Source organism: Aythya fuligula, chromosome 3 (genome assembly GCF_009819795.1).
Source record: "Aythya fuligula isolate bAytFul2 chromosome 3, bAytFul2.pri, whole genome shotgun sequence".
NCBI classification, from domain to species: Eukaryota; Metazoa; Chordata; class Aves; order Anseriformes; family Anatidae; genus Aythya; species Aythya fuligula.
Window position 1 is genome coordinate 78,325,969 of NC_045561.1, and position 288,358 is coordinate 78,614,326.

Genomic DNA, 288,358 nt, shown 5'->3' on the forward strand with positions numbered 1-288,358 from the left:
AAGCCATACATTCAGGAAGATCACAGACTCCTGCAATAATCTGTGAACAGAATAGATCAATAATATTTTGATAGTTCTTTTGTTTGTTTGTTTGTTTTGTTTTGTTTTGTTTTGTAGATACTTCTATAGTTTTTCTTTTCATTCCCCAAGAGCTGTATTCATCCTGCCTCCAGGAACTGGTGCCCCTGTTTAATCAGACTTATAATAAGCCTAATATTTAAGTTCTCAAGAACAATTTGAGATTTCCTTCCAGTGAACATTAGAAAATGATACTGTGATTAGCCATATCTCTCTGACTGGGACTGCTAAACAAAACAAGCAGTTGACACAATCATTTGATCTGGGACGAAAGAGAAGCAAGAGTAATGACAGCCAGTTTCCAGGGGTTTGTTAAAGGAAATGTTCTTGATACACAAGTCCCATCCTAGCTGATTTAATTTCACATACTAAATAACAAAAACTGTTTCTGAAACACAGAGAAGTTCAGAAAAGATTATTAAAAATATTTTTATAGTTGTCTCCTTACCTTTTTCTTTATGCAGCCCAAAATAGCTAAAGGAGTTATGACATAAAATATAACCAAAAAGTCAGTCCTGCCCAAAGACACAGCAGTCAGTTAAGACAATAGCAGATTTTTTCTCAGCTTTATTTTTTGATCATGAGGAGTTTGTTAACACAAAAAAAAAGACAACCCTATTTTTTTCTGAGGGATGAGATGGTCAGTAGTGCTCTTGAAGAATAAATGAAATCTTTTTCCTGAATTGTCCTACATGATCTTAGAAAAATAGAGAACTGACTTTATTCTCACATTTTTATCATAAATGATGTACAAGGCAGAAAAAAAAATGCTGAACAGATTTTGATATTTAAACTGAACTGGTAAAAGTTTAGAAAACTTGCAGATTTAACCACTATGACACTGAAAGAAGCAACAGAAAAGAGCTATGCAACTTTACATTTTTGTTTTCTGTGGTTAAGTTCAATCTCTCAAAAACAGAATAGATTTAGCATTGACTAAAGAGTTTTTTTTTTCCTTTTGCTTCAAGACACAGAAATACAGATTTCAAAGTGCTTTTGACTCTGGTCTAAAAGTGGTTTAAAAGTAAACATCTGTCTTTCATCTGCTGGATGGCAATTAAAGAAAATCTATCATTAACCCCCCAAGTACCTCTGCAGATTCTGGGTCACTGGGAGCAAGCGATGCTTGGAAGTCTCTCGGGTCCTTAAGGTGGGGAGGAATCCAGTGCAGCTCTACCTCTCCCTGTGAAGAACGTGATAGGCATCGAGTGCCTCTCTGCAGTGAAGTTGTGAGATAGGAAAAAAGGCAGAAGTAGGTCCTAAAACAAAACATCCCCTACAGTATATGTCAGTTTCCACATATGTTCTCAATAGTGTCCTGAAAACAGACATATATATTTGTTTAAATATAGAGAGAGAGAGAGAGAAAGCATAGCATCTACTATAACTGAACAAAAAATGCACTGCAAAAATACATTCAGTCCTTGCTCTCATTTGCCTTCTTTGGCACCCTGGGCTATCTACTGTTCTCTTCTGAAACAGCCTTACGAGTCTACTTTCTAGCAAATACCTAAGCACATTCAAAGCACAAGTACCTGGCATTTCAGGACACGATCCATCTGTTAAGCAGGAAGAAAATGCATTTCATCCTTTCTTTGCTGTGCTACCTAATATATGGGGCATATGAAATACAGAGCAGAGGAGTCAATTTGAAATCCCATGACTCACTCAGAGGCACATTTCTGTGTGTTTGGGATGAGCCAGGACACTGAGCTTTATCCCACCCCAAACTGGTTACCCCAGGACACGGAATATTTGAACTTGACAGCCTCAGGAAATCTAGATTATTACCTGCCAAATGACTGTGGACACCCTAGGACAGGAACGTGGTTCAGGTGTTGGTGTCCTCCATCCATTCTGGTGCTTTCAGATAGGAGACCAAGATCTCTTTGACCAGGGATTAAACCAAAATGGTTGTTAGGATTGTGGAGGTGCAGGTACTGCAACCCACTGCTAGGGCATTATGTGTGCTCTATCCAGTATTTAATGCCATGTATAGGCATCCAGCATCCAGTGGACAAATATCTGAATATCTTTACTCTATTTTGTTAAATTGGAATTATTGTGCCCTGCATATTTCTGTAGAGTCTGAGTGGCACATTTCTGGTGGTGCACAAAGAGACCTATATCTAGACCTACTTTTAAAAATAAGGATTTCAGTTCCCAAGTAAACTATTTGTTTTTGAAAATGTTACTCTGTCAGACTAAGCCCTGAGGACTTCCCCAGGAGGAGCAGCTGGGATGCCTGGGACCTACCAGCACAGAAGCAGTTAATTTCTATGAAGACTCCGAGAAAGAAAAACAGTCTAAGAACAGCCTTGTGTTGGGAGGAGGGCTAGAAAACGAGGCTGTTGCTGTTGTTTTCATTGTGTGCACTCTAATCAGAGAGAGTAAGAACAATAATGCATGTAATGCTGATTTTGGACCGTTTCCATGCAGCTTTTCCCAGGCTAGGCAGCCTTGGGAACCACTGATAGTGTGGCACACCAGGGGCACAGCCTCAATCACCAAGCACAGGGCAGGGCAGCCTTTTCTGTGGATAAAATATGTGAGGGATGACAAGAATCTTCCCAGCATGGGAAGTGGCAATAACAAAAAAAAATATACAAGGGGCTGAAACCAAGTGTAACATCCACTGCAGAGTGTGCCTGCAGGCGACACTCAGATTTGAAAGGTAGACTGCTATTTTTCATTTCCTCCCCCATTTTGTGTTTGTTTGTTTGTTTGTTTGTTTTCCCTTCTTTCATTAGATGCCCCCTCCCCCTCTCAGCACCACTTTGAAGCTAAGATGAAAGAAATGCTGTGGCTGCTGGCACGGAGCACACACAGGGAGACTGACTGAAGTGTGCTTTAGTTTAAGATGCCATGGTGTAGGGTTTTTTAGCTTTTTTTTTTTTTTTTTTTTTTTTGCTAAGTGGGGGAGGGACAGTGGGAGAAGAGAAGAGGAGAAGAAAGTTATTCAGCTAAACACAATATATTACACTTCATTGAAAAGCATATTGTGCAGCTTGGATTGAAACATGGTCCTAATTTTTCAAAGCTTTCCCTTCAAGGACAGAGGGTTTGGGGTAGCTAAGATGTGGCATCCTCCCAGACAGCAACTGCCCATATTTTATTCATAAAACCTGTCACATCAGTATATGATGAGAATTGACACAAGAAGCTGTAGCTTCGTGACCTGTTTTGAATAAGTCGGTCAAATCAATGATACTTGTCTCTTAGTAGCAGAAATTTATATAGCCACTGCAGAGTAGAAAAAAAGTCATTCGCCACCATTTTTGTTCTGAAAACAAAGGGATGTTCTTGAATAGTGACAATAAAAGGATCAACTTGTTTTCTCTTCTTTAGACAATTGATCTCTTTTGACATCTACTTATATATATATATATATATATATATATCTGTCAGGGGAAGGGGTAGAATTCACACAACTTTCCTTTGAAGATGTAATTATCTCTGAGTGGCTGAAGAATTCTGATGTTTGGGGAAATTCTGGTGTCAGTGACATCAGAAAGGTACGTGTCAGTGACTTCACCAAATCAAGGAATTCCTGTCCCATGTTCATCATGTGCCATCCATGCTTGCACTTCCACCAATCCAGACTTGCCCATGTGCTGGCAAAGTTGTGCAAACAAGCTGCAAAATCCAGGGAAAAGGGAAGGTCGCAGTGGATGGTTGCAATACTTTCTCCTGCCTTCAGCTTCCAGCCCTTGCCCCTATAAAAATGTCATTCACCACTAGAATTTCATGCTTATTTAATATCTGTTAGTCACTGTTAAACTGCCAACAGCTAGCTAAATTCACACTAATGTTCTTTTAAATATGCAGCAGTTCTACCATTTACAACCATTATGGAATTAAACTGTAGAATTAAACTCTCAGGTCAAATACCTTCACATATATCTAAAACAGTATTAATTAGCATGTCCAAGGATTTTTGGAAGCCCTTGAAGAGAGCAATTACAGCAATTGGCGAACATCCTTTGAAGGGTGGATTGCATACAGCTTAGCAAGTTAGAACTTCTGACTATTAATTTATTTTGAACTAATTCTGACCCTGCTTCTGTCTGCTAACTGCATGCCAGTTTTCAAAGGCCAAGTATACTGGTGCATGAAGTTAGCCAAGTTTTCTGGAGAATAGAATGCAGTACGCCAGCTCTCAGATGGATGGAGCTGCTTCAGTTTCAGAGATGAGTGGAAAAACAAAAGAATCACAGAGTAGGTGTTATTGGGTCCTGTCACACAAGAAATAGTTTTATAGCAGCGTGTTTTGTCTGTGCAATGACCCAGAGTCCATGTTAGGAAACAGCACAGACACTTTTAGAGTTTCTTGTCACGCCAGTAACAGTATTTGTTTCAAAATAAGCAGTTTCCAAACAAGTAACAAGCAGGGGAACAGACCCAATACAGTTATGGCATCACAGGAGGATCATGAGCAGGCCCTTAAATTATGGAAGGATAACAGGATCTGAAGAGGTCTGACTTGACCTCAGGGAAGGCTTGGTCCTATCTAAACTGTTCCAAGCACATTTATGGAATCTCCTCTTTAAGATCCCGAAAGATGGAGTTCCTCAGTTCCCCAGGTAACATAGCTAAGCACATAGCTGGCTTTGCATTAAAAATAATTGCCCTAAGATCTGTCTCAATCTCTTTTATTCCTGTTTGGCATGCATGTATTACATTCTTTGGAGGGCAAAACATGCTACAGGTTAGCTTTCTCATTCGGGCTGCCTTTGTCCATACTGTTCAGAGGGCTGGTAAAGCCCGACATCCCTTCACATGGCGCTGGGATGGCACAAGGAAGGCTGTGGTGTGTTCCAGCACACAGTTCCCGTGTGTTCCTCACTTTTCTTGGTTTTGTCTAGCCAAATTCTAATTGTAAGTCTCCCCCTTATGAGAACCATGACACATCCTGTTGCCATTGTTTTAGAAATACAGGCCCTTCCAGAAGCTCAAGTAGGAGGGGATCACAGGAGGAAAGGTCCAACATTTAAATCAATTGCAGTAACTGGGTGCCAAGACATGGGACGATGAGCTTTACATATCAGATGGCCACGTGGATCTCCCTCCAAGTCAACAGGTGAATACTATTCCAGAACTGACGTAATTTTAAGTGAAAGACAGAAACAAACAGAACAATCCTGCATAAGATTATTCTCCTGGCACTGCACAAAATCCTGTTACAAATCAAAAACAGCAGAGTAAGAAAATGCTAGGATTGATGAAGAGTCATTTTTCAATGTGGTGAGATTAGCAAAGGGTTCTCCAAAACTCGCTCTTCTTAAATCAGTGGTCTTGATGGGTTTTGGAGAATAATTGTTAAGTAGTGACAGAGGTAAGGCATTGCAAGCTGTAAGTTTTAGATAACATCCAAGAAATGCTCCAGTTATTGTAACCACCAGAAAGAAGCCTGGGTTACCTTCTGGAAGATCTCAGTAAAGCAAAAAATCTGCTCAGACTACCTCCAAGCCAGAAAACTCAGCAAATCATTAGAGCTTCTGAGAGAGTTAATGTTTGAAATAGAGGTTGGACAATTACATGAAGAATAAAGATATATGGAGTTATAAAAGATAATGCTGGGAAAAAAAAAAAAAAAAAAGAGAGAGAGAGAGAGAGATAGAGAGAGAGAAAACACTAAACCTATTGTTTCAAGTTTCAAGATCTAGATAACTCTACATATTATTGGTAAGGAAGAGATGTCCTGAGAAGGAACAGAAATATGCCTGCCAGTGTAATATAAGGTTTTCTCACCAACTGCCTTGAGCTGACTGTTTTTTAGGGTACATATTGAACTGTATGAACCACGTACTGGTCCAATATGAGAACTACCACATTACTTACAAAAGAGATATTTTTAATTATTATGGAATCAACCTCATTGCAACATCTTTTCCATTTTCACCAGCATGCCTGGCACAGAAACATTTATGAGCTCTGGTCAGGGTTTAACCTTATTCACTAGCATATCCTTTCCACAGGCTGAGCTTGCAGTGTCAGCTGCACTCTAGTCCTGACTTTAGGTTTGCAGTGACAGCACCCTACTGCCTCACCAGCCATGGGGGGCTTTTCCTGGCTCTTGCCTGACCTCATGAGTTCCTATGCTCAGAACCCCATAGAAAAAAGCCTACATCACCTTCAGTGTAAGTCCCTGAATTATCCTACAGATACTGCAACCACAATGCCTACGAATCCTTGAGCTTTGCCTAGATGGTATGGCTTAATACACCAGATAACCAAATTCCATCAATTTCCCCTATTAGCCCTGTCAGTGAATACTGTGCTTCATCTGGTGCCCAGCAAACGGTTTTGGAAAGCCAGCCCTTGTCTCTGCAGCATAACAAGCAGTCTGAGGAGTTACACAGGGCCAGATGCAGCCTGCACGCATGTTCAGCAGTCCCCTCTGGCTCTGTGAGGATCAGTCTTGCTAATGAATTCATGGGCAAATGTCTAACAACAGAGTATCGGAGATTTATTTATTTTTTTATTGAATACTTGATTTCTTTGTTAAGTAACTCAGAGATGCTAAAATACTAAGTTGATTTTCTATGCTTTATTGAATGCCTTTGACAGGCAGCAAGTTGTTTTGTCTACACGAATCACTGATGGCCTGCAATGCCAGGCAGAAGGCTATTTGGGAAGGTTACAGAAGAATCCTCGTATTGATTGCCAAATTTGTCCTCTCCTGGGTGTGACTGTTATGATTAAGAGGAGATATGTCATGGATTTCTTATAAGAAGGAGGGAAGGTGCGTTTCAAAGTACAAATAAATCCCCCCCCCCCCCCCCTTTGCAGTCTCTAAGCAGATCACAGCAGGCAGATACGATGTTTGCCTGTCAGCCACTCATGGGCTGCTCATAACAGGCCTGAAAACTTTTCCCCGCAACACTAGTCTAAAGCTAGGCACACTAGCCACAGCAAAAACAGCTGTGTTGCCATGGCCCACATCTTTTAAGGGAACAAAACAATTAGTATAGTTGTTTATAACTACTTTTGAAGAGTCTAAGTCATACAATGTGATTTTTCCTTTGTGTTTCTTATAAACAAAGTATCCCTTAAAATAATTGTGTTAAGAGTAAAGACACATGAGATATATGACTGTAACAAATAATGCTGTCTTGAAAAAAAATATGGGAGTTTGGTGTTTTTTTACATTCCTAGTGTAATAAAGAAGATCACGCCTTTTTTTATAAGAGTGTAATGACATCTGAGAGGAGGACATGAATTGCCACTGACATTTGAAACTCTTGGTCAATTATGTGTAGGCATAATTCACATTAACTGCTGCGCTGCCTCCGCTGACCCTGCCAGGAGCAAAGAGAAGCTGCGGGAGCTGCAGACCCCAATTCTCTGAAGCCAGGGCACGAGGGAAGTGTGGCAGGGGAGCGATGGGGAACAGGAAGAGTGGTGGTGCTGCTGTGCTCACGAGCTCAGATCCCTGCAACCTTGACCAGCTGCTCTCACCCAGTGAAACTTCTCTGCTCTGAGTAGGAGCTTGTGTTTTTCTGGTGTAGTTTGGTTAGACCCACTACACCGGTTGGAGTGCTTATCTAAATGAAGCTATTGTGCTTTCCGTCACACTGCTCTGCTTTATCTGGAGCTCCCACCAAAATCACCGTGTAACTCTGGAACAAATAAGAGGCCTAATAAAGAGAATAAATATCTGAAGGCAACAATATCATATCCGCATGGATGTTTTCAAGAAAGGACTGCAGGTTCAAAACTTAAATGAGAACTGTGTGAGCCCCATCTCTTGCTTCCTTAGGCATCAAGGGGTGGCACAGACATGGGAGTGTTGTGCAAGAGACCAGAGCAAGCTCTTTTCCACCAGCACTTAGAGCAAGGAATTACTGCAGCAGGAAGCAGGGCATTGCTGATATGCACCACAGTGCCCTGAGAAGTGAGGTGAGTATCACCACATCTCTGGCTGATTAAACACTTTGTTTTGGCTGCTTGGCCTTATTGAGGGAACAAGAGACAGGTACAAAGAGGTGGCTGGAGTACTTTCCACCTTGTCCCTCTAACAAAACCACAGATCTTGCCTTGGCTGGAGATGAAGATTCTCCTATGGAAGAGCCCCACCATATTCAAAGCAAGGAGTTTTGATTACTTTTTCCTTTCTTCACTAGGCGACAGCTATAGATGCCATCATGTTGTGAGCCAGAAATGCTTTTGTGGGTTCCAAAAGTTGGCAAATCCATCAGGCAAGGGAAAATGTGTAACATTCCTGCTGCTTGGAAGCCACCAAAGCAGAGATGTTCACTTTAAAAATCTGCCACAGATGTTACAGATTGCTAAACTGGGGACTTGGCTATGAAGTCCATTTTTCAGCTCATGGAAATAATTTAACTAAGTCTAGCACTACCCACCCTGCCTCTCCCCTCTTCTGGGTAAGGGCATAAGAGAGAAGCAGACTTGAGCATAAGGGCAGCAGGGTTTAATTTTCAGCTCTGTCACAGTCTCCTGGCCTGACTTTGGGGGTACCATTTGAGCATGTATCTGAACAGTGAGATAGGCTGCTCTGCTTAGACTACGTCCACAGTCCCTCCCATGCTCTCCTCCAGCCTCTCACGTGGAAACAGTGGAGACAGCATGGACAGCAACAGGTCCTGCTCAGCTCACTGCTACTCTGAGAGCAAGCTATGCTCATCTATTTCTGTTACACCCTTTGACATAGTAGCCCTTGGACCAAAGATGTGGAGTGATTGCTGGAAACCTTGTTCATCTTTAAGCTGTAATGATTTGCATAAGGCAGTTTTGTTCTTCCTTAACCCTCAGTGTGGACAGTCTCAATTGCAGGGGGCATCCTCCCGTGCTGATACACTGGCATGTGTTTAACTCCATCACTTTGGCATTCATTTGGCTTTGCTGCAAGCAAGATGCAGCGTAAGGAGAGACCGTGATTGAAAGAAGAGGTTTTCTGATTCGGTGTCTCTGCCTCTTCCTTTGTCTGTGGCTATCACACAAGGATTGAGTTACAGCAGTACAAAGGAGGCTGTGGGAACATCTCTGACCATTTGACACAGAAACAGAGAGGCCCTGGCCAGAGCTGCAGCAGCGAAATAGGGCAGTACAGGAGCCCAGGTAGGCTCTGCAGCAGCTTTTCTACATGACACATCATCTACTCCCAGCATTCCTGCCTTCGTGACACTACTGCATACATTAAAGTTTCACCTTTTCCTCCAAAATCTGTTTTCCTGCATATCTCTTTCATAGGTGGCATGGCTTAAAATGACCCTCTGTTTGCCAGTGTCTCTGTTAAAACATACTAAACCAGCCTGATTTTCAAGGAAAAGGTGCTTGAAACTCTCTTTAAATCACCTTTTTCATTCATCCCTTCATCCCCATACAACAGAAACAAAAAGTCCTTAGCCAATACAAGGATCTTGCTTGGAGACAGCCAGGTGTTCCCACAGTCCTTCTACAAAGCCTATAGATACTGTGCAAAAAAACAGTGATTTTTGAAGTTCAAAAGCATGTGCTGTCTTCAACAAAGAAAGAAAAGCAATTCTCATGAACTGTTCTTTAATTTTTCAGGTGTAACTGGCAAGCTACCTAGTGTGACTTTGATGCTACAAGCTAGTACAGGTAGGGGCTACTACGTGATTCATACAGAGCTTCCTAACGCTAGGGTAATTAACTGGAGAAAATCTCATTACCTATGGTTCAGACACAACAAAAAGAAGTAGCTGAGTTCTGTAACACTTATTTCAGTAAGCCTTGTTTTGCTGTGTTGATTTTCACCACTAACCAACATAAAGTCATGATTTTCAAATTAATACTTTGAAAACAGCTGTATACACGTCTAATAATAATAATAATAATAATAATAATAATAATAATAATAATAATAATAATAATAATAATAATAATAATAATATATGTTGGCTTCATATAGCTTTTCCCTAGTCAATGTTGCTGTAATATTTGAATTCCTCACTGCCTCAATATAAGTATCATCACAACTAAAAGAAATAGGTGTTCCATCATGTTAGCTTAGAGTAGCTCCCTCAAGCCTTGCTTGCCATCCTAATCACCAAAATGATTTTTTTCTGTAAACTACACACACATATTCTGAACAAGTGTGCTGTAGGGATGATTATTTCAGTGCCTGAGACACAGTACATTTCAGCGATGAAAAAGTGGCACTCCTTTGTAACTCTGCATACATACATATAAGCATGCATAGAAATCTGTGCTAAAACAGAAAACTCAGATACACTTTTTCTAATCTATCTCCAAATGATTTTACACTCCTTCCTCGCATCTGCTTTCTTTCTGATTTGCTGTGGCTCTTCAAGCTGGTGGGAACTTCTGACAGTTTCTGAGATCTTGATCCACAGATGAGCCAGCAGGATGGAGAGGTGCCATAAAGACTTTCAAAGGGCTGGCTGATGAGAACAGATTGGTGACAGACAAAGACGTGAAATTTGTGCAGTGGAAAGATCCCAAAGCTTTTCAAAGAGCTTTTGCTAAGGGATCTGCAGACTAAATACAGGGATTGCTCTTCTAGTTTCAGTCACTATGTCAAGAGTAAGTAAAATCAAGAGTGAATGCTAGCCTGGAACAAATATGTAGTGTAAACATCTAGCAGCAGAGTGTAACCACCCAGATCTGCAATATGGTCACAACACCAGATGCACATCTTCTAGATCTCCAATGGGCAGGCAGCCAAAATAGAATTTCTGTGAGCAAGGGGTGGCACAATGTCCATCAATGCTGAAAGAAATGGAAATCCTTATATCTGACCCAAACTTGGTGCTTCCTCCTGCTTGGTAAACAGTGTTAGAGTGTTGTTACTTTATACAGGGAGACAGCTGCAAGACTCCTAGACTTTATATCTGATATTTCTAGGTTTAAAATACCATTCATTCACTTTTTTTATAAAACAAGCTCATTGAAAAAAAAAAAAAAAAAAAAAAAGGAAAAAAAAGTCAGTATTATAGAAACAAACAGATCTCAGAAACACTGTGATTTTAATTATTTTCCTGTGATGTAATGTCTGTTGATCTTATCAACCTCCCTTAAGTGCACCAAATACCTCTTAATTCTCCAGTGCACTCTGCATCATCTTCCTTATGTCTTCTTCACCATCCATATCACATCTGAGGCCTGGTCTGAGATCTTCAACTGCAGAACTATGGCTGTACAAACCAGAGGAAAAAAAAAAAATCTATTAGTTTAAAACTTTCCTCTCCATGGGAAGGGAAGGGAAGTGCTGGGAAGTGCTGGGAAGTGCTGGGAAGTGCTGGGAAGGGAAGTGCTGGGAAGTGCTGGGAAGTGCTGGGAAGTGCTGGGAAGTGCTGGGAAGGGAAGGGAAGTGCTGGGAAGGGAAGTGCTGGGAAGTGCTGGGAAGTGCTGGGAAGTGCTGGGAAGGGAAGGGAAGGGAAGGGAAGGGAAGGGAAGGGAAGGGAAGGGAAGGGAAGGGAAGGGAAGGGAAGGGAAGGGAAGGGAAGGGAAGGGAAGGGAAGGGAAGGGAGACAGTTCTTTAGGTACACCCCAGCAAACATTTTCTGGGATGTGCTTAACAGTATCTGTATACATGTTATCAAAGGGAATTTCTCACAATGAACTTTGTACTAAAAAGAGAAAAAAAAAATACAATAAAAAAAAAAAAAAACTGTGGCATAATCCCAATGGGAAGACCATATCCAAGAGTGACATTCTTGAGGCTAATCTTCGCATATGTCCTCCCTAACAAGCACGGTAAGATATAATTGCAACCATTCCTGCTCCAGTTGTATATGCTGGAAAAAAAAAAAAAAATCACCAAAAGAGCATTCTTTTGTACAAGTCCCTGAGTGCCTGAGCGAGGCTGTGAGGCAGCACTTACTCACTCTCCACATTCCTGCTCCTGAGAGCGTGGCATTCAAGTGCAGAGCGGGCTGCGCTTTCTGGTATAGCGAGTATAGGTGACTCTCACTGTTACTGTAAATTAACCTGTCAACACTAGCCAGGGAGCTGAAGCCAATAAAAATAATGGGCCTGCTAGTGAAGAGCTGTTGACATAGCATTTCAAAAAGACAAGTTCAGCACTTGGGGCTGCAAGAGCACCAAACATTTTTGTTTTGGTTTGTTTTTTTGTCCAAGTTTGCCTGTAAAATGCAGAAAAGGAGGGAACATGCAGCATCATTTCCAGGCTGCTATTGTAAGAGAGGGCGTGCATAGCCTGAGGATTTTCAGCCCCGGAGGCCACCTGAGTTTGTGTACTTAGCTTACATATCTGTATTGCACGTGCAAACCAGAAACCAAGTGGTTATATGTGGTGCTAAATCACCTTCATTCATGATGCTACTTAATGTAGGCAGAGGTCTTTAGATCTGATTATGGAAAATTGAGCCCCCAGAGATCTCAGCTACTGCAACGTTGTCATGTAAATTCATGCACTCTGCTTTGGGTATGGGAGGCACTCATATACTTCCATGTGGAGAGCACTGACATCTTCCTTCTCTCTTAAATGTTCACCTTGCTTGTTTCCTAACCTAAAAGTTTCATCCTCCCCTATGGTATCACAGCTTTTGGCTGCAGGATCAGAAGCACAGGTGGATGGGGAAGTGAAGAAGCATGAGCACTTCTTTTCAGAGTGTTTTTTGACTAGCCACTGGTCTCCAACGCTGTTTGTATTCCAGCCAGTAGCGTTACTGGCTGCTGTGAAGTGATTTTATAAGTATTGTTTCCAGTACTCAGGAACAATTCCCGCTGTGCTCCTCACCATCTCCAATTAAAGCAGTACATGCAGAGCTCATCCCGCCGGCTGGATCAGGGCAGTCCCCTAACCAAGTGGAGCAAGTACAAAGGGGCCAGCAAGCAAGCTGTGTGGCAGGGTGTGGGAGGGAAAGGAGCAATCCTCTCTGTCCACTGGGCTGGGACAGAGGTTGCCTGTGGAGTGACTGGGATTCAATTCAGTCATTCTGGCTCTTTTGATGCTTCCCTGAGCTGTTTGAACACACGGCTGCATGGTGCTTGATGTCCAAGAGTTTTAGGCTCAGTCACTGCCTCTGCTAGACAGTAACTGCAGCATCAGATGAACCAATAAGTCTTAACGTGAAGGAGGTGGCAGCTCTTCTGTCTTCCAAACCTGTATCTTGGCTGTGAGGCCTCAAGCCAGGACTGGCTCTCCCCCTGTGTTTATGCAGTGCCTGTTACACCTGGGCACCAACACCACCGAGATCCTGTGTGGTAGCCCTGAATGATAAGCAGATAGATGGATGTCCACATACAGCTTCCGTTTTTTATCTTGTAACACCAGCTGCTACCGAGCTCAGCTTTATCACTCTGCACCACCACCCTCTCCAGATAACTTTGCTTAGTCTAAGATAGCAGTCTCCTGTCTCTTTTTCGTGCCTTCAGTTTCCTCCCCCATGTTTTGGCAGACTCTCCTTTACGGGCAGAAGCACTGATTGGTCCATAGGCCAGAAAACTCTTTTATAACAAATTAAGAGTAAGATTTTACAACTGTGTGACTGCAAAGGAGTTGTCTAATATCCCCACAGAGCTGCGGATCAGTGAGGTGTCATCTGTCCCATACAGAAATGCAATAATATGATTCCTCTATCAAAGAACCTGTTATCTAAACAGATAGTTCCTCAAACAGTGCTAATCCTGACCTATGTTAATTAGCAGTGCAGCTTCCAAAAAAAAAAAAAATTCAATTCAATGTTTGACTCCAAATTATTTTTATTCCAAATTATTTTTATTTCTGAACAGCTATTTAACTATGAAGATCTTTACCAAAAAAAAAAAAAAAAAAAATCTAAAATAAAGGTTAAAATTACCAGGTGCCTTTAAAACTTTGAGAAGGTGGTGTACCCTGATTCTACAGCCTTAGCCAGGAAAGTTCATTTGTTGCAGCAGTTACCCAGAAGGCATAATCCGACCCTCTTTTCATGCTCTCTTCTGCAGAGAACATACTTGAGCTTGGGCCCTTTTCTTCTCAGGAGATTGTCTCAACACTCAGAAAAATTGCCCTGAAGTGGAGATCTCCCAGTATGTCAAACTGAAGCTCCATCCTAATTTATAGAAAGTAATTAAAGTTATTAATTACCCACTCAGACAAGTGCTGTAGCCACTAAAGTATAAGAATGGGATGCAGGGAAGGGACATACAGCCATCTCTTTCTTCTCTGCATTGTGAAAGCCACAGAGTCGCCTCATGAATCAAACCTTCCAAAATTTGATGCTTCCTTCTGAAAATGTTGAAATGAACCAGTTGGGCATGTCCAGAACTTTATTTATTTGTCAGCTTATGCATCAACCAGAACTAGTTGTCCTGTGTGACCTAGCATCGCTCACAAACCTGAGCTTTATTTTATTTGCTGGATTTACTGGGGTTGAAAGAGAGAAAGAGAACAACTGCGAGGTCCTGGTCTGTGCCCTGTTCTTGTAAGGCAGGTCCCACAGCTGGGAAGCAGAGCCCTTGCTCTGTCCTGTCTGACATAAGGGGCAGCCTCTGACCGACAGCAGGAGGTTAGCTACTTGTGTGGCAGCATGTGGCATTTCTTCTTAATAAAAAAAGAAATCACCAAAGCAGAACCAGATGATAGAGAGTAGCCGTTGCTGAGATACTACAAATAAGTAAACAATCCTTGGGCTTTGTGCTGTTGCTATTTTTCTTTAATGAGGACTGTGGGTGGGAGGCCTTGGCGCCTCTTCAGTGTACTCAGCCTAGAAAAAGAGCTCTTCCCTACCCTGATCAGCTTGACAAAATGACAAGAGTGGTACCTCCTGAGCAACCCAGTTCACAGCTGGGGACTATTCCCCTGCTTTGAAGGTTTCTGCTGCTGACACCAGAATAAAATCTGAAAACCCAGCCTCTTCTCCTGGATCAAATTGTGCTGTGCAGCTCTGCTCCCACGAGAAGAAGCTGCTGTCAGGGACTTGGCAGGCTTCCCAAAGCTCGGTGGCTGAGTGACAAGGAGTAGGGAAGGGCACTATACCAGTGCTAGCAGTGATTTTTAGCCCATTATTAGGTATTAAAACTATAGGAAAGATGTCTTCGCAGGCACAAATCATCTCTGTTTTCAGCTGACAGTATAGTGCATAAAAGCTCATTTTGAGGGTAGGCTAAAGTGTACCGCATCAATCATTGTCTTTTTGGGTACTTTTGTGAAATATTTTCCTGCACTCTTCAAACCTCAAATTTGTCTGCTCTGAGACAGCAATGGTGCTATGGTAATGATACCAGTAGGAAGGAGGTACAGGGGTGCCTGCTGAAACACCTTCAGGCTACAACTTCCATGCCCAAGTATTGTCCTACTTCCAGAAGTCTCATTCTGAGTTTTGCCAACTACAATTGCACGTACACATGGGTTTAACAGTTTTGCAGTCTATGGACTGCCATGTCCACTTTGCAGAAGGCTGTCCTCATTTCTGGAAAGGAAAATCGATATGGTTGTTTCAGATTCCAGCTGGACACCAAAAGGGTTGTTCTCTGTGACACAAACCCACCCTCGTGGGAGCCCACAGAAAAGAGGTCAGCATTGTTTTTTCACTCCTGCGACATGCAGGGTTATTGCTGCTGCTTGCCAGTCTTTCTGCATATACAATGCAGAATACAATCCCTTATGGATTTTTTAAAACTGTCATTCCTGCTGCTTAAGCTTCCGTGGTGGGGAGATGGAGTATTTTGTGTCCAGTTCAGGAAAGGAACTGCACTGGGTAAGGGTTGATTTGCTTCCTAAAGATCAGTCAAAGCATGAAGCTCTGTAGCTGCTCCTTCGGGGTCCTGTATTGCTTGTGTAAATGGTTCCAGATACTTCTGTAAAACCTGTTGCTATTGCTGCCACTATTCCTTTCCTTACAAGTAAATGTGCAAAAAGTGCTAGCTGCAAACGCAGAGCTTTAATGAATGTACCTCTATGTTCAAAGGAAAAGCAAGAACAATGCAGGCTGACCAGACCAGCCGGCGGCTCACCACGAGCTGCTGCCAAACGAGGTGCAAGGGGGGAAAACCGAAGTGCCCGCCAAGTGCGTCATTCCGAGCGCCAGCTCACAGGGCACGTGGTTTCCCACAGACTCAAGTTTCAAAGCTGGTGTCCAGAGGGGAGTAAAGTTTCTCCTTTGGAGAGCTCTGTCTCCAGTGGATTCTCAGGTGTCTACTAGGGTTGCGTTCCCTCCATAGCGTTTCTCTCAGCTGGGGTGATACAATAGGCCTGCGTGATTTCATGAACCTTGTGGGGATATCATTAATACCCCAGTGACCCCTACCAACTATAGCTGAAATTGGCCAGGCGGTTCAAAAGATATTGAGAGATGTGAATATGAGCATACTCACGTATACCACACTGGGTGGCCAATGTGGGAGCCATTTTTTCAAGTAAACCTAGCTACTAAACAAAAGAAAACCACAATTAATGCCGTTGGTGGCAGTGTCAGCAGTGCCCTTACCTGTCGTGGTACTAAAGGCACCCACAGGTCTTACTGTCCCTAACCAGCATCCCCTGGGGCCTAGCACGGCCCAGGAGCTAGCTCAGTAAATACCCTCTCCTAGAGGTGTAAAACCACATAAAGCACATTTATATAACCTCTTAGTAGGTAATCCAGGGCTTGCAGATGGGGACTAACGTAGCAAGCTTTTGGGAGAGGAGGAAGAGGGCAAAAACGAGCAATGATATCTCTTCTAGTTAAGGATTTATCCTCTCATGTGTATAAAAAATACAAATACTTGAGATGACCTTAGCCAACAAGCAGATTTTCCTGGGGCATCTTCCTTGAGAAGGAATTACTGGAAAAAAAACATTTGATTTGTGGGGCAGGGAGGAGCCTTAACACTAGGAATTATTTCTTATGAAAAAGGCTAAATGGTTCACACGCAAAGTCACAACTCTGTATTTATACAAGTCTTATCAAACTAATTCACGAACAATGGCTTTTTAGCAGAAAAGCTTTAAATAATAAGTACAGCATTGTGGCATGTGTTAGCAAGGAAAATATAATATTAAATAACCCCTACAAGGCTTAAGGCCATGCAATAATCACTGGAAGCTGAATAAGCTTCTCTGAAATGGAGGCATAACAAATATGTTCCTCCTGCTACAAACAAGGTCAAAAATACTGAAGTATTCCCAGGAGCTTTTTTATGGTTAGTTATCTACATGTTGCTTTGGCTCAGCTATCCAGAGCCATGGAGAAGTGGAAGAAGAGATGAGGTCTACAGCTAGGAGCAAAGAAAAAGAGAAGTTAAAATCACAGAACCAGGTTTCAGGGAGTTTGAGGATGGGAGGCAAAATGCGCTCAAGGGTAGCACAAGGAAGCATCAAGTGCCAGTGGAGGGCTGTTTGTTATCTGAGCCCTGCTATGGGAGAATTTGCAGAGGGAGCTCTGGCAGGGATGTGCCTGAAACTCCCGTAAATACATAAGCTGAGGATGTTACCACCCTGAGAAACAAGCATGAGGGCTTTCACGAGAATAATGCAGTACTCTTTGGATGACCAGAAGCCAAAATGCATTGGGATCCTGCAGTGCACTCATACTGCAGCACTGAAAGTGGAGAGTTAGCGTTGGGTTTTCTCAGTCGCTGTACAAACATTTGGCTTAACGTACTCTGTAGTGTTCTTGGATGCTTTATAAGCAGATCCTTCAACAGACCCTAGTTTTTGTCCTTTGTCAAATCCTGCATAAGACCTATCAAAGTTACCTGTAGGCCAAGCCCAGAGAATCATATCTTCCTCTGACAGCTTCATTCGTCATGGCAATGGAGCTGTTGAGATCTGCAAGCCCAACCCTTGCGCCTGTCTGGCAGGGGCTCCACACGCCTTCTGCTGCAGCACGTGCTCCTAAAAGGCAGCAGGACAACTCAGACCCAGAGTCTTTGAAAAGAAAATGTGGGAACACAGCGTGCTATTAATCTTCCATTCTCTTAGAGATCAGAATTAAAAACACACAGGAAAATTTCCCTCAATATAAAGTGATGAAGTAAAATGCAGAAATCTGTGTTTTTTGATATTTTTTTCAGAAGTTGTTTATTCAAAAAAAAATCATGATGAACACAGTAAAAGAAGACAGCAAATAACTGTCAGATTATTTTCAGAAACTCACAGCCAGATCCTGCTTTTCTTTTTGAAAATTTTTGCTGCTGTCATTAACGATAGATGTTAATGTATAGCTGTTCATTTGTGTTTTTAACTGCAAACCTAGGAAGAAAGGCAAAAACAAGTTGCTTTTTACTTACCTGACATAATGCAGAAAATAATAAAAATTGATTAATTTTTGTTATAAAGGAAGCAGGCATGCAGCTTGCACTTACAAACATCTGTATGTAACCAGACAGACACTTTGCAGTATAAGGCCTGATGGATCTAGTCTTTCATTCATTTTTTCTTTCAGTGATTTCAAGCTATAAGAGCCCAACTACTTCCTCCATGGAACAGGACTATAACCCAGGGAACAGACAGCCAAAACAGTGCCTGACATGTGAATACACTTCTCTGATCCTTTCTAGTGTTGAGTGGGATGGGTAAGCTCAAAGCGCCCATGTTTTACACGCTGCAAAACCTTGATTACCATTGCTCTACTCACATCAACCCTTTCTTGTACATTTTTTTCTCTTTTTCCAGCCAGAGCAAACTAGTAATGGCTTAAATCAGGCTCTCTATCTTCATTCTGAGCCTGGTATATTCTTCCAAATCAGCCTGCAAGGAAGATTAAATTAATTTGTGTGACTGGAGCTGTGGCCACCTTCACCTTTAGTGCTTCTTTAAGTTGGTCATGTGTGTGTGTTTGAAAGTTTTCTGTGCAACATATAGACATAGGCACCATGCCTTCCAGCACTGCTTTAAGTAACCTGTAGCCTTGAGGCTGGGACCCTATAGGTATGACTGCAGTTCCCAGCTGAGGCTGGGAACAGCACTTAGGAGGGAGGAAATGTGATGATTGCTTTCAAACGTATGTACTGAAAGAAGCACACAGAGTAGCCAAAAAAGAATGCTTCAGTTTCTGTGCTTTCACAGGCTTGAAGACCTCTGATCAGGAAAGCATTTATGGATGTGTTTAATTAGAAGCACATGCTGAAAATATGGACTTCAATTATACTAACTTCAATGCAACTTAATTGAAAATGTGCTTAAATATTTCCTGTTTGAGGCCTAAAAGAACAAGAACATAATCCTTCAAAATATAGGATGTTTCATTGTGTGGAATCTTAAAGTACTTTATGTGCTGCATATGCTGCCATTATTTATCCCTTAAAAGCTGTTGCTTCTAAGGTGGAACATTTTGTGTGTTATGAGAACAAACAGCGACACTGCAACAGTTACAGACAATGAGTATATCATGCCCAAATAAAACCACTGTAGGAAAACAGACAACCAGAACATAATTTCTCAGCTTGAAATTTAGAGGAGACACTAACTGCTACAAAGAGACTTACTGGAGCTTTAACAATGAGCATGGAGGTCTGGAGCCCTTAACTTCATGCCGGGACACTGATTCATTCCTTACTCCCAGGGAAAAATGACCGCATCCTTAATGAACATTATTTCTTGTACAGCGTTTGGGTTTCCTGCAAGGTGTCCCATCACAAAACCACGCTTAGCTTGCTAAAGCGTCACAGCCGGGTTGTCATGACTGTTGGGAAAAGGCTGCCTAGCAGTCTAGAAAATATCACATGCAGTTTTTTTATCATTGTCATTGTTGCCTTCCATGTAGGACATTTAATCCTTTGCATTTATTTCTGAAAACCACTTGGTGCCGTCACTTCTTCAACAGCACTTAAAAATTGATAGGGCAATCCGCTCCACAGCTACATGCTCTGCTTCACACGTAACATCTGTCCTCTCTCAGCAAGCACACAGCAGCTGTGCACAGTGACAGGTTCACAGGGGCACAAGGGGCACGGAGAGTGCCAGGAGCACGCACTGCCCTTCCCGCACAGGAGCTGCAGTGCTTCAGCTGTTGCAGCACACTAAAACCTCTAGCACCCAGGTACAGCTCTAGCAGCCAGAGACAGATTTTTGGCAGTACAGCTCTCTCCTGCATGGCTAGGATATAACACCATCAGACACCTTTGTATAGTTTAGCTATATTTATGGCAGATCCTGTACAAGGACATTCGTGCTCTTTCTTTAAAATCACTTGGTTAACTACCACCATATTGCAGTCAAAAAAATTACGTGTCTTAAGTCTTTGGCTCAAAACAACCTGTTTGCCTGATTGCAGCAGAAATTTGTTCTGGAACATATATTCCAAACAGTGTCAACCTAGAAATATGAAATATATATATATATATATCAGTTAACACCATTTAAAGTGGAATCTCATTTCTTAGTTTTGCTCAGCTGTTCTTTTTCTTCTTCTAATACTTGATGCCCCCTTTGAGGAGTGATGCAAAAAAGACTTTTTAAATGGATATTTGCAGCAGATTAGTCCATGATGTGAATTAATCCCTGTCTGTAATCCTAAAACATTCAACATGTCAGAATTTAAAAGGCAGCCATACAGTAATCATCCAAGATAGATTACTGTGTAGCTAAAATTGTAATTCTGTTTTGAATGATTACTGTGTGGCTGAAATTGTAATTCTACAATATACACATTCATACCAGTAGATTTAAAGGATAACAAAGAAACATACTCTGATTACGTTAATTATAAGAGGAGGATGAGAGAAGAGCTGGACCACCATGTAATGTAAGAGGAATAACACCACTTGGTCACACAGAGGAAGGCAAATATTAAAACTTTGCATCTGCCTTCACTACAAAGATCACCTGCAATGAGACAATGAGTTGCCATCAGAACTCAGCTCTCAGGCTAAGAGGGAAGTACAGAACATTAAGAAAAGCTAGCTTCTGGGTTTTATTTTTTTCTGAATCAGCTTCCTGTCTTGAAGCAGGAGCGTTTCGAGAGCTACCTGACTGTGTCTGGCTTCCAGCTGAACCCATGGAGGTCTGCAGGACTCAAACACAGAAGGGACATTCGTGCCTCCCAACGTGGATCACCAGAACATCAGGCATCTAGGCTAGTTTAATAACCCACCTTGCACAGTCATTGCAGGAAGACAAACATCTTCCCCAGTAGATAATTTTCTCATCCTAAAATGGTTCCTAAAATGACTCTCTTGAGGTGCCATTTCTCTCTCATAATTACAGAAGGAGCCTTGATAACTTAAATATATAACTTAATTTAAATTATACATGCAGTGCTCACACATCTCATGTCAAGTAACCTGAATAGCACTCATATCTTCAGAAAACAGAGAAGCTATGGAGTTGTAGGGCAGTCATGTTACCTTTAACAGAGAACAAAGAGTCAAATAAACTCTTTCTGAGCAGCAGCAAGATAGCAAGGAAAGGAGTACAGTTAGCACAGGTTTCTCAAGGTCTCTGCATTTCCAAGCTTCCTGGACAGCACCGTGGCTACTGGGTATCGACTGTTGTGGGTTTTCTCAGCCCATCCTGATCATTCATATTCCATAAAGTAAGAGGCTAAAAGCTATACTTCCCACATGCTGTAGCCAGGGAGCAGTTTGTGGAAGGATGGCAATGGCAGTGGGATGCACGGGGAACTGTTTTGGCACCCAGGGGCTCCCAGGGCCTGGTGGCTGCCCATGCAACCTGCCCTGTCACCGCAGTGCCACGCACCAAAGGCGAGGGGCAGTGAGAGCTGCGACCTGATGGAGGCAGGATGGTGCCTGTCCTGCTAATGCTGCCGCAAAGTATCTGCTCTGGAGAGCAGGCGGCTCTGCTTTTCTCCTGTCATGGACTGTGACTACAGAAACTTAACTCACTACTCAGCTGCTGTGAGAAACAGCTCTGGCACTGCAGGGGATGGGGCAAGGCCACTGGGGGTTGCAGTGTGATGGGAGATGGAGGCATCACAGGGGGAGAGAAAAGAGCGATGCTCTTGCCAGGGAAGGCTATGAAAGTAGTGTCAGATGGAAAACATTTTATACAGCAAGCACACTGTCTCTTATTCAGGCCTTCCCTGAGCAAGAGCTCTCAGGGAATGCCCGTAATTGTTCTCTTTTTCTCAGCGCTTTGATGTGGTACCGATCAAAGCCACCTCTTGTCGAGCAGCTGTTCCCTGGGCCAGGCCCATGACCACGTCTTCCGGCAGGTCGGGTGCGGGAAGTTTGGCCTGCTGGGTGCATCTGCTGGGGAGGCACCACCGGGGCGGCCCGCGGCTGTCCTGGCCAGCAGGGCCACGCACAGCTGGCCGTGCCCAGGGGCTGGGCAGAACTGCAGGCATCCAGGGAATGCTGTTGGTGGGAATGCAGATTCCTGGGGAAGGCAGGGGTTTTTTTGGACTTCAGCAGCCTCTGCATAGGAGTTCAGTGCACCTACATTGCAAGCAGATGTCTTTACTTAGGTATCCCACACACAGTAAAAATGGGTAACTGTATGAGTGTTTCGAAGCCAAGTATAAAATTACCTACAAGCAGATGTGGTTGAAACAAAATATGTACCTACAAATACCTGTGTTTTAACATAGTGTCACATCGCTGCTCATCCCCTGTAGCATAATGTATTGCCAAAATAAATTTAGAGTCAGATCCTCGCCTGTTTGAGATCAGCTGGTTGCCTGATCCCTGATGCATTTTCGGTATAATTACTGTAATTGACATTTTCTCAAGCTGCTTGACTTTGATTTCTGTGCCTTTGTGTCCCTGTGCCACAACCCTCACTGTGATGACTGAGGGGCATTTCTCAGCTCTGCAGCAGAGCACAGCACACAACACCCAGCACAGGAGTCCACCCAGCATGGTGTGCCCTCAGAACAGTAAGGCAGTCCCATGCAGTCTCCTCTGAATATGTTTGGAAGCAGTAATCTGTACAATTATATGGTTACTGGAATTGTGAAAATAATTATTTTCAGTTATGTCTTACGGGTACTGAATGACCATATGTGCACAGGTCTGCGCTCTGGGTCTCTGTAACTAAGAAGCTTCAGACCTGGCACTGGCTCTGCAGACCCAGCTTGGGAGTTTTCATTCCCACAAAGTGGATGATCCCTTAGCCTCTGTCTTTAGAAGAGGTATGACTAAAGAATTGAGAGCAGGAGAATATGCTGGCTAGCATACATGCAGCATTAACACAAATAGTAACAGGTAAAGAAGGTAACATGTCTTAGGCATGTCAGGTGGCTGATATGCAGCAGAAGACAATTCACCTTATGAAAGAAAACCGTACGTTTTGTGAAGGTATGCTGGTCCACATGAGGCTCAGACATACAAGCACAGTGAGAACACTGGATCAGTTACCTCAGATGGGGGAACCATGCTGCCATTTACTGAAGCAAATGTTGTCATCCTCACTGACTCTGCTTGTCTTCCAGAAAGGCAAAATGCAGCTGATCAGATGCTCTTCAGTTAAGCAAGGGTTTCTAGCTCCACCCTCCCTTACGTTCCTTTTCCAGCTCTCTCAGTAACAAACATGAAAGCAAAACCAAATCTGTAACAACAATGACAACAAAATATGGAACTGTAATTTGCTTTTAACCAGCATCTCAAGAGTGTTGTGCTGGACATAGGGCTTGCTGGACAAGGTGTGATAGACCAGGAAACCAGGGATTATAGTGCACAGTCTGCAGAGAACACAAGCCTTCCTTCTCTTCATAGCTCTCACATTGGGCAGAAGGAAGTAGTGAGGATAAAACAGAAATTAATAGTTTTACAGAGATATCTAAATACAACATATACTGAAGTACTGTGTTATATAGGATTCTTGGTGCTTTCCCAGAGGAGGTAAATAAAACAATAACTTACAAGGTCCTGGCCATATTAAAATTACACTGATAGATTAAATCTGTTTCTGACTTTGCTTGAAGCTCTTATTTCCAGCACTAAGTTTGGTCCTGAACTATCTTTTCATTTTTTTTTTTTACATCAGCTTTCCAGTTTCTTGTATTTTCAGTCATAAGGCTATATTTTGGCCACTCATGTTGCTCTGCAGTTCACAAAGTGCCAGAAGAAAACTCTCCAAGTACAGCAGAAGTGACCTGCTTCTGGGATGTTGTGCAGTTTCATTCCATGATTTTAGTTTTACTTTTAGTTTTTCTGTAAACCAAGTAATTTTCCCACAAGGTGAAACAGATGTAATAAATTTTCAGCACTTGCCTTTGTGAAGGGATTTCACTCTCATAAATTCAGTGTAGTGTCAGGTCAAACATTCCCTGGAGAAAACAAGGCATAGATTACAATTAAAGCCATGAACGGCACACGCCGACCTATGGCTATACCTCCAGCATTCATTTTAAATGCGTGACACATTGAACTTCAAAGGACAGATAATTGCAATGGATACAAGAATGAACGGGGAGGGGGCAGTGAAATACAGCACTAACTTCTGCAGTTGTTAGGTACACAGCCAGCAGAGTTTTCCCACGTGATTAGAGAAACAAAGAAGGTTTTGTGAACTTAAAGGTGGCGGGGAAGCATAGTTGCATCTCATTATACACTGAAGAATGGGAAGGATAATTTTTTCCATTAGTGGTGAGTTTTTCATAGCAGAAACTGAGCTTTCCTTTTCTTTTCTTCCCCAGAATGTGGACGATCTAAAACAAATATAGATTTGTGTATGTATAATTTTATATATATCTTATACATAATTTAAGAGAAGCTATGCTTTAGCACCTTGGCATCACTGGGAAGCAGTGTAGTCTTACATTCCTGACAAACTCTCTCAACATCTTCTCTTGTACTTTGACAGAGAAATCCAGTGCTTATAAAGGTGAAGCACATTTGTATCTTGCTCACTGTGTTTCCTGCTCCCCAAACCTCTGGTGAAATCTGCAGTTCTAAAATGATTAGATCTCCAGAGTTCACTAATATCACCCATTCCTGAAGGTACTGCAGAAACTCATGGGTTTAAACAGAGATTAATAAAAGTTTTTAAATGTGTTTTTCCAGCTGCTGCTCAGTCCTCACAGAGAGGCAGTAGCTCAAGTGGATCATTGGCACAAGCCTTCAAAAAGACAACACTGTAAAGGTAGACGAAAAGTGACAACTAAAACTGACATAATGTGACCAGCATCGGGGATACACCAGTCAAACAAAAAGGTCTTTAGAAGTGTATTTTAAGCCTCTAGGGTTGATTTTGCAGAGACAAAGTTTATTGTAGTATGGCAAGCACTCTCAGCCCATGCAGGCACCAGAAAGCAGTCAGCTGGTCCCCTCTGAGACGAGCGGGAAGGCAGAAAGGGAGAGGAAATTTAAAAAATAAAATAAAATAAAATAAAATAAAATAAAATAAAATAAAATAAAATAAAATAAAATAAAATAAAATAAAATAAAATAAAAAATAAAATAAAATAAAATAAAATAAAATAAAATAAAATAAAATAAAATAAAATAAAATAAAATAAAATAAAATAAAAAATAAAATAAAATAAAATAAAATAAAATAAAATAAAATAAAATAAAATAAAATAAAATAAAATAAAATAAAATAAAATAAAATAAAATAAAATAAAATAAAATAAAAAGAATTAAGTGTATTTTCCAGAATGCCATCTCTTTCCACTTCTGGTCTTTAGATAATTTGTGAAGTTTCCCCCCCCCCCACCCACCCACCCCTCCCTGAAGGACAAAAGGCTGCCCTGAGGTTGGTGTTGCCAATGCCTGGTAAGCACTGGGAAGCTGTCCTGGAAATGCACTGCAGTGACCAGCCTGCAAAGGGAAAGGGCTGCCTGAGCATACCCAAAATGCCCTGCCACCAGCCAGGGGCTGGCCATCCTCTGCATCCCATTCCACTTTTAGAAGTTAGAATCTATGTGTTTTGTTGTTGTTGTTGGTTGGTTGGTTGGTTTTTTATGATAAATACCAGAACAGGTTCAAGACTGATATCCTTCCCATTCTTGCTCAGCCTACTGTGGCAGCATCATCTCCTCAATCATTGTCCCAGCCTCTGGAAAACGGTGTGCTTCTGCCCTGTGTGCCACCTCCCCCTGCAGGGCCATTCTCCCATCACCTGCACCAGCACTCAGTCCCTTGCAACAGAGGCCCCAGAAATGGGGAATTCTGCAGCTACCTTGAGCAGAAAGTCTTGACCACATGGAGAGATTTTTGCTACAAGGTAACACTTCTGCTGAACTCCCAAAGAGCAAGTGCCCATATGACAAACTAAATCTTGAATTTCTGCAGGGCAACTGTGGGTAAATGACTTTTTGCAAATGAAGCTCTACACAATAGCACTTTAATGTATTATAAATAGCTAAAACTTCTGGGCATGGCATGACAAGTACATTACTGACAAGAACACTACTGCAACCCCTAACACTGCAATCTAAGGAAAGGTGCTGCAGTCCCAATCAGATTGTTTTCTTATGCTGTGCACTGTGGCAATACTCTCATTCCTGGCTTCTTGTGAGCTATAACGTTATGGTGATCACAAAGATCACAAAGCCAGAACTGAAACCTGTATCTCTGTGGAGGGAACTCAGTGTTCATAGAAGCAGTCAGGTATGCTTAGCCCGTCATAAGCACTTCATGGAGCATGGGCCAATTTCTCCATTATGGTAGTAGGGATATTTAAAAGCACTGAGCAGCTGAGGGAAAAATATAACTTAATTCCTGCCTTTACCCATTAGAAATGTGTGCCATCCTGCATTTAGCCCTAATAAGATGAAGCACTGAAAAAGAAGAAGGGGGAAAGGCTGAATTACATGTTGCTGTTGTACAGCCACACTTACAGCATCACTAAAAGACACTTGGGTATCTTTCACCATGAGCGATACACAAAAATCTGTGTTAAACCAATGAGTGGATCCTGAGTCCAGGCAGCCAAGGATCCCTGTCTGTAGATTACCAGAAGTCTTTGTCACCAAGATCCTAATTCAATACCGTATACTGGTGAGATATTTCCATAGCATAGCTCCAGAAGACAAGTAGTCCACACATGGTTTCTAAATCAGTGGAATAAGAAAATTGTTAGCTTCCTCAGTATTCACAGCTCTCACATTCTTTGTTTCTCAATCCCAGAAGTCTGAAGACAGAAACTCTGTGGGGCTATCCGCATTAAAAACAGTACCAGCAGATCTCCCTGTGCAGCCAGAAGAGTGGAATTCAGAAGAGATTCCACCCTTAATTGCGGCTGACTGCTCTGCACACACTTCGCTGTGAGACAGAGAAACACACCTGCACTCCTGCCAATGAAATGGGTGTTTCATTGCCTTACTGCTCACTTACACACACAACTATAATCTTATGCTTTTATACTTCTTTTTATCTATGTATCTTCCTTAAATTTCTAGGCTCCGACAAGATAATATTTTGGTCACAATTTGTTGTCTGCACTGTGGCCAGATATCATTTGAAATATGAGAGACCTGAAATCCATCCAAACTTCTTCTGACATTGTTTTTCCAAGCATGTCCCAAACTTTGCCATGACTCAATTGAAGTTTAAGGCATAGTGGCGCTGAACAAAAATAAAGTATCGTCCAACAGTTTGCATAATATAATTATATATGATATAGAGATGAAATAAGATATTGCAGGGATGGGTAAGGAAGATACATCCGTAGCCAAAGCCCCAAACAACTGACAAAGACCATCAGGATTTTGCAACAGAGAATAGCCATGTGTTTTTCAGTGATGTCAAAGATGAAAAAGATTATTATAATTTTCAGCTGTTACTAGTGGAAGCCATTTCACAAGCTCATTTCAGCCAAGGAAGGGACCCAAAAATGTACCGAACAATTCCATACAAAGCTTTCCATGTCGCCTGTACATTTACACATCTATCCCAAGCACAGCATCAGATTATCAGACAGACCTTAGCTGCATTTGCCACAGCATAGAAGACTGTGCAAATATGCTGCGTGTTTGGCCCATCCAGCCAAAGACTTTATTCTGAAGATTTTTCTATCACAGACAATAAGCAATTCTGATGACCTACTGCTTGGAGATGGGAATGGGAGGGGTAAACTCACACCAAAAGAAAAGACTGCCTTAAACTTCAAAGTAAAAACTTTCTTTAACTGTAGTAGGGAAAAACACTAAAGTTACAACATGTCAGGTGAAATCCTTGTACACTAATATTTCTGATTCTTTTTAATACTCATTGTTTGTTGTGTGTTTGTTTTTTTTTTTGTCTTCATTACATGTGTCCTTGTTTTCTCCTACAAAGTCTCAGTAGCACAATCATATTTTGGTGGCTATTATAAAGTTGTCTTTGTCTTGATATTCCCAAGATGACTCCATCTTTGTAGCAAGCTTCTCTCTTGCTTACATTATCCACTGCTAATAGCTATCCAAACATCTCTTAGACTTCAAATATTTCTGAAAAATTGGAAGAGCATCTATGGCTCCATTCTGCAGTGGGAAGAACCACGGCACAGAGAGATAAAATCATCTGTCCTTGGCAGGAAGCCACTTACAGAATACTTGCTTTTTGTTTGTTTTTTTTTTTTTTTTTTTTTTTCTCCCGCCTTTATATTCCAGATACTTCTTAGATATTTTTTTTCTTTCTCATTCTTGCTGGTGTTTGGTTTGATTTTTTTTTTCTCTTTGCCTTGTTTATTGAGGTGCCTGTATTTTTAATTACTCCTCCCTGCAGGCTATTTCATATGAGGAAACCTTTCCCTGCCTGCACAAAGCCCCTGAAGAAACATCCAGCAGGACCAGGATGAAGCGCACCTTCAGGTACTTTTGTATTTTCTATGTCCAATATGTTTATGCCTAGCTCTACCCATTTTGCGCTCAACTTCCAACCCTTCCCCCATTCCCTGCTGCCGCCTTTCTATTTTCTTTCTGTCTCTCTCTCCTCTTTTCCCACCAGCTGGACATAAAGGGACCAGGATTTGAAATACCAAACAATAGCTTTTCAGATCTTGGTATGTTTCCTAAGGACTTCACAGGACTGGAGTCTATGGGAGGGGGAGTAGCCTTTAAAAAAATAAGTAGATGTTCCTAATCATTGCCAGGAGATGCACTAAGGGGAGCCTAAAAGGACTCAGTCACAAGAAGGGAGTGGTATTTTCCTTGTCATGAGCCCAGTATTGCACTAGCTAACACTCTGAGTCACTGGGGGGAGCTTTGCTGCGAGAAGTCATTCCGGATGTTCAGTCCCAGAAATCAGTCACAGAAAAGTCACTACCCTGTTTTGCGGAGTATCAAGTATCAATCCAGAGCTTCAGGAAGGTTGTTCAAGGTAATATTCTTGCTACAGGGAAAAAGCCTGACCATCTCTCAGTGGCACAGTCCTCCTTGACAGTTTCTCTCCAGTATCCCTTATTACAGGCTCTGAATTGACATGGTCATTGTGACGCAGGGTCATCTGCTGAGCAAACACTGATGGCATATGTTCAAAGTGTCCCTATGTTGTTTTAAATAGTTCAGGAAATATTTCCCTGGCATCTATGCATTTTGGAGGTACAAAATGAGACCATAAGCCAGTCCTTGTCCACATACTCCTTTCCCAGCTTCCTGCAGGTTTTCTTATTCACGACCCTTCCCATCATCATTGCCTATTAATTTTTACAAAAGATTGCCTGAGAAAGATCAGTGCAACTGAAATGCCCAGAGATGTCCCTCCTTGTCCCACAGCCTGTGACATACTTAAAAGCCTGGGAAAAAAATGTTATTCTCAAAATGACCCTTTCAATAAGGATCATTAGATACAAGAGAGTAGGGATCAATAGATATACAGAAAGAAGAGGATAGTACAGAAAATGTTAGGAGGATTCTTAGCAAACTGGCACAGATTAAGAGAGAAATAAAAGATGCACTCTTGTCTCAGATGTCTGTGTGGATCTCAAATCAAGCATTAACTGTGATGTATCTGAATTGGAATTGATGTCCTACAGATATTTGAGACAAGTTCTTCACTGCAAGAAAAGCAGACAAATAAGAGGTAGCTTCCCAAAGACCACTTTGATTTATATTTGTCTATCTTGCATGGAAAATAGGATAATTTGGTGCAGAGCTACCATTTGTCACTTTGTAATTTAAAGTGCAATGTTTAAAGAAAGTCATAAAAGACTGACAAAACCGTGACATAGACCAGCTTGTTACCTATTGCTTAACATATATGCCCTTCTTCAGTCATATTGCTGGAACATCACATTGACTAATCTTCAGGACATAACAAGAAGCAGCACTCTAATCTAGGGCATTTCTTCCTATGTCTCTGTAGTCATGGTAAGCCTGAAATCCACAAGTTGGTTTTCATCTATGTCATACATAATATGTATATATTAAGAATGAGGAGACCATATGCTTGGTCACATAAAGGGAAAATAACCTTGTATCAAACATGATGTTGATGAGTTTATTGCTTATCTGCCTTTATTTCTATATTATCTGGGGATAAGGTTTTCTAAATGCTGCCACCAGACCTACCACAGCTTTGGGCAAAACAGGTGTTTTCTCCGTGCTTCTGATGCTTTTCCCTTAAAATGAACTTTGCAAGCCTAAACTACCACAAGATGAATTAACGCTGCTCACAGGTGAGAGCCCAGATAGCACCGGGCTATGAGTATGCTGCGGGACCAGCTCCCAGGTCCAGGTCCGTGCCTGAGGCATGTCCAAACTCCTCACTTCACCAGTGGGGAAAGCTGCAACAAGACCCAGACATGGAGCTGTGCTCCCTCCCACCCTCCAGCCCGAGGGAAGGAAAGTCAGATGTGTTTGCCAGAGGCAGCCCCAGGGTTTTTCAACAGGTCCCAGGTCTGATGAACTAGCAGACTAGGGCAGTGAGGGGAGGGTACCTGACTCTGTAGTCAGGCTTCCCTCTCTTCAACAGAAATGTGAAAGAAACCACAAAAACATCCCTACAATAGCATGCAAAAAAGGCCTTGCGAACCCATGCAATTTAAGCTTACTGGGAGCACTGCTTTCCAAGCAGCTAATACTCATCTTCCCAGGTGTGTTTTGTACTACTAGCACGTGAGGTCGACACAGCTTTCTCAGAACTTTAATAGGAGGACCAGAAAGCAATGAAGCCAATATGACAAAATGTAGACTTAACAGATAGTATGGCCCTGGACAGAAAAGAGGAAGGAATTTGAAAACCTTGTGTGTAGAGAATGTTGTGTTCTTTTGAAATATCTCAAAGACAGCCTTGTGTAGGCTTTACAATTAGTGAGGAAAAGGGAGGATTGTGAAAAAAAAAAAAAAGAAATGACGGAAATGGAAGTAGAACACGAAGAGCATTTTAAGAGGTTGGAGGCAAAACCCCAGCCACAGAGAGTGGGGGAAAAAAGGAGCTAAAAATAGGCAGCATGAGACAGGGCTATCCAAAAGAGAGTGGGAAGGACACTGTGTTCTGGAAACTGGTGCAACCAACAGCAGGCAAATGTGCCAAGGCTCTTGTACATTTTGTTGGCAGTTGCTCAAGGTTGGCACGCAATTTGTACCAGGAAAGGTATCACCAAGTAGGCAGTGCCCTTCGTGGGGACATGCATTGCCAGTACAAGCTCCTGAGGGCCAGGGGCAAGTGGCTCATCAGTCAGTGACAGAAAATGAGAAAACGAATATCTTCCTGGACTCTCCCTTATTGCTAGACGAATTGATGGAATCAAAGTTTTATGAACCGATCTAACACCATCCAAAATGTTTTCTTCTACCTACTCACAGTCAGTTTATAGCCATTTGTTCTCATGCTTACATTGGCATTTAGTTTCTTTTAAAATTAGCTTTAGTTAGCTTATCTTCTCTCTACATGTGTTTATAAAGAGTAATCATATCCCCCCACTAGGTTAACCTGCCAGCCTCTGCTATTTTCCTATTGTAAAATGCATCTTTGATTCCCCAGTCACTCTCTTTTCCCACCTCTGCACTACTCCGGTCCAAACTAGTTTCTCTTGAAGTGGGGAAAATGAAATTTCAAATGCAAGCTCACCAGCACCTGGCAAAATAGTACCTCTCTGCTCTAAGATGCCAGACCTGATAAAACATCTGAGGGTAAATAAGTCTTTTTCATTTCCAAATCACAGTTTTTTCAAAGTCCCTATTACCTCTTACAGAGCCCCAGTTTATAATAGATGTTCCAATCACCTCCTAAATGTAATTATTTGTACTATTACATCGCATCCCTTTTCAGTTGCGGTCATGTTCAAACTCATCAGCTCTTTATGTGATGGTCTGATCTTCACCTGTATTAACATGTTTTTCTTTCTATTTATCGCTGATCATGGTTTTCATCAGCTTATTCCTGCTTTCTATGCCTAGCTCATGAAATAAACATACAAAGTGGCACTGTTGCCAAGACAGGGTCTCAAGACATGCCTCCTTCCAGCCTGAGAGGTTTCCTTTCACCAAAGCCTGTTGTTCCTTCCCTTTTGAGAGTAACTCATGTATCTACATATTAATCTCCAGCTTCTCCAACCTGACTGTTTCTCAAGTGGCACAATATCATATACTTCACTAGAGACCAGGAATATCGGACATACTATGCTTTCTTTAGCTAGAAAATCACTTATTTTTCTCAAAGAGATTTCATATCAGTCTGGAATACCTCCTGCAACCAATGTTGTCCTCGTTTCTATTCACCTCCATTTCTTTATTTGTTTTGTATCTCAACATTGAGCTGAGCTAAAAATGCTTGCTGCTTGAACTACACTTTTCTGACTGGCTTCACAGAGATTGCCCTGTGGAGTGCATGGAGAAGGCAGAGAAAGTATATGTTCCCCACTGTCTCTTCCACCTTACAGAGCAGGAGACAAGTTTGAAGACAACAAAAGGAGGTGATTCTTCAATCTAGCTGCAGACAACGTCTGGAATTTCTTTTCCTGAGATGTTGTGGATGGTTGAAGTTAGAAACAGATTGGGGACATGTGGATTAGTCAACAAAAGAAGAAGTGACCAAAGGCTAATAATTACAACGTTCTCCATTCTTACTCTGGTTCTTGAAATCCCCAGTCCACCAGTTGCTGGAGGCTTGGAGAGTACTCCTGCCTGGGAAATATGGTGAGATGAGCTTTCAGTCTCACGCAGTGAATAGACTATCATGTATATATATGTTATTTACCATATCTTATTCAAGCAGCTTATCTGAGTCTTATTTCTACTTCACACATTATAATGTACCTACTATCATTTACTTTTCTTCTTTTTACCTCAGGGCCATCACTATGATTTTCATGATCATCATTAGTGAAAGCTGAGACAAAGTGTTTAGCTTTTACATGATACTCAGATTATCTTTAAACCCTGTAATATCATTATGGCACAGCAGATACACTTCTTTTTCTCTTCTCTTGTATTATTTACTTTACCTGCTAACATTTGATATAATCCCTTTTATTTTTAAGTTAAGATATTGACTTCTGGAAATTCTCACTTTGTCCCTCCATTTCCTGAGATCCAGGATACAGTCTAATTTTTGATAAACACTTTTTCTATTCCTTATAGCCTACAACTTTGATTCATAGGTTCTTGTTCCACATAGCTATTCATTAGGCTATGCCTGGACACCTTCTTGCAAGTTCTTCCATGACAATAATGAAAAGTCAAGGTAGATTTTGCACCTTTGGTTTGAAGAATTCTGCTGTTCTGCTGGTTCTCAGTTCTTGATGATCTCTAAGTAACAGAAGTGAGGTCGAGGGCTCAGAAGTGAATGGAAAGCAGATTCTGTCATCTGAAGCCCCTTCCAGGAGTCTAAGGTACTTACCTTCAACAATTACAGCCCTCTAGTGGGCAAATACCAGAAACAGTCACTAGTCAGTAAAAACGTAGTCTCTTGTTAACTTGCAATTGTTCACTTCCTGAGTGGATTGGTATTTCACGGCCAACACAATCAATATGAAAAACACATTCACAAGATACCTTTACCATAGGCTTGTATTACAGGGCAGCTGCCCTGGTCACCGCCCAGGACGTTAGGAATGAGTACACCTTGCTACCATCAAACATCACACCACAAGGAATCACTTGGGCATACAAATTTATTCTCTGCACTTTGAATACAACAACAACAACAACAAAAGTAGTGACTTTACTAATGCTGCCATGAACACATAACCAGAATAGATCCTGCAGGGGGCCACACAACTGACTCATTTGGTTGCTGGACAAATGAGTGTGGAGTCAGATTTGCATACTTCAGGGATTTCACGTAAAACTATGATTCCCGGCCTGTGTTACACCTAGATTATTGATGCACTGGCCACTCTATGAAGGGTAACACCAGCAGCTGTGAATTACCCCTAGTGTAAATGCTTGTCACCATGGTAGGTGGCTCCATATAGATAATTACTACTTTCGTGCACTCATTTAACTCAAACAGCCAGGTAATGGCAGCACAACAGCAACTGCTTTTTGGTGTATGGGAAGTATGGAAGGAAAATAGACCAGCCAATGTGCATTTGCTAGAGCAGAGAGTGCAAAGTTGTAGGAAAAGGAAGAAATGAACACAAACATCTCTTGACCTATCAAGAGCCAGTGATGGAACCAGAAATTGGTATGGCTGCTATTGCTGCTGTCAGTGACATTTACCTCTTTTAGCATCAGCTGTGGTGGTAACCAGACAATCTGTGGTTGCAAAATGCTTTGCTGAAGGTTTGTTTTTTTTGTTTTTTTTTTTTTTTAAATTTGTTTTTGTTTTTAATGCAGCCATATCAGTCATAATTTGTACATAATATAAACTAATGTGCTTCCTTTAGAGTGACTTTCATTGTTTTCTTAAATGGCCATGTTACCAGAGTGAACAACAGCCAGAATTCTTGTATGTCAAAAAAGTGCACACTTGGCAGCATCAGTATGACAACCTGCTTCTTTGTCTGCCAAAAGTCATCTTTCAAAATGCTTCTACTTGAGTGCAAGGCATGACTTTTCCATTTTGTCAGCTAGGAACTTGCCACAATTTTGTTGCTATACTGCTGAAAAAATGTTTCTAAAATTACTGAAGGAATGACTTGTTGGAAGCATAATCAGTTCAGTTTTGTTTTAAGTAATACCACAAAACTTACTTGAACTCTAGTGGTTATTGCAAAGATAAAAGACATACGCTTATAAAACAGTTTGCTAAAAAATAAGCCCAGAGCAGCTAACTGATTTACTAAGCAGATGCAATGCAAAAGCCTAGCTTTTTCACATTCTGCACCAGCATATTAGATATTACAGGTGCTTTCGGGTGTCTTATCATTGTCAGTGTATGCTTGTATATTTCTGGTCTTTTGTAATTAATCCTTTAAATAGCCATTTTCCAGTGATGTTCTGTCCTTGTGCTTCTGTGAGATCTCTGTTATGAAGCCTGTCATGAAAAGAATGGACACGATAGGAGAGGACCAGCTCAACATATATGACAAAGAAGGTCGGAAACACTTACCCACTGCAGCTTCCCTTTCTATGCCCACCATGGTTTCCCTCTGTTTCTCTTCATTCAGCTCCCATTTTCCCTCGTCCAAGTGCCTGAACCGATGCACAGAATTTTGTCCATTCTCTGCTCTTCCATCTCCCATCAAAGTGTCACAGACAGGCACTCACAGGTGCCTCTGCTTTTCCTGGAGCAGCAGGTATCTGTCTCCAGATCACAAAGGCTGACTACTCACAGGGATATCTCCAGCATTTCACACTTCATGGGCAGGGCAGCTTCTATTAGTAAGCAGAAGCGGGTCCCTTTAGCTGTGAGGATGCTGCAGCATCTGACAGTGCCCAATAAAAGCAGGAAGTGTGAGCCAGAGGATACACCAGGTTCTATACAGATGTCCACTGCATTCAGCACTGCTTCTGCAGCTCCTGGAGCTTGCCACCATTTGGACATTAGGGTAACTGCCTGGCTGATTCAACAGCAGAGTTAAATAGCATGTTTGTAGCCAACAAGATAGCAAACAGAGTCATTTTTCCCATTCATAAAATGTTTTTAAGCAGTGCATTTTACCATTTTGTTTCACTTGTAAGAAATCAACTGTAACTGTTTACTGAACTCTGTGCTTTTCATGTTATACCCAACTCACATGACATTATTTCTATCGCCAGATCAGCTCACTGGAAACTTTTATCAGTAAGCACTGGAAATAAAACTGTCACTTCGAGTTGGATCTTTGAGCAAAGACAGACTTACATATACAAAAAAAAAAAAAAAAAAAAAAAAAGAAAAAAGGATCAAATTTTTGCTTGTGTACATGGCTTGGGTCAGCAGTTTTTGGTATTGAAACCCAATGGTTCACAAGAGATAGGAAAGCAGATGTGCTGTGAAGTTGTCAGCACTAGCAGAGCATCCTCATCTACACGTTCCAGTGATCATCCCACCCCAAGAGGGCTGACATCAAACTGATGTATTTATATCGCATTGCAGAATAGCATCAATAAACCTAAATTATGAAGGTCTATGCTGGACTTTAGTGCCTTGCAGTTATCCGTCATCCACAGTCTCTCTCGAAACATACTCAGTCCCTGCAATATTTTCGTATATTGCCTTTTGGCAGGATTAGTGGACTGGACATCCCCTGAGAAAGCCATAGGAAACACATCTTGGTCTTGTGGTTAATTTAACAAAGCTCTTGATGTCATTATTATTTAGTGGAAATGCAGTCAAACACTTACTGGGCAGCCAAAATTTAAATAAAATCCCATGTTCTTAAGTGGTCATTTTGAATGTTTGACATAAAATGTACATCTCTGTTTAAGACACATGGCATACACAGATGAACTTACACACCACTGTGGGTTTTAACATGCTGAAACAATTTGCAACCCTTCTTTAAAGTTGCTGGCTTCCAAAACCAATGGTGATAAGTAAAGTGAGATCTGGAACAAATTAATATATTTCCCAATAACCTGCGGGGTTTTTTGGGACTGCTCATAGTACTTACAGAGCTTCCCATAACAATAACAAAATGTAAAAGAAGAAAAAACCCTATGAATATTGATACTGTGCAAAGTCACGCACTTAAAATTTAGGAAGTGTAAAAATCAGGTTCCCTGCATGACGTTAATTTGAGACCCTCATATACATTTTTTACAGCACAAACCTGATATTCAGCTTTTTTCATCAGGATTCTCCCGCGGCCGGGCAGACAGGGCAGCAGGAGGCAGAAACATGGAGCTGCTCTCCAAGTAGGACACAGTTGGCTGCCAGCAAATGTCACAGCAATGCCAGCTTCTCTGCCTAGGCGCTAGAGAGGAGCTGGAGGAGTTACCAGGGGTGAGACTGACCGAGGTATTTGTGACCAAACGCTGGAAGTGGAAAGAAAAAAAAAAAAAAAAAAGTTAATTTTTATATTTCCCACCTTTCCCAGGGAGCTCATAAGAGAAGCTGTAATCCAGCTGGGCTGCCATGGAGGGGAAGCCTGACCTGCTGCAGGGAAAGAGAGGGCACTCAGAAACAGGCGTCTGGAGTTGTCATGGGAAGGCACAGGTTTCCTTGGCTGGTATTCTTCAGACCTGGGATCTGTGGGAAGCACTCGGATGCATACCTGGGACGGAAGAGCTCTGCTTCTCCAGGCATAAGGCCACCTTGCCATTCCTTTCCTTCTCTTTGTTATTCTCTACATAGCTGTTATGTATTGGCCCCTTTTATTACAGCAATTTAAATTGAAAAGACTTTACAATTTGCACCCATTTTATTCTTTTCTTTTTTCTTCTTCTTTCAAAAAAAAAAAAAAAAAAAAAAAAAAAGATAAATACAATGACCAGCTCTGCCATTCAGCTTGTCCAATTTTGGACCCAGGCACTACAATGGTTCACATTAATGGCTGTAATATTTTTTATAGGAGGTAACTGGAAGTTCAGAGACACTGAGTGACCTCTCCAAGCAGGAAGGAACAAAAGCCTTTCTTTCCAGCTTCCTCTTCTAATGGCAAAGCTTCTCTCCCTCCCACAGTTTACTGAAAATTATTCCTTCTGTGTAAAATGTTTATTCCAAAACACCACAATTGTGTCTCAGGTTCCCGCAAAGCTCAGTGAGCGCACTAACTGCAGTTACCTGAGGTGCAGCTCCACAGATCCCAAATCTGCCACTCGTTTCACCTCCTGACTTGTTTTGGGAAGACTTCATAACAGGGTAGCTCCTGGCAGTCTGTTACAGAGGTGGAGAGACACAACAGCTAGTCTCCTTTACACAAACCTTTACCAGTTACCATTTAAAGCAGTAATTTCAGTGATAGCCCCAGGCAAGCTCAGTGGCTTCAGTGGGGACTGGCAATGTCCATGGCATCTGCTGAGCACCTACATGGAGCCCAAGCCCAAGTTTCCAAAAGCCCTTCATGGGTAACTGCGAGTGCATGGTGTTACATCTAGGAGGGACTCAGTGTGGAGGTGTGTGTAACCCCAAACCCAGCAATGGGAATGCTGCAACGTGCATGGTCTGGATGTATGTTGCACTCTTTCCCTTCCTCCCCAGAGGCCTTTTAATCTGCCTGTCTGTGGACAAGGTGGCCAAGAGGGTTGTGATTATGTGTGTTTAGCAAGCCAGGGCAGGTGGAAAGGCACATCTACTTTCCCCCTCTGAGTGTTTATACACAGGGACTGCCTATTTCAAAGACCTCTGGCTACTGGTAAGCAAGCTGCCTGTTTCCTTCTTTCCTTTCTCTGTTCTGTATAGTGTTCAGATTAAACATGTGCTAAGAGCTCTGGGTTGGTTTAGCCACCTCTTTCAGTGAATCTGCAGATGGTATTGTTTCAGCATGTCTCAAGTTTCCATAACAATTTAGGATGAAATGAGGAAACACTTCATGAAAACTGCAAACTCAACCAACTTTTCCTTGTTGTGGATGTCACTTGGCTGTCCATCATCCCTCTACGACACACCATCACGTGGGAAAGCAGGAAGGAATGTACTTTCAGGGGTTTCAGACGTTGACCGCTAGTCCCCTCCTTGACACTGGGAGGGAGAACCTGATGTTCCCCAGGGGAATAACAAGCAAAGTTAGTCCATTTCTTTTGTTAAATGTGTGAGTGCTCCTGCTGCTGCACCAGGAAACTCAGGTTTCCAGGATCACCAGAAATTATTCGATGAATCATCAGATATGTATGGATCCACAGCTGCTTCTGAACAATAGTGCCCTTCATGTACGGTGTACATGGGGAAACTCTCCTTGAGAGCCTTGTGCAAGACTCCCAGTCATAGGCTCTTAGAATCACGGAATGGTTTGGGTTGGAAGGGACCTTAGCGACCATCCAGTTCCAAACCCCTGCCATGGGCAGGGACACCTCCCAGCAGATCAGGTTGCCCAAAGCCCCATCCAGCCTGACCTTGGACACCTCCAGGGATGGGGCATCCACAGCTTCTCTGGGCAACCTATGCCAGGGCCTCACCACCCTCTGAGTGAAGAATTTCCTCCTAACCACTAATCTAAATCTCACCTCTTTTAGTTTAAAGCCATTCACCCTTGTCCTGTCATTATCTGCCTGAGCAAAAAAATTCTCTCCATCTTTTTTATAAACATCCTTCAGGTACTGAAAAGCTGCAATAAGACCCCAGAGCCTTCTCTTCTTCAAGCCGAACATCCCCAGCTCTCTCAGCCTTTCTTCAGAGGAGAAGAAAGAAGATATCCTCGTGGCCCTCCTCTGGACCTGCTCTAACAGCCCCACATCCTTCTTGTGCTGGGGGCCCCAGACCTGGATGCAGTACTCCAAGTGGGGCCTCACAAGGGCAGAGCAGAGAGGCACAATCACCTCCCTCGTCATGTTGGCCACTCCTCTGTTGATGCAGCCCAGGATGCAGTTGGCCTTCTGGGCTGCAAGCATGCACTATTGGCTCATGTCAAGCTTTTCACCCACCAGAACCCACAGGTCCTTCTCTGCAGGGCTGCAGTTTGCTTCCCAGTCTGTGCTCATGTCCAGGATTGCCCCAATCCTGGTGCAGCACCTTGCACTTGGACTTGTTGAACCTTATTCCAACCTCAGTCCTTTGCTCCTGTTACAGTTTTCATGATGTTAAAGATTAAGTTATGCATAGCACTAATACAAGAAAATGTTTATTATTCTGAGCTGAACTAATGTGTAACTGTGCTTACCCCTTATTGACAACAAATTTAATCTGCTGCCTGCTTAAAGCAAGCCATAGGCTGAAGTAGCTTGCTGAATACAAGCCAAAGTGAAGAGACATTGAAAAAAGGTCAGGTGCTTGTAAATGGTTGCCTATAGTTTTCAAACAAACTTTAAAATTATTTTCCTTTTAATTCTGATGCCTTACTGTTCCTTAATTGGTACTGCTTTCCCAGTGCAGCTTATTTTCTTTCCTATTTATATAGGAAAGAAAGATAACTGAGTAGTGGCTTGCAAGGCAAAATCATAGTTTCTCATTTAAATGAGAACCAGTTTTTAATGGTTGGGGTGAGGTCCAATCACAGAGTTTCTCAGACAGACAGCTCTTTATCTGCAACTTTACAAAGCTTTGAGCTGCTCTGCAAACATTTAATCTTACATTAATTAAATGAGAATCAATCATTTCAATATAATTTCATATGATACACAGAGCACACGGGGGTCTTGTAAACACAGCAAAACATTACAACATCTGTTATTATGAACGCTCTTTACTTTCTGCCAAGTTTATCCATGGTCCTGTCAAGAAAGGAAATCCCTCCTTGCTGGTGCTAGACTCAGATGCTCAGAGCCCGGCTCACCAGGGAAGAGGAGACACAGCGATTCTGATGCATTTCAGGGCAGTGTAAAGTACATGTTCATACTCTTCTCACAGAGAATTGAAGGAGCTTTTGCCTCCAAATATGACTTGAAAGACTGAGTGCCATAATTATCTCCTTTTTACCAATGTGTTGTGATCTCCAAAGCAATCTAAATTTTGGTGGAATTAACAAGGTGCAGTGAAGATTCATAATTCACTTCCAATGACTTGTAAAGGGCAACACTCCATTACCCATGTTGTTTGTCCAACATGCCATGATTACATATACATGTACATGTATTTAGACCAGAGACAGCAGTGTTCAAGCACCTCTGTAGCTATGTTTCAGGCAAGAAAAGTATTTTTAATGCCAAAAATTAGTAAAGACTGACTAATATTAATAGTGTAAAATAATGTGGATGAGATGTGATCAGCACGTTATTTGCATGTCAATATACAGAAAGCTGAGCCGTAGCACGCCATGCTTACATCTGGAGAAATGAACTGCAAAGTTTGAGCCGCTTGCTTCTGAAGGCTCAAAAATGTTTTCTGTGACATTGATACAGATTAGGGAAAAAAAAATCTCCTCAACTGAAATCTCCAGGAAAAAATACATTCAATATAAATAATTATTTCCCGCAATCTGAATTAGTTGAGACTTATCCCAGAGGGAGCTGCTCATCCTTTCTGCTTATTTCCACCCCATTTCTTTTATGCCATCTCTTTCTAATACAACTGGGGAAACTGATCAAACACATTCTATACATACCACCCAGCCCACAGTCTCAGCATCCCAGCTGTATTCCTAACCTCACGAATTCACAGTGAAACCATCTCTAGGGTTTCAAAAGCATAACAGCTTTCATGAAGGGGGGCAGTGGGAGCTCTCTTAATTAACCCAGCTTCTTTGTGCATTTCTAGACATGTCTCCCTCTTTGTTCACCTTCAAGAGTTCACCAGGGTAGAAAAAGATTTCTCTTCCATGAAGTAGCATCAGAGTATACATTCTCTCAGGTCTTCATTTTTTCCTAGCTAAGTTTTAACCAGTCTGCAGGTTTATTGAATACTAACAGAGGAAAATCTGGAAGCCCAGCCACTTAGGTGAGCATTTCATTACCAGGAAGTCCTTCGCGTGTTGCCCTTGCAACTCTGGCAGGGAAAATTCAGCCGCAAAAGCATCATTAAAGTAACTCAACCTTTTCTGGAATTACAACAAAATGAAATTCAATCTCAATAGCTTCAGTCTTTTAATTTTTCCTCTTGAGACATAACTTACTGACCTGACATCATTTTCTAGAAGGTGGATGCAGGGAAGGCAGCAGGACTGTGGACTTTTTCACCAGTTCTGTAAAGAGCAGGTCTATACAGAGAAAAGTGTTGTGAATAAAATCATGGTAGAGTAGATTCCAGCTGTATTGTGTTCCTGATTTCATTATCAAAAGTGTGCTGTTTGCAACAAGAAAATCACATGATCCCCCAACACTTTCAACCTGGCCTCAGAGGTCTCAAGACAACAAACCACGCAAGGATTTACCTAATCTACACACAGCAAATTTTTCTAAGGAGATCCCATGCGGATCAAGTTAGAGAATAATTGAAAATGTCATTACAATTTTTCTCTGGCTACTAATAATAAGGCTTGTAAACTGAGATTCAACATTAAAACATGTACGATTTCCAAAATTGAAGTAGTATGTGCCTGGATAAGAGGCAGCAGTCAACTTAAGTTTGTAGCTTTTGAGAGTTGGACTGTCTTATAGGCTGCAATATTTCTATTGGAGAACAGAAATAAAAAGTTTACATCCTGGGTTTTCATTTATTTTTAATATTATGCATTTCCATGATGCTTTAAAAGAAAGACGAAAACATGAATGGAGAATTTTAAAGACCTGCAAAAGTGGAACTTTTCCTGAAGGTAAGGCAGCTATGTACACCAACATCCCTAAATGTTCTTTCATCTCTATGAAGAGGCTGTCTTCCTTATTAAGTAAGCTATGTTTTAAAAATGTCTTGCAAAGGCTCTGCAATATAAAGGAATGTAAACCCATTGTGTTCTCTACCTCAGCTCTACCTCCCTTTGAACACCCTCCTGGACAGGTATTGACAGACTGTTCTGTTCTACCTCATCTATGTCCTCACTTCATCAGTTTTCTCTTTAAAACCCTTGCACAATTCTCTTGATGACACACCTCTCCTGCAAGAAGGAAGGTAATGATTTAATTAAAGGTCATTTGCTTTTCAGTACATTTGCATATGTCTTACTGCATTTGTATTCCTGTGTATCCCATCTCCTTTCTCAGAAAAAGCATAGTTTAAAGGGGTGGGTGTTACCTAGAAATATATCAACATTGTTTTACAAACCTATAGTAATGAACTAAATCAATGTGTGAAACAGTTGTGCAACTCCCACTGTAAGACTTTTATCTTTTACTTTTCCTGTATACAATCAGGTCTCATTTTTACATAAAGAGATTGAACAAGACTTATACGTGTATTAAATTTGGCATATTGTATACAGTGCTACTGGCTTATAAGGTACTGTTCAAAAAGTGACATTTTGGCCATTTGGAGTTTTAACATCAGTGAACCAGTACAACAACTACATCTATATATAGCTAATGTACAAAGTGAAACAGATATAGTATAGTCACACTCATGGAGCTCAAGGGGTAAGGAGTGCAAATCAGCATCTTTACCCACATTTTAAGTTAATTGTAGGTAATATCTAGCTCTTATGCTGTATGCTTCAGGAAAGGGGCTGAGAAAAAGTCCAAAGGAATATCTGAAGTCAAGATCTGACAACAATTTTTTTCTGTTTCTTCTGGACTCTGCTGTTAATGTTAAGTTAACATAGTCCCAAGCCTCATCTCTCAACCATTTTGTTGAGCAAAGGTCATAGATTTTATGTTCACCATGGAAAGAAGAGGTTCAATTGACTATTTTGGCCAGCTATTCATCCTCATTTCTTTTCAATGTAAAATCTAACATGTTGATGCTATTAACGAAAATTGAATTCATTAACACATTAGTCAATGTGATACAAATATTGTTCAATGATTAACTCCTCATTCTGTTTCTCAGGCATAAAGTGATCAAACTAAATCTCAGATGTATTTTTTCTTGTCACTTTACTGTCTCAGCTGTGGGATTTGCTGTTATTTTTTTTAACTATTTTCTGTAGATGATTGTGCAAAAGAAGATGTTTCTGCAATTGTGTTTTTGGAAGGTCTCTTTTACACATTCTAATAAAAGTGTTTTGTTTCTTTGAAGGGACCACGGCAGACCCTTCTATTGAAGGATAATGCTCTAAGAAAACAATGGAAAACACAATCCTACAAACATCATACACAGACTTCTCTTTGTTTGTCTGAATAGGGTTTGGGCTGCAGGATCTTGGAGGATAACTTTTTGGCTTTTTGACACAGCTTCAGTGTCCTGCCTAAGCACAGAAGACTGTGCTTAACAGCTCAGTTACATCTGTGTGGACAAAGGCTCTACTCCTGCTTCTGATGTAGTCACCAAGAATTTTGCCATGAACTCATATTACTGTAATTCAGATGTGCTACTGAAATAAATGTGATGTATATTTTCCATGATATGATTACTGGACTCAGTTCTGGTCAATTAGAGCAGCCTGCCCAGGGCTATCAACAGGGTAGTGATTAATGTCAATAAGCAACCCTTCCTGGCATCTGCTGGCTGCCTGTAAAAATAAAAATAAAAAAAGTAGCAGTCTCATCAGTTTGCTGTCTGCAGCCACATGTGGACTAAGAATGCTCAACTGCATGGAGCTGAAGCTGTGTATTATGCCCAACAAGAAACTGAAAGAGTGAGCATGTGTTACTAGGAGCATGTGGGACCAGCCATGAATGTGTTCAAGCTGGAGTTGGGCTGTAGCATTGTGTACATCACCTGCAGAAAACCATCCAGCAGCACTCTGCAAGTGCCTTACAAGAGCCAAGCCCACAGCACAGTGGGAAAAGGCACAAAACACAAGAGTGTTTGTGTGTGAGCATTTGAATTGGCACAGTGCGATGTTATAACAAAAGCAGCCCACGTGCCAGGGCTTTGGTGTGCGATGGGCAGCCCATGTGCAAGCCCTGCTGAAGGAATCATGAGAGCAGACTCCAAGCAGCCACCTGGGCCAGGGTCCTGCCATGGAGCAAGAACTTCAGAAGAGCAAAATTCCTCCTGATTAGTTTCTAGTGCACCCACAATGACCCTCAATGTTTCAGCAAGTGAGACATCTGGTTTTCCCCTCTAGCTGGGCCTTCCAAATCAAGCAAAGGGTTGCATCTTCCAAGCAAAGACACTTCCTTGCACTCCAGTGACCCTATTTTACCTCATTCTCCCCAGGTTTTGATACCACCCTAGAGAGACTGTGCTAAACTCATCTCTGCACCATAGGGAGTAAAGATGGGCATCTCTCATTCTTCATTGTTTCAAAGCAGGAAATGGATGCAGAAAAGAGTCTTCTCAAAGTGCCCAGGCTGATGACATGGGACTGGTGGGATCCCTTCTGGTCAGAACATTACCCTCACTGGAACAATCAGCAATTTGGACATCCGAAAATTATTTTATTAAACAGCAGTTGTTAATCAGTAGGAGGTCTTTTTCCACAGCCATTCTTTAAAGCCCAAATATTTCCATGTTTCCTGTAATACTTGTGCTTAGTCACACATTGACAAATACAAGGAAAAAAACTCAGATCTGTATGACAGATTTTTGGAACTACCAAAATAATCGCTTTGAGTTTTGCAGTCACTCAACAGCAGGAGACCAGGAGGAGAGTGTTGAAAACAACAACTTGTAGTTTTTCACTGGAGTTTTTACTCTATTTCTCTCCCAGAAAAGGACACGTATATTATTCTGCTACAAATACTTTATCAAGTAAGACCCCATTATGTTTTAAAAGTAGCCCAGTCCACTTTTGCTACCCAGCCTGTAAGTCTGTCAAAGAGAAAGGATGATCCTTTGCAATTCAGCCAAAATTTAACATGCTTCAGGTACGGAGACCAAAGGCTCTGTCACAGGACATTGTGTGAAGAGCATCCTGCCATCTCACAACCCACACACCTGTATGAGCAAAAAGTCTGCAGCTGTCTGGCATCCCCTGCTGTAATACATCCCAGGAAAAGACATCCCTAGGTCAGAATACCCAAGTATCTAGGTACTTAAGAAGTATTAAGTATTGTAAATAAAAATTGTTAGTGCCTTTCTCTAAATACTTGAAGAAGGGTAGCTGTGCTGGTTAGGTACAAGGCTGTATGTTATTAGTCCACAAATCTTTCCTCCTCTATACCAGGCTGTCAGGAGACTGGCAGCAGGTCTTGTTCACGGTACTGTCCATGCAAAAAGCATAATGTTGAGGAACAGCAGGTCCATGCATTTATTTCCTATGGCCATCCCAAAATGCCACGACTTCAACAGAAGTTGTTCATATCCATTCAATCTTTTAGGCATAGAAGAAACAAGCACTGTACTTCTAGGTAGATTTTGAGAGAAAGAGGTAAGTCTGGCTGTTTTTCAAAGGTCTGGCTTAGCACAGGGCTGGGACTGGGAACAGGCAGCCAAGGAGGGCCACAGCCTGCTGAGGACAGCAGCCCTCTGCTCTGCTCTGCTGGTGGCACAAGCCTGAGAAGCTGGTCTTGCTGCTTGGCCTTGCTTGACCATCTCCTGCTAGTGAGATCTTCCTTCCTTTCACCAGGCATGCACCCTCTAGCATGAGCAGCAGGCAGGACTCTCCTCCAACTCTGCCACAGATTTACCATTTCCTTCTCCCCCTTTTCTTTACTGCAACTCCAGTCTCTTTACCCTTCACCTCCGACCAGGCTTAGCCCATCTGAATAAAACAAATAATGTTTTTCATCAGATAAAACATTTCTGCAGCTCAAATGAGTACAGTGAATATAAAACACATTTGAGTCCACAAAGTGCTTAAAGAATTATTTCTTTGTGTCTTTGGGGTCATTTCACTGTGATGGAGCAGTACATGCTGTAAGGAAAGGAGTACTCCTGCTCACCCCCTTCACAACGTACTCTGATGTGGCCTTTGTGAATGAAATGAAAAAATAAGACTCTCCAACAAATATGGATTCAGGATTAATAACATCACAAACAGTCTCTCACAATAAAGACAGCATATATGCTAGAAACTGTTTCTTAAGTTTACTTGACCAGATGAATACAGCAATGACCATTATGGGATAAAGCCAAAGGAAGAAGTCTCACAGAGACGAAAACTTGGCACCTGGGTGTGCACAATGGAGGTATCACCAGGCCTTCATAGACCTCAGCAGAAGTAAGTAGACCCAGCATTTCCATGTAGCAGAGAACATTTTTTTTTTCACTTTGCAGCTTTCTCCTGAGGTTCCCAGGAGAGCAATGCTTCTTTTTTTCCAGACTTTTTTCCATCTGGTGTAGAGATTCCGCCCAAATGCCTGTAACTCCTGCCTTATCAACACAAGAAAGGAAGAAAACATAAAGTGTTCAGAGTGACTGGCTCAACCATTTTTCTTCTTAACTAAAAACATGGGAAACCTGTGGTGGTAGGAGTGAGAGAGGTGAAAACACACCAGCACAGCGACGGGCCATGTCTTTGCAAGTTTCCTGCCTCTTTCTCCCCTTCTACAGACACGACCAGTCATGAACAGGAGTGCAACAGGAGTGGCTGTGGCAGACCCCCTGGCTTGCTTCATTATGTCTTCTAGGCTTTGATCAGTGATACAGGGCAGATAACATGTGAGCTGATATGATAGCTGGTTGCAGAACGAAGCCTGTTTGGCTTCTGCCTGCCAGTGCCACATACCATGTCCGTGGGGCTACTGAAGCTGCATAAGAGCAGCCATGCTGAGCTCTCACGATGCACAACACCCATGTACTGAATTTTCCCTCTTTGCCTCTAGCCATCCCTGTTCTGCTCTTTGCTAAGTCAATTAATATCTACCATACTAGCAGTAAAGGGCCCTTGGGAAAAAGGAAACCAGGGAGTAGGCTGGTTGTTCCCGATCTAGGCTCATCCTGTGCCAATACAGCATATTTTCTAGAGTGTTTTTTACAATTCAGTTTAAATGACTCAACTGAGGGGTTTTGTATAACTTCTGACCACAGCCTAACAGTTCTCACAGGAGGTAATATTTCCTAGTGTTTGGCATGAGCTTTCCTCCTTTTCATCTTAGCACTTGTGCTCCTTCAGCAATCCTTACCCACTTTTTTCCTTTCTTCATGCTTGCAGCCTACAACTTTGTAAGTGGTTACTGGATCCCCTCAGCTTCCACTGAGTCTTTCACCACGCAGCACAATATATCACATTCATTACTGTTATGCAAGCACCTAGACAGACAGGCTTTATCTAGCTGTTTTAATCTTTCCCATAAACCAGTCCTTAAAGTCCAACAGCGGTCTGAGTTATTTTATGTGAATTGCCTCCAGTTTGTCAACATCAATCTGCAATACTCTGATCTTTGAATAACTGGATCATCACTGTACTGACAAGGTACAACTATTTTCTTTTCAGTAAGTAACCAACTCCTTATTTGTTGCATTTTACTAATTACACTTAATTCTACCTCTGTGTTTTTTTTGTTTTTTTTTTTTTTTGTTTGTTTGTTTGCAGTTCCATTATACTCCCAACGCTATACTTTGTGATAAGCAGCACCAGACACAATTGGATTCCTTAGTCTATGAGCAACAAAGGTAATCACCATAAATATTTAAAACACTGCAAACTCTGATGTATGAAACAACTAACACCCTTTCAAAAGTATCCTCTCTCTACACCATCCTCCTGGCAAACTGAACAAAAATGGCAACAAAGCAATCAAATCAAAACCTTGTCTTTCATTTCTACTTATGTGAAATATTCCCCCCTCTCTGCTCTACACTCTCGTTCCTCACAGAGTGATTAGATGTTTGATTAGGTACAGATTTAAACACAAAAAGATTTTCCAAGCCTTGGTTCCAAGTTCCAAGCAATTATCCATTTGCTGGGTGTAACTCACTGCAGGGTCGCCCAACTGGAGAGCAGAACAGAGGAGGCCCTTTACAAAGGAAAAAATATTCCAAGTGTTTCACCTCACAAGGAATTCTTGAAAAATGTGCTTCCCCCCAGGAGACCTGGCGTTGTTTGTCTCATTCAAGGGCTGTTTTCCTCTCGCTGGCAGACTGGCAAAGAGGTCGCAGGCTCATGCTGCTGGATGAGTGAAGAGCTGCCCCAAGCTGATGCTGGATTTGCACAGGAGCTCCTGAGGGCTCCTGCTGTGCCACCTAGTAGTGCTGTCTACCACCTACTGGGCCCTTGCATTTGATCTCGGATAGAAGGATCCTTTCTGCCCTCCAGCAGTACTGGCAGCAAAATAACTTCACAATCAGGGCAAAAAATCTCAAGACTCATGCATGCTTACGTCTGCCCCAAAGCAGCTATTCTACAACAGATTGCAGTTGTTAAGGTTGGTGGTCTTCCAACGTCTCTCCAGTGCTGCCTCTGAGGAGCTCACATTGAGACAACGAGAGCTAATGGTCTCCAAGGTCTCTGTTAATCAAGATTAAATTTGAGTTTCCTAGCACTAAAACCAAGCCTAGAACAAGAAGCTAGCTAACTAGCTCTGACTAGATGACACCAAGTGGTCATTGCAAAATTTACATTTATTATTACTGGATCACTTTGCAAAAGTTTCACCCTTTGAACTGCAGTTTTGCAGCTTTGCCATTTGAACAAATTTATACTTTTTTTATGTGGGAGCCACTAAGTCTGAGTATTTGAAGCCTAAGAAGTGTGGTCAAACTGTTAAAAAAAAAATACAAGCAAAATTTTTCAACATAAATTTCTGCTATACTCAAAAACTGGCCTATTGTATATTAAAAAGATGCAGATTTTAAACACTAGTTATGAATTTAATTAATTAATGGTAAATGGAAGTATTAATAACTAGGCTATGCAGGCGTACTTATACAGAAGTCAATGAAAAGAATCCTGTTACTAAAATGTGGATAAGGCATTGCAGGGACTAATCTGACTTCCTGAACTATAAAGTAACATCAGAACAGTTACACCATTTTTTGAGAACAAGTGTTTATCACTCCTTGTGCTCTTAGGGTTATAATGGCTCTTACAAAAGATATCTGAACATCTCTTTACTGGACAATATATTTAATGATTTACGAAAAGAGATGTCAGTGGTATGTTTTCTGTTATGATTTTGTGTACAATGTAGACCAATATGCAGAAATATCAAAACGTATTTTTAAAAGTTAGTCATCTGCTGGAATGTGTTCTGTTAGGATGTTTTCTTTTCTTCCTTAGATGACTCTGTGAAATACTTCCTTGGTCACTTTGCCAGTAACCATGAAACCCCAGCAAAACATCAGAAGTTCAGCCAACCCGAAACTGCAAAACTGACTACACTAAAAATTAACAGGTCCTTCCATTGATTTTGAAGGGCTTAAATTCTCCACCCAGGAGTTTAAATTCTCCACCCACCAAACAGACTGAATCTACATGAACACATGTGAAAGGAAATGCTCTCTATGTCCACAGGGAAAAAACAAGAAGCAGTTAACAAAACGATGTGTGGACTTGTCCTCTTTGCACGGCCACTGCTCACAGCAATGAAACTCCACTCTCTACACAGAGTTCCCCTCTCAAAATGTTTCCCATTTTGAATCTGATCCCTGAAACAAGGAATATTTTGAAACAAAAAACTGTGACTTTAAAGAGGAGGAGAGAACAATATGAAACACAATAGAAGGTAATCTGCACTGTTCTCTTTCTTTTTGATGTGACATTGAGTGGATGCACCACAAGGATTTATTCCCCTGGTATCTGCACAGGCCTGCCCCAAGGTGCACAGCCATTTGACCCACTGAGCTGCACCAGCCACTTTATATGTTTGCCACGTGAGTAATATTCCATGGCCCTCTGACTGCCAGAATGTGCCTCCCACTTCTCATGTCTCACTTTTTACCTCTGTCTGTTTCACCAGGTACAGTTCTGTATTGTCTCACAGTTTAACCTGAGCTTTCCAGGTTCCTTTCTGTCTTGTCCATGTCCTCACTGCTACTGCAAAGGCTTATAAATTATAAATAATCTTATATGCTCTCTTTAGCATCTCTACAGTAGTCTGCTTACTTGCCATTTAAGATCAATGCAGAAGAAATCAATGGCCCAAACACCAGTTCATTCAGGAACTTCTCGTTAGACCATAACACATTGCTAACATTTCCTCATTGCATCCAGTTTGTTAGCTGTTTTTCTCTTTATAGCTGTGATTTTATCTGAGATCATTTAAACTCGCAGAAAGTTAAGATTCCTGGAGAGACCCTATTTGGAAGAGTGGTGCTGAAAGTCTAAACACATATTATTTTATGTTATTTTACATTCTGCTGTATGGAACAATTGAAGTACTGGTCTGTTAATAACAAAAGGGCTCCAGGTGGGCTACTCCAGGTGAGTCTGTGGAGTCACGGAGCATGAGAGCTCTGGCATTTTTGAAACCATAGCAAAAGCAGCACAGTAGATGGACCTGAGCACTGCTGGGGACCTGGCTTTGGAAGCATGGCATCCAAGTGGTTTGTGCCCATCACATGGGTACTAACTTACTTCAGGTAGGCACAACACTGGCTGCGAGTGACAATCCCATCTCCACAGTGAATACCAGCAAGATCTTCCTTTGTCCTCACTACCACCAGGCTGCCTCAGAGCAGGAAGGTCTCCAGCCAAGCTCCTCAGCACAGTCTGTGTAGGAAACTCTGTGTCTGTGTAGTGAAGACTGTGAAGTCTGTGTAGGAAAGCCTCTGCTTGCTCTCCCCTTCCCCACCAGTGGCAGGGAGGTCTCTGGAGCCCATCCTTCTCATCTCTCTCCTCCCTGAGAGACGGGGGGCTGCAGCTGGTGGTTGTAAGCCCCCTATCAAGAGAGAGAAGTCCCCACTGATTGTGTCAACCTAAGTCACCTGCAGAGGTGGACAACTGATCGAGTCCCAGCACTGCTGCTCTGAGGGGTCACCTCACAGGAAAACCATGTGTGATGAAGTATCTCTGTGTGGGGGTCCTGGCCACCAGAATCTCCAAGGCTGAGGGAAAATTTACCATCTTATGGATACAGACACACCTAATAGCCATGGGAGCACCCGGGTTTTGTAGTGGCTATTGTTAGGCACGGAAACAATATGCAGGTAATACAAGAGATAAACTAACAGGAAGGCAGAGAGGGCAGATAGGTCTGGCTTCTGCTGACCAGAGGACTAAGGGAGGCCAGAGTGAGGTAAGGGCAAAGGTAGGGGTGAGGGAGGGCTGGGACGGCCGAGGTGGGGAAGGCAGGGTGTTTGGGGGTAGCAGCAGGAGTGATGTGGCTGGAGCTATTAACCGGAAGGGTGGAACTTCAGCTTTCTGACTGTCCTGAGGCAGATATGGGAGACGTATTTTGGGAGCCAGACAGAAGCCTCAACATAGTTTTGTCTATTTAGCAGAAAAGTCAGATTACTCCCTGCTCTTAAAGGAAGACATGATAGCCGTATTTGGACACAGCATTCCTGTCCAGCCAAACACAAGGACAGAGAGGGCACCTGCATTATAAGCCATTCTCACAAAGACTAGAAGAACGTATGCTGTCAGCCATGTCTGAGGAAGCTAAGGAGAAAAGACATATAAGGAGGAAGAAGAGAAACTCAACACTGGCTGTGTAAAGGCCAAAGATAGGAGAAGGAGAGGGGGAGAGGGAGAGGCTACCAAGTAAAGATGCAGTGCAACATACATGTAGCTGGGGAAAAATTATTACTAGAAAGCAAGTTCTCAGTTGCTGCCCCCAGGATGTCCTCAGGCCTGACCCAAAGATGGATGTGGGGAGAAGGAAGGGACCAAAGCTGAAGGTAGGAGCATGCCCCACGAAGAGCAGTGGAATATTAAGGGATAATCAAAAGCAGAAAAACAAGCTAAGGAGCAGGTCCTACAGACACTCAGTGAGGCCAGCTTTCTACATTGGAGTGATGGCCTGAAAGAAGCAGACAAAAGAGAAAATTTCAGAGACCTGACGTGTTTCAGAAAAAGCAGCTAAAATCTTCAGTAAAAATGCATTCCATGGTGAAAAACAAAGCAACAGCAACTAAAGTGGGTGCTGAGTGGAAGAAACATGGAATATGAGCTTCTATTATACCCCCAACACCAGGAGAAAACCAGCTGTGGGCCTCATGGTGTGGTGGAAGTGCTTGTCTGCGGCGTTTCCAGCACAGCCATGGGGCTGGGGAGGAGGTGGCTCCTGTCACTGAGCCCCAAAACAGGAACACTCTGGGTCCCAGCATGGAGCCTCGGCACGTTTTGAAGGCAGCACCAGCAACCAGGTGAGCACCAAAACCAGCGTGTTCTCTCACAGGAATTTTACGTGTCCCTCGGTTAACATCTGCCACAAAAATAAAACACATGAGGAAACAACTTGCCAAGCAAAAGAAAGCATTTAGCATTTTGGAAAGCCTTCAGTCTGCACAGATTTTTTCATCTCTTGCACCACAAAGAACAGTGAACAGTTTTAAAGTCACCAACAATTAGTCTGATGTGTCCTCAGAGCTTCAGTGAGAGAGAGAGAGCTTTCCAGTCAGAGAGAAAATTTTATCTCTTTTCCTGCAATATAAATTACATGTTTATTTTCAACCCTGAATATACAACAAAGATATATGGAATAAACTTAATCAGAAAGATGTTAAACTAAAATACTACCAAAGCAACATAAGATTTTGAAGGAGAGAAAAATGCTTGTCTCCATAAATCAAATATACCTTGACAGTATCCTTTTATTTTAGAAGCGAGAAGAAAATTGGAATTAGGCCCAGCACTTACAGAAAGCTCTTCAATTTCTTTATTCAAGCAAAAGCCATATTTGGTCAACACAGGTTTTCCTGATTAAGCTCAGCAGGATCAAACGCAATATTAACTTAAGAATCACAGAAATTCTTGTTTCAGTGCAGGCAGTTGTAAGACACAAGGCTGAGCACAACCAAGGCAGCGGCAATTTCTCTCCCTCAGACAACGTGAGTGATTGACAAGAGGGAACTATCTGCAGCTTAAGATAGCTGTTCTCTTCACAGACACACATTCGTGCCAGCATTTAAAACCTTCAGTTTGTGGAAAAACAGGTTACCTTTTGTTACCTTTTTGGCCTAAGATCCTGATCCAAATTCTTTGGTGGTAGAAGAGTCTGATTCTTTAATGGATTTATGCCTGCTTATCTGGGGGACAATTTTTACCAGCCGAGGATTTATTTTGTTCTTACACGTTTTAGAGCAGAAATTTAGAAAATGTTTTCATTAAAAATTTTGTTTTGTCAGACATCATAGCTTCTTCCACTGACAAGCAGAAGTTTAGTGTGTCCTTTTATTTGCCTAGCTTTACAGGGATCTGTATTTTCACAGTCACTTCCAGGTGCCAACAATGCCTACTGTTACTGAGGAAGTGAAATAAAATACCGCAGATCTTGCCAGAATATCTAGGGTTGCTTATTTTTATTATATGCCTATTCTATATACAGGAGTATTTTTAGGACATTAGGTGATGTGCTTTATTATTAACAGCTAGATTTGAAGCCTAAAGATGATATACAATTTTCTCTCGTGAAGAAAAGCTCAGCTAAAGCCACTGCTGTTTCCTTAGCACTCTCTGAAAATTGGTTCCTTCCTAACTCTCTGGAAAACATCTTGGTTTTTATTTTAAAAGAACAACCAACAACAAAACTCAAGTAATGACAATTCTTCAGTTTTTGGCAACTGAAAAGCACAAAAGAAGTCCCATTTGGAGTGAAAACATTCAAGAAAGGAAAATGGTGAAGAAAGCGGGGGGCAGGGGGCGGGGGGGTGTTGAATTAAAGAATTTCTTTAGTCCAAAAGCCACCAAGCTTTGATTTAAAAAAAAAAATAGAAGTTCCCCGTTTTTGTGCAGGATGTGTTCATCTAGCCTTTCCATAGTTGCGTGTCATGGGCTAATCAAACTATGCCACACCGCTGTGAAAATGTGTTTAGACAGAAATGACTTTCAGTAAGAGTGCTATACTTATGTGCTCATGTTAACAATAAGTATTTTATGTCTGTTATGAATATATAATCTTATCCTTGCTACAGCTGTATCAATTTTAGTAGAACTCTCCCTAAAGTAAAGCTCGTAATTCAGGTTGTGCAGAAAACAGTGAGATTAAGCTCTGTATATTTTTGTTAGGTAATTAAGTGACCTGATTTCCATTAATAAAGAAAGTGCCCCAGTTCCCATTAACACCACTGAGGCCGTTCATTAAGATGACAAAAGTTAGAGAGCTCTCAAATCTTGGCCCATAGTGTCTGAAGAAAACACAGAGCCAAAGCCAAGGAGATGTTCGGTGAGTTCGAAACGCAGAGCAAAGCCCTCACTCCCCACTGCTCTATGTCTTGTGTGGCTGTGCACAGCTGTGTACAGAGCCCGTGATATACTGCCAGGCAAGAATTGTGCACATGTGTAGAAAATCAAGACCTGGCTTTTGAGGAATGTACACCCTGAGTATAAGGTAAAATGCAGCAGTTGCCCGGAGTTTTCGATACAGTGAGTTTAAAATGTTAGCAGGTGATTGCTATTTCAATTTTACTGATAGGGGACTAAAACAGAGAGAAAAAGCAAGCTAAACAAGATGGAAATGCCCAGGAAAATTAATAGAGTTAATTTTTAAAATGGATTAGTTAAACCACAAACTATTCTATGTAGACATCCATTCAAAATTAAAACTGCTGTTATTCTATTCAATGTTATTTTATTCCGAAAGTGAATTAATTTAAATCAAATTGCAGCCACTTTTGTTGTGAATAAGACCATGCAAATTGAGGTTCAATGCAGTTCACAGCCACTTTTAATTTACACCCTTTGCTAATGGAATTAATTGTTCAGACTGCCTGAGCTCACATAGGAAGCATGCAAAGGTGCAAGGAGTAAAGGGTGATGCTCTCATCTGTAGGCTTTTTAACCTGCCAGCAGCCCAGCCTCCTTGGGGTGCTGCTCCACTGTCCTCATTACCACCAGATGGCACAGCCCTGGGTGCTCGGTTCTGCCTGAGCGGGAGGAGGTGTTCCTGTCTTTCCCTGTCACCTATGAAGCAGTGACAGCTCAAGCATTTCATGCATTTAACGGGAGGACCGCACAGACATGCAGCACATATCGACGAGGGGCCAGGAGGAAGCACTCGACCCAGGAGAGTGCATTCATTGACCTCTGTAGGCACTGACAGCAGGGAAGTGCACATCACAGGGCACACGGACCTGTGTTTTCAGTGGACAGCGTAAAACCTGATAGTCTGCTTCACTGCTTCACCATGATCAGATTGGTGGAGGTGTAACTGAATAAGAACCATTGAAAGATGTCACTGCGAAGGAGCTATAAATAACCGCTGTATTTCCCTTCCTTGATCCTTGATATTTTTTTTTTTTTTTTTTTTAACTTATAACAGGCTCTAAATAGTAGTTTGTAATTGCAAATCTCCATGCAATTTTTATACCTCCCAGCACTGAAGTGAAATGAAGGGAAGTATGCGGGGCAGTGCACTTCCCTCGTGCTGAGCCCCTTCCCTGACCCATCAGCTGGAGGCCTACAACCTCCAAACACCCCACCAAATCCCCTTCCCTGATGCCAAAACACCTGGAATGCTGCCTGTTGGGCACAGACATGTGCCTGATGGTCTCTTCACCTTTTTTTGAGCATTATTTCCCTTGGATTTATAGCACAGGGTTTCTGCAGTTCTCTGCTCCTTCTGTTGCTACCGCCTTGGTATGAATATGGCTAAAAGTCGTCTCAAGCTTTTAGTTACATTCAGATTGGGGAGGGGAGAGAAGAGGGCGAGAAATCTTTTTCTCGTTTTTCAGCATTCCCTGGAAGTCAATGACGAGTCTGTCAAGAAGAAAATACAGCCTTGCTGTCGATCGCAATGCTGTTTTGTCTTTCTTTACTACTCTTAAAGCTTCCTAAAAAGAGAAAGCAAATTAAAAGCAGCATAACAGTTACCTGTAAAGGGCTGCTTACTGGGGGAAGGAAATGGGGTGTAAGTATTTGTTTAAAATTGAGATAGTAAAGTATAAAAACAGCTCTAGGACTAAAAGATTACGTGCCGTTTGCATCCAGAAAAGCAGCTGGGGAGAGCCTTGGGGCCCCTGGAAGAGAGCAGCTGGGTGAAAGCAGCCACTCAGTCAGGAGCCCACGCTCATTTTTCGGATGTCCTTTAGAGCTGCCGCCTCCGGCACCTCCGGCACCTCCAGCACCCCGCTGCCGCCTGCAAGGGGCATCCCCGACACCTCGGGCAGATCTTCCTGGGGGGAGCAGGGGGCCAGAAGAGCGGTCCCCGACGGGGGGCGGCTCAGGGGAGGCAGGGAGAGGTGCCCCGATTTCCTCCTTTCCCAAACCCCCTCCAGCAGCGCCGCAGCGGCTCCCGGCGGGCAGGATGCGACCCCGGCTCACCCGCGGCGGTGAGCCCGCAGCCGCCAACGCACCGCGGTTCTCGACAGGAAAAACAGCACAAAATGGGGAAAAAATAAAAATAAATAAAATAGAAGAAGCAAAGCAAAAGCCGGAGAGTCGCAGGGCACCGTCCCCCCGACGGCGGCGGGGCCGGGAGTCGCTGTCGGTCCTGTGGTCCTGTAGGGCTGCCTGGCCTGCCGGGGGAGATGCCGGGGACTGGGGTCCGGGGCTCCCAGTGGGGGCAGCCCGGCTCTTACCGTCGGGGTACGAGCGCCGGGGAAGGCCGGGGGATGCTCTCGCCCGGCATCTCAGAGCAGCGAGCTGCGGGCTGCGTGCTGCTGGCGGGGCGGGCGGCTCCTCCGCAGCAAGCAGCCCCAGGGCCCCGCTGCGGGGTACCGGGACGGGAAGGGCAGCGCGGCTCTCACCCCGCACAGCAGCAGTCCTAGCGCGGCTTCATATCGCGACGGCGGCTCCCTGGGAGCTGAGATCCCGCAGCTCCTGCCCAGCCCCGCCGCTGCTGCTGCTGACCCCGGGGGAGAGGAGCCCCTCAGAGCCCCCTTGGGTGCCACGCACCTGCCGCCGAGAGAGCCCCGGGCCGGGCGGGGGGCTGGCAGGGAGCCCGAGGGCCTGCCTTCCCCGCTGCCTCCCAGAAAAGCCCAGGAGTCCTCCCCCGAGGAGAAGGTAGGGAGAAAAAGCAAAAGAGGAAGAAGAAAAAAAGAGAGAGAGAAAAAGAAAGAGAAAGAAAAAGGAAATGGAAAAAGAAAGAGAAACAGAAAAAGAAACAAGGAGAAAGAGAGGGAAGAAGGGGAAAAGGAAAAAAAAAAAAAAAAGAAGAAAAGAAAAAGAAAAGGGGAAAAAAGGAAAGAGAAGAAGAAAAAAAAAGAAAAAAGAAAAGAAAAAAATAAGAAAAAGAGAAAGAATGAAAAAGAAAAAAGAAAAAGAAAAAGAAAAAGAAAAAGAAAAAGAAAAAGAAAAAGAAAAAGAAAAAGAAAAAGAAAAAGAAAAAGAAAAAGAAAAAGAAAAAGAAAAAGAAAAAGAAAAAGAAAAAGAAAAAGAAAAAGAAAAAGAAAAAGAAAAAGAAAGGAGGAAACGATGAAAGGATGAAAGGAGAAAAGGAGTAAAGGAGAAAAGAAGAAAAGGAGAAAAGGAGAAAAGGAGAAAAGGAAAAGAAAGTTAATCTGGTTAAAATGGAAATAGTAGTTGCCTGTTAACATTAGGAGTTTCCCGGAGGAGGGATTTCAGCAAGGTTGTCAGGAGGATTTAGCGGCCGGATCCACGACAACCAAGGCTGACATAAGCCCTGCCTGGGGAAGTAAACACAGGAGAGCTCAGGTTTCTGTAAGACACAGGCACGGGAGGCTTGTGCCCCGGGGGGGAAGAAAAAATAAAAAATCGTAAGGCAGCAGGGAGCTACTTCCAGAGCGAGCAGAAATTACAGATCTAGCGGCACGTTCAAGATTCCCGTGTAAAACCCCGAGAGCTCGGGGTGGCCGCAATATTTTGGGGGGATTCAAGATTGTCCCGTCCCCCGCCGGCCGCAGCCCGTTTCCCCGGCCGCCGTCCCGGCCCGCGCAGGCCCCCCGAGCCTTTAGGAGCAGAAAAAGCAGGCAATTTTTGGTATTTACGTTTTTATTGATTTGTTTCATCCCGGAGAGCTGCCGGCGGCCGGTACACGCTGAGGCTGCTCCCGGGCTGTGCTGCAAGTCGGAGCCGCACGCCGCAGGCTGCTCCTGCTGGAGCAGGACTTTTCCTCCCCAAAGGTCCCCATCCTCTTCTGCTTTGGTTTGCCTTTGGGTTTTGGGGTGTTTTTTTTTGGCCAGGTACCTTCAAAAGGGACCAATGCGGGGATGTGCCCTGACTCCCCGGGAGCTGCCCCTGCCCGTAATGCTCTCGGGGACTGCGAGCACGACGAGGATGTCCCGCAGGGCGACGGGGCACGAAATCCCCTGCTCCTTACAGAGCAGCGACACCCGCACGAAACACCAAAACAGCCGGCGTGCCACCAAAACGCAACCGCATGCACGGAGGGCAGGAGGGCACGGCAGAGCCGGCCCTGCCTCCTCCTTCAGCATCGCCCCTCGCCGCCCGCAAGCCACCCCAGCCACCTGTACCTCCAGCGGGGGGAGCCGGCCGGGAACACGGCCTCGCCGGCTCCAGCAGAGGCCGAACACGAGCTGCCTTCCAGTTTCCGTCGCCCTCCGGCAGGTGCTCGCCCTCTCCGGGGCCGGGCAGCCTCAGCCTCAGCTTCAGCTTCAGCCTTAGCCTCAAGCCTCAGATCTCAGCCCCAGCCCCAGCTTCAATCTCAGCCCCAGCCTCAGCCCGGCGCCGCCTCGTCCCCGTCCCGCCGCTCCCCCCGGGGTCACCCCCGGCTCCCCCGGTCCGGGACGAGGCTCCCAGGCAGGCGGCGAAGGGCTCGGGGGAGCCGGGGGGGGGGCCGGGAGGGAGGCAGTGAACACGGCGCCCCGAGCGGGCTCTGTCAGGGAGCCGGGATTAAGAAAACGCAAGGCAAACAAACAGTGGGGGAAAGAAAATAAATCCCAGAGCGAAGCAGGATAAAAGCCGGCAGCTGCGGATCCTCCGGCGAGCCGAGCATCCCCCGGCCCGCTCCTAGCAGGATTGTTCCCAGGCTCGGCTCCCCCCCTCCAGGTGCCCGGGGGGGGCTTCGCAGGACGGGGCGGGCCGGATCCCCCAAATGCCAGTAGGAAAATGCCCCCCCCCCCCCCAGCCCCATCTCCCCCGCGCCCCATCCCCGCCTTACCTCTCCCCTCGCCCCCCGCCCTCCGGGGCCGGGGTCCGGTCCCCGCCGTGCCCTCGCCCCCCCGGTGGGCGGCCCCCTCCCTTCGTCCCCGTGCCCCCCGACGGGGCGGGCCTCGCCGGGGGCGGGCCGTCGGGCTTGAGGCTGTGCCGCGGCGTGGGAAAGCGCCTCACAGAGGGTTTGCTCTGCTGGCGGTGCGGAGCCGTGCCGAGCCGTGCCGAGCCGAGCCGGAGCCGTTCTTCCTCCCCCCCCCCCCAAATCCCCCCCTCCACGGCCCGAAGCTCCCGGATTTATTTATCTCTGCCCCCGGCCCGGCTCCGAGCTGCGTCCCCTGCCCGCCATGAAGCGACCTTGCGAGGAAACTACCTCAGACAGCGACATGGACGAGACTATAGACGTGGGGAGCGAGAACAACTACTCCGGGTGAGTGCTCCGGGGGGCAGGGGGCTGAGCCCCCCCGATGGGCTCAACGCGGGGCCGCCCCGTCGGGGCCGCCCCCGAGCCCCCCGTCCCGCTGCCCTGCAGCCGGGAGCTTGGGGTCCGAGGCTGGAAATAAGGCGAGCCCGAGGTGGCCGGGGCCGGGGTGCTCGCTGCCATGGGGCCGGGGGGAGCTGCGCGGGGCTGGGGTTGCTGTGGCCACCTCGGAGGCAGCCCACCGGTGCCGTCTTGTCCGCATCGGGGGATGAATGACAGCCAGATGGCCACCGCGCTTGTTGCTCCCTCGTGGAGAAGGATAAACCTTTCCATACTTGTGGGCAGTGCAGTTTTAAAAGCGGGTTTTGCATCCTGCTCCTGGTGCTGGGCCAGCCGCGGCCGTGGGCAGGGATCCCGGCTTCCTGCGCGGGCACCCATGGACATCGAGGTGATGGACGGGAGCGACAAAACCTGGCTGGCCGGGGGGAGCTGTGACATTGCATGCACCTACTGCTGCCAGCACGGGCGGATAATACCCGTGTTTTCCTTTGGACTCGGTTCTCCAGACTGTATTTTATAGGCATGGCTATATACACTGAAGACGAAATGGGCTGAGCTGGACAGCGAGCTGTCTTCAGACAGGGACTTTATTTCCAGCGGAGGTTCTGGCAGTGGAGCAAGCAAAACTGCAATGTCTCTTTCTGCAACAGCACCGTGCGGTGCAAAGCCTCTCCTCCCAGCATTTAAAACAGTCAAGAGGGGACTGGGAATGCTTAATGCGGTGACCAAAAGTATCTCCAAAGAGCGGTGGCGAGCCGTGCAGCACCTGACATGCTTTTCTTGTTCTGCAGGCAAAGCAATAGTTCTGTGATCCGATCGAACTCCCCAACAACAACGTCTCAGATCATGGCCCGAAAGAAAAGAAGAGGGGTATGTTTTGCTTCATTCTTTTCCTGTGCGACAATTTGCATGTGTGCTGTGAGATTTTGCCCTTCAACGTATTTATAAACTTAATGTGTTTTGTTTTTGGGACTAGATTATAGAGAAAAGGCGCCGTGATCGTATAAATAACAGTTTATCTGAGCTGAGGCGGCTTGTGCCAACTGCTTTTGAAAAACAAGTAAGCCCTTTTTTTTTTTTTTTATTCTGTATCTCATCTGGCAATGTTAGTTCTCTTGTAAAGCTCATTAAAATAATATTGTATGTGTCCTGATCTGGCACAAAGCAGGCATTTCAATAAAATGCTTTGTTGTGGCGAAACTATTAGGAACATAATTCATCATAAAGCTGAAAAACATTTCCATTCTTTGGCTTGTTTTCCCTTAAGGGTAACAGTGTTCGTGTTGCCTCTGTTCTTTCGATGAATTCCAGTAGTGGTTTTGTTAAAAATGCACTTTACTTCATAGTAAAAGAAAAAAAAAAGAAAAAAAAAAAAAAACAAAACACAACAACAACAACAACAAGCAAGCCCTCCAAACCTGTATGTTGATTAGCTTTCCTTATAAATCTCTAGCCTCCTTTGTCCCTTCGTTAGGGAGCCTTCATTTTTAATCTGCAATTTCAGTGGCAAACTAATGGGTCTGGTTTCCCAAGAAGTGAACAGGCTGTTTGGATGATTCAGGTTTTAAAACGGCTGGTTAGAACCAGTGCCTTAGGACCAGGCCCAGGCAGTGTGAGCAGGGGAAGTCAGCGGTATTTGCGAGGACTTTTGGTGAGAAAGCGTTCAATGGGACGGCTGGAAGGATGCAGCTGACTTCGGTGAACTTGGGTTCAGCTCCTAGGTTGTGAAGTTGCAGGCCCAAAACTTAGAATACAATCAGTGCTGCAAAAAGTGAACTTTGCTCCTGCCATTCAAATTAAATTATTTAGTTACTCTTCCATATCTTGATTTCTTTATTCTGGGGGGGTCTTGGTGCAGTATTTAACATTGTTCCCGTTTTATGGATTATATCAGATCTGTGGATCTGTGCAAGTGACACTGAGCCTCAGCGAGAGGCACCAGCTGAGAATAACGAGGCTGACTTCCTCGTAATCAAAGATAAAAAACAGAAAGTAAACTTTGAGACCAGGCCCGTAGGGCACTGAATTTCTGGAGTAGCTAAGAGCAGCTAGCACCCCCCTGTACAAGGCCTGTTACATTTCTTCTTACAAGAACAAAAGACAGCTAGAAAGAAATTTGGAGTATTGCAATGATAGTGAGAGCATCCCTTGTGTCACCTGCAATATGTTTTTAATAACTTGCGGTGGTAGCCGAGCCCTTCTGTAGGCTCTGGCAAAATGGAGCGACAGAGGCATTTCCAGCTAGATAAACAGGGGCAAGAGACAACAGTTGTTTGTCCCATTTTATTGTTTACTTCTTGAAAACCACAAACATTATAAAACAAGTCCTACAGAGCCTTTGGAAATTACCCAGCAACATGCAGTTTTTAGCTATTAGTCACTCTCACTGAGACGGCTTGTACTGTGTCTATGGAAAAGATGAAGTCTGAGAAAAGCACAAGATGTAGCCGCATGTAAAATGCTGAATTCTGGTCAAAAATTCACCAGTGCACCAAAATTTTATAAGGAAATGCCGAAAGCAGGAAGAGAATCTTAAAAAAAAAAAAAACATGGATGGGGGTAAAAATAAGCGTGCGACGCGTTTTGTTCAGAAACCCCTGCCATTCCTCTGCGATATGCCAAGGACAAAGTCATCGGCCCTTTGTCAGCTCCTTGACATTCAGCTCACTGAAGTGTCCGAGCGGGGGCTGCTTCGCTTCCGCCTGCCCTCTGTGCCTGCCTCCTGCCCGGCTCCCGGCCCGCTGCGAGCCCCGCGGCCGAGCTCCCTGCCCGTGCTGCAGGGTCATGCTCCAGATATTCCAGGGAAATGTATTTATTTATTTATTTGGTAGATTAATGTATTAACACTACCTTTGGGTTTGCGTCTTAGACTTTTCCAGCACCCATAGCAGTGCGAGCCATCCCCAGTAACAGGAAAGTTCCACTGACAGAGGAGCTGAGCTCTTTCTTTTTCATGGCACTCAGCTTCATGTCCCCGCAAATGAGGCCTCTCAATAACTTTAAAAGCCGTGGGCTGTGTGATTGTTTCTTTTTTCAGTAGAGAATGAGAATAGAATATCCAGCAGCCAAATGACATGTCAAAAATTAATAGGCTATTAAGGAAGAGGGATACTTTTCGGTGTGTGTCCACAGGGACACCTACTGGTAAAAGCAGAAAAAAAAAATGCTGCAGCAGGGTCCTCATCACTAACTCTGCAGACCTGTTCTGATGGGTTTCCATTCATTTTGGGGGGTTGTTTGGTTAAAGAGAACATGCTGGAAGTAGTGTGCTGCTCTCGTTTCATGAAGATGTTATCTCTGCACCAGCTTCAAGGCCAGTTACACTGAGCTGTAGCCTCAGTAAAGCCAAGTTGTGCTGGTGCTGATGGTTGTATCGCTAGGCAGGAGACAGCATTAGTCCTCAGACCATGTCTGGGATGCAGATGCTCATGAAAGAATTAAGCTGAGAATGTCCTAGTGATAGGGGAAATTGAAACCGTAAGGCTGAGCTCAGTGGAAAGTATATCAAATTCAAGTTTCTAGTGCTCGTAAGCCTTTATTTACACGAGTCTCTTATCTCAAAGGGATCTGCCAAATTAGAAAAAGCGGAAATACTGCAAATGACAGTGGATCATCTGAAGATGCTTCAGGCAACCGGAGGTAAAGGTAAGGAGAGGACAGTTTCTTTTCTGATACTTGGGGAAATCTCAGCAAAAAGCGCTTTGACGAGCTGTGATAGGCGTTTCCAGATTAAAGGAGTGGAAATCAATGCTAATGGCAGGATTGAACTCGTGGGAAAGAACTACTGGGACAAAAGAAGCACTTGACCCTGGGCTTGTGTTTGCTTTCATAACACTGTGGGAGTAAAGGCTTCATTCACAGGCAGCCCAGTCAGAGATTTGTTTGGGGTTTCCAAAGAGCACTGAAATCTGCACAGGGAGACAAAACAAATACACAAACACCAAACATAAACAGGAGGTTTGTGGCAACAATTGTGGAGCGCAAAACCAATGTTAAGGCTCATTATACAGCAGCTATACCAAAGGAAGTGGATGGAGAGGAACTTTCGTTATTGTTGGTGCATTTGCTTTGTTCTGGAGAGACTTGTAAAATGCGAGGTTAGACAGCCTCATCCCCCAGAACAAAATCCAGCCTCGGGATACGCAGCTCTAGGTATCAGACGGGCCGGCGGGCAGACTGATAGCGGTGCTATCTGCACTCCTATTTACGTGCTCTATTTGTTTGTCAGAGGTCTGGGTAGTTCCTCCTCAGCCAGGGCTGGCGTGACGCAGGGGCCGCACTGGCTGACCCGTTCGATCAGCCGGCTGCCGTGAGCCGAGCGCGCCTCGCTTGTGCAAGCTGACAGTCCCGAGGCTGGAGGCCAAGCGATTTCAGCCACCCACGAGGTACTCTCCGGAGCCGTGATTTTGGAAGTTACTGGGAGCAGAAAACTTGCTTGCCTTCTGCAAGCACCGTCTCACGTGCCATTAGTCGTGGTTATGGTTCAAACTGCTGTGATGGAAACCAGACAATTTTTCATTGACCCATTGTGCCATGTAGGTACCGGCTACAAAAGAGGCTACTGCTTCTGCTTTCTCCTTTTTTTTTTTTTCTTTTTAATTAAACTAAAAATTTTTTAGCACGGGATTGGGTTACTGCATCTCTCTGTACCTTCTTGCGGTGATTACAGGAGTCGACTTAAAGTCAGCACGTGCATGACAACAAATGGTTTCCTACAGGAAAGCCTGTTGGAGGCTGGTGTTCTGTTATTTGTTAAAAATTAACACTGAGCTGATATATGTATTTTCTAGGTGTTAAGAGACTTTTGTTAGGAGTTCATCTAAGCTTAAAATTTAAGGATAGCACATTCTGTTAGAGGTGAAAGGGATTTTATTGCCCTTCATATAACAGACACACCCCATGATATTCTAGGCAAATGTGCAAAATAAACCCTAACAAAAATGTTAATTTTATGTCACTGCATGCAGGGAAAAATGTCCTCTAAAGGCCACTATTTAGTTGGCAAAGCGACGCTCTTGAAAGTTACGAAACACCAGAATTTATCGTGCTTATGCAATTTGAATCCAGATCGTCTCGTGTGCCGACGTGGTGGTGCAGCCTTTAATTACATGATTGCACGCTGCTGCTCCACAAGGTCCGTCTCATTTGGTGCCCATAGCGAGCAAGGCTCATATGCCGAGGGCAGCGGTTGTTGCTTCGTTGCATCCTCCCCGTGCAACACGGAGCCCGGCTATTGCAGCCTGACCTGTGCATCATGCTGCACCATTCCTCGTAAAAGCTGCAGCAGTTTCCCCCCTCCAGAATCTGTACCGACAGTGGTAGGGCCAGGAGGTGAACCCCATGGAATTTAACGGGAGCCCTCCTTCGCTGCCTCCCCACCCAAAGCAAGCAGTGTGGGCGGTTGTTTTATAACCAAGTCAGGTCGGGTGGCCCAGATAATATGTCAGGGGTGGAGGTGCTGGGGTGGAGGTGCTGTGGATGGGAGCTGTCAGGCAGAGAGTGAGGGCTGTCAGGGTGCAGGGAGAGGTGCCTGCTTAAGCCCACTGCCACCCATGGGCAACCAAAGCCGCCTCCGAAGCGTGGCGGAGCCTTCCTTGCTGCCCCGGGGCCCATAGTGGGTGGCATGTTGGTCTAACACTTAGCTGTTTCACAAATGCTGTGGCTTTATCTTCTCCTTCTGACCCAGAGATAAGGGTAATCTCACTGCGCAGATTAACAAACTTTAAGAAAAGAGGTCTGCAAGTTAGTACCGGGCAAAGTTTAAGCCTATGTTTCCTGCTCGCTTAATGTTTTACTTTGCACCCTAAGTAACAGCTTTAAATACAATTTCTTGGGGTGTTTTTAAGGCTGACATTTGTTTAATTTGCAAGTGTAGCTATTCCCACTTCATAACTCATCTTCTGAGCCAGAAACTTCCTTGGATCAGAAAAAAACATGAGTTCCATCATTTTGTCTATGGACAAAAGCTGTTATCGGCGGGGGGGGGGGGAGAAATGGGTGCTGGTACCCTTACGCTGCCCTGAGTTGAGAGCTGGGGACAGCCTGTTCTCCTCTTCCTGGCACACAAACTGAGGATGCCCGAGGCTGGGTGGTGCTGGCAGCTGCTCAGCATGCTAAATCTGAGGTGGGCACGGCAGCAGAAAGGCTGATGTGGCCTCAGCTTTTTGGAGCCTCTGCAGCAGGCAGGGAGGGAGGCAGGGAGTCAGGCAGGGAGCTGCTGCTCCTGCAGCCCTGCGTGGACTCGGTGTGTTTTGATGCAGGTGCAGGTGATGGTCTCGTGGTCGTGTTGAGTTGTTGCTTGGCCCAGGGCCAGCGCTTTTTGCTGACAGCACAAGCAAGCAAAGGGGAAGAGCAATTAGCCAACAGCAAGTAGCTGGCTGGGACCTTGGTGTCGTTTTATTGCAGCTTCAGTGCAAATTGATCTCAGGTGACTGACACCTGGGTCGGAGCCGTTGGTGGCTGTGCAGGACGGGTGCATGGCTCTGCCCCGTCACTCGAGTGCCTGAATCCCCGTCCCCTCGTGGGCTGGGGGTGCCGAGTCACTTGGCTGGTGTCCTCCCATTCCCATGTCTTGGCCACCTCGTAGGAGACTGACAAGGAGCTGGCACGGCCAGGGCTCATCACAGAGCCAGCTCAGGCTTGGGGGGAGCTGGGGACAGCCACATCCCTCATGTCTGCAGTCCAGAGGGAGGGAAGCCTTGGGGCCTGTGGCGCGGAGGCAGTCCCCAAGCCAAGCTGCTGGCCACCAGGCAGGCACCCACTAGCTCACCCACTGCCTGCCTGCCTCTTGTTTTTTTTGTCAAAAGTGCACTGAAATCGCTGTGTTTTCAGATTGTTTGGTTGTGACGGAGGAGTCTGTGTCCTGACAAAAATCCCCAACCTGTTGTACTCACCAATCTGCTAGTTGGCGAGGGTTTTTCTGGGGTCTTGTACAGCGTCGGGTGGACAAAGTAGCCTGAGTCAAAAGCACCGCTGAAATTTGGTGGTGTATAGTAGGCTGGGGATTAGGGCTGACATCTGTAAATGTGCCTGCGTTCGTTCTACGATGCGGATGTGCAGCCACAGAAAGGCTTTTCTCTAGCCTGAAAGTTGGCAAAAGTGAAAGCAGCCATCTAAGTGGCTTGAATTTTTCAGAAATACATAGATTATTTCATGCCAGAGTGTGCGAGGTATTGCTGCCAGCGTCCTCCGTAATAAGGGCATTTGATCTTTCTATACTAACACACATCACAGTCACATATACCTAAAAAGTTTCACTGAAAGCAAGAGGAAAAAAACACCATGGTAGCTTGAGAGTGGATAGGATTTTATTTTCCCAAGGAGAATAACTTTAAACTGAAGCAGAGTTGTTTTCTGTAGTTGAAGGGGTGCAGCTTAACCACTGGATTTGATACTAAACCCTTTAGAAAGGGAGTATCTTCTCATGTGCATTTAATAAAACATATTTTTTTTTCAAATGCTTTTTGTCCCAAGCTTGTGGAGCTCCAGTTGCTGTTTGCTGAAATGCCTCATGGGCCATATGACCGTCAGTCTTCCATCTCCAAATTAGCAATGGCATTACATAAAACGTTTTCTCAGTAAAGCTTTTTATTGTGTGTGTGCAGAGTCATGACAAGATGTTTTTAGTTTGTAGTTAAATAACACCGTATGCCACATTGTCCTAATGACTCTGTGAAGTAGATGGGACCCCAGCAGCAGTCACAAGTATCTCACAACATCAAGAAATAGCTCAAGAGCGTTGATGTGAATGTGGGTGTAGGGAAGAAAAGGCAGCACAGTGCTCACGAGCTGTCTGATCGTCTTTGTGCGTAGAAACGTCTCCCTCACTCACACGCGGGGTCAGCACCACACTGCAGAGGCTTCCTGAGGTATTGCAGGAGGGGCATCGTGTATCTTCTCAAGAGCCACGAGTACTTATGGTCTTAATTCTTTCCATTTATACAGAATGCAAAAAAAAAAAAAAAAAAAAAAAAAACAAGCCTTAGCCTATTGCATTACAGGAATGGTCACACAAATCATTTACAGACCGGAGAACACACTTTTCTCTTTGCTGACCTTAACCCGTTAAGTGGCAAGCCCAGGGACTGAGGGAAGTTAGGCGTGCCGCCTGATGTTGGCTGGGAGCTCGGCTTGGCACTCAGCGCGTCTTTTGCCCTCAACTTGCAGGTTATTTCGATGCTCACTCCCTGGCCATGGATTTCATGAGCATCGGCTTCCGGGAGTGCTTGACCGAAGTCGCCAGGTACCTGACATCCGTGGAAGGCCTCGACACCTCCGACCCGCTGCGCGTCAGGCTGGTGTCCCACCTCAGCACCTGCGCCTCGCAGAGGGAAGCCGCCGCCATGACCTCCTCCATGGCCCACCACCACCACCCCCTGCACCCCCACCACTGGGCAGCCGCCTTCCACCACCTCCCGGCCGCCCTGCTGCAGCCCAATGGACTCCACGCCCCCGAGGCCGCCCCGTGCAGACTCTCCTCAGACGTGCCTCCCCACGGCTCCGCGCTGCTCACCGCCACCTTCGCCCACGCCGACGCCGCCCTCAGGGTCCCCTCCGCGGGCAGCGTGGCTCCCTGCGTCCCCCCGCTCTCTACCTCTCTCCTCTCCCTCTCAGCCACCGTTCACGCCGCCGCCGCCGCTGCCACCGCTGCTGCCCAGAGCTTCCCCCTCTCCTTCACCGGTGCCTTCCCCATGCTGCCCCCGAGCGCAGCCGCCGCCGCCGTGGCGGCAGCTACGGCCATCACCCCGCCATTGGCTGTATCAGCCTCTGCCAGCCCCCAGCAGGCTGGCAGTGCGGGGAGCAGCAAGCCCTACCGGCCCTGGGGGACGGAGGTGGGAGCCTTTTAAGCGCCCCCTCTCCTTTCCGCAGCCTGCTCCCTCCTCTCCCTGCGCACACACACACATGCACACGCGTGCGTGCACACGTGCACACTCGTGAGGCTCCTGCGGTGGCCTGTCCTCGCTGAGGGCTGAGGGGATGCCATCACCCCGGGGGCATGGCAGCAGCGCTGCCCTTGCCACAGGTGCTAGAGGGGACATGGGGCGCCCTGCTCGTCCCAGCGGGTCTCGCCGAGGGCACCTCAAGGCAGCGGCTTTTGGAAACGTCGCGACCGCCTCGGCACGCGGATGTTTCCTGGGAGATGCGTAGGCACTAGGACTAAGAATAATCCTGCGGCTATGCCTCCGTGTTTGGCGGAGAGGCGAGGGATCGTACCTATCAGGTCTCCTGGGGCTCGAAAATGAGTTCAACTTTCCTAAGTGCCTGACATTTAAATGATAATAAAAAGAAAATTTTATATATATATATATATGTGTGTTCTGCTAAAACAAATAACATTGCACAGGTATGGGAATGGTCTGGGAGAGAGGGAGAGTCCTGCGTGCGGCTTCAGGACGTTGGTATCTTTCCAGGAAGGAGTGTGCTCTCTTAGCAGCCAGGTTCGCTTAGCCCAAAGACTGCCAAGAGAGAACGTTCAGTCTGGCAGGCCTGGTTTTCGCTTGCTTAGTCTCCTTCCTTTGTACAGACTTGCCAAATTGTGACATCTAGCATAGCGTCGGTAAGAGCGATTATCTTATCAGTGCTCGGATTAATGAACGTTTCAGCACTGCCTGTGAGCCTTGAGGCACCCTTTTTTATGGCTTAAATACAGTGCTAGCTCATATCTGCACAAACAGCGCGTCTGTCATGCACCCAGGAGTAACCACCTACTTACAGCGTGCACACTTCCATATGGCCGGCTCATGTCAATGCGAGAGACTCGGTGCTGTGAGAGTTGAAATTAACTTATTTAGCTGCAATGGGACATTTACTGTCAGCCGACTCTGTGCAAGATCCCTCTTCTTTTCACTATCAACTTCTGGGATAACGATCGCTCTGGGTATGAATGAAGTTACGGTAGGGACAATTCTTAAATTGGCTATTAACATGCCAACATTGTAATGTGGGTTTGATTCCAAACCAAAATGAATGTATTAAAGGGGATGGCAGTAAATTATTTTGTCAATACCCAGACAACTAGTGCTGCATAAAATGTTTTGCTTTCATTTTTTATTACAGTGACTTAAAATAACCTAAGTATTTTAATACATCGAGTCAAAAACTAGAGATTTTATGTAAAAAAAAAAAAAAGTAAAAATAAAACACAGCATGTATTATTATGCACTTGATTTCTCTGCTGTGTGGAGAAAGCAGTAAGCATTGAGAATGTTAAACATTATGCAAAATATACTTTAAAATATTTGTTTTAAAAATACTGTACCTAGTCGGTCTTTTATGCATTACTTTGTTAACCTTTTTTTCTATGCAAAAGTCTTTACATATCACTAATTAAACGAAGTCCTTTTTGACTGCGTTTTATGGATGATTTGTTGCAGATTTTGTTTGCTCTTTAGGAATACTCGTGAACTCTATTGCTCGAAACGTGTCTGTCAGCTGCTCCCCCCTCTCCTGCTCCTCTCTCATTCAGAAAGCCCATCTCTTACGGGATGTTTTGAAATAGGCAGAAAAACAAACAAGCAAACAGTCAGTAAAACAGCATCGATTTTTAGGCTTGTAAACTGGTTCTGCACTGGTGAGGCACTTAATGAAATGGACACATCTGTCCATCCTGGAGAGCTCCTCAAAGCATTGGGGTTTCTAGATCCAGCTTTCATTCAGATCCTCACTAAAGGCCTGTGTTCAGAAGGGGAAAATGTTAACACAATGACATCCTTTATCATCTAGATGAGAGAGGGCAGTTTTTACCCCCTGTCCAGGTCTTCTAATTTACCAGTTCTCCCTGAGACAAGAGTTTTTGTTTCATTTTAGGTCTGCAAAGAACATCAGTAGAAGGTGTGTAAAGCTCTGGCCATAAGGATAAGCACTACTCAAAGGTGTATTACACCCACACAACAGGTGACAAGACTGAGGCGCAGAAATGGAGTGACAACCCTACAGCCTGCCAGAGACAGCATCTGTTGCCAAAATGCAGCCTCAGCCTCGCCCCCATCATCCCTGTCTCCCAAATATTAAACATGTAGCTGATCCCCGCCTGCATAAACTGGTCTCCAGCGCTTGGGCAAGGAGGAGCTTATATTTGCCTGCCCCGTGAAGAAAAGAGACAAAAGATGGGGAGGAAGGGGTCTCTACCCCAGTGCCATAAATCACGCCTGATGAAAACTTACATGAAGTTTTGTTGTTTCTGGGGGAATTTTACATTTTTTGTTTGGGGACATAAATGCTGTGTGGCTCTACTGGCATGTCGAGCAGCATCCAGTTGAGTTATTCTTTTTCTCTATGAGCAGCTTCAAAAAGAAAGATCACATTAATGAACTGGCAAGTAGATAAAAAGTGGGCTTTATTTACATGAAAAAGGGCAGATTGCAACCCTACTTGACTTTAAGCTGTTAACTATTAACCTGCTCTCTAAGAGCCTGGTAGGAGGTCTCCCCTGCTTCATACCACAGAAAAATTGGGCAGCCACTAACTTGGTTCCAGCTAAGAGCTGCAATCTATTTGGTGTGCCCCAAATCATTACAATTTGTTGCCCCAATCACAGGTGGATTTGTGCAGCCTTTTTATCTGGGGTTATCCTGTTCTCACTCCATTTATCCAGGCCAAGTTCTTGTACACTGAGTTGCTGATGTCCCTTTTTTTTTTTTTTTTTTTTTTATCTGATTCATCCAAAAGGACCAGCACTAGGCAACGCAGGAGCTCAGCCTTCACGCCCATTTAGTTCTGAGCCCCTGTTGGGGATGTCACTCCTGTAATGGTGGATGAAGATTTCCCAAGTGAGAAATCAGTGGAGAAAAAGCATATTATACACGTGCTCTTGGAAAGACACCAGAGGGTAATAGCTTTGGATGATTGGGGCTGTAGCTGTTCTAACAGGTCAGAGCTGAAGGACTCCATGTGAGTGTTAAAACAGAGCAAGGGAAAGCTGGTCACTTGGCATACATATAAGTGAGCTCTAAAAGGTACAATATGAGGTTGTGCACACATGCTTACTTCAGCCCTTTTCTATCTTTATTCCGTGTTCAGTTGAAGAATGGACCTGGAGAAGGAGGAAGAGAACCTGTAATTTATATAATATAAGGCTAGGTCACAGCACATGGCACAAGAAAGCCAATGAGACTGCTTACTCCACATTATATCTGGCTTTGACTAAATTTTCCATGTGTGGGTTTGCAACCTTAAATTTCAGTTATCAAGAGGTTCAAAGGAGGTTATGCAATTTCCTGGGATGTTTTTCTTAAGAGGAAAAAGCTAAAAAACAATTCTGTCACTCAGCATTAGGAGCCTGGAAACCTTAGCCCTCAGCACCACAAATAAAAGGCACTTTGGGTGCCATAGCGCTGGGGCTCACTATGTCACATGGCACCAGGAGAAAATTATTACCCTGGAGAGGAGATGCTGCCTGCTGTCCCTCTGCTCTAATTGCAAGTGGAGGAAAACCTGCATTAGGTGTTGCCACAGAAGAAAAACTGGCTGCTGTGGCTGAGGGCCGAGCATGTGTCTTCAGAGCAGAATAATCATATCCTGGCTGCGACTACATCTGCCCGAGCAGCAGCCAAGGGTCGTGCTGCTGCCTCCTTGGTGGCATCCTTCAAAATGCTCGTTCGCAGCTGCTCTGAAAAATGGGCCCTCCCTCGGTCAGACTGTCATGAGGTCAGTAAAGGGCATTGACCAAAGCTCAGGACATACTGGCAAATTCTTAAAGCTACTGTAAATGAGAAATTTCTTCCTCATAACAGCAAAAGGTCAAGAGCATCTTTTCATCAGGAGATACTACATCAGAAATTACTACTGAAGTTTAAAGCGGACAGTTACCAACCAGCTCTGTAGTCACCAGTGTCCTCAGTCATCCAGTTCTGTAGGCACAGATAGCCTGAGATTACACAAATGAGGATGTAAATTACAGGTAACTTACTGTAATAGTTACAGGTACTTTGTCCAACTTCAAGAAAAGGGTTTTCATTCTGCACACTGGAAGCCACGGGTCTCCCTCGTGTCCCATCACCTCCGGCAGCCCCAGGCAGATGCCTGGGAAGCCCCTGGCTGCTCGAGCAGCACTAATTGCATATGCCAGGCAACCAGTTTCTCCTTTTGTATCTTGCATCACCTGTGAAGAGATAGGATTTGAATCTTAACAGTATTTTCAAATGCAATCTATTTTTTTTCCAAAGATTCAGCTGCCTTGTTGCCTACTGAAGATATAACAGCTTATCAAAACCATTAGATGATAATGTGAGGTTGCTGATCTTGTAGAAGTAAGATCAGTCAACGCCTGCAATGAGCTCATTCAGCGCAAACTTCTGAACTTCTCCTAGTGCTCTGGCTGCAGCGGTGGCGCTGATTACAAGGTGATCTCAACACGATTTCTTTTAAAGGGATGTTTTTCTGCATTCATGCTGGCAGTGCAATGCTGGGCAACACAAGGTAGTGTGGAACCCTAGAAGATCAAAATCAGAAGGAAAAGGAAATGAATGTGGGAAATAAAAGGAAATGTGCCTGCTTAAATGAGTTTGAAGCTCTGGAGAGGCAGGCTCTTTTTTTTACAGCTACAGCTGCCAATACTGAATTTAAGCAACACTAAATGCTTTAGACTGTGCTTATCTGAACAGTGCTGATACCTATTCTACAGGAAAGTCCTTTTGGGCTGTTTCATTCTGCTTTCCACGTAGTCCATATTCAGCATTTCTCTCTTCTACAAAGGAAAGTCTCCAGGACAGAAAAAATACCTTGATGCAACACTGAAATTGTGGTTGCGATCATCAGCGGTTTGGAAATTTCTAACCCTGCCCACGTCTTCATACAAATTACACTACAAGACCTCCTTCTATTAAATCAGCACCCTGCTCCAGGAAGCAGTAAGTCACTGGTAAGTGTAAAGAAAAGTGTTTTACCTGCAAAGAATACCCATAAATAGCATTCTGTATTACTGTGTGGTATGTGAAAATCTAATAAATGACTACAAGGCAATCCATAAACCTCAGGAGGCAGGGTTACAATTACTGAACACCCTACGCTTTTTTCTTTTTTCTCAGTTTTGATTTAACTCTGAATACTGTTTTCTTTCTCTCTCTTTTTTTTTTTTTTTTTTTTTTTTTAATATACTGGAGAGCCAAGTAATTTTATTTTGCTTTAGGAGAAGGACTCTCCCTCAGGGATTTTAAAACAAAGAGTTATGCATTCAAGGTATGCTTTTGCAACTGGCTTAACAAGATGACATCTGTTGTGTGCGGATAGTTCAAATAGTTTTTAATGACACTTCCCAGCACAACACTTGGGTTTAATATACAAGCCTTAAAATAAAACAACATCGTTCCTCTCCTCACACTATCTCCCTCTTTTGGAGGTATTTTGGTGAGGGAGGAGGGAGTGTATTTTGTTTGGGTTTGCTTGGTTTTGTTGTTCTGCAGAGGCACCATGCAGAGCAGCAGCAGCCAGGCCAGCGGCTCTTCGTCTGCACAGGGAGCATCGCTTTCAGCTGGGCAAAGCAAAATCCTTTTCTCTCCTTCTCACCCTCCCCTGACTCCTTTCTGGGCAGCCGTCCCACAGGATAGCCCCCTCCCTTCCCTCCCAACAAAAAGGAAAGGCAAATGGGGTGAAACAGCAGTAAAATGGCCCTGCCAACCAGCCTTCTAACGAATAGCTGGAGGCAAGCACCTTCAGCACAGCGGCAGCTTCACGGGGCTGCCCCAGGTCTCTACTCACTTTTACTCCACTGATCTCAAAGGCTGGAGTGTGTGCTTTTTATTAATTACCTCGATACTCAGCCGTGATCTGCCATCCTCAGTGCCTGCCTCCTTGCCTCCCCGTGTTATGAGGAGTCTGACACCTGCTCAGCTGTGATTTTCCCCCTTCAGCTCATTACCCCGTGCAGTTAGCAGATAAAACTGCTTGAAACAGGACTCTGAAAATGCTCTAAACTGGAATCTGAAAATGAAATAAATACACACATTTCTGCCAAATGATACCGCTGAAAAATGACCTTTATGTGCTGCCCTGTCCTCCTCCAAGGCCCGCTAAACCCACAAGAAAGATTCCCATTAGTAAATCACTATTGGATCATTAAACCTTTTTAAGGCACTATGTGCTTTACCGAGAGAATGAGGATTACGACACAGCCGTGCCTGCTGCCCACTGACAATCATGGGAACCGACCTCAGTAATAAATCCATGAATTATCTGGCTCACTTTGACCGGTTCTCACGCCAGAGCAGCTCCTTTGATGTGACCGTCAAAATCCAAGGATGCCCAATAGCGGTAGCCACCAATGAAACAATGGAGAAGTAATAATTCAATATAAATATGTAAAACCTGGTTCCCCATATGCCCAGCTTTTGCAGTGGGGTATTTCTGTGCCTGTGGTTGCAATGGGAGGTAAAAAAAAAAAAAAAAAAAAAGAAAAAAAAAAAAAAGAGAACGAGAAATAAATTCTCCCCCCCCCCCCCCCCTTTTTTCTGTATATAACCCTTTAAAGGAAGAAAAGCTGGGTGTTTCACAGAGACAACTTCAGCTACCACAGATGTGCATGACTTTTTTAGCTGAGGGGGGCCCCTGATGCTTTTCAAAAGCAGTCTGATATTCAGAACCAATACGCACTTAAGGACTGATCCTGCAGAGGAAATTAGGACGTAAGTAGCCCCACTCAGAGGAACTATTCCACTTCAACGGGACTATTCATATAAATAAAGTTAGTTGTGCTTTTAAGCCCTTGCAGGACCAAAACTTTAGGGGATGCATTCTCATTTGTCTAATTTGCAAAAATATTTAGGTTCCAAGCTCCTTTTGAATGTTTAAACATGTCAGAAATGCAACTGTTTGTCTGCTTCCTGGCTGCCCTGCGGTACAGTAGGGATAATGTTATTTAGTTTCTTGTCCTTGATCTTGTCAAATTAGATGTCAGACTCCAGAGAAGAGATTTCCTTCAAACCCATGTTCATAGCGTCAGCACCCCTAACTGGAGTTTCTGGCCCTCACTGCGAGCCTCCTGTTAACAGAAGACCATAGCTGTCCTAGAGCCAAGCTGCTTGTAAGGGAGGCAAATTTCTGATGATACAAGGGATGACATGGAAGAAAAATCTCCTTGAAATCACAAGACCAGAAGAGAAGCAGAATTTATTAAAAATTTTTAACCATTGATTTATTATTATTATTTTTCAGTCTTAAAGCAAGATCAGCAAACTGTGTTAGGCTGTAGGTGCTAAGGAAGTTAAGATACCTGGTTTTCAAAAGTGCAGACTACCCACACCTGCATGCAGCCACCAAGAAAACAGCCAGTGTGCACAGCTGGAGCCAGCAGCAGCTCCATCCATGCTTTGCTCTTCAAAACACGACCTTGGGCAGGTCACGGTGGGGTGCCCATGCATGAGCCCTTCCAAGCTGGGGTTTGCATGCATGCAGGCACTCTGCGACCTCACAGCAGGCGGAGGACTGACGGTGGTATGAGCTTGTTATCAGCACACATGCTTCACACTCAGCCTCAGCCTGCTTCCTTACCAGGAGATGCACGTGGTATGTCTGGGGGCATGGAAACCACCTGGCAGGATGCAGCAGGATGCTCCACTTCCATTGAGCCAAGACCCTTGTCCAAACAAACTGGGAGCTGGGACTTTCTGCCCAGCTCGGGGCAGAGGATGATCAAATGGAAGATTATGCAAAACTTCACCCTGCTCTAATTTGCCAGGCAGTCTCTTCTCTGAACAGAAGGAAACTCATCCCCATTTCTTTCATTTATTTTGCCAGACCACTTGTGCAGAACCGCAGCTTATGCAGTACAACTCACACAGTTTCTGCAACGCGGAGTTGTCGTCTCTGACAAAAAATCCCTTGCACAGGACGTGGGGCCAGCCTGGGCGTTCGGCCTCTCAGTGGCAGAGCTGCAGAAGGCTCCCTGCCGTGGCCACGCTCCGCCAGCCCTGCCGGCCTTGCCTGGGTCACTGCTATCCCCTGTCCCACGCAGCAGGCAGCAGCTCAGGGCAGAGCATGTGTTGCAATATCAATTTATAGCCTGTTATTATTTTCCAGCTTTCGGGGGAAGCTGGCACCTCCCAGCTATGTTTTCCTGCCAGCTAGACAAAGATTAGGCTCAGCACAATACGTTGTCAATACAGTTTACTAAACTGTGATTAATCAAAAGACCACATGGGAAACAAAGCATGGAAAAGCAGAAGGTAATGATTGACTGTAGCCACAAGGCAGTCATAAAACAGGTCTAGAAAGCAGATTTTCAGTGAGCAACTGAAAAAGTTCAGGCATTTAAAAGGGTCAGAGCTTTCATAATTTCATGATCAGAGCACTTCTTAATAGGACATGGCAATTGCTCCTGTGAAAACACTTCTTGGAAAATGGCCCTTGGATAGCATTATCTAGAGCTGCCTGCGGTAATTAAATCTGCATTGGACTTTCATTAACATCACCTTAAATAAGACACCTTCTTTTGGATAAAACCATTTATTTTAAGTTATGATTCAGAGTAGGTTTTCCAACTGTAGTTCTGCAGTGACAATCATAGTAGTATTTGAAATGAGATTGCTGTGCTTTTTTAGTTAATCTTACTGACCAGGAAGTGTTACATATCAGATCTGTATCTAGGAGAGAGATTTACACTTGCAAGCCAGTAGTATATTACAGAAATTATATTGTGAGGGAAAAAAAAAAAAAAAAAAAAAAAAAAAAAAGTCTGGAAGAGGTTGTGTGCCTGACAACATCTTTTGTGTTTTTCTTTTTTTCTCTTCCTTCCATCTCCAGCAGCTTATCTAATAAGCACTTTGCCTTGTTCGTGTCCGTTGACTGTCATGGTGACAACAGCACTTGTGTCACAGCACAGCCAGCTCCATGGTATCCTGGACTGGTGGATCAGTGCAAAAGGAACCGAACCAGACCCAGACCCTCCTCATCTCCCCAGGCAGCTGATCACGATGCTCACCGACCCAGGATGCAGAAATGCTGGTTCCCTCCTCTGCCTTGGCGCAGACTTTCTGCACACCCTTCTGTTCCAAATCTCCAGGTAGAAAGACGCGATGGAAAGAACCTGGAAGAGGACTGTGTTGCTTAGGATTTCACTTAATGACAGCTTCACCTGCACATGAAGTTGCTTTATCAGCAGATACAAAGCCTTCATTACCTTGCAGCTTACTACAATTGAATGGGTGTATCGTTAACTTACGAAATTGTTTGAAATCTGAACTGCAGCTGTGTTGGGAGGCTGGGTGGGAGACGTGGAAGACATGCGACTAGGGTGCCACCTCGTGGCATATTAAAAGGAGGTTTTTATCAATAAGCAGAGGATCGTTTCCCTTAAGAGCGCAGCGTGACGTTTTACTTCATCATTTATTTCCACACGAAAAAAAAAGGGGATAAGTTGCCACCTGAATGTCATGGGAACAGAATAAACCCAATAAGTATATGACCATGTATCCTTCAAACAAAAGTGTAGTATGAGGACAAGTAGAAAACACGCCTTTAGAAAAAACCTGGGACCTTTCATTTTCTAAATAGTCAGTTGTGCAAAGTTATATGCTCAACACAGGCAAAATATTTAATGTAAGATTGAAAAAACTTAAGCTGAATTAATATAGTGCTATAACTTAAAATAGGTAGGCAAAAAGAAAAGTTAATGTCAGAGATAAAAGATCAAGTCTGGATCTGAAAACTCCTATTTTTCAAATTTTCTAAGAAGATATAAAAACTAAGAGGTGAGAGTCTTAACTAGATACTCAACTGTTGGTTAAAATGATCTATACTTAAGGTATTGTTCTCCTTATCTTCCTTATTTCTACTGTCGTGTAGTGCCAGTGACCTTTGCTGCAAGATAGAAAGTAATTGGTCAAGCTTTTGAGGAAGAAAATAAGTGAAAGCTAAAACACTTGAGATCCAGTATCTCAGAATGTATCACAGTTGGGAGCAAATTCAGCTACACTTTGAGAATGTGACAGTTCAAATAATAATAAAACAACAACAACAAAAACACATATTGATCTTGTATTTTGAAACACCAATTTGTTAGCCTCTGCAGATACGTGCCAGGTTGCTCCTGTAATGTGTCTTTCATTGCACTGCCTGCCCTCTGAAAAAGAGTCCACTTTCTCTGGGAATTCTGCATTCCAGTGTCATGAATTACCTGTTATTTAGAAAAACAGCAACAAAGACCATAAGTAAGATTCTTCTTCCATCTCTTAAAACGAGTACCCCTCTCCTTCTCTCTATCATGTTAATCTGAAGCACATGAAACAGGGAGACAATCTTAAAACCCCCATAACTGTGTCAAAGAATATCAATAATTCAAGTGTGTAATAACGCAAGTGCAATTTAAGACAGATCAGACAGAAGCTTTATGAACTATGACCATAGTGAGATCACACCCGGGCAGCATCTCCCCTCTCTACTCCCCTATTCTCTACTCAGGGATTACATAGATCTGATCTCTGTTCTTCTTCAGGGAAAAAAAAAAAAAAAAAAAAAAAAAAATACAGAAATAAAAAAAAATATTATTTAAAAAAAAGGTTCCAATGTTAGCAAGGCCAAGCACTCATCCCTAGGAGTAGTTATGACGGGATGAAGCAGTGAAGATGTGGTGGTGTGGCATACGGCGAGACAGCTCTTGGAGGAAGGAGCCTGTTGGAGTGGCACAGCCAGTGCTAGCTCATCTTAGAAGTGGGGCCTGGAAATGATCACAGGCTTCCAGCTGAAAGGAATATTCTCTTAGTTAGGGCAAATATCTTGGCCAGACCTCTCAAATCTTAAAAATTTATGATTTTACCACCACAACAGTTTGGCCCGTGATGGGGATGAACACTTATCTTGGAGTCTTTTCAATTCAAACCCAAAGCATTAGGAAACCAGAAAGAGGACTGGTTTCCACTTGTTGCAAGGTGGATGTTCATCCTCTGACGTTCAGTGGCAAGTTTCAGGTCTGGCACTGGACTGAAAAGGCTTTGGAAAAGTTATGTTTCCATTTATAGTAAAACACTGGAAACTGTACTCTTTCTTTGTCTGCAAGAGCTATTTTGGTGATTTTTTCCAAGTGTCTAAAATCTTGCATATGATTAACCTTTCTCAAATTACTTTAAAGCAGGGCTCACGCTGCTAAGAGCATTCAAACATACCACTACAAAAACTGAGGTAAAAGCAAATGAATGATTTTTTTGTAATTACTCTGTAAAACCATGCCTATACCTTTTCTGGAAGATAGTCATTACCTGAAATTCACTTTACCTGCTTCTAAAGTGGCCTATAATTTTCTGAAACAGAAAACAGCAACTTCTTCCACCAACTTGGTAACACATTTCACTGAGACCAAAGAGGAAGAAGACTAAGAGCTCCCACATGGATATCTCAGAGCAATTCAAGTAAACTGTTATTTATTGAGGAAAGTCCAAGATGAAATAATAAAACTGAGGCCTCAGGAGACCCACTGAGCCTGTGAAAGACCCTTGATGCTCACAGAGCATGCTCTTAACAGCCTCCAGTCATGGGGATGATATAATTCCTTAGTTTATATCCTTCAGTCCCAGTGCTTAACTATTGATGAATGTGTTGATGAATGGCTGAGGTTGGAAGGGCCCTCTGGAGGCCGTCTTGTCCAATCCCCTGCCAAGAAGGGGCACCCAGAGCAGGGTGCCCAGGACCATGTCCAGGCAGCTTGATCTCCAAGGAGGGTGGCTCCACAGCCTCTCTGGGCAACCCATGCCAGTGTTCCATCACCCACAAACAGTGCTCCATCACCCACACTATTATTAGACAGCTTTTCTTAATATCAAGAGGGTGAGGATAGCCCTTTTGACTGTTTGCTTTCTTCCTTAAAGCAAAGGAGAGCCCATAACATTGCACCTCCTTGGAGCTCCTCTGTTGTTAAAAATAGAGTGGAAGAGCTCAAGGTTTCTCATGAGGTGCTACCATCCAGACTGGAGGGTGGCCCAGCCTGCAGCACTCCTCCAGGACACCTGGGCAAAGGCAGCCAAAGCCATTATTTCCAGGAGTGCCTTCACATCAGAGCAAAGTCCTGCAGCATACAGCATGGGCTGCCAACACAGAGGAGTTACCTGGGTGATGCGAGGCCTGAGGCATGCTCCTGGCAGTGGGGAGGATCCTGCCAGGCGTGCTAGCCTCTGCTCTGCAGCCCAAGATAACATTTAATATCTTACCTGCGACAGGCACTGCCCCAACACAACCGAAGATGTCCTGCCCCTTTTTTACCCTGCATGCCTGTTCTTCAGGCATGAGGCAGCAGGGAGAGGCATGGCCAGCAGAGGAGCAGGGGACAAAGCTCCTCCAAAACACAAGGCCTGTGCACGACGGGGATAGCCATGGGGTCAGCGCCCCATGTTTCAGTTGCCACAGCCCATGATGGCACCAAGTGACCACTCACCTGAGTGGGTGCGGGAGCACCCTTAGGTGCCAGAGCAGGCAAAAATAAAGGAAAATACTGTATTTGTACGTGCTGGCCGACAGCACTGCCCATTGGGTACTAGAAACTCTGCATGTGGGAATATCGTATAGTATCGCAGAGACTTTTTTGTGAAGGCAGGACTAGATGTTCCTTGAACTGTGAAAGCAAAAATAAAGGTATATGGAGAACTTTAAGAATTAATAACATGACATTGAAAAATGTCTCTTCCCTGACCGGGAATCGAACCCGGGCCGCGGCGGTGAGAGCGCCGAATCCTAACCACTAGACCACCAGGGAGCTCTGCAAGCCGGTTTCTACTTGTTTACTAAGACCTTACTCACAAGACTACGCCTGCCTTACTAAGATCTCCCCTGTTCCCCCCCTTCTGGACCGTACCAAGGCCCGGCGGCCGCTGTGCACAAGGCAGGGACGTTCCACTGCACCCCGCGGGAGGGGGTGCGGGGAGGGCGCTCGGCGGGGCGGGGCGGGATGGCGGCGGCCCCAGGGCGCTGTGGGGGGTCCCGTTCCCCCCCCCCCCCCCCGGCAGCGTTTGAGGGAGGAGGGAGCGGTGGGCAGGGCCTCCTCCTCCTCCTCCTCTTCCTTCTCCTCTTCTTCCTTCTCTTCTTCCTCCTCTGTCTAGGGGAACACGTTACAAGAGTATTTGTTAAAAATATGTTTAACAATAAAAATAAAAAGGCTTCAGCATACCTTGTACAAAGTGTATCACTGTTCGTGTTTCCTTACTTCGTGTTGCCTACTCGTGCCCCTCCCAAAAAGACGAGGGAAGGCATCATCAGCAGAGTGCCCTGGGCCTCAGATCTGGACCCGAGGTGGGGGAGAAAGGAGATGTGCTGTCCTCTGTGCTATTTCAGGACACCCCGATGTGATAGATAAGAACGGGTGACTCCTCTGGTTTTGTTAATATTTCCACGAGATGAGTGAAAACTCGGCCATAGATGCAGACTGCATCTGCTTCTCCCTCAGAAGTGGTGATTTCATAAGCAACGCAGAGCTGTAAGCTATAATAACAAAGTAGTTTCCTCTACGCAAACCGTGTCCATAATACGAGAGGGTTTGCTCTGTACGAGCAAATTGCTAGTTCTCAAACCCTCTGCCTCTGAAATTCGTTATACTAGAAACCTTTCCCACATTAAGAGAGATAAGCTTCAGACTTTACGCTTGTGGATTCTGCAAATATGCCTTAGCTTATCTCTAACAGCCTCAGAGTCAGAAAGCAAACGTGGAGGACTCCCGCGTCCTTGGGGTGTGCTCAGGGGCTTGGGGTGTTTGATTTCTGCCTTACCAAGTCCCAGCAGAGTCGATGGTTCGTTTCAGCCCAAACCAAACCTCTCTCAGTTAGCAGGCTTGAACACAGTGTGCATTTGGATTGAGATGGAGCTTGCTTTTGTCCAAACTGATTGATTTTAGTATGCAATGTTGTAAGTAACTTATAAAACTGTAACGGTAGGATTAGGCCCCGTTGGACAGAGTCAGTTAGCTTACACACTGCAAGAACTGCAGTTCACGTGCATATGTTGATAGCAGCTTCTTTGGTAAGACCAAGGCATTTTCATCCTTGAGGGGACAATGCTGAGGAGTGCTGGAGGCAGAGACCGAGGTGCCACTGTGGCCTGAAATATATACAAAGACAGAGACGTGGCAAGGTGATAAAGTCCCTGGTCCCAGCAGGTCACCAGTGCCCCTTGTTGAAGAGAAAGACCATGTGGGACCTGGTTTCACGCCAGTGTGAGCCAAGGGTAAATGTGCCATTGTAAACACAGTGAGTATTTTGATCCCAGAGCCTGCCAGGAACACCAACTAAATATTAAGGTAGTTCTGAACCACAGGAACCAAGCTGGTTTGAATGCATCTGTGTGCTTAACCAGCTCCATGGTGTCTGTTAGCAGCACAGCCTCCTCCACCCCGAGCACTTACCTTCACCCCAAAAGAGGCTTTTGGAGGGGTATGGGATTCAGAGCTACAGAGTGGCTATGACACTAACAGCACTCAGGGCAGACACTTTAAAACTAGGGTAGGTCCACATGAATGTGCAATAACATGATGAAATTTATATTTACCAGTGAAAGAATCCTTGATTGCAGCTGTAACATTACTGAAAACTCGAATGTACGTACAAGAGAAGCTTCACCGAAATAAGAAGTCTTTTCCAGGGTGTGAACCCAGGCTGTAGTGGTGAGGGGACAGACCCCATGACCATCAGGAAAATAACACGGAGAGTCACAGGGTACGTGGTTATTTTTAGAAAAAGCTTTCTTTTCCGTACAAGTCATGTGCACTGACAAAAGATTGTGCCTCTCCTCTGGCTCCCTACATGCGATAGAGAAACCCATCGGTGAAGCTGTCAGCGATTCAGCCTCCTGCCCGCGCAGCAGCAGCCGCTGCCTGTGCCTGCGTCCCTGTGATGCCAGCTGGAGAAGAATGATCGTCCTGAGAGCCCCAGGGGAGGGATGTCAGAGACCGATGCTCCTCGTCACCTAACACGACGGGATGGCTGTGTGTCTGTAATGCGAAGTGAGTAGCACTGTGGCAGAGGCGCCGTACCCCAGCCTTCAGAGTTGGGTATTTAAAGATGAAAAATCAGAGCCCTTACTGTACCTGCAAGCGGTAAAGCAGCATGCGATTAATTTGTCTGTTCCATATGAATATATTACGCATTGTTATTGCTCTAATTTGCCTTGTTAATTGATGCATGACAGCAGGCTTACTAGGTAAAAAATGAGTAAGAATGACATCAAAGTAATGTGTTAATTTACCAAAAGTCTTTTATTTGCATATGCTTCTGCTATACAATGGTAAGTACAAATTGTCTTTAGTACCTGGGGTACCCACTTCAGTAACAGGGAAAATCCTTGATGTGCACAGGCACTGTAAACATTATTTATAATTATGTGTAATGTGTGTGTTTATCACTCCTCTCTTTCCCCAGCTGTATATTTGATCTGGAAAGTCTTGGCATCAGTTTTTCTTCTTTAAGTTATCCTGGCTTCAAATGTGCAGTTTTAGGGAGATGGAGAGGAGAGTGAAGGAAAAATGCTGTACTGTCTTTTGCTATTTTATGCTTAATTCTATGTATGTTCAGAATGGTTACCTAACTGATAGATCATAAACATATTCTGGGGGAAAAAAATGCCATTGTAGTTTGGGTTTCTTATAGCTATTTTCATCATAATATTTTTTTATGGAATGAATCTAAGGAGAATATTGAAAGAAGTTTTACAAATTTTACATCAATTCTGATACTCCTAGCTCCAAGATCATTTTAGAAGCTCTAAGGTGACTTGCTCTATCTTCTTGCAGTTTAATTTCAACAGAGGTAGGGGGCAGTATGTGAGAATTTGCAGTGTCATGTCTTAATACTGTGTGGACTAGTTATTTACTATTTACAGAAAACATTTTAAAGACTGAAGAAAAATAGAGAAGTAACTCACCAACAATATTTTTCTAAATATTTTTTCAAGTTCTCCTTCTGCCTCCCTTCACGTTCCATTCTTCCCCTGACACCGTTCTTGATCCAGGGAGATCTGTGTCAGCTTTTCCTCGTAGCCTGTGTTATAATGTATGTGATCCTGGGGTCTGGGATCAGGTATGGCAGTGGGGTGCTTCATCAAGTGTTCTCACTGAGCTCAACAAATTACCTTAGCTGAAACAAATAAGACTTTTATTATCTCTTCGTGTATGTGAACAAATCATTTTTCTTTCTCAGTCTCTTCTGGGGAACATTTTGGAATCATCTGCTGGTTTGCTCTACTAGACAGTAGAAACTGGTGAACAGTATCAGTTACTTGGGGAGAACTTCTCACAGATTTTCAAGCTCTGGTCTTTCTCTGTTTCACTTTTGTGAAAGTCATTAAAAAAAAAAAAAATCAACACCTCTGTCTGTTAAATTGTTTTAAATCTAGGCAACTGGTTCAAAACTACAGGGTTAGCTAGGGAGACTTGCAAAATTCCTCTTTGCATCAACTGAAACCAAGCTAAATATAGCAAGTTGTTGTTACGGAAGTCGGCCCCCAGTGCATGGTAGTGTCAAGCAGAACCTCAATTAGGCATAAAAGTTTTCCTGTATGACACCAATTTTGTGACTATTTCGTAGTGAAAGATTATAAGAATTATCAGGAAAGACCAGGATTAATGGGAACAGAAAACATCCGTCTACATTTATTTTTATACCTTTTCAAAACAGGGCTGTTAATGGTATTCAGGCTCGTCGGCATAATTCTTTACTGCAGGTTATCTTCCTTAAACAAATGAGCAAAAGCTAACAGATGCAGATGTTGAAAAAAAGAGGACATGAACCATGCATGAGCAATTGCTTCTTTTTTCTGATACTGGCTAAGCTGATCTGAGTGCAGGCCACAAACTTACTGTTAGTATCTGTGGTGTTTTTATTCTCTGTAGTGTGTGCAGTTCTATTGATATATGCTGCTGTGGGTATTCAGTGGGAGATCGAAATCCATTCAGATATTGTACTGAAATATCCCATGTCTATTCTGTCTTCCACGTGTTATTATGCATGTGAGTTTGTGTAAGAAAGCTTTTCCTGGGGTAAAAATTCTCAATTTGGAAGTGATTAAAAAGCAAACTTGCATTTTCATCGCCTTCAGAGTAGCGCAATCAGCGATAAAACAAATTTGTCTGATCCTGAAATGAATGAGCAACCCGAATTTAAGGTTTTCTTGGGGTAAGGATATTCTAAACTTTAATGTCACAAAGACCATGAATTAAGCAATATTAGATAATTTTTATTCAAAGTAATTGCCACAGGGACATATTACCATGGGAGAGAGCAAATCATTCAGACTGTCTTCTATCATCTGTGCTGTACAGAGATCAAAACTAAATTTTGTTCCAAAGGTGATGTGTATTTGTATCTCTACCTATATCTATGTATCATGTTCATCATTGTAACAGGTAGTCAGACACTACCGCTTACTTCCAGACTCAGTAAAATTAAATGGTGTGTTAGATCCAGTCACGCAGTTTCTTCCAACGACATACACTTTCTGCCTTGAACCCCAGGCGATATCCCACAGTGCTGTAACCAGAACTTGTGACATGCTTCTGTTCCAGCCTCAGCATGCTCATTCTGCTGCTGTGACAGGAGCTTGAGTGATTTCTTCCGAATACCTGTAGCTGAAATATACATTTAAAATGCTTGGGGCAATGTAAATACTGAAAAGAAATGTGTAGTTACTTTGTCTGCTGTATGGAATCTTAGCATCACTCTCAGAGTCTCCTACACAAGACAATACAGGTGATGTGCTTTGAATGACGATGGACAGGACAGAGACAACTTTTCCTGCAGCTAAAATAAGGTGTTAGTCACTGTCATTGTCATTTAAGTTCAGCTAGGAGATTAAGTAGGCTTTCCCCAACTTTGATGCTTAGGGCTGCATATCTGCTATTGCTATATTCAGCAAACGCAAAAGAAGTCAGGTAAGTGGTACTATTTTAGGCCTGCAGTTTTATTTCTCTTTTTCTCTCTTTTTTTTTTTTTCTCCCAAATTTTGTTATCTACACAGTACCTGAGGGGTACCTGGGAGCACAGGCCCATTCTCCTATGTTGTGTTAGAGAGCACTTAGTGTTCTTAGCTGATGTAACTTTGGGATTGGCCATCTTTTGCCTGGGTAATAACGCAGGTATAAGATGTAGTAAGTTCAGTATGCTATGAAGACATATCCTCTAAGGCAGAGACTGTGTGTTAAAGAAAATCTGTGTCTTGCAAAATGTTTCAGGGAAAAGAAAAAACACAACAGGTACAAACTTCAATTTTAGCTGAAAATACAGCAGCAAAGTTAGTGTTTTTGACCCAGCATTGACACTGAGCAGTAGAAAGCCTACGCTATGAGTAGGGTGGTGGTAGTGGGGGGAGATGGCTGCGTTTCTGTATCAGTGTTGCATTCACACCTGGAATCAACACACATGGTTTTGAGAGGGGTCTTTAAACAAGTTAGATTAAAAATAGGCCTGTGACAAATTCCTCTCTTATATATCCAACAAGTTCTAGTATTAACAGCATAACTAATAAGGACAGTGATCTTTCAGATGGGTGCACAGCACAGCAGTCGTTTTCCAGACCCGTGCCCAGCGCTTGCAGTTTTATTGTTGCATGCCTTTTTATTGTCTGTACGCACATGTATACCATCAGGGCTGCTTTACATGTTGACGATTGCCTGTCTGGTAGAATTTGGGATTTACCCGTGCTGTAACACTCAGGGCCCTTCCCTGGGCTTCCCAGCCCTTCAGGCTGCTTCCTGACGGAGGGAAGGGAAGGGAAGGGAAGGGCCGGGCCGAGCCGCGCCGCCATGCCGCCGCCCTGCAGGTGCTGGGGGCGGCCGGAGGAGGAGACACGGGGCGGGCAGGGCCGGGCCGGGCCGGGCGGAGCGGAGCGGAGGGGAGGGGAGGGCCGGGCCGGGCCGGGCCGGGCCGGGCAGGGAGCCGGGCCTGCGGCGTGCCCCTGCCGCCAGCCGCGCTGCGAGCCCCGCGCGCCTTGCTGGAAGGTTCCGCGCTCGCCCTCGGTCCCCTCCCGGCCCGGCCGCGGGGCTGCGGGGGGCGGCGGGGGCCGGGGCATGGTGCGGGTGAGCGGGGTGCGGGGTGCTGCCGCCCCGGCCGGGTGATGCTCGGAGCGCCTGTGGGAGAGCCCCTGCAGCCCGTTGTGTCAGCAGGTATTTACGCGGGGTGGGTGCCGCGCCGTGCAGGTGCTGGTTTTTGGGGTGCGTGGGTGCGAGGCTGCGTGCGTGCGCCCGCAGGGTCTGAGAAACCGGTGGGGAAGGCAATAGGGAAAGCCAAGGAAACGCACGCGCCCCTACGGCTTCCGAATGAAAGCGACTTTATCGGGAGTAGCTGTCTGTAAGCCTAAGTCGTGGCTAAAATTATGCGTGTCTCGTGGGGTGTAGGCTGTGCTCCCTTTCATCCTTTTACCCGGGCGATGGCCGTAAATATAAACTAGCGGCTGTGAGGATCTGAGCCCCTAAGTGGCTTGGGTCCTGTGGAGAGCTGCACTGAAGCTGGTGGGACTGCCTGCAGACGCAAAATGCTTCCTAATGGCTTTCCTTAGTTATTTACTTATTTATTTTAAGTGAAGCAAAATCTTGAGTTTGAAGGAAATTCTGTACTTCAGTTAAATTCAGTACTGTTGTTGTTGCATGTTATGCTATAAAAAGGCACGCTTCCAGAAAAGCCTGATTTATCCAAGTTGTAGAGTCAGGCCTGGGAGGCTCAGGCCTTGCCTTTGCCCAGTGGGCTGCTCTCTCCTGCTTTCACTGTATCCGCAGCCACGTCCTGGCTTTTATTTACCACATGTACTGCCGAAATGATAAATGATTCCCTTTGGAGCTGAAGTGACTCAGGATTGATTGGACCGGTCCTTGTCCTGTTGGATAGGAGCACTGCTTTGTTGCTCTGTGTATCTGGGATTTTAGAAAGGAAGACTCAGGTTGGCTGGGGATTGCTTCTGTAAATATTTGCCTAGCTCAGGATCCTGGCTTCTCTTCAGTGGACGACTTGCAAATGTTTTACAGTATTAGGGAATACGTGTCTCTGCTCGCTTAAATAAAGTTGAAATCTTTGGAAAGTAGTTTGTCTTGGAGAATAACGCTTCTTTAAAAAGGTTACGAATAAAGCTGTGAGCATCCTATAGATAGGTATGGCAGCTGCAGGGGCTCTGTGCAGTCACCAATCTGGGTGAGCGTGCCAAAGGCAGAAATTAGCGTAATCCTCTGGAGCACAATCTGATGCAAGGAACTGCTGCTCCAGGCAGCTGGAGATTTTTACAGAAGGCAGCTATGATTTAGGTGGAAGATGAAGGGTCTCGTTTGCCCTGTGTTTTCTAGGAGGCAGCGCAGGAAAGTTGGAATATAACCACCACCAGCAACAGAAGTGGTAAAACTCCTTATCCCGCACCTGGCTTGTGCCCTTCACATCGAGGGGCTGTTCAGCAGTCGGTTGTGTTACCTCGGCTCTGCAGAGTGAGTGAATCTGCTGTGGCTGTCCAAGGAGTGACAGAGGGGCAAATCTCTTCCTCCCCACAGTCAATAACCCAAACACGTCTAAGGCTTTACCGGCTCAGCTCTTATTTTGATGGAGCATCTGCCTGCTGGTACAACGCTAAGGGTGCCAGCCGACCTCTGAGCTCCTTGTTTCTTGCTCCCTGCTGTGTGGGAGCTCAGCCTCGGGGTCAGCTCTGTCGTGGAAGAGGAAAACACACAAATCCTGCTGCTGCTTCAGGGACTCCATGTGGGTTAGTATTATTCTTCTTAAAAGAGGAAACAACTCTACAGCTGAGGAGTGAAGTCAACACTGAGAGAACTCACTTAGGAGATCCATTGACAAGGAAGAAAATATAAGGGTAGGAGAACCAAGTTTTCAGATTTTTCATGCTTTGAAATCTGACTTGTTTACTTATCCCCGAGTCATTTCTCCCTAGCCTGATTCATGAAACAATGAGGCAGTGACGAGGTTCACAGCAGACCAGAGGGATTATATTCCCGCTACAAACACATTGTATCAGATTGATACATTAAACACATCTATGGGGGTATTTTTCCCCCTTGTCTTTGCAAACTCTTCTGATTGTGGGTGGAAAGCCATACTTCTTTGTTCTTGATCAAAGTACCAAGCAGGTATAAGCAGCAGAGCTGCAGCCGAAAGATGCTGATGAGGAACTGTTTGTTCTGTTGTGAAGTTGGCAGCACTCTGCGGCGGTCCAGGGGCCCTTAGTTATGAATCTGCAATTTCTGTTCTTGACTGTAGGACGGTGTGCAGGCAGGCTTTGTAGGGTGTGCCAGGGCTTCGTGATGGGCCGCAGTACAGAAGCTGGTAGAAGGGTGCTGGGAAGGGTGAGTTACTTGAGCGGTGCTCTGCTCTCACACCTCTGCTGCTCCCAGTCTCTGACCAAGCTTGCAGAGCTCGTACCAGTGTTTCAGCTCGGTACCACATTGTGAGCTAGCAACGAGCTTATGCTCACTCACGACTTAAGCTAAGATTTCTTGACAAGTTTTTATCTTCTAGGAAGAATTTTGGCTTGGACTTTTGGACTTGGGCTTTTAATGGATGCAGTATACATCACAATCCTAACGAACCTTTCTGATCATCACTTATCTTGCTTTTAAAACATGTGCTGAGCTTTCAGTTGCATGCCTCAGACTCTGTGTCTTGTGTAGTCCTGTGACCTTGTCAGCTGGATGAAGCTGTTCCCAGCTTTCCGTTGTTCTGTTTCCTGTAGCACATGTTGTGATTGAGCATCAGGCCTCCTGTTTGATAAGCTAAACGTAGTTCCTTCTGAGAACCAACCAAGTTCACAAGAACAGAAAGCATCAGAATATATCTCTATACAGGCAAGATTTGTGTTTACCTTCCTCTTTACAGGATCAAATTCAGATTGTTTGTTTGATTCCCTCTCTATTTAGCAGGTTTTAAAAGCCTTTTATTAATAGGAATTATACATTTCTAGAAAGCAAGTTTTCTTACAGTAGTTTCACCTATTAGTGACTGATTTGGGGAATCTCCCTTCAGTGTTTCTGTAGATACCTGAGAGCAGTTTCCCCAAAATCTAAGACTTAGGGCAGACAAGGAGCTGTCCCAGTGCACCAGTTAGAGGAAATCACAGCTTTGTTTTACAGAAATTCACAGTGACAGCAACTACTACCTTGAACTCACATGTGTCTTAAGAAAAGGTAATTTATTCCCTGAGTCATTTTTCAAGTAATTTAACCTTTCTAACAGTGCTCCTTCTCTGCAGCTACACTTGTCTGTTGTTTTTTCTCTCCTTTTTTTTCTGTTTTCTGTCCCACATGCCATCTGTCTGGTTTTCTGTTTTGTTTTCTTTGTAACACCACAAATAGAAAAGAAATATGCATGTTTGTGAACCATCACTTTTGCGGGGAAGAGGTGTGGATGGCCTCCTGCCAGCTCAGGTGATTCTGTGATTTCAGAAACTAGTTGGGATCTGCCTGGATTGTGGCTTGTATGGGATGTTACATGGGATGATTCAGTATCAGCAGCTCAGCAGTGCTTGCATGTTGTGTCAGCTGTCAGTGTGCAAAATGTAAGTTAAAGAACATAGTAGGTAGTATTAGTGTATTGTAATTGAGAGTCTCTTGGTCAAGTAATGCCCCAATTTGATGGCAGGGGCTTTATTTTACCATCAGCTTAAAAAGTGGCATTTCTATAATGCTTTTCAGTAGCTGTAGCGATTCCAAATAAATTCAGAGTTATTCTGGTAAAGCTGAGTGTGATACTGCATGCAGGTTTTGGTAGCTGCACCAAACACGGTGAAGCTTGGTAGGCTGGAAAATGGCTTGAGTTTCTCTTGATAGTTCCTCAGGATAGTTTGTATGTTATTTAGAATATATATAAATATTTATAACTTTTCTTGTAATCTACAAGCAATGTTTGACTTTCCATACTCCCTTTTTTTCCATCCTGGTTTCTTACCAAGCCTTTTGTTTTTTTGGTTTGGTGAAGCTGCTGAAGACTGATGGCTAAAGGTAGCAGCTCTGATAACGCATGCCATAAAATCCAGCCAGTCCCATCTGTCCCAGCTCGTAGGGCTTCCAGCCTGCAGGAGTTGTCCAGTAGGCGTGTGGTGCGAGTGGTGACATCCTGGTGACAGTGGGTGGCAAACCAAGTGGACAAATCTTGGACTTCTACTTTGTTATGGGGCAGCGTGTCCTGTGTGCTGAAACACATCCAGGTGCGTGGTGAAAGATTGACTTTGCCTGCAGTAAGCCAGTCACTTGTGCAGATACGGGTCGAATGTTTAACAGCTGTATGACAGCTGACGGGCACGGGAGGCCCCCGTGCTGGCCAAGTACCAGGGGTCAAGTAGCACGCAGCCCGAGCAGTCATCTGAGAGGCTAAGAGATGAGCTGTGAGTTGCAAAGGAACTACAAGGGTGGCTTTCTCTGTTCTCCAGCCCTTGTGCTTAGGGATCAGCTGAGGAAATTCTGTTTGATTTACCATTATTTTTTTTTTAAGGATATGATGCTGAGCTCTGTTGGGTAGGCATAGCTTCTTATTGCTAGGGGTGAATAAATGGTGAGAGGGGGCTGCCATCATTATATCATTGTGCAGGAGCCTGCGGTGTCATCTGTGTTTGTGTCCTGCTGCAGTCACACAGGACTGAAAATGAAATCTCTCATGTGGAGCTAATGCCATGTGGTTGTTTGCTGGGGCATATTTGTTTCCTTAAACACAAGCATTCTGTGTTCCTTCAAATGGAGCCCTGCTGCGAACTGATCAGTCAGTGGATACATTTAAAAGTGGGTTATTTGTTTTGAAAATCGCAGTGTATCGCGTGGTTTCTCTTGGTACAAGTAGCACATTGTCATGAAAAGAGATTAAGGAGCCAGAGATTAGTTTACTTGTGAGTTTCCCACTCAGATGACACTGTGTCAAGTGGCAAGTTTCAGTGTTTTGTCAACTGGTAGCGTCCTTTCCTGAGTACAGTTGTGGTAGCTCTCAGTCCCTGGCAGATAACATCAGCTTTTACAACTTAGATGCTCTCAGTGGGTGCTCTCTCCTGGAAATCTACTGGGATAATAAATACAAGAAATCCAGATACTTCTACGAAGGGTATGGGTAGCAAGGAAACTACCAGACTGATGCAGTGATGGATGTTGGTGAGCTGCTTTTAGGCAGTGAATAGTGAGTTATGGAGAAAATATGTTGCCCAGGAGCATTGGTCCTAGTCCTTATAGTCTGTGAAGCACGTTTCAGATTATGAGAAAAGAAAGAAAGGTGCATTATGTTCCTTGTTCTCACTTCTGGGAAGGAAATGCCCAGACTCTGTTGAGCAGGAGTGCTCTGCTCTTGCAGAATCCAGCCCAGCTCCATCAGGAGCGAGGCTCAGAAGTGCTGTGGGCAATCTGTGTAAATGGTATCAGAAAGCCAACGAGGTTTGCAGGCTGTCAGAGCTGAAGAGGCCACCTATAGCAATAAATGTGATTCAGGGTGCTTCTGATGAAGAGGGTTTTTCTCTGTGCTTGTTAACTGTAATGTGGTTGTTTTGTTATGTGGACCAGGATAGGATTTCTGGATGCTATTTTTCATTTTCCTTCTGTGAGGGTTTCAATTTAGAAAATATGTTTCATAGGCAAAATGTTTGTCATCCCTTCGTAAAAGGTAATTGGCCTTGAAAAGTGTCTCTTCTGCCTGTGAGAATCTTTCTGTCTCTATCCACCCAAATTTCCATGGATGTCATTGAAATCTGGACTTTACCTTCAGTGCTGAGCACAGTATTCAACCCTTAACTGCTTTGCAGTAAACATTTTATTGCACTTAGAACACTGTACCATGTGAAACTTTTATAACTGATGTTTAAGTTTTGTTTTTTTTTCTTCATCCCACATGCTGTTTGTTTAGCATTCGGTGATGAAAGAGCTGCAGATGATTATCGTCTCACTGGAAGGCTTTAGGATGACAGCATACTGTGTTATAAATTGAAATTTACTTTATCTGGCCCTGAAATGTATCTTTCTTCCTGTTTCTCTTCACTTTTTATCTTTCTGCTTCACTGAATTCAGCAAGCAGATAGCTCAGAAAAGCTGTGTTGACCTGTGGAAAGCTCGTGGCACGTACCGCCTGCTCATTAGGTTAACCCAGCAGTGCTCTCTAGGCTTGGAGTGTACGTTTTAATCCCAAGTCTTGTAGTGGTTATTGATAAGAACACGCATCTAGCTCTGGGATAATGGGCTTCCTACGGGTAATGTGTCAGTGCTTTTCAGCTACAGATTACTCACATACCCAGATGGGGTAGGTGTAAGCTGCATTTTCCGTTTTTTTTTTTTTTTTTAAAAAGGTTTATGTTTCTATCCAGTTTGGACAGATTTCCAGAGGGCCCGTGAAAACGTCTGAATTGCGGTTTGCCAAATCTTATGTTTTTGACACCAAAACTGGATGGATTATAGATCCTCAAAAAAAAAAAATAAATGTCTTTAACACGGAGAAAAAAAATGTTACCTGTTCTGGCTGACTTCTACTTGAGCTAGGCCAAGCAATTACTTCGATGTCGCTGTAAACAAGTGAAGAAGCAAGTAGCTAATCAGAGAGGCTGTCTAATTAATTAGGTGGGTAAATGTGAGCGTGTTGTTAAATACCAAGGTGAATTTGGTTTCATATAGAAATTTTTGTCTTGTATGTTAGTGCAAGCTGGCTCTCAGTACAAGGCCAGAAGCTAAGTCTCTGCAGTGTTGTGTAGGAGCTGGAGGAAGGGAAAACAGAAAGATGATAAAGGTTTTGAGGATATTTCAGAAGAGCCAGAGAACTAAATCATTCTTTGTTATGCAATACCTGAAGGAATTCAGCAAGAAATAAGGAAATAATTAGAAACAGTGCTGCGTTTAACCGTGTGGCAGTAGGGGTGTGAGGGGCTGTGGGAGCGCTGTGACAGGAATGCGCCCTGGGCCGCGGCCTGCGTGCCGGCATGCTTGGCCGCGCTCACAGCCCTATAGTGCAGTAAATGTTGGGGGCTGAGCAGCTCAGAAATAACCAATCAAGGTTTTCAGCCTTAATCTTGTGTGTTACAAACACACAGGATTTTCTGTCACAATTAAATCCTTCAGTATGTTACTTAATATACAGCGTATGCGGTGTGACAGAGTTGGGGTTGCTATGGAGACCTGGCTTTTTGGTTCTGTTATCTGTGTTTCAGATCGGAAAACATTTCCATTGCACTAGGCTGAGACTCCCTTTTCCCTCCAGCTCCTCCTCTCAGCCCCGTCTGCTTCTTGGCTGGGAGGTAGGTGAGGGAGGAACGGCCGTGACCTAGGATGTGCACAGGTCCTTGGAGCAGGCTTGACTGGAAAAGGGATGCTGAGGGGGAGCTTGGAAATGAGCCTTTCCCTTTTGAGTACCTCTTCTGTCTTGTTTTGTAAGTGTTTGAATATTTAAATGCTGATCTTTAATATTGTAGTGTCACTAGGCTGTTAAAATTTGATATTTTTTTTCCTGAAAACTTGAAAATAACAGGGACTTTCTAAATAAAAGTTTATAGTAATTTTCACAGCACAATTATTAATTTTGTGGGAAATGTACCTGGCTGATTGCAATACTTCCCATTAACCTGATGGATTTCTGCATATTTTTATACTTTCTTGTTTCTTGGCCTTGTTCTGTAGAGCACCGAGAACATGCTAACCAAGTCTCACTGAATACAGCAGGGCTATTTGTAAACAGAAACCTAATGTTATGCTTAAGCGTTTTGGGACCTGAAGTAATTAGAAGGGAATTTACAGTACGTGCATTTGTGCCAAGTATTGAGCTGCATCTTTGTTTTTCTTGATGTGACTCTTCAAAGTAAGAACATTGGTCACTTTCAAACCTACCTCTACTTGATTTATCTTCGGTATAATCCTTTATTGGGTTGGTGGGGCAGGAACTGAGAAGAGAGTAAATTTGTGAAACTGTGAGTATGTGTTTATCTCTTGTAGGCTGTGCCTCTCACCTTGAGCTTGCTGGCTGTAGGCTTCATCAGCAGCACTCCTCTTCCCAGGTGTCAAACAGTACGTTCACCATGCTGGGTGACTGCACCAGAGTTACATCTACAGACATCTGTCCCAGCTTTCTGCTGCAGTTCTGTCTTTTATGGCAGAGTTGGCAGAAAAAAAACACGTCCATGCGTGCAGTTTATCTGTGTGGTGCAAAGCCTGGTTCTGCTTTCCGTAGGTCAGCCCGTGGAAATAGGTGTGAGCTGGTATGGCAGGAGATAACTGAGCTGCAGATACAGTCTCTTCTGATGACTGTTACACACAGGTAATTGGTCTGGTAACTTCTGGAGTAAGAGTGATAAAGAGTTGCAGTAGGTGAAAGGGAGAAAGGCGAAGGGCAGCAGTACTTCAAGTCGCGGGAACTGCTTGCTGCAGGGTGTGTTTTAATGGCTTCAGAAAGCCCAATTTCTTTGGCTCGGCACTTTTGCTGGCCGAGGCCCACTCAATTGGTAAAGGACATTTGCTGTACTTCTCAGCAGTGGTGCTGCTGTGTCAGGAACTCTGCATTTTTTGCCAATGCAAATCCCACTTGAGTGCTACAGGAGCAGCTGTGAGCTGTGGCCAGACCTAGGGTATGTGATGCTGTGATCCAGTGTCCCTTAACAGCATCCTGCATATGGGACTGTTCTGATGGCTCAGCTGGCTCAGAGGTGGCACCAGACAGCTGGATGATTTTCAGAGAATCACAGAATGGGTTGGGTTAGAAGGGACCTTAAAGATTATCTAGTTCAACCTCCCTGCCAAGCTAGATTAGATTGTTCAAAGCCCCTTTGCAACCTCATGCTGGCTTGTAACACTGCGCTGCTTAGGGGCTCCTTCTGTCCCTTTGCTTGGTTCAGTGCAGAGCATTGAGGGAGGACTTGGTCACATCTGTTTGTTTGTTTGTTTGTTTAAAAAAAAAAGAGCAGAGAACCTGTAAGTCATCTGCTCTGGGAGTGGCATTGATTTGTGTACGCGTGTGTCAAAACCTTGTCAAAACATACCTGTGCAGGCTTTCCTTTAAATGTTTATAAACAGGTCATAAATCTAGCAGTTGTTACAAGCAAGGAACCTGCTGGTGTCAACTGTCAAATAGCAAAGTAATCCCAAGGGAGTTTTCTGAATGTGGGGTGATGTGTCTATAGTGTTCATGAATTTTTGTTTTTTATAAAACTAGAAGCACTTAGTTTTTTAGTTGTATGCTGCTGTGTACATACCTACAAGCCCTTTGTGTATGTGCCCTGCATGCTCTAGGGAAAGGTAAGAAACAAGTACATCTGTCTTCTCATCTCTGGATAGGGTATACCGCATCCTCCTATTGTTCAGAAGTGGTGGAACTGTTGCCATACATCAGGCATCTAGGATCTGACTCAGAAATGCCGTATAAACAGTGGTAGAAATACCTCAGTACGTGGTGTAAGCACAGGCTTCATTTCATTCAAAAGGCATCCTGGGAAAGAAAGGCACAATGGACAAGAAATTTTGTTTGCAGTTAAAAGAGCTGTGGTTTTGTAATAACTTTGCAGAATGACCACAACATCCTTCTGGATCTCAGCCTCTTGCCTGTGAACTGAAAGCAATGTTTTTGACAAAGAATGTTGAGAGGCTTAGTTTATTTCATAAGGTTTCTAAAAATTACTGGACTCTTACAAATAACTGGAACCAGTACCCTGCAAATTCTTGGGTGCTTCTATTCTTCACGTGTATGAGGTTGTCTGTGCTTTAGTGGCTATGGAGTTAATTCTCCTTATCCAAATGCTAATGTTTTTCCTGCTGCCTTTTATCTTTTGTTACAGTATTTGGTGGGAAGACACCAGTGTTTTCTGTCAACACTACATAAAGTATGCAGGACTTGCCGTGTTGTCTCAGTGTACCGTGTGTGCCTGTACAATGTGAGCGTGAAAGGTGGCTGGGTTCAGAGGGCTTGGCCTTGATGTTTACTTGAACAGGGGTGAGTTAATACAGGGGATACAAGAAAAGGAAGGGGTTAATTCTTTTAAAACTCCAGTGGGCAATAAATTCTGTAGGAACTTTATTGGTGATTTAAAAATGAAAGAAGTGGCTCTATTTCAAACAGTGCTGCACTTTTACGTTCAGTGTGGCATAGCAGTCTGCTTGTCACTGGCTTACATTGTGTTTTGTTTCATTTCACAGCTAAAGTGTGTAGTAGAATGCGTTGGTCCTTACAGAAAATGCATCTGGTGATGTTCAGCTGCCAGTCAGGGAAGATAACATCTGGATGATTTTCTCTCGACAGCTCTCACTCATGGGCTGGGCTTTCTGGCAACTCCTTTGCTTCCCTTATTCTGTGTGAAATGTGATAGCCTGAGTTAGTGGTAAAATTCTCCTCCCAAGTAGGCTAGGAATGATTCAGCTGGAAAGTCCATTGGAACTGAATCAAGTCTTTGTTATCGTTCTGCTTCTGCATCAGACGTGTCTATTGTATTGACCTGTTGAGTTTATTTTATTTGAACTCTTTGTTTGGACGGGCTCTTGAAGACCCAGTTGGCAAGTTGAAGGTGATCTAAGCATAGCCTGCTTCTATTGCATTAGTACGGAATGAAAATGGTCAGCTTATTAGCTTGTTACTCCTCTGCCGTGGGGATAACCACCTCCTAAGCCACTGCAGCCAGTTCCTTATGAGCAGGTGTGTTTTTGTTTTGTGTATCTCATCTCCAAATCTCATCTTTACTGTCCTGGGCTTCTGAATGTGCTGTTGTGGGTCTATGGGGTACAACAACCACATCAAATCACTGTCGGGCTCTCCATTTGGAGAAATCATGATACCGGTCTGTGTTCAACCTGAACAGGGACTATAGAAATTGTTTCTGCATACGAATTCATTTTCAGTCTTTTAATTCTTGCATTTGGGGCTTCTGAGAGTGCAGCCTTGTTCCAAGGAACATGACAGGCTGAACACTTTTAAAGGTCAGTGGAGTTGCATACATAAATAAGGCTTTTACTCCTTAGCAGGAGTTGTGTGATCAGCCCTAACTTCACTGAAGCGAGGAAGCTCTCCTAGTTTAGTTTGGTACCCTTCAATTAAATATAATGGACTGGTGGTACTTTATGAGGATAGAGTTTATTAATGTTTTAGAAGTAACTTTATATTTTATATGGTAATTGTAGTAAAACTTGTATTTATTTTAAGTTTTAAAATTAACTTCCTTTTTTTTTTGTTTTAAAAAAGTTTTAAAATTAACTTCCTTTTTTTTTTGTTTGCTCTGCTGAATCTTAATTAACGTAACTAGTCTCTGCTGTGTTTTGCTGGTGTGTGCTAGCACTTTCCTGAAAACTTCCAGTCTCATTTTAGCAAAGTCATTCTGCCTGAAGCAAAGACTAAAAAAACTGTGGCTACTTTCATCTTTGTTGGCTGTGCATTTCTGTTATTCTTTCATCTTAAGATGTGGTAGTGTTTATTCTGAAGCCTTTATCTTTATGATAACACCAAGTGAAATGCCTTAGCAGAATATAAAAGCCTTAAAACTCAACCTGGTTAGTTCAATCAGTGAGACGTTAATGAAATACTGCAAAGTTTAGCACGTCTTCTAAGGTGCTAATGTGCTTTCCCCTTCCTGCGTATGAAAATGCGATGTATGCTGGAATTAATGTTGATACTAGTTGATATTGAATTATTAGATTGAGCTGATGTTAGTGCTTTGGCTGGTGAATCTTAATCGTGTGCATTATATGTGTCCTGGTAGCAAATGGGGATGTCGCCTGTCCTGTGATACCCTGTTTCCACTGCCATATACTCCAGTGGGTTGTGTGTGACCCTATGCTGTAGCTGTGTTAGCATGCATCTGCAGAGTGCCCTGGTAACTGCTTTGGGCTGACCAGAGGTGCAGACAGCAACCCCAGGCATTCAGTTTGAAAGCTAACACTAAAATACTTCCCTCTACCTGTGGTTTGTTGTACAATATTTTACTCTGTCAGCTTGATGGAAGTTTTTAATATTGCACTTAAAGTACTTCATATATATCTTTCCTTTTTTTGGTTTTAAAACTGACCTGTTGGTGTAATCCTCATCACCTCTCATGGTGCACTCTTTTAGGGGCCAGAAGGGCCACCCCTACCCAGAAGTGATAAGAAGATGCTGTGCTGTGGGGCTGGGCAGAGTCGTCAGTGATGGTTCGTGCCCCAGACTGACGGGAGGCAGCGCTGGGATGTTTGTGTGGCAGCAGACCACAGTAAGGAAACGTGAAGTTGCCTGAGTGGCTGCGTGCTGTTTGCCTGTAGTCTCAGGGTCAGAGGTAAAGCAAGAAAGCAGAAATAAGAAGCAGGTTCTGTGAGGGACACAGCAGCAGAGAGCAGGTGTGGGCTGCAGTGCGTGCCCGTGGGACACGTGCTGCTCCTCTGCACAGCGGGCTGTCCTTGCTATGTCCTCAGCCTGACGGGAGCTTTCTGCCATATCAGCTCTGCTTTTCTGGTGATGGAAAACCTGTGCTTAGGCCTCTCGCCGCCTCTGTCATCTTTTCACGGTGTGATTGCTGCCATCACTCTTGCCGTGTGGAGCCCCTGCTAAGGTACAGGACACTACCTGCCTTTGATTTGGTTTTTGTAAGTTCGGTTCAATTCTACCTGAAGGAGTTAGGAGAACCATTTGAACCTAGATCCACAGAGGAACTTGGGCTTTTTACTTCCTCCTGTGGACCTGAGCTGTAGTTGCCACAGAGCCAAATAAAGATGAGACTGTGCTATGGGTTTCTGTAGTTTGTCAGTTCAATTTTTATGGTGACAATAATAGCTGGTTCCTTGTCAGGTTGGTCTTCTCCTTTGTGCTCGTTGCTGTTTGTTACCGGGGCTGCTCGGATTAAAGGTGCTGGGAGGATACTTGTGCACATTGCTCTTCTGGGCTCGTGTGAGTGTGTAGAGGGTACTTCTTGTATCTCAGTTCTCCATTTGCAGAATAGGGAACTGCTGCATTTTGTCACCTGGTAAAAGGTTGAGAGACACTGGCACAGCAGGGTCAGAGAGAGAGACAGAAAGAGACTTGCATGATCTTACAGTACAGAATATCCTGAGTTGGAAGGGACCACGAGGATCATTGAGTCCAACTCCTGGCTGCACACAGGACCACCCAAAAATCAGACCATGTGTCTGAGTGTTGTCCAAACACCTGTGAACTCCAGTGGGCTTGGTGCTGTGACTGCTGCCCTGGGGAGCCTGTCCCAGTGCCTAACCCCCCTCTGGGTGCAGACCCTTTCCCTAACCCCCATCCTGACCCTCCCCTGTCCCAGCTCCATGCCATTCCCTCAGGTCCTGTCGCTGTCCCCAGAGAGCAGAGCTCAGTGCCTGCCCCTCTGCTCCCCTCGTGAGGGAGCTGCAGGCTGCCATGAGGCCTCCCCTCAGCCTGCTCTGCTCTGGGCTGAACAAACCAAGGGACCTCAGCTGCTCCTCGTACATCTTGCTCTCTAGAGCCTTCACCATCTTCATAGCCCTCCTTTGGGCACTCTCTAATAGTTTTATGCTTTCCTTTTTTTCCTCTGTGCATCTTTCCAGGACTTGCAGTCGACACAGATGGCCAACAATGTGCTATCAGGTCCATTGAATGTTCTCAAATTAATCAGATACTTCATTGGCTCCTGCGTTGCTGGTGCTGCGGAATGTGCTGTGGTTCATGTGCATGGTTTTGGAAAATAATGCTCACAATTGCAGGACTGGCGATTGCTGCTTCAGAGCCAGCAAACAGGAGTTCTGGGCTCTTAACCCCTGAGCAGAGTAAGCGGCATCCTCAGCAGAGCCCTAGCAGCATGCCTAAACAGGCAAAGGAGCAAGGATCCAAAAATACGCTAATTTAAATGAGAAAGTCCAAAGCACTAGAACTAATGGCAAAACATAGTGTATTTTTAAGTGTTTTGTTCTTTTCTTCCTGTAATTGTTAGGTGAGATGTTACCTGACTCTGCTGAATTTGGAGAGCAGTAGATTTCTAACAGGATGCTTACATAAATACATTGTGCTTCAGGAATATCTTTCCTTTTGAAGTTATCTAGTAAAAGAACTAGTATTGCTGTAGACACATAAAATAAAGTAGTCACCATCTATTTCTGCTTCGGTGTAGAGAGGGTTAAAGGGAGTCTGAAATTTCCATAAAATCAGCTTTGTCATCATTTGGGCTTGGACTGTACTCACGATCTATGAGTAACATGGCTGTCTCCCAGCGTAGAAACATTCCCCAAATATATACATGTTTAATAGTCTGCCCAATTCCATCTTCATCTCTAACACAGAACAGCTACTAGGAAGCCAAGATTCATTTTAATCATGTATCCATAATAACATTTTAAGCAGTTAATATCAATAAAGAATACCCGTGTTGTGTTTTGTGTTTTTTTTTTTTTAATTGGGAGATTATGAAGGACAGGTAGGGGTGAAGCGTGGAATTGGTTTGCTTTTTCTGATTAACTTTAAAATACCACTGAAAACCTACAAAGTAAGTGCTGCTTTTGTACTCCTACTTAACTAAAAATTGAAAAGGGCATTTCAAAAACACTGCTTTTAGTAGCAATCACTGCATGCTACTCTGTGGTCCTCCTCGCTTTCATTTTTTTTTTTTTTCCTTAAAGCTAACTAGTACATGAAAGGTTACAAAGAACAAAAATAAACTCAGAGGTCATGAAGGCTGTACAAATCGTTTTGCTTTTCCTGGTACTGAAAGAAAACATTTCCAAAGTATAATTTTCAACTTTAAATAGACCTTCCTAGAATAATTCCTTAGTTTCTTTTAAGAAGGTAAGCTAAATAAGTTTTAAGTCAACGGAGTGGGACTGATGTTAAATTATTTTATTGTGAGAATTCCTAGTAATTGATTACAGGATACAAGATCCCTGTGTATTTTTATTTCCAAAGGAAATAAATAAGTCCCAAAATAAGCCATTTTCCCCTGAATTCCTTTGTTCCCTCAGGTCCATGGACAAGGCTCCTGTTTGCTGAGCGCCCTGCTCTGATCTGTTCTGAGTTCAGCAGACCTCACGGTGGGCAGGTTGCTTTGTGCTGGCACCTGCTGCAGCTCCAGGCAGAAGCCCTCCCAGCAGCTGCCCCTCTCCTCGCCCCACCTTGCAGCAGGGGGTGCTGCTCCTGCACTGGCAGGGCAGGGCTGCGGGCAGGCAGGGTTTTCTCCTCCTGGCTCCTCGGTCAGTGATGCTCCCTTCATCTGGAAGCGACATGTTGGAGCAGATATTCTGCGGGGTGGGATCAGTAAACCATGGGAGAGGAAGAGAAGGGATGGATGGAGTGTGCCTCCACCTCTTGCACAGGGTGAGGCCCCAGGGAGAGATCCGGCATCTCGCCATTCATGCGGTGCTTTCCAGCTGTCCTGTTTGAGGGACCCTTGACACTTCCCTGTTCTAATCCCCATGGGTCCCTCTGTGCTCCTTCTGTTTGTGGTATCAGTCCTGTCTCACTGCTCTGGTCATTTGGTAGTTCTTGATAACAACGTGAGACTCTGACATGACCACTCAGTGCTCCTGTGCACACACAGCGTGTCGTAGAGGGAGGGAAAATCTGTTGCTTTCTTTGAGCTTCATGTAGTTTGCCATGGAGGTGGCAATTGTGTGCTTTTGGAAGATTTTTGTAACTCACCATGCAGTGCTAACAGAAATGGTTTTTGATGCTCTGAAGGCCTGAGAGCCTACTTCTCACTCACCAGGGAGGGTGGGGATGTGCCTAACTTCTGGGGAGGTGTGCGATGCCCTTACATAGGCTGGCCAGTGGAGCAGGCTGCTGTCTGCTAGACGTCTGCATTCTGCTGGAGCCCGCACCATGCATTAACTTGTGGAGATAAAGGAATCTTCTATTTATAAACCAAAGATGTCATAGGCAAATTTGCCATGCAAAGAGTGCTGTCACATACTGACCATTAGAATAAGGCCCTGCCTGATGCACAGAGATCAGAGAAATCAGATTCCTTATGGTCTCCTGGCTGTGTGCAAAATTAATGAGTGAGGGATGCGCGTTTTGAAGCAATGGACTTTAATTGCCGTGGTCTGAGGCTCCATAAATGAGGAGAAAATGTTGTGGCAAGTATTTCTGAAAGAATGTAGCACGATATGCTCTTTGGGTTTTCAAATAGATTAATCCACTGTTACTATGTGATCTCTGTTGTTGACATCTGGTAGCTTGTAGCTTGTGGTCTTCTAATGCAGGGAAAAAAATAATGGGAGCTGATTAGGTCTGGAGGAATTGTTCTTCTGTGAATCATCAGTTACGTGATCTCCATTTCTTTGTTATACAGTCCATTAGACTCAAATGTTCAGTAGTAACTTCTGGTTTAAACTTTAATCTGGGGTACTGATTAAAAAAATAATAACTTTGAAGAAGTTAACTTAAGGTGTGCATGTGTACAAGCCATCAGGGTGGCCTGAATGTATATTGGGGAGGGGAAGGGGATGAACCTTGCTGGCAGGACTGTCTGAAAGCAGTTGCTGTGGCATGTCACTAACTGCAGGCAGCGCCGAGCCGTTCTACAACTCCCACCTCCTGGTGCACAGGTCTGACAGCGCTTCTGCAATTTCTCTGCAGAGCAGGAGGTCGGTCCCGTGCCTTCTCCCTGTATGCCTGTTTGAACGTGTGTCTTGTTGCCAACAGTAAAACCAGTGTAAAGAAGCTCGGTTACTCTTTTCTTTTCTCCTCTCCTTTGTTCTTAAACCTGATTTTTTGCCGTTTTAAAGAACTATTACAACGTCTTGTTTTACTGTTTCTATGGGATGTTTTTGAGCAGTCTCAGTCTTCCTACACAGAAGATGTTTTGGTGTAAACTTGCAGAAGACTTGTATCCTTCAAGGGTTTTACAACTTGCTGCTGCTCTTTGGATTACCTGCTTTGTAGTATGCCTCCTTCTGTGCTGGGGAAACTGGCCTGAATGCATTTATTGTGTTTTGTCTTACTGTGTACTGAATTGATGCTGCATGACAAGCATTGACTAGTTAAAGTTTTACTTTGCTTTGTCGCTGTGTCAGGTGTTGTTGACGTGGTGATTTATGAACTTCCTGTTTGTAAATGTTATATACAGGGAGCTCTACCTGGATATGAGGTACTGAGGGGAAGAAGAGCATCACGCCCGGCCGCTCACCTTGCCCATTTAAGTGCACATAATGGAGACCAAGGAGGAGAAGAAGGAACGAAGACAAGGCTATTTCGCTCGGTAAGGTTATGGGTTTTATTTCAGTGCTGATTAAAATATTAAACTCCCCGCTCTGCCTTTTTCACAAGGCTTTACAATTTTAAAATCATACATAAAAATAAACCCCGAGCTGTGTTATGTGTCCAAAGAGTGCTTTCTTGCCCTGTCCCTACTGTTGGAGTGGTGATTTGTTCTCTTTGGGTAGTGAAGACAAACTAGAATTATAATTGTTATTTATAACAGAAAACTGTCCCTGGGTACTCAGTTGCACAGTGCACAGAAGTTGAGCTTCCAGCATTGCATTCTGGAGAGTGTTTGTAAAAATAAACACATCTAAAACAAAAATGTCTAAACCTAAAGCTTATCTGACTCAAATAAAGCACAGATTAAGTAGTATTATCTTGTAGGTTAAGGTGAGCTAAGAAAAGGTAGCTATATGCTGATGGGTTAAGCTGCCTGGACTTTATCATCTATATGAATACAAGCTACATTTTTTCAGTCATTCCTTTTTTATCATTTGGAATTGATTGTTCAAACAAAGTGACATAAATTTCCTGATAACTTTTACTTGATAATTTAGTATGTCTGTAGTAATCTCTGAGCTCTGATGTAAAAGAAGAACCAAAGCTCATTTACTTCTGTAGGGATAGGAGGAGGGATAAAATCAGTATAAAAAACATCTTTGATTCTGAGGAACCTCCTGCACCACTGAAATGGAAAAGTCTGTACTCTTTCTACTCTGTGTTAAACAACTGTTACTGAAACTGTGCTAAAACACCAGCCTAAGTATGTTACAGACACCTAGAGACATCTCTGTCACACTACCTTGAAGAAGTAGTGTGAAGAAAAGTTGCAGTATTGATTAAATTGCTCTTCGTGTGGCATGTAATCATAACTAAAGACTTTAGAAGGTTTTGTGGTGAAGGATACCTGTTAAGGTCAGGTAGCTTGCTTTTCATTTGGAGAAATGCAATTATGTCGATATTGTCAGAAAGGAATGTTGTGATTTATGATTCTGAGAAGTGGAAATAAACAGTCGCAGCTGTAGGCAGAGGATATATCAAATAGGGGAAAACATATGTGAAGAGATTTCATAAAGGAAAAAGTAACTTGTTAAGGAAGACATGATCTTCAAGAGGTGTCTGAGTAAGGAGCTGTAGCATTGAAGAGAATGTTCTGAGTCCTTTCTGAATGCTGTCTGCTAAACAAATTGCAACTGCCATGAGATGCTTTCAGCCAAGTCCTCCTTGACATTTTATTTAATTTGTTTTGCAGCTTTTCTATGTCACCTGTGGCTATTCTCTTACAAGTGCTCACGGGGGCAGCGTTTCCTAAATGGGCACAGGACATTAAGTAAGGGTCAAAAAGACCTGAAATCAGTTTGGAGCTGTAGCACTTACCTGCTGTGTAGCAATGGGGAGGTCATCTATCTTTTTGCCTCCTGGCTTGCATCCTTTTCCTTTGTGTAGGTCTTAGGTCCTTAAGTGGAAGTTCCACTCTAAGCAAACCACGTATCGTTTCTACGCGGATGCTATCACAGACCCTTTGGTCATGTTTAATAGACACTGACACAGGTCAGAAGGTGTTGTGCCCAGCTCACATTCACATGCATCGTCTGGGTGAGCAGTCAGGGACAGAAGCAGAACAGAATTTACATGCCCGCAGTTTTAGTCTGGCGTGCTTCCTCCAGCAAGCAGCTGCCAGAGTATCTCGCAGATAAATGCTCTGACATTTATGACATGATACACGATGGCCCATGGAAGTGTCACAGAAGTACCTGAACAGTTAGCTGGTTTGTATTGCCTTTAGTGCAAAGGCAGTCCTAGCAAGGCCAGTAACTGTTTGTTGGTTTGTTTTTGGTTTTGTTTGTTTGATTTTTAAAGTGTTAGTTTTGACTTAAGTTGGAAACTTTTGTCTACATTAGGTGCCCAGTATTGGCACGCCTAGATAATTTACTCAGGCGGGTACTTTGTTGCTCTCAGTTTTGGTTTAGTAGCATAGACTGCAGACACCTGCTCTGTCCTTGTATTTGAGCACCTAAGTTTAATAGTTTTGGCCCTAGGTTCAGATTGGTTTGTGTTCTAAGTGAAATATCCTGCTTTTCCTGCTAGCTTGAGCTCATGCTTATTAGGCCAAGAGCAACTTCGGGTGATACCCCAACACATGCATCCCTCTACTTCTGTTACTACTACTTCCATTACTCTGTTTTTTTTTCCTTGCCTCTTTTGTTTTGTGAGCCTAGGGTAATAATAGTATTTGCAAAAAGTAATTATATGAACGGTGGGTATATGTACAGTAAACATTCTTATGGGGCAAGGACTGCCCTCCCCCCATTTACTGTAATCTTGTTATGTCTGCATGAGATCAAATATTCAAGGGAGAGGACTCTACCACTTGCCAAAGCAGAGAATGGAAAACACATTAGACCCTCTGCCATCGAAAGGAAAAACTGTGCTCCATGTCTGGAGGGTGGGGGAAAGGGCTCTGCTCTACCGTGGCCTGAGGAGAAGGGTTCTGCTTAGAAAGGAAAGAACTTATATATGCGGTGCTGCTGAAATAAAATGTTTCACAGCAGGCTTGTGGGCTCTATGCATGAAAATATATGGATTTAAACAGAAAACTTCACTTGCTAATACGAGGGGAAAGGTTGTTATGGTATTAACAAGGACAAAAGCACTAGCTAAAAAGGGGAGATGTTTGCATCTTAGGGAATTTTACTTTAAACCAGTATCAGTCTTAAATGCTTGCTACCTGAAACCTGGGCTCTGTGTTGGCAGTGTGAGGCAGCGTGAGGCAACGTGTGGGCATGAGCAGCAGAGCAAGCACTGGCCTCATGGCCCTGCCAGCACCCCAAAGGGTCTGACTTCCCACCAGGAGGCAGCTTCTTGTCTACATGCTCATGTAGTCCTGGCCCCTCCTGGAAGTGTGCTGGCAAACCAGCTCCTGCATTGCCAGGGGGATGTGAGGTTAACAAGAACCAACTGTCTGCATCTCTCTGCCCCACATCGGTGTTTCAAGTAAGCTGGTTTCAACATAAATCCTATAAAATATGTAAGCTTCATGTACTGAAGAGATGTACTCAGCCATTGCATCTTTGTTCAGCAGGTCTTCATGCTCATCAGTGCTGCAGTTTTTCCCTGCTGACAAACTGCACTTATAATAGGTTCCTACCCCTTCTCATGGGAAGTGAAGCTAGTACAAAGCTTTCCCCATCCATTGCTTCTGCTTACCAAGTGCTCCTTTCACCCAGCATGTGTTGTGGTAAAGGACTTGGTTGTCAAGAACTGTAACAAGTCACTTTTTCAAGTGAAATAGAAATCGCTAGGAAACTTCTCAAAGATCAATTTAGATTCTTTATGCAGATAAGATGTTACAGCTCGTGGGAGTTTAACAGGCAAGAAGTAGAAGAGTAACATGCATGCATAGATTTCTCTTAAGCAATGGGTCCTTATTTAACACTGCTACTCCTACTTAAAGACTGTCCTGCATAGTTAGGTTTCCTTGCCTTTTTTTTAACCGTGTTTCCAGGCTTTTCTGTTTACTTCTGTGCCGATAGCTCCCAAATGGACCAATGTCACTTCAGCTCTTGAACAGAGCTCTGTCTCCTCTTGCCCTGAAGGCTCTCCTGGTATCCAGCCAGTCAGAAATAAATGGTACAATGTGATATGGATGAACAATGGTACATCTGTGTGTATTGGGTCTGTGCTCTGCTATTGCTTGCCTGTGACATTTGGTTCTTTTTACTGTGGTTATGGGCTCTTGAGTCCTGATACAACGTGCAGTTTTCCTCTGTGCTGTGCTTCCTTTGCCTTCCCTCAGCTCTTGCAGAAAGCCTCTCAGTTTTCCTCTGCCAGCTGCATATGATCGAGTACAGAGTTATTTCACTCACTTATGGTATTTACATGTGATACAAATGCATAAACTTTAGATAATCCAAATTTTGTTGTGCTGAGGTGCAGTCTGAAAGCAGTAAGTTAACAAAGTAGCTGTTACAGTACCAAGACTATTCTCTCATGCCCCCAGGAAGGGAATATTTCCTTTAGTACAAAGAGCAGATACCCCCACCCTGGCTAACTTGGTGTCTCTTGGTATATTCATTATCATTGTTGCTTATAGAAACCTAGTTCCATTTCTCTCAAGAATAGTTTTTAAGACAATTATAAAATGAATAGCTATTACAAATTTCACTAAATTTCACAAAGAAACTGTTGAAATGAGTGACACATGTCATGAAAAGAATTGAGTATAAGTTGATAATCTGGAAGACTGAATGTGCAGCTCGAAGCTGGAGTTGCTTTGCTTGCAAAGTGCTGTGTTACTGGATATATTTGGACAAGAAGTTCTAGGAGATGGCAAATCACAAGGGAAGAATTTGAGCAGCTCTCTGAACAAGTGACAAAATAGGCTTTTTAGTTTTAAGTTTTCTGTATTTCTTAGCTCTCGTTGCTGTGAACTAGCCTTTTCCATGCCTTACATGATCTGTCATTGCTACGTGAAGAAACTTTCAACTATTTCCTTAGCAGAGAACAACAAATACATCCTTTATTTGGGGAGAAAAAAAAAAAAGGTGTTTTTCAACAACTAGAACAAGTTGCTTACGTTAATCTTATTAATAGTTGTCTCTAATCTGTAATGATCTTAATCTGAAGAATGCTTTATAGAGATGTATGTTAAGACTGATATTTACTTTGAATGATTTTATTTTATTTTCTTTATAGTTTCCAAGGGACCTATGAATTTTATTTCCCAATTTCTTGGTCACTACTGAGAGTTTTCTGAAGTCAAAGATGAAGTACTTCTATTAGGGAAAACATCGTCATGGGGAATTGGGTGCCTTTGTGTTTGTTGAGTTTACTGTTGTCTTGTTAGCATCATTCTTCTGGAAAAAAAAACCCTACGTAAATGTCTGGGACATGCTCCAAAGCCCATCTGAGTAGGCAGAGGCTCCGTTTAGCTCCAGATTGCTAATACGCAGTCAGAGGCTGAAGCCAGTTGTACAGCCTGATACTCACCTCATGTTGCCTTGTGATGTGAATATTTAAGGAAAGTGATGAAATTCACAACTTGTTTTAATTTTGTTTAGATTCTTGGTTTAGATAGCTGAATTTGCATCCATGCAGATTAAGATTTGCACATTCAAACCAAGGCTTACAAAGATTATGTGTGTGAGTGTTAAGTACAGTTATCGTTTACTTGTTACTTAGCTCTAATTTGCAGCTCTTCTCTTCGATAAATTATTTTTAATAGCTAAAAAGAAGTAATACAGTAAATCATACACAGCGTTGCAGTAACGTTAGCTGTTTACAACCTAACTTTACCCTAACCTGTAAACATTTGCAGTTGGTTGCAGTAGGAGTCAGTGATACCTAGCTGAGGAGCTCTCAACAGCTGCAGTCTGAAGAGGAGTGGGCGAAGGAGCCGCCCGCATCCATCTCGCTGCTGTGCTCCTTCCCTGCTGCTGACACACGGCTGCTGCTGGAGGCAGGGGGCTGGCTCACGCAGACCCTTGCTCTGGGGCAGCACCATCACTCCTTGGGTCAGTTTGCTGCATGTTGCAAACCAGTAAGGCTGTAAGCGGACCCATTTGGAATCTTTCTGGGTTTATTCTCTCATTGCGTTGAGTGCTCCTTGCATTACAGTTTCGCCAGCAGTTGTCTCCTCGCAATTGTTCTTGCTCTGCTGAGCCAAAGTGCTGATGTTTATGCAGGTTTCCTGTAGCACCCATGGTTTATTTTTTGCTTTCAGAAGGAAAAGTTTCCACACATTGTTTTTAAAACAAACCGTCGTGGAGGTTTGTCTTGGGTGTGAAGAATATTCAAGCCAAGGTCCTGGAGATGCATAATTTTTTTTTTAAATGACTTGAGGAAATAATACTTCATTTCAGCTCATCTGTATAATGGAAGTTCCTTAGCTCTGTTTCCAGACGCATAAACATTACCTCATAGTGCTGTTATTGGAACTAAAAATGGTTTTGCAGTTTATTCCCATTGTTTTGACCAACGTTGTGTATGCCTGAGGCGTTCTATTTTCTAAGAAAAGGCTGCAGATATCAGTCTGTCAGATTTATAGGTGCAAGCACATTATTTGCTCTGTTATTTAGGTGTGTATGCGCGGGATCAATTTGATACGTTGGCTGCTGAGAGAAGCCATAAAAACGACTTTCTGAAGCATGCAGCGTTGCTATTTGGCTTCCACTTACTTAAAATGGAAGGGTTTCAATGTTTTTAGCAGACTTTCTGCCTGCTGCTGTGTAGGTTAGTATTTCAGCTGTCTTCTGCAGCTGCTCTTGTTTTCAGGCATTAAAAACTATCTAGAATTTCACAGACAGCAGCATAGGAAGATTTTGAATAGAGCTTTTTTGGGAGGGTGGTGTGATCCCTTCGATGCTTGAGAGACATTTGCTGTACGTTGCTCATATAATTACTGTTGTGTACGTATATAAAAAATGAAAGCTTTCTTTTTATGATAGATGTAAAACCTGAAAAAGGAGGGTTGGTGGAAAATTGCACCTGCTGTTTCTGAAGCGTGTTGTAGATGTGATGTTTTGCAGCAGAATGTCAGATTGCTGCTTAGGAACTGTTTCCTCATCTCACACTGCTGCTGTTGTTTTGTATTAGCAGTCTTGTAATCCTGTGATGCCAGGTGAGAGCGGAAGAGCAGCCTGAATTATCACCCTCTACTTAGCCCGTGAATTATTCTCGATTTCAGCGCTTCCTCTGAGAAATACAAACAAGACAGTGGCTTGTGCGGTGCCGGTCCTGGGCAGTGCTTTGTCCTCAAGAGTAGTGGAGTCACCTATGGTCGAAGGAGAAAGCTGCTACTGGGTAACAGAGTTCAGTGAAAGGATGGAATAGGGCCCTGAGACGGGGTTTTCTGAAATTTTCTGATACCATAAATGGTATTTATGGAAATTCAGAGCTGCGTAAGGCTGGTTACATGGTTAATCTCCTCACCCGTTCTTTTCTTCCTCTCTGCATGTGATGGGACTCGGTAACAGTGTGGGTTCTGTATAAAGGGGTGTGGTAGTGTGTGGGTTTTTGTTTCCTTATTTTTAGGAAGGAGAAGAAAGGGAGAGTTCCATTATGCTCCTGATTTCCTTGAGGGCCATATCACAGAACATGCAGAGAAAAGAGATCCATTTTTTTCAGTCTTAAAGCGTGCTGTCTTACAGCAGCAATTTCAGAATCTTCACTGGTTAACTTGCAAGATCGGTGCCCAGCTGGTTTGTTAGGCAGCAAGTGTATGGTGCCCTTATATCTGCTTTTCCCAGAGGGACCTTCGGGTGTCTCTTATCAGCTTTTAAAAAGAAACTGTAAGAAAAGAAACCGATTTAGCCTCCTCTTTTCTCGAACATAAATAGTTACACGATAGGCCTTTTGATGTAGGAGTCTGTGCGGTGTCGATAAGACTTGCTGCTCACGTAGCCAAATGTATTTTGTCTTCCTCTCCTCCTCTCCCCACGCTGCCTGCAGCCAGGTCTGCTTCAGGCACAGCCTGCAACTTCTCTCTGTGCTCTCAGAGAGATTTAAAGACATTGCATCTCAAAGGCTGTAAAAACGTGGGAGCTTCAAAGGATGACCTTCTGCATAGGTGAGACTTACAGTTACCTTTATGGACGGCGCTGCGTTGCTGTAGTGCCCACGGGTCAGCCTCCCAGCAGTGTTTTCTCTTCTGCTCTTAGGACCTACTGCATACAGTTCTCCCTGTTCCCAGCAACTAAGCCTGCTTAAAGCTGGTGGAGATCTAGCACTAATGCCTGGCAGATCTGTGCCTTACGCTGATGCTGAGAGCATGCAGCTAACACAAGAGGTGGTCCCACACAGACTTAGTTTTGCCAGGTCTCCTATGGGCAGCAGTGCTGCTGGCTGGGAGCTGCTGGGAGCGGGGGCCCCTTTCAGGAGCAGCCACGCTGATGCTCGCACCTAAGGAGACGCCTGGCAGGGCTGATTTCTGCCATGGTGCTGTTGATCATCCCTTGTTTGTGCTCCAGGAAATCCTGGCTGTCCCACCACCTTGTGACAGCAGCCCCACTGAGCTCTCATGTGCCTTGTGCCTCGTGGCTGGTAGGGCACAGAGTATTTTGAGAAGGAGCAGAGTCAGCGTCTGGAGGTCTGTCACAATTTGCTTGGGAGAATCCCTGGTTCGATAAGGCGCTAAGCATCCACCTTCAGGAAAAGTTGCTGGCATTTTTGGCCCGCAGATGAAGTCTGCTCCTGTGACTGAGGGCTCCTGCCCTTTTGTTTCTGCTGTGTGCCATGTTGTCTGTGCTGGCTTGGCTGGTGAGAGGGTCTGCTTCTGATAATGGTGCTGCACGTCTGGAGTGGAAGGTGGTGTACCCAGTGAATGATGCCTGCAGGAGTGTGCTTTTGGAGAGAGGCAGGCTTTTTATTTTTCCTCTTCTATGGGGCTTTGGAGGAATTGGAGCAGCGTAGGAGCCTGTGCTGCAATTCTTCATGGCATTAGTCTCTCTGTGGTGCCAGGCTGGTGTGTTCCCATGCCCTCAGCATTAACCCAACCTCCAGATTGGGTTTGGGAGCAATTCCTCCAAGCCCTGTCTTGCTCCTGCCAATCCGGTTACAAGGAGTGGGTTCTAAGTGTAGGTTTGTGTTTTTTTTCTGCCTTACTCTGTAGTTTGGGCAGGGCCTGTTGCCTAGGATCAGCTGAAATTTGAGGACGTATGTTAACTGTGCTCTGAGTCTGTGATGCTCCACCACTGAGGTCTGTGGGATTTTTCTTGTTGATTTGTGTGGGAGGAAATCCCAGGGAGAGCAGCAAAATTGGTTAGGAATTCAGGGGGTAGGAAGAGAATTGCCCTTTGTAATGCAAATGAGCCATAAATCAGGGAGCTGGCTCTGAGTGTCTTAATACACTGAGCACTTTCCTGTCGGGCAGCAGTCTCTTTGGCATGGAGAATGTGACTTGTGTAGCACTTCATCTACTGGTAATAAATTCAGGCTTTTACCTCTTTTTTTTTTTTTTTTTTTTTTTTCTGGAGTGCCTGTATTTAATTCAGTAGGCTTAGACTTAGCATCTAGCCAATCGCATAGGCACTGAACTTAGCTTGTATTTGATGGTTTTGATTTAACATCATGTTTCTGTGTTGTCAGCTGCTGGATTTTTGCTTTTGGTAATGCTTCTATAAATACATGGCTTCAAGGTGTCTGTCGCATGTTTAAATCAGATGATCTCTCACACTCAAATCTTCTGAAGCCGAGGTTTGTGGGAGCCACGTGTAGGAACAGAGCTGTGACCAGGGCGGTGGATCATGTCCAGCCAGGCCAGGCAGAGGAGCAGTTAAATTCAGGAGCACTTTAACCTTCTCTTTTCCCCAAGCTGTTACTCTGGCCCTCTGGGCTCCTGGAGTCCAGAGAACATGGAGGTGGATCAGAACTACTCGTGTCCCCTTTTCCTTCGTGCTGCCAGTGGTCAGGATCTGCTTTCTGCTGTTGCTTTCTCCCTGTGGTAAATCCCAACCATTTTTCACTTAAAAGTGAAAGCACAGTAATTTATTATTGTGATAGAAGAACCACAGAGAAATTGTAAACGTAACGGAGCACCTGCCCCACTGGCATAGTGCTGTGGCTACTGAGCAGCGTCAGGCCATGCCACATCCCTTCACAATAAGGTATGTCCATACAACAAGCTGCACTGACACGCATGCTGTGTACATGTAACTGCCCTGTGTAGGCAAGCCCTGCCCTGTCCTCTCATCGTAGTACTTAAGGTTAGTGACCTTTTGAATCCAGGTGGTGCCTTGCTATTTGGTATAGAAGCGTGGATACAAATGCTTCCTGCGGGGGATTATTGTTCTCAGGTATGAAATACCCATTGTATGAAACAACATCACGCATTATCCAAACACAAAAGCTGCAGCTTCTTCTTTTCCCCCAGCCATTATCAGCATTGCTGGGTGTTTCTCTGAACTTTAAGCCAAATCACAGGATCTTCCACATACGTGCGTGTTTCTTCTCCTGTGCTGAGTGTCACTTAATTGGAGCTCTTTTCAGAAGCCAATTAAACTGCTCAGCCTGCTAAACAGCCTGTAGGTTGTTTGGGAGCAATGAATGCAAACGTAGAACTGAGACACACGGTGAGCTGGAGAGCTGAGACACATAGTGAGACGTGTTTTTAATAACTCCTCTGAAATGCTTTAAATAGAAGCTTTTTCCGCTTGTGTCACGGTGCTTCGTGCTGTAAATTTGTTCCTGAACAGATGAGTTTGCAACCAGCTTGTAGGCATGTGCACCGTATCCCTTATGAGCCCCAGATGTGATCAGCAGAACCGCAGGGAAATGCTGGTGGCAGCTGGATAGCTCCAGTGCCGCGTGGCGTCCTGGCGTTGCGCTGCCTTGGCGGGCGGGCCGTGCAGAATGGTGCAGCAGTGCAGGTAGCCCTGACATTTGAATGGCAATTTTCAAAGTAACTTCTTAAATAAAAGCAAAAGCTAATGCACAGATCAGTGATCTCGGTCTCAGTCCCCTCCCTTCCTTAGGATGTCTCTTTTAAGGTTCATTTAAATAAAGAAATAATGAAACTTTAGCCATCGTTACTTTCTAATTCCCCTTACCTTGGTGGCAAAGTCAGCCAGATGACTTAATTTATCAAGTTAAGGATCTACTTTAAGAAGAAAAACGTGTTTTCTTCTCTTCCCTACTGCTGTTGGGGAAGCAGTGCCACTGTTTCCCTCCTTTCTGCAGTAGGGAGAGCTACACTCCTCCCAGCTCTCACAACTCAAACCCTACTGAAACATTCCCATCGTCAAAGTGCCTTTTCTGGACAAGTGGGAAGAAGATCCCACAATTACTTCAGTGCTCTTGTCAAAGGGTTGGGTGGGCATCGTGTAGCCTGTGTCTGGTTTGGCTTTCTGGCCTCCTCTTTTTGAGGATCTCAGCCTGATAGTGCAAAGAAGGCTGTAGTTTGACCAGCCCTGCAGTCTCAGCAAAGTGCCTTTGAACTGGCACTGCTGCGTGAAGGAGCAGTCGCAACGAATGTTCACGGCTGCTTTTTGTATCTGTTTATGTCTTTAGCAAACGCAGCATGCCTAAGCTATTTATTTTTAGCTGCTTATCACTTTGTCTGGCAGTATTACATGAAACAATTTATCGTTATGACCCCAATACGCGTTGTAGGTACAATACTGAAATACCATTCCCTAGGTTTTTCTTTTGGAGGTGGGTCCCAGCAACATTATTGCTGCATGATGCGTGTTGCTTTCCCCTGGATTTTGCTTTGACCATTGAATTTCATTTGCTATTTTATTGCTTCACTGTAAATGTTTATTGCTATTTTAGTCACTGAGCATTAAACTTCCTTCTGACTTTTTGGTTTAATCAAAACTAAAACTGAGTATATTTTCAAGAAAATATGGCTCTTATCTGAGAAAGTGGGTGAGTAGTGCTGACTGCATTGAGCAATACACATTCCTGTAGGTCTACTAATATCCTGTAGGCTTCTCTCTTTTTTTTTTTTTTTTCTGAAGTTCTCAATTCTTGCATTTATTTCCCTATTTAATCAATTAGTAATCTAAAAGATCCTTCCTTTTGGTCTCATGGAAGTTGAATTTATTGAAGAACCCGTAACTGAGGCAAAGAAGGAGGAATTGATGAAACTTCTGGGGATCAAACATACTTCAGCAAGCCTGATGACCACGTGCTTGTTGTCTTCATCAAACAATCTTCGCAGTTCAGTACAGCGTGACTGTCCTGTGCAGAAGCCGTGCAGCCTCCCTGTACTGTCCAGCTCAGCCGTGTGAGCACAGCTGCGGTTTCTGTGGTTTCTGCGGCTCCAACACGTGGCTGTCAGCGGGAGCAGAGCTTCAGCAAGTGGGGAGCAGATGGAGCGGCGTGCGCCAGCCGAAGGGGACCAGTCAAGGCCATTCCTCCCCCAGCAAGAGGCTCCAATGGAGCAAAAGTGTCTCACTGAGCCAGTCTGGGAGGAATTCACTGCGTGTGTAGGAGAGGGTTTGGGATGATTCATGAGCACTATGGTATGAGAAGTGTCTGGCGTTGTTAGCAAAGGAGAAGAGGGGGAGCAGGATGGGATTATGATAAAAGTCAGGTTGGTATTTGCGGCGAGATAGATTTGTGGTGTGGATTTAATCGAACAATGCTGTTCAATGAATTTAAGGCAAAGTTAAAGGAGTAACTCTTAAGGGAGAAATCTCTTCATTTTACATTCTGTCTAAAGCTCCTCTTCAAGAGCATGCAGTAACTGAGGCTCTAAAAGACGGAATTAAATAGATGTCTAAATCAGACTAAAACAGCTTTCCAAAATCCTGTCCCTATGGAAAGGTTTTCATTAAGTTGTTGTCATGGCAATGGAGTGCTGAATGCTTCATAACCTCTTTCGCTAAGTAAACAGAAAAGATGGGGATACTTCATGCCTTGGAAAACAGAGTTTATTTGCGGGAGCACTGTATTCCTAAATTTAAGAAAATAAAACCTTTTGTAGAGCTCAAAACTCCCTTGAGTTTTACCCTGGGAAACTGTGAACCCCCCCCCCCATCTAAAATTAACATAAGAGAGAGCTTAAGTAGATTATTTAAGATTCAGTAGAAGACTTGGGGGAAAAAAATAACATTTTCTCATTTAATCTCAGAACAGTTTTCTATCAGAAGGCACAGCCTTTCTTGGATTCCAGAATAGCATGGGTACAAATCATTTCCTCCATGTTACAGATGATGAAACAAAGGTAAAGGGAAAGGTAAAGGGACATGAGAATGTAAGTTACTGGCAATATCAGGAAGAAATGGACATACCTGAACTGTCAGTACAGCCCTTTACTCCCTGAAGCATGGTTCCTTTCTTGAGCATTGCTGATGGCTGACCATGTGTAAAACCCAGAGCTGGTATTTGCTGTCAATTAGTAACAGGAGTTCCAATAAAGGTAGAATTTTCCAGCTTTGACCTGTGGTACCAATACCAGAGGTTTCTGTAGCTGCTGCGTGCGTTGTCATTGGGATGAACTGGCAGAGTATGGCCAGAGCGTGGGCACTTCTCAGTTCATTGCAGCCGTGTGTGATGCCCTTGATAGCTTATTCAGAGTTGCTTTTATCATAGGTTTTTCCCCCCTCCGATTAATTACTGAAATTAACAAAAATGCGTGCTTTCCCTTATTTTTCCCCTACCAGTCTGTTTCAGTTGTAAACATACAGCCTTGTGGCTTACTCATTTCCAGAACAGGATGCACACCAGCCTGAGGCGGCGGCTGTTTGCTGGAGCGTGCTTTCTTGCAGGGTGGCCACTATTTACCGAGATCTCTCACTGGGGATGAACACTTCTCCGTGCTGTTGTGAAGTGAAAGTAGCTGCACTGAGGAAGTCGGGAGAAGGCGTTACAGTCTGGCAAGCAGGCTGACTTCCTTTGGCTCTGCAAGCAGTAATGGTTTGCTTTGCCTGAGATCACTTATTCATCAGGCTACATCAGATCGGATCACAGCACAGTCATGCTGCAAGGTTTCTGTACGTAATTGTTGAACACAATTAATTTGATTTATACAGCTGTTCTGGATGGGTGGAGAAAGGCATGTAGCATACAAAGAAATTAGTACAGCTATTGAGTGAAGAGTTGTAAAATGTAGATGAAAATGATTAATTCTGAAGGAAAAAAATGTGCATATGATTTTGTGCACAGGGCAAATTTACAGGAATCTTGATGGGAACAAAGGGGATTAAAATAGTTGAAGAGTTTCACAATTTCTGTTTAACCTTATTGCATGTATGCACAAATAATGAATTAAAAGAAACGTGTTTGTGCTCTGCAGGGTGTTATGCTGATGGTATGCCAGATACACACACAAAAACCAGCCTTGTCTTAATAACCTGGGAGGTTTTTAGGACAACCATCGATGGGGACCTCGTGCTCTTTATCTGTGATTACGTATTGAATACACACAAAATGAGTTCCAATTCAATTACTAGTTGGGCCTTTCAGATGAATAAGTGTGAATTGAAACCAAATGCATTTTCTAGAATAATAAAAAAGTTATCTTACTGTTAGATTTGTTTCTTTATTTTCTCATATCAGGGATGCATTGTTTTCTTGATTGCTTGTAGTCTTCTAGTGAAAGTTTTGCAGATCACATCACCTCTCCTTTGTCTGATCAGTTTGCTTTTTACACTAATGACCTATCTTGGTGATATGGGAAACTCCATCCGTTTTATTCTAAAAATGCGTGTTTATTTGCTTCTTGTAGGCAATCAAATAGACTTTGATCTGGAAGATGAACTAGGTAATTTCTTAATGTTTCCTGGCTCTTTTCCTGTAAGTCAGTGCCCAGACTCTTTTTTTTCTAAATCAGTTGCAATTTAATTTAAGCAAGCCCTGCTGACATTGTACTTTTACCTGCCCACTCTGAAATGCTATGCCTTTCAGCTCACTAGTCTTTATTAAATCATATGAGAACGGTCTTTGTGTTGCAAAATGCTCTTGTTCCATGTTCAGCCTAAAGAGCAGGTGCCAGAAATCTCTGCAGCCAGCTCCCAGTGTCCATTAGAAACTAGTTCCCCCTGATTTTCATGGGATTTGGTAGTAAAGCTCCCATGCCGTCCATTTTTCATGGTAATAGACTGAAAGCTTTTACTGGAAAACCATATTTGGACAAATTTAGAAAATGAAGTATCAGTTGTTGCTCAGAAAATGCTTTGAGGAGCACTAAAACGATGCCTCTGTGTAAACACCGAAGACGTGCTTTGCCTGTCAGAACCAATTAGCATGAAAAGCTCTATCTGTTGTCTAAATGAAATTGCAGATGTGTAAGACTCTTCAGAAACAGCAGTGGTTTTGCAGATAAGCTGTCTCCAGCACTCCCTTTTTCTCTCCCCCTCTTCCTTCCTCAGCAACTTCCCTGGTGAAACATGGCATATTCCTCGACTGTGATACTGAAAAACAAACATCATCTGCAGTAATACTTTGTCCAGATGCACATTGTTTTGTCTGAAAGGCTGTTTTAATTGCAACACCTGACATTGTTGTCAAACTGAGGGGCTTTATTTACTTATGTGGCCTTCAGCTCTGTTTGGCTCTTGTAAGGTAAAAAATAGTTCGGCTGGAAGGGGCCTTCAGAGATCATCCACTCCGACTGCCCAACCTCTTCAGGGCTAGCCCAAAGGTAAAGCACGTTAATGAGGGCAGTATCCAAATCCCTCCTGAACACCTACAGGCATGGGGCATCAGCCACCTCTCTCAGAAGCAACAACGCTTTTGTTCAGAACAAAACCATTAGATATCTTCCAAAGCAGTCAAAAAAGGAATAGTTTGACAAATGATGTCCTTAAATAGGTTTTCCATGACTATTCTTGCCAGGAAGGGTAGGAAATAACAGAGAGCTGGGAGAAGAGCAGCAGGTGAGACCCTCAGTATCCAACTTGTTCAAGAGAGGAAGGGTTTAAAACCTTAGCATGAGCAGGATTGCTCGTGTGCCTTGCTGCGATGGGGACCTGCTGCTCCTTGCCTGTGGTCAATTATTGAGCAATACACAGTTCCCATTTGACCGTCTGTTGGGCATTTCAGTTGAGTCAGTGCTAAACAGCCTTCCTGGGGTTGCCGTCTGGTGTGGGAGATGCTGAAGGGGTGCCCAAGGGGATGGAGTTTTGTTTAATATGCAGTGGCTCTCCTGCCACGGTGCCTACAGCCCAATCTCTGCAGCGCTCTGCCAGTGCATGTTGGTAATGAATTGCCTTGTGCATGTACAGGACTTCAGTTTTGCTGTTCTAAGAGGGTGTACTTAATAAAGGCAAAATATGTAGTGAATATGAGGCTGGTTTTACAGGGTTAAGTGGTGTTGAAGGCTTGTTTTTGGTTCCTTAGGGAATTACAGCTGAGGTCTTTGAAGAGTGAGTAAATTGGGGTAATTTTGGCCAGGCTTTAGAAACCTTAAAAAGCAGCATCTTGTCAGCACAGATCATAACCCCAGGCACAGCTGCAGTGACTCCTGCTCCTGTGGTGAACATCACAGGTACTCAGTCCTCATCCAGTGCTTTTTCAGGGTCACTGTTCTGGGAGTTGGGTGGTCATTGCCTTGAAACGGAAGAGTGGGCAGGACGAGCAGGCTTGGCATTAGCTGAAAATCTGGCGTACGTCTTGAAGAGAGGATATGATTTACAGGCACCCCTGCCCATCTGCAGCAGCAGTGGTGTGCTGGGGCTGCTGGAGGGTGAGTGGTATGCGCAGTGTGGGGTCGGCACATGCATGCAGGATGGTCATTGTGGCACCGGAGTAAAAACTCAGGGGCATGTCTCATTTACAAGGCAGCAACCAAGTTCAGCCACGAGGTAAGGATGTGTCATTTTAGTGGAGCAGGCTGCTCTGTAGAGGCTTCTACCAGGGCTAATTATAGACATTGTATAAGCAATGCAACTGCAATGTTTTGCAGGTGTTAGAGCAGCCTTTGATCGGGTTTGTGCCTTATTAGTCGAAGATAAGCTTCCTTTGCACACCCAAATTTTCTCTAATCTAAACAAAGCATTTCATCTGATACATAGATGTATTCACTTTTATCTTTCAGAAGTCTCTGTAGGCTGTTTTCATATGTAGTCAGGACCTGGTCTGTAAAATTTCACACATACAGAACCTGTTTTGCTGTGCAGAGCGTGAGCTTCTACTGCCTGCCTCCCAGATCTGTGGTTTGAGCAATTAGGAAACCTCTGCGCAAGTAGGACCCGTCCCTACTGAGTTGGCTGCAGGTAGTGGAAAGCATTTAAGAAATGTGCATAGAGATGTGTGAGACAGACACTGCTTTTGTGAGACTGTCTTTTGGAATGCTTCGCTGGGAAACGCTGGTTACGTGTGGCCTGTCAGACTGACCCTGCTTAGCAGTCTCAAACTTGGGAACTGGATTTAATGGTTTTAAAAACAAACAAACAACAAAAAATCACCAAAAAGTAAACAAAAGTGGTTTGTAGCCTAAAATGTCTTAATACAATTTTCACTGTTCTGTGTATTTATTTTTATATAGTAGCCTGAAACAAATATATTGTTAGAGTATGTAAGTGGTGGAAAGAACCATCTCTCAGATTAACCATTAAGTTTTTCCATACTTCCCTAAACTGCTCCTGGAGGTCACGTAACCTTTCCACATTTGTGGTGAATCCTTGGATGTCTGTATTTTCTGTCTGTATCTCTTACTGTGCATGTAGCTGATTTTTTTAGCCTCAACAAGCTTCATTTACTACTTCTTCCCTTAGGTACCTTGTAACTAAGAAGTGAATGTGTTAGAGAGAAGCATTAGGTTTTTGTTCCATGTGGAATGCATCAGTGGTTCTTACACAAGTGGTAACTGAAGGTACTTTAGTGATCCTGACCCTCAGCCCAAAAAGTAAGCATTGTTCTTCCTGAAAGTCCATGGCAAAGACGATGAATTAGCAGAAAATGGTTTTAGGATTCCTGAAGCATCTTTCTCACTTGAGCTTGTGTTTTAAGGCTTTTAATGTTCTTCTTGGTGGTAATTTGTCAGGTTTATTGGCAGGGCATTAACATTTTTCTCAAAAGAGATCAAATGTCCAGAAAATGTTCATGCGCAAATCATTTGCGACCACATGGGTCGCGCTGCTGAATGAGCTGCTGGTGGCACTCGGGATGCCAGGTGACATGAGCTGTGCAAGAGCACATGTCGGTTAGCGTGGGTGGCCACTGGTAGATAACCTTGGACAAAATAGAAATAAATAACAAGTTTATATCAAAACAAGCAGCATTCTATAAAGCAGGAGCAGTTGACCATGAAATTACTGTTAGGTGTTGTATTATTATACATTAGGATCTGAAGTTTTATTTTAAGTTTCACCCTGAAAACATGGTTCTGTTTTCTAAAGGTAGATGTATTTGCTTAAAAACAATTTTTTGACTGTTCTTTGTTTCTTTTACTAGGGAAGAGGAACAGGGGAAACAACAGCAAAAGCATTATCTTTTTTTTTTTTTTTTTTTAAAATTGTTCTTGAAAAGATAACCTATATGTGGTGATACGGTGATTGAAGAGCATGCCCTAGAATAATACGAGATACACATGCAAAGTCTGGCTTTTACAAAGTTACAAGCAATTTTGATGTTCAATTCATTTTAAAAATCAAGCTAGCAAGTGAGTTAACTTGTTTGCAGAGGTTAGCTATGTCTTCATCTTGTGTTTTGTTTTCTTTTTTTTATGCACAGTTTGAAAAAGAAGAGGCAAGCCAAGCAAAATGCTGAGACTGTCTCTGCCAATTCACCTGGATCTCCTGTTTCCAAAACTCCTGCTGAGAAAGATGATGGAAGTAAAGTTATTTTGGACCAAATCAGTTCCTCTGAAGACAACTGTAAATTTTCTGGGGAAAAGGAAACTGCTCCAGACAAAGAAAAGAAAAAGAAAAAATACAATCAACTGAAAGACATCAGGCGCACAGAACTTAAAAGATACTATAGTACTGGTGAGTTATCAGTAGAGTAATTTTAAATGCATTTGCTTTGATAGCTTGTTAATGTATTTTTCTCTTATTTTATGGTCTTTCCTTCAAAGGTTAGTTGACTCTGGATATCTTGTCTGTAAAAGCAAACAAAATTGTGTTCTACGTATCCTCTATTTTTAACTTTACCCTTCCGGTTCTTAAAGAAAAAGCATTTCTTGTTTCTCAGTTCTAAAATACAGTGTTACAGGCAACAGTTAAGTCTATTATTGCAATTGTTTTTCTAGACTTTCTCCAATGTTTTATGAAATTGGAGTTCATTTTTTTCCATTGGGTTGTTTCTTAAATGATGTACATTATTATAAGACTTCAGTCTTGATTCATCCCAGTTTGTCCGTTAAAGTGTGAACAAGTAAGGAAATTAACTACATGTTTTTAAACAAAATGTCAAAAGTTTCATGTGCTGAAATACACATCATGTTCTCTTCCTTCCCTCCCACTGTATTGTCAGTACCTCAGTCAGTCATAAATACATTTCTTTACATTTATTCTTGCAATTAATTCAGAGAAAATAAAGTTTGTGCATAAATATATGTGATATGAAAAATTTACAGATGTTTGCAGTTCTGGATTGCAATTTGTGAAGTACTCAAAGTATTTCATAAATTCTATCTAAAATTACTTATCGAGAGGGAATTGGAAAGGATATTTTATAGGAATGAACTCTTAGCTTAAGAGAGCTTTTTTTTTCTTTCTCTTTAAAGAAGAAAGGCAACAAAATACTGCAGATATTGTGCAAACAGACTTCTTTCCTGCTCACGCAGTGTGCGTAGACAGATGATTCCTGAGGAGGAATCGCTAGGAGAAGGAAATGAATCAGCAGTAAAAGTGCTGTTACGCATTGACTGCCACGTGCAGACTAGGCTGCATCTAAAGATTTTTTTATGAGGCAATATGGGCCTTCCCAAAAATAAGGTAAATCGTGGAGCAATGTTTCCTAGCAAGCAGAGGAGTTTGCGGTGATGTATTGACTGTAAGTTTTGGCAGGTTTGAATCTAATAAGTTCAGTGATTTGGAAACTAAAAGAAAAGTTGCTTCAGTGTTGTCTTAAGAAGTTCTTACCATGCTGTTCTTGAAATAAAACAAGTAGAAGGAAAACTGAATAATTATTAAGGAATGAATCTGCACTGTTTTGTTAGAATGCTGGTTTTAGACACAAAGCCCACAACACACACCCCAAAGTGTGAAGTCCTGTTGTATCGCTAACAAAGCGCTTCTCCTAAGGCGTCAATTTATTGTTGGTTTGTACCTAAAGGAATTCAGGGCTGTGTGAGGTAGCTGGGGTTTGTTTCTCTAGTGTGTCAGGAGTCTTGTGAGAAGCTTTGCGCCAGTTGGTGCTTGCTATAGAGAGATGGGGGATGGCGTGCCTCTGTCACAGGTCCTTCTGGCTGACGTGGGAGAATAGAAAGCTCTCCAGGTCTTCCTTGGCTAATGATCCAGCAGTCAATACAAAATGAGGTTTTACTAATGTTTGATAAGCACGCTGGTGTTTTGTGTGGACTGCTGTCATTGTGGGGGTGACTCGTCACAGTGCTCGCTGTCAGGCAGATGTGCAAGGTTCTGCAGTTCACTGAGAAATACAAGAATTCAATTCTACTGTTGACCTGAGCACAGACCCTGCTGACAAAACCCATAGAGAAATCCCTTTGTTATATAAACTCATGCTTTCAGTCCTGAGAAATGAAGATTTTTACCCAACTGGAGCATCAAAGTCGTAGAAGCGAAAGCTTAGAGAGAGGTGGAAAATGGTTGATTGTGAAATAAATATAATAGCTCTGTGTTCCTTATGCAAGTCTCAAAATGCAGTAATTTCAGGTGAGACATTAGTTGCTGCAGTATTAGCCTGCCTGTGTTACACCGGCCTTCTTCCCCTGCAGCTGTACCTGTTAACGTGGTTACTGTGCTCAGCCACTTGTCACTGCAGCCCTCCTGAAAGTCTTTTTTTTTTCCCATGTGATTTCTTCTGAATTTTCCCTTCACTGATATTTCTGAGATTGAAGTGATCTCCCTCTCATTCCTATGGTTAACCATTTTTCTGGGTTTGCTTGCCCAAAGGTTTTTTTTTTTTTTTGGTGTTGTTTTCTAATTATCCAGCTTTAACTTAATTGCCACATTAGATTTCCTGAAAGTTCTAGGCATTACTAATATTTTTTCCTATTTTTTTTCTGCACTTTACCAAAATGCCTAATTTTGCCAGTCTAAAGAAAAACGCATTAGATGCAGCAACAGTTGTGTAGTTTGTCTGATCTGCATGTTGGTACGATGATGCGTGCATAATTTATTTTGTGGCTTCATGGAGGTCCTGCCATAAGCTGCTTTGAGCCCAGCAAGGTCGTGTCTCTCCATCTAAACAAATGAAGACCTCAGCCGTCTGAATAATCTCCCTTTCATATTTTGCAGGACCACAAATGCTTTGTTATTGTTGTTAGAGAAACAGGGAAGGAACATGGCATCTGACTATAATTTGTTCCTCGCGCACTGTGTCCCTTCCTTAGAAGCTGGTGAACGTTTGCCTTTATAAACTTGCAAATGCTGGTGGTGACAACCTTACTTTTTGCACCTTGAATTTTTCCTTTTAATTGATTTATGCAAGAGCTGTTAATATTTGAGAAGGATTCTGTTGATTAGATCAATCCCTCTCCAGTAGGGTGACTGCAGTGCAGCTTCTGAAGGCTGCGGAGAGCTGGAGGTGGTGGTGCTCCCTGCCACATTTTGTAGAAAACAGAATGTTTAAAGGCTTATTCTCTGAAGCAGACGGCGTGCAGCTGTGGGGTGAGAAGCTTCTGGCCAAGAGCCGTGGTGTGGTGCTGTCCGCAGCCGGTGGGTGGCATCGCAGAGCCGGGGAGAAGGAGTTCAGCACCCTGCAGAAAGGAGCCCTCCAGCATCCACCTCCCCATCCAGGATTGTTCTGCTCAGCATGGCTTTTGGCACTGTGGTGGCACCGTCACAAGTAACCTAGGGGTACTGCACTACCCATAACCTCTCTCGAGACACTGCTGAATGGCTGAACAGATCCCACCACCAAGTTTCTCCTGTGTAACCTCATGCTTTCGGTCTCTATTAGCACTTGTGTTACTTAGTGGCTTTGTATTGGTTCTGCAATATGCTTGTACCATTCAGTCTCCAAATCTCACACTCTAAAATATTGCTTTGCAGATATAGCCCTTGTTTTCTTACCTTGAAATGACAGAGGCACCAGTACTGCTGCTCTTTCTTTTCTGAGGACCCATGGAAACAACGTTCTCCTTATTTTTTTTACCTTGTCTCTTAGCTTATGTGACAATTGGCTTTTTAACTTCATCTCATATTTTCTGGTATTATTGCTGCAGTAATCTTCTGTCAGACTTCTACGGAAGTATTTGTTCAGCGCAATGCACTTTCTGCTTCGGCACCCCAGCTGCTATCCCTAGTGCCCAGGATGCTCTGCCCTTCCTGGGATAACCCAGGTGACCTGCTTCTGCAGCTTGGCTACTTAGTTCAGACGCACTTTCTGTGGGAAGCCTGTTTTGTTGGAAGGTGTTGACTTCCCGAGCTTCAAGATATATGTGTAATATATATCTGAATATATGCGTGTATGTGTATATGTATATAAATTATCTTTCCTTTGTTTTGCTTTTTTTTGTAAATGTCACAGGCTCTAAAACACTCCCACAAATATGAGGGTGAGTTGCAGGATCCCAGTGCTGGAGCTGTAACAGCCTGGAGGCACCACTTCAGTGTCTCTAGGGCAGAGTCCACATCTCTGGGACAAACTACACGGGTGGGATGCTGTGAGACTGGGAAACCAGCATTTCTTTCAGGAATTGCTAAAGCAGATGAACGTGATGGTGCTTTGCCACTGAAGACTGAAAACAATACGGCATTCTGAAAGCAGTGTGGTAATGCTGTAAATTGGGGCTGAGGGCAGCCTTCTGAATTTCATTTGTATATTTACTCCAAAACAATATAATGTGACAATATCAAGATGTGCAGCATATTCCCAGGTTATACCGATTTTGCTTGAAATTGTCATCAGCATATGTGAGGAATTAGTCACCATTAAAGAAAGCATCATGAAGAAAAGCTTGGTATAGGTTACTTGCCCGACATCACACGGGTTTATCAGCAAAACAAAGTCTAGTTTGCTAGCTTATTATCCTGCCCTCTACTCATAAAGCCATCCTTTCTTTTCGTGCAGCCTCCTGTTCTCACTCAATGCACACCATTCAATTTCTGCAGCGAGTGGGAGGTCACACTAATAGATCTTCATCTTGTGTGTCTGATTTCTGTCCAAAGCAAGCAGGAGTCCTCAATACTGTGACAGGAGTCCCGAGAAGGAAAAATGGTCTGTGCCCACATAATCAGACAAGATAGCACACGTTGAGCAGGGGGTGCCAAAGCAGGTCCCCAGAGGCGGGCAGTGGATTCCTTTATGGTTTGTTCTCCCTGACATGATTTGGGCAGGGGTGGTATGGGAGCAGCATGGCATGCGTGCAGTTACAGAGCCTCTGAACCTTCTGGGTAGCTGGCCAAGAGCAGTTGTTGGTCAATAAAACAGAGAGGATGTAGCAATTTTAAGCACTCGCAGTGTGGTGAGATTTGCCCTGATTGGCACCAAATCAGCAGAGGAGCTCCCCTCATACAGCTAAACTTACTGCCACTTCCAAAGCTGATGGCTGCTTGCAATGAAGTGACAATTATTGTAGAGTTTAAATTAATTAAAACACAGGACACTTACTGAGCCCACTTTTCATGGTGATTTCTAATCGTCAGGCCATTTATTAAATAGGCTCAAAATTAAAGCAGCAGAGAAATAACTTATTTTTTGTTTTGTTATAATTGCCTGGGTAGAATAACAAGGAGTTTGGGATAATTTATGAGTGTGAACTGAACACGGCTGGCAGTGGGCTGGATGGGAAGCTTCACACAGCTGATATATTACATTACTTGTTGAAACCATGTAGAAAGAACGAGGTGGACAAATGACTGAAAGCAGGTTTCAGAGCACTTGTTTGGGAATAGAGCAAATGATCTTGAATCCCAGGGGATCGGTGTTAAGACTAACAGGTTATGTTCGAGCTGAGTTGTTAATTGGTGTTTACAAGAAGCTGTCACCTGCAGAAGGAACGCCTTTTCTGCAGGCAGCTGAATTTGGCTGGAGGGGTAGGCACCTGAAATAATGCTGCTAGCACTAAATTTCCAACAAAATCAGATGGAAACATCTAAGGTTTCTTGAGTTCTCTATGTATGGAATCCTCTTTTAATCCTCACTTTGATGGGTAAGTTCCTGCTTATTGTAAAGCTGAGTAAAAGATACACAAGGGAAACTTGTTGCTATGAATGTAATCCTTAGGTATTGCCTGTCAGCATGCTACAAGCTGCCTCAAAAGCTGTAGTTCAGACAGAAGGTTGATCTGCTTGAAAGGCTGCTGTTACATGGAAGCAAAGCTTTATGAATATATAAAAACAAAGCGTAAAATAGGCTGTTGATAGTAATGAAACTACTGTAAATTTTAAGTGAGAAGTGGGGGAATTGAAATGGGAAAGTAAAGAACAGAACATGAAAAATGTGTCCAGTAGCATAAAATAGAGATTTCTTAACCGTGTTAAGAGGAAAAAAGAAACTAGTTATAATTGTGGCTCATTCTGTGATGCTGGTGGTTGAATTTTCAATAATTTTCTGGTCTGCATCTGGGAAACAAGGAGGAAGAAGAGAAATGGAAGGAAAATTGATGTGTTTTTGTATCCTTTGGTATGATTCTCTTCACTCGGGCACTTAGAAATTACAGCAAAATGTAACTTAAACGATGCATTTTTTTTAATTGGCAGAGCTTCTTTCTATGTAGGAGTCATAAGAGTCTGTTAATAAAGAACCTTCCTGTTCACAGATACTAAAAAAATATATATATAAATAAATGTAAGTGTTTAAAAAGGGTTGTTATAACATTTTGATATTCCTTTCTTTAGTTTTCAGTCAAGGCCAGTTGTGTTTATAAGAGTTATGTTGCTGATGTTACGTACCAGTGTTTTGTGAGGTCTTTGAGCTTAAATTTTGGAACATCACAAGTTTCCAACTTGGAGAATATCTCACTTTGGTAGGAAGACTGAACACGTGAAGGTATCTGTTGCTTGCTGTGTGTGTTTTACACTTTTCGTAGGTGGAAAAAAATGCAATTGTCAAATTTGTCCAAGGTTGCATGAGTTATAACAAAGCAAGTTACCAGTGCTGAGTTGTGTGAATTGTTTTGTGATTTGAGCACAAGCAAATTGTGTTCTAAGAGTAGGTTTAGAACAAATTTCCAGAACAGATTTCCAGAAACAGGGGTCTGAAAAATTACTGGGGCTTGTAATGTGCATATTTTACTGTAAGCTTGCAGAGGGTCACTTGGAAGAAATGAACAGTAACAGTACTTGGAAGTTTAATGCACAGGAATAATGGGAATTGTGGTGTGACTGCTGTTGAACCACAATGTCCAAGCTTGGTGTCCATGATTCTAGGATGAAGAAGTGCTAGCGGGGTCGTAGCAATGGCCATGCTTCTGCAGACCAAGACCCATTCAGCTCAGCATTTGTTCTCCCACAGAGGCCACACCTGGGTGTCTGGGGAAGATGAAGAGCTCAGTGAATTTTGTATAATTATTTCCTCTGTGTTCTCCCATCCTCTGGCCATTTTCAGCAGGTGGGGGCCTGTGAACAGTCAATCTCTACTCACCATCCCCAAGCCTCCTATGATTTAGTAGCCTTCTCTTTCTAAAATACCTCTCCTCCATCATATCCTTTCCAGCCTGAAGAATTTGGGCAGTCCTTACATGTGAAATCCTCCATGGCTTTGCTCATCTTCATCATCCCTCTCCAAACCTCCATGACCAGGGTGCTGGGGCAGGGGCTGTTTTTGCTTTTAACTCAGATTTGCTGACTTGATTTACTGGGTACTGTCCAGCCCAGCTGGCGGAGGAAGCAAACATTTGGGGGAAAAGAGGGGGGTTATAAGATAGTCCTTTGGTTACAACCCTCCTTGGGGAGGAGGGAAGCAGAGCCTTAACCCAAATTTCCTTTGTATGTAATTGAAATGTCATAGCAAAGAGCTTTGGCAGGCCAAGCAGGCTTGGAGTTGGAGATATATGTGCAGATCAGAAATCTGGCATGCCCTTCAAACAGCGGTGGTCATTACTGAGGAAATTCGAATGGTTGCAGTGGAATTTCCAACACTGGAGGGGAAATACCAGGATTTGGTACTTTCTGAAGATTACATTCTCCTTCAGCGGTTACTCAAAGCAAGATTTAGCACGGTGAAGTCTTGTGACGTGCCCCACAAAGGTCAGATCACAATATGACTGGCGTTAAATCAGCTAAACCTGGTCTCATGGCTGAAGGAACCAGGCACACCTCCAAGGGCTGCCTACTTACCCCAGGCCAGTGTTTTCAAGAGGAGTCAGCACTTGCATTCTGGAGTGCTTCTGCATTTAAAAGCAATTAACTTCGCTGAAAATCAGCCCCTGGAGGATGGGAGGAAAGCTGTGCGGCAACTGGGCACGCTGCGTGCTGTGGGGCTGCGGCAGCTGGACGTGTGCTGGAACGGGGAGCGTGTTGGGAGAGTTAATGAACGGGGCTGTTGTATTTCTGACGGGGATAACGAAGGGAGAGAGACACCTGCGTGGTTAGCAAGGCCTTTGCTGTCAGGGTGTATGGGTTAGTGGTATGAGCACAGCCAGCAGGGTGCCTGTGGGGCAGCCTGAGCCCCAGGAGTGCTCCGGGTGCGTGTGCCCTGTGCTGCAGCTGGGCTGGGTGTCCTTTTTAGTCTGGTTCTGGGGGGAAGATCCACACTTCCCATTTTTTTCCATCAGTCCTGGAACAGCAGGCATTCCTGGAGGTGCTTTCAGGCTTCTTATTCTGCACGGGTGTTTCTGGCTGCCGGGAAGCCTGGGTGTGCGGTGCCTGGTGAGTGAGCTCCTTACAGCCTTCAGGCAGGTGTGAGGGGCCATGCTTGGAAGCTCTATGTAATGTAAGTTTTGTATTCTCAGGTCTTCTAAAATGCCCATCTTCTGGGGGGAGTGCCTGTGCATGTTCCCTCAGCCCTGTTCTGCTGGCAGACTAATTCTCCTCACATATTTTCTTTGGGCCCCGATACAACAGTTAGAAATTTTATGCACGCTTTTGACAACAGCTTCATCATCGATTGCTTTAAACTGCTTGTGGAGCTGTGCCCAAATCCAATAGTGCTCCGAAGTGACTGATCTTAGATCTCCTTTCAGGGAGCAGCTGTACAGTCGTGTGCATTAAGCCTCTGTCATTGCCAAGGTAAATACATTAAAGAAATTAAAGTCAATTTATGTGAAAGGGTTTGTTCTTAATCATTGCTTAGTCTGAAAAGTGTATTAGGTATTAAAAAAACCCACCTTATTGACTTGCAGTTTCAATTGTATGTTGCGATTTATTTTTATTTTTTTTTTAGAGTAAGGTATGTACGTGGAGAGTGTTTCTTAATGGAAGTCTCTGCCTTTTCTGATTCCTAGCGTTTTGTTTCTTAACTTAACCTGAATGAACTCATCCAGTGGTGGCCAGACATGGCAGTATGAAATCTTTCCTTCCTGTACCAATCAGGGTTTTCTTCGGTAACAGAAAACAGGATGTAAAATTTGCATAAGAATTGAGTCCCTAGCCCTGTAGATACCAACTGTCTGTGGAGCTGCTCAGTTAAGTGAGAGAAAGTGAGAACGACCTGATCTGTTTGATTTAAGGATGTGTGGAGCTTTCTTCTTGGGGTTGCCAGTAACACAGTGTGTGTATTTCTGTAGTGTGTTCAGAGACTGACACGCTTAGTCTGCTCTGTGCAGTTTGCTCTGATACCACAGAGCTCTGCAGGGCGTGTGCATCTGCAGGTGACCAACTTTGCCAGAAAAGCTCTTTAATGTGCCATGAATAAAGGGTAAAAAGGTGCCTAAGAGCGCCTGCTATCCAGGGCAACGCTCACCAGACACTTTGTTACTGCCTTTATTAAACTGAAAACATAGAGGATTTTTCCCTGATTTTCAGGAAAGTTAGAACTTGCATGCAGAAAAAGTGTTTTAATCATAGTCTTTTTTTTTTTTTTAATATGATTGACCTGGCTAGTTTTTGGGTACAGACTTCTCCTTTAAGCCTGGGATTACAGTTGCAATACAGTAAGACAGCTGATACCCTTCTGTCTACTAAATTGTGCAAAGCACAAAATTAAATTTGTCCCGCAGCTCTGCCTGGCTGTATCAGTGCATCCAAGAGGGCCTTTTTTCCTACACAAATATGAGGGCAGGGTGTTTTAAAGGCAGTGTCAAACACAGGGATCTTGGGTTGAATGGTCTTGAACTAGGAGCTGGAAGAAGTGATGACAGAAGATGTGAACAGGTTATAGTCTTGAGTCTGTACATTTCTTTTATGTCGGTAAAACTGAACTTTGGGTGGGGAGGAGGCTTCTGGATGCTGAGTTTGCAAGCATCATGCAAGTCAATATTTCAGTGGAAGGTTGATTTAACATTGTGTATAGTATAATGCTGATGTTGCTAGTGGGGAACCTGACCTTGCTGCTGCCAAACAGTCCTGACAATATAATAATGTGGTAGTGGGGTTCCTGCCATGTGCGTGCCCAGCATAACCAGCAAGCCTGTAGCAGCCCATGCTGAAGTTTTTATTGCTGTATCTTTGCTTTGCCTGTTATTCACACCTCTAGGTTGAAGATAACGTGTGTACCTGCACACCACGTAGTTCTACACCTGGTGGCTGTAGAGCTGCAGACAGTAGCTGTTTAACCTGCCCTTAAGTGGTGGACATCCACTGCTCACGGGCTGTGGATTTCCCTGGATTTCCTTTTGAATGGTCACACTTAAAGATTTCTGTAAAAAGATCATCTTTTATTTCACCACTGCTTCCTCTATATGCAGGAATGCACAGCAAGACATCTGGTAGTGGAATGGGAGGCTAAAATTAGCGTGCTTTCATGTATCCAGACAGCATCAGTTTGAACTAAAGACAAGCTTCAGGAAAAAAATATAACAATCTATATATATCAGATATAGGAGTGATAATGAAGAAAGAAAGCTATTAATTGTCATTTTCCAAAGGAAATAACAGGGGTAGGAACTGGCAGTATCATCCTATCGGAAAGCTGGGGAGGGACTGTTTATCAGGGAGCATAGTGATAGGACAAGGGGGAATGGCTTTAGACTAAAAGAAGGGTAGGCTTAGATTAGATATTGGGAAGAAATTCTTTACTCTGAGTGTGGTGAGGCCCTGGTGCTGGCTGCCCAGAGGAGCTGTGGATGCCCCATCCCTGGAGGTGTCCAAGGCCAGGCTGGATGGGGCTTTGGGCAACCTGGTCTGGTGGGAGGTGTCCCTGCCCATGGCAGGGGAGTGGAACTGGATGGGCTTTAAGGTCCCTTCCAACACAAACCACTCTGTGTTTCTGTGATCCAAGTGCTTCAGCTGTGGTAGGGCTGTTGTATTTTCAGATATTCCTGTCCTCCCCATTCCCACGCCTCTGTTCTCTCCCCACTCTTTCCCTCCGCCATCCTCAGAGGTGACACCACGCTTGTTTAAATGCCACCTTGCCCTGGAAGGATTAGACAGGTTGGGATGCAGTAAGAACTAATTGATTGGCATAGGATGAGCAGAAACTAACACTAGGAAACTATTTACATTTTTTAAAGCATAATCCAAAAAAATAAGCTCCCTAAGAGAGGAACTGAAAACTTGTTTTATACAATAGTGTGGATATCTCAAATTTGTACAGGGTTGCATTTTGAAATAGTGTTCCTCATACTAAAATCTCAAATAAGACTGTGACTCATGGTTTAGAGCACTCCATAAAATATAAGGAAAGGTAATAAGAGCGAGATTGATTCTGCCATCTTATGTTGATGGATTGGCTCTGCATCGTATATTAGCAGGATATTAGCAGCGTGTATTAGCTTGTGCCAGCAGTTTATTCATGGTATTCGAGGAGCTGCTCGCTCTTTGCTATAGTAACTGTCACTTAGCTCCGCAGAGATAGCAATTCTCATTAACTCCTCATAGAGACCGAATTGCGCAAACACAATTTTGAAACTAAGGAGGGCTTCTTTCCCTCATGAAATCTGTTACTCCTTACTGCTGTTACTGCTGTCAGCCATCTATTTGCTGCTAAAACTTGCTGATTTTATGCCATCCAATTCTTTCTGGCTGTTCCTCAGTCTTTAAGAGCAATAAACAAGTTTCATAGGTGCAAATTGGTTTTCTCTTTAAAAATTCTTTTAAAAGTGGTTCAGGATAGATTTAGACAAGCTCCATACGCCTGGTGACTACAGTTTTCATAGGCAACGGTTTCATAAGTACAGATAAGTGATACAAACAGCCTGATGTTTGTGCATGAATTAACGCCTTGCTGTGACTGAGAAGGGAGGCCTTGTGCTTCCTGCCCCTGCTCCATCTGATCATAAGGTAAGGTGAGTCAATTCGCTTCGCCAACAAAAAATATTGAGTTAGTTTTTTGTTTTAATCAGTTGAATTGGCACTTTTTGGGATAAGGTGAGAGCCAGAGTCCAAGGTAAAAGCATGCAAGGAGAGAACAGCTCTCCCCTAAGAAGCCATTGTTTTGTCTTACGGGCAGATTGTTCTGGAGGAGAATTGAGTGTCACTGCTAAATAATGTGAGACTGAAGGAATCCAGAGCAGAAGTCATATACTTCTCTGTGGTTAAACTTTATATAAATCCTCTGAAACTTCAGTCCTGTGTAGCTTTGTATAATTGTAGTGTGTTCCACAAACACTTCTCTGCCTCATGTTTAAGTAAGCTATTGATCATCTAGGCCGCTGTACCCTTGCTGAGATCAGTTTGGTAGCTGTGTGGATTTTGCTTCTGTTACATTCCCTTAATGCAATTCAAGTGGTTCTTGATGTGTGAGTCTTTCCTTTTCTGTATGGTATTTGTGTGTAGAGGGGTGCATATTACCGTTCATCCCGTAAATGCTTTTCTCTACGTAAGCAGTGTTGACTTTGCCTTGGGCTCAGGGTGTTATATTTTTTGTTATTTCTACAGTTTACATGCTCTAAATGCCATATAGTTTAAGAGCTGTTTTCGTTTTTTTTTTTTTTTTTTTTGTGTGTGTTCTCCAAAGTATTCACCTTTTTTGTAGAAAAAAATTACTTTACCCAGTTTTGTTTTTTAATCCCTCTACCATTTTTATTTCTGCCCTTCATATGTTTAGCTGCAATATACCGTTCACAGATTTTTATTTGTTCATCTCCTAAACATTTAAACATACTAACTTGATTTATACTGTGAAGACTTCCTCTGCAGAGAACTCTTGTCCTGTTACCAACCTGCAGTCTTGGACAAGCCATGGAGGCCTACAGATGGACAGCTGGGGTTGAATTTTAGGCACCTGAGAGGTCCCTCTTGTTTCTGACACTGCTCTTTGCCTGCGTTTTGCGATCTGGCAAATATTTTCCAGTATAGTAGTGTGAACTGCCACTTCCAAGAATTAAGAAAAAGTTCAAGATGCCCCAGTATGATCCCAGCTTCATGAGGGATGCAGTTACTTCAGAGCCCCAAATTGCTCTTGGAAAACTTGATCCAGAAACTTAGGCAAATCCTACCCAAAATGAAGCAGTGACTAGTACCTCAGTATCAGTTACATCTCCAAGAGCAAGGCTGAATATGGTTTAAAAACACTGTTCACAACTGTTAGTTTTTTCCTCAGCCTCAGCACATATTTCAGCCTTGTATAAGGAGGTACTTATTAATGTCTGCAAGAACTTTGCTAATGGAGGTGTTCCCCTTGTGACATTCATGCTTGGTTTAAAAAGAAATTATGAACTGTTACCCAAAACATGACGGGCAGAAATGAGATTTTTCTTTTACCCGAACCCTTCCTTTATCTTCAGCCGGTGCCCAGAGTGCCAGCAGCCCTCTGCCACCCCTGCCTTTGGTGGACATCCTCTGCACGTCCTTGCTGCTCATGCTACTGCACAGCCTCTCTTTTAAGCTTCCCTTCTGACTGTAATGTTCGATATAAAGACTCTTCTAGTCAGCACTCTGACATGTTTTTCAGGCTCAGCACATTTCAGCTACTGGCCTGTTGTTTTCCAGGTGAGGTTTAAAGCTGGAGCACCGGACTGCTGGCTGCCTCTCAACGTTTCTTTACAACAATGTGCTAAAAAATTCTCTTGGCAGTTGCACTGCACGAACTGCCTCCCTCTGAAATACTTTTTTTTTTTTTTTCCCCTCCACCTAAAATTCAGTGCCCTTTTTAACTAGATCATTGCTCCTCCTCTCACTTTTCTAACAGATGCTAGTAAAGGTAACTTTGACTGCTGTGGTGTGCATCTTGCCATCTTAACCTTCAGAGCCGCTTAGTTGCTGGGTGCATGGTGAGCCGTGGGAGGCTCTTGTGCCCCTCACACTTTCCTTGTAGGGTTTGCATCTCCTGCTGTGCCCCATCCATCCTGCCTGATACGTGTGTGCCAGCAAAAGAGTGACAATGATGCTGCCCTGTGCCACATCTCCTTTTGCTTTGCATTTTAGCACAGCACGTTTGGATTGTAATAACCTGTTAAAAGTGTAACATACAGCATTGCTTTGTGCCTCGGCAGATTAAACCAGAGCACCTAAAAACTCAGTTTGTGAAGGAAGGAGTCGATGACTAGATCGAAAAAGAGTTTAAGTTCCTTGACAATATTTCCAGTTTTCCATGTAGAAGCTGCAGTATATGAATATTGCATGAGTCTCGTGTCCAAATTCTTATTTAAATATGCCTTAAAATACCGTCTCCATTTATTGCAGAAGGGGGTACTACCTTTGCTATATCAGTTCCTGGAACTGTTGTGACTTTGTTTTGGGGCTGTGTATTTTCAGGTGATCTCTTCACTCCTTTAAAAGACATGCCTTGAAAGTAGCTAGTGCACAACCGTGATCAATTGCTAATGAAAACAGAGAAAAATCATTTTCAGGCTGTAGATATTTCAGAATTGATGTGGCAGGATTTGTTATTGGTCTGGGAGTTGTTATTCCCCTATGGCAGAAGTTTCACTGATTGATAAGCACACAGGAGCTCATGGAGGGTGACAGCTGACTTGTTGTTCCAGTGATTTGAGAAGAAAAGGAACCTGAATGATGAAATGATTCAGTCAAGGAAAAATAGAAGTAAAGGTGAGGGCTTGGCAGGAGGGTGTTAGAGAAGTCAGGAGCAGAACTGAAGAACAGACACTAAAGGTGGTGTGTGGGGGTCATTGGTGTGTTGTCTTTTAAATTCTCTTCATGTAGCATGGTCGCAGTCCACTACCCAAATCTGAGCTGAGAATTTTTTCCATCCACCTTGCTGCCTTTGAAAAGTGCTTGTGGAGGCAAAACTAAATCATCCTGTACTCAGCTGCTCTGTGTATATGGCATTTCTGAAAGTTATTAAAACGTCAATCTAAAAAGCAGAGATGGAAAAAATTGTTCAGATAAACTGATTCATCTTTCTCCTCCTTCCTCGCCCTGCCCGAGGAGGGCTTTTGTGTTCTTGAAGTCTATCTATAATGACTTAAGTGACACTTACTGTGCTACATCTCTGCCAAGATAGTTGGTGTTGGGCCTCGTTTGCTGATAAGGGAGCTACTCTCAGGAAGCCTTGTCTGCGTAATTTCTTATCAGCACTCTGATTAGGTTACTCCAAGTGATAACTGTCCTCTGAATGCATTGCCATTTAGATTATTCACTCCTTGACTCTGGTGCTTGTTTAGGCTGTAACTAGTATACTTCTATTTCTTCTAACAAATCCATCATAGAGACGTTGGTCTGGAGTGTCCCGAAACAGCAGTGAAGTTCTCACTGACATCTTACAGTTCTAAGGAAACCTTCGTTGTGTTATTGTATCAGTTAATAGCTCTTTTGCATCTTGAAAACAGCATGTGGTTTTCCTTGCTCTATCTCAAAAAAAAGCATATTAGAAAAAGAAGTAGTAAAGAGAAGCGCAGCCTGTGTGATGAGAGGAATAGGAAAGTTTACAGGGCACTAGTATTAGTCGACCTGAAAAAATGATATGACTGAGGGAAAATGTAGAGAAATCTGTGACGACATACACGGTATGCAGAAGGTGAATAAGGATTGTTTATTTGTTTAGCCTTAAGATGATATTAAATAGGATGCTCAGTGAACTTAACCAAGTTTTAAACTTTAAGTAGAAGAAAGGAGGCAATGGTTTATATAGTGCATAATGGTATTGTGGGGTTCACTGTCATAGGACTAGCGTGGGGATCTTGGGAGTGCAGAGGGACTGGGCCACTGTCCAGTGGCTTCTGCTGTCTTCTACCTGGCAAAATCCATTATATCTAGCTGCTCTGGGGGCTACTCAGGGAAAAGATTGTGCTGTTTGCATGCTGCCTAAGGATTTGTTAAGACACAGATTAATGAGTAAAATGGACTTTTGGTCTAACTATGCTATTGCCTCTGTTCTCTTAGGCTACTGAGTTTATTTACGTGGTGTGGGAAGTGATCAGTCCTTCAGCCCCTTGTTTACTTCTGCATTCCTGACAGCATCACTGGTCATCAGCCGAGCTGTCAGGCCAGTTCAGCTCTCATTGCTGGTGCTAAAAAGCCTCGCGCTGATTTCAGCCAGTAGCAGGTTGGTCTGTAATGGGGGTGGTGACGATATCGCCTTGCTCTGGCACGTCACGCACCAGTGTGAGCAACCCAGGGTTCTGCTGATGCTGCTTGACCTATTCTATCTATTTGTACAGCTATTTACATAGTTGCAGAGGTGTAATTCTCCTATCATGTGTCAACATCTTCTGGATGGTAAACTGACCTCTTTGTCTTACCCCTTCAGGAGTTGCTTTCTGAATTACTGCTTTTTTGCAATGTTTCCCACAGAACTGCAAAATTAAGTACAAGCAGTCTGCTAGGAAAATGAACTAGGTATAAATATATCAAGGGCAGAAAAATTTCCATTTTAAACCTGTCAGTTTTAATAGGTCTGTATTTTCTTGCCTGTTCTCAATCAGCATTCTTTTTCTCATTGCTCATTAGTTTTACTATTTTTACACAGTTCCTATTTTACAAGTTTCCTGAAATGGCAGAGAGGTGCAGTCCACCCACTCCACCCTTTTCCTTCAAGTGCAATGTGATTTCACTTGTGTTAACACGCAGCCAGCGCTCACATTTGTACGATGCTGCGTTCAGTGCAGGAACACTTGGGAGGCAGAACAGATTCACTTCACCACTAAGGGAACTTCCAAGTTCAAAAAGTAGCCAGTGGGTTTTATTTAATGCCTGTGAAGAGGTGCATCTCTTCCATCCAGTTCTGGCTGAAAGAAATGTGGTTACTGACGGTCAGCCTGAATAGCTTCTATCGCGCCTTCATGTGCTGTGGATGCCTGTGGGACTACTGCCGTCGGATAACGTCAGAAAACATTTGGCTTCCTGAAGACGAAATGAGAGAGGATAAGAGCACTGGAAAAATAGTGTATTGTTGTTCTGCTTTCTTTGCCAGTCGTGTTCCCCCCTCCCACCCTGCTATATTGATTCATTGCAGAGTACAGTTTGTCACCTCGGCCTAGCTATGTGTATAAGGGGAGTGAGCAGTACCTGTCAGATTTAATGGATTCATTGGAATTATTTCTTCTAAAGGGCTGATATTTATTTATTTATTTATCATTACAAAGCTTTGGATTCAAAATCAAAACCACAGACAACAATGAAGACTTTTCATTGGTGAGAATTATATGATGGGGTTCGGAATTGCCAAAGTCTGTCAGGTGGTTAGGGGTAGTGTAAGAATGGTATCTGGAATCCTTGTTGCAGGAGACTTTATAAATAAAAATATAAAATCTGAACAAGAAGTCTCAGATTTTGGTTTTGAAAGGCAGGTGGATACACAGACTCTGGCTTCTTTTAGCCTATGCATGGTAGAGTCTGTAGGGAGTTTCCTGAGAGAGCAGCAGCTGCAGGCATCCTGCCTTCAGGTGTTTAAGGTACTTAAGGGATCTTTTCATGAGAGGGGAAGGGTGGAAAGGAGCAGCTTTTACTACTACTTTTGAGACAAAGCATGTCTCTCAGTAGCATGAACCTTGGCATGAAGCTGTAGAGGAGAAAGTTAACTGTCTTGGTGTAGTGTTTTGTATTCCCCTGATGCTACAGAGAGGTTGCTGACACAGTCAGTTCTCTGTCACCTCTCCCACCTTCCAAAGACAAAGTCTTGGAACTAAAACTGGTTAGCTAATGGCATATAGCACAAGCTCCACAGGGAAACTGCTGCTGCTGTGTATTGCTATTCTTCTCATTCACATGCAAAATCAACTTCATGTTCAACAGGTATAAATTCTCCCTCCCTTCCCACAATTATCTGGACTGCTTTATTTTTCCCCCTATGGTCTTACTGGCGCATGTCCTGTTAATGTAATATTTTTTCTTAATAAACGTGTGCTGTTTCAAGCTAAGAAAGACTTAATCTATTTGAAAATTTCTCTACTTTTCCTGCTATACCAAATGATTTAACAGAAGATCTAGTTTACCTGTAAACCTTTCCTTGCCTGTACTGATAGGTTGCAGGCAGCTTATACAGTTTGCCTTCACATTTGTGTTATGTAACTTTAATTATCCTGAAGTAATTGAAGTGGTGTCTCCTGAGTAACAAGAAAGGGTGGGATTGAGCTTATTGTTAGTTGGGGGAATTTCTTCAAACAAGATCGTGCCATATTGGCAGTTGTACTTAAATACTGGTTATGGGGAGTATTCACTGTTTGACGCTTCTGTCCATCCTTCACCATTGACTTTGATCTGATTAAGACAGTGGCAATGATGAAAATGCAAATGGTCAGAAAAAGGCAGCAGGAGTGCTTATTCTGAAAGTTTCACTGTGGGTCTCCAGTCTCGGAGATGAAATTGCTGAGATAATTGAGGGATGTTCTGCTCCAAAATGCTCTCTGCCTGCGTGTGCCAGCTGGGCATGCCATGAGGTGCTCGTGTTGGCCTCTGGTGGCTGAGGGAGAGGGTCCCAGTGTGTGTGGGTTCAGTCCTCAGAAAGCACTGGGTCAGTTCCCAGCATTAGTGTCACTGTGGAAACCAGCGGGCAGAAGGGCCAGGTGTGACACGTTGTGGGCCCCTCCTTTCTTTTTGTGTACATTACAGTCTGTATACGAGTCCTCGCCCTCCTTTTTACTATCTGCCTCTCGCTCTGTGGAAATAGCAAAGGTTGCGGTGCAGCCTGAACGCCAGCCAGGTGCCTCGCCTTGCCGTCCCCCGGCCTCCCTTCCCAGGGGTCCCCCTGGTCCTGCTGCCGGGTGTGCTGGGCCCAGCCCTGCCTTTTCACCGCTCCCACCTGTGCCCAGGCCCTGGGGCACACGGGGCAGCCATGCGCGGCCTCTCTGCACCCCGGCCCCGCTCCTGGAGCTGGGGCTGCCCGCCGCCCTCGCCCCCACCACCAGCAGCAGGTAGGCGAGCGTGGGCTTGGGTGTGGGGTGAGCCTGTGGGGCTGGGACGGCCGCAGGCAGCAGGATGGATGGGCAGCAGGCAGCTTCCCTCGTCCTTGGCTTTGCTGCCCCTCTGCCGGGGTAAAGGGGAAGAGGAGCCGCCCTGCTATGGCTGCATGGGCCTCGCTGGTGCTTGGGCAGGTGCAGCCCTTTCATCGTGCTGGTGGAAAATGTCTTCTGAACAAGCTTTGTGCTTATGCTGCCTTGTGCTGTCTTACACTGCTGTGTGCACACTTGTTGCACAGGGCTGTTGGCGTACTTCAAGCCTCAGAGTCTAAAATAGCATTTAAGTATGAGGTACTGGTGATGAAATGGTGTTGAACCAGTATTTGCCGTGGTCATAACGATGCAGTAGCAGTGCATATATTCTCAGCCTTGATAGCAGCTCGTCACACAAAGTGCTCATATCCAGCAGCTGAATTGTGTGGTAATCATGGAGAAAAGCATGGGAGCGGCTCCGTATTGATACGGTATCGTGTACGTTATTCTTCCAGAGTTCCTGAGGGATTACTAAACCTGCTGTACTTGAAGTGTTGCCTGCCTTGCAATGCCTAGTAATTAATAGATAATTCAGTGTCTTGTTCCTGTTGGTAGCTTCAGTCTACACTTCTTTCGAGTCTATTCGGAAACATGTTGATAATGAAACATGTTGATAACAAATGATACACAAAAACCAATGACAATCTCTGCTTTTTCCTCTTTAGATGACAATCAAAACAAAACCAATGAAAAGAAAGAGAAGAAGATGGTTTCTCAGAAACCCCTTGGTACTGTAGAATATACTGTAAGTATTACCGTGTGGTTTGCTCACGTCTGCTTTTTGAAAGCGGAGTTATTGAGATTGACAGTGAGCCAGTGACACAAAACAGAAAGCAGGGAATGAATGCTAACTGATAATGTTTGCTTGTATGTCAGGAGGGTTTGTTCCAATTACTGTTGTGTGGGGGGATCCGGGCTCACATCCAGAGCTGCTGTTCAGCCCAGGTGCTCTGCCTCTCCCTCACAGCTGCCAGTCCTGTTTTTACTTCTGCAACATGACCCTTTAATAGAATAATCAGTTTTGTTATTCTGAAAAATACTTCCACAGTGTTTCTCAGGGATTCCAAGCCTCTGCTTGGTCCTGAGGTGACTGTGTGACCTTTCTCTAATCTGGAGCACTGAGAAAACATACTGCTGCCACTACAGCTCAGAGGACTGGCTCTGTACAGAAGGCCCCTGTGTTGTTCAGGGACCCTGGATAGAAGTTGCACCCAACCCTCCCACACCCAATGTGACTGTAGAAGGCCAGTATTCTAGCTGGGAACAGAACAAGTGTCTGACTTCATGGGACTGCTGAAGGGATCATGAACTTTCCAGTGTGTGTCCATTTTCCCCACTTGCCAAACCACATCTGATTAAGGTGCTGCTGCTTTAAAGTTTATGACAAAATGAGAGGGATATTTGTAACTCATCTACCATTTTATCTACTGAATAGTGTGAGAGAATATTTTTTTTTCTTTGTATTGACATTGGCTTATCACATAAGCTGTTAAACAGGGGGTGTGTTGGATCATCAAATCTATTCCGTGCAAACAGTCTGCTAGATGGTTATAGTTCAGCTGTTATGCTGTATGTGATCACCACAATATTTTAAGCTTTAAATTTTTCTTCAGGCTGGAAATCAGGACACCATAAACAGCATAGCATTAAAATTTAACATCACCCCAAACAAGCTTGTGGAACTCAATAAGCTTTTCACGCAGACAATTGTTCCAGGCCAGGTAAACCTTTTTGTATTCTATTCCTGAAACATGATTATTTGCTATGTATTTAGAGGCTTTTTACTGCTTTCACATATCTTTTGGGTACGTGGATGCAAGGGTAATGGATGGTAATCTAAATCTTCTCAAAGGTCAACTTAAGAGATCATTACATGGAGGTGTGTGGGGGGCAGTTTTGTAATTGCCATATCTGACTTCTGTTACTTATTTGCTGTCAATAAAGCTTGAGCTCTGAAGCTCAAGAGGGGAATGGAGCTGATGTAAGAGAGTAAAATTCTTGGAAAGCTTACGTGAATTTTCTCTATAATACATTAAAGAATTAGAGAATTAGATACAGTAATTGAAATGGCTCTTTGCCATTATTTTGGAGATGAGTCAGTTTTGGAGACTGGTTTTAGGGGAGTCACGTAACGGAAATGGAAATATGAAGGCTGACACCTGGTTCATGAAGAGCAGATCTCTATTCCTGCTTTACAGACATGAAACTGAAGTGTCCTGCTTTGCACGTAGGAAAACGGAGGCACAGAGATAGCATTAGCAAGCAGACAAAAGCTGGGATAAGCTAAATTGCTTTACATTTCTCAGCATGCTTAGTTTAAAACTAAACTTCAAAATTTTTTAGCTTTAGAAATATCTTCCTTTGCTCCAACATTTGCAACAAATGAGTATGTTTTTATTTGGGGTGGAGGACCAAAGCCATATTGCAATTCTCAAATTGTGAGAGAATGTAGAAATTCAAAGGATTACATTTTTACGTACACTTGTGTTAGTGTAAAGCTTTTCTTCCCTTTTAAATGCAGTGCATGTTGCTAAAATGCTGGGTCATATGAAGACTATTTTCTTAAATTTGGAGGTACGAGTATGTTTTCTGAAACAGGCAGCCTCGAGTGATGTGTTATGAATTTCTAGCACTAAAAATCCCAAATCTTCCACAATGACCTTCTTTTTGGGCTAGAGTTTGCCATTACAAGTTAACTGCTAATAGTCATTTTACAGTTACTAATTTTGTAGCTGTGGTAGTTGCAAGAGAAATTGGTATTGCAGCTTGGGGGGGGGGGGGAGAAGGGTCTCTTTGTGTGGAAAATGTGTTATTTTCTTGCCTGTTCTGGGGGGAAAAAAAAACAAACACATAGAAATAGATTCTGTAATTAGACCTGCACATACCCCACCATCACCATTAATGAAGATGGATTCTAGAATAAGTAGTAGTTAAGGACTGCGTTGCAATCACAAGCAATCAATATTGGTTTGTCTTTCTAGTAGAAAGTAGTATTTGTAGCAAATAACTTTTTAAAAACTTTTTCCTAACGTTTTGACATGTTTTTGTATTTAGATTCTCTTTGTGCCAGAAACAAGTGCTGCCAGGCTGTCATCTTTCAGTCCTGGTGCTCCCGTTTCTCCTTCATCATCAGATGCTGAATACGATAAACTCCCTGTAAGTCAAACGTTGTTTCACTGATCTTGTGCTCACAAAACTATTTCTGATTCTGAAGCTGAGATTCAGGCCTGTGTAAATAGCTTGGTTTTGAAGTTGCAATTCAGGCCTCATGTATAGTGCTGAGAAACATTAATTTTAATTTGTTGTACTACAAATATTGCCTCCACTTAAAATAATCCAAATCAAGGGTTCTGTTTGAGCAGAGAAGCCCCATAAAAGATCGTTTGGGCCCAGTGTATATCAGAGCAATTGGAAATAGTGTAGTGTGTGGTTTCTAAAGAATAGAAAGTTAGAACTGAAGAAGTATTTACTTTTTCACCATGGAGATTTCTATGCTTTTTGTGCAGTTTTTTTTCTGCTGCTCTTCAGCCCTGATCCTGCATGGGGATGCCTTAGCATGGGAATATTAGTTTGTCTGAGCAGCCAGTATCTTTCTAGCAAGTGTACTATGGTTGTACCCAAGACTGCTGGATTTAATCTTTGTGAAACGCACTGACATAGTTCAACTTTCATTTTACACAGAAGGGTGGTTGTAGGTAGCATTTTCAGGGAGTTTAGCTGTCCATCTGCTGATATCAAAGCAGTTAGACACTTCAAATCCATAACTAATTAAGAGAGAGAGTGTAGAGAAGCCTGGAGTGAATTATTGGATTTAACCTTAGCCCTACCCCTCTGTGCCACCTGCATGGGAATCAACACCAGTGCCAGTGAGGCCGCACTGTGTGTGGATGGGGCGGCAGGACTGGCCCTCTCTTAATGAGACTACCTCACTGAAATACTGTGAGCTGCATGCAGAGCTTGACGTTTCTGAATTTCTTGCCTGTTATTTGTATGGAGGGATTTTTTGCAATGTTACAAGGTTTTTCTTCCTTAGAGCATACTGCCTTAAATGTACATGCATACCTACGCATTCATGGCCATCATTTTTCTTCCTTAACCAACTACCTTCTTTTTTGCTTAAACTTGCTTTTTTAGTTGCCCAAAGTCTAGAAGTAGATTGTTCTGGTTCTGTTGCTTTGCACTGAGCTTTTTCTTGTTTAAGGATGCTGATTTGGCAAGAAAGGCCTTCAAACCAGTTGAGAGAGTCCTGTCTTCCACCTCCGAAGAGGATGAGCCCGTGGTTGTCAAATTTTTAAAAATGAATTGTCGTTACTTCACAGATGGTAAGGTAGGTGGAACTTCGGCTTTTTCGGCATTGTCTAAGATACTTTAAAAGCAAAATCCGTGTGGATAACGTGAGAAATGAGCACTGTGGGAGCCAGGCGTATTCTATGTTTGTACAGAACATGAATGTTGTGGCTTTATCTGTCACTGCTATGTTTATTGCTGCCATGGTGACATGCGGTATGATTTTGGGTTTTATTTTTTTAATGTTACGATAACTGCTTTATGGAGGAACAGCTCTTCTAACCACCTTCATTCCCTTACCATGACTTAACCAGAAATATCTGCTTCAGAGTTTGTTTGACACAGAAAGCTGCACTTCAGAGTTCAGACAATTCAGGATTAGTTGTCTAGTTGCATCAAGTTGTGCAACAGCTTTATAAGATGAACACATCCCTATCTATTTCATTTATGGCTTTAAGCTAAAAATTAACTCATTTAACTCTTTCCAGATTGTTTCCAAATATGTTCGTATTAGTTGTGCATTTTCCAATGAATGTCACACAAACTCCAAGATATAAATATTGCATGAGAAGACCTTTTCTTTCTTTTCCTTAGAAGCATTCTTGTGACATACATGTTCCCGGTAGGAATGCAACCCTAAATTTTACAGCAGCAGTTTTAGAAGTGAAGGCACAACACTTATGCAGTATCTTGACCCTATTCTCTTCTCAAGGTTTCAATACTTTATGTTCTTGAACTGTCTGCTTTCATATACCTGCTCTTTAACACGTCTTCTGTTGTTGACTCTGGTTTTAGTTAGATGTCTGCGTGTTTGGGCTTTTTTGTTCTCTGGAATTTATAACAATGGACATACTAACCACTGTGGTTTAAAGATATATTTTCCACCTTAATCCTGTGAATTCCATACGATGGATGTGTTTAGAGTTTTTGGTTTATTTTTGCACATGGAATGGATGAGGACAGCATTGAACTGCTTTGCGATTTCCATAGACTCTTATTTTGTAGGAAGTAATGGAGGGGCTACTTGATGCCTTGCATGTAGGTTAGGGCAACACGATTGCTTTGTTACATGCTGCTAGAGGTAGAGAATGCAGATTGCCTTTTTTTTTTTTTTTTCCTTTTTTGCTCCAGGGCTGAAAAAGTAATTTGTTTGCAGTCAAAGCAGTGGAATGTGGGACACCATCTTTGTCAGTGTAACTAGAATCCCTTGTTGCCTTGCTTCCTGAAGTGAGTGGGGGGCAGTACAGCCTACTGGTGTGTTGCTCATCGGGACAGATAGAGTACATACCTGGGGAAGAAGCTTCTGCACTTGATTTTGATTCTTTCATCCAAAGACAAATGTGTGTACCCCGTGTACTTGTCATGTAGGAGAAGCATATGGGGGAGACTTACAGACCCTGCTTTACAAGGGAGCAGGCACACATGCACTCATTTGCCAGTGCCAAGCCATCAACTTTGTCTCCCCAGTTAAAAACAAAACAAAAACAAACAAAACACACACACCAAACAAATAAACACAAACTGTGGTTCTTTACCTGCCTATTTGTTCATCTTCCCTGGCCTGCTTTGCAGATGACCTTGAATAATTGGTATTATGCAGAGTGTTGGTCATTCCTGTTAAACTGTGGCTCCTATTTGTCATATGTGATGATTCAAGCACAGCACAAAAAGAGTTGGTCTGGTGAAGTTTGTAGCTTGTCTGGAAGAGAGGGTGCAGGACCAAAACAATAGAAATCTCCTTTGTAAACCTTGAAATATGGTCAGATGTCACAGGTTAAATGATGGCTGATGCAGTCTTTTATTGAGTAGATGGCTAGATCATGTTTCTGTGAATTAAATGCATCTTCTACAGCTGTGCAAAATATGCTTGAATCAGAGGTACCAACCAGGAAAAACTGCTTCATATTAGGTACTATATATACAAGCTTTTTGTGTGTACCACTTGGAATTCCAAATCAAGAGGATTTTGAATTTAGCTTAGCATGGTAACCTTGGCATTTCCATGACGAAGACTACCTTCAGGTATGCTAGTTGCGTATAAATTCATATATTGTGTGAGGGTGGCTGTATCTAGGATAAATTTGCTTGTTTGTTTTTTAAATCCACTACCCAATTTTGTCTGAGGTTGCTTATCAGTCTGCAGCTCTCGCTTGTAGCAGCCAATGCTGAAAGTTGAGTAGTTCAGCTGTTCCTCCTTACTAGCCAGAAACTTGGATGTCTTTTTCTTTACTGTCCTTACAATGTCTGACTTAATGCAATTGGAAAAAATGTTTTGTTACTAAGCATTGTGTGATGGAGATTTGAAAAGGCAGGTGAGAGTTTGGTGATTTTATTTTTTATTTTTAGTCTAGTAGCCTAAATGCTAATAAGTTAATTGCATGTGATATGTTAACTCTTTCCTTCTTCTGTTGCAGGGTGTAGTTGGAGGAGTGATGATAGTAACTCCAAATAACATCATGTTTGACCCGCATAAATCTGATCCTCTGGTGATTGAGAATGGCTGTGAAGAATATGGATTAATCTGCCCCATGGAGGAGGTTGTCTCTATAGCTCTCTACAATGACATCTCTCACATGAAGATTAAAGATGCATTGCCATCGTAAGGAGTTTTATTGTGTTCTTTCCTGAACTTATGTTTACATATTTTCCCTGAGGGTCATGGATATGGAGGGATGTGGTGGGGAAAGGGCTTTAATCACAGAATGCAGCAGAATATAAGAAATCAGGGGATGAAAATGCCAACTAAGGAATGATTCAGTGGAATGATGTTGTTCTTTTGCTTAATGCTTAGAGGAATTCAGTGTCAGAGAGAAATGGGTCATGAATATGGGAATCGCAGTGCAAAGGAGACCAGTAAAAAGAAAAACAAAATACCAATGACAAGCCTTGGTTGGGCTCTTGTACTATCTGGTCTCTAAGGTTATTGCAGTGGAAGTGAAGGCGGTTTCTTCTGAATGCATTTGCTGTTTCCAGGACCATTCTGAGAGTATTATTTAAAACCTTTGAAGATAAGACCATAACTGCTGTCTTCAGGACTTACAAAAATATCATTTTGTAGAATACTTCCAATTCAGAACCAGAGAAGCTTTGGTAGTTAGAATTTATAATAGTTAATGGTCTTGGGGAGTGGGAGAGAGCTTAGTTTTATTTAAGTGTAGCATAAGTATGTTTAAGTGTAGTGTAAGCTTAATTTGTTCTAAGCAAGATGGAAACTCATCTACTTTGCACCATTTTCTTATTTCAAGAAAAATATTCTAGATAATTGTGTTACGCTCGTCACTAGAGTGTCTAGTAACTTGTCAGTAACTCCTAAGTGTTGAAAGTCTTGCATTCTTATTCACCTCAGACTTTTCAGCAGTAAGAAAGAGCTTACACAGTTTGCTGTGTGCTGTTAAGTTTTTAAGAATTTTCCTTTTAAAAATGTTTCATGATTACCTTGCATTAAAAATAAATCTTTGTGGAAGTCTGCATTAAGTAGTAGGTTTTAGTGTTGGATAAAAGCAAAAGGAAAAAAGATGTGTTGACAGTTACCACTTTGCAGTAAACATGTTTAAACAGGGTACAGCTTCTCTCTGATTTGCTTTCTTCTCAAAAATGCATTTTTACTGACTAGGAAGGCATGAAAAAAACATTGAACTACCAATCAGTATAGCCTGACACGTTGTCAGGTGTGGGAAGTAACAATATTAATGTGATATGAATTAAATTCCAGCAGCTAAATACATGTCCCGTGTTTTCTTTTGGTCACTGAACTTCTGATGACTTGCACATTCTTATGACATCTGTACCATTTCTTCACCTGTGTCTCATAGTCTGTAAAGTAATTTACTCGTTTTATTTTGGTATTATCCTTTCCACGTTTTCCTGTTTTCTTTAAAGTCATTTATTTCCACTGATGTATGTTTCTTTTGGAGAAAGTAATTTTGAGTTGAGTTTCAGACTTTAAGTTGCTGTATTATTCATTTTTTTTTCCATTTTTTTTTTTGTTTCCATTTTGCTTTTAACATCCTATGTACATCCGCCATTTCCCCTGGCAGTGACATACCAAAGGATCTTTGTCCTCTGTACAGGCCAGGAGAATGGGAAGACCTTTCCTCTGAGAAAGATATCAATCCTTTCAGCAAATTCAAATCCCTTAGCAAGGAAAGGAGGCAACAGAATGGGGATTCATCCATTGTGCCAGGTGCCAAACAGATAAAACCTTCAGATAAGGAAAAGTCTGCTGATTTTGAAGTTCTTCAGTCATCTGAGAGTACAGGTTCAATCAAATCAAAGTCACTGGAGTTTGCCAACAATATCACTGCCACTGAGCATTTGGAAAAGTTTGCTGTGGATCCACACACCAAGGAGCCTTCTGGAGAAAAAAACGTTTCAGACATCAGAACCAAAGACAACTCCCTTTTGGGAGGAGGAGGGGATGATTTTGTAGAACTGGAAAAGACATCATCTCGTGTGGATAGAGGGTTGGACAGGAAAATCTCAGTAATGGAAGGCTTGCTGGCTGACCCCAAGGACTTGGGGAGAACTAAGCAGCAGGTAACCAAACCCACTACAGAAGTCCAGGAGCACTTGACTGTTGATTCCTTGGAAAAAAAGGACAGTGTTGAACCTAAAGCTGACTTAGACTTAGAGCTGTGTGAAAAGCAAGATGTTATTCCAGAAGTAAACAAATGTGTCAGTTCCCCGACAGGTAAGGTGGAGACTGCATTGGACACTAAGAAAGAGCTAGAGAAAGATAAACTTATTGAATTTTACCTCAATAAAGATGGGAATGGGTCTCAGTCATCTGAAGACTTACACAAGGCTGAAATCCAGAAAGGTGAAAACAATAAAGCAATTGGCATAGACCTTACACTTAGCTGTTCAAAGTCCCAAGCTAATGAAGTCCATACAGTTAAAAGTATGGAGCTTGATTCCTGCTGCATTGAGAGGAAAGCACCTTCATTAGAAATCAGCTCAGCAGCAGCAGAGGAAAAGGATCTGAAAGAGTCTGTGGACTCTTCGTTAGTACCAGCTGTAGACAAGACCTGTCAAGAAACACAGTTAGACAATCAATCAGAGATCAGACTGTGGCTGCTGCAGAAAATTCAAGTGCCAATTGAAGGTAGGTCTCTGGTTATCCTTGTTTCCTCTGAGACTTGGACAGCATTATGACGGTAACCTTTTGAATTGATATCCTTCTGCTCTGAATTTCCTCTTTCGATGTATAGTACTGGTCTTTTTTGTTGTTTTTAATCTTGTATATTATAATTTAATATATATATATTTATATTTACAAGGAAAAAACACACCTTTAAACTCCCTAAGCTTCTAGTTTAATAAGTAGCTTGCATGCTCTCTCCGTATTCAGTGATCACTGTTTATATAAACTTCACCTCATATAAACCTCACTGCTGGTTACCGGCTTTAAGAAGGACAATAAAATGTCACCCAGCTGGCATATTGACAGGGACGCATCATGGCATAGGAACTGTCACTCCGTATTCATAACTTCTCTTTCTTCAGTGATGTCGGTCAGCGTATTTCTGATAGAATCCATCACGGTGTGCGTAGCAGCGCTTTGCTGTGAAGCGGCTCCTTTAGTATTCTTGTCACCGCCTCCTTCTGGTGTCTTTGATGCTATGGAAATGCCTAAAGAAGTGGTAAATAGGAGTATATGTAGAGTCTTCTACAGATAGTTTAGTTTTGATTAGTCATTGATTTATTGTAAATAAAATTCAGGAAGTTACTGGAAAGCATATAACAACGTGAAATCTCACTTCAGGTAGCACATTCACATACTGCTGTTTCTGCTACCACCCGGGACATGTGAGCTCTAGTCCTTCCCAGAGCATTAGCCTAGTGAGCTTAATGGGCAAACCCCCAGTTCATGTCAGGTGGTGGAGGGCAATTAGAGTGGAGGTCTTCATTTTAAAAACACTTTTTCTTAACATAATTTTACCTTTCTTTTGGAAGGGTTTAGGTCTTGCTAGTTGTGTGTGTTGATTGGTCTCATTGGAAAACAACAGCAAAACCAGAAGATGGCTGTATGTGTACTCCTATAACTTCTGTAGCAAATTCAGTGCGATTGAGGTTATGTTTTAATAAACATTTTTTCTGTCAAACTGGCAATTTAAGGTACTTAAACCAATCTTATGCTTTACCGTGTACAGACAAAAGGTGTTGGTATAGCTGTTTGACTACAGTAGGAACTGATTGGGCTTGGTGTGTGCGCACAGTCGCTCTTTAGCTGGGTCAGTTTCTTGGACCCACTCCTACACTGAGTAGGAATGAGGGGACAGCAGTGGCATTACCCTTTGCCGTGGGGGTTTGTTGAGCTGGCTGTGATGACCGAGGTAGTCAAGGTCTTCCCTTCTGCTGTCCCCCTTCTTTGCCTGCTTCATGTTGCTGTTTGCACCCAGCCCGATCATCTTAGTGATCTGAGTTACAGTGCTATTCTGTACGCTGCTGTACAGCTGAGGGAGGAATACAGCCCTGATGAAATGGGAATAAATAGCCATAGTTTAGAATGAGCAAGGATTTCTTAAATCATTTTTGCTATTTAATGACATTAGGTTTAATTCCATGTATGATAATTTGAGTCTTCTGTGCCAATATTTTATCAGTTGCCGTAGTTGTACTGTCCTGTAAACAGTCCGTTTCTTCTGTCTCTTGTTCAGATATGCTTCCTTCAAAAGAGGAGAAGAGCAAAACTCCTCCAATGTTTCTGTGCATTAAAGTAGGCAAACCCATGAGAAAGTCCTTTGTGTCTCAGAGCACCACCATGTCTCAACAGTACAGTAAAAAGATAAAGCAACCAGAGTACTGGTTTGCTGTTCCTCGGGAAAGGTAAGCTACAGCACTTAATTTGTAAACGTGTAGTGCTTTCTAGAGCTGAGTGTGTCTTCCCCTGTGTGGTCCGAGGTGTCACATGCAAAAAGGATGCTGAGATGAGGAGAGGGTTGCCCTCGTTTTATTGCATGCCAGAGAAAGGAATGTTTGTTGCTGGTCCAGTTATAGTTTCCAGAGGGAAGGAAGAAGTCAGTAAGTGTCACACAGAAGACGAAAAGGATGATACACCTGTTGCTAGCTTATGGTAAAAGCACTGGGGAATCATCACGGTTTTGGCCATAGTGTAGGAGGTGAGGGAAAGGTGGAGCAGTTGCAGAAGTCCCAGGGAATCCACAAAGGTGCCAGTGTTAAAAACGGGTACCTCAGGTGAGCAAAGGACAAGAAGTGGAAAAGGGAGACTCTTCTAACTGAATGGGTGTGGCTGCTTCTGACTTCGTGCACATGAAAACAAACAAATAAAAAAACCCCACGCATCCCTTTGTGATAAAAATCCACTTAAATGGTCTGTGCCCTTATGTATATATGTATAAAGAGTAGTACTATAGGAAAAAAAAAAAAAAAAAGTAAGGCCTGTAATTTTTCCACATAAATCACCCAGGATTTTTCCCTGGCTGTGAGGAATCACATCCCTGGTCTTTCTCTTGCTAGAAGGCAGCAAGAGCAACTCTCATCTCTGCTGATGAACCAAAATAGGGAAATTAGTGATAACACTTCCAGTGAATAGATACTAAGAAGAAAGAATCTGAATCTGTGATAAATTTCAGTGGTGTGTCTTTAAGATGAAGTTAGTTTATATCTTTTTACATATTTTTTCAGAGTATTTAATTTTATTTTCAAACTTGTAGTATATGCGTTAAGTTAGTGTTTATTTCATATATTTTAGAAACAAATGTTTTAAGCAGACCAGTAGCGTGGAAGTTGCTGACACGGGAGGAGGGGGAGAGGTTTAATCCAGCTGGAATGTGGCCATTGGGAGTGTAGCTGGAGGTAGCTTTTGGTTTGTGTGTTATCTGCTGAACCCGGTCCTTGGCTTCTCAGGGATTGCAAAAGTGTGGGTTCAGAAAATTCTGGCTTGGCGTGCGAGTAAAGACTTCAAGGGGTTAGAGCGATGCTGCAACACAATGCAAGGTCGGTTATTGCTTTGGAGATAGCGTGCCCGGTGTTGAATAAAGCTACCGGGACTGAGGCTGTCTCTGATCATTGTTCTGTGTAACAGCTAAATCTGCTAAAGAAAGTGGGAAAGTAGCTTCTGTATGTCTTGTTTTAAAAGCAGAAAATTTATTCTTAGTGGGGGGATCACACTAATACACAAACTTATGCATTGACAATTGGTTTATTCTTCAGTTTTTAGAACAGTAAAATTAATTTCTGAAGTGAGCTATTGCAGTGTTTGGTCATGTTTGTTGACAAGGCAAATCTTGGCCATCCCATCTGCTGTTTGGATCTTTATCAAAATAGTGGTGAATGTTGCAAGATTGGGTCATTCTGGTGCTGTTCACACACGTCTGTTTAAATAACATGTAGGTGTGTAAAAGGTTGCACAGAACCTGGGGCAAAAATTAAACTTGAGACCCACTTCATCATTTTAATGCAAGATATTTGCCCAATAAGTCGGTGTTTTCTTTAAAGTCTCAGACATGTGTGAAAGCAAACAGTGTAGTTTCCTGATCACTGATGGAATTATTTGTTACCAGTATTACAAAGTATGTGATTACTGGTTTTGCATCTTGAGAGGGTCACGGACAATACGCTATTTGGGATAGCTCTGTGATGTATTTTTGATGCCACATATCAAAATAAATATACTCTGCTTTCAAAACATTTTTAAATTTAGTAAGTTATGTTTGAAAATTTCAGAAATACCTCTCTTGTCCCATTGGCTGTAAAGCAGCATAAATAAAACACTGTCTCTGTAGCTTGTACAGCATCTTCATGTTTCCTAACAATAAAAAAAAAAAAAGATTGTGAAGAAATTAGCATGCATGTCTATAATCACTGTGTAAGTTAAATCACAGAGTCATGGAATGGTTTGGGTTGGAAGGTACCTCAAAGACCACCTAATTCCACCCCTCCTGCCATGGGCAGGGACACCTCCCACCAGACCAGGTTGCCCAAAGCCCCATCCAGCCTGGCCTTGAACACCTCCAGGGATGGAGCATCCACAGCTCCTCTGGGCGACCTATGCCAGTGCCTCACCACTCTCAGAGTAAAGAATTTCTTCCATATGTGTAATCTAAATCTCCCCTCTTTTAGTTTTAGTCCATTGCTCCTTGTCCTGCCACCACACTCCCTGAAAAAGAGTCCCTCCCCAGCTTCCCTGCAGGCCCCCTTCAGGCACTGGAAGGCCTCTGTAAGGTCATTTAACTGTATTTTTCTGTGGCTTATTACTGTTTGGTGTTGAAACAGCTTAGGTAATCAATTGCCAAAATGACTCCATTTTCACCCTGAGCCCTGTGATCTGCTGCTTATACATGACTTCACAGGGTGCTGCGGGTGGCCCGGCGTCACTGCTGACCCCAAGCAGCACAGCTGAGTTAATCAGCGACTCCGGGGCTGCTCTGTGTAGCTTTGCTTAATCCCAGAGGCATTTGTCTTAGCACGTAATGGGGGAGATGGACATCTCTGTCGTCCTATATGAGGATGTCACAGTCTAAGGGAGCTTCTCATCAGGGTAACTGTCTGAGCAGAGAGGCACTCAAGGTTTTGGACAGTAATGAAAAGATCGAGTCTTTTCCTGAGAAGCCTTGCAATGGGTGTAGCTTACAGTATCAGAGGGTGAGTCTGTGTGCTCTGTGGTTTTATGCTCAAGGATATTGAAATGTGATGTAGATTTTTTCTAACTTTGTGGATTTTGAGTAGCAGTAGGTGAGTAATTCTGTCACTCGCAGACTTCCTCAGGCTGTTGCAGAGAATGTCTTGTGCTGGGACAGAGATACTAATGAATAATTTTTCTTTACAAATGTGCATCCTAGCAAATGATGTCCTCATTTTGCATTAAACAGTTCCTCAGTCAAGAAGTAAATTTGTTGGTTGTCTATAATAGAAATTTAGCAGACAGATTTGGTTAATGAATATATATATTTTGTGTTGCTTTGAAATGCATTGCATTAAAATCATGCTGCTGGGAGGGCATCCTCTTTCTTGGAGGTTACTTTTTGTGAGAGCAGGCAGGATTCTCAGAGGAAACATAAAGCAAGGCTCAAACCCTGCTATTTTTTTTTTTTCAGTCTTAGCCACCTCCCCACTGATTTTTGGTTTGGTTTTGGGGAGTCAGATGAGGTTTTTGTTTGTTTTTAATATTTCTATTTCTTTTGGTAGAGCATTATTTTGCTTTGTTGTGACTCTTCTTCATATCTAGTGCATAAAACATTGAATTTAATAGGGTTGGAATTGAGATCTTGAAGAATTTACAGTGTAACTACCTACAGTCAATACTTGTGTGATGCTCTCTGTCCATTTACGCAGAGATTTGCATAAAGAGATGATGATTAAAAAGATCCTGATGGTGAAGTAACTCTTCTGTGCCCTTGTTAATGGAGAGGAATAGGTAACATAAAGCTTAGATTTAGACTCCTTTTGAATTATCCTTGTATGAGTATAGTAGTACTCTTTGATACCTTATAGTCTACGACGAAGTAGTACTTTGATGTCTTATTTATCAGGAGTCTAACAGATGGCCTCCAGGGGTCCCTTCCAACCTCAGCTATTCTGTGTTTTGAGGCCAGGAGCTGTGAGTGGACTTGGAGCCCTTGTACATGTGTCATCAGGATACACAACCCTTCTCACCCATGATCAACCTGAAATCATTCATTTTTGGGAAACTTCTTTGCCTCTACCCCAGAGAAGTCAGATGTTGTCATATTGTGGTGGTGATGTCACTTTGAAAGTCCTGAATTGAAGCACAACTTTGAGAAGAAAAATCATTTACAGTTCCCTCTCAGGAATCAACAGTAGCTTGACAAGTTGATTAATGTTTTATTGAAAATTGCCTTTGCCATTTAAAGAAGTTCTTTTTCAGTGCTCTGCATACCTATTTCTTCTGGCTTCTGGTTCCTGGATGTGGTTGTAGCTATTACCAGGATTCAGTTCCTCTTAATGTGGGCTATCACCAGGGTATTGCTCCTGTAAACTAAGTGACTCTTTTTGCTCTTGGTTTTGTGGCTCTTTATCTAGGCCACGACACCTGCAGTTGAGTACCGTGGGCAGAGTATTCCAGCAGTTCTCACCCACGTGTCAGAAACCCAACCACCAGCGCTTTGTTTGTATGTTCAAGGATTGCACCAAGTATTGCCATCAGTGTGTTAATGCAGAGCTCCGGCTCCAAAATTCAGAACTGTTATCCCGGATCTTTAGGGTCATTCTGCCAAAGATAAAGCACCCATCCTGCAAGCATGCCCTCTGCTTTTGGTTATTAAATACATCCTCCTGTACTTGACTGCGTTGACATCCATACCTGATTGTGCCCAGTTTACTGAACAGTGCAGTGGCATAAATACTCCACCAAGCTTTTGTCTTATACTGATTTTATCAGCAATAATTGTATTGTTTCTGCCAGACTTTTTTTTCAGGGAGAATATTTTTCTGATTGAAGAATATTGAGCTGTTTACGCTTTCTTTTGGTAAGAAACAAATTGAATTTTGTTTTGTTTTGTTTTGGACTGCAGTTCCAGCAGTAGGGAAAACAATCTGTTCTGATCTGAAATGTCTCTGTATAGAAGTCTTCTTGATTTATTTAGAATGGCTACAATGCCATTTCTGAGCTACCTGTTACATGAAAATGATATAAAATTAATTTAATAAAAATGCTGGTCTTGATTTTTATTATATATTTTGGTCCTTCTACTAGTGAAGCTACTGAAGCACTGAAGTAGATCACATTAGGAGTCCTTCCCTGGGAGCTACCCACAGCTCAGGCATGTTACGCTGCTGGCTCTGGTGCTCTGTGGCATCACCTGATCAGCACAGGAGAGAAACAAAGCAGAGAACGAGTTTGCTGAGTGCTACAAAGTTCTGGTAGGGGTGTGCCCCTTCGTGCCCAAAGGAAAATCCTTTCATATAACAGAGGCTGTCAGTCTCCACAACTGGAGATTTTTTTAAAACAATTTAGGCACTTACCTGTAATGATCCCAGATGTTCATCCGGGGATGAAGAAAATGGGCTTGTGTGATCTAAACACACACCCACTGCTGGAAATCTTTGTCAGCAGCACTTGTGATTTACTTGAAGTCACTAACTTCTATTTCCCACATTGTTCTACTTCTATGGATTAAATCATCTTGTGATGTCATATCAGATACTGCATGGAAGCCTAAGCACATGGTATTGCTAAGTGTCAGATCTTTGTCAGCAAAACAAGGATCTCATTTAAACAATTAGTTCTTGAATTAGTTTTGAGATTCCTGTTCTGTTTAATCAAGGGATATCTCAGCTATTCCATGATAATTAGCGCATTATGATTGCAATAGTTATCTCTTTCGTTACTGTTGTTCTTGCACAATGTTTACCCAATGCTAGTTGTCTCCCAAACTTTTAGAGCTGCCCCAGTATTTTTAGTTTTATCAAAAATCAGCATCACCTACCTAGACTTGATTCCCAGCTCTCTTAAAACTTTTAAACATAGACTACACGCACAGGGATAGTTTTTTTGTTTGTTTGTTTGTTTGTTTGTTTTTTGTTTGTTTTTTTTAAAGGCAATATCTTCTCTTTACTCTTTAATATAGTTTGTAGCTACTATAGGAACATGAAGTATTTCATCATCACTGTTATTGAGAAATTTCATGTGGTGGTTGCTCAAATATAAAATCAAAATATTTATTGAGAAATTTGTCTCTTGCAGATGACTGTTGGTAATGTGCTCTTTTATTAATGAGCATTGAGCATGGCAAATACAATTTTTAGGATTCAGGTTGCTCACAAAGTGCTTAAAAATAATAACTCTGACTTTGCTGTCATGGTTTTTAAGTTATGTTCTTTACTCTCCAGAATGAATTTATAACCTTCACCATAAACTTGCTTCATGTTTGCTTTGTTCCCTCTGTGTGTACATTACTATGGGTATATTTGGAAGCACCTTTACTTTGATACTCAACTGTGCAGCAAGTATGTTTCCCCCCCCCCCTTTTTTCTCTTTCTTTAAACAATATCCCATCTTTCAGTTTTGATTTGCATCTCCTAGGTATTTATTTGAATGTTTCTCATTATCATCTTTTGCTTTTGAATAATTTCTTTCTCGAGTGATTAACTTCAGGTTTCTGATCTTGGGCCTTTCCGAGCATTTTTTTTATTGTTGTTAGTACATGACACGCTAATACACATGTGATCACCAGAACAGCTACTGAGATCTATGATACATTTCTTTGCAGCTCTCAGGTTGGCTGTAAGAGTTTCTCAAGCAGTGGCTTTTTTATTTTATTTTTTATTTTTTAGCCATTTGGTAGCTTGGAAATACCAGCCTAACATAATGTCAGAGTTTTATTAACATGGAAGGGATGCTCTGCATCCCATTTCAGAACGACCTCCCTTCTCCAATGACCTGTTTCTCATTTTGTGTTGCTGCTTCTTAAATCTGGAGAGTCTGGATTTATTTACCATCTGCCAATGGTAGAGGAAAACTGAGTTACAGACTACTTAGAGAAACTGAGCATGCACAGGTCCATGGGCCCTGACAGGAAATCTTCTGAGTGTACTGAGGCAGATGGCTGACGTTATTGCAGGGCTGCTTTCTGTCTTACTCTGAAAGGTAATGATAATTGGGAGAGGGCCTTAATAAGTAGGAAGATGAATGCTGCAACCATCTTCTGAAAAATCAAGAACCTGTGGGAACACAGGCCAGTTGTCTCATCGCAGCCGCTGGGAAGATTATGGAGCAAGTCCTTGTGGAAGCTGTTCCCAGGCACAGGGAGGGCAAGGGACGGCTGTCACAGATTTACCAAGGGCAAATTGTGCTTTCCTAAACAGACAGCTGTTTTCATGAAATGGCAAGCTCTGAAAACAAGGAAAGAACAAAGGGTGGTGTTAGTGAAATTAGTAATCTAGAGTATTCTCATAGCCAAATTTGAAAAAAAAAATGTCTGGACAAGAGGGCAACAAAATGGATGAAAAACTGGACTGTGGGGCTTGGAAACTCAATAGGTAATCAAAGTGGCAGCCAGGTGCAAGTGGTTTTCCTTCGGGATTGATACTGTTCAATGTCTTCATCTAGGGTGTGGACAATGGGATAGAGCACATCCTTGTCATTCAGGGGGATGACACTAAATCTGGGATGTGTTCATACGCTGGAGAGCAGGGCTGCCAGTCAGAGGGACCTCAACGAGGAGGCAGAATGTGGTGACTCCACATCAGAAGTCAGGAAATTCAGAGAAGGCAAATGCAAAGCTACACACCTGGGGTGGGGCAGCCCCTGCAGTGTCTGGGGACGGATGGCCTGGGAGCATCGCTCTAGAAAAGGAGCTGGGGAAGTTGAGAGCAACCTCAACATCAGTCATCGTGGCTCTTTGCATTAATGAAGGCAGGCTCATGTAAGGAAGAGCACAGTAAGCAGCTTGGGGAAAGTGGCTATGCCCCTCTTCTTTTGGGTACCTGCTTTAAAATTTAAACAAAATAAAAATGAGCTAGACCTTCTGCGGATGCTGCCTGCATCAGGGGAAATTCTGATTAGATGTAAAAGGAAGCAAAAAACAACATGGTATTAGTTATGCATGAAGCAGGTTGCAGAGAGAGGCTGTGTAAACTCTGTTGGAGATTTTCAAAGATGCAGATGGACAAAATTGAGCAAGCTGCTCTATCTTGGAAGTTCGTTCTGCTTTGAGCAGAAGTTGGAGTAGATGCTCTCCAGAGGTGCCTTACTGCCTAAATTTGTTCTGTGATTCTGGGATGGGAGAATGAATGCTGCTCTCCTGTGACCACCTGCGTGAGCGAGCATGCTTTCCAAACGGTCTTAGCAAGGCAACAGCAGCCACTAGTTTTATTGCCCTCATGTTAGGGTTTGTAGGAATTAAGTAACTAACTTTCCAGAGTAGGATTGCCACACGTGGAATACACAGTGCTCAAGTTAATGCCTTTCTCAGTTAAAACTCAAATTAGTGAGAAGATTGTCATCCTGCTCTTCCTGAAGCTTCTGCAGAACACGCAAAGAGTAATGTGGCATGCTGTGTCAGCTATGGACGTGGGAAAACTGCGATGAGAGGAAAAGATCTTAACTAAAATTAGATGATACAGCTTTCAGAAATGTTCCATTTTCCACTAATGTTAGATCTATGCGAGTCTGCAAGCAGCCACACGGCTTCTTACAAAGCGGGGGAACCCCGGACAGTGGGGAGCGAGACCCTCCTTCAGCCTCTTCCAGGCAGTTACCGGCTGGAGTGATCCAGAAGGCTGATTGCTTGTGCATTGCTGCCTTGAGCACTCTCATAGCTGGGAGTTGTGCAGAGTTATGAACAGCAGCTGAAATTTTGGCTTTGTATCCCAGCACTAGGCATGTTGCTTGTTCTTGGTGAAGGGAGGCTCTTGATGCCTGAGGAGCTAGTACTGGGTGTTCACATACTGCAGCTGTGTGTGCTTGAGTGTCTTACAAGTGTTTCACAGGTACAGTTCTTATTTGATAACAAAAATGTAAATTCATCTGGGACATCTAGTAGCCAGGCACCACAGAAGCATTTGTGAATGTGCAAAGGAGAAGAGAAAAAGCTGATGGCAATGCTGATTTGTTCCTTTTTTTTTCTTTTGTGGTTAGGAGGACATGAGGCAGCAAAGTCAATCTTTTATTCTTTGAGGGTAGTGGAAATGGGCATAAAATCTCCCAAGGCCAAAGTGAGTTAAGCCCCCAGATATCACTTTTACTAGGAATTAACGTAGCCATTCTGAGCCGGCAACAATTTTAGGACTATCACTTCTGCAGTTAGAACTGACGTCAGACTCTAGCCCTTACTGCTAGGAGTGTAGAACAAAACCCATAGACATAATTGTAAAAATACCTGAAATTATATATGTGAACAGAATCCAACAGTTTTGAAATGGTGTTTTAAGATTACTCGTATTAAGTTTGTTTGTGCATACACTATAAATCCAAGTAACATGAAATGTTGTTAAATTACTTTATAATGTGTTCACCATTCGTTGTGGATTTTGTCAGAAAACATCTCTTTAAAGAAAGCAACTGAGACCTGACTACATTTATGAAAATGCATTCGCTGCTGGCCTTATGTCGTTAACCAAGCTGTCAGTAGCGGCTCGTTTTCCTTATGATAGCAGAATGAAGAATTGTGGTGTGGTTAGCCTCTGTAAGTTTTAGAGGGCAGCTAGAAATGTGGTGTAGACTTCATTGATGATACTTTATGGCTCGTTTTATGTGGGAGGTCAAACTATTAAAGTGATTTTTTTTTTCTGGATTTAACTTTTGTGATCATGATCTAACACTGAACCAGTGGGCTTCTTAATATGAGTTGTAGGGGACTGGCTTACTCTTAGTTAGTTAGTCTTTCCGTGCTGCTTTGGATTTGTGTATAGCAAAAGAAAGAAAAATGTATTGTAGGGAAAGAAAGCAGAGAAACCTTCAAGTGCTTCAGGCTGTTAGGTAGAAGGAGCTATTGCTTTGTGTGGTTTGTGAGGGTGGAACTGTGTGGGTATCCTGCGTGTGTCTGGCTGTCCCCTTTTGTCCTTTGGTGACATCTCAGTACTACGTGATAGTATGTTGTTTATGGATCACTGAAAAATGGATGTTTTCTCCTTTTCTGTTTATAGGGTGGATCACCTGTACACGTTTTTTGTTCAGTGGTCACCAGAAATATATGGGAAGGATGCCAAAGAGCAAGGTTTTGTTGTGGTAGAAAAGGAAGAGCTTGATATGATAGACAACTTCTTCAGTGAGCCCACTACTAAAAGCTGGGAGGTGAGTGCTTTCTACCACTTCGTGAAGCGTGTTTGCATCAAGTGTGCATCCTGTTACAAATCTTAGCACTTGCTCTCTTAATGATTTTATAATGTTTCTTTATAATGTCTGTTGCTTCTGATAGAAGCCTTCTACAGGCAGCTATCTCACAAATGTACTCATCTTCCTTCAGTACTCCTTTCTTTTCTCCCTAGAAATGGCAGGCAAACAGCTAACAGCTTTCTGGCTTGCAACTAGTACAAGTTATGTAAATATTTTGGTTATGTTATGTTAGCCATTTGCAAAGCTGAACAGGCATATGTTGTCGGTGTTGCTAAATTCATACGGTATTTATATGCTACTGATAAATTGTCCAAAAAGCATACATGTATGTGTGAACACCAGCAACTTTGTGCTCGTTGAAATGGATTGGTGTGTGATGTTGTTATACCAGACCCTTACTTCTTAGGTGCACACAGAAGTTTACGTGTTAGCTGTAAGAGGGATAGGTTTTATACTCAGACTTTTTGGCTTTTTCATCTGGGAGCTTTTGCTGTCTTAATAACTTGGTGTGCACGTGTTTGCTACCTGTCTGTTTGTCATGCATATAAAATCTAGTTTCTAGGGAAAATAAGCTTGTGTGTGTTTTTCTAATGATATTTATGAACCCTGAAGCAGTTTCTGTGCTGCAGTTATGTGATAAATTTTATATATATATATATATATATACACACACATATATGCATATATATATATGCATATATATATATATATATATATATATATATATAATTTCCTAAATGGGAAGTAGCTTAATGGTGATTTTTAAAGTTATCTGATTACTAGTCTTGAACTGGTTCAAAAAATTCTACTGCCCTGCTTTTTAAGCATTTCTATTTTCAAAGTATGCTAAAAAACAGAACTGAGGAATGGAGCTTGTCATTTGAAATGTAGCAGCAGCACCTCTGATCCTAAATAGCTTTTATTTTTACAGTTTTGTGGTTTCTTGATGGTGCTTTGTGAACTGCAGGATGGAGGAAAAAAAAGTCGTCAGTCCTTGCTTTGTTCAGAGCTGAGTGCAGTCATACATTACATTTGATTTCACTCATCAGTTGCTATTTGTATGCCCTTAAATTCAAAATGAAGGAGGAGGACCAATGATCCAAAGAACAAATGTGGGAGGGATCCAGCTGCACCGGGAGCCTGTCCCTTATTGTTTTATTTAAATATGTAGTGGGGGAAGAATTGGCTGGAAATCGTTTTAAGGTGTGTCTCTTTTGTTTGCAATATATTCAGGCTTCACAAATTTAACGTAGGACTGCCAGGAAATCCCTGGTGGAAGCCCAAATTTGGGCGTGATTACTGTGATACTTTCACTCTCCCTTGTGGGGAAACAGAAAGTGTAATTGTAGAGAAGCATATAAGCAATTTTATCAAAGCGTGTCATGGGCAGTTGCTGTCTGTCATACTCGTGGGCAGGAGCTCTTGCTGCTGGAGCGCAGAAGTACAGTAGATACTCAAACTGGTAGATGATGAAAAAGCAACAAATGTTATTGAATATTCAAATTCTTTACTGTGCTAGACCTGACCAGGAGGAACCCTCAGTGAAGGTATGTTGAACTATGTCCCTATTTAAACAGCATGGATCTGCTCCAGCACTTCTATCCTAGTAAAACATATACGCTGTTTTCAGATGAACTTTACACAGACTATTTCTGCCTTAGGTAGCTTGCTTTCTCCTTCCCATAAAATCTTTAAAAGATGCTGTCAATCCAGTTTCTGTAGTTGTTGATTCTTTTAATTTGCTTTTGTGTGGTCTGTAAATAACTGATTTTGCATCTCACTCTTTTTGCAATTCTTTAGTGTGAAGTTGCTTCAAATGTGTGCTTCAGTTACAGTGAAAAGAGCTGCATTTAGAGACTAAACAGGCATCTGCAGGGAAGAGGGAGCTTTGTGTGTACTTGGAGGTGGTTTTCAGTTTACAGCTGAGTAGTTCTGTGGTTGCCAGTATCCGTAAGGTTGGTTATGTTGTCCCCCAGGTACCTGTTGCTGTTGATTTACTGTGATGCTCCACCCCCCAGCCACCGGGAAGCCTAGAGAACAGTCTTTGTAAGAGGAGTTTAGGTACTTCTGATTTAAAATGAAAAAATATATATATATTCAATTTAAAAATATGAATGGCCTGGGAGATTAGGAGGGAAGATAAAACATTCAGGAGGTGGAGAAAGAATAGGGATAAAAGCAGAAAGACCCATGTTCCTTTAACAGTTTGGGGGGGGGGGTTGTTTTGTGGTAGTTTGTTTGTTTCTTTGCTTGTTTGTTTGAAGTTGGCCTAATTTTACAGTGCAAGCCTTTGGTGAAATTGTCCATGTGAGAAATGCTCTAACAGAGGGTTTCCTCTTGTCTCTGAAGGGCCCAGGACTGGCTGAGCCTGGGCTGGAGGTCAGGGTGCAGCTGCACGGCTCTTCCAGCACCCCAGGCAGCAATACCAGTACTGCCTGTCTTCACTGGGGCATGTAACTTTAATCGTGCAGGCTGGGTTTTGTCCTCTTTTCCGAACCCCTGATGTGGATGTTGGGGCACTGGTGCCCCCGCTCAGGGGAGGCACTGGTGGACGAATGCAGGCTGGATGGAGCGAGCGCAGCGGAGGTGTCGCTCCCGTCCCAGTGGAGCTGCTCGGCGTGACTGGCAGAACCAGGGCTTTGTCCTCCCCACAGCGAGCTCCTCACGAGTCCTGCTCCTACTGCAAAGCCCCCTCTGTGCTTTGTGGTGTGGCTAACCCTGCACCCGGGGTTTGTCGGGTACATTTCCTTCCCCCCGCCATGGGGCAGGCGTGCGTAGGGCCTCAGGGCGTTTTTGGCAGTTGGCAGCTCCTGCAAGTTCCAGCAGTGGTGGCGGAGGCGTGGGGGGGGCTGTGCAAGCTCAATCTTCGGGTGCAGCAAAAGATGTTTAGAAATGGGGTTAGTAGGAAGGTGTGGGGAAGCTCCGCTGAGTGCTCCACAGCCACATTTTGAAGTTCCTATTCCGAGATAACTGCTGTGGTAATAACCTCGCCAAGGAGGGTGATTTAGGGGTTCCCGGTTGTTTCGTAGCTGAGACTCCTTCCTTCCCCTTTTCTTCCTCATCAGCCCCATCTCAGCCCTTGCTGCTGCTTCCTGTTTGCCATGGTGGCACCGGGCCCTAAGCCCAGCCAAAACCCCACGGCTGTGTGCAGCGCGCCTTGTCTCACCTTGCCTGGAGCCCTGTGAGGTGCACTGGGGGACCAACAGCTTTCCCTCCTGCCTCAGGACCCATTTTGGCACCTGCGGCCTGCCCAGGCTGCACGTGGCTCGGAGCGTGTCCCCGTCTCTCAGCACGTTGTAGGCTGCTGCATACTGCTACAGATGGGGGTTAGGTGTATGGGCTTGCCTTCTCGTTTTGTTTTCAGCTTTATAGGGAAAGGTTGCGTGTGGCCTAACTCTAGCTGTGGGACAGAAGCCTGTGCCTCTGTCTCACAAGTATTCGGATTCACACCTGACTGGAAGCATAAATATTGACGCACCTTTTAAAGTATTATTGTGTGTTCTCCACAAAAATTCTTAAGAAAATGAGTAAATAGAAGTTTTCTAAAAGTTGTAAAACTTGCAAAAACTGGATGCTTGGATTCTTACTCAATACATTTTCGATGTGATATAACCGCAAAATATCTGTTAAAGTTGATTTATGTTTGTATTTCTTTGTGATATTGCTTTTGTTTGGGCTTGTATATACAAAAGGGGGGAAAAAAAAAAAAAAAAAACAAAACACAGGAAAAAGCTGGTGGTTTGGAAAAAAGGGAAGTGAAATTTTAAACTTTTTCATATTCTCATGCGTTAACGCCTGAGAAAATAATCCATATTTTCAAGTAGCTGCGCGCGAGAAAACAAAGAAGCTTGCGTCCTCATGTAGATTCCCACAAGGAGAAGATGTGTGCAGTGTGCCTTGGAAGTCGGCGTGCTTTAGCCTCCTGACTCGGGGCCAAGTATGTCTGAGACTGACCACGTGCTGCCACCTGCTCACCTCTGTTTTTATTAATCCCAAAGGACCCTACAGCAGTGGGCGGTCCCTGGGGTGCGAGGACATTCTGACCATGCTAGCCATGCTGTCCTGTACCCTGCCATTTGAGAATTTCCTTACTAAGGTTGCCTGTGCTGGATGTAACCATGCTATACAGTGGTTTTGCTTCACGCAGTGTGACAGAAAAGGAGTATTAATTAATTAATTTGCTTCAGTGGAGGACTGACAGAATAAGAGCTGTTTTTCAGTCTGGACACTTGTTCTTTCACCTCAGATCATTACTGTAGAAGAAGCAAAACGGCGCAAGAGTGTTTGCAGCTACTATGAAGAAGAAGAAGATGATACTTTACCTGTCTTAAAGCATCACAGTGCACTCCTGGAGAATATGCACATAGAGCAGGTATGGCTGGAAAAGAAAAGCAGGTTTCCTTACTAGGTCTGGTGCTGTCTGTGCTGTGTGTGGGTCATTCTACTTTCTGGAGGTAGTATCGATGCTTTTTAAGAGTTTGGAAGATTTGTGCAAGGTCCTGCTTGCTGCAGCACTGGCTCACCTAAAAAGACTTATGTGGAGTTTGAGTTGTGATACTGAGGGCTGGTAGCTTTTTGAGTGCTTGGAGAGGGGGGTGCCAGTTCTGAAAACTTTCACAAGTGATATGAGTGCAGTCAGCTGAGCTTGGAGTACAAGGCCACGTGCATGTGGTGGAGGTGTTAACATGATGGCATCAGCTGCTACCTCGGCAGCAATTTTTCTGTTTCAGAAGCCACAGCAGAGAGGGAATTATCTGTAAGACACTACCCATGACCTAACCTGTTAAATACATAACCATTTCTCCCTGTTCACTGCCCAGCTTGCCCAGCGCTTGCCTGCAAGAGTGCAGGGATATCCCTGGCGGCTTGCATATAGCACACTGGAGCATGGGACTAGCCTGAAGACTCTGTACCGTAAATCAGCATCTCTTGACAGTCCAGTTCTCCTTGTCATCAAGGACATGGATAACCAGGTAAGGAGTGCTTGTGGTGCAGGGGTTGGACTGAAAGGGCAACATTGTTTAAAACAAAACATGATGAGGTGCTAACCATGCTGTGTTACTGAAGTAAGGTCATACTGCAAGAAGGCCTTGGTGTTTTCTTTTATTCTATTTATATTTTCTACTGCTTATACTAAACTTCCAGGCAGGAATCAGCACTAATATAAATAAAACTCTGTAGTTTCATAACTACAAGTGCTCCTTTTAATAGTGCCCATGGAAGTATCTTCCCTAGGTAACTCTGTTAACAAGCTCTCACAAATAAGGCCTCTGTGGAGGTCTAGTACTTCACTAGCTCCTAGAGTCATTGTTCCTCTTGCAATGTGTCTTTTAAACTGAAGGATACAGAAGATTTCCAGGACTACTTGCTCAGTTGGTGTATTGCAGTAGTTGGTTCTTTCAACATGAAACACCAGCTCAGAATGAAATACCAGGAAGCATTTTGAATTTTTTTCTTGAATTTTGCAGTTCTCAAAAACAGTTTAATCCTTTTATTCTGACAGATTTTTGGAGCATATGCTACACATCCCTTCAGGTTTAGTGACCACTACTATGGCACTGGTGAAACATTCCTCTACACATTCAGTCCAACTTTCAAGGTAAGTGGTGTTCAATTTCTCAAATTATTTTGTTGGATTCTACATCTGAAACATTTATGAGACAATTTTATGAAGACAGCATATTTGAGTTTAGAAGACGTGCCAGCTGTTGATGAATGCAGCTAATCATTCATTGTCTCAGTGCAATCCTTTAAACAAAAATGGATGTAATTATCTAAGTGCTGAGAGGACAGTCTGTGAGGGTGAGCAGAGGGCTTCAAGTTGATTGAGGGGCTGAAGTAGGGAGAAGTAAGGAGTCAAAGACTCACCTTGGAAGGCAGTGATATCAAGAGCAGCATATAATTTCATGCATGCTTAGGATCACAGTGATGACAAGCTAGAGATAAGAGTGCCACTGAAATACCCCTTCACGTCCGTAGCTTGTATTTTTCAGTATTGAATACATTGGCTCTTTTCAACAAAATGCCTGTTGCTTTAAAGATGCAAGTAGAATTTTAAAAATTACCAGGGTACCTTGTTCCTAATTTAAATACCTGTTGTTCCTTTTCTTCCTACCTCTTCTTTCTCCCCCATCAAAAAGAAAACAAAATTTATATTTTTTTAAATACCTGCTAAGAAGTCAGCACTCAGTAGTTTTAGAGTGCCAGTATCCTCACAATTCAAGTATATTTGTTTCTTCCCATCCCCAGGTATTCAAATGGAGCGGGGAGAATACCTACTTCATCAATGGAGACATGACCTCCCTGGAACTTGGAGGTGGAGGGTGAGCAAAAGTTTGGTTTTCAAATTGCATAGCTAGCTTTATTTTATCTTTTAATGAGAACAGAGACAACGGTAGTTGCAGGAAAAACTAATGAGTAAAATGGCTGAACTTAATTCTAGTAAACTGTTTAGGACAGATATCTCAGCAATCTGATTTCTGTTACAGACTTAGGACAATCTCCATTGCTTAGAGAGCAACTGATGTTGGGCAAGTAATCTTGGGGAGGAGGGAGGTTGACAAAACCAGATGTTTTGGATAGATAACACTGCTCATTGCTGAAGAGGTTTGCCTCTGGAAGATAATCTGTAATGGCAATTTTGCCATAAACTTCTAGGGTTTCTCACATGGTCTTTGTTAAATGGTATTACTCCGTTGCTCCATAGAACAAGGATGCAGACAGTGATCAACCAGGTCCTAAATTTCAGAAGTCAATGGGTATGAAATCAAGGACTAAGGCTGTGCTTAGAAGCTGCCACCAGACTGTACCATGCGACATCTGGCCATGGTTTGCAGTGGGGGTGCATAAACACCTCTCCTCCTGAACTAGGAAGGAGCCACATCCACAGCCAAGGTGCCAGGGAAGTGTCCCTGATGCCTGCGCCCTGGGACAGCTGGGCCCCAGCCGTGCCCAAGAGGCTGCTCACCAGCAGCAGCCAGAGCCGGTGGCGCCGAAGGTGTGCGCTCAAGGCTCTGTTCTGCTGCGATAGCTGGTATGAACAAAAACAAGCTTGCTTGCAAGTCTTTGCCAGGGTTAAGCCCCTCATGCTCAGTCACAGCGGTTTTCAGAATTGCCTTGGTTCCTCCGTATTGCTCTTCTGTAGCTTCCAGTTGTCTGTAACTGTGACGTATGACCTGACACCTGACGTGTGCTTCCTTTCTAGTGGCCGCTTTGGCTTATGGTTAGACGCAGATTTGTATCATGGGCGAAGCAACTCCTGCAGCACCTTCAATAATGACATCTTATCTAAGAAAGAAGATTTCATAATACAGGATGTAGAAGTATGGACATTTGAATGAAGTACTTACTGACTGCCTTAAGGACTGGATCCATTAGGCACTTAAAAAATAGAAGGTGCGGGCTGCCTCACGTTACACGCTTTTTTCTCAAGTTGTACCAGAGCATGATTACGCAAAAAATAACCAAGGAAAAACAGAGCTGGTTCTGAGAGGCAGTAGGAGACAGAACATTAAAAGACCAGAGGCGTTTTTTACTCCCTCCTCCAACATTCCTCCATCAGAGATGTGATGCTTATGATAACGTTCATGGTGTATAAATTGAAAACTTCTGTAACTGTGAAAAAGATACTGTGGGAAAACTATAAGTGTCTAGTACATTCCATGTGTATTTATGTTCAGTGTACAAAAGCTAACCAAAAATAAAAGGTTACTTCACCAAAATCTACAGCATACTGTTTGCCATGGAAAAGGATCAGAAGTAGGTGTACACAGCACTTAAGGGAACATGTTTTTAAAGTCTTTTTTATTTATTGTTGTTGTATAGCAGATTTTTTTTTTTTTTTGTAAATGTATTGGGTATGTTTTTTTCTTTAATGTTTCAGACCTCAATTTAATAAATAATTTCTATTCAGGTAGGTTTCTTAGGCATTGGCATTTATTCTGAATCAATTTATTTGATTTCTGGAGTTAATTTTTATATTTTTATTTTGTACATGAGATTCAGTTTTCATTTTACCCTAATAAGAGGGTTTGTTTTCTGGCAGAAACACTTGAGTGCATAATTCTGGATTTCTCGGAGATGAGGGAGAAGGTGGTTAGTGCTTCTCATTAACTCTGCTGCCATGTTCCTGTTAACAGATCACTGTTTTGGCAGCGTATGGAGACGTCGGGCAAACTGCCACCTAGTATAGACTGTATCAGCTCTGGTGCAGTCAACAGAATTGGGACAGCATGCTCTGAGCATCTGTCCTAGTGCTATGTGACTGTTCATGAAGGACGTTTCTAAAAGAGAATTGTTTTTCTGTATCACCACCAAATGATTCAAAATAAACCACCCACTGTGCTTTTTTTTTTTTTTTTTTTGAGCATTTCTTTACAAATTGAATAACTGCTTTGTAAAGGAGAAAATGCAATCTTAAGATTTAGAGAACAATGATACTTCCCTAACAGGCCAGGTCATGTTAGTATAATAGTTGTTTTCTTAGTAATTAATATATGACTTCTGACCTGAAAAAGACTTGAAGAAACTGTCTGGCTTAGGATTTGACATGCAAAGAAATTGTTGTCTTTGTTTCCATGAAATAATTGGACGATTTTCTTCTTTCTCCCATCAACACCAAAAAGACTCTGTGTTACAAAATTAGGCTAAACTCTAAAAAGGTCAGTACTACTAAAATTTTGGCAAGTAGGGAAAGTATGACAGAGGACTGGCCATCTTCACTGCTTTCTAAAGAATTCTGCTTTCCAGTTAAGCTGTGCTTTTATTTACACAATCCAAATCTGACCGAAACAGACTTTGTGGCTACACTAGAACACTCTCCTGCCGTTAGTCTCGAATGCGGGGTTGTCTGGAGAAAGGCAGGTTTTAGAAGTGGTAGCGTGCTTCCGTGCATTAAACAGTACAGCCTAATTCTAGAATATCGTTAATGAAGTAATACAACTCTAGTTACTGCTCTCCCTTTTTTTTAAATGTATTTAAAAAAGAAAAAGCCAGTGGTTTTCTTTCAAGAGCGTTAACAAATCTTAACTCTGCACAGAAATTTCACAGCCTACAACCAATGCTAGATACAGCAAGTCTGTACCACACTGCGCGCGAGCTTTTCACAGTTCCCATCTACGTGGTCTACTACAGCTGTAAATCAACGTACTGGTGATGCTGTAAAATATTTTCCAAGTCGCTAGTAGCATAATGCTTTGAAGATACCAGAAATATCTAATAGTTTGCTCTTTTTATGGTGGCAGACCACTTACTAGTTTAAACAAAACAAAACACAGAAAACAACAACAACAAAAAAATAAAACCCCAACAACCCCTTGCCCAAGTTGAACATTTGCCATACATTTCACTATTGCTCCTCCAATGTACTCCATTATATTATACTTGTCAGAGCATATCTAGATGCTGTGTTCTGTATTCAAAGCAGTGTTGTTCAATCGGAATTCTGTGACCCTTGAAGCTATGAATATTGAATATATGTAATGCAGTGCTATCACAATATTTTCAATAAAGGAATTTATGCATTCAGAAATGCGTGGCAGGCCCTTTCCTTTATTGATCCTTTCCTTTATTCACAGCCCTGAGTACGTTTTAAAGATGAAAGGATCTAGCTTAAGTTACAGGGTGTGCTGACGAATATTGAAGCCTCTCCCCTCAGAAAAAGCATTCCAGCAATATCCTATTTCAGAAATGTGGTAAGAAGCTTTTGTGTTCTTTTTTTGTTTGTTTTTCTGTTGGGTGGCACCTCCTCGGATGGGGCTGTGTTGCGTGTTCCCTCAGGGGCAGGCTGTAGGGAGAGGTGCGGGTGCCCAGCGTCCTGGTGGCTCTCAGCTGGGGCGATTGAGCCCCTCTTCCTCCTGACCACCCTGTGAGCAGAAATCGGAGCTCTGCACGCACTGTTGCACATTTTCCTACGTGCCCTTTTTATACTGCCCCAGTGCTTGTGTATTTTCCTTCCAGGCCAGACCGAGGCCCAAGGCTGCCTGAGCGCACCGCGTGCCCGCCAGGGGGAGGCCGCGGGCCTGCGGGGAGGCCCCGCCTCGGCCGTGGGGAGGCGCCCGGCGGCGGCCGAGCAGCCATGGCGGGGGAGGAGGCCGCGGCCGGGGCCGGGGCCGGGCAGCTCGGGGCCGAGGGGAAGGAGCCGGGCGGCGGCGGCGCCGAGGGGCAGCAGTGCATCTTCTGCAGGATCGCCCGGCGGGAGGAGCCGGGCACCGCGCTGCTGCCCTGCCAGGTGGGTCCCCGGGGCGGGGGGGGGGAATCGCCCTGCTGGCCGTGCCCGCGGGGAGAGCCGGGGTGCGAGGGGGGTCGCGCCTGGGCACGGGGTGGGGGCAGCGGTGCTGCTGTGCGGGCGGCCCTGAAGCGCTGGTCGCAGGGGCGAGCCCCGCGTTTGCACGCGGTGGTGGCAGAGGTGGGTGTCTGAAACCAGGCAGCGGTGTCCCTGCTGCCGGGTGTTGAGAAATCCTGGCCGCAGAAAGCCAGCTGGGGGAGCAGAGCGTGCCTGTGAGCCTCCCTGCGGGCAGGCTCCCGAGGTACTTTGATGTAGCTGTGGAAAAAAATTAAATGTATCCCTCACGTTCCTGCCAGGTGTTTCAAACATAATACTGAATGTCACAGCGCCAAGGGGAAGGTCGCCTGTGTTACCCAGTGTCCGCATCCCGATCGGCCTCACCTGTGCGTGTTCTCTTTCAGTACGAAGACCTCGTGTGCTTCAGAGACATCAGGCCGGGGGCCCCCCACCACTACCTGGTGGTGCCCGTGGAGCACATGGGGAACTGCAAGACACTCAAGTCCGAGCACATCCCTATCGGTAAGGCTGCTGCGTGTAACTTGGGGGGGGGAACATCGTTTTCCACAGGCTTAGGCGGTGTGCTGTCAGGTAATCACAGCCCTGAGCACTGGCTGGTGGCTGTGAAACACCAAAACAGGTGGTGCCAGTGAGCGTGGGTAGGGACGTGCCCTTGCTGGCACCTGGCACGGCGCTGGCTGTGCTGTTCCAGAGTAACACAGCGCCAGTGCACGAAGCCTCTGCTGTCCGTGTGCATGCAGAGCAGGTGCCTCTGCGCTTTGTGGGAAACGCCACTCTGCTTTTTACATTACTAATGTGCTGCTCCATTGTATTTTTCTGGGTACGTATGTGGTTTTAAATTATATGGAGAAGAAAGAGAATTCTGTGAAATACGTATTTTATAATGTGCTACATCATTTTTCAGGAAAAGGGATAGCGAAAAAAGAAACGGTGTTACAATAAACTTCCATCATTTTTAATAGGCAAGATTCTAAAATATTAGAACTTTGTGTTGAGAGGCTATTTAAACAAACAAACAAACAAAAAAATGTTATTACCGATGATGCAAAAAAATCATTATATTTGCATGCTGCACATTTTGAATCATTGTATTTGTCTTCTAAATGTAGGGTAGTTTTTCTCCAGAAACAGCTTCTATATGTGTTTGGCTTCAAGGAAATTCTAAAGAATTTTTGCCTTTGAAGTTGCTGTATTAGGATTTTTTTTTTTTTTTTTTTTTTACAGTGATGAAAGCTTTGTCCCAGTAATAAGTAGGACTGAGTGTTTGATTTTGTTTTTAAATCTTGTTTTATCTCTGAAACTTTTGCTGTGTAGAGACATAACGTGGGAATTAGTCTGCATCATTCTACCAAGTCTCAGTGTTTGGTGGTAGTGCTTTGGTTTTGGTGGTGGTGGTTTCTTTTTTTTTTTTTTTTTAATAAAAATATGGTGATACCATGGCTTTGGCCAAAGTTGTTAGAATAGTACCACACTTAAAGTTGTTGTTAGTCTGGAAATGAGTACAGTAGTGATTTTTCATACCAAACTTTGCATGACACTATCTTAGACAATCTTTGTTTGTGCATGAGTTGAGTTTTAGTATTTATTCTTTGGGGGGAAAAAAAACACAAACACAAGTTTGTGATCTCAATGTAATCGTTGTTGAAGTTAGTTTTTGTTTGTGAAAAATACCTGCTTCAAATTACTTGACTCAAAGATACATAACGTGTAAAATATTACTTAAATATTAAATTAAATATATTTGTATTTCATAGTGAAGAGAATGATGGAAGTTGGAAAATCTGTCCTCCAGAGAAATAATTTTAATGACTTAAATGATATAAGGTACGTAATGGAAGCCTTCTGTGTTTGTTGAATATGTTCTTGACCCTTCAAAATGCTGGTTTAGAGATAGTGTTAATGACTGCAGTATGATTTATTGGAGAAACTGGGATTGCATTGACTTACCACATGACTTGTCAAGTCACACGTGCTGGCACTGAATGTTGACTTCTTTCTGATCAATGCCTGGCGCAGATTGCATTCCAACTCAGATTCTCCCTTCCTTGTGGGATAGGGAGGGCACTTCATACCGCTTATCTAAAGGTCTGCTTCTCCATTACGTGCTGAGCATATTCTCTAATTTCAGCTTCCAGGAGAGGTAAACTTTGTCCTTTTAATCAGGGCACTGCAGCACTGTGTTTCAGTCGTACCTGCACTCACTGAATTTCAGTGCTGCTGCCTTTGCTATAAGCCAATGTGTTTGGTTGCCAAAATGAAGTAAGATGTAACATAGTTTAAATAGTGTAGAGTAGAGGCAGATGGGTCTTCCTGTTTAAAATAGGTAGAAACTACAATAATCTAGTGGCAGTTGAGTTTCCAGCTGAAAACTAGATATGACACGTCTAAGGAATAGCCCGTTTCCTACTCTTCTTTTTAACACAGTGCATCTGAAATAGAGAGATGTGAAAGAAGAGGTTAATGATCTTCTGAAAAAAACACCTTGAGAGCATAATGAAAGGAAAGGACGTATTTTTTGTTCATGCTTTTATGTAAAAGGAAAACGGTTTGAGTTAATTTCTTAATTCAGTTGATCTTGTTAAAAAACTTAATATGTTCCACTTTCTGACTTAACATCACCAGTGTTTCTAACCTGTTTTCCTTTTCTGAAGAATGGGTTTTCACTGGCCTCCCTTCTGCTCAATATCACACTTGCATCTTCATGTCCTGGCCCCAGCCAGTCAGCTAGGATTCTTATCCAGACTGATTTACAGAATCAACTCTTACTGGTTTATCACGGTGAGTGTAATGCACGTGAACTTTTCATTAGGTTTTCAATTGCAAGCTGAAAATGTGATGTCTTTCCAACACTTTAACTGTGCCTAAAAAGTCTTTGAGTAATAATTGTAGCAATGACAGAAATAACTGATTACATTTTGCATTAACTTTTTGAGAGAATACAATAGTAAAATTTAATACTAATGTTTATGATTAATAGGGGAAATACAGCAACAATAACATTAACAGCAAACAAAACAGTAGTTCTGGATTTAATGCATCACTTAGGTTGATGTGATGTGCCTCTGACTAGACTTTGTAAGTATTTATTCTTTTACGTGAAAGGGTTATATTAGAATGTGAGGGGCTGTGTATTGTACATGCCTTGGTTTATCCAGCGTAGGTGCAAAACACGGCCACCTAATGGCTGCTTTTGTCAGTTCATCTATTTTTTTCTTATTTTGTTTATTACTAGTTTCTTAGACTGAAACAAGTGTCTGCTTACACAACTAGTCTTTGTACTGACCTCTGTCGGTAGAGATCAGGAATGAGATGGAACTGGCATTGACTAAATCTGCTTGAAAATCTCTCTGGAGGACTAATGCGAACTCGCTCAGCTTTGACTCATCAGGAAACTATCCTTGTAGTGTAGCTTCAGCATCCCAGAGTCATTGGACAACCCCAAAGCAGAGTTGCTGAGAAAAGTCTCTCTTCTAAAGAAGAATATAAAAAGCCTCTTAAAGAGAAAAACTTGGCTGGGGCTCTTGGCTATCTCAAAACAAGCAGATTGCTCTGCTGTGTAGCAGAGCATCACGGAGATATTTGGGCCTCAAAAAACCTGTAGCTGTCTAGTTATACTGCTTACTGGTTTGGATTAGCTCAGAGGTACCCATACCAAGTTTAGCTATCTGATACAGATGCAATTCAAAACGTATTTTGCCCTGTTGTCAAGTTGGAAAATGTTTTTTTTTTTTTTAGTTATAAGGACTTGAACGTGATATATATTTAAGAATGTAAAACACAATTCAGATAACTTCATTTTCAGTTACTCCATGCTTATCTAGCTTTATTTGCAAAGGAAAACATGTAGTAGCTACTTAACACCTATTAAGTTGTTGCCATCTGAAGTAGCTGATGGCATATTTACTGTGTGTATTAAAACATACTGGCTTTTCACCTTTTAACTTGGTTCCTTTGGAGATCTTAGTAAGACCTCGAGCACACGTTCAAATTAAAAGATGAATCCAGTGGGGACTGGTGTTTAAATAAATAAAAAATGCCCAAAAAAAAACAAACAAAAAAGTGACAGTAATGTAAAATGATTTCAGAAGTGCCCAAGTGAGTCTCCACATCCTTAATGTGGCCTGCTAGAACAACGGTGGCAGACCTCCTTCTACCCCGTTCCTTTCCGAGGGCTGCTGCTGTCACACACAGAAAATATCGCTGCCCCAGCTGTGTGGTAGATGTGTAAATATGGCCATATGGAGAGAAAAGTATGTGTGAGCATAGTGACCTAACCGAAGAATGAATACTTGCCTAATGACACGAGCAGCATGTGAGTGCTCTCCATCTCTCAGTCGTGTACGACTGGCGTGCGGTTTGTGGGTGATGAGAGGCCACAAGATGCTGCTCTGGAGCGTCTCCCGGAGAATTCCCTTCCTCAGAGCCTGGTTGTTCTGAGCACAGCTGTCTTCCAAGGTCCTTAAAACATGCTGCTGCCAATGCTGTTTCTTCGCTCAAACATCCTCTGACTGGCAGAGTTTCTTTTTCCTTTTCTGATCACTTAATGGGTGATGCAAATGTGAAAAAGCCTGCTGTTTAAAACAATCGTATTTTACTCCTGCTGTTTATGCTTTATCCATAGAAGTGAAAAGTATATGCTGTGTTCGTCAGCATCACACTGTTGCTGTTTATAAAATGTTTTGGCTTTTTTTTTTTTTCAGTAAACTGAAGGTTCACTGCATAGTTAATGCATTGCTTTCTCTCTTTCATAGGCTGAACAACTGATTGAGCGACTGCAAACTGAAAACGCTGCCAGTTGAAAGCCCTCCCAGCCTCAGATGACTAACTAGCCCGTTTGTTCTTTGGTTTTGAACTCTGATTTCAGGTTGCACAGTTCGTTGCCAACAATATACCTGGGTAAGAAGGCTTAGTTTCTTGATGAGGAAATACAGAATTCATAGCTGTCAACCTAATCCTCACGTTTGGGTACTCCAGAAGTCTGTGTACTGCTCTGACAATAAGGCAGTGTATTTTAATGCTAATTTTAGGTATGTGTATGCATATATAATAGACACATACATTATACATAGACACATCCACATATGCAAACAAGTTCTCCCAGTAAAATGCAGGGTATAGCAGCAGAATGTATCCTAACTGCATCCTGTCCTAAGGAAATAAGTTAGTAGTAACAGCATGCACGTGGTACCAAAGGTAATATTTGTTGTGGAATCTAGCTTTTGTTTTAAAGCTCCATTGTTCTGGAATTGCAAGGGACATCCAAAACATTTCAGTTTCCATCTGTACTTGTATAATATATTACCTATGCCTAGTTAGTAGTAGGTACCTTGCAGAAAGTACACTACTAACTTTTCTGGTGCTAAACCACTTTAATATATTACCTGTCTTACTTGCATGACAGTGACATAGTACATGTTAATACAATATGTGCCCAAGATGTGATCATGCTATAAAACATAGAATATAGTTTAATTGTATGTGTAAGTGATTGTATGTTGGACTGGAAGATTGTTTCCCTCTTACGTGCACAATATTTTTAATTAGTTATTATATGTTTACAAAAACGTGAAGAGTTCAGAAGAATTGACTTAGCATGCTGCTGTTCTGCATCATGGTAGAAAAGACACGTTTTGAGATTATTCTGATACTGTTCTCACATGAAGCCATTTGGAGATTACTAATGCCTTGGCTAAACTTGATTTCTAAATGAGGTCATGAGAGAAGTGGGTCTTTAGTGCAGTATGTGGCAGGCTTGCATAACAGCAGCCTGATTTGGATTTGGAAGAGCAGGGACTCAGCCCAAAATTGGAACATGCAGGGATTGTGTTCGGAATTGGTTATGGACCCTGCTGAACACTTGCCTTCACCGTGTGACTCTAATCAGTAATGTTAGAGCTCTGTTTTTCAATACCATGTTAAGGCAGACTGTCTGGGAAGTTCACACTCCCGAAACCACGGAGTGGATTTTCCTTGTTCCCCGACTTGGTGCTTAACTAATCAAGTGTCCTTGGCTGGTGCACTTGGATGCAGCTGAGGCGGTGATGGTGTGTTGTGCCTGCAAGATTCCCCGAGCATAATCTTCTCAATGTTTTCCACTGATCCAGCACCTCTTGCCTTAGCGGGACAATGCATTGTAATATTCTTATAGCAGGCTATACACCGTACTTGAGAAGACTCACACCCTTCTAAACAAGTGTTTTCTACCCAGAAGTGGTAACATCAGTCTCTTCTGCAAGAGCTTGTTCCTAATGTCACGTTATTCTTACTACTGGGCACTCACGTACTTTGCAGTTTTAATTTGTAGCGTTAACTACGAGGAGTATGAATTAAAGGCACTGAACTTTGGTTAATTCTGTGCAATAGATTAGGAGGCTTGAGTTGGTTCCTAACCGTATGAAATATTTGAATGTTAAGATTTTTCAAGAGTTAATACTCTGCGTGTTCTGATTTGTAATTAATCTATGTAACTACACCTAACTGTAATATTTAAAGTACCAACATATGAACTGTTGTCAAAAGGGATTAATAAATGGAACAAATGGTAATTGTGGAGTGATCTAACGGTGCAGCCAAGGAGTTGTGCTGACTATGGTCAGCAGCAGAGCGCTCGCTCCTTGCCCCTGCTCCCAGCAGGATGGGGCAGAGAATGGGTCAAGATAAACACGTTTTTTCCTCTTCTTTTCTTCAGGTATTAAAATAAGACAAGTAATGTAAAGATGATCGCTCACCACCTCCCATGAGCAGCCTAGCAGTAGTGGCTGCCTCAGCCCCCCAGAAATCCTCCCCGTGGTTCTTACTGCTGAGCACGACGTCTGGCAGGGAATAGCCCGGCAGGTCAGTGTGTGCCAGCTGTGCAGGCTCTGTCCCCCCAGCTGCTTGGTTTTGTGCAATAGGCAGAAGATTGGTGTGTTAACAGCACTGCTTTAGCCACAGATCCCAAACAGCACCGTGTCAGCTACTATGATGAAAATGAGCGCCATCCCAGCAAGACCCAATGTACTGTCAAATGCACGCAGCAGGAAACATGAAGATCTGCTTTTATGTCTTATATTTGAGGAGGGTCACAGGAATGGCAGTTCCTCACACAAGGTGTATAAATGGAGGCCCATTCGTTACCAAGAGGAATGCTCAGTGTCTCCGTAGTGTTTTTCAGCACAGACCTGTGTGTGGTCCATTTTCCTTCTGTATGGATGAACATTGTTCTCAGGCTTGGCAGATGTTTTTTAATCGGGTTGAGAAATACTTTCTTAAGTGTGTCCCTGCCCACGGCAGGGGAGCTGGAATTAGATCATCTCTATGTCCCTCCAACCCAAACCATTCTGTGATTTTCTGAGAAGTCTGTTCTAATGCTTTGGCTATGTTTCAGGAGCGCTGGCTACCCTCTGGAAAGGCAGCAGGCAGGCCCCATTCGTTGTGTCACCCTCTTCAACAGCAGCATTGTAACACCATTTTCCAACTTACCCAGTCGTCTGACTCCAGGGAGCAAAGATAGCTGCAAAGCTCTTGGAGGGAGAACTTGGCAGCTTTTACTCCTCAGTGTACAAGGCCCAAAGGAAAGTTGTTTACCCGCTGCTCCTGGCTCTGTTGTTCTTTGATCCAGTATTAGACGTCCCGAGAAAAGCTGCTTTTTTGACTACTTCTTTAGGAACAACAGAGCTTTATTTGTACTTTTTTGCTCAATTGATTTACATAAACTCCCAACCTAATGCGAGCCCAGAGAATAATACTGCTATGCTGAAGTACTAATTGCCCCCTTCAGAAGGGATGAAACACGCACATACAATGCTGTTCAAGGTGGAATAAGGAAAAAAAAAAGTTTTAGGTGTTTTGACTAAGGACAGCATTTTCAATGTGATTACATTGGTAATAGCTCTTCAAGGTATGCTGAGGTATTAAGCGTGAGTTGAAATTAAATACATAAAAATGGGAGCAAACTGGTAAAAATCATACCTGAAATTTTACAAACTTGGAAACAGTAAAAAAATCTACACAAAATCTCACTTGCTGTCATTTCAACTATTGTGCAATATTTATTGAAGTGCTGAAAGTGCTTTCAGTGTTTGACAAGAGAAGATACAGATATTTCCTGTAAAATGAACACTCTCAAACAGGTGCAAAATTCACACGCTTCAACCAGAAGAAAAGGAAGGATTACAGAGGGAGCTGAGAGGCTTGCTACAAAAAAAAAAAAAAAAAAAGTGAAGTTCTAGGAGAGATTGGAAGAGCTCAAATTTGCTTGGTAGGACAAGAGCACCTTTCAGAAGGTCAGAGTGCACTTAAGTACTTAAGTATTTGCAGTATATTTGCAAATACTTAAACCTCACATCCTACATTTTTGTGAAAATAACACTAAATTTGTTCTATTGTTCCATTTACACTAATGGGAGCCTGTTGCATAGAAAAAAAAGGTTTTAAAAACTCATCTGTAGATGTTCATTGAAACTCTACGTTGCAGATGAGGAAACAGAATTTTATAGCACTTGTAAACTACTAGCTACATTCAGTCATGTCCATAAGACACGGTGCAGTCCTGTCTGTACAGAGTTCAGGCCTAACTTTTTATTCTTGAGTGTATCAGTGGATAAACTGATCAACTGTGTTGTCTCTTAGACTTCTTTTGAAATTCTGGCTATTGCTGAAAGCAGGAAACAAGATTTGACAACCCATGTGCTGGCCCAATTTGGTAGCTTTCTGGTGTTGGTAACCATTGCGTGGGCACATAAAACAGAAAGATGTGTCACTCTTGAGAGAGAATGTTCATCTAAACATGTCAGGCAGGAAATTTGGCCCTTTATATGGTTAATAAAAAAAAATCCATCCCTCTATAAATTGTTTTAAATAACAACCCTTGATTTTGTTCAAAATATGACGGGACATGTTTTCATAGTCACAGCGTTGGAAGGCCCATTTCATTAGGGCTTACTCTGCTTCTGTCTGATTTGGTCAGAAGTACGCTCGGAGCTTTTGCAGATGTACTCCAGTGACACTTACACCAGCCAGCAGCAGCAGGAGTGCAACTAAGGCCATGTTATTATCTGACACTAACTAGGTGGCTGTGGAAGCCTCTGTTCTCGTTTAACTGCCTGCCCCAGTCTTAATTAAGAGCGTGTGAGTCTGCACGAGCTGGACCTGCACCTTAGGGTGCTCAGGTTACGCACTGTCCCAGCTCTGTGTCTTTGGAGAGTCCTGTATTATTTTTCCTGGTACCCTGTTAGTCAGCTGGCAATATCTGAATAGCCCAATCCTGCCTCCTAGAAGTTAACAACTATTGCTACTGCTGAATCAATTGGATACACAAATTGTTAGAATTAAGCAGACCACAGGCCACGGCTGTATTACAAGAAGTTTGATGCATTCGGAAATCAAAATGTATCCCCAGGCTTTACCTAACGGCAGCTGAATCCTTCAATGTGTGCTCATGTCATCTCTCAAGGAATGCTTTTCCAACAGGCAAAGCATCTTAAGCGTGCTATAATGACAAGTTATGTGTCTTGTTTTAAAGTGCAAGCCATAAATAATTTTACAGAGGAGTGGTTTTGAGAGCTATGGGAACACCAACCAGCAGTGTGTGGCGCAGCACATATTCCCCAACTTCCAACATGGTAAAATTGAACACACAGTGACTGAAACTCATCCTTTATTTCCCCCTCCATGCTGCACCTGCATCTGGCTGTCCTGTTCTACAAAATACTTCACCACATTCATTTCATCCTTCCCCCCCCATCCTATTTTCACTGTCTTTTCATTAGGATGCTATTGAAAAGTGCATTTTTGCATGCTCTGTCAAAAGAGTTATTTTGATGCAAATCCCCATTAGGTGAAAATGTCAAACAAAAATCATTCTTTTCTTATACTCTCTGAAAAACAAACAACATATAAATAGCATAAAATAATTATCATTTAAATCAAGTTAATAATTTATAATAAGCCTCAATTTCCTTTTGAGGCAAGAGAATATTCTTATATTAAAGACTCATCAAGTTAACAACACATAAAAGCTTTTGTTTGCCCTGGTAAAAAGTAGAATTTTTTGTTCCCAATGTATATAGTTTTCTTGGTGGGAACTATTGTAAGCACAGTTATAACAGCTATCATATATAACCAACTCTGAGCACTGAAAAAGTTCCTCCAGAAGAACCATGACGAAAATCCTTATCACTCATCTCTCAGTCCCTAGTTTTAACTAGCAGATCATTTTTTCTCCCAGTTTGGAGAACTCACAACTGTGCTCTGAAAGCACAGCTCAGTGAGGCATGTGAGTGCACCACTACACTTGTATTTATGCATTTGGCACTGCAGGATCTCAACTCTGTTGTAAACAGCATTGCTACACTCTGCTGAAAGAAGTAAAAGAGGCTTTTTTTTCTTCATTTTATATATGCACAGTGTCTCAGTGTGCAGGTCCTGCTGTCTTTCATGTCTTTATGCTGTAGCACACTGCTCGCTATGAAGGGGTATGGTTAGGTTCAACAAAAAGGCTGCAGAACTTTGTGACCTGGAGTATGATGTAGCATCAGAAGAAAGAACAGGTGAAAATGGTGTGAGATACAGAGAGGAAAAGGACAAGACACACAGATGGTTTGGAGAACAGGCTATTAAACACCAGGACTAGTGCAGCTCTCCAGAATACACGCAACATGCAACGTATTTAGGAATCATGAAACATCCTTGCTGTATGTACCGTAAACCATTAAGCAAGTGGTACTTCTGTATACTTGGGTATTTGCATATACTTCATGAAAGTCAACATAACTTCCACCTAGTTAGTTTCACCACGTGAAAATAACCTCAACTTTTGCTACATACCAAGCTCCTGTTTGAAGCAGTATATGAATTCCCAAAGAAGTTTTCAATTCCGTGTGTTGCAAACCAAAATCCCCCCCACGGTGAGTCTTTCACAACCTGTAAGAATCAGCGTTGTATGGCAGCAAGTTAGCAATTTGCTTTCAGCAGCCTAAAGCCCTAAGTCAGCAGGGATGCTGGAAGAGCCGCAGGACATTGTAGTGATGATGACAATGAGGGGACAATCCAATGGCAACGTGATGGATGAGCTGATTATCCGCGATTTCTGTCCAGAACAGCTATTGTTTTTACGAAAGCTGTATTTTACAATCCTCCTCACCTGTTTTCTCCCCTGCGAGCATCCCGCTAACTTGCCGAGCTGAAGTTCCGCGGCGAAAACCTCTTCCCAGGCGGCGTCCAGGCGCTTTTCCAGGTGGAGGCGGGCAGCACCACCGCCACTTCGGCTCTCATTCCAGCAGCGTGATGACCACGTCGTCGTCTTTTCCTTGCCAGAGCATCTCGCCCTCGAAGCGGACCAGGCCGTGCTTCCTGGCCCTCAGCAGGATGCCCACCACCTTGTTGGAGATGGTCACGTAGGTCTCGAAGAGCTGCCCGAAGGTCACGCTCACGCGCCCGTCGTCCCCCCTGCGCCCCGTGCTCCTGATCACCAGGCACAGCTCCTCCACCTCCCGCCCCACGTGCGAGTGGGCATCCTTGCCCCGCTGCTCCGTCCTGGAGCCCTCGGGGGGCCTCCCGTAGGCCGGGTCCCCCCTGGGAGCCAGCGCGGGCCTGCCGGGCAGCCCGCCCTCGCTGCTGAACGGGTTCCTCCTCTGGTACTCGCCGTGGCCCTCCGCCCAGCTCTGCCAGCTCCGCCGCAGCTCGCCCACCGCCCCGCCGCTCTCCTCGCCCTGCCCCTCGCCCACACCGCGCTCCATCCCCCGCGGCGGGCCCCGACGGCCCTGCGGGACCCCTGCGGGACGCGGCTGGGGCCGGGCTGCCGAGGAGGAGCCGCTGAAACAGCCCCGGGGGCTCAGCCCCAGCCCCGCGGTGCCGCCCCGCAGCGCCCGCCCCCCCCATGGATCCTCCCACTGGCTGCGGCGCTGAGCCGGGCACCGGGGGGGCAGCACCGGCAGCGTCTCCTCGTCTTCGCACCGGCTGCGGCGTGAGTGCTGCAGGGTGAGAAGCGCCCGCAGGAGGCTATGGGCACGCACCAAGACCGCAGCCCGTGCCTGTAAGCAGCAGGGCACGGGCAGAGCCTTGCCCTAAAGGCGCAGAGAAAATGCCGTCCAAAAATCCTCGCAGAGGGGGTCCGGGACATGGGGCGGCTGCCGGGCAGGGCTGCTCCTGCCAGAGGGTCGCTGAAGGGTGGGTGCGCCAGGCCTGCCAGCTCAGATGTTAAAATATAACAAAGGATAACTGAGAACACAGAAATCATTGTTTGTTTTATTATTCTCCAGGCAGCCGTATCTCAGCCCCTTTCCTGACGGTCTGTTAGGAACTCTCTGCTTCTACACCCGTGTCACACGGAAAAAAAAAATAATAATAATAAATAAATAAAACACGAGCAGGCAATTAGGCGCACGTTTAATTAGTCACCAATTACACACGGAAACCGCAGAAGGCTGAGGCGAAGCCGGGACAAACGCCGCTCACCCCTTACCTAGCGGGGCAGCTCCGGCAGGCAGGGACCGGGCACAGCCACAAGCCACCACAAACACCACCACCACCACCACCTCAGGGCCCTGGCGGGGGACCGAGGGGCAGCTCCCAGCCCTTCCCTTCCCTTCCTTCCCTTCCCTTCCGTTCCCTTCCCTCCCTTGCCGTGCCGAGCCGTGCCGGCCATGCCCGCCCGGCGGCGCATGCGGGGCGGGGAGGCGGGCGCCGTCCCGAGATGGCGGCGGCGCGGCGGGTGCCGGCGGGGCGGTTCCTGCTGCTGCTGGCGCAGGAGCACCTGGAGTTCCGCCTGCCGGTGAGCGCCCCGCGGCCGGGGACGGGACGGGACGGGACGGGACGGGACGGGACGGGACGGGACGGGAGGGGGCCGTGAGCGGGGCGCTGCCCTCGGGGGCTCCCCCCGGGGGCAGCCGGGGGCGGCCTGGGGGCAGGCGGCGTGTCCCGGCCCCAGCCCCAGCCCCAGCCCCGGCCCCTTCCTCTTCCTCCAGGGCCTGGAGGGGGAGGCTGGGACGCTGGGGGGAGAGGGAGCGTTGCAGGCGCCTCGCTGCCCTGCGTCTGGGACGGCTGTGCCCGGCGCGCTGCCCAGCGCCTCTGCATCGAGCCCCGGCACCGCCTGCCTGCAGCGCGGCAGCCCCGGCACATGCAGAGTCTGCCCTCGCAGGCCGTGCTTTCTGCGCCTTGCAGCTTGCCTTTAGGCACTGAAAAATGAGTGCAAGAATGGAAAACGCTGGGATTTCCGTACTGAAGTCTTGCCTTTGATCCTACTGTACCCTACGATGTACAGCTTTTCATAACCTGTCAGTAACTCGAGTTGTGACGATCAACTACTTTTACAGCAGAAGGGTCTATGTTTTCATCTCATAATTACTACATACAAGCTGAATTTAACTCTAAACCTCTGCCCTAGCCACGCAGTTGCGTTAAGAGTTTTTCATTGTTGCTTCTCACAATAAATCCTTAGTAAATGCCATTCTTTCCTCTATTGTAAGTTTTTGTTTGTAATCCCTGTGGAGGTCACAGTCTGCATTAAAACTTATAATACGCTGTTCTGTCTCTGATACATACATATATATATATATAAGTTTAACGCATTGGTGAATGCTCACAAAGCCTGACCTTTTTATTTTCCCTTTAGGAAATAACATCGTTGCTCTCGCTCTATGGTGGACAATTTAGCAATCAACAGGAAATTTGTGTAAATGTAAGTGAGGACCAAATATTTTCCTTGAGTGCATGTATGATATACAAATATGTCCTTTACGATATTTTTATTTAAAGTGTGTAACTGAATACATTTTGAAGTTTCTTAGGAAAATAAGTTGTCTTCCAAAAATGAGCAATTCTCAATTTCAGCTCAGATTTTGTTTTTAGGAAAAGATGCACAAAAAGCACATCAGGATGTCTTCATTTAGCTATATAGAAAGAAATTGTGCCATCTACTGGGAGGCTTGTTTCCTTTCAGAACAGCTGAACCATGAAAACATTTTAGTAGGCTGTGTGAATTTAGTGTTTACCTCTAATTTGATGAGACACTATATCCAAAAAAGTGAAGCTGGCAAGCTGTATAATTCTGGTCTCAATGCTTAGTCAGAAAACATCACTAGCCTTTTGTTACTAGTTTTGTATAAGTAGGTGTTATGATTCCTTAGCGGATAAATAATCTAGAGAATTATAAACAAACAAATAATATTTTATCAAATCAAAGATATGGCAGGAAAATGGAATTTGTAGTAAAGGTTCTTGGCTGTTCAACCAAGAATTAATTTTACCTTAGATTAAATGTTTTATCCTCACGTTTTCTGTACTGTTAACATGTTTTTTTCTTCAGCATGCATGTTCTGTTTTGATACAACAGAATTGTGTAATTGTGTAATACGTGTAACATCCTCCAGGTAGACATTCGCATCACTCATCTTCTTTCTATTTCAGTCTCCGTTTTGGATTCTCAATATTCCTTCAGAAGAGATGGCAAGGGGAATAATGAAACGGACAGTATGTGCAAAGTAAGAGGTGAAAAATCTTCAAAATGATAAAGTAGGCTGTAAAAAGCTTTCACTATAAGAAGGAAAATATTAATTTTGAATAGAGTCTTAAGATTTATGGAGTCCTAAGTCACTGCTTACCCCTAGAAATGAGGAAGTATTGTTGGACCCTATAGGACTGATTACATATCATGCCTGTCCTTCTTACTTAATTTACAGTCAGCACCAGGTCTTGAAGCACTGTTTTTCACTGTAGAGCCAGTGCTCATCTTGTAGTGTCAGTGACTTCCCAGTTGACTTGAGTACTGTTTAGGTAGTGGCTCATTTTAAAACACACATAGAATTAAAATATAAGAACAATGAAAGATAAAAACTGAAAATCAAGTTTAGAAGGGAATGATACGAGAAGATACGTATTCCTTGTCATATGTGACGTGAATTAAAGCACAACAGAACAGCCTACAGGTGTTCTATATGGCATGCTCTTTCAAAGAATACATACAACTCTCATACAGAAAACATGACTTGCCCACTGTTTTTTCCTGCCCTTTTATCTCCTATGGGGAGTTACGTTAGCATAAGATTGCTGGAGCATCTCAATTGCACTGCTGATGAAAATTAAAAGCTCTGAAGCATATACTTACCTAAATAAACTCTCAGCAGAATGTTGTGGGGTTTTTTTTTTTTTTTTTTTTTTTTTTTTTTGTTAGATAATTAAGTGTAAAGGTAAGAAGTGAGTCTGAATTGCTTCTCCAACAGCAAAATAAAACTCAAAGACGAGTATTTGGTTGTCCCTAGTACAGCCTATGTTATTAGCTTTTCCATAGGTCCATCTATAAATACAGATTAAATCCTTAAAGTAAATAGAAACAGATGCTTTAAGAAGAAATGACACACCGTTAAAATTTACTCTTTTTTCAGGGTAAATGCAGGTTAGACGTGTAGCCCTAAATATTTTTCAGGAAAGGAATACTGCAACTAAATGGCCTACCACTGACCTTTGTCACTTAGTAAAGTGTAGTTCTCTTACATTTGTGTGAGTGAGCTAAACCTTTGAACTCTGGCAAGTTTTTCCTTAGGGAGTTATCCTTGTAAAAGTACTGCATGCCACTGTTGATCTTTAAAGGTTGTCTTTGTGTATGGTGTGTTACAAATATGCATAGGAATGTCTAACAATGTGCAGTACCACAAGGGTTCCTGTTGTAGGATTTTTTTCTTTGATATGGCTAGGGCACTTTTGGGATATCTAAATGCTGGAGGGAAGGTCTGTGATGTGGTGTGTGGTGGTGTGCCTTCACTGCAGGAGCATCAGTTCTGTCATCTTCCAAGGCAATGCTCTCATTGAAGCCAGCAATATGGAAACAACAACAAAAGTGTGGGAAACAGTGTAGTGCTTAAAAATCTTAAAATGTCAAACATCTTAGCCAAATCTTCAAATGGGATAGAACCACTGATTATATCTCTGGCTACGTAAGACAGAAAAAACAAAAAAGCGTCTTTGATACATCAGTTTAAGATAAAAGAAAAAGTATTTCCCTGTTCAGAACAAAACTTAAATGTGTGCTAAGACATAAACAACATCCTCCTATACCCTATGAAGCCTAAGCATGTTGGCCAAGAAGGATTGGTGAGAAGGAGTGTCTGTAAGGCATTTCCCTCTTCCCTTCACCTTCGCCACTTCTATCTTACTGCACTCTAAAAATATTGGTATTTTCAGGTCTATATTTGAACTGTGGGGTCATGGCAGATCTGCAGAGGAGCTCTACGCATCTTTGAAGAACTACCCAGTGGACAGGATGGTATGCATGTGAAGAATTTAAAACTGTTTTCTTCATCACAGTAGTTAACACTGCAGCTGTACTAATGAGAATCTTTGCCATTTTTTCAGCTTCCGTATCTACAGCCTGACTCTACGTACAAAATACGTATTCATACTTTTAATAAAACACTGACCCAAGCACAGAAAATAAAAAAGATAGATGTAAGTAGATGTTTAAGATACCATCAACATTTATTTTTATCTATTTACGTTGTTCTTATTCAATGCTATCAGTGTTTTCTAAGATATATTGAATTTGGGGTTTCCTGAATATCTTAAAACAGTTTACAGCTTATGTCTTGTCAACTGTAAATGAGATCTTTCTGTCTGACTTAATGTTCCCTGTGAATTCCTGCCTTTGTGGTTTTCTTTTCCTAAGCAGATCGCGTAAGGCATATACAAAGATAAACAACGATCACAGTGCTGATTTCGTAGATGCAGAACTTTAGGCTTATGGCCTAGAACTATAAGTTTCATATAGAGTAGATGTCATTTTAAGAAAATGTCTTATCTCCATATTAGACATCAATTGTTGGAGTATGTGGAACAGCCAGTCCACTGACCTCAGTTGCAAGCTGTGGATTGTTTGCCAATTTTCTGTTCTGTCCTTATGTTTCTGTATGTGCTTGTGTTCTCCTGCTAATTATATCACTATTTTAATTAAGATTTTTTTCTAAGTTACTGCTTTTGCTTATTTAATTATACTCTATTTTTAGTCGCTGTTGATTCTGTAGATTTTTAGGGGGGTTAGGTTTTCTTTTCTGGGGGGGGGGGACACGTATTTTAAAAACTTGACCTAGAATGTGTAGACTGTTTTTCTTTTTTGTGTAGGCTCTTGAATTTCTGCCATTCAATGGAAAAGTAAATTTAAAGAATCCAGAACATGTATTCTGGATTTTGGAAGATTATGGAATGGACCCTAATAATGTTCCAGAAGAGCCCTTTGATTTGTATTTTGGTAGATGGGTGCGTAAGTACAGTTGCTTCAGTTTTTGAGCTTGTATATTCAGAACTGTTCTTCAATTTAAAATGTAAAAGTTGTCTTGAGCTTTAATGGAAGCATACAGTATAACTATGACTGAATATATCACTGCATAAAACAGTGATACAAGTCTTGAAAATCCGTACTGTGACTAAGAAAAAGCAGTTTACTTTAGCAATTTAAAAACAGGTGGAAAAAAACTGGTGTTAAACAGCACCGATGTCTGCACAGCTGTGGTATTATAAATCCAGGTGAAGCTAAAAGCACCAGCAGCTTGTTTCAAACATGAAGAAACATTTACAGGAACAATAGATGGTTTGCTACCATGGTGACTTGCATCAGCCCTGCTGGAGCATTCTGCACGTGCTTCAGGCGTCCTGATGAGCACCTCAGTAGAAAGGTATGGACTGAGCCTTTGACTCAGTAGTTATCCTGTAGCTGTGAGTTTTCATGGACTGAGACTTTGGACCACAGTGGGTCCAGCCCACAAGTGGATGTGTGAGTGAGAGGACACTGACAGTGCTGTGCTGCTCACACACAGTAAGGGTCATTTTCAAAAACTGTCCAGAGCTTGTCATCTGAGGTACTTATTGCAAATGTTCTCATCTGTTGGGTGTATGCACTCCAAACCTGCTGCATGATTGGGATATATTGAGGAAATTGGATCTGGTCTTTTATATCTTGTGAGGGAAAAGTGGGTCCCCAGAGGACGTCTTACAGAATGACACCAGTGACTGATTGAAAACTGTGTTCTGGAATGCCCTGGGTCAAGAGCAGTTTAGAAGGGAGGAGAATCCCTGTTGAGAATGCACAGCTGTGGTCAGGGGTTTTATAACGATAACTACCTGGGAAGTTAGAGGCCTGCATTACCTGTTAGTGCCTCTGAATACTCTCCATGCCTGTGATTAACTTGATAACAGCCTGTGTTGTGGCAATACTGCAAAATGGTGCAGCTGTTGTCCCACCTCTGCTGGATTCCTGAAGTGTTCAAAGACAGGGAAAACAACCTGGAAAGCATAGACAAATGTGTTTTATTTACCCAGTAAAACTGGTGGTGGTTAGAGTCAGAGAATTGTGTTGGAAGAGATTTTGGACATGCTTAATTCTGGACTTTTCTGGTCATCTTCAGTATATTTTGGAAGTCTGATGGAAAAAAAAAGCATTTGGGCCTTGTCTGCTTTACCAGTAAATTTTAATTTGTCAGTGCTATCCTAAATTTAGATTTTGAGCATGACAGAAAAGCTGGTGAAGATCAAACTTCTGTGTGACCTTAACCTGTGCACATGCACTTGTTTACATGTACTTTATTTATTAATGTTTTGAAGTTCTTTTGACTCTAAATTGCCAGGAATTGTTTTTCTGACACATAGAATAATAGCAAAGTTGCTCTAATATTTATTTATTTATTTAGAACAATTTTCACTACAAATTGTTCGTATATTTTTGATCTCTCTCTTGAAGTATTTTTCTATGTATTGCATAGATATTGCACCTGTTGCTTGGAAAGAAGTCTTTCATACCTGCAGAAGGCAAAATGATGCATTATGGAATGATGAGTTTGCTGTTTGTTGGATAGTGTCACTTAAACAAGTCTGTCACTCTGCTTATCTCTTGTATCTAAGACCTGACAGTGATTTCAAATCTTTCAACAGATTGCAGATGGCCAAAGAGAACTCATTGAGTCCTACAGTGTAAAAAAGAGACACTTTATTGGAAATACCAGCATGGATGCCTGCCTGTCTTTCATTATGGCAAATCATGGAAGAGTGAAACCCAACGATATTGTATATGACCCCTTTGTTGGAACAGGTATATTCCTTTCTACTGGAGGGAAAAACTGGGGGATTGTGTTACTGTGGTGTTACGCCAGCCTTCTGCCTGATACAGTGGCTTCAGGTGCTGAACTGACATTTGAGATTGTACCAAAAGCAAAATGGGGATCATAAAATGATTCTTGAAAGGGATTTTAGGGGAAGGAGACCAATTTCAGAAGATGCAAACAGACTTCTCAGAACTGTAAAATAATCTTATATAGTTTTATTTATTTATATGTAGCATGGTTTAAACACCAGTTCACGTGTATTGCGGACCACTTAGGATCCAAAGTCACTAAGAACTGAAATTTGGTTGCAACATTCCCTGCAGCAACTTTCAGAATGTTGTATGGAGTAGCATCTCTGGAGGTGGCTCTTTTGAGAAGTGTTGAGGGCACTTTTGAGCCTGTAACACACTGTAGCAATTATTAGGTTATAGCATTCAACGGTGATGGGCTCCTTGTGCTGTTGCATCCTTAGGACAGCGCAGTTCACAGCATGTATTCACTCCAGTTACGATTTGTCTTAGTTAAACCAGGAGGGGGAGCTTTTATTCCACATATTAATCTGCATGCCATAGAAGTACCTTGTACCTGAGGGAAACTCAACTTTTTTGTAGTTGAAAAAGAAGATCCATGGTGTTAGGTTGTAGCATTTAATCATACAAGAGTATATTGCATTAAGCCACCTTTAGCCATTATTAGTTTATTGAAAAGAAAAGCAAAGGCTTTATTGCTGACCTGGATTTCACTGAAGTTTGACCATGTGTTAAGAGCACGTGAGCCACATGAAATTAAAAATCCTTATTAGGAGGGTGAAGAGAATTCACTACAGAAATTATTACAAAGATGCTAGGGAGAGTGAAGGCAACACTACAGCAATCAGTAGCAGGACGAATTTTTATTAGCATGTGGATTCTCTGTAACACAGAAAATACATCAGGAATATCGTATTTTCAGAAACACAGGACTTCAGTAAACTATGTTTCTGTTTTCAATATTTGTATTCGTATACAACCTGATTTTTTGCGTGCATAATAATCCCTTAACGACATTTACTCATCCTCCTTATGTTTGGGGAGTAACCTTTGAAAGGGTGATAAAATTCCTCTAGTTCATCTGTAAGCAGTTATGCTTTGGTGTTAGTAGTTTTGTTTCTTTATCTGCTAAACCTACAGCACAAAAAGTTCTCTGAAAGCAATTATTTTCTTGGGAGTGAAAATGAAGAAAAAAATGAAGGGGTAAAGACAGAATGAGGAAAAATTGCATAGAGATGGTGAAGCTGTGGAAATTAATGATGAATGTTAAGACTTAAGTGAATCAGTTCAAAAGTATAACGTACACAAAATTCTCCCCAAACTGCCCAGTGATTTGAATTAAAAATTTTATGGCTTTACTGCAGTAAACATCTGTAATGTGCAGGCTTGAGATTAACGGTACACAGGGGCATGAGAGATGCTGGGTAAGGCGGTCAGAAAACTGCATTTATAACCAAGCAGTGTCTTTTCTTTTGCACCTACTCTTGGTGAATAGCACCCAGGAATTTTTAATGGTTTAATGAGGTCCGTTATAGGATTTTCAACGTTGTCAGGTGCAGTAGTGAGCTATCACGTACTTTTGGAAGGTAGTTTAGAGTTGAGAGTAAAGCAGTAAATTTGAGCTTATGAATTTGGAAAGAATGTACCTTTGGTACTTGAGGAGTACTTTGAGGAAAACATAGTTCAGATTTCTTCACTGATGCAGCTTGAATAACTGGATTGATTTTATTTATTTATTTATTTATTTATTAATTTAATGCTCTATTTACCAGGTTAGAACAGCCTTACTAAATGGTGCTTGCTTTCTGGAAGCAATCTGTTTTTGCTATGTGAGCCAAACAAGCCTTCCAGATCAGTGTAGTAGTGGACAAGGGGAATTTGTCCTTGGAATGAAAAGTACTTTTGACTAGGCTGATTTAAGACCCACCGGAGGTTTCTGGAGGAAGAAATCAAGTCTTTTATCTGAATATTTTGTATTGTCCTGTTTGACAATTTGTTCTTGATACTCCAGTAAGCCTATTGCTTGTACTTCAGGAAGATGTTTGTCCCTACTTTCCCTTTGGCAATTCATGATGCTGTATAATTGCAAGTAACACAATTTTGTTCCTTGACATCGTGGAGGACAGTGATACGACCAGACCCTCATCTGTGCTCAAGAGATAGGAAAAACAGACACTATCCAATAGAAAGGCATGAAGTGCTGTGCCATTGTCATTTGGTTAATAGCTGTCAGTGGACCCAATGATTATCTGATTAACCCTTAACATACATCTGTTTAATTTAGGGTAGGTCAAAGGGCTGGCCCAGTTAGGATATTTAAGTATCTATATAGGTTTCTGTGAACAAAATTGAACTAGTATCAGCTGAGATTTAAAAGCTCTAAGTTCATGCTTTCCTATCTTATTTTTTTATGTGATTAAAAATACTCTTAGATGGGCAAAGTACTTTCTTCTTACTTTTTTTATAGGACTGGGTGGTATGCCATACTTGGGGTCAGGGATAGCTAAGTTTGTCTTGACCCTCTGGAGGTACTGCCCATCTGTTCTGAGGGATTACAGCCGAGAAGGGAAATGGGTGACTCCTATGGGGTGAGTAACCTTGCTTTTCCCTGATCCATTTCACAAGGAAAAAAAAAAAAAAAGATTTTTTTTTCTCCCTCACCTTCAATTTTGGTAGTTTATTAGCATACGGTGCAGGAATTTTCTAGTGCCCCATGTAGGACCTTTAGCCTGTACATGCAGAATGTGTTGCAGATTTGCTGGTGCTGAGTGGTTGGTGTGGGACAATGCAGCTGCCTGAGATGCTCCTTTTCAGGCTGCCAGTGAATGCAAGAATTGGCGTCATCCACGCAGGCAGCTTGTGTGCTCCTGGTGCTGGTGAGCTCTTGTCTTGCAGCAGTTGTCCCCCTCATTTTAGTGGGATTGCTTCTACCTATAAGCAGTTGGCATCAGTAATGTGGGGTTCACAGCCAAGTTCTTGGTTACGGTACAGTTTTAAACTGTTCTGTTAGCTGTATACTCTCTGATTAATAGCACAATTCTTTGATAATCTTCTGCCATCCATCATTTCTTCATTTGGAAGTAGTTAAAGACTTAGTGGAGGTGCTCTTTTTTTGTGGGCTATTCTGCTGTTGCCCAGTTTCAAGGAGAAATCACACATGCTTTTTTTTTTTTTTTTTTAGCAGTTTTTTAATTAGAAATGCAGATCACAGTAGTAAATAACAAAAATAGTAAATAAATTTAGTTTTATTGCTGGATTAGTAAACTAACAAATGTGTTGACAAAATAGCAGCATACACAAAAGAAGACATCTGTATATAGCTCTCAACTAGCAAAACAATTAAGGAAACTTTTTTGATACTGACATTTATAATGGGGATATTTATATTTGTGAGGTTCTTGACCATTGCTTACTAATCAGGGACTGAATGCCCACGTACACAACAAGTTTAATTTTTGACATAGTTAAGGAGACTAACTTTGAGAATAGGCACTGTAAAATTGCCTTTTTTTTTTTTTTTTCAGTAATTTCTTAGATTGTTTGCCAGAAGTGCGTATTAAAGAATTAACAGTTTTGATTCTTGTAATGCTCAGAGGGTCTAATTGCTTTAAATACGGAAAACTACAAACAAACTCCTCAGAAAGTCTCCAGAGATGAGTGGCATAGGAAGTTCACGTATAAGAGAGAAGGGATTTAATATTAACATCTCTGATTATAATTGTGTAGAGATTATAACTGTTTTATAGTTGTATTTTATTTATTTTTTTTTATTGGGCTGAGCTCTGAGTCTAGTGTTCTGCTTCTGTAAACTCCTGACACTCCTAAGAAAAAAAATCCTAACATGGATAACATTCATAACAACAATTTACACCTTTCCCCTTTTTTGCCCTTTGTAGGTGGCCTCCTTATCTCCTCGGCACACTTTGGAGCATATGTATGTGGTACTGATATAGACTACAACACAATCCATGGATTAGGTATGTTACGTGTTTCTAAGCCATTGAAATCTTACTCTTTGGAATTTACAAATTCTGTTGATAGAAGGTAGTGCATTTTAAAGCAATGTTAATTTTCACGGAATTAATTAGTTTATGTGTAATTTCATTGATTTACGCGTGTCTTAGCTGAGTTATTCTTTTAATTTTTAAGCATTAAATATTTAAGAAAAGGAACAATGAAAACCAAAACATAATTCAAAATAGTAATGTCAATGGCTATGTGCTTTCTGATTCTGTGCTGTAGGAACATTTTTACATAACCAAACCCAGCAAGCCTAGTCCCTTTCTTACTTCTCTGAAAAACTGCTGTGCAAATTAGAACAGATTTTCTGCATAGGATTATGACTGATGGATAGTGCTTCTCCAAAGTTAACATTTAATAAACTAACGTTTTAAAAAAAATGTGTTCTGTATATATATATGTTCCCTATACAGATGGTACAGTGGGACTATTTTTCATCTGTTTTCATTATGTATTGTTAGTTACAAAGCTTATTTTATCGCAAATACTTCTGTTGGTGAGTAGAATAAGGCAGGAGATAAACTATTGTTTTGTGTGACATTTATATGAAAGGTTTTGCTGTTGAGGATGCATTTTTTTCCTTTCTTTCTCAGGCAAGGCAAGCAGAAAGAACCAGAAATGGAGAGGGCCAGATGAAAATATCAGAGCTAATCTCCGACAGTACGGTTTAGAGAAGTATTACCTTGATGCCCTAGTTTCTGATTCTTCACGACCAGTATGGCGAAAAGGGATGCTGTTTGATGCAATCATCACAGATCGTAAGTTTGTTAATGCTTTCTGTTGCCCAATTACAATGACTAAAATATTATTGCCTAGGTATATGCATATGTATATTGATTTAATGTCTCAATGAGTGCTCAGATCTGCAGTTTCCATATTACAAAAAATGACCTTTGAGTTCAACACTGTGGAAACTGGATCTGCATTATGACATCTCTGTGTTTATTTTAAGGATAGTTATAAATGTGTAACAAAGCTGGAGATAATGCTGCCTTCCATGGAGACAATATTATGACTGACAGTGAAAATCAATATGGCTGAAAATTATCCTTTGAAGGTGTCTCATTCAGTAAAGGTATAATGTTACTGATGCGTGGAGCCTTCTTACCAGAATGGTCTGTGTTGCTTTTAGGACTTGATCTGCAGCACACTGGAGTCTGATGGACTCTGAAGACTTATGTTAAGTACTTATTGGAGTGCTTCCAAAGAGAGAGTTTAATGCATTTATGATACACTTAACTGCTGGAAGCACCAAGAGTTTGAAAGGATCCTCTGCTCTTCTAGAAACCTGTGTGCTTAACACCATTTGTCTTGCCTGAGAGGAGTAGAGGCTAAAGAAATAAACAGAAGACTTTGATACAGTAATTCCTGATGTCTAGTACTGGCTCATACTATGATACATTCATATTAGTTAAGAACAGGGAGGGTGCCTTTTCTCTGTGAGGTGCTCCTTGATTTGTATTTGGCCTGTTTGAAAATAAGACAATGCAGTACATTACTTAGAACTGAGTTTATAAGTTGTGTTGAAACTTCTGTATTTACAACGTGGTGACGTTAGTGCTTCCATGCTGAAATACTGACATGAGTCTTACAAAAACAAATGTGTTGAACGTGAAATAAGCATGTTATGCTATTATAAGTTTCTGCAAATTTCTAAGAAAAGCGAACTCTGACTGCTCTGTCTGTATAAGAATTACCATTTGCAGAATGTGCTGGCAAGAAATTCCAATTATACAATGCCATTTTGGAAAAGATCAGCTAAGTGCAATAGCAGAGGTGTTTGTTTCTATCAAACAAGAGGATGGGATTATTTGTCACGTGTTGAAAATGTAAGGCTTATTTTTTTATGAACAAATCTGTTAACAAAACAGAAAAGCATTTTCTGTAGTGTAGCAAACATCTAGTATGCTAGAAGCCTCTTACAGCTGAAAGGCTTTCTTTGAAACAGTTAGCAATTATTTGGATCTTATTCTTACCAACTTTCTTTGTAATTTTTTTCTCAAAACTTTGTATAAGCCGTAAATTATGCACTGTTTTATATGTATAACATAATTGTATAATGTTATGTGCTCAAAGAGTGAACTTCTCACCTCTGCACTATGCTTTTGCTTTGTATAGCACCATACGGTATCAGAGAAGCTACTCGCAGAACAGGTTCACCGAAGGAATCAGTTAAGTCAGCTGAAGGAAGGTAAGCAAGCTGTTTTGTCTGTCGTAGAATATAAATGTTTTAATGGGAAGCCAGTTACGGTTTTAGAATCTTTATTTTTTCTTGGTTGACTGTCAGCTCTTTAAAAAAGTTAATAATTAAAGAAGAAAAGACCCTTTTGTTCTGTTTGCAAAACCAATGTGTCACTTCCTGAAATCCTTTTGGTTTTTCTCTATCTGCTTATAACTTGCATGTGTCCGGATTTCAAATCCTTCATCTCACCTCTGTGAATCAGCAGTACCTTGTTTCCTATTCTCAATGTTCTATTCAAGCCTTGCAAGTTGCAGAATAAGTTTAAAATGGAGTACCTCTGTTTCAGCTTAACCTTCCCTCTTGGTTTTCCACTGCTCCTTTCTCTTCACAGATAACACATGGCTTTTGCACTTACATGGCCTTCCTTGTCTTCTGTCTTTTACTATAAATTGCCCTTAGGGAAGATGCTATGCAAAACAATTATATCCAACATGCTTGTGTTTCGGTGACTTTCAGAAGTACTAAAGATGAATGTAAATAGCCAGTAAGGGAATTTGGGAAGTCTTATTCCTCAAAGTAGAAGTTGCACGTCTGAATTTACCTAGGCAGTTTTGCAAATATCAAGTAGTGCTACTCTTATAGTGAAAAAATGCAAGGTTTACTTGTGCTTTTATGTTTACACTTGTGATTTTTTTGTTTAGCACAGAAAATCCCGTCTTCATTTCATCCAGCTACCATCTGAGCGACATCTTTTTTGACCTTTTGAAGTTTGCGGCAGAATATCTGGTGATGGGAGGAAGATTAGTTTACTGGCTGCCGATATACAGGCCTGAGTATGTATCCTTGATTTCTGGTATGTAGCATGTCAGAATGAACGCAAAATTCTAACTGTGATTATTTGGGCACAATACAGCTGGAACTTCCATAGCGCTAGCACTGAAAAGTAATGCTCAGGCATCGTATTGTTAGAACTTTGTATGAGGGCAAGTGGATTTCAAAATAAGGTTTTTGAATGGAGATGATTCCAACTTACCAAAAAGAAAAAAGCTGTCACGCCTCCTTGTAAATGCATGTCTAATGGCTTGAGATTTAAGCTTAGAAAATTAGGCTTTTAAGGTGCAGATAGATTCCTAAGGTAGTAGTAGAAAGGCAAAACACTAATATGTGTTTGTATTAGAGTAGTTGGTAGATACGTATGACAGGGTCCGGTAAGTGAACGTTCTTGGATGTTTGGGGTTTGGCACCACTAATTTAGCTTTCTTTTGGGAAATGGAAAGTCAAGTGGCCAAGAGATGGCAGTGAGAGGCAAGAAGTACGCTTCTTGCAGTACAGAGAAGCGGCCCTGTTAAGGACGAGAGAGGCCAGCAGAGACTGCAGGATGCTGTCTGCTCAGGAGTGCAGCTTTGGATTGAGTTTAAAAGAAAAGACATCTGCTTGTATACCTGAGTTAAGCATCTCTTAGATAAGGTTTTGGGCTTTTTTTGCTGTTGTTGTTTTTCCTGAAAACTGTTTTATAGTAAAGTGGGGAGATGATGTACAGTAACTGTTTCTGAGCATCTCCCAGATGTAGGTGTGTACTGAATGCAGCTTCTACACTGTCATATGTTCCTATGTATGGCCAAGCTATACCGATAAACGAAGTGGGTGTTGTCCCTAGCTTCACCGTGCAAAAAAGCCATGTAACAGTCCTCTGTGTAATTATCACATGCCGTTTTGAAAATTTGGAAAATGAAAAAAGCCAATTCTATTACATCAGATTTCTGTGTGCTCTTTAGTAACAGAAGAGTGTGCTTAATAGCTTGTGGGGTTTTTGTTTGTTTTTTAATGCTATAATTGATATTTTAGGCCCTTTTTTATACTACTGTTCACAGGCAAAGCAAAGAATGCCATTAACAGTATTATACTCCTTGCTCAAAATGTCTTTCTATACACACTTTTAACCCTGATAGAATTCACAAGTACACAGGGTCTTAGATTTCCATGTCAATGAACTCTTTTTGGAATTACTATGTTTTTTCTGTTTTAACAGAGCTTTTTGTCTAGTCTTTGAACATTGGTAAAAGCATGCATCCTCTGTACAGCAGAATACAGTGTTTAGATAACTATGAGCTACACATTCTCGTTCTACTTCAGCTCCTGTTTTGGGACGTTGGCTCTCAAACTCTAGTTGTATTGCCTCTTAAACAGTACATTTGTACAGATGAGTATGAGTTGACTTCATGCAATGAAGTTTGAAATATGGAAGTTAGTGTATCAGCACAGTATCATCTCTTTGTTGTAATTTCAGTTGTAAAGATGAACACAAGAGAAGTTTTTTTTTTGTTAAAAAAACAGGAGTGTAGAGGAAAGATAAGCTGCTGGCTACTAATTTATTGTGCTATTAACTATGCTTAGGCAACACCTGCCATCAGGTTCATGTGGTATTTGAGATCCTTGTGTATTACCTTAAATTAAAAGCAGAACTAAATTAAAATGGGTTTCTGTTAAAAGCACTGCTACTGTATTACTCTTTTGATAATGTTCTGAGTTTTACCTGAGTGCAGAAAGATACATATGCATTAATGCTAACAGACAAGGTTTTTTAACAAGCCGATAATGATCTCTTACTCTGCAAGATAGCATCTCACTCCAAAGTTTACTCTTTCAATCTGACATTGAAATCATTATTGAGTCTGAATTCTTTTAATTCCTCTGCAGCCAGGCTTTATTATGGATATGAAGAGAAACTTTTAGGATACTGTGGCGGAGTGCCTACCTTTGTAAGAGTGACAGGCAGGTTGGTGGTAGTGGATGCATCAAAAGTCTTGTGTAGTAGAAAAAACAACTGAGAATTCATTTGATTCTCCCTTGTCAAAAGCATGTTCTGACTTCACCTAGCAGGTTATGCCTTGATTTTGGACACAAGAAGGGACTGAAAGCTTGTTTGGCTATCTGGAAATTTTGGAATGATGCAGAAATGCGGTACTGTTAGTTTTTTTTTTTTTATGTATGTACAAGTCTGCATTTGGTATTGTCTTACTAATTTAACAGCTCGCTATTGTCTTTAAATTAAGAAATGTCAAGATTTCCCTCAGCTCTTCGAGGGATGCTTTTATCAGCTTGTGCTTTGTGAATTTGCAAGGCTGCTCAAGCTTCAGAACTAATGTTTTTATTCTCTTAAGTGAAAAGTTTGTGGCAGGATTTTGTGAAGAATGACTTTTTTTTTCTTCTTTTCTACAAATACTTTGTCAACAACTGAGCATCTGAAATTAGTGTTAAGTAATTGTAATACTAGAGCTTGCATGAAACTTATTCTACCAAATGCTGGGTTAGCATGGTTGTCCAATGAGTTCTTCTTTTTCCACCAGCTACTGTTAGTGAACACAAAACTATGGTCCAGAGAAGTTCCTATCACCGTCCTGTCTTGTCAGTAGGGCTAGATAAATGGAATTTGATTTTTATACTGTTTTTTTTTTTTTGTTGTTCTTTGGCATGGTCTTTTCAATGCATCTCTGGTTTGTGTGTCTTAATAGGCTTTCAGGTCTGTCAGTTTGGGACTTGCCTGCTGTCATGCACAAGCCTATGCCATACATACAGGACAACCCATTTTTAGTTGTGTTGGATTTGACTTCTCTTTCACCTATAACAATAGATCTACTTGGTAAAGTGCAGAAAATCCACTTCTTTACAAGAAAAATACTAAGCTCCTCTATTGTATCTTTTAAGTTCCAGGGACTGGTTCCAAAATTGTTCAGTTCTGATTTTTAATGTCTTACTTCTGTTGACCCCCAACCACAGGGGAATCATGAGAGCAAGCATTTTATATAAAATCCTAGTCACTGACAATACCCCATATACCATTTTCTGTATTATGTTACAGTAACTGTTATAGGAGAGCTTATTACAAAAATGAGGACTACATGGCTGATTTATACTCCAGTATATCGGAATCATGTCACATCTCATTTTATATTATTAAGCTAGGTTAATGCTCCAGTCTCATGCAAAGCTCTTAAATTTTAAATTCCTCTTTTCAGCATTTGGAGAAATAGGAGGAGGGAAATTCCCTTTTTCCACGGGGAAATAGTATGCTTATGAGATGGAAGGCATGTAAAACACCTACTTGGCTCTATAGACGAGGTTTTATTGTAAGCCGTGTTGCTACCATCTAATGTTAAAAGCTAGTTGATTTTTCTCCATTTAGAAAAATCTTCCATCATTTGACAAGACAACTACAATGTGATACATCTGCAGCATCTTCTTCTGAACTCCAGGAATATCATTGCTATAGGAGCTAGTTTAGTATCAGTCGGAATTCAAGTGTAATGGTCTCCTTTTAGGGAGCTAGAGTTAAGTCTCTTGTTGCTGTATCTTTATTTATGTTGACTGTGGAATACTTTTTTTTTTTTTTAATCACAGCTCCTGATTGGATAGGTTATTACTTCTGATTGGGCAAGATGTTTTCCCTTTGAAATGATACAGGCATGCGTACATTAACGTAGTACAAATACGTGTATAAAATATGGGTGGGGACCTCTTTATGGTAACATTTCCATTTCTTCTACACATTTAATGTCACAAGATGGTTGGAATGTATCATTGGGAGAACTCTGAGCACCAATACCTGAGCTTCTGGTAACTTAATTTAAAATGCATAGCAACTTTCTAGTGTGAGCCATTTTGTGAAAATCTGTATGAATTTTGTTTCAGATGCAAGCGTTGCAGTTCATGAGCTTACAACTCTGAATGTTTATTTCTTCCAGATATACAGAAGAGATCATTCCCCGCCACCCATGCCTGAAACTTATTAGCAACTGCGAGCAGATGCTTTCCAGCCACACGTCAAGGCGCCTGATAACCATGGAAAAGGTGAAAGAATTCAAGGTAAGCTTGAATTCTTGATTAGATTGTGTAAAGTGGTAGTTGTTACATTCAGGTTTGTGCTGTTCAGCATTTGATCTTCATTTCTCTCATGCTTGAGTTTTTTATGAGAGCTTTTGTAAAATTGTCACACATTTCTTCAAAGTAAATTGAGTAGCGATTTAAGGGACTCTACTGGTTTTGTTGTTTTCCTTGTTCTCCTCAGCTTCTGATAAACTTTTTGTCCCGAGCAAGCCCCTTAATAGCATGAAACTGTGCTTGCTTGTGGAAATTGCATACTCTTTTCTTAGAAAACTGAACTCTGTGAATCAGATCCACATAGAAGTTTAGATGCCTAAATTCCCATTGATCCCAAAGTATTATTTGGTGCCCAAGTACGTACTAAATGCCAGATACTTTGTGTATCTGTCAGTACTAGTAAACAATACTCAATTTTTAGAGTCATCTTTAAACCCACAAGGGACTAAACAATATAGCTTTTGGAAATAATATTGTGTCTGTTACATAATTACAATGAAGCAAGGATTTATTTATTTTTTTGCTTAAATTTATTCTTGAGGGGGGACACACTAAGTTCCTTTCCTGAGTCACTGAGACTGGCAAATAATACATTCAGGTCTCCTTTCTGTTCTTGCTGCTTCTCTTACCTGCAAAGACTGTTTAAAAAGATGCTAAACCAGTGTGAAGCAAACTCTTAATGAAAACACAAGCAAGAGGTGAGCAAGTGTCTTAGGTATATTCCTTTTCAGCTGGAAGAGATATTTAAAATGACAGGAGATGCTGTCAGACTGCTGTGTCTGCATGGTGCTTACAGAAATAACAAAGCAGGATTTCAGCGCTGCATTCATAATGCTAATGATGACTGAAATTTTCAATGATGACTGAATTTTTGTAAAACACTGTATGTGGAGTTCAGAGCCAGAGCTGCCAACTTTGTCAGTAGCAAACCACAAGGGTAAATTTTGACACTTCTTGGCATGCATGTCTCAGGGTGTCCACAGAGGTTTTCTGCAGAATTTTTTTTTATATGCCAGCTGGTATGCGGCTGCCAGTGCTGTAGGATAAGATGTCCTAATTTTGAAAATATGTTCACCCTCCTACGAATAGACTTTCATCATTTGTTATTCTTGTTTTGTGCATCACGTATTCTTCAGGACATGCTTTGACAGGTTCACGTCTGGAAGCACTTAGCTTTGAGCACCTGATGCTACTTGGCAGGCTTACTGCCTAGGTAAAACTGTGCAGGTGCTTCTGTTGTGGACTCCAGATGTCTTAGGTAACTTAAAGATGCTAAGCCCTGTGTATTGTTTGTAATGACGCAAAAACTTGTACAAATAACAGTACACAGATTGACACCTTAACTAGTACCTCCTTGGTTTGGGGTCTTGTTTGGCATCTAACTACTGAAGATCTTCCCACCCCAGTTCTACCAGACACACTTCATATTCTCTTGGCTCTCTGGGACATGTTTTTTCCTGTCCTAATGTCTCAAAAATCCTTTTGAGTTGGATGCTTATGACTCACCAGATAGGATCAGTATTTGGAGCTTTGGCAGTTTTTCTTTTTCCCCATATAAAAGTGAGTTATTCTGAATATACAGGCATTTACATCTCCAGACAGTTCCCGTTTTCTTTAATAAACTGGTTTGTAGTGGGAACTTACACATTTCTTTAGTTCAGCTTAGTGGAGTACTCGCAAGTGACTAAGAAACTCTACATATTATGTAGTGCTGCTATGCAGTCCATCAGTTTTCCCAGTATTTGCCACCAATAGTGAATTGCAAATTTCACAGCAAATTCAATTCCATTATTAACACTCTAACTTCTTAACTGAAGACAAATTTGATCAGTTACAGAGCTAGAGAAACAAGGAACGAGTGGAATGGGAGAGGAGCAAAATGGAAGCGGTATGAGATAAGACCTCACTAGCCTGATCTGCCACTTTTTTTTATAAATATAAGTGGCCTTTCTGCTCATATTAAACAGACATGGATCACCTAAATATCTTTCTAAACCTGAAATAAAGCTTCCTAATTGGTACTACAGTGGCCAGGACTGTGAGTCAAACCTTACCAAACTATTGAGAGAGGTTTTTCGGAGCAGTAAAAACACAAATTCCACTCTCCAAAGACTGAACCATTCACATATAAGAACTGAAATACAGTGGTAGTGGAAGAACGAGAACCTGTTGTGTTGGCTGAGTAGATTTGTGTTGTAATATCTGTTGACTCTAATCTTCTAGGAGTCCAGTCTTCTGCTTTAGGTCAGAGGGGGTTTGAACTAATTCTTCCACGCTGAGTCAAGTGAAAATATATCTTCTGCTGTCCTGGTTTATTTTTCAAAAACCTTTAAAAATATATGCATATAAGACTGAAAGATCTTCATGTCTACTATCTATATTTGAATTGTTACTCTTTTTTTTTTTTTTTTTTTTTTTTTTTTTTTTTAATTTAAAAGTCAAGTAACTGGTAAATAGTTAATCAGTAGGAAAATTGGAATACAACAACTTACAACTTAAGAACAAGCATTATTATCACAAGAGTTCTTGGGAGTCTGTATCTGGTGATCAACCAACTATCTCAGAAGGGGATGGATTTATGAATGGTGTTTAACTGTAGGGTGGCTTGGTGTTCCCCTTCTTTGTTACAGTGTGTCTAGCTTTCTGTCTTCAGAGGCTTGTTGATTTCCCTATGTTTGTTTCAGCCATTGCAGAATTGTTTGTGTTTGTTTCATTCCTTGGCTGGCTGTCTTAAAGAAATAGACCACATCTATTTGGCTAGTAAACGCCTACTTAGTTTTAATGTTTCTCATTAGTACTTCTTAAATATATACATCGATATTATATATAGATATATATGTGTATATGTATAAAAGGAGAGATCTGCAGTTGTCAAGGGTTAAGAGAGACACCTAGAAATTGCAGGGAGAGATGAAACAGAAAACTTGACTTAAGAATGAACTCTGAGCGTATGACTGCCCATGAAAAGGCCCTGGAGCATTGGGCATGCAAATCCACAATACTGAATGTGTCCAGCATTTCCATGTCATGGGGTCACTCCAGAGTCTTTACTAGCATAGAACTTTTCCTTCTGAATTTAGCTGTGTCCCTGGATATGACCCTGCATCTGTGATTTGGGAACTGCTCGGTGCTGTTTATAGCTGTATAACATTAGTGTAAGTGGTTTCTGTAGCTACCGTTCAGCACCAGATGTAGAGTGGTAGGAAGCTGTGATAAGGCTAGGAAGATCTTTTAAACAAAAAGTGAATGTGGGTTATTACCCTAAGGCTGAAATGAGGTGTGCCAGATTCATAAAAATCTGTAAACTTGCACATAGTGTCTGCAAAAACTTAAAGACACAGCTTTCTTGTTACCTTCAAGCCCCCTCCTCTTTCTTCCACCTCTCATTATTTACCAGGGACATGATACCTTTATTTTTTGTTGTTGTCTTTAGAACAATTCAGTGTTAAGTTAAAAACACAAATTAGCAAAAGCAGTTCGGTAGCATCTACTTTGCAAGAGCTTTGTTGGTTTTCAGTTGTCACAGAAGTCATCGTAAAACATTTGAGAGCAGAAGTTTTATGTGATAACTGCTGTTTGCAATTAGTCTGCTGTTTTGAGAACTTGAATAATTCAAAGTGAGAACCAAGGAGGATTTAAAAAGAATGAGCAGTGGCTAATCAACATCTTCAGTCCTACAAATAAAGGAAGAAGGCTTTGTCTCGGTGGTAGGACCAGTAGACTGGGGAAGGAGCTGGCTTACTGACAAGTGGGCTGATCATTGCTGATCAATCTTGGCACGTGGCCTAAGGAAATGCTTTCTCAGGAAGTCTCAGTAGGTTGTGCCAAATAACCAATTACAGACTCTATGCCTTGAAAACTATGCATACTTTTTTTTTTTCTCCAAAACAAATGTGGCAAAAGCTATTCATTCCTAGGTGCAGCGTTGTATCACAAGTAGTACTCCTGATTCTTCCAGTGTGTCATGTTAAGAGGAGGAGAGGAACTATGTGTGTTAAAACACAATGGTTCAACTCTATTCCCCAAATTTAAACTTTAACATAAAAGGGGGGATTGGAGATGGGGGCAAGTGAAAGGAGAAACATGTATGCTAACTGGGCTGGACTGTTAATGCATTCCAGGGAGAGCTGACAGATCAATGACTGAAACAATTCCCAGGATTTGGTCCAGTGCTTTCTTCATTACTGTGTCCCATCCACCCTCTGTAAGATCTTCTCTAACTGCATAGCATTCCTGCCAGAACTTCAGGGTGCGTGTTCGACTGGTTTGTACTACTCAAACTAGAGCTCACCTGAGGATGTTTGGCTGGTTTCCTTACTGAAATGAACTGGTGCTCGATGCCTAGGTGAATTCCAATCCAGATAGTCAGAATGCTTTTCTGAAGATGATTTTGATGTGTTTTTATCTTTGTGGAGCTAAATGCAGACTTTTCCTAGTGCTCAGGAAAACTATACCTGTTTGGCTCCCTGTGTAGATAGAAAATACCCTAATTTAGAATTTATTCAGAAATCCTAAATCTCTGAAATCTATGACATTCTTTTAGTTTGTTCAGCTCTCATATTCCCTGTGAAACTATTTTGATTAGTAAATGTCAACAGTGAGTGGCATCTGCAGATAATTTAGGGTTTCTTATTTTCTTTTCGTTTTTTAAGTCATTCCCAATCCGTTCTTTTCTTTAAAGCCATTAACATCTTTACTGGGCAGTCGTGTCTGTGTAGGGAAGAGATAGGGAGTGGAAGCTCTTAAGCTGGAGTTATGATGTGGGCCAGGAGCTTTCTTAGTAAGCTGTTCCAAGAAACCAGTGCCTGACTGCAGGTCTCCTCCCATCTAGCAAGCAAAGATTTGCGTAGCTTTTGATGAAGCCTGCATTTACAAAATGGATTGTGCTTTGGTGTGAAGCACCAAGCCTGTTTCCATCTGATGAATGCGGATGCTCCTTTTGAAGTTTCTTCTCTGAGATATATCTTCTCTTTGTCCTCACCAGCTTGGGGGTAGAGGGAGTGAGTTCATTTCTTCCTCCTTCCCTTCAGCCTGAATTAGCAATTTATTACTTAAGAAATCAAGATGAATGGAGTACAGGTGTGTGACCTCTTAGAGGTTATAGGGATTCATTTTTATGTCAAAAATACTGTTGACCCATATATCATTATCTTTCAGGGTCGAATATCTCATCCATTTTTTAAAATAATTTCCTAAAATAAGTGAATTAAGTAAAATCATCATTAAAACACTTCCCAGAGTCATGAAAATATGTTACACGCTGTGGTCAAAGAGGGTTTACTGGCCTGTAAATTCAGGTGAAAAACAAGTGCTCCTTTCCTCAGCATGGTACTGTATGGGAGACCTGGACAAGTGGTTATGGGCTGACTGTAAAATGAAAGTGTCGTAAGTCCTCCTTTTTTCCTGTCTCCCAGTAATAATTTTTTTTTTTTTTCATGGCCATGTTAAAAGGCGTTGATTATGACCATGAGGACGGTCTTAGAAATGCCTGTCTCTCACAGATGACCACAAGACAATAGTACAGTGTCTGGAGTGGCTTTACTGAGGTCATTTTTCTCTTGCTATTTTTCAACATCGCAATATTTTAAAAGAACTAACTGGATGCTGATGGTAGATGTGCTTTAAGTGTTAGATATGCACATATATGCATATGAACATTTAAGAAGTTAATTTAAACCAGTGGCATTCCACTGGTATCTGCTAGGATAGCAGCTGGGAATTGCTTCGTAGGAGTAGCTCATTGTGTCCAGAAGAGGGCACTTGTACATGCCACAAATGTCTTGTAGTGTTGAAAAACCTTTGTCTTGCAGCTTCAGAATGCATATTAGGATATTCAAAGCAAGATGTGGCATTGATCCTGCTAGGTGAAAGCCCAGAAGGGCCACAAAATAGCTGAAGAGGGGAATGTCTACTAGAATTTAGTTCATTTAGTGTTGGTAGCATTTGGTAACATATGAAAATACTGACTTCAATCTACTGCCATCTTACTAAGGCATTCTAGAGTAATTTTATTTTCAAATGTGAACAAATAACCTGAACTGCATACTGAAGTAATGAACCAATCTGTATGCTGAAGAATTGCTTAAAAAAATTACAGTAAACTGTGAGGATGCATTAAGAAGAAACATTTAGTAGAAGAGAAGTTTAGTTCTGTTGTGTGCTTGTTTTTATTTTCTCTTTGCACGCTTCAGTTGTGCGTGTGAGGCTGTTTAGCTCAGTTTCATCTTGGCATTGTGATAAACTGCCATCAACCATAAGTGTTAAACTGTTTTGCAAATTGCCATCGTTTTTTAGCGCTCAGAAAAAAAGTTGGTGTATTGTTTATTTTAGAGTATTGATACAATCAGTTGACAAGTATCTTAATTGAGTAAAGCCACAGTACGTGATGAACTAAACATTTATATGTAGTGACCCATATAATGGGCCAATTTTCTAAACTGTTTTCTTGGCTAATGTCATGTGTAGGGATTTACTATGTCAATTTTAATTTTCAGAAGTACATGAATTCTGCACAAGAAAAAAAATCCTTTGATAGCACTTCAGTTTCTGCATGAATTCGCTTTAATCATTCGTATTCCCCTTCTGTTTCTATCTGCTTTCCACAAAATGAGTGATTGAATTCTCCAGGTGGTATTTCTTCTGGAAACTCATCTTTATATTTCCATTTATAAAAAAGTGTGTGTGGCATAGTAATCTGCTCTCATTCATTCATGCAAGGGTTGAGTTCTGGTGATGTTAGCTGAGATGCTTCCAGTGATTCCGCACAGTTCAAGCTTCGAATGTCTGGTATTGACAACTTGCCTCAGTTTGCTATACAGAGTACAATAATGAAAACTTAAATGAGTGCATTTAAAAACAAACAAAAAAAAAAAAAACAAACACACCACAAAACAAAAACTTGTTTGCTTACAGCTTGTTTTTGATCAATGCCAATGTTAAATGTAGGATGTGTGTGTTCTCGTTAATCTGAACGAAAACTTTAGCGTTGTATTTTTTTTGCGTTGTTTTATGATTTAAATGGTTGCCATTACATTTTAAAAAATACTTTACTCTTGCTTGTAATCATCTGAAAAAGTCTGAAGGAAAAACAATGGCAATGCACACTGAACAGACTGCCATAAAACCTAACACTTGCATTTTGATGCCATGCAGGATCAAGATCAGAATTCTTACTTGGATGATCAATACATGCCGTACAGGGGACACAATTCTTTTCGTGAGAAGTATTTCAGCGGAGTGACAAAGAGAATTGCCAAGGAAGAAAAAGACAACCAGAAGTAAAATACAATATAAACAGATTAAAAAATGAGGAAAGAATGAAGATTGTGTTTCTTTGTAAGGACATCTGGATATGAACATTCATTTGGATGCTTCAGAAAAATAAATACTGCTTTTAATTTTAAAGCAAGATGAAGCCCACAACACAGGTTGAGAGCAGTTCTTTTTAATTAGCTTTGTTTATAGCAGATTTTATTGTACAAGTTTTTTTGAGTCTTATTTAATTTATATTTGTACTTTCAAGTTATAATGATGATTGACTAAAACCATTATTATTGTTCTTTCACCATTAACGTTTACAAAAAGTAGTAGTATTATTTGGCTTCTTAAACTGTGAACATCTGGCTCTTTTAGAAACACGTGGTGGTGATCAAGGATTGCTTATTGTGAAGGTCATTTTTTTCTAAATGATACACAAACAGTAAAACAGAAAAGTTTTTAGTGAGTTTTTATTTATAATTGTTGTATGCAGTGACTGTTCATATGTACTCTGATTTGTTCTGGCTGAGGCCAGCAGTGTTTAAAAAAAGAAAAAACAACACAATCCACAAAGAAACAGATGTGTGTGCATGTGCACGCGCGTGTGCACACACAGGCACACAAGCCTCTGTGACCTGACAAACTCTGGAGAGCCTATTAAACCCTGTGAAGCCTGTCCACATCTGAAGCTCATCTGTACCTTGGATTTGCTCTTGCATTCCTAAACCTTGACTCTTGGTCAAGCCAACTGTCTGCAATTTTTGGTTCAGAAACTGATAGTTAAAGCAGTAACAACAACAGCATAAAATCAGTAATGGTTCCCTAATGGTATTAAGCCTAATCAAATCTTTGAAATTGAAGATGTATTTGTTAAAGGGAAAACTTTGCTGAATCTGTACCATGTCCATCATGAAAATACCTCATTTGAAAACCACTAAGCACATTAATTCAGGATGTTAATGGTTCTTCTCCTTTTGGTGGTCAAATATGGCCAGATACTCTTCAGCAGGGCGTTGGTGAATGTATCTGCTAGCTCCAGCCAGGGAAAGCCTCACTTCTTAATTTGCTGCAAGCTACTGACTGTGGTCACATTGCGATCTTTGTAGATTATGATCTTTAAGAGTTTCTCCAAAAAAACAGTCATACCTAGGCAAGTATGAATCGTTGTGTATCTGGTTGAGCTCATTAATTCAATTTGCTCTTCTCTGTGTTGTGGTCCTCAGCTGCAACAGGGAGAGCTCAAATATTCGATGACAACTTTGTCTGACCTTCTGGATCTAATCTGTGGTGTCTTAGGTAGTTCTGAAACAGTGATTTATTTTCTCTGTTTCCATTATAAATCACTTCGTTTTGAGACTCTTAATGTCAGCCATCTAAGAGTTGTTCTGGGCTAAACTTGGAGCAAGATCAAAGCTCAGAAAATTTTTCAAAAGCAGAATTTGAATTGATCGTTTTCAAATATTACATCAAAAAATAACTGCTTCTGAAAACCTGTCTTCATATAACTTCTGACTTCAATTTTAGCATTACAATTTGGCATTCAGTCTTTATTACTTTACAAATTAAAATTACTTTCTGTTCTTCAGAGTCAAGGAATTTTTGTAGATGGATTTATTATACATTTATAACTTCACTTTTGTAAATGTTACTCTACATAGACATGATCTAAATGGTTATACAAGATGTAAGGTAGTGGCAAATCTGGCCCTGTCTATTAAAAGAGAATGATTTAGTTTATTTCTCCTCTTCTTGGTCCAATTTTTAGTCCATTCAGCAGTGGTGGTGCGGCCTCTGTGTAGCAGTTCATACATAACAGCTCTATCACTACTGAAGAATACCCTTTTGAACAGGAGCTGGGACTGTGTTTGGGGTACTCCATAAACACCCACTAATCAAAAAGAGCTTAGAATTGAAATCAGATGTTCCAGCTCTGCTGATCCCCAACATTAAAGCCATCAATGGGAAATATTTCTGATCCCTGAACTCCTCCTCATTTCGCGTGCGTGCTCCAGACAATTGTGCGTGCAGGCTTGCCGAGCAGAGGCGTTTACAGCTGCAGAGCCGTGACACAGCCCTCGCACTGCATCTAGCAGAAGGCTGACAAGCGGGTGAGTTATCCTTTCGACAGGACTTGGCCACCGGTGGCCGCGGTTCCTGGCGCCTGCCCTCGATCCGGTTCCATTCAGTCTCTTTCCGTGAAGTTCCAGCTTCCTGTCCCTGGCAGGGAGGGTCAGTTCGGGAGCCCGCGCTGAACTCATTCCGTTGTCATTCTCTCCTTTGGGGTGGTTTGATGCCATTTTCCAGTTTTGAAAAATAAACGTTATTTTTGGAGCGCCTTGTTGCGCTGCAGCAAATGGAGGGAGGGAGGAGCTGAAAGCGGCTGAGAGGTCATGTGGGGAGAGGCCCTCTCCTGCTGGGGGGAGCGTATGTGGAGTCAGCAAAGGGAAGGGGTCCCCGTCCCATTGCAGAGTCCCATTGCTTGGAGGTGGTGCTTCTGGCTGCAACGCCTCCATGTATCTACAGGAAAAGTAGCGGAAAAGCAGCGGAAATAGATTTCCTCCATGTTAATTGTGTGCCCTGCCTGCTTATCTCTCTCTGATAATCTTTGTTAATTCCTGGCCAGTTTGAACAGGTTTGACAGAAGATCAAGGTTTGAATGGGGTCTTGCAGATGACAAGAATCTACTTTTTTTTTTTTTTTTTTTTTTAAATGAGCAGAAGTGTTGAAGAAAAAGACCTAGTTAGTTATCTCTTCCAAGAAGAAAGGCTGTAATGAGAGTTCAGCTCTCGTTCAACATCAGAGAACTCACGTGGAAACGAGACCTTGAGACAAAAATGCCAACAACCATTTTTGTTCCTGCTGCCACAAATGGTGCTGGTCCTGCTGCTACTTGAACGTCTCCTTAAAACTAAAAGGCCCAAATAAAAGCATACAAAGGGCGTTTTTTGGGGGGAACGTGGAGGCCTACTCACGCTATGACATGACACCACCTTGCAAAGGCTGCGGCTCAGTGGTTTCCCATCATCGGTCTGCTGAAAGGAGTCAAGCAGATGTGCCATCTTGCTGAACATTTCAGTGAAGGTGCAGTCCTCCCCTTAAACCACCCCAAGAAACCTGTGTCTGTTGCTGGGACATCTAGAGCTCGGTCTCTGCTAACAGAGCAAGCTTCTTGTTTCCACAGGACGTGCACTGGACGTTGTGCTGGTACCACGTGCTACAGCAACTTCCACTCGCTGGGTAGGGGCACTTGAGCTCTTGAAGGCAGCTTTTGGTGGAGCCTTCCTTCCTCTTTTTCAAGAGGGCAGCTAGGCTGTGTTGGAAGTCCTTAATTGCTTGGCCTCTCTTCTCCTTTTTTCACCAGCCTTAAGTGCAGTATTTTAGCTCAGAGCTGTGACTTTCAGAGGGTCATTTGTACCCGTACATGTGGAAGTTGGCAGAAGACAGTTAAATTTTTTTGAGTTCTCAGTCAAATCTCACCTGTCCAAAAATACTGAAAAACACTACTAAGAAGATAAGTACAGGCTTTCTCTCAGGCTGTTCTGATACACCAGTTAACTACAGAGCTGTTAATGGGCTGAAGCACCTTAATAATTCTGAACCTTCTCTTCCTTCAGTACTTTTTAAGGTCTCTTTGTTAATGGTTACTTCCACCATCCCCAGAAGAGCTTCACAGCCTCAGGGCCACCATTCAGAGAAGGCGACCCTATGACTTTGCACTGTCCTCTGGCCACCAGTCCTCCAGAGATGAAGATGTCCTCTGGGAGAGGGAAAGACCTGTCGGAGCAGATGACCCGCAGGGGTTACCAGTTTCCCCGTCAGAGCACAAGCGGCTCTGGGGTTAGCTGCCGGGAGACTGATAAAGGCTCCAAAAAGCAAAGGCTGGCTCAGCTCCCGTCACCACCACGTTTCTCATTTCGGACTCTTCTTTCCACCCCTTCACCGAAGCTGAGAAGAAAATTTAAAAACATTCTTTCTTTGCTGTTTAGTTTGGTCTGCAGTCTAAACTGAGGTCCAGAGTTGAACAAGGCTGTCTTTTCAGTTTGGAAATTCCTTCCTCGCTCCTAAAAAGAACAGAGTTTTGGGTAATCGGGAGAAGGAAGGGGCCAGCATCCCTTTCTCCTTTGTCTGCTATTTGGAAAAAATATTTTTTTTAACCACGTTTGCGTATGCTGCTGATTTTGGTCATCGCATCATTTAAAACAACTAAATGTATATCACCTGCCTCTATGCTGCCTTTTAAAATGCATTTCTCTGGTGTTCTTTTATTGGCCTCTTGGTTTGTAAAAATCTCTGTTTATGTATGTATGCTCACAACCGTTTTCATCATGGGTTTCTATCATTGCTGCTGCTATTCAGTACAGTGTCTCTAATCAGTTACAGCTTTCCTGAGCCTACAGATGTGGAGGATACTTCTCAAAAGAGATGTCAGCTCTCTTTCAGCTAAAAGTCTAATCAAACTCAAGGTCCTGGAGAAATGACAAGCTGCCTGGCTAGGCTAAAGGTATTGGACCTCAAGACAAGTTTGCCAAGTTAGATCTTTTTAAATTCCTGTAGGTCAATTAAAATGAGGTAGGCAGCCAAAAATCCAATCCATTGATGGTAGATCTTATTGTCTTCATTGCCACTGTTGTGATTTTAGTTATGTCTCAGTAAGATGCCTGGGAGATACATTACAGATTTCTGACAAACCGCAGCAGACCTAGGCACAGGAGGCTTCCTGCATGTCAAGTTTGACAAGGAGTATTTTGAGTATGAATGGTTGGGAACAGGACATTTTGTTTTATTTAAAATTCCACAAAAGTTATTTTTTAATTCAGTTTTGGGGTGCGGGATGAGGAGATTATTTTGTAAAAGGAAATACTGATTGCCAATAATCATCTAGGAATCTAATTGAAAATGTCTGTTGCATTAAATAAAATGGTTAAAATAAACAGTCTTCCCTTCTAATGATATCAAAGCAATGTTGTATTTTTAATTTTAATTCTTTTTGTTTTAATTTTTTCTTTTCTGGTTTAATTCTTTCCAAAACTAAGTTTTATTTAAAAATATTTTTTCAAGCTTTTATTTCAATGCAAATGCCATTTACGGTATAAAATTTTAATTTAAAGTTTGTTCTTCATGGATTCGTTCTAATAAATTTCACTAGTGTCCAGTGCAAAATAACTGGTCATGTTACTTTATGTTATGGGATTATTAATAAATTCTAAATAAACACACAGCTCTTAATCTCATCTGCACAAAGAGATACCATTTGCAAACTTGTTATATTGCAATTAATCATAATACTTCCTTCTATAAAAGTCTGCCCCAAAAGATGTGATGTCTCTGAGTGATGACTCAGGATGGATATTTAATGCCAGGACTAGACATCTGGCAAGTCTGCTTGCTTTATCCTGAGACTGATACCAGAGATTTCCACCGTACTGCATTTTGGAGCAAGACGAATCCTTGTTTTTTTTTTTTTTTTTTTTTTTTTTTTCCTGTTGTGTGCAGCACAAGGAGAAATGCAAGCGCATAATTTCAGTACAGGATAAATTTAGGTGTGAAAGTTCTTAAAAACCGATTGGGAAGATTCATTTAAAATACTGTTTTATTTTTTTATTTTTAATTTTTAGCTAGAAGTGAAACATAACTTTTGTTTATGTGGACAAAATCTGTTGAGCAGTTGAATTATTGGAAAGATAGGTCCTTCTGCACAGGCAGTGTTCTTCACAGAGCTGTGGTCCTGCTCTCTGGGCGGCTGTGTGTGACAGGGCAGGATGATGCCTCTTTGGCTGCAGTTCATGTTTTAGTTGTTGTCGCAGAGGTGTATCAGCACCTGTGGGCTGGCAGTGGTTGCTGGAAAGCAGCTTATTCAGCAACAAGATGAATGTCCTCAGCCCCATAACTTCAAGGGGCTGGTGCAGACAGTGTTTGGTGTCTGGGTTTTGTTTGCCTGAATGATGGCACCGTACAGCAGTGGGTGAATATCCACAAGCTCCCAAATACTCCATACATTTGCTCTGCCTCGTATTTCTGGTGCTCCCTGGGGCAACGTGACCAGCTGCAGCTTGAACTTGATAAACTGCTGCTGTTTGCTGCAGGGACCTGCCAAAAACCTGCAGAGGCCCCGTGCCCATGGGGCGAGGGAGGTGGGACCTCCAGGCAGACTTTCCTCCTTGTAAAGCAAGGCAAATGTTCATAAAAAAATCTTCATAAAAATAAATTATATAATAATCACAGAATAGCATTTCTAGTCTTATGTAAAGATGGCAAAGACAACAAAGGTATGGCATTTTTCTTAATTAAATACGGATTTCTTTTTATTAATGTTTTTACTCTAAAAGCAAACCAAAACATGTTTGTGCCAAGAACTTTTACACCCCTCCCCCCTTTCTCTCTCTCTCTCTCTCTTTTTTTTTTTTTTTTAATTGTATTTTTATATGCTTGGCAGAATTAATGATGAAAATCTTTCCAGCTGTGACTTTGCCAGAATCCTTTTCTGAAGCTCCTACTAATTTGGATTAAAACTGGATGGATGAAAGCCTCAAACAGCAAATCCTGGCAGTCGATCTGCTGAGGCCCCACAGCATAGACCTCTCCAACTGTTCTTATCTTCTGAGGAAAAAAAAAAAAGAAAAAAAAAAAAAAGGAAAAACAAGCAAGCATAATTTTGCAATTACACAGTTGTTAGCGCTCCCTGTGCCTTCCCCCTTTGGGGGCTGCAGGGCTCTGCGGCAAGGCCCTCCGCAAGGCTGGGCTCTGAGGTTGTGAGGGCAGGGTGGAGGTGGAGGCCATTGGGTGGAGGTGGAGGAGGCCGTCGGGTGAAGGTGGAGGCCATCAGGGCTCTCCTGTGCCAACTGCCCCAGGCCGCGACGCCCAGCCTGCGTTTCAGGAGGCTCGCCGTGCTGAGGGCTGCCTGTCTGCCCCACTGGAGCTGGCACTGCGTTTTTGCTCCGTCCAGGCCTTCTGCCTGTGCAGGCAGCAGCTGCAAGATCTCCTCCTGCAACAAGAGATTAAATTAATTTCTTCAAATTGGACAGATCAATCTCTGGCGCACAGCCCATGCTCCTTCCCCTCCTGCCTCTCTCCAGGAGAGCTTTCTGGAACCCTGTGTGCTTACCAAGACCTTGCTCGCTGTGTTTCTCTCTCCATGGCCACGCAAGAGACAAGGCAGTGCCCTAAATCCAGGCCCTGCGACAACAGCAGCCTGTTCTGGTGGCTTTGTAAGAGGGTGCCCACTCCACCTTTCTGCTATTATGAGAGAGTCATTCAGGATAAATTATCCTCCTAACAAAATCCATATGAAGCTGCTACCTTCAGACTGTGTCCCTGAAAAATTCTGCCATGGTTCCCCTGTTTACAGTCGTAGTGCATAAACAAGGCATGAATTTGGACACCCTTTATTTTAAAGATGCCTTATTTAATCATCTTCTAATTATCAACAATCAGCAAGTGTGGAATCCCACTTTTGAAATAAAAATGCATATTTTAACAATTTGCTCTGTTTTTCCATCAGATTCTGACTCTTAGGCTGGCGCATTAGAAGCGAAGAGCACACAACGTAAGCTACAAGGAGCACACATTTTTGTGTGAACAATTCCTACTGAATTCAGTGGTAATAATGCTTACCTATCAGAGAAGAGAATTTAGGTAAAAGATAGTATAGAAGTTCCTTGATGACGTTAAGGTCTATGTGAACCTTACAGTGATAACAGATTGAAATGAAATACGTGAAAAAGCTTTTAACAAGATAACCTAATTAATTAAGATTTTTATACAACTTCAGTTGAATGTTACTAAAGTTTTTAACTCATTCAATCCTGCAAGAACAACAAGAGAAGGAAGACTTTTGAATCCTACCTCTGAATTTTCATCTCACTAAATCATTTGAATTGATTAGGCATGATTTGGATCACACCTTAGGAATGTATACCTAATTAAAAGAGCTGGCCATTTAATTCACTACCAATGAACTGGACAAAATTATTCGCTGTTTCCTGTGATACTTCATTTGATCTTGATTTATGGAAACCATGTTTTGGGAATGAAACTTCCAAAATTTTCATTGTTTAAACCAACCATAGAGTGCCGTGATTTTTTAGAATTTCCAATAGCAGGCTTTCAGGAATTGCATCGTGCCAAAAAAAGCAACTAGTAAGCTTCTCGGAAGTGCAAGCATGTTAATCATGGAAGACAAGTAGATTTAGGGTCCTAGCTCTTGAAAGACATTTGGAAAATCTTATTAGGAACTTCTCCATGCCTTCAAGTAACTACTAATAGTTTTCTCAAAAATTTAAGCGTAGTTTTTCATCTAGCTTCAGCAGGGCAATTTGTTATCTAAGGCGTTAATCTGTTGATGTTAGATATGGAGTGGACTGCTGTGGGTGTCTGGTTTGCCCTTGTACACGGTGCTTGCCACAGGATTTCCCTGCTTTAATTCCTGCTTTAAGTGCAACAATTCTGGCTGTGCTAAGGAGGTTGTTTTTGTTTGTATTTCTACCTCCGGCACTTGCTGTCTCCAGTGGAATGCTTCTTTTCTGGGTGTGTGAACCATGTGCTGCTCAGTAAAAGGTCAAGTAGCAGAAGAACAAGAGTTAATGCCTGTGGGATTACATACATAGAAGCATACTGATTTCTTATTCATGATTGTGCTTTATGCCTTCTCTTTAAGGCTTTTTTTTTTTTTTTTCCCAGCTTGTTTTTCCATTGCTCTTAATACAGATTATGCAATATCTCACGTCAAGTGCTTTCCTGAGAAATCTTTTATCACCAGTATCGAATCTTGCAGTGCTAGTTTGTTAAAGCTTGCTTTCCAGATACTGATTTTGACTGGTGTTAATTGTTTTAATATTCTTGTTTTCTTGTTGTTAATTGGATTTTATGCCAAGGTTGGTACCACCAAGTTGGCAAGCCAGTACTTTGTCTTTTATGAGATGAGCTCAACATGAGCTTTATTCCAAACATCTCAAGTTTCTGCATCCTATTGACAGTCAGTGTTTAGACTAAGCTTTGACCCAGTCTACAGATGCTGAGTCAGCATCATCTAAAAGAGTTTTGTTAGCCTCCTTCTAGTCAATGGAGAGGAATAAGTCCAGAGCACTTGTCAGTCTGATCTTTTAGAGCTCTTGGATATGCATGACTTGTTTAAGAACATCTCTAGTTGGTAATGTCAATCTTTAACTCAGACTCTTTCTTTACAGTGAGGCCAGTTAATTCACCTTCATTCCATAGATGCACATCAGCTGCTTATTCTATAATGACGGATAAGAATATTTATGAAATAGTTCTGCTTCTTCATTTTCTCCTACTTGTCCATCCAAAAGTGAACCAGTGTTGTTCTTGATATACAGCAAGAAAACAAGAGTCCAACCAACCAACCAGCCAACTAACCAAGCAAAGAAAGAAAGAAACATGCAAACAAGAAACAACAAACCACCAGAATGCAAACACCCAAATATCAAAATCCTTTCTTAGTCACATCACAGAATTTATTTTCCTTTATCCATTTGCCTGCCTTACCAGTTTTCTGGTTTATCATTTCTAGGAGTTGTTGTGTACTTTTCCTTTTTTCGCTAGTAATCTAAATATTTATTTTTAACAGCAGATTTTACTTCCCCTTCACTTGCCTGTTTCTTAATACATAGGATGCTTTTGGGAGATGGTGGGTGAGATATGAATTCTGCTTGGGAGTGCCAGATTATATTTCATGAAGGGTTCTGCAGATGAGTTATTACTCTGTAACAAGTCCTCAGCCTGCGGTTACACAAGCAGGGGAGCTAATGTGACAGTTCAATGTTGCTGAAAGGATTTTTGTGCCTTTCCCCTGTTCCCCATTCCTGGCTTTTCTCACACTGTGCTCAGGAAAGTTGCCTGCTCGTGCAGCAGCTCTGTTTTTTATTGGACACAGTCTTGGATCATTTTGACTTACAAAGCCAGCAGAAAACTGCTTTTGATGAAAAAAGATTATGACCAGGAAGCGTCTTTTCTTCCATCAGAGGTGAGCTGTTGGATCAGCAGACTGTGCTCATGAAGCTGTGGTCTTTGCCACATCACTCTTAGGCCAGAGGCTAACTGCAGAGACCATGCAGCTCCTTGCTCAATCATCCAAGGACGTCCTGCCAGGAAAAGGAAAGCAACTGATGGGTTTTGGTGTCATAGTGGGCTTTGTTGAAATGTAACAGAATAGAAAGTAGAAAAAGTCATTAGCTGCCTTTCTAAACATAGATTGACCATGTCTTTGAGAAACGGAAAGAGAAGGAGAATCCTTTGAGAAGGACTGCATCTGGGGGTTATTTCCTCACTTGTGAGTTACGCTTTATTGTGTTTTTCTTCTCAGTGAAGAGCTATGTTTTGGCTGTGGACAGCTTTATTTTCTGTTGTGGTCTGGGGACAGGGTGTGCTGAAGTTAACCAAGAGGAACCATGAGCATGAACAGTGGAGCCACAGCTGAGCTTTTGGTCCATGGGCACCTCGGAGGGGCATGAAGAGATTTGCAGCCCAGGGTCACTGGCAGCCTCTCTTCAGATTCCGGAGGCTTTTAAGGTGTAGAAAAGTTTAGAGGCATAGTGTGTGTCACAGCAGCAAATTCTTCCTTTTTGGGGGGTGATTATGGCTCCACTACTCTCTTTTTTTTGGTGGGACAGTCCTGGTCTGTGATGGTCTGAGGGTCAGGATATAGATCAGACTTGACGTGGGAAAACATTGACTCGTTAATCCGACCAGGAAAAGTACAGGGGAACAGTGGTGTTGTGTAGCTTGTTAAGTCAGTTACCAGACAAACTGCAGTGCCCAGAGGAGTTTTGAGTGCTGTTTGGAATGAGACATTCTGTGTGTACTTTTGGGGATGTTTGTACCCCACACGCTGAGATGATGAAGTGGTGGAAGAGTAACAGAGCAGCAGTTGTGACTGTAGTGGGTACCCCAGATTTTATATCTTGCCCGAAACCTGAAGGGATTTTCTATCTGAAATGCAAGTGGGCTCTCGTTGCTGAGGCTGAAAACATCTTTCCCCGTGGAACACTTGCCTTCGAGGATTCAGGCTGAAGACTCTACCCAGCACTGAACCATTCCTTCTACAGATGTATGGGAACCTAGGACTCCTTGCACTGCAAAGCTTCCAGCTACAGCTCTTGCACAATTATTCTATGCATTTATATAAACCGTACAACTATAATGTTTGACCGTCTCCCATTTTTGAATGCATTTGTCTGCACAAGATCCTTACGAAAGAGATATTATTCCCATCTTTTCCCAAGGTCACATATGACGCCTGTGGTAGAGCAGGAAAATGAAGATCTTCCAAGTTGCAGGCTAGCTCCCAAACCACTCCATCTTTTCTGCTAAGATTGACCACAACCAGCTCACAATGCGGTACGTTGACTGGGTTATTTTTCCATGCTGGGAGATAGAGGAAGCAAAATGTTCTGGATCTGTAGATCTAAATATGGATCCAGCTGTGAAGCTAGTCATTTTGTAGTGTTCTGTTGTAGCATTTAATATTTTAATGCTTGTGGGCAACATTGACATTCATTTTCTTTTTAACTGAAGAGAACCTATGATCCTTAAGGGTGTATTGAAAATACATGAAATGTTTTTTAAATTAGAGGGGAAATTCATGAGGAATTATAAAATAATTACTCGCAATGTACTGCACATTCTGTTCAACAAAATACATTGGACAGGTTATGTAAACTGGTACCATTAACAACAAGTCAAGCAGATTTGTAAATGATTGGTTGTTAAATTTTTCTGTCAGTTAGTGTACTCTTCAAGAAAAACTTCAAAGGTTGTAATCTGCACAACTGGTATTGTTCACTTTAATCTGTCATTTGCAAGGAAAATACTCTTTATTTTATACTGGATTACAGCAAACAGATTGAGACCTAAGAAACTAAGAGAGACTTCATTGTAGTGGTTACTTTCAAAGCCTACCTGCAAGACTTTTTCCAAAAGAGACCCCCATGTGCTAGGTTTTCCAAAGGAAAAACTGTGTTTGTGATTGCTAATGTCAAGAAAGAGTAACTCATCTATGGAGCACTGCTAGTCTCTGAGCTCCGGTAGTGGTGAGACTAAAATGTACTCATGGAATTTCATTTAAACTGGTAAGTCGTTGGTGCTTATCACTCCACGTCTGAAATAAAAAAGTAACTGCTTTATTTAACTCGGCATCATGCTGAAACACTCAGTATGAGAGACACAAGAATAACATTTAATTTTTAAGAAAGCTTTGTCTTATTAATGGCAGATCTTCGCAGGAGTCATATGAGAACGGAGATGTCATTTAAAACTTACTGTTCTTCCAAGTCACCTTCAGGCACATTTTGCCAGATCTGAAATCTAGAGCAGTGTTGACACTATTCTCTCACTCCAGAGACAATAGACCCTTCAAATCCTCTTCCATCACTCAGCAGAGCAGTGACAAGGCGAAGAGAAAAACATGACAACATTTCAGAGAGTCTGGCTTAGCCTTCTTCACAGGATGCTACACATCAGCACAAAAAGAGAGGAGAGGGTGGTGAGGTATCTCCAGCATATGCCTAGAAGATTATTTTCAAAGTTTTTTTGTTCGTTCTTCTATAAATGAATTCCCATTCCATGATGATGGATAGTTTCAGTCTTAAAGGTAAAAGGCTGGACTATCAGATTACTGGCTATCAGATATGGACAACTGATCACATTGGCTGTTCCAGCAGCCTGTGTTTTTATGTCTGTGCTTAGCTCTACCTTTCTAGCTGCACTGCTACAGATGGATACTGCATTGCTATTCCTAGATGAATTTACAATAATAGACCTTTGAGATGGAAAAATACCTAATGGCCCATTCCCCTATAGCTGCCAAATAGACTTCATTAAAAAAAATAAAAAAAAAAAAAGTGCAGGCTAATATCCTCCATGGCAATCTTTTACCATGAAATATTACATCCTTTTTATAGTCTGGGCAGAGAGCAGAGGGAGCAGGAAACCTAACCGCTTCTTGGCTTAAGATTTTGCCAGCCTGTACGCTTGGTACCCAAAGACTTTATTTTGGTACCAGTTGCCTTTTCCTCTGTAGGTTTGGAGTGTCTGGAAAGTTGGACATGGCTGTTTCTACAGTGCCCAATGCATCTGTTGTGTCAGTACCCACAGTTCTGAAAAGGGGGTAAAGAAGATTTGTTGAATTGCAGACACTAAGCACCTGGTTGCTTTATTTTTAGCTCAAAGCCCAAGTGCTGTAATTTTGTAGTAAACTCTGCTGTAACTCTAGGACGCCTTTGTTGTTACAATGGCTTTGTGTACTTCACTTCGACTCACCACCAGAAATGTAACTGTTCTGAGTGGGACAAAAAGCTGTATTTCTTCCAAGTGATCACTATCTGCTGGCTGTCCTGTCAGATACATAACTGGACTCTTGCTTCTGAGTTCTTTCAGAACTAATCTTAATGTGATTTTATAAACCAGGCTTTTCTTTTCTTTTCTTTTCTTTCTTTTCTTTTCTTTTCTTTTCTTTTCTTTTCTTTTCTTTTCTTTTCTTTTCTTTTCTTTTCTTTTCTTTTCTTTCTTTTCTTTTCTTTTCTTTTCTTTTCTTTTCTTTTCTTTTCTTTTCTTTTTCTTTTCTTTTCTTTCTCCTCTTCTCTTCTCTTCTCTTCTCTTCTCTTCTCTTCTCTTCTCTTCTCTTCTCTCTCTTCTCTTCTCTTCTCTTCTCTTCTCTTCTCTTCTCTTCTCTTCCTCTTCTCTTCTCTTCTCTTCTCTTCTCTTCTCTTCTCTTCTCAACTGGATTCTGCAGAAGTAACTAAAATGCCTCATTTAGGCTATTGAACCTGTAATGGAAAAAAAAAAGAAAAAAGCCTGCAGACACTGTAACAATTTAATTGGTATTCAATTGCTTGTGCTTTTTCAGTCTTTTAAATAAAAATATCAAAGAATGAACTATAAAACCAGATGTATATCTCCAGAGATTTAAATTGTCCAGTTTCCAGGGACATGCTTTAATTCTCCTCCCACTTAGTAATTTTACATTGGCACAAGTCCTTTGGATAAGAAAGGGCAACTGACCCCCCAAAAATTGCTGTTCTTACATTGAGCTGGAAACTATGCGATCTCACAAAAATCTATAATCTCATTAATTGTAATCATATATATATATATATATATTTGTATTTTAGTTCTGGATACTCTAATTAGTGTCTTGGAAGTGATCCAGAGGAAGGCTTCAGTGTATGCAGTTTTGCACATGCTTATGTGCTTAGCTAGGTTCAGAAATTATTATAGGTAAGGAACTACTGATGACCAAGCTTTTCCACTCCTTTCCCCATTCATCCCCCTCTACCTCACACCCATCATTATTTAGTTCAGGTGCCTATTGCATAAATGTCTGCCTGGAAAAAAAGAAAAAGAAAAAGAAAAAGAAAAAGAAAAAGAAAAAGAAAAAGAAAAAGAAAAAGAAAAAGAAAAAGAAAAAGAAAAAAGAAAAAAGAAAAAAGAAAAAAGAAAAAAAAGAAAGAAAGAAAGAAAGAAAGAAAGAAAGAAAGAAAGAAAGAAAGAAAGAAAGAAAGAAAGAAAGAAAGAAAGAAAAAGCAAGAAAGAAAAAAGATAAAGGAAACCCTGGCTTTGTGTTCTGAATGTCCCAAGGCTTTGGTTCTGCTGGTCCTTATGAAAAAGGGGTTTTTGATGTGGCCAGCCCCTGCCAATGTGAAGAATCAGCAGCCTGGAAGGGGTGATGGGCATAGCACTGCCTAGACAGGCTGGTAAAGAGGAAAGGAATCTTTGCCTGGGTGTTGCAAGACAAAAAAGACACCTATTCTCTGGCAGGACAGCCAGTGTTGATGTGCTGAGTGGCTTTGTTTTGTGCTGTTGGTACCTTTTCTGTTGAAGCATTGCTCTGTGCCTGGGGCACGGGGCTTAGAGGACTAAAATGTGCCATGCACTTGGGCTCCAACGTGGCTGCTTCATCCTGGTGGAAGAGCCCACCAGTTTGCAGCTGGCACACCAGGCAACCTCATGGGATTGCAGTTCTTCTGGGATTGTATTGTGGTAACTCAGTGAGTTCAATGGTTGGGACCTCTATTTATAATGTTCAATAGAGTGGGGTGGGGATCTAAATCACAAAGGAAATACTGTGTTTATACAAATTGGAAGAGAGTTTGAAATACCAAGGTATTTTCTTGTTCTCATTCTTTTTTGGGTTCACCTATCTCTTTCTTATGCATTACTTGTGACAGAACAAAGTTTTTGAAGACCTTTCTTTTTCCTGACTCCTGTCCCAGAAGCAGAAACTCAGGATGAGGTAGGATCTACGCCAGCCTCAGTTCCTTGTCAATTCTCCATCAGTTACCATCTGAACATTAACTACATCAATACATATGCAATAACATATATATTGGAGAAACAGACACAAAGTATGGTTTCTACTAAAAATGATCACTTTATTTATTATGGAAACCATGGTCTTGCCTGTTATCATTGGTTTAAAATATGACTAATTGTTTGGACAGGGCAGCATTATAGTTGGATGGTTGGCTAAAGAGTGTAAGTTGTTTAAGAGTGAAGTAGTTGATTTTGATGATAAAATATGCTCAAATATTATTACAGTTGTGTGTTTGCCTGAAAGTTGAGAGGAAAAATGATTTTTTTGTCTTTTTTTTGGCTGAATTTTGGTTTCTTGGCAAGGAAATTGTTCTGTGTCAATCTGATTTGCAAATAAATTGTTCAGTGGCAACCTGTAACTGTTTATTAGAGCTGTTGGGCTAATGCTGGGATTGGGGACCTTTTGTTAAAGATGGAGAACAGCAATTGGTTCCCTGAGAGAGTATGAGGTGTAGAATGAACCTAAACTTATTATTAATTGTGCTTGCAGTAGAAGAAAACAGAGGAAAAAAAAGAAGGGGGGGGGGGGGGGTCACTCATATGGAAATTTCCAACTCTATTTCTATTGCAACTCAGAATTTGGGAGAGGTTGATCTGCCTATTCTAAGCTTATACTTTTCCCTTCTTAATCTAGCTTTGAAAAACATGTGGAAAAGAGCAGAGGGATTCGATTTGACTATTTTGAATAAGGCTAGTATTTCTCAATTTTTCTTATTTGAAGAAGGATGTAGCCTTATAAAAACCTATGAACCTTTTTGTGTCCCACTATTTGTGGAATAAAAGGGTCAGTAGTAAGTAAGAAAATTCATAGGATCATAGAATCTACAGCATCTGGGCTAAAAATTTGGCATATTTGTAATTTGATCTTGTAGTCAAACATTTTGATTAGAAATGTTGACAATAAAAATGTCTTTACATCTGCCAGGAGGGGCTGCCAGCCTGTAGAACCTGATGGCTGGGTGACTGGCTCCCACTGTTTTCTCCATCAGGCAGTGACACTTCTCTGCAAACCACCTTGGAGACTGCGGGTGTGTTTAAAGCAAGGTATGGTCATTTTAACAACCACATCTTCCTGGTGGTCTGTGGACCTCCAGCTGAGCAGCAAAAGTGAGAGAGCAGAGCTGTGGCTCCTAGCAGGCACTTTTCCTTCATTCCTCTGTTTTATAAAATTTCTGCTTTTGTCCAGCTGGACAACAGGGGGATTCATTACAATTACTTCTTCACCAGGAACTATGAAGCAAATATAGCATTTCTCAAAGGAAAGAAGGAGACCACCTCTAGAGCAGGAAAAGTCTCTTCTCCTGTATTTTGTCTGGTGGGGTGATGGACCCGAGCCTATGTAAGTGGATGGAGAATCCTTTCGTGTTACATCTTGAAGCAGAGAGAAGGTGTTGAGAGGCACTTAACATGCTGTTGTCCTTTGGCAGTGGCTAGCTTAATGGGGCTGGTTTGCAATATGTGCACAAAGTGATAAATCCACAGACATGGAAACAATGCAGATTGACATGTTCTACAAAACAAAGATTTTCAGGCTGATTATAGTAAAAATCCAAGGCTTTTTTTACGTAATTGCAGCAGTACATTTGGCATAAACTCTAGGAAATCAGAGTTTATAGAACTGTATTCAGAGGTGATGTGTCAATTGCATCATCTTCCACAGACCTTTTTTTCCAGCCTTGAGCTACATCAGATTAGATGAGTTACTTTCTGTGACTCTTCTAGTTGTAGAATGAAGTCTAAGTAGTTGCCTCTACTGTGCTATAGACCTAGGAAGTAGAACTGGAACTTTGAATGTGCATTTCTACCCACTTCCTGAACACGCAGAGATGCTAGTCCTGCAAAGGAAACTCACTGCTGGCTTAGTGACTGAGTGGGGTTAAAAAGGAGACATTACAGTAACCTACTATTTAGAGTCTGGCACTCTGAGTATACTCATCATTTCTTAATCTGTCCCTGGGTCTGGTTATAATTTGCATCTTGAGCAATCGTATTGCATTCTGCATTTGCAGTTGTGTTTTCTTTTTCTATTGTTAAACCTGTTTTCATCTCACACATTTTTCATTCTTCTGCAACCCGTAGCCAGTGATAGATGAGAAGGTTCAAATGCAGAAGGTCAGTTAGATCATCCAGTGTCCACTGCTGCCAGCACAGGATTATTGTTTGCATGGTCTATTTGCTATTGTTTTGTCCAGTTGATTGCTAAATAGGTTCTGTTTATTGGACAAAGCTATGCCACCAATAATACCCCACATAACCTTAATTATAACAATGGTGTAGTCTGGGCTATTGTTGAGAGGTGGGAGATGGCCTTGTATGGTCAGAAAAATTATCTGTTTTTTGACTCTTCTTACTAAGACTAGACTCAGACTACATTTTCTGTAGCACAATTCATTAACTGGTCAAATAAAACATCTACACCAAGAGCACTGTTCAAGTCCTGCTGATCTCTATCCTTTTAGTCTAGAATATTCTCTTAGCAGAAAACAGGTTGGATATTGGCATGCATCGACATTAACCCAAGGACTCTGTCATTTATTCAAGAGCATGTTTACTTGTACATTTACATTTGGTCTGAGCAAAAGGGTTTTCAGTTGGCTTTACCGTGGTTTCATATTGCTATGGTTTATCTAGCAGGGAAGCCTATCTTAAAGAGCTCAAAAAGACACTATTGAATTATCTTATTTTTATTTTTTGCCTATAGAAGGAAATAAGAATTTCACTGGCAGCCATAGAGACAGAAATCCATGGAATCAAAGACTGGGAATGGTGCCATAGTGCAAACATCTTTGTGAAAATTACTTAGTGCACATTTCAGTAAGCTTAAATTTAATAAAGTCTGCAATACAAGTCTGAAGCATATATAACACACACAGATTTTAGAATAATGTTCCTAGACGAGACTTTCAAGAATATTATTATATATTCAAGAATATAGGACAATGAGAAATGTACAGTTAATCATTTTAAAACAGGTTTCATCATTACCTTAAGGTACAGTAACCTACTGAAATCAATGGAGAGGTTCCCAGCAAGCAATATGCAGCTGTGCATGTTATAGCATTGTGTAAATAGATTCTGTGAAGGCAAATCTGTAGCATTTTACTGTTAGCTGAATGCAAACATGTAAATATTCTTTGGGATAGTCGTCTTTTGAATGTATAACTCTCAGCTGATTTCACATAAATATTACTGTTATACACTTAACAAGGAAGCCTAAGGAGGAGTGAAAATTTTGGCAGGGTTCAACAGATACTGCATTCAATATAAAAGAAATACACAGCTGCACTCCTCTTCCTCAGGGAGAGCAGAACCTTCTTTCACAAGGTAGCATGAAGGAGGGAAGATAACAAAAGTCTGTCCATTGGCAGTGAGAAAATGCTGACGAAGAGCTGGCTGTGAAATCCTTCTACATTAAGCTTTTGCAAAGTTCATCTGCATCTTCACATTGAGTAATATAGGCAGCTATGGGTATGTGAGTATCAGAGGGGTATCACCTCCAGGCACCTACAACTTGATTTCTTGGCACAACTGAAAGCCCTTGCTGTCTGCCCAAACCTCTGCCTCTTGTCAAGCCTGCCACAGCTTTGGTATGGCTGATATTTTGTGAGCCCCACTTGCCCCTGGGTCCTTGCATTGATTCTCAAGTGCATCAAGTCTTCTCTTGCCACACCTCTAGGATGGTCTTCGTGATTCTTCTCGAACCATGTCCTGCTTTTGCGAGTAGCCACCAATCAGGCTTTTAAGGATGGGGCAGACAGATGTAGTAGTAGACAGATGTAGTAGCAGACAGATGTAGTAGACAGAAGGCTGACCCGGGAAGTGGGGTATTTTTGCAAACTCACACTCTCCAGTTCATTTTGAACAAATATTTGAATGCCATACCCTTGTATCCTCTGTCATCATGCTGCTTACTGCTTCACCTGGTGTTTTATGATGACCCTCTCCCAGTTTCTCTTTTTGAAGATATTTTACCTCACATAGTTGCTGCGGGGACAGCGGGTGAGCAGGACTGATGTGCGTGCTCATGAGTGGTGTGCTGGACTTGAGCACATCCTCGCCACAGGTCAGGCTGCACGAAGGTTTGAAGCAGGTTTCCCTCTGTGGGGAGTGATGTAGCTACTGCACTAGTGCAGTGGGAGGAAGAAAAGAGTGCAGTGTCTTTTTGTGACAAAGGGTTAACGGGGCTTGAACACCTACCTCCAGGAGCAGACTGAGCACAGAGGGTCCTGCTGTCTCTGACTGTGGTCCTGCTCCTTCCTTCTGTGGTTTCTCCAGGCCAATGTGAATAACTTCACGCTGTGTGCTGGTTTCTAGGAATACTATTCAAAACTACCTAATTCTCCCTGGGAATTGTATCCTGACTGTCTAATTCCTGGCCGAGGAGTCTGCTAGGCAACAGGAAATCTACAAATTAAAATATTGCAACATCTAAGTCCCTGGCTGTACCCCAGCTTTGCTGGTGGACCAGTTTTCATCTGTTTGCCTATGAAAAATAGACTCAGATATATATCCTTTCTCTTGCATCACTCAAATGGTTCCTCATTCTTCCCACCAGCTATTACTTTTATTGCCCATGTGCAGTCACTTTGCTGCTCATTTAGTTCACTGTAACTCAGCCAGTAGCACTCTTGTTTCTTGATCCCCCAAAATGTGTGGTATAAGGGCCTACATTAGCAAAAGTTGGTGAAAGTTAAGAAGGCTTAGACCTTCAGCTTCTGATACGTTGTGGTAGGAGCTGGACCAGGTCATTTGCCCATTGCAGAGATGGACTCTCCATCCTGAGTCACTGGGCTGGACAGCTTCTCCTTTTCCTCAGCCCTGTTTTCCTTCCAAATAAAGAGGCTGGAAGGGACTGTGCTCAGAGTGCTTGCTGATAGCAGTCGGTACGGCACTACTTGTCCTCATTTCTGCCTGCCATTTACTGACCTCTCCAGTGCCATCTCTATGAACTCCAGAGTTACTCTGTGGAGAGGCAGCCCACAGCTCATAAGCAGCAATGCCAGCTGGGAGTCAAGAGGCAGCTCCCCTGCTAGCAGACTTGTTTTTGAGGTGACAGTTTGTCTCCACAGAAAGAGAGATCTGAATGTTCAAGGAAATTTGTGAGCATTGATACTTGGGAGATTTTGAACTCCTTGGGGACTTCCAGGTTGCCAATTGCCAGGTAGACTGCATCTACTACTCTCCAGGCCCTTTTGGTAGAGAAGTTTTTCTTCCTTGGCCAACAGGAGAGGAAGGTGCTTTGCCTCTGACTGATGATCAAAGGCAGCCTTTGGAAGAAAGCATAAAACAGCAGAAATGTCTAATGATTGCAGTATTCATTCCTACGGTTATATTTTAGTGTGTCCAGAAGTGTGTGTGCCCTCTCCTGTTTGATTTCTGTGTCCTTCCGTAATAGTATTATACTCAGCATTTAATAAGCTTCTCTTTCAGATGACCTGCCTGCAGAAATATGAACGGGTGATGTTCTCTCTGGGTTAGTGATGTTAACACCATAACACACATTGTTCTGGGGATCTTTCATCAGCCTTCTACACTTGTATTCTAAAAAATAATGAAAATCTTACCGGAAAATCAATGCTGATATTCAGGATTTCTTAGCAATGGCCTATTGACATCCTGCATCTGGGAGAAGAGCACCTCTGCATGAAGGCATACAGTCATCAGCTGTATTCAAAGAATGTCTGGCTCACTGCTTACCTCTAATGGAAACACAAGACAGACACCAAAACCACTTCCAGATTGGTTTTGGCTCTTCCAGCTTTAGCTGCTCACCTGGTTTGTGGGGCTCCCAGTGTGAGACCCTGCCTTTGCGATGAGTATCCAGGGCTGTTTGTCCACCTTGTAGGAGAAAATGGTTAAAAGGTGAGGCACCCAGTCTCCCTGTCCAAGCCGTCATGTTTGCATGGAAGGATGTAATTTTCACATTCACAGAAACACCAGAAGAAACCGGGATCACTCAGCAGTCACTTAGACCTATCTGGAGACTGTATAGAACTGGTTCCCACTCTCCCACTGTACCAAGTCTTTCAGGTGCAGCCAAAAACCCACTTCTATGACTGCTCCTCAGCAAATACTTTAGTTCCCATTAAGCAAAAGAGATTTCTTAAGGAAACAGGAAGGCTCCATTTCCCTCTTGGAAAAGCAAGTGAACGAGGGGCTCAGCATCTTGCAAGAAGATGAATCACACCTTTTAACAGTAAAAAATACATGCAACCAGTGCAATGCTCAGTTTCAGTTGTGCCTGTGAAGCTGGACCTCTGATCTGTGTAGCGGGGAGACAAATAAATTCTGGACTTGGAAGGACTCCTCGTGAGCCACAGGAATAAAAACTTGTTTACAGTGCACAAGGTAAGATTTACTGAGCACTGTCATTATTAATTGCATGAGCCTACGTAACAACTCACTCCTTTCTAGCTGACAGTTCCCTGGCCCAAGCTCAGACTCCTGGACTGTCATCAAGGACATTGTTATGCATAACATATTAACAGGATTGCTTCAGATTATATTATTTCTGATTATATCTCTCTCTTTTTTCCTTCCCAGTTTCTTTTTTTATTTTTTTTTCCCATGTGTGCTCATGTCCATGCTGCTTCTTCTCCTTCTCTTCTGGCTGTTCAGCTGCCAAATCTTTACTCGTATATCTGTGCTGAGCTCCTCACCTCTGATCCACGAGCACCACAAGCAAGCTTACTTTTAGTGCTTCCTCTACAGGTGTCCCATGGAAGCTGGTGCTGCCTGCTGGCTTTGAGAAGCACCTTGTCATCACCCCAGCAGAGAGCCTGGACATCCCTGGGGAAAAGGGACCGTGGTCATGCTCTGCAGGCTTCACATGCCGGAGCTCAGACCCCTGGTGGAGGTGGCATTGCATTGCCAGCTAGCGGGAGTTGGTCCCAAAACTGAGGAACCTGTATGTAGGACACACACAGCTGGGCATCTGCTACAGAAAATAGGCCAGATTTAAGGCTATGGAAATTCTTTAGTTATTGGAATTCCCCAAACTTTAGCAGTCGGCAGGTTTTGGTGTACAAATAATATTTGTGACAACAGGGAGCCTGCGTGGGGATTAAATTAAGGCTGGAGGTGGAATTAACTCTAATTCCTGGCTCTCGCTAGTTACAGACAGAGGTGCACTATTACAGATTTCACCTTGTGTATTTAAGAATCGTTACACTAGAACTAGAAAGCAATGGAACAGTCCTGCTACTAACATTGTCCCATAAATTCAGCTGCATAAACCAGGAGTTCAAGCTGCATAATTAGATTTAATCTAACCTATAATTTACAAGTGGTGTGTAAGCGCATTAGAAGAAATTGATTTATTTATAATAACATGTGATCTAAAGCATCTGATTTTAATAATTGGACAAGTGGTGAGCCAAAGGCCTAAATTTTCTGTCTATCAGCAAATTTTGCTGGCTTCATATGCAAATGTGATAATATAATGAGTGTTGAGCCTGGCTTGTCCTTGAGCGTACGTGCAGTTGTGGTGGCCCCAAGGGCAGGAACAGGATATATGTCTCCAAAGGCATATGGGGGCCTCTTCATTTGCTCAACATAAATCTCGGTCTTTAATGACTTAAGGGAGAATGTTCAAATACTTAATGAACATTATTCTTGAACGTGAAGTTTTAATAGTGCACATTTTAAGTTTATCATCAACCTGTATAAATTTTATAGCAGATGAGAGACTGCACATCGTGCGTTTCTGCTTCAAAACGATCGCCTCTTCCATGGCTGTGGAGTCAACCCTCTTGCCCAGGAGGAGCGAACTCCTTGGCTTATAGTGTGCTGGGAGGAACAAATGGTGAGCAGTGCAGGTGAAATGATTTCCACTACACTACATGTGGTTATGGGAGCAGAGGCTGCAGCTGCCACGGTAATTCTGCTTTTAGCTTTCAGTCAGTGTAATGAGGAGAGAAAAGCTGGAGTGCCATCTCTTAACTTTTAGGCCGCATGCTAGTTGCGTGTCAAGGCTGAAGTCTTTGTAGGTGGAAGTGATATATTTACTGACAACGTCTGAAAGCCTTAAAATTGAAAGCAACAACCAAAACGGTTTAAAAGTGTATTTAGTCAAATACACTTCCAATAGCGTGAAATATGTAGCACAGCCCTTTTGTTTTGATTACAAAATAGCCAGCCTTTGTTTTCTCTCTGAAACCATACACCGGTAGAGCTCGATAACTTTCTCATGGGGCAGGATGGAAAGGAGCCACCAAAGTGCAAAAGCTCCTCACAGTCTCTTATGAAATAGCTGATAGAGAAAACCCAAGCCCAGATGATTTTAGGTGATTCTGCAGGCGGTGCTGGCACGAGCGGCACCTGCGGGGCCAGCCGAGCCCAGGAGCCAGGGACATGTCCCTGGCAGTGCCTGTCTCTGAGTCACTGCAGCAGCTGGACTCGGGCTAAATTGGAAACAGAAATACCAATTGTCATGTCACCCGGATGCTCTGCTTTCAGCCAAATAGTAGATGGAAAAAAAACATTACCAGATGTTCTTGTGTTATTAATATTGTTATTATTATTATTATAAATAATATTCCTCACTGGCTGAGTCTCACTCTGGGCACATCTGGAGCACACATGCTTGGGATGGGAGCACTGGCTGCACGTTGCTCCCCTGTTTTCCTCCACACCTGTAAAAGGGGGACCCTGCTCCTTGCACTCAGGGGCATGGGTGCTGACCTGACATGGGGTCCCCACCACCCTGCTTCCTCTTTGGGACAGGTCCCTTCATCCACAGCCCTGTTTTTAAAGCTTCGTGGCCCTGTGTAGCCCTGCTTTGGGCACACAGGGTGTGTATGATGGGGGCAAGCGCTGCTGATGCTGTTCTCACTGGCTGTGTCTCTGCTGCTGGAGATGCTGATGTGGTCTGCTCATGGTCTGAAGCATCTCCAGCATCTCCAGCAAAGCAGGACCCTACGTGCCACTTCAGTGGAAATTTGCTGCCTAAACCTTTCTATCTAATGTTAGAGTAGAAACTCTCCAAAAATGTGTCTGTACAGTTGTTCCCACTCCATTTCACTAAGAAATGGACTAGTTTGGGAGGTGAAAATGGAGAGTGTGGCATGTGGCCAGCATGGCTCTCACCATAAACGACAGCAAACTCTGTGTCCTAAGGGTGCGCCAGCTACCAGATACTGATATTAGCGCCAAACCATTGCTGGAGTGGAAATTATCCTGTTATTCCCAACTTAGGCCAACTGTCTAGGAATACAGGAACAAGAATAAAAAAAAATATATATACTAGAGGAGGTGATGACAGTGGTTCATTAAAAAAATAATAAAATGCTAGGATGCTATTAACCATGGTGTACCAGTATTTGTATATCTGTGAGCTGAGCAAACATAGCTCCAGTACAAATAGGTGGAGCTTTATGAATGGACTTCTGCAGCCACACCAACAGTGCAATAAGGCAGTGTTTTTTTGATTATTACATTGTGGTGGCATGCAGAACAGGTAAAGTACTTTCCGTGGAGGTGGGAAGATGCTGTGCCTGCTGCTAGAAGTTTGCAACTGTGAAAAATCAAAGAACCTTCCTCTGAGGTTAACCCTGGGGTGCCTGCTCCTTCCTCTTCCTCATGATGGAGACGAGCTCATCCTTACCAGGAGAGCTGCTGCCCATGCAGCTGAGAGCCCCATGAGCCCCATCCGGGAAAGCACAGAACCAGCTGAGGTCCTTGTGTTCCTGGCAGGATATGGACGAGGTGCCTGACCCAGCTGCTGAGGAAGGGCAGTGCCTCCTGCAGCTGGAGAGCTTCTTCCCAAAGGCAACACTGGGCAAAGGAAACCCTGGACAAAACAGCCTTTCTCTCAGAAATCTCAGCTGTGCCATACACATTAGCTGACTCTGTTCAAAGCAGAACCATCACCCCATCTGACTGTAGTTGCTGTGGGTCTGCATTGGAGAAATTCCTTTGCCATTGGCTTCAATAATAATATATTTTTTATTTTTTTCATCCATACTCTGAGCAAGAGTTACCCTATACAACCAGATTTCCACACAACCAAGTTTCTGGAGCATGTCTCCTTTTCTAGCTGGAGAAGAGCAGGCAGAATTTCAGACATTTTGCACCCTGGTTAAGGTTTTTCAGTGTGGACTCTGTGAGGATGTTAGGGCTTCTGGAAATGCAGGAGCTCGAGGGAAAGGGCTCAGGTCATGCAGAGCCTGGTGCACACTGGTGGCCTCTGGGCAGGTCGCACATGCACTGCTGGCTGGAAACCCTCCTGGGAACAGGGGGCCCTGATTGCAGACTGAGGAGTTTGTTTCTGTAGGAAATACCAGCCTTGAATTTCTTCTTTTTTATTTTCTCCTTTTCCTTCTGCACCTCTTGAGAACAGAATCAAAAAAGTATATGTTGGTGGAAGGGGTTCTGTGGACATCTCACATTGCCCCAGCACGCTGCTGGCAAACAAAACCTGTGTTGGTCTGAAACTATACAGAAACATTAGAATTTTTTTATCTGTATTAAATATATGAAGGATTGCCATCAATGTGAATAAGACAGAGGCTTCATGCTTGATACCCAAGAGGCATTCACTCAACCAATGCAAAAGAAAGGGACAACTAGGCTAAGAAGAGACAGAAGTGTGTTCCTCTCCCCTTTTTTCTTCTGTTTTAGAACCCAGTAGTTTACTGCTCCATGTGGAAAATAAGGATCATCTCTGTGTTCAGCCTTGTTTTTTTGTTAGATGCTTATAAATCTTGCTAATTAGCTGTAGAAATCATAAAAGTTCAGCATCATGTTTTAATCATAATCTCCTCGGGCCACTGATGTTCATGACGTCCCCTGGTTCCTCATTTCCATGTACAAATTACTGAGCCCATAACACTTTGGCAGCTCATCTCTCATGCCAATGCTATTTCCAGCAGAATTATTATTTCAGTAACTAAGCCACAAACATACACCTGCAAAAAATAAAAATAAGAGAATAACACAGCAGTGGAAGGTCCCCCCTCCTTGTACTAGTGGAATATTAAAGATTCTTCAAAGGAATTAAACACAGATTTCAAGTATTAAGCCTGGCTGGCAGATCAGTAAAACCATTTTCTCTTCCTGAGAAGCTGAAGGAAATCTCCCCAACCAGCAGATGAGGAAACTGTAAGCACTGCTCTTGGACACCAGTGCTAACATGAGGGGAGTTTCTGGGGCAGTCCAGCAGGTCCAAGACATTATGGACACAGCTGTGAAGTCAAACCTCAGCTGAATTTGCATCCCAATCATCACAAATGGGGTCAGCATCTGCTAAGACACTGGATAATAATAGCTTGCTTAATTATACATTTTGTCTGTAATTTAGTCCAGACCAACTTTCCTAGTGGCAGTGGAGGAGGGTATTTTCCAGTTCTTTTATGTTCCTGTGATTAGTGGATAATGCCCTCAGTATATATGCATGCATCTAATTTTCACTTTAAACTTTAATGCAATTTAACATTGTCAAAATAAATATTATTCTTCACTTTTCCAAATTTTGTTTCAGCACGTATAAAGTAAATATTTTGCTTAAGAATGTGGGAAGTCTGTGCCTTCTTAATGGTGCTGCCTCAGAGGGGGAGCAGGAGCCAGTCCCTCTATCACGGTGGCTTGGGATTGTGTGGGAGCCAATGCTGCCTTCGGGGAGGACCAGACCTCCTTAACTGTGGCAGAGGAGCAGCCTGGACAGCAGGGGTACCTGCCCGGGACATTTCTGCAAAGTTTGCCTTTACAGTTGAAATAATAAAGGAGGACTGGGATAATATGATTCAAGTTTCTTTCTTTCTTTTCTTTCTTTCTTTCTTTCTTCTTTCTTTCTTTCTTTATTCTTCTTTCTTTTCTTTCTTTCTTTCTTCTTTCTTTCTTTCTTTCTTTCTTTCGTTCTTCTTCCTTCCTTCCTTCCTTCCTTCCTTCCTTCCTTCCTTCCTTCCTTCCTTCCTTCCTTCCTTCCTTCCTTCCTTCCTTTCTTCCTGTGTCTTCGTCTTCTTCTTCGTCTTCTTCTGTTCCTTTACATAACTTGTTCTGCCACTTCCTTTTTTTTTTTTTTTTTTAACTTGCAGAGAAAATACAGCAGGTACTCCACCTATTCCATTACTGTCTGCCAGAAGGTGATGCCTGCCACACTTCTGAGGGCACTGTGAGGAAGAGCTCAGAGCTCCCTTGCTGAACAATGGAAATGGAGCTGTGCTGAGCCAAGCTGGACCACTTGGCTTCACCTCACTTCAGCAGTGGCATGAACAACGTGTCACTGGCAGAGGTTGCTCAGAGAGGCTGTGGAGTCTCTTGGAGACCTCCAAAAGCTGCTGGGACATGGTCCTAAGCAAGCTGCTCTAGGCGGCCCTGCTTGAGCTGGGGGTTGGAGCAGGTGACTTCCAGAGTCCATCACCTGTGGCACAGAGGACTTGGCCTACCCCAAGTGTGCATCTCCAGCCCACTCTGAGAGAGGCTTAGGTATCTACAGAGAAGCTTGCTGTAGCTGTTTCCTTGGTCAGACAAAGGCTCCCTTCAAGACAGATAGCTTACAATTGCTAAAAAATTGGATTAAAAAGTCACCAATCATGAGTTTCTGGTTAGGTCTTATTTTCTGAGCTGTTTTCAAGCAAAAGTGAAAATTGAAAGCTGGAAAACTTACAAGATCAATAGGGTTTACTTAAAATGACTTACCAATTAGCATGTCTGTGGCTTTTAGTAACATTGTATTCTTGCCAATCACACTGGTTTAAACTTTCCCTCATATATAAATTACACACCCAGATTCATGTCTCCTTCTCTTTTCTTTTCTTTTCTTTTCTTTTCTTCTTCTTTCTCTTTTCTTTTCTTTTCTTTTCTTTTCTTTTCTTTTCTTTCTTTCTTTTCTTTTCTTTTCTTTTCTTTTCTTTTCTTTTCTTTTCCCTTTCCCTTTCCCTTTCCCTTCCTTCCCTTTCCCTTTCCCTTTCCCTTTCCCTTTTCCCTTTCCCTTTCCTTTCCCTTTCCCTTTCCCTTTCCCTTTCCCTTTCCCTTTCCCTTTCCCTTTCCCTTTCCCTTTCCCTTTCCCTTTCCCTTTCCCTTTCCTTTTCCCTTTCCCTTCCTTTCTCTTCCCATGCCCAGTCCTGCATCTGATGCCTCTGGGAAACCTTTCCTGCATGGGATGCATGACTCCAGGGCAGACACTGCAGTGCTGGTAGCGTGCAGGAGTAAAGCAGAGACTGAGGAGAGATTGCCAAGCTCCCTATGAGACATATAACCAAACCTTATTTCAAGTTCAAAGCTCTGGCAGTGGGCAGAGGGTCTTAATAAATGTACTTTTTAGATGATCAAGTGAGAGCTGTGTCAGCACCACTCTTTTTCTCTCTAGGCCTGGCTATCAGACCATGGCTTATGTTGGTTTGGAAGAAGCCCTGGCTGCTGCCGTCTGTGCCTTTGTCCCCTTGTGCTCAGATTGCTGTGGAATGTTCCCAGGACAGGGCGGCTTGGAGGTGTTGGGACAGAAGGTGCAGAGAGCAGCTGGTGTTACACATGGAAGGCAGATAGACTCATGGCCTGTGGACAGATTCAGCTTGTGTAGAGTCTCGACTGTAGTATAAATTCTCAGTTTTAGCTTAAAACATCTGCAGTAGCTTGGAGCGTAGATGCTCAAGAGGCCTGTCCCTGCTCTTGGCTCCCTGTGTGTTTGTGTGTCTATTCAGCTTGGCCTTTCTGTCCCAGGAGAGAAGAGCTGCAGGCTCCAAATCCTTCGTGAAGCTCTCTGGGCTTCAACACTTGAACTTGAGGCACATGGTTGGGGTACCATGGCTGAGTGCTTGTGCTCCCAGGCTTGTCAGACAAGTGAAGCAAGGGTCCTGAGATTTCGTCCTCAGCTAGGCCAGTGAGACCTGCTGCCTTGTACCTTGCCTCTGCCGTGTGCAATGTGTGCTAGCACAGACACTCACCACATAGTAACTCATTGAGCAATGGGAACCTGATCCTGTGTCTGAGCCCTTGTTCGGGCTGACACATGCCAGATCTGCTGACCTGAAAGGCACACTGCAAACCACATTGTTCCTCACAGGCATTTACAGAGGTTATGAGCCTGGGGAACATGTGGTTAAAAGGGAACCAGGCCACGTATTTACATGGTTTCATTTATTCTTTTTCTTTCCCTATGTAGCACGTTACTTTATTTGCTATGAAAATGCTTATGGCAATTGGATAGGAACTTTCAGTGTGCAAAAAAACTAGAGAAATTAAAAGTCTTCGAGGGGCTTAAACACGATCTCATGTTTAGCTAAGATGAAGCTTAACAACAGCCTGGATTTAGATGAGTTTATACACGGGAGCATGATCTCCAGGGTGGTCTTAGAGGGGCTGCTGCCATCCGCCCTTCATCTGCAGCAATGTTTCCTGCTGGGAGTTTGCACAGGTGCCTGCACAGCTTGGATTTGGAGGTGCTCATTTCTTGCAATGGGACTCCAGACTGAAAAAATCACATGCCAACCAGCTTAGCCCGCGAGCAGCTCGCTGGGTTGGCAGCTCAGGGGAAAACCCGCAGTGAACCACCCACATCTGATGGGAGAAGGAGGTGAACCATCAGGCTCTGGACCCTCAGCACTGTTTTAGAGCTCTGCTTTCCAGGGCTGACCTGCCCCAAGGATGACATCACAGAGCCCACACAGTGAGTCAGTGCTGGAACCAAGCTCCTGGCGCTCAGTCCCTCTGTTCCCTCTGCTAAACCACATGGAGATTAGACCAACAGAGGCAAAGAGGGAGCCTGGATGTGAGGGAATTTAGCAGGGAACCTGCCTTGACCTCCATTAATGGAAACGTTTGAAACAGACAGCAGCAGTAATTTTATTATATTTTTCCCCATGCTGAAACAATTTGTGTGCAGTAGAGTCATTCCCTGGAAAAACATTTCTTTAATTTATCTTCTTTAATTATCACTCATCTTTAGCAGCATCTGGTTCTGATATTTTATTAGAAAGTTTGCATGTTTGAACCAGGCCTGGGTGGGTATTTCATTTTTTCTTGTTTCCATTTTCTACTGTGATGGTACTTCCCATGGTGGAAAGAGATTGGCTTTGCTTTATTCACAAGGGCGTAATAAATCATACGGACATTCTACTTTAACATCATTATTACCATGTAAGCATGCTTGGAGACATATTCTGGCAGATTACTTGGTGTATTTACTTGAGGTTAGAATGCCAAACATTACAAACAGCAGACTGGGTTCCTGTGTGAAGATGTGCACACTGCAACTGGGAGGATATACTTTCCAGACAAGATCTCAACAACTGTCTGATGGTACCGAGTCATCTATGGTATCCAAAACAAAGCCTGAGTTTTGAGAGACCTCCCTTAAAATTGGGCCTCTTTAATATTTCTCAGTTGTGCATCCAACGTATGAAGTACTCAGCATCCAAGTCTCTCCTGAGTTATTTGAGCTATAGTTTCTAAGAGGAATTGTGGACAGAAGAGAAGTAGCCACACCTGTGTGCCAGTTCTTCCCTTGTTATTACTGGTCTTCAAGACTAGCTCCCTACTGAAGGACAAAGGTGCTACTTAGGTTATCTGAGGTTGACAACCCTTTTGTTTTTGTTTCTGATTCTTTATCCAGATAAATGCCATTTTCTTTATGAGTGATCAAAAAATATGACCATTTCTCAGTAACTCACCATTGCTGCTCAGAAATGATCCATCAGGCAAACATTAACTCACCTGCAACAAGAAGCTGAGTTTCTTGAGAGAAAAAAAACATATTTCAAAGAATCACAGATGTAAACTTCAGCATTTTACATTTGAAAGAATAAGAATGAGATCACGAAGCCAGTTATTAAGGAGACCTTTAGACAGAAATACAGAAATGCAGATGTCAAGTTGAAGCTTTTCAATACCTTATAGTATTGTACTTTCTTTCCAGCAGCATCTGCTTACTCAACATGCTGTACTGGGATTTTGCGGTGTATACTTATTTTGTGGTTTGCCTGTTTTCCCCTATCATGCAATGTTTTCCTTCTGGTTAGACAGAATTATGGCCAGTGTGGTAAGGTTAAATTAAATATGACCCAGCAGTCACTTGTCCTCATATACATAAGCCAGTGACTGTTCACTGTTGTCCGGCAAGGGCTGTGCCCTTTCTTACTGAAGCACATCTATACGGTCCACAGAAATCTCAATGAAATTTCATCTAAATAAGCAGTTTGGTTTTGGAAGAGACGAACTGCTAGTCCTGAAATGCAGTATGGAAAAGCTCTTGCTGTGAGGATATCTTCAAACAATCAATAAGAGGCACATGCATTAGCACATCTTGTCACAGCCCTGAGCTGGAAGGAAGGAACTGGGCCAGCCTCATGCCTGCTCCACTGCAATTGTAATGCAAAATGATAAATATGAAAACAGGTTAAGCATGATTTCGGGTAACTTAAATGAGCCTGGCTTATTTACTTGTAGTGGAGCAAAGGATAACTGGTCCTAGCAAGAGGTGGCACCTTCCACGTAGGCAACACTTTCTCCTGATGGTACAAGCTTGCCCTGTGCGTCTGTTTGAGTTTATATAATCCCTTTCATCCTGAAAGCAGAGCTACTAGTGCTTCTGCCCTTCTGGTGTTGGGACTCTGATGGGCTGCAAGGCTCACAAGAGGGAAGGAAAACAGTTTGGCTCAGACATCAGGGGCTATCTAATTCTCTTCTTGGCAGTTGAAATGTGGTTGAGCCAACTGCCAGTGCTGAAACACAGTGATCCAAGACCAGCTGGGCTGTGGAGCATGCAGGGTGGCCTCTACATCCATAGCCCCACCAAAGTTTGCTACTGAAATTTGGATGTTGACCTCACTTTGGGCATTGAGCCTTGCCCAGCTGGGGAGATTTCAGGAGTTTGAGTCTCTTCTCTCCTTGAGTTGCCAGACGCTGCAGTACAGGAAGGAAAGGTTTCACCAGCAAGTCTAGCAATGTTTGGATGCCTGTGGGCTTTCCCTCAAGGACAGTGTAACAAAGATGTCCACAAAATGACAAAACTCCTTTCTCAAAACTGTAGTATTGTTTCCTTTTCCAAACAGCGTTTATAAAATAAGCAATTCTTCCCCATCTTCCAAGTTATCCAAAGCTCTGTCCTTTTGGCAACTGAGGCAGGTCTCGCTTCTGCAGACACTAGAGCGAGTGCATGGGTCTCGGTCTAGTGCCCTTGAACAGCTCCCCAAGATCTCCCCGGCACTGAAAAGACAGTCCTGCTGATGCTGCCAGAGTTCATTTGTGCTTCTCGGTTGTCAGACTTTTGGCTCTGATTTTCCCAACCAGTTCAGTAGGCCCTGCAGGAAGCTGAACTAGACTCCTGCAAGCCCATGACTTTCCCATTGTCCTGTGCTAACTGCAGGGCTGGCTGAGTTCAAGACATTTTTCATCCTTTCTGATTGTTCTCCTTGCAGTCTGCTATTAAACTTGACCAAAATATTTGTGCAATTTTTGCAACAGTTGTTGGTCCAACGCACACTGTTAACATTATTGCAGAGTAGCTCTGTGTCCATCACACCACACACTACCTAGCCAAATATGCAATAGGCTGCTCCTGGCCCATCACACATACAGATGGACCCAGCACATCAGCCTTAGAGTTACACAGCATGAGTAATGGAGAGGAACACCTGCCCCAACACCTGTGCTCTTATGGTCAGACTAAGTATTCTACATGTTCAGGGATATTTACAAAAAGGCCTTGCAAAGAAGGTTTGAACTGGGCACACGTGGCGATATTAAGGTTTATTCTTGGATGATTTTGATCTTGTTTCACTGAATTTGGGACAACAGTGAAGAGATCACCCATTTCTGAGGTAAAATACAAATACCAGCTCGTTTAAACAAGAATACAAAATCAAGGTAGTGAAAGATTGTTATCATTTACTGAATGGACTATGCAAAATACATTGCACCAGGGTCTCATTGCAGTGGCTATAGAGAAGCTTTTTATCCAGATGACAAAAAACAAAAACAAAAAAAAACAAAACAACAAAAAAACCCCACACATCTCCAGAGCCTCTGCTGGATTTAACTGGTCAGCCCACAAAAAAAAAAAAAAAAAGAAGCATGGGTTCTAATGTGCTCTTCCATCTCTAGCTGAGTCCCATGCCAGCCCACCTCTGGGAGAGAAGCACAGTTTTGGTAGAGGTAGTTTTATGGGGAGCACAGAGGGAGGAAGGCATTATGGAGAAGTGAGATTAGAAATCCCACTCTTACTGAAAACGGCCTGACCTCCACCCAGATTAGGTAGAAACTACTCTGAGATCCTCCTCCTTTCCCAGCTACCCCACCTTCGCTTTTCTGGGGTACCAAACAAAATATTTTCGCCCTGACAAAGCCATTAAAAATAGAAGGAAACAAAACCCTCACACAAAAAGGTGGAAAATGGTCATGTAATTTTTAAGCTAGATTTTGCACTGTGTTTTACAACTGTCATGGATGTAAATTTGTCCTTGTGGTTGAAATGACAACAGCTGTAAACTTCAAAGAATAAATTCCTCCACACTTTTTTAATAAGCTTCCACCCTCATCACCATTACAAACCGGATGGTTCAGCTGAGTTTCTAATTCTCCAGTACTTTCATGCATGAAGTACAAACTATGATTTACCAGTCTTGCTTTAGGACACAGCACTCACCCATTAGAATGAAGTTTTTCCATATTGCTCACTGACAGGATATGGAAGGAGTGAATATTATGCTGGAAAGACCTAGGGTTATTCCCTAACAAATTGACTGTGGTATCTGTGGCTTGGCATGAGCATCAGCACTGATCTGTCTCATTGTAACCCAGAAGCACCGTGAGATATCTGATCACCACAGTGGGCATGTAGGCAGGTTACTGTACTCCTTCCAGGTATTTTTCTCTTGCTTTCTATTAATTCACTTCCACAAGCATCCTAGAGCTGATCCTTAATAAAGCACACAGTTTCCTCTTGCTCTGTCTTCCTTTTGAGCCATTTTCATCCTTCTTATGTCAAAAATTAAGTGGAGAAAAAATAGCTACACCGTATTATTTAGGCTGGAGGTCCTCTGGCTCACTCATGGCTTATTTAGTAAGCACCTGTTTGTACTGTTGAACATTTTTTTCCCTTCCTTTGCTTTTAATCCTTTCCACTCCTAAACCTTTGTGGCTGGATGTAGTTGAATTTTGCATGTATGCCATTTGGATATTGGATCATAACTTCAAAAAATTTGGGAAAAGCCTACTATGTCTTTATCTCTCTGTCACAAACAAACAAATTAAAATCTGTTTGCAATAAGTCTAACTGAATGATGTTGGAACACATTGACCACACTGAGGCTGACATCAGCACCATAACTTATGCTTTGTGGCTGGTCCGTGCCATGGCCTGTAACTCTGGGAATCTGTAGTAGGTCCGATTTGGGAATCTGGCCCTTTGCAAGGTATTGTGTTTGGAATTAATTTTGTTCCCTTACTCTCCATGTATGTCTTCTGTTTGACCTGCACTAGGAGTTGTTGAGAACAGATCGGACATATCACTCTCAGCTGTGTATAGTCTTCCTTGCATCAAAAGGATAGAGTAAATGACTTCTTGAGATCCCTCCCAGCCTTGATTCTAGCATTCTTACTTTGCTAGAATGAACATACTACCCAAAAATGTTATCTTTCATTTTACATATACTGTCTGGGAGGCTGTTTATTCAAGCTGAACCCCTTCCTGAGTGGTAATTCTTTGGTTGTTTTCAGTCAATATACACCGACTTCTGCAGCTCAGGATACTTTTGTTGTACCTACTGTAAATTTTGCTTTTACTTGTTTTGTTTCCTTTTGGATGTCCTCTTATGTATTTTGATTTGAGGAATATTTGCTTGGTTGCTATTTTAGTAGCTGCAAGATATCTATTGTAGGTCGGTTAGATTGTGCTGAATAAGAATAAAAAGCTTTCAGGCAGGGTTCCTTTACTTCTCTAAACATAACCTATTCTGGAGATCCAGCTTGCTGTTTTAGGCACTAATAATGGGCGGTTGTTTAAAAATCCTGTTTTTATTGTTGCGGATCATTGGGAGCTGGTATTAATGCAGTAAGGCTCAACAATGACATGAATAATTACCATACTTATTGAGCTGAGTTTCCATATGGGATCAAGTAAAAGTTTGGAAGGTTAGTTCAGGTCTATTCTATGGATCATGATAAAAAACTAAGAGAAGAGATGGTATTTCTTTTTTCCTCTTCCTTTTCCTTTTCTTTTTCTTTTTCCTTTTCCTTTTCCTTTTCCTTTTCCTTTTCCTTTTTTTTTTTTTTTTTTTTTTCCTGTTTCTTATTTGTTTGTTTGTGCCAAATTACTTGACAGACCCCCAGAAGGAATTTTTTTAAAGGCCCTTTCAGAAACAGCTGTTCCCAAGCACAGATAGCTCCTGCCTAGGTCAGACAGGTGATGTACTTCAGGAGACACGAGGACACTGCATCATCAGTGATAAGTCTCATTGAATGCAATGTTGGCATTATCTCCAAAATATATTAAAAAGAGATTTCATTTTGTCCCTGAAATTTAATCTAGTCAGATGACTGAATGGATCACAGAGCTTTAGTTTTGAATGCCTTTATTTTGTGGGGAGATGTTGTTTTGTAGGGATGTTTCTACTTATGTCAAATAAGTGTTATTACTATTTGGTATGGAAGCCAGATACCACTGTCTGCATAAGAAAATGCTGCTTTTTTGGTACAATGGGAGGCCAAGTAGATGTGTTAATATATGGCTACATATATATATGTTCCCCGAAGTCTCTTCTGGTATCATCTTTGGATGAAAAGAATATAGATATCTTTATTGGAATAGTTGTAGATAAATAGAACAATTATACCTGGTAACAACGTCTTGATTTGAATCCTTGATCAATCTGAAACACACTGTATTCTCAGAAAACAAAACAAAATGAAACTCTGTAAGATCAGTGAATGATTGAGCTGCAGATTATTATTATTATTTATTATAGGAAAAATGAATGAGGTGTTGATGAATGTGATGTTGTCCTCTTCTGCTTCAGCCACAAATATCTGCATAGCATGGGCTAAGTCAGCTCCAGACCCACACTTTTTGTCCAGATCAGGATCACTTCGTAATTGCCTCCTGGGTTTCCACTGCATAAGATGGGGGTGGGGAGGACCTGTCTGTAACTGGGTCTGCTCCCCAGATACCATAGGATGTAGTTGGCATGAATATCTAGTCAGAGGGGATAGGAAATACTCCCAGGTCCTGCTGGACAGACATGGGCAAAATGCCCAGTGCTTGTAAAATGTTTTGGAGCAGGGATAGATGATAGATAGCAAATCTTGTATGCTTAATACTTACAAATTACCTTTCCAAAGACACACTTCCTTCCTTTCAGCCAGCTGTTCTGCCTCAGCACTCTTAGCTGAAAGTCTTCCAGAGCTGCAATGTGAGTTTAAATTAACTTCTTGAAAAGTCTTGTTCCTTGCTACAGTTTTCTTAGCCCTCTTTTCTGAAACATTGTTAACTGAGTCTGCTGTGCTTTATAAGTTAGCTGAACCAAGGTTATTTTCAGCAAATCCTTGTTCTATTTCATAATAAAACTTGATGAGAAAAAGACTGGTCAGACAAATATCTTCACTAACCTTTTCTGCCCATTGTTTGCTGTCAAAACATAATGTTTTTGAGAATTTTCTTCTCATTTGTATTACGTGGGTTTAGGCAAGGCTCAATCTTATGCTTAGCAAAGGAAATAGAATCCTTTCATCTACAGGGTTGCGTAGGCGTTGGATCAGCCCGTAACTGCCTGTGTCTTTATTTTTGCCATGGAATCTGAAAGTTTGGGAGCCTGGTTCGAGCCCTCACAGAGGGGAAATGAAGAACAGGGAAAATACAGTGGATAGAAATGGGAAAGCTACTTGAATGACACCTTCACCCCTTTTTCTGCTTCTAGAAGTCTGGAAATCTGTAGAGAGAGAGAACTTTTGAGTGCTTGGTACTGGAGCCCAGCAATGTGGGTACTTCCACTGCTCCCAGCTTTCCTGGCAGACATCCTTATTCCTGTATGCTAGGATCATGGACGATGTACGGAGGGCTGCTATGACGGAGGTGGATGGTCCCCAGTCTGACTTGTAAGATAATTCTCTCACTTACCAGCACTGCCAGTCTGCTTGTGTGATCATGCACATAGGTCTTTACATTGTTACATACCTCAGCTTCTTATCCATAAAGCGGAATAATGGCATCTTATCCTGAGAAACAGCCATAGTGTTCTAGAGCACTGCCCATCCAGCCCATTATCTTCTCCCTGATAACACCCAGTAGCTGATCCTTAAAACAGGAGTTCTTGGTCACAACCTTGGTGATTTATGTGAGAGTTTTAAAAGGTGATTTAGGGACTTTTTCTATCCCATTCTTTTAGCAGTCAGAGAGACATTTGGTCTCCTCCTCGGTTGTCATAATTCACAGCCTGGCATATTAACTTAAAACTTGTAGTTCTCACTTCACCTTCCTACTCTGGTCCATGACCTGTGACAAATGCATGCTCTGATTCAATGGTCCCTGCTGCCTGGTGACTGATGACCTGTGGGAAGAGTCACATCTTCAGCCACTGCCTCTAAATTTGGCAAGGACTGTGATTCAGAGCCCTAAAATTAGGAGAGGTGAGTGAATCTCTCAGTGCATCTAGCTGTGGTTACGCCTCACTTACATGCACCGGCTTCACACACATCCTCCCCCAGGCTGTTTATATAATATAGCCATTCATGTGTTTTGGAAATGTTTAACCTTTCCTTTAAATCAGTCTGATCATTTTGTTCTTACTGAAAGACAATGGCTCTGAAGTGTCACAGGTGAACATTTATTGCTAGAAATGCCCTCTCCAACTGTGCAGTGCATTTATTTCAGTCTAATGGTCTTCCTTTCCTTCCTCACTATGCAATCTTTATTATGGTCTTCCATGATTAATTTTGAAACAGGAATACTAAAGGGGCAGATCTCCAAGAATGGCATTGTCTGCATTCACTCTTGGATGGATTTTTTATTTATTTCTTTGTTAAAAGATATTTCATTCAGAGAATCCCTGCTGAGCTTTTTATTGCAGAAAATTAGGGATCATAAATCGTCTCTCAGAAAACTATAAATCCAGTACTATTGAAACATTCCATGGGCAGAGCTTAGCTCTTTGATGAAATCACTCCTTTTTCTTGTATAATTTATGAGCTTTTTTTCAGCATGGGGGGATTTATGCTTTTAAATTGCTCACCAGGGTTTTATTGAATATAATTTGCTAGCAAATTTATATGAGCCAACTATATTGCATTTTATCCACAATTATGAGCAATAAAATTGATGGGGCTTTACTTTTCATTTTCTTCTGGCAAGCAGAGGAAACATGAGTTTATCCTGAACTTGGAAAGAGGTTTCTCAGGGATACACGTGTACAATTAAAAAAGAAAAGAGTGTAGTCAGCAAGGCAGAGGTGCCATTTTGGAAACTTTATTTGGTGTATGGGAGAAGGAAAGCTAGATTTCTCTTGCTCCGAAGGGACTGTAAAGCATTGTGGAGCTGAGCTAAAGCCACTGAAGCCTATGACATACATTGACTTCCGCAGGGTTTGAATTGCACCATTGGGAGGGAAGGTGTAGATAAACTGTCTAAAAGCTGCTTATGTTTCAAGGTCCTCTTTAGTTCCACTTTCCTTGATTTTCATTTGGTTCAATCTGGTATATTCAAAGGCACAAAGAAAAAAATAAAAACACCACACCTCAACCCAGCAACCAACCAACCATGATTTATTTACTTCATCTAAATAGTACTCATTTCTGTACACTTGTTCCTCAATTCCTTGAGGATTTTTCTGATTGACAGAAAATAGGAATAAAATGCAATGTATCATCAATCTCTTTAAAGCATAAAGTGCCATAAAGTGCTTCATGTCCTGATTCTTGACTGGGCTTCTTGATGCTCTCTTAATACACACACACACACAGAACAGGACTTGTTTCTTCAGGATGAGACTTCTAAACCTACAGTGACACTCATTACACAGCTATATGCAAATCTTGCATCTTCTGAGTTAGTGAGTGAAACTTTGGGGTGCCCCAGACTACTTATGTGACAGAATATGTGATGGGAAGAAAAATTAAAGTGCAAGGCTATACCTGGGCAAAATATCCCTCCCAGCAGGCCCTCCTGCCCAGAGCTTTCTGCTGTCGACACTTGCCTGCAGCCCTGAACATGTATCTGTCTGTCTATTACTCTGTCTGTTGGCTTCACAGGCCCTGAATCATGCTCCCTTCATACGAATACCAAACTCTTACAACACAGTTTGCAGTGAGACGTGTAGTGAGTGGGAGAAGAAATGTTTAAGCTGATTTAGTAGAACTGGGGCAAACAGCAAGTTTGTAGACATGCACTACAGTGTTGTTTGGAATAAGGCTAAATTTAGCTGCTCTGAAATGTGAATAATGTGGCAGGAAATTTCAAAATCACTTGTGCTACTGGCAGGTTTGTTCCTTTGCTGGGGCAGGTTCCCACGCCTGAGGGGAAACCTTGAAGATCAGCTGCTCCAACCATCACCCTACTACCAATGTCACCCACTAAACCATGTCCCTAAGCATTAGAATGCCCCTTTGGCTGTGAGGTAGGAAACCAGAATGATTTCTGTTTTGAGTATAGGACACAGGGGCACAGGAGAGCCACTGATGTTGCTCAGCAACTCAAGGATGCTTTGATAGAGTGAGGCACTGAATTTGAACCTCCTAAAGACACAAGCTGCCTCCCTCCAAGCTGTGCTCGCTATTGGGCCACAGTGCATTCTTTCTGCCTCCTTTCTCTACAGTGGAATCCTTTTCCACAAGAAGGTTTTGAGGTGAACAGAAGGGGGAGGCAGGAAGCCCTAGCAAAAATCCACGAGGCTGCAGACGCAGCGTTTTGAGCAGGGGGGCACCAGGCTCCGGCCTAGACTCTTGTGTCTGTCAGGTTGTCCAGGGGATGGGGGCTCACCCACCTCTGAGGCCTGACTTGTAACAGGAGGAAATCCACCCTCTGTCCTGAGGGAAGCATCCTGAGGAGACGTCCTATGGAAGACCCTCTTAACTTTTTTTTTTTTTTTTTTTCTCTCTTTGGCCTTCTCCTTCAGGTTTTACAACAGGAGGACTTAATTTGACACAGAGCGGATACTCTGAGGTTTTCTTTGCACTGAAGGAAATTAAGGCTGTAGTTTCAAATGGGCAAATCAAAGGAAAGTCAAAGATTAAGACCCACATATTCTTTCAGCTATTTTTCTGAGCACGAGAGCCCGAGCTGTTGGTATGGTTAGTGCATTAACAGTGAATATCCTGTCTGGCTCATGCCCATTTTTTGCCATAGCTGTATTATTACTTAAACATTCTATGGGTTTTGTACTTAATGTACACAGAGTGATGATCTCTGGGGCCATAATAATGAAATATGACTTTCTTAATGAAATTTCAGTCCCAGCTCATTTCACTGCTGACATTGAGGTGACTGCAAATAAACACTTTCCAGAAGAGTCAGTTAAATGGCTGCATAAGCAATTTATCAAATACCGTAACATTTAAATAAATAAAAAAGAAGTATTCAAGTGTGGTATATTACTGCCTGTGGCTTCGTTCCCAATAACCTCACTCCTTGTCTCTCTAATAGTTGGATTCCCACTGACAGAAAACAAATCCCTCTCCAACTCCGAGAATTTTATCAGATTTATCTCTGACTGTCAGATCAATGTGTAGGAAACAAATGGAGTCAGCAACGTGATTTAAATCAGAAGTCTAACAATTTACAGTCTCCACTGGTTTCTCATAAACCTTATTAACATTTGGCACTGGGTACCAAGGAACTATAAATAACATTCCACAAGAACATTTATATCTGCTTAGACTCTCGTTATATGTCTTCAACAGAGCTTAAATAATGTCAGTAATACCTTCATCATGAACAGGAAATGAAAAAGTTACCCCATACATGTTTTGTCTTTTAATCAAATATTATTTTCTCCTTAGAACTGCAGAACTATTTTTATTTTATTTTATTTATTCAAAACTTATGGCTACAATTTCCACTCGTTTTTCTAGATCTCAGTAGGGTACAAGCACCTCCCATCAGAACAGGGTAGTACAGCCTCCTCACATCTCTCCGTGCAGTCCTTCCCTCCTAGCCCTTCACCTCGGCTGCTGTTGGAGGCTAGGCTATCTTTTCAGAGCTGTGGGCAGGGGCAGCACTGTGCCCCCACAAGCTGCCTGCAGGCAGAGATGGCATGAGGAAGGTCAGATCGATGAGGCATTTTGGGTCTGACTGTAACAGAGCAGATAAGAGAGATTTATAGGCACCCGCCCCAAAACACCCTCACTCATTTCTTATATTCTTAATCCTCTCCTTCTCCCATTTTACCCTTCTCTCCTGCCTATGTGCAATAATTTAATTTCCTTTCTTAGAAAAATGGACCCAGTTTTTCTTTTCCATTCAACACCTCCAAGCACTCCTGCCCAAAATTCAATTTTGTTCTGAAATCATCTGTTCCCAATCTGCTGTATAGTCTTTACTATTTTGATTGCCTCTCTCAGCTGGAAGACTAATTCTTCAGGAAAAGATGAGGAGTTGCTGTCTGTTTCTAAAGCATTGGGCCACAGCCAGGCTCTGCATGTTAAGAATCTCACCTAGGGTGAGATTCATTGTGCCAAACATCAACATATACATATACATACTTTGCTCAGTCAGAGTGAATATTTTGTGATGCAACTGGCACCTAATCATGCTGCTGATACCTGGTAAACAAGCAAGGCAACAGAGAAGGAATAGACATCACAGCAGTTAGGCATCATACATGTAAAAAAAAGGCAAAGAGATTAAAATATGAAAAAGAGATAGTGGTGTGGAAAACAACAGAATGGAAAGAAGCAAAAATCCAAGAAATATTGCACAAATGCACTTTGCAAAATTAGAAGTAATTCTTATGGATATGCAGAGTCCAATTCATCTAAACTAACTTTAGGGACTTACAAAGTGTACTTGCTTTATAGTCAAAGAAAAGAAATAGGTATGTTGGGAGAGCACTTGATCTGCCCTGATACGTCTGCTTTAGGAAAAGGTGAACTACAGTTTGAAGTGTCAGTTTTTGCCAGTAAACTATGCAGTGAGTCTACACAATTAGTCCAGGTGTAAGATATCTACTGGCATCTAATAGTAGGTGAGATGAGCCTTGCTGGCTGTAGCAGAGAGGATGCTGCAATGCACACTGTGCTGGGAGTAACGTGCTTCCACTGTGCTTCCACCACGACTCACTGTGGAGAGCAAGGTTAGTGGGCTGCATAGTCAGAGCTTCACCCATGTTGGTGGAGCAGTCCCACTGGGACTGCTTGCCAAATGGTATATGATAGTTCAACACACAATAGGAAAAGAAACTTCATGATGACACTCTATGTACTGCAGCTCCACTGTAGGCAGCAACTTGGGATGGTGCATTATTTACTTGTGTGAGATGAAATCAGGGGAGAGATGCCTCCTTGTAATTGCCCTTGCACATTTTCAAGGCATTCAGACTCCAGTCCACATGATCTGCTGGACTCTCATGGTGGACTCTTGCCTTTGTTGTCTTCAACAGCCCTTCCCACAGCACTCCCAGCTAGAGCTTGGAGACCCTCAGCCAACCAGCTTTGCATGGTTTTTCTCTCCTTTGCACCCCACTCATTAGCCACATCAACAATTTGTTCTCTCTATTCATCTGTTACATCTATTCCCACGCAGACTTTTGCATCTGTGACGCAAACTCTCATGGTTGTCTCTCCATGCAGCCAGCCACACTCTCTCTCTCAGCCCAAGGGGGCAGGTGAAACATTTTCTTAGAGCACTGAGGAAGTCAGCAGAGAGCAGTGAAGCATCACATGTATTTTGTTTTTAGACTGTCGCCTAACGAGGCACTTGGATTCAGAAAGGTCCTTTGGATCCACACACACAAAAAAGTGCCAAAGGCAGAGAAGAAAAGAATACAGATGAAAATTAAAAAGCCACAGAAATGCTCAAAGAAATATTTCAAAGAGGTGGCAATTAGATTTAGCTACTCAGAATGATGTGACAGTTTCAAGGGTAGAAATATTTGACATTCAGTAGCATAAGAACTTGTGGAAAATTAATTCCAAGAATGAGGATGCCTAGCCATAAAGCCAAATGTTTCTTCACCTAGAGAAGTCAACTGCAAGAAAAACAAACCCTTAGCTTGGACTTCAAACAACAATTAGCAGCTGATTTATTGACATAATTTTCCAGAAAATGGACAATGCTTATGAAGACATTGAGAAGCCTGTATAATAAATTTTGTTTCTTTGAGCTTCAAGGGATGTAGGCAATTTTCCGCCTTAAACAAGCTCTGCTAGGGTGTCCTTTTGTTAGGTCTAAGGATTAAAATCAAACAAAACAGCAGCTTTAGAGTAGCATGTGGTTCAGCAATAGACCTGAGGCTACTATTCAATATTAAATCTCCACAATAAAAAATGAGGAATAATTACACACTTTGTTATGGAAATTACATGATAAGTTCATTAGAAACCTCTTTGAGAATAAAGCTAAGTACATAGTAATTCAGTTTTCCACTATCGAGTTATCTCCTGACTGTGATGAGTTGAGGGAAATTGTTGTGTTCTGCATGGGAGTCAGAAATCATTGTTAGTTGCAAGGTCCCATAGTCCCCTCAGCTGAGGGGAGCAGGAGCTTTGTTAGAGTTGCTTTTTATTTTTGAAAGCTTTATTTTCTTTTTATTTTTTATTTTGCCCAGAGTGCTATTATTATTAGTAGCAACCTTCTCTGAAAGTGCCTTCAAAGCTACAGTGTTGAGTTGGGTTGTCAACATACAAGTGAGAGCTGTGCAATTTTTTGAAGTGTCTAAGTTCCATGTCTGAAAGGAATTTAAGAACCTAGGAGCACAGCTCAACCACCCAGCCTACATGGGTTACCACATGTCAGCTAAATAGCAATACTTCTGTGTGTCTGCTTTCAGTCTGTGTCAGCTCTGAACTTACCTCATAATATAAGAGGTTTAAATTAGGTCAAATTACATTGCATTTGTATGCACACAGATATTTATTGCCATTCAGCTTATGCACAACCTCTGGTAAATCCAGGCTGGACAAGTTCTAGTAACCTGACCATGTGTTTGATCTCTTAAGTACCATCTGAAGTCAACAGTGGCTTGTAACAAAGGCACTTCTGAAAGTTTTACTCAGAAATGGGCATTTGTGTGTGAAGCACTCATGTCTGATTGATTTAAGGAGATCCTACCAATTTTAGAAATACGAAAATAGGCAGGCCATAAGAGGAAAACACTTGTTAAAGGAGCTGTTTATTGTCAGACAGTCAGTCTGGCATCAATAGGTCTTTATGCCAAGTTATACCATGAATTGTCCTCATATACAGGTTTACTGCTTAAATTTACTTTAATATTTTCTCTGTGGAAAGTGTATGCTTTGGATAGTTTCACTGATCACAGGCCCACCAAAAATCCCAGTCAAGGCAGAGCCCAAAATTGTAAGGAGACCTCAGACCTGGGGGTCTCCCAATCTGCCTGCTGTTTTGGGCACTGGATGACAATGGCAGGCAGTGTGTGTGATAGGACTGGCATGGGTGGCTGGGTGAGGTGCCAAAACAGGCTGGGTATGGCAGAGAGGGTTGCAACTCCATGTACACATTGTGACACAGGTACGTTATAAGGCTAGTTGTAGAAGGTCAAAACCATCAGTGCTATAGTCATTGCAAAGAAGCTGGACTTTATTTTAAGCTTAGGGGCTGAGACAAACTGTGCCACAAGGTGTGCTCTTTTTTACATAGCAGGCCAATATCCAGAAACTACCACATGGGTGGTATGAGTACCCTGGTTTTGTTAGTGATCATGTTCACAAAATGAGGCAAGTGGTGCTTTTGCCAGGAGCTAAAAGGAACACAAACTCCCAGCGTTAAACCAATCCAAATCCACGAGTCCTTGAACTTTCCTCAGACTTTGTTCTCCTACACACCTTGTAAAATTTGCTTAAATGACCTGGCTTATAGGCTTCAGCAAACAAATATTTCTACTTATTCAACAACAAGCCCTGAGCTAGAGAGGGCATAACATTCTTCACCAGGGAACTGACAGGTATAAGACAAGGACCCTGATAAGAAGGCTTTGGGGAGCACCTGAGATATTTTAGAGCAGCAAATGTTTCCATGTGGCTGGTCCCTTTGAGTTGCTGATTGTTTTTATGATACATTTTCTTCTGAAGAAAGAAATCTCATTCTGGATACTTAACTCTTTGCTTTAAGAAAGTTGCCCAGTCTTTTCACAAGCCCGCCATTTTCCTCTGGGGTCAACAGAGAAAACAATAGTAGAAAAAAAAATAACGAGTGCCTGTGCTTCATGCAAGTAAAAGTCACCTGAAGAATGCTTATATATATAAACATTATACAACCATTAAGCATTATGCTAACTATTATTATATATATAAACATTATGCTATATAGCACAGGCGCATCCTAGTTCAAACTGGCTTTAATTCTGTATTGAAATGAGAGAGACCGATATGAACTGATTCAAAGGTTTGCATAGATTTTAAATAACTGATTCTCAGTCCATGTGAATGATGCAGATTAATATTAGGACCCATATTTAGAAACAGGGAAACTGATGCAGACATTTATGCCCAATAACTTTTAGGTGGCTAAGTTCTTATGTGAACACCTTAGTGGAAAACAAACATTTGATTTTTATAGTCAACTGAAAAGTGAGGAGGAGGCCTACAGTGTCTCCTGCTATCCAGAAACTGTGCAGTCCTGCTCAGAGGCTGCTGTTAAGAATTGCAATAGTCCCATGCCCCGTGCCTCACAGGGAGTCAGTAAGAAGAGTAAGGTGAAAGCAAAGCAGTTTCTAACCACTGTTTTGTGTTTCCCAACTTCTAGCCCAAGCTTATAGATGAAATATAAAGTGAGCTGTCAAGTAAAGGCACTTATGCCATATGCTAGAAACATCACAAAGCTTCATTGGCCTTATAAAAATCACAGCACATGGGAACAATCACTCTTGAAAACCAAAACTATTCTGACCTAAAGACAGAAAATCCACTCCTCTCAGGAAATGGTCATTGTGTAAGGGCTAGGAATGTAACAGACTTAAGAAAGCAAGCTTTCTGGGACCTACCCTTCTCAGAGCTATAGTTTTTAAGGGTGAGCTGTAGGACCTCTTATGCTAAGATTTCACTCAGAAGCAAGATCCCTGTCGGTGATACAGTCCTGTGAGTGGGCAGGAGCGTCCAGCTGGAAACCAGCCTCATGGCTGATGGAGCGTCACCTCAGGGCAGGCAGCCACCGGCCTGTCAGGTCGTAACCCTGTGCTCCCTTACCTCCATTCTTCACTTTCAATGTATGATAGTTTGAGAATTAAACTGAAGATGAGCAATTTGTAGAAAGTTGTGAAGGCCACTGCTTGTTCAGATGTGCCAAGTAAAATCTTAAGGGAACAGTATGGTCAGTTTCTAGTTGCAAAATTATTGAAGGCATAAGGATTGCTGGGTCTGAGTAGATCTAATTTGGTGTTTGTATTCAAGTGGAGCTTTGGTGGCTGTAGAAAGCATTTCTGTACAAAAAGCCTCAGAGGCAAGCAGCTGAGGACCCTCATGTTTACTTGCATGTCCCCTTGTCAACACCTCAGCTGACTTCTGATCTGGAATCTCAAATGAAACAAAAATACATACCAAAGCTAATAACCAGGACACACAAGGTCAGATGGAGAGGCCTTGATTTCCTCTCTCTTGCCAGGGTTTTTCCTGCCAGGTGGGTGCTGGGACGTGCCTGTGGGCTGCCATGGGTTCTCTGGGCACCTTGAAGGTCCCAGCCACTGCCAGAACAGCTCCCTGTGGGACCGGCATTTTTAGTTACCTTCAAAAATAACCATCAGGAATTAATAAGACTAACTAGCTAGGGCTTGTAACGCAGGGCACCAGCCTCTCCTGAAACCCCTCTGTTACAGGGGCATCACAAGGGCCCTGCACTGGGGAACCTCCCTCCATCAGGGTGCCTGCCCTGGGCTGCTTCCTTACGCTGCTGAGACTTCACCAAACAAGTCAGTGCTGGCAGTTTTGAGCATTGTGATCACCAATGCAATGATCCCTGTGGGAGAATGTGAGGGAGGGAAAAGAAAGTCATAGGATGACCTGGACGAGCACGGCAGCGCGCGAGAGAGAGGGGGATCTGCAGCTGGACACTTCAAGGTCAGCACCAGTGTGGTTATCATTAAATGCTGCAGACAGAAGCCAAAACAGAACCACGTGATAGCAATTTTTAGAAGCGGTTTCGTTTTTTTGTTTGTTTGTTTGTTTGTTCAGCTAGCATCCAACTGCTTTATCCTTCCCACGTTGTCCAAAATCTACTTTGCATATAGCAAGTCCTCAACAGAAATCTCACATCCTGATTAAAGCCAGCAGCAGGGAAAGGTCAAAGCACAGGTTACGCTGCATGCAGCTCCAGTGAACTCTGTGTCACATATGCAGGGGCGTATATAAACAAAGTCCTCTCTGCACGATGCACTGACAGCGGGTGAGATTCATGGAGCGCGCTAGTCAGGAAGCAGTGCTGTGCTGACAAACCTGCACGGCGGCTGCAGGACCAGCAGCGCTCACAGAGCAGCTGCAGAGCAGCACCTCCCCAGGCAGGCTTGTGTGCTGGTGGTTGTGCTGAGCCATACGTCTCGCAGCTATTTTGTTCACATATGGAAAATATATTGTGAGGTCTTTAAGATCTTCCCTATATAGTAGCATAAAAAGTGGTTACAATAGCCCCACTGCCTGGTGGTTCATAGCCTTAGTCTCCTCACGTGGCTCCCACTTGGTTTACTATTGAAGTACGAACGGAGCCACAGGGTGCCTTGCTGGACAAAACAGAGGCTTGTGCTAGGCTCTTCCCCCTCACCACTTACAATCTTCATTTGGCTTCAGTGGACTTGTCTTTATTAAACTTTTCCATATATTCCTGCTAGGTCTCTGTGCATAGATGAACATTCAGACCAAGCTCTTCTGCCTGCCCAGTACCATGCAGGACAGCATCTGCAAGATGGACCTGCGTAACTGTGTTTCATAACCAGTGCAAACTAAGCTAGGTCCTCTGTAGGAGCACTTACACCATACCTATTTGTTGCCACTTGACAGAGCACTGTGCTGCTTTGGGAAACTCCAAGAATGGGAGCCTGTCTGCTTTGCTCTTTTTCTCCCCCAAATTCCTCTCCTTCCTCACCTCCTCCCCCTGACATTTTCCCTGTTCATTTCCCTATCATCAGCTATATGTCCTCCTTTGCTGCCATGACTCTATTGCTTAAGTGTATTCATGCTCAGCTACCTGATTATTTTTAATTTCTTTCTTTGTTTCTACTGATTTTGCCATAACTGAATCCATCTGCTGCATCTGACTGATGGGAGGATGGGAAGGCTGTTTTTCAAATGGCTCCTTTCCTCCTTAAAAGGGTGGTGTGTTGCAGAACTCAGCATGAGAGTTTTGGTGCTGTCTAGAAATTTCCACAGAACATGTTCTGTATCATTTCATTACCGCTCAGCTATTTGCTGGTTATTATTAACAAATTTGATTATGGTGGGTCAAATTGTATGTGAAATATACAGTGTTTCCCTTTCCCTTGTTCCTCCAAATAGCTATTTGTGCCAGTCATGTACTGCGCTCTGAGCCAACGACAGTCACGAGAACTGCCAAAAACGCAGTTGAAGCAGGAGTCTCCCATATTTTTGATCTTTCCACTTGCTTCCCAGCCAACATCCTCAGCTTCCCTTTAAACCACCAGCTCCCTCGTGCTGCTCGGCCTGCGTAGTGTCCTCCTGCCTGTCCTCAGCCCCCTTCTGCAGCAGCAGGCCAGAATGAGGAGGTGCCCTGTAAGCAGCAAAGTGCTCTCTGGTTTGCTTTGTATGGGGTCCTGGTTACTGACAGTCTGCTCCTTTTATCTGATGGGAACCGAGGAGAGGGGGGAGCCAGATGTGCAGTGCAGGAGGGAGCATAGAAACAAATGAGAGCAAAGATGTTTTGGAAAAGATGAGGAGAAAAAAAAAAAGTGGGAACACATATGCAGGAGGCGTGATCTTCTTGACTGCTGTTAGTTGTATGCCAGCCTGCTCCAGCACCATGCCTACCTCTGAAGTTGTTGGTAATTCTGTATTGCTCACAGTCCTCAGTCCTGCCAGTTCCCCTTCTTCACTCAAAGCAACCAGTCACCTGAACGCCTTATGTGGCTGTTTGGACTCCAGATGGCAGATGGTGATACCAAGACCAAGCTTTGCAGTGGTTCTCTAACTGTGGATGCCAGATGGTGCTTCTTGGACAAATTGTCAACTTTTTCCTGACTCAGCTTGGCTTCCATAAGCTCAGCTGCTATCACAAAGGTGAAAGACAGTATCATACAACTCGCTGTGGTGGTTTTACTCAGCTGCAGCTGAGCTTCACCACAACTGCTCTCTGACTCTCCCTCCTCAAAGAGAAAGGAGGAGAAAATAGGATGGAAAGTGCTCAAGGGTTGCGATAAGGACAGGGAGATCACTCACCAATTATCGTCATGGGCAAAACAGACTCAGCATAGGAAGATTAATGTAATTTATTACCTACTACTAACAAGCTAGAGCAGTGAGAAACTAAAAGCAAACTACAAACACCTTCCCCCCATCCACCCTCTTCTACCTCCTTCCCCCAGGCAGAGCAGGGGAACAGGGAATGGGGGCTGTGGTCAGTCCATAACACTTCTTCTCCACCACTCCCTCATGGTCACTCTCTGCCCCTGCTCCTGCATGGGCTCCTCTCCACGGTCTGCTGCTCCGGCCTGGGGCCTGCTCCTGCGGGGGCTCTCAATGGGCTGCAGCCTTCTCCAGGCCACATCCACCTGCTCCACTGGGGGCTCCTCCATGGGCTGCAGTGTGGGCGATCTGCTCCATGTGGGACCCATGGGCTGCAGGGGGACAGCCTGCTCCACCAGGGGCCTCTCCACGGGCCGCAAGGGAACTGCTGCTGCATGCCTGGAGCACCTCCTGTCCTCGTTCTGCACTGACCTGGGGGTCTGCAGGATGCTTTCTCACTTCTCTCTCCCAGCTGCTGTTGTACAGCAGTTCTGTTCTTTCCTTTTCTTCAGTCTGCTCTCCCAGAGGCCCAGCCAACATTGCTCACTGGCTTGTCTCTGGCCAGTGGCAGGTCCTTTTGATGAATCCCTGAGGGTAATCTACTAGCCTTTTTCATCTTCCAATGCATGCAACAGATCTGCAGCATTTCTCATCTCAAGGGCTATGGTAGTGTGCAGCCAAGGACTATGTGTTCTTCAAGGACAAAGGTAGGGAGGGCTCAAAGACAATGCAGACGTGAAGGGAACTTCTCAGAGGAAGTTAAGAGAGTGCCTTAATGGCTAAATGAAACCTCTCCAATGTTAGTTCAGCCTTCTGGCTGATATTTTGCTACAACATGTATGATGGAAATCAGCATTTTAATTTCTGCAATAACCACCACAGTGCAAAAGCATTGTTCAGATTTTTTTCTATTACTATCTGGAGTGTTAGTTTTTATGGTGCCATATACATTTGCAGTATGGACAAGTTACAGTTGCCATGGGAATGTTAGTAATGAAATTTTTGATTTCTCAGTGCTTAAAAATCTCAAATGAGTTATAAAAGAGACTTGTTTGCATTTAATTTCCTTAGTTAAATTCAGAGAAAATAATTCCCACAACCCTTTGTGACAAAATTTGCCAAACTAACACCCTTTCATGTTAAAGCTCTGTTTAACCTTTTTTCCAACAAATCTCTTTTGTATAACTCTTTCCTACAATGAAAGCAAAAGTTTTTTTTGGGTAGGTATGGGGTAATGCAATACCCTTCCTACTACTATTATTTTACAACTGATGTTGGTTCAACATGAGTTTTGGAAAGGTGAAATTGTGTTCAGGGAGAGCCCTGAAATGTGGAATTTATTTATTGTCTTAGGCAATCTTGAGCAGCAAACCTGACTACCGGTCAGGTATTTCTGTTGTTGTCATTGTTTGTTTGTTTTTGATTTTGCCATCTGTAAAAAGAAACTTTTATTGCCTATACACTTTTTTTTTTTCTCTCTTTTTGTTTTGTTTTGTTTGTTGTTTTTTTTTTTTGTTGTTTGTTTGCTGGGTCTACTTAGTAAATGAGTCTAGAGTGCTATGGGAAGTCTGGATGACATTGAGGTAGGAGTTTAAAAAATCCAGGTTAAAACTTATTCTATGTTGACTGAAAAATTTTCTGTCTGACTTCAGTTATGCCAGATATGTGTAAACATCAGGTCTGTTTGGGGAATTACAAAAGGAGATTTTTTCCCCTAGTGCGGTGCCACAGTATTTTTGTTTTCAAGTGCTGTTTCTCCCACCCTTTCCCACTACAGCATATTGCCTGGCATTCATCAGCATCCTCCTCTTGTTTAATGGGACAGCTCAGTATTATATCTTCAGTGTGCATGCTAGTAAAAGGTCTGAAGTTAGTGAAAGAGATCTGAGAATGTGAAAAAGACAAAGTGAAAAAGGGGGAAAAAAAGACAAGACAGACAAGGAAGAAAAGAAAGTTTAAACAAGAGAGATCCTGAATAATGGATAAAATGACTTAGAATAAGACTGATTAATAAATTGCACAACATGACAACATGACATTAGCAATTACCAAGAATGATAATAAGATGACACTGAGCACAGCTGCCTCCAATCTGCGTTGTCTTCTAGAGTGCTTCTTTTTGGACCCTGGAATTTCAGAAACCTGGATGTATTGAGGAGGTTGGAAAGAAAACTATGGAGAGCAAGTGTCTCCACTGGCCCAGGTCTGCCCTATACTTTGTGCATTAATTGCCAAGTTGTGAAATCAGGAAAATGAATGGTTGTTTTGGGAAAATGAAGAGGCAGGGCTTGAGAGTGGAAGAAGTGTTTCGATGGAGCAGTCCAGGAAGGTCAAAGTGGTGGTCAAGCATGGATAAGAAGATGACAGAAATACTTTACCATTCGTTAACATCTTCCCACTTATTTATCCCATACTACTCTACAGAAATGTAATTGTTGACTATAGAACTGATCCAAAATTGATTTGAGCGATGGAGATAGCTTCAATTGACATTTTTTCTATTCCCAATGAAAGAGTACTTAGATTTACAACTTAGATCTAATTGTTAATAACATTGACAATATCTATATTTATAGATATGTGCATTTTCATATATATATATATATATATATCCTTCTCATTTGCTGAAAATAGAGAGATCAAAAAATGGGGAAGAAAAATTGTTCTAGGCTATGCAACCAGGTTTGGTTTCTGAAAATATTAGCAACTGGCTTTATATGTGAATTTGGATTTGAGAAAAATCAACAGAGTCAGGGTAAGAAGAAGAGAGAATAATAAAATCTAATTGAATTACACTATGAATAGCATTGTTTAAATGAGACGGGACAGTGTGTCCAATTCTCTGCTCCCAGTTCTTGAAGAATCCTTGTTTCATAACTGTGAATCAGATGTTCTTTTTCTAATCGTTCCCAACGCAAGTCCTGTACTGGACAATGTTAACCTTTAAGCTCAAAGAATATTAATTCTGTTTCAAATGTCATCTGAATTCCTAAATCTCTAACCTTTTTGGGTTCCAATGACTTCTATCCAAGTGGAATAACTTCTTGAATAATGCTTGATTACAACAGTGAAACAGTGTAGCAGATCCTTGGCTATCATAGCTTCAAAGACATGGTGACAGCTCTGCCAGTCAAGGGTTTGGCCTGTAAAGTGCCAGTGTCTAAGTCCCCTACAAAATGCTCTGTGCCCTCAATGTCTTGTGAAGTTGTTTGCACCTATGTTATTTCGATATCTTGTAGAATCTCGCTTAGCATCTGGAAAGACTGACTCGTAAACTGACTTCATAATCTACTTTTTTTTTTGGCTGACTATCTCCTGAAAAATCACAGGAAAAATCACAAAAATGCTGTTACAGCTGGAGATGGTACATAAATGGATCCTTTATCCAACCCCATCCCCTCCCCCAAATTTAATGATTCAGATAAAACAGAATGACATCCAAACCAACCCCAAGTTGTTTTTGTTTTTGCAAAACCAAAACCTGAGTGATGAGGTTTTGCAAAATTCAAACCCAAACCACTCCAGTTTGTCCATTATAGGCATGAGACTAAACTCAAAACCTTTTATCTGGGCTGTCTATCCCCTCTGGACTTCAGTGGTTTGGCTAAAAATGGAACCTGGATTTAAAACATCCCTGATCTGGGTTGTGCAAATCATAACCTGACTAATGTAGTTCTTCAAAACCAAAACCATAACACGGCCTTCTTGTTCCATCCCTAATTAAATTAAATGCTTTGTGTCCAGAGCATTATGGAGACAGAAATGTACAGAGGAATATTATCAGCATAACAGAACCTTTTATTTTATCTGTTCCCAAAGGGCCTGATCCTGAAATCACAAAGCCCTCTCACCTCATCAGACTATCCTTGTGGGCACTTGAAGAGAGACTTCTGCTTTGAAGAGGGTTGTTGCTGCTTTCATTGAAAATATGGAATTAACTTTCATTGAATTCGAGAGCAATATGTACTCTTAAGGAAAGTTTTAAGGAAAGGTTGGACGTGGTACTTAGGGACATGGTTTAGTGGGATGATATTGATGGTAGGGGGGTGGTTGGACCAGATGATTTTGGAGGTCTCTTCCAGCCTTAATGATTCTGTGATTCATCCTCGCTTGTATTTTTTGGGTACTTCATTATCCCAGGTATGTACAGGTTATCAGATTTCTTCTATTGCAGGAGAGGTTGAAGTAGAGCAGAATTGTACATGTTCCCATCATCAGAAAATGCCAGTTTTGGTTTGTTTGTTTGTTTGTTTGTTTTATTGAATAAGATTTTTCACTCAAGAAGTCTGGTTCCATAAGAAATAGGGTCTCCTCTATGTCATCTTCTAGCATCTCTAATAGTCTGTACCACAATGTTGCTCTTCCTAAGACAGTGACTCCTGGAATAAAAGCAGTTGATGCAGCTCCTAGGACAGTCATGAAAACCTGCTTGTGCAGGGATATAGCCAGTTCTCCTAAGGACTTTCTGTGAACCTTAGTGTATCCTAGATTTTTGCTTTTGATGGATGCATGCTTTCTTAGCTTTGGCACTGTTTCTGCATTCCCACACTGCCACAAGCAAGGGTCCAAGGGCAGTACTTTCCAACCTCTGGACTGTCTGTGGACTATTAAAAAGGGTCAGTGAATGGCAAGTAAGTAAATCAAGCCTAGTGGCAAAGGATTTAAGGCAATATCATGTCCTCTGCCTTTCCAGCGTAACGTTTTAGGGGGCCTGCAAATAGAGAGATGCCTGAAAACCACCATCGGCGTTCACAGACAGCTCTCCTGGAGATCTGGGAAGGGAGCTCAGTGCTGCTGAGAAGCCAGCTCCACCCTGGCTCCCTAAGGAGGCAGACCGGTCCAGCTCTCTCCTGCCTGAGGACCAGCTGTTTTCCCAGTAGCTATGCTAACAAACCAAGAATCCTTTTTCTAGGTTTGTAGGACAGCTGCATGCTAAATTTAAGCTAATGCTTCACTTCATTTATTTATCTGGGTCCAGTTTTCTGATATTTTGCTTGTTTCTTACAAGTAAATTGCTGTTTCTTCTCTGTTAGTGTTTTGCTGTTGATGCCAACCCCTGTTGATTTGTTGTTTTTATTTATGTGTGGATTTCAGTAGGCCATTTAGAAGGAATCATGGCAAAAAAGAGATTTCTGAGAACAGCACAGACAGATTAATAAAGCCTACCCTTTAAATACCCAAACCTGTGACTTGTCAATAACAGTTTTTCCTGTTTACTTCAAGTGCTTATACTTGTACTGTTTCTGTACAGCTACAAGTTACTCTGAGGAGAAACAGTCCCAGAACTGGAGCAAGCTGGACATTTAACCAGATAGCTGGCACAATTACAGTTATACCACAAGTCAGCTTGGACTAATAAGTTGAATGAAACTCAAAGCCCAGTGTCTTTTTTTTTTTTTTTTTTTTTTTTTTAGCCCTGAGCAATGACTTTTATCCAGTATGTTCTCTTAAAAAGAAACAGGCTAAAAGCGAAGGACAAAAATGCACTCCTAAAGTTAAACAACGAAACCCATGCCAGCAGTGCCTCCTTATGCTGTCCAGGAGCCCCAGGGGAGGGGATGCTGTGGGTTCATCCTCTCTTTTCTTCCAGAGTGCAGGGCAGGAGAAGAAGGAGAGTTCTGTTTCATGAGAAGAGCAAATGAGGAATCTTCTTCCTTTCTCCTCTTCAAAGTCAGGAAGGAGAAGGTAGTCAGGCTGGGAGTAGGAGTATGGAGGGAGGTCACGGGAGAGGGTTGTACCTTCCCTTTGGCATTATGGGCTCCCTCCACAGAATCTCACCACTTAGCTGTTAAAAACAAGGAAAGCTTCCTTCCTTTGCTTCATATCTTCCTGTTGGCCCAGATCATCTCCCTTCCAGTCTGCATTTGGCACGCTGGAGTATGTCGCTGTGCAGCAATCTCACCTGTTGGACAGTTTGCAGCACTGGGGTGGAGCAGTAAATGTGCATGCCTCATGTCTGGATCTCTGCGGTACTGCACATCTGGGTAACATTAAACAAAGCCGGGGCGGGAAGTGCCAGTATAACAAATTGTACGAACTGTAAGAGCTCAATTTAGGACCTGTGGATGTGTTTCAATGCTAATTTGAAGCGAACCTTTTCAGATTCATACTTCAGTGTCCTTTTGCGATGTCTAGAAATGATATAACTCCATTGCCCTTCAACCTTACAACCATGCCCAGGATAAGCTAAGTAGAACAAAACTAGCACAAAACTACAGTTAGCAATTCAGATATTTTCCAACGAGAACAATGACTGCCACGTAAGTTTTTTCAGGCTGTTGCTAGAAATTTGCACTTGTGTGGAGTCAGACCCAACCCTAGAAGTTCATGGAGCCTAAAGCCATTGAGATGCTTGTATGGGCCTTTGTAAGTCCCCTTTGGAAGGGCTGGGTGTGCACAGGTCTGAGCATCCTGTTGCTCGAGCCTCAGGTCCCTGGGCTCAGCCCTGGCTGAGCACAACGAGGACAGTTCACGTGATGGCCACAGCAGTGTGCTGAGAGGGAGAGGAGCTGCAGAGCTGTCGCTTGCTGTTGAGCTGCTCTTGGTGAGCTAGGAATAAATTGGACAAATGGCAAACTACATTTCAAAACTCACTGCTCTGGTGTGAAAGAAACATGGAAATACTGTGAGGGTTGTATAAGAGAGTGCACTAAATATGCCGGTTTGGTTTAAAAACAAGCTGGGTACTATTTCTCCACTCCTGTGCCCTCTGCTTTTCCACAAGATCAGGCACAGCTCCAAAGGAGACACCTTGAATCTGACCTGCAACTCGGCTCCATGGCTGCCCCCGGCTCTCCTGGCATTGCTTGTAGTGTGAGCAGGGAGGAGCTGAAAGGAAGCCCCACCTGTGAGGGAAGTGGGGAAGAGAACAAGGAAGGTCAGAGAGGAATAGGTTGAGAGTTTGGGTGTTGAGTTTTTCCCTGAGAGGGAGGGGGGAAAAAGAGCTAGAAAGAAGACTCTTGTGAGAAAATTCCCTTCCAAAGACACTAGTTGTTGGAATATTGTCCAGAAGCCAAGTCTTCAGACCCACTTATGGCATTTGATTGAGTTGCACTGTGCAGCTCAGTTCTCAAAAGCTGTTAAAGCGTTCCTTCTGAGAAGGGCTATCCTTCCTCCCCTACATCTGCCATGAAAAACAGGTTCCCCGCTATCAGATGCAGAACATTTGAGGTAGGACTGGCTTGAGCTATAAAGTTAATAGCATGTCCATAAATAAGTGAATTATCATCAGACTTTCTGGTGGATCTCTTAAAATATTTATTTTTAGGGGCAAGTTGGGTAATGGGTTTTCCTCAAGCCTTAAGGTTTTAGTGGGCAACAAAGAATGTGGAGTGGAAGCTGCTTACCAGATGTTCCACAGCCCGGAAAGATAAAAGGAGATTGTTTTACAAGTAAAATAGTGATATAGTAGCCTGCATTGCATAAAATACATATACTTATTAAGTCATTATGCAGTTGGACAAATGATTTCCATATTTCCCAGGCATAACCTTTCTCCTCTATACTGATTTATTTATTTATTTATTTATTTATTTGCCATTTCTGACTGCTCCTTTTTAACTTTACGATGCTGGCAAACTTGTTAGGATTTTTTTTTTTTTTAATTTTATTTTTTATTTTTAAAGTCCTTGGCTTTATTGCTTTAGTAATTCAAAATGGCATCATCTTTTGAAACTTGAGATAAATCTAACAAAACTAATCTTATTAATAGAGTGCAAAAATATCCTAAGACTCCAAAGTGTTTAAAAAGATTGGGGAATTGCTTGCTGCAGAAGACATACCCAAAGGCAATGGAGGATTCAGTTTTGAACTCCTGTAAATGAGCTTGACTTTTGCTGCATTAATTTACTACATGTTGTAGATCTTGTCCTCAATTTATGAGTCAAACAATTACAATAAAATGGGTGAAAGTCTTTAAAGCAGCCGAACAGCAAGGTGGTAAAGGTTTCTTTTCCCACAGGATCTACCATCTCTTTTTAGATTTCCCATACTTATGTTTTTGAACTGAAAGCCTTGAAGTCTTGTCTCTGTTTTCAGATCATAACAAATAAAGAAACCTGAGGAAGCACACAAAATGCTCTTGTCAATGGCAGATGGGTACTCCCATTTACTCCTGTCTCAAACAGGTTTCTCCAGAAGTTTGTTTTCTTTTTGAGTTCATAAGTTTGGTTTGATTTTCTGTACTTCTCTGTGTGCCATTAGCCTCTTTATAGCCTTCTGCAGGAAAAACAAAACAAAACAAAAAACACAGAGAAGAATATCTAAATTTTTCTATCACTTTCTTCCCCACCCCCATTGGACCAATTTTCTATTTTACAGCCTTTTATTATCAGGATTCCTAACCTCGTCTCTCTTCTCCATTGTCCTACAGCTGCTTTTCAAGTTTGCAGGTGACCACAGAAAGCAGGAGGAGGTGAAATCTTTGCTGTCATCCTGCAGAGGAGGGATGAGGGGAGCCCAAACTGACCTACAGCGGTAAGATTTTTTCATTTGTCACCTCTAACAGTACATGTAATATATGCACTGGACTCGGGTGAAACCACAGACAGATGAGCTGGTCTGGAATACCTTCTGTGCCTCTGTCTGCAAGACACAGATTGCTTCCAGAGTTAAGGCTGAATAGAGCAGTACAATGCTCAATCAATTCTAAAAAGTCCTTGCTATTCTGGTTGTGATCAGGAGTGGAACCACAGTTTCTGAGATGCTATTAAAATCCTGGACTGCATGAAGTCCTAGAAACAGGTGGCAAAGACCACTTCTAAAAGATCTGTAATCTCATGCAGTGAATTTTATGGCTTGGATAGGACTAGCTTTGAAAATTACTCAAAATTGAAACTGAAATCAGACTTTTCAAAGAGTAGCCTGTTGCTGGTATAATGAATTACAGCAATGTTAAAAAGCAGGTCCTTGTAGCCTATATGACATCTAACAGAAATTACCAAAATGCCGTGTACCAGAAAAGTTATTCTGATTTTAACATTGTGCAGCCATACAGTTTGTTTTAGGCAAGAGCATTTGGCCTATGGTTTATATTAATTTAAGGTAGAAAATAAGATAAAGTAACCCATTATACTGTTAGATTGGACCATCTTAAGTGCACCATCAAATTTAAGCCCTCCACATTTGGAAATTAAAGCTCCAATCCCTGAATTTAGACTTGTGGGATTGTACCCTACAGTTCTGACTGTACTTGATTTGTGAGATTTAAGGCTATTCTGTGTTTTCTTTCATTTTCTTTTTAATCTAAATGAGAAATAAAGCCATGGAAATAAATGGAGCATTATTCCTGGCTTTGATTCAGTTTCAAATCCAGACCCTGAACCCCAGCTGAAATGTGCCATGGATCTTAAATGCTGCTTTCTTGAACTGCCTTTGGTTGGAGTATCCTGCATTTCACATAGATCAGTGCAGTCATTGCCTGTGAACAGAGAATTTTTACATGAAAAGCAGACAAAAATTTAAAAATCCAAGGCTGTGTCAGCAAATTGCTGAGTAAAATACTACGATATATTACTTGAGAATATAATCAATATAATTCTGAGATCCTACTAAGAGTGAACAGCCAAAGCATGAGATGCCTTTAGAGATCCTTCTTCCTTTCTCCCCACCAGCTGAAGAGTAAGAAGTAAGTTAAAGATCTCAGAAAGAACTAAATAAAAATAAGGAATTGCAGAAGAAAACTGTATTTCCTCCCATTAAAACATGAAAACAGGAGGAGGGATTTCACCAAGAGAGAAGAAAATCAGTGAAAATTTCTTGTTGAAAGGTAAATGCACTTGTATTTTCTACAGATGTCTAAATGGGAGCCAAAGAAACATTAACAAATAGTGAAAGATAAAAATTTTAGAGGAATCTTAAAATAGCATTGAGGCTGGTATCAATGTTATATTTCAGCTGGGAAAAAGTCTGAGCAACAAAAGAGTTGTCCTTGCAGTTTGAGAGATCTGTAAATAGCATAAGGGAAAACATATCTGCTTTGAAATTTCATATTAAGTAACCCAAGGGTGAGACTGCTTGTTGCCATGTGTCTCGGTAGAAGTACCATGCTCTTTAGATGCTCTTTATTTTTCAGACCTTGGTTTCCCCAAAGCAGGGCATGATCAGCGCTGTGCAATGCCCCATGGACTGTGTTGTACGTACAGCAATAAGTCCCACAGCAGCAATAGCAGGCATCTGGTGTAACGTGCTTCAGTGTTATTTTCTGAATAGTCCTATGAAATAAGCCTTTTATCTCTGCTTCTTGAGATAAGTTCTCTTGTGAAACGTGGATCCACTTTTGCATTAGGAAGTGAGTGAGGAAAGTCACAATGTGCAGAACAAAGATCTTGGGTATGTGGACAGCACCCAATAGCTTTGAGCTAAAAGTCTGATCTCATTCTGTATGCCCTCCTGCCAGAAACGTTTAGGGAGATTAAGTCTGGGTCTGAGTCTGGTCTGAAGGTTTGTTGGAGAGAGGCCTGGAGTTCCTGAAAGACCACAAGGGATATCAAAACTCCAGCAGTGAGATCCTCCTCCATGAGGGTAAGGTTTAGGTAATACTTTCTCACAGTCCTTTGGAGGGGTGACTCTGTGTCCTGCTCCTTGAGTGGGCACATCATTGCTCTGAGAGGCTTGCAGTTATCAAAACACTGATGTGTTGCTTTTCATATTGCTCATTTACTGAACTACAGTCTTCCCAGGCCAGCCCAGAGCATATTTGTTTTTTAGATAAAGGAGCCTCTGCCTTAGTCTAAGTTCGTACTTTGCAGACCTTTCCACAAAGCCCTGCTCTTTTCTGCTCAAGCCTATTCAAGCTCTTTGTGGTATTTTCCTTGCCCTTCCCACAAGGCTGTGTCTGGAACATGCTGAAAAAACATCCTGAGAAAATGTCCCCACAGTTAACACAGGTTCCTAGTGTTTTCTACTGCCTAAGCACCTCCAAAGGCTGGAAACCTGTAGGCAGAGTATTTTGTGCATGGGAATTAAGTAGGAAATTCCATATATTGTGAGAAATACTACCTACTATATTAAACTGAGGTGGAATTTAGCCTTCATGGACTTAACGGTGATTCAGTGCCACAGTTTCTCAGGGGTTATTGTGCTGCTCTGTATGCACAGCTGAAGCCATTGACTCCTAAAACCCACACTAGGAGGGCAGACAAAGCCACCTCCTGGGATTCCCGATGTTGTCTGCTTCCGTACGCCTCAGGTGCTGCTGAGGCTGGTCTCCTCTCTCTGAGCACCAAAAGGTAAATTCAGTTACTGTGTCTCCTGCTAGGGTGAGGTAACCAGACATCCCAGACTCCCTGCTTGGCTAGAAGACCTGTGATTTTTAATAGCCATTAAAAATATATTTATTTTTTGCTGTTCTTGGCTGATCTTCTCCTTTCATGCTGATTAACAATGCTCTGATCTTTTATTGCTGCCTTTTAGTAACATAACAGCCTTCCAAGATGGAAGAAGGCCATGCTATTCCTCTAACTGGTGTTTATGTACCCTGTAATAATTTTTCTTCCATGGCTGCTGCTTTTGCTAGTTTCTTCTACAACATATTCCATACATTCTGTTTTAAATATAGGGGTCTTTTTCTTAATTTTCCACAAGGTCTTTTATGTGCTTTTAATTTAGAGATTTGAGTGTAGCTTCTTTGTCTGCAATCCTTGAAGATTTAAGTTACTAGTTATGATTTCATGGCATTGCTAACCATTTCTCCTTTTGTTATAAATGAAATATTCTCTGATATGTATTCTTTTGATTAGTCTGAGATTATTTTCTGTTAACATCTCAGGGAGTAGGTAATGGGATATGAAAATGTTTGCCACTATCTTGCTTCTACATGTCTGGACTAAGAAAGTTAAAAGAATGTAACTGTATGAGAAGTTTTTTTTTTGTCTTTCATCTATTTAGTTATTTATTTATACATTTGATTGCTCTAATTTGATCCTCAAGAAGTGATTTTTAATAGCTGTTAGAGTGTGACATTGCTAATGAAAATGAACAGATTGCCATTTCACTCTACAATAAAAACAAGCCTGTGTGGTGATGTTGTTAGAGGAAAAATTCTTCATGTGTAATTGATATTTTCCTTTCCTATATTTTATTTGTTTATAGTGTAGCAAAACAATTTACAGCTAAAACAATTGCGTGTGGCAAGCAGACTGTTTCAAATGAAATCACATTTGTTCTTCCAAGTGGCACACTGTCAGATCTGTTGAAGATTTAAGTAGCAGACACATATACAAGAATCCCTTTAATGTGTTTCTTTTTTAAATAATAATAATAATAAAAAACTACATGAATGGAAACTCTTGAAAACGAACTACAATCACAGAAATGTTTCAGCTTTTGCAGGTGGGCAAAGGAAATTCTATTTCAGTGTATAAATCACTAAAAAATGCCTTGGCTCGCAAAGCTTCTGAACCTTGCTCTGTGCAGTATCAAAGGATTGTGTGTGTTATGGAAAGAGATTGTGGATTAGGCGTATTAAATAGGGAGATTACCAGGGGATACATGGCACACACATGAAGAAGACCTTGTGGATAAAGTGATTTACAGAGTAGAAGATTTTTCATCTACCTTTTGTGGCTTGATGCCTTCATTAAAAAAAAATAAATAAATAAAATTACTCTTCCAAAACATGTTGTTTGGTATTGCTGCACTCAGTGCTTTATCTCTCTCTTGGTTCAGCTTTGGATCAGTGGGTGTCATTCAGGTTGAACCTTGCTGTTGCTCTGATGCTTTTGTTCTTACTAGAGGAAGAGTTATCTTAGTAGCACTAATAATATACTATGTAATGACAAGGTCACAGTGCTATGTAATATGGATGCTAGTGGGATAAAGAGGCAGAAAGTACTATTTTATCTCTAGGAAAACACTTTTGAAACAGGTCTCTGCAGTCTGTTTGAATCAACCCAACTGACAGTGATCCTGGCTATGTCTGGAGTCATGTGGTGGTACTCATCTGAAGCTAGCAACCTACTGCACCCGAAGGCATAGGGAAGTTTTATTTCAAGGTCCGTGTCAGCTTACAATAAAATTGGCATGTGGTGGTTCTTTATGTAACTGCAGTTATGTTCGCAGGATGGCTTTGTTTTAAAATGTACTTAATTACACATAGCGTATAATGCAAACATGCACATGCAGTGGTATATTTTAACTCAGCTGGGTGCTTGTGACACAGAGGAAGCATACAGGCAGTGAGCAGGGGGCTATTTACAACCTGAACAATTAGTTGTCACCATTGGCACCACTGAAGTTCACAGGAATACTTCTGACAGTCTTTCCAGTGCCCTCTTTCAAGGGTATGCCATTACCTACGCTCTAAATTAAATGTCAAAACTGAGCAACGTGAGGACTTGAATGATCCCTGAACAAGACAGCATTTTCTGTACAGGAATGTTTTATCCATGCTGAATAAATCTTACAGGATCAAACCCATAGATAGTGAAAAATAAACAAGATGTTAGCAATCCACTTTAATCACACCAGGCAGTTATTAGTAACAGAACAAAAGGAAAAAAGGAATAAGTTATTCTGAGTATCTTCCTTTAAAAAAAAAAAAAAAAGTCTAATAGAAAAATTATTTCCATTTGCTTGAGCTGCTCTTTTCCTATCCCGCTGTCTTCGTCTCTCAGCTGCCAAGAGGAGAACGATGTGATTCATAGACTTTTTAATTGAAATTGTACACAGCCAAATCATAGGGCTGCTGCTCCCTTGGAAGTCAGTGGCAAAATTCCCATTGACTTCAACAGAAGCAGGCTTGGTCTATCAATGGGTAGGGAAAAATACAACATCAGCCTGGGTGATCCAGAAAAGGACCATCTGAATGGGACATTTAGGACACCATGCCCTGGTTTGTGTCCTCTGTCTGGTACCTTACATTACTGGTTCCTGCATGGCTGCAAGTCTTGTGGCTTCATCTGCCTCTTTTGGGAGCCTGCTTCTCTGGCTAACTGATTTTATAGTTAACCTCTGATGTTTAGCCTAGATTTGTCATCTCACTGTGTTAGGCTGTTCCAGCACGTCCTGTACCTTGTCAAATTAGGACTATTTCTCTTTGTTTATTTTCCCTATTCTGTGTAGAGCAAGATTTCTTAAAACATCTGATCTGAAGGTATTCTTTGCTTGCTATAAAGATGACACCAGTGTCGCTCTGCTTCTGATCGCATTCCTTCAAACCTTTCATGATTTCCCTACCCTTCTATGAATATTTATCAGGTTTTTCTACCCTAAAAGCATCTCTATGTAGCATGCTGGATATACAACTAGGGTTGCAGTGCCAGATCCTGGGTGGTGCTGAGTGGCTTGGTTTGATCCAGCAAAGCACTTAAGCACTGCCTCAGAAAGAAAGCAAGTGAGTAATGCCAGAAGCAGAAGAGAGTGTCACTCCTTACATGCTTTATTGCTGAGTGGAATTCAATAGACTTGTCAGCCTCTGGCTAATAAATGGGAACGTTTGCAGAGCAGCTGGCAGTACCAGGGCTGTCAGACTCACAGAGAGCAGGGAGACCAGGCCTGTCTAGCAAAGCCTTTGCAACATTGACAGAAGGAGGACATTTTATAAAGAGAGAGATGCTTTAGTTAGATGTATGTTCAAAATCTACAGCTGGAGTTCATTATTTTGTCTCATTTTGGTCTCATTTTGCATATTACTCGGAGGCCTGGATGATCAGTGAGCTTGCTCAAACTATCAGTGATCTATGGGCAGTGTAGGTGGGTTTTCACCTCTTCCACCACTTGGGAAAGATGTTGGATTGATTAGTGCCAGAGACTGAGGATCTCTAACACAGTGGTTCTCAATCTCTTCCAGACTGCGACCCCAAGTCACAAAAAGAAGGAGTTTTGGCATTCATCTTCTCTGATCCTAATAAAAGGAGGGTGTTTCTTGCACATGTGTATGTATCCCTGCAGACTCATCAGACCACTAGACTGATTTTACTATTGTTTACCCACTGAATTGATTCAACATCTGAAGCACTGCAAACATCATGTCTTTCACATCCACTTACAGTGGAGTCCTCCATGGCTTTGAAAGCCAGTCTAAAGCCTCGCTGCATGCTTTTGCACCTCCCAGTCTTAAAGTGGCTTCTCCAGCTATTTAGCTTTCTACCATGCTACGTCTAAATCTTCTCTCTGGAATGCATGGATCACCATTGTTGATCTGGGAGAAGGGGAGAAAGATGGTTCATATAAAAAACAAATCATATATTTTGCAATGGGGAATGCATTTTCTACTCATAAAATTAAATCGATTTTCATTTTCAGCTAGCTGCACAGTCAAATTATATATTATAAGAAATCCTTGCATCATAGACAGTTGCAATTCCCCATGAACTTGTGATCCTACTAATCAGTTCAAGTGAAAATAATTAAGTCAGTTCTGCCAAATCCCCAGCACATGTATTTCTGGTGAGCTAGGCAGCAGTGCACTGTTTCAGAGTACTGCACTAAACATCTGCACACATTTGCAAATGTAGACGCATTGCAGAGTGACATTTTCTCAGTAATATCTGTAAACTGCAAAGAAAATACCGTAGCTCCTGGATGAAAAGTTTGCTGTAGGTCACCCATCTGTTCTTTTTTTCTGAACTTCTGTTCATTTTATAAATGCAGTTTTTGCTATTTTGGTCCCTCTTATAAGTGCAATTTAGGCTATTTTGGTCAGAGACCTTGCCATGCCATATAGTTTGGTCTGCTGCCTCTTCCCACAATTTCCATGTTTGAAGCAATTTTCCTTCAGGAAAGAAGGTGGCTTTTCCTGCGTGTGAGCCAGAGCCACAGACTGCGGACATCTGGGAGGCAGAGCAGATTCGGGGCAGCTACTGTGAAAGAGAGGGTTGGCACAGGAAGGGTCCCACCCGCCCCCGCTCCTCCTCCCCACTTTTGGGACTGTGATGTTTAAGGAGTGCTGGGAAGCGCCATACAGCTCTACATGGGGATCAGTGTTCATTTGTGCCTCTCAGTGGTAAAGAGTCAGAGGGGACAGGCCTAGGGGAGACTTTATTCTTTCTGTCCCCAGCAGCAGTGCCAGGATCATGCTCCCTCCTCTTGTTGGCTCCTGAGTCCCACAGGGCTCTTAGGGGTAGCATTGCCACATGGGCACAAAGAACAAGGCAGTGAGATACAGCCTGGAAACTTCCCTTTCATGACCAGTCCCTCCCCAAATGTCACGGTAAGGCAGTAGTGCTGCGTTTGTGCTGGCATAATTCAAGGCACGTTATGCTAGGGGTGAATCTGTACAGAGTTTCTCTAGGTGGTATTGAAATTCTGGATTTTTGTCATGTACTACCTTACACTAGTGGAACAGGAGAGATGTTAGTCTATTTTATCTGGGTACACTCTCTCTGAAACCATTATGTCTCCAAGCACCTGCTCTTTGTGCACTAAATAAATTTTGTGGAAGAAGAGAATTATATTATACTCTGACTAAAATCCTAAATGAGTTTTCAATGAGCTGTAGGTTAAATTTGCATTTATCTTAGTATGCTGAATAGTGTGAGGTTTTTCTCTGGTCCGCTTAAACATGTCAACGGATCTATAGCTGACAGTAGCAAACCACTGTATCAGATCAAATGGTGGGTAAAAAGGCAGTTTTGCCTGGAAATTTTCATCGTGATTTTCTTTCCCTCCTCCCTCCAAGTTTTCAAATGCTGCTGTGTACTTGACACTTCCCAGTGGACAATAAATAACCTATTCAACTAAGGTTGGTTTTATGGGAGAGAAAAAAAACTGTGAGAGCAGTGAGAAAAGATGTCTCTTGTGTTATGATGCTAAAATGATGCTGCTAGGAGTTAAGCAAACTCAGAAATTCAGATCTTGCCAACATCTGGTCTGCATCAGCAGAAACCAAAAACTTATAGCAGTCTGGCTGGATCATTACACGGTGTCTGTACGTGTGTGTCTTGACTCCTCCTGATGTTACCTGAGAGATCACTGGACAGGAAGATGCTCCCGTTTCTTCAAACACACACGTTTGTGTGCACACAAACCAGCATTAGGTGGATTCTTACTTGCTTAGCCTCCTCATGTCATTCATTGCCAGTAGCGTGAGCAGTGCCATCTCTCATGGTCAGTCAGTTCAGCTAATTTAAGTGTCTTCCTCTTCCACCAGGACTATAGGAGACTGCCGGAGAGGTACTGCGGTATGGGGTGACCACAGGAAAAAGCAGCAGGAGACATGTTGACCTAAGCTGATTATTAGCTGGATGCTTGGCTGGGAGGGGAGGAAGCTGGGGGTTAGAACGTGCTTCTTGGGATGGGCATACATTTCCCTTCAGTTTGTCACTGCATTAGATGTGGATTAAGGAGAATCCTGAGCAGACCTGGGAGAAGGGGCTCAACCCCCTTCTTCCAAGATGCATGCCCTAAGCATTAGCTGCAGTCCTGTTCCTTGTTGCCTTTTCTCTGGCTGGCTCCATAGCTCTTCTATGCCCAGCTGCACTGTGGCTCAGTTTCAAGAGGAAGAGCGAGGAATGCTCCTGCCCGGCGTACCCTATGATCTGGTGGTTAGAGCACTTTGGGGGAGTGAGTGGGCTTAATCCCTCTTAGGCTGATCAGTCCCTTTTGCTTCCTGCTCTAAGCCTTTGCTACCCAAAAGGCAGAGACCAGCACTAATTCTGACTGTCTTTAACTCTTCACGCTTTTCCTAGAGACTTGTGTGGTGTTTCAGTGTGGTGTTCATGCCCCAAAATGACTCAGCAGCAGATTTTTATGTCTCTGTCTCTGCAGAACATGCACTTACAGACATAAAATGAATGAAGATGGAAATGCCCAAGGAAGATTTATATCTGAAGAGCAAATTAATCTGTGTTAAATAGTGGAAGGAGGATTAGATTACTGTTTGTGCAAACCTACTCATGCCTGTAGGTAACATTTAGAGGAAAGAATGGCACTTCGATTGTCCACGGAATTTCACTTGCGGTGCTGCTCAGGATGTGAACCTGAAGTGCTCCAGTTCTTGGGAGTAGCTGACTCTGTTTTGGCCCTTCAGGAATCCATAGGACCTGGATTTCCTGGATTTCTATTCAGGAAACCAAGAATTCTTCTTGGTTTAAAAGGAGGCAGAGCATCCTTTGGAGACCTATTTCTGTACGCCAGCACCCTCACAGAACCAGGCACGTGTTTTCTGCGGTTTCCAATTTCCACTACTTTGGTTACACTTCTCCTTGTGTGACTACTGACAGGGCTTTTCTTTGCAACTTTTTTGTTTTTCTTTTCTCGGGAATAAAAATTTCAAATGACCCATGAATCTTATGGGTTCTTAGTAAAAAAAAAAAAAAAAAAAAAAAAAAAAAAAAAGGCTAAATATGCTTCTAAATATTACAACGTGCGATATGCTTCTAAAGTTACTGTTACTCTTGTCAGTTAAAAGAAATGCTAATGTAAGAACAAAGATTTTTAACATCTTCTGTCATAGTGTTTAGGAAGTTTATGTTCCATCTTAGCCAGCTCAAATCATCCTCCTATGTTACAATTTATTTTATTTTTTGTTATCTTTGCAGAAATGTTTAGGAAGTAATGAGCCGAGGCTGTCCTAATACAGTTAGTTATCTTTGCACCTGGATATCCTTTACAGCTAATAATATCTCAAAGATGGTTTTCTTTGTTGCCTCCCTCCAATGTGGAGCATTCCTAAGTTACACTGATTTGCTGGTAGTTAGAGAGAGAGAGACACAAAGATGGGCTTCTGCACCCCTCTGTCTTTTTTCCTCTTTTCTGGATCCATCCCTCACTACCTTTTCCTCTCCATTCTTAGGAGTTGCATTGCATCTCATTTTTTGTCTGTGCTTCTGTTCTAAAGACAAGTGCTTCTGCAAAGCAATACTGTGCTGTTGTATAGTGAAGAAAACACATTGGACTTGTGGACTAGTAAACTGCTGCATTTTAACTGTTAATATCAAAAAGATGTGATTAGTAAAAGCAGAAGATAAGTTTTCAAGCTTTCTGAGTGCTCCTTGGAGGACCTCAAAGTCAGTGATGGAAAACAGGAAACATACATTCCTATCATACGTTTTTTCCAATTTCCAAAACATATATAATTATGGCAAATCCTGTTTAAATTATATTCTGGAAAAAATTATTTAAATAGTAGAAGATTCCACTGCATTAGGAAAAAACTTATAGCTGTGTGAGAGAGGCTGTGTCTAGCTGTCTAGAAATGTGGTTGAAGTCCAAAATGACCCTGCTGGAAGGATCAGAAATCTGCTGTTTCACCTACATGGTCAGGGACAGGACCTGACTAGGATAAAGGTGGTCAGGGACAGGTGTACTGGGGGAGCAGTGGTGCCTAAGCTAAAACATTTAGGATGCTAAAGGCAGATTTCCAATCTCCTTGGCACCTGTGGGAGGTTAGGAAGGGCCCATTTCACACCTGTTTCACCTCTGTAGAAAATCTATCAGATTATACCTTTTTGCCTTTCAAAATTTTAGAGAGCTGGATGGAATATCATGTTTTTCAAATGTTTTTGATTTTTTATTTCTTCAGGAACTGCTTTGCCATTTCCCATTGTTATGTTGTGAAAGAAGATGAAAGTTTAAATGCTTCTCTCACATAACGCAGTGCTAAGAGATTGAGCAGGTTGGGTGGTAGCACTTTCACTAGTAGGCTTAGATCAAATAGATGTCTGGAAATACCCATGTTCTGGTTAGAATTAACTAGAGAAATATTGAAATTACCACTGAAGCTACTTCCAGCCCTAATTGTACACATTCAGTGGAGCCTAAGGTTTCAAGCTGGCTTCAAAGTCAAATGATCTTCCTGTGTTTTATCTGTGGGACAGCCACAAAGCAAGTAGGAATCTCTCCTTTCCTTTCTGGTAGGGCTTGGGAGATGAGTCACAGGGGGAGCTCCTGGGAAGGAGGACAGTGCTTGAAAAGATGGCCCTAGGTGTGGGTAACCCTTCTGGTGGGAGTGCTACCTGCAAGGTCTCGAACAGCATTTTGTACTTCTCAGTCCTGGGGCCCAAGGCACTGTCTTTGCTGGGGCTTTGAATCATCACTTGTTAACGTATAAACTGTGTCAGGGTGAAGGAAAGCAGCAGGTGGCTTGGGGTGGAGGAGAGGCAAGACAGGGGACACTTACCTGCTTCTGTTCTCTCCAGGGCAGAGACGGACAGGCTGAGGAAGTCTGTGTTAGCTGACTGCCCCCACTTATCTCCATGCTCTTCATTTCCCAGGCTCATGCAGTGCTCGGAGACGTGTAATTCATTTACTGCACAGTCTGGTCCTTTGACTCTGGGTCTGGGCAGCGGCAGGCAGAGATCACAGTGGCCTTGATGACAACTGATGACCATGGGGTGTCCAGGTGAAACAACTTGCTCTCGGGCTACACAACTCTCACAGAATCACAGAATTATCTAGGTTGGAAGAGACCTCAAGATCATCGAGTCCAGCCTCTCCTCACTGCTTACCCAATACAGGGTCTTTGGGAGAGCAAGGGAGTGTGGAGATAAGCTGTATTTGTGCTTGGGGTAGGGTTCTCTGCATTTGAAGTGTTTTGGTGGGGTTTGCCTGAGGAAAACCAGTGCTGTTCCTGCCACAATGGTGCAGAGAGGCTCATCTGGATGCATTTAGGCTTTGGTGCAGTACCTTTAAGCTCTGATAGACCTCATTGATTTTGTCTACTTGTGTATTTAAGCAGAGGCTAGCTTTTGGTACTGGGTTGGTTGGCACTATAATGATCACTAAGTAGCTTGAATTCCTTCCCTTCCTCCTCCTTTTTTAAAAGCTGTCAATATTTTATTTTTAGAAAGAACACAAAGAAAGCAATGGCAAGGGGAAAGAGGAAACTGCTCCCAGTGTTAAAACTTGTTTTGAATTGTGGACATAATAATGAGATGTATTGCCTTTTCTCATTCTGCAGATTAATGATTGATTTACCAGGAAATGTGATGTTATTGCAAATGTGGGGCCTAATTTGGATTTTGGTTCTTGGGAGTTGCCTGGGTGGGGAAGGAAAGCGGGATCCAGCCCTTATTTGTGCTCCTCTTCTCAGCCTTGGGAACGTACGTGTTCAAATAACATTTGTCTCACTCTGTTTGCACAACCTGCTGGCCACTGCCATTTGCTGAAATAGACCAAATAACGTTAGCACGAGAGAGCCCAGACTGCACACTTACTCTGCCCTGTCAGGCAGTAGCTACATTTTAGAAGGAAACCGCAGCACAAAAGTGGGATCTCAGGTTCCATGCAGTGTATGCAAAGCAGTTTCATTTAAAATGTCAGGTTTACCTTGGCAAAGCCACTCTTCAGTAGGGATTAAGGCTGCAAAAACCACTGAATCATACTCTGTGTTTCCATCTGTGTGCCAGGTCACAAACATAAATTGTAACGTTGGCCCTTATCCGTCATCACATAACGCTCTGGCATACTTTTTCATTCCCCGAATATGAGTGGAATGAGAAGGTTACTTGGAAAGTCATCTGTCTGAGAAGCTGTCCTGTTGCAATTAGCAGACAATCTTGAATTTCATCTCTAGAAGATTATGAAGTGGAGGGGGGAGGGAATGGGATGTGTATGGTTACCGGAGTCTTTGGTAAGTCAATCAGAACACGACACAAAAGACCAAAGTAGAAAGGTTGGGACAATCAGACAATGCTACTTTTTAAACAAAATGTGTAAAGATGACCTCAAAGAGCCCACATTTGGATCTAGATATTAGTTTAAATTTCAAGCAACTCTAAACTTCAAGGATATTTAGAGGTGGGAGTTTGATTCAGCTTGCATCTGGTATCAAGGAATTGCTTTTCTTTCTAAAGGTTTCTCAGATGCCAGAGTGAATGAAAGACAGCTCTTAGGTGGGAGCTGTAGGGTAAGGGAAAATAGTAGACAACTAGATGGAGGTTGTAGCTGTAGATTAATTAAAAGTTAACAATGATGACCTTGCAAGTTATTTGAAGCTATCTTCTTGCTCTGCATCTCTTCACATTTGTACTACAAGTCAAGGGCTGCTGTCCTTCCCCATGCATCTTTTGCAACACCTGCAGGTTGTGTACAATCTGCTTTTGCTGTATTTTTAAGAGGTCTGCAACAGCCAAACTAAACCACCCTGATGCTGTAGTAAGGCAAAAATGACTTTTCTGCATATCACTCATGTTTCTTTCAAATATACAGGGGACATTATCCTTCCAATAGCTTTCAGAGAGACCTGTGAAAGAAACTTCATACTTCAAACTTCTGTGATAAATGCTCTCTCTCTCTATATTTTTTTATTTTTAATATTTTTCTATTTTTACTTTTTGGTCAGGAAATGTGTTGCCATTTTTCCACCAGCTGTAGTGTGGGATATTAGATGTTCAGAAAGGAAAATAAATGCTTAAGGCTTCCTTCCTCTGGCACTTCATTAATGCCAAGAAGGAGGCTGGGTAGTGTTGCTTTAATTAGCAGGCTTTTGTTAAAAACACTGGTTGGAAATACCTGATTGCAGTTTTACCGAGCTAAAGAAAACAAAAATTACATCCTAGAACAAAACATTGCCTCTAGCAAGAGCAATGCTTACAATATATTTGGCTATATGTGTCACACTTCACAATTTTATTCGTGACTCCTGCTGGGGACTGACTTAGGCCTTGAAACATGAGGATTGTGTTTCCTGTACTAACTAATTTAACTGCTTGGTGGCTTGGCATCACTGTTTTTATGTCCCCCTCTTTACCCTCCAACCTACATGGTGTGTAGTCTTTTGTTAAATAAGTGTATCAGATTTGTTGTCTGTCTCTATGGTGAAGTTAGTTTTGTAGCAGTCCTGATTTTTCATTGGTCACCCAGTTCTACTGAAAATGCTTTCCTTTTATGTTTGCTATCAGTCTTTGCTCATATGAAGTAATGCTGAAAAACACAGTGTTTGGGCGTTGATGGGGTAGTGGTCTGTGTGAATATTCTGTTTCATCATGGGTATTCTAACACCCACAGAATTTTGCAGGTGTCCAGTGATGTGTAGAAGAGCAAGATCTGGCTGCACGAGAAGGAGTTTCTTCAGCCATTGCTGTGATGTATATTGTCAGTATAAATACAAAGGCATTCCTCCATGTACTTGCAAAGTACAGCACTTTGCAAGGGATTTGTATAGCACGTTGTTCCATGAGAAAATTTTATCACAAACCCTGGCAGTAAGTGTCTGGGTTGCTTCCCAAAGTTTGAAGTTTTCTATTTCCTCTGTGTTTCTATCTTACCATCATTATCGCTGTTTTGTAACTTATGTAATTCTGTTCTGAGTTCCTGTGTGCTCTTCCCCAGAGCTGTTCCAGCTTGTTCCACAAGCACATATTAGACAACAAATTACAAAAGAACTGTTTCTAAATGGGGAACATTTTGAACAAAAGGAGAAAACTGTAATTATTCCAATGAGGATTTGAGCAAGCCATCAGAGTTAACAGTACTGCTTTTCCAAATGGGCCACTGTTTTGATTAGCTTATGTGCTTATACAGTCCCCGCCGTGGCAGTGACCGTAACTGAATGCCTGCAACTGCAGGCAGACAGCTATTAGAGCCCATCCACGAGAAGGCAACTATTTCAGTTTTCTTCTCATCAAAAGTCTACAGTGACCAAGTGATGCCAGCTACATACTTGTTTCTGTGGGAGTGCTATGTGTTTCTACCATTCAAAATGCATTTTTGTGCAGAACAGTTTAAAGGTGCTCTATTAATGTTTTTAAAAAGTGTGTTCTTCAACACATTTTGTGGGCAGTGCCAAAAATTGTCCCTTGAAGCAAAGCAAAACAAAACAAATCCCCAAACAACAACAAAACAACAAACTCTCATCTCACTGACCACTTGAGGGAGGTGGTGTGTTGTCTGGGTGGTGGAATTGAAACCAGTGTCCTTGCTTGCAATAGAAATATCAGAGTTTTAAATCCTTTGTAGGCAGAAGGGAATAGTGGACTTCAGCAGTGACTGTTTTTCCTCATGAAGCCATTCCCCACGCTGTCTATGATAATTCACTTGCGATTAGCCAATTTCTGCTCTCTGAAGGGCATAGTTTTCACAGAATACAGAAGAACAAAGCTGGGCCAAGTAAATGTCTTCATTCTCACCAGAAATGAAGGAAAAAGTAAAATCTAATAAAGGGTTTTAAGAGACAACAGAATAAAATGCAGGATTACAATAGCTATGAAACATATTTTTCAGAATAAGGATGTTTATCCACTGGCCTGAACTCAAGTAAAATTATGAATGCAAAAATTTTTGCAGTCCCTCCCTCAGTGAGTTATGTCTAATATTCAGAGACCTGACCTTCTAGCCCTTTCTCTGTCTCCCCTTCAGTCCCATGGATGTTTGGCCTGGCAGTGCTGCAGAGTGGCTGAGGTAAAGACAATACAAATGTCATTCAACGTTTTCTCATCTGAAGGACTTAGAGGTAAGCCTGGAATTTGGGGGAAATTAAAAACTGAAACATCTCAGAGCTGTTGTCAGAACTGGGCATTTGGGCCAATATCCTCCAGTGAAAATGGAAAAAAATAGCTGTGCAAAATGAGCAGCCCCATCCTCAGTTTGGGGTGCTGTGTATGGCAGAGCTATGTAGGAAAGAGGCACTGCTGCAGCCCTGCTCACCTGCTCACGGTCAGTAGCATGGCTTGTTATGCAACTCCTGATGAAAGTATCACGAAGCCTGGAGTAGTAATAATGACACCAGAGAACAGCACTGGGGAGGACTGAGAAGTGGAGAGCCCACAACTGGCTAAAGCAGAACACAAGGCTTTGTGTTCCGAGTAGAACAGAAGATGCTGCTTGTCTTTTCTCCTGTTTATCTTAGTGTTTGGCCTTTCAAAGAGAGATAACATTGCTGATTTATAGGCAGACAGCAGTGCTTTATAACCCTGGGACCTTATTCTATACTTGTCCACCTAACCAGTTGTTCCCCATCTGATATCTGAGTCTTTTTTTTTTTTTTTTTTTTTTTTTTCACCTGTCTTAGTGTAGCACTTTGCATTCTTCCTTGTTGAATACCATCCTGTTTTTGTGTGTAACTTTCAGTTTTCAGGATCCTTCTGACCTCTTCATCATGATTGAAGCTCCACCCTTCCTATTGTCTGCAAACTTAATAAGGTCTTTCTGTTTTCCATCACCTAGATTGCTCATGAAAATACTCATATACTTACTGAAGGAGATCTCTCCCAACCCTTGGTTAACTGAGTTTAGCTTAAATCTAAACCAGATTTAATTGTTTTCCTAAAGTTTTGTATCTGCTTACTATAACTTAATATAGCCTTCTGTATTTAACGTATTTTAATTAGATGACCTTTTTGAAATATGTTGTATAGTCACTCCAAGAAATGGGGCACTGCAAAAGTGGGAAAACACAGGATTTTCCAAAATCATTGCAACTGCATCCTGTTTTCTGGTAAGGTGAGGACTATCAGGAAAGAAATCGATGAAGAAATTAAAGCATTCTCACAACACAAAAGCACTTCTGAACAAGAAAATTTTCTTTCTTCTGCATGCCATTGAAATTCAGTTAATCAGGGACATGAAATCAGCAAGTTGAAGACTTGACTTTTTTTCAAAGACCTTATAGATCATCAGGCTTCCTACCTAAAATACTCTAGATTTCATAATCTGCTAGTTTGAACCCCAAAACCAAAAATACCTGCATGAGTGCAGATTGCTAAGAAATGGAAGTCTGCTGGAAGTGAGGCTTCTGAGTGACAGCTTTGACACAAATAAGGCTCAGCCTCCATATTAATTAGAACATGATGACGATGTGTCAGTAACAATATCCTGTAGCTAATAAGTTACAATAGTCTGCTTTTCCTCACCAATAAAATAGATGTTATCCTACACACTTACATCATGTTGACTGCTAATTTTGAGAAGGTCTCTGCTGTCCTACATTTAGCTGGCAATAGTTTAGGAAGTCACAGAACCTCCGTATCTTGTCCGCTTAGCCAGTATTTTCATCCATGAGAACTTTTCTACCAGGGTGTTGCAGAACCCTCTTTTGCATATTAACCCAATCAGCTTTCACTGCTTGTTTCTTTTCTTTCCTTTCCTTTTCTTTCCTTTTCTTTCCTTTTCTTTCCTTTTCTTTTCTTTTCTTTTCTTTTCTTTTCTTTTCTTTTCTTTTCTTTTCTTTTCTTTTCTTTTCTTTTCTTTTCTTTTCTTTTCTTTTCTTTTCTTTTCTTTTCTTTTCTTTTCTTTTCTTTTCAGAAAACACACGTCTGAAAGAACCTAGAAATGCATGTTATTCCCATATGGAGACAGTACTAAGTTATATGATTGACAATGAAAAAAATTAATACCAAATGTTTGAAGTGCCCCATACAACAAAAAACAAACAAACAAACAAACAAAAAAGGGAACCAATAAGGATGTTTTAAAATATACACAGTATATATTACTTCATGATCTTTACCAAGACTTACCAAAAACTCAAAATACACAGATGGTATGCAGCTGGGTAGCTAGTAAATGATAACTGCACACACAGTACTTCCCAATGCACTATTTTTAACAGGGTTCAACTCTAATCTGTCAAATATGACCTTTCTTAGTAACTCTCTTTATTACCATAGTTTTTCTATGTGTTTATTCCTGTTGTTGATACTTAATTTATCATTCAGGAATTTCATGGGATTTGACTTATAAAGATGAAGACTTCATAGTCTAAATTCATTGTCTTGTTCAGAAACACCTATTTTTCTTCCTTCATGGTAGAACTAATGATCAAATTCTCCTTTAAGTAAGGAAATCAGTTGCTTTAGTTGCTGAAGTCCTTTGGTAGGTATTAATAAAGCAATGATAAAAATGTTTAGAATCTACTTTTAGCTAAATTATAGTTTTATTACATTAAAAAAGAGCCACCAGCCAGAAGTAGTTTCCAGATTAACTTAAAAATTCTTTATTTCCTGTGAGTTCTACAGCTTACAAACACTCTGTATCTTACGAGAATACCTGTGAACTGTAATACATGTTAGGCAGATACCTTGCAGACTTTGAGTACTTAAATATTGTAAGAATACAATTCTCTGTCTTTCTAACTCAAAGGTTTGTATATATTTTATGAAACATTGTAATATAAAAATATTCACAGAGATATTTGTTCCAATGGTATTGCTTTTACAAGTTGAGTAAGAGTTAATGGTATCCAGGTACTTGGAGGTGAAGAAGCATGTGATATGTGTGTGCTTATTTTCCATTTTTCTTCTTTAATATGAGATGCCTAGGCTAGTTCCACAAAAGAGCAAATATAGAAAATCATCACATGAAAGACAATGTGATGGCAGCATAGCAGGGTAACTAGGGTGTAGCCTGCTGTAGGGTTCAGGCAGGTACAAATTATTTAAAGGAACACACAAGCAAAGAAACCTTATTCAAAGAATTCTGTTGTAAATGTAGCTGGCAGTGGCTATGTGTTTTATTATCTCCTTTCCTGATTAGCTTGTTACTTTACACATTATAGTTTGACCAGTAAAGAGAAGGACTCTCGTACTGCTGGTGATTAAAAATATCTCTTTATATACAGAGAGATATTCACATCTATTCAAGATAGCAGAGAAAAAATAGACACAGCAGAAGACTTCCACCACGAGCTATGGTATGGTGAGATTTGTTACACTGAATGCAGAAACACAAGCTATTATAATGCATTGCAGTGCACACAGTTTCCAGGACTAATTGATGACATTTCCATATATAGTTAAGAGTAAGACATTCGTTTTGAAAATAGAATTAAAAC

At 42.4% G+C, this 288,358-nt stretch overlaps 5 protein-coding genes and 1 non-coding gene across 14 annotated transcripts; 4 read left to right on the forward strand and 2 right to left on the reverse strand.

Annotated features, from left to right (window-relative positions):
- The first annotated feature begins 59,950 nt into the window (after window positions 1-59,950).
- HEY2 (hes related family bHLH transcription factor with YRPW motif 2) lies at window positions 59,951-70,542 on the forward strand. Its single transcript, XM_032185186.1, has 5 exons — window positions 59,951-60,140; window positions 60,983-61,061; window positions 61,168-61,251; window positions 63,755-63,836; window positions 68,358-70,542. Exons 1-5 carry the CDS (start codon window positions 60,058-60,060, stop codon window positions 69,035-69,037), a joined length of 1,008 nt encoding a protein of 335 aa, XP_032041077.1. The 5' UTR covers window positions 59,951-60,057; the 3' UTR covers window positions 69,038-70,542.
- Window positions 70,543-81,789: 11,247 nt separating this feature from the next.
- Window positions 81,790-81,861, reverse strand: TRNAE-CUC. Its single transcript has one exon. It is a non-coding gene; the product is annotated as a tRNA-Glu (tRNA).
- Window positions 81,862-83,908: 2,047 nt separating this feature from the next.
- Window positions 83,909-170,705, forward strand: NCOA7 (nuclear receptor coactivator 7). Of its 7 annotated transcripts, none has more exons than XM_032183746.1 (16): window positions 83,909-84,096; window positions 105,060-105,191; window positions 123,311-123,564; window positions 142,742-142,821; window positions 143,690-143,797; window positions 145,131-145,232; window positions 146,278-146,403; window positions 148,778-148,962; window positions 150,401-151,467; window positions 153,023-153,191; window positions 162,933-163,080; window positions 167,369-167,494; window positions 167,943-168,095; window positions 168,626-168,721; window positions 169,372-169,445; window positions 170,327-170,705. In XM_032183746.1, exons 2-16 carry the CDS (start codon window positions 105,142-105,144, stop codon window positions 170,460-170,462), a joined length of 2,874 nt encoding a protein of 957 aa, XP_032039637.1. In that variant the 5' UTR covers window positions 83,909-84,096; window positions 105,060-105,141; the 3' UTR covers window positions 170,463-170,705. The 7 variants fall into 7 exon arrangements, with proteins under 7 accessions (XP_032039637.1, XP_032039642.1, XP_032039641.1 ...); XM_032183751.1 differs by having other exon boundaries at window positions 83,910-84,096; window positions 150,401-151,053; XM_032183750.1 differs by having other exon boundaries at window positions 83,910-84,096; window positions 150,434-151,467.
- Window positions 170,706-172,780: 2,075 nt separating this feature from the next.
- Window positions 172,781-179,970, forward strand: HINT3 (histidine triad nucleotide binding protein 3). Its single transcript, XM_032184927.1, has 6 exons — window positions 172,781-172,814; window positions 173,080-173,350; window positions 173,809-173,926; window positions 175,180-175,249; window positions 176,077-176,203; window positions 178,177-179,970. The coding sequence occupies exons 1-6, from the start codon at window positions 172,810-172,812 to the stop codon at window positions 178,222-178,224; spliced, it is 639 nt and encodes a 212-aa protein (XP_032040818.1). The 5' UTR covers window positions 172,781-172,809; the 3' UTR covers window positions 178,225-179,970.
- Window positions 179,971-183,313: 3,343 nt separating this feature from the next.
- LOC116487481 (actin-binding Rho-activating protein-like) lies at window positions 183,314-185,142 on the reverse strand. The gene has a single exon (XM_032184474.1). The coding sequence runs from the start codon at window positions 185,140-185,142 to the stop codon at window positions 184,675-184,677; it is 468 nt and encodes a 155-aa protein (XP_032040365.1). The 3' UTR covers window positions 183,314-184,674.
- A 961-nt stretch (window positions 185,143-186,103) lies between these two features.
- On the forward strand, window positions 186,104-212,589 carry TRMT11 (tRNA methyltransferase 11 homolog). Of its 3 annotated transcripts, none has more exons than XM_032185730.1 (13): window positions 186,104-186,176; window positions 187,017-187,082; window positions 187,811-187,884; window positions 189,581-189,662; window positions 189,752-189,844; window positions 190,514-190,648; window positions 192,317-192,473; window positions 196,412-196,492; window positions 197,129-197,293; window positions 198,654-198,726; window positions 199,419-199,550; window positions 203,460-203,580; window positions 210,748-212,589. In XM_032185730.1, exons 3-13 carry the CDS (start codon window positions 187,847-187,849, stop codon window positions 210,874-210,876), a joined length of 1,206 nt encoding a protein of 401 aa, XP_032041621.1. In that variant the 5' UTR covers window positions 186,104-186,176; window positions 187,017-187,082; window positions 187,811-187,846; the 3' UTR covers window positions 210,877-212,589. The 3 variants fall into 3 exon arrangements, with proteins under 3 accessions (XP_032041621.1, XP_032041618.1, XP_032041620.1); XM_032185727.1 differs by lacking the exon at window positions 186,104-186,176 and adding an exon at window positions 186,644-186,678; XM_032185729.1 differs by lacking the exons at window positions 186,104-186,176; window positions 187,017-187,082 and having other exon boundaries at window positions 187,834-187,891.
- The last annotated feature ends 75,769 nt before the right edge of the window (window positions 212,590-288,358 follow it).

Excerpts from the sequence above, each read along its gene's own strand:
- HINT3 (XM_032184927.1), top strand. Across the intron at positions 173,351-173,808 it reads CCGCGCTGCTGCCCTGCCAG|TACGAAGACCTCGTGTGCTT; the intron begins GTGGGTCCCCGG and ends GTTCTCTTTCAG. Across the intron at positions 173,927-175,179 it reads GTCCGAGCACATCCCTATCG|TGAAGAGAATGATGGAAGTT; the intron begins GTAAGGCTGCTG and ends TGTATTTCATAG.
- HEY2 (XM_032185186.1), top strand. The coding sequence starts at position 60,058 with ATGAAGCGACCTTGCGAGGAAACTACCTCAGACAGCGACATGGACGAG. Across the intron at positions 61,062-61,167 it reads CCCGAAAGAAAAGAAGAGGG|ATTATAGAGAAAAGGCGCCG; the intron begins GTATGTTTTGCT and ends TTTTGGGACTAG. Across the intron at positions 61,252-63,754 it reads CAACTGCTTTTGAAAAACAA|GGATCTGCCAAATTAGAAAA; the intron begins GTAAGCCCTTTT and ends CTTATCTCAAAG.
- TRMT11 (XM_032185730.1), top strand. The coding sequence starts at position 187,847 with ATGGCAAGGGGAATAATGAAACGGACAGTATGTGCAAA. Across the intron at positions 192,474-196,411 it reads TGACCCCTTTGTTGGAACAG|GTGGCCTCCTTATCTCCTCG; the intron begins GTATATTCCTTT and ends TGCCCTTTGTAG. Across the intron at positions 197,294-198,653 it reads TGATGCAATCATCACAGATC|CACCATACGGTATCAGAGAA; the intron begins GTAAGTTTGTTA and ends TGCTTTGTATAG.
- NCOA7 (XM_032183746.1), top strand. The coding sequence starts at position 105,142 with ATGGAGACCAAGGAGGAGAAGAAGGAACGAAGACAAGGCTATTTCGCT. Across the intron at positions 148,963-150,400 it reads ATTAAAGATGCATTGCCATC|TGACATACCAAAGGATCTTT; the intron begins GTAAGGAGTTTT and ends TTCCCCTGGCAG. Across the intron at positions 163,081-167,368 it reads CCACTACTAAAAGCTGGGAG|ATCATTACTGTAGAAGAAGC; the intron begins GTGAGTGCTTTC and ends CTTTCACCTCAG.
- LOC116487481 (XM_032184474.1), bottom strand. The coding sequence starts at position 185,142 with ATGGAGCGCGGTGTGGGCGAGGGGCAGGGCGAGGAGAGCGGCGGGGCG.